Source organism: Hemiscyllium ocellatum, chromosome 35, assembly GCF_020745735.1.
Source record: "Hemiscyllium ocellatum isolate sHemOce1 chromosome 35, sHemOce1.pat.X.cur, whole genome shotgun sequence".
Classification (NCBI taxonomy): domain Eukaryota; kingdom Metazoa; phylum Chordata; class Chondrichthyes; order Orectolobiformes; family Hemiscylliidae; genus Hemiscyllium; species Hemiscyllium ocellatum.
The window spans coordinates 19,772,887-20,061,244 of record NC_083435.1 but is presented as its reverse complement, the minus strand read 5'-3'; the positions used below and the strand labels follow the sequence as shown (position 1 = coordinate 20,061,244).

The 288,358-nt window shown below is 40.6% G+C and overlaps 3 protein-coding genes across 14 annotated transcripts; 1 reads left to right on the top strand and 2 right to left on the bottom strand.

Annotated features, from left to right (window-relative positions):
- The first annotated feature begins 112,243 nt into the window (after positions 1 to 112,243).
- Positions 112,244 to 232,117, top strand: LOC132832449 (RNA-binding protein 4B-like). 9 transcript variants are annotated; one of them, XM_060850450.1, is made up of 6 exons: positions 112,244 to 112,675; positions 114,940 to 115,212; positions 115,312 to 115,538; positions 120,798 to 121,104; positions 151,969 to 152,068; positions 185,662 to 185,937. In XM_060850450.1, exons 3-6 carry the CDS (start codon positions 115,434 to 115,436, stop codon positions 185,852 to 185,854), a joined length of 705 nt encoding a protein of 234 aa, XP_060706433.1. In that variant the 5' UTR covers positions 112,244 to 112,675; positions 114,940 to 115,212; positions 115,312 to 115,433; the 3' UTR covers positions 185,855 to 185,937. The 9 variants fall into 9 exon arrangements, with proteins under 9 accessions (XP_060706433.1, XP_060706437.1, XP_060706439.1 ...); XM_060850454.1 differs by lacking the exon at positions 185,662 to 185,937 and adding an exon at positions 230,151 to 232,117 and having other exon boundaries at positions 112,388 to 112,675; XM_060850456.1 differs by lacking the exon at positions 185,662 to 185,937 and adding an exon at positions 225,439 to 225,455 and having other exon boundaries at positions 112,388 to 112,675.
- LOC132832451 (SLAM family member 5-like) lies at positions 189,534 to 206,908 on the bottom strand. Its single transcript, XM_060850462.1, has 5 exons — positions 206,819 to 206,908; positions 204,277 to 204,355; positions 203,786 to 204,124; positions 190,793 to 191,068; positions 189,534 to 189,813 (listed from the first exon to the last, which is right to left on the bottom strand). Exons 2-5 carry the CDS (start codon positions 204,350 to 204,352, stop codon positions 189,668 to 189,670), a joined length of 837 nt encoding a protein of 278 aa, XP_060706445.1. The 5' UTR covers positions 204,353 to 204,355; positions 206,819 to 206,908; the 3' UTR covers positions 189,534 to 189,667.
- LOC132832450 (SLAM family member 9-like) lies at positions 224,551 to 282,431 on the bottom strand. 4 transcript variants are annotated; one of them, XM_060850458.1, is made up of 6 exons: positions 281,920 to 282,428; positions 248,713 to 249,051; positions 242,975 to 243,259; positions 234,078 to 234,209; positions 231,980 to 232,053; positions 224,551 to 225,071 (listed from the first exon to the last, which is right to left on the bottom strand). In XM_060850458.1, exons 1-6 carry the CDS (start codon positions 282,038 to 282,040, stop codon positions 224,922 to 224,924), a joined length of 1,101 nt encoding a protein of 366 aa, XP_060706441.1. In that variant the 5' UTR covers positions 282,041 to 282,428; the 3' UTR covers positions 224,551 to 224,921. The 4 variants fall into 4 exon arrangements, with proteins under 4 accessions (XP_060706441.1, XP_060706442.1, XP_060706444.1 ...); XM_060850459.1 differs by lacking the exon at positions 231,980 to 232,053 and having other exon boundaries at positions 234,074 to 234,209; positions 281,920 to 282,430; XM_060850461.1 differs by lacking the exons at positions 224,551 to 225,071; positions 231,980 to 232,053 and adding an exon at positions 232,219 to 233,133 and having other exon boundaries at positions 234,074 to 234,209; positions 281,920 to 282,431.
- Between the last annotated feature and the right edge of the window lie 5,927 nt (positions 282,432 to 288,358).

The window sequence follows — 288,358 nt, the reverse complement described above, 5'->3', positions numbered from 1 at the left end:
GATCTCCAATGTTCATTGCAGCACCTTTCTCACAAGCTCCTTTTACTTTTTGAGAAACACAATCGTATTTGTTTTTCTATGTCAGGTGACCTATAGCTTTTTCCATCAGAGAGTTCTGCCATTTGTCATTTCTTACAAAACTAATTTTACCTGCTAATAATCCAAACTAAGATTGATTTAATCTGCTGTACTGATTTCAACACTTAACAAACAGAGCTAAATATCTCCTTTGCCATTTTCTCCTGTGTTTCAACATGTAAGTCCACAAATTACCGCAGATATATTTTGTAAGAATGCCTCTAACATTCTGAATAATATTCATCGTGATACCTTTGTGTCTGTCGTATTCTGAATGGTGTGCTCAGAAAGGGATTTTAACTGTGTTCAGGGATGGGAATTGTGACAGTTCTCAATCTTTTTTCCTATTTCTCTGCACACACTTCAATTGCAACGTTCTGACACCATATGGCGGACTCTGATTGTCTTGATGCCCTCTTCATTTTTCTGAACGTCCCATCAAGTGAACTCTAGCCCTGCAATTTAATTTCACGTCTACAGTTTGACTTAGACAGTTGTAACTTATAGAGCAACTGTAAAATATTAATTCTCCGGGACTGTGATTATCTTCGTATTACCGTGTCATCGTATCCCACACAATCATATATTTAAAAGATTTTTCCCTCTAGAGGATGAAATCCTCTGACCACTTACTACCGGAGAGCATCACACAGCAACAAAGAATCACGTAAATAACTTACCAGTCTGAGATCCTGTATTGGATGGGCCGAAGGGCTACAAGTTAATGATGATATTCGACAGCTGCATAGAAAATAGATAGCTAGGATCGACTGAAGGGCTAAAATTATTGATGATTCAAGACAAGCTGCAAGACTGTGAACGAGTCCTGTGAACATTCCTTCTCCAGGGTACAAGTAGCTTTTTTTTTGTTCTGTAGCTGTTACTTTACTGTCTGTTTTGTTAAACTGTAGAAGAGAGAGTGTGTGTCGTTCCGAGAGAGGGACTTCACCTTGGACTAGGATCGCGAACGGTGTCAGGAACAAACCTAAGCCCCAGACCAGCCGTCGATCGAGGGATCCCAGACGGGCAGAAGGGCTTCAGACTTGTTCCCTTTTCTCCTTTATTTTCCATTTATTGGTCTTACTTTTATCATTATTAAAACTTAAGAAACATTCACATTTAATCAAGTTGCTATTGTCGACTCTTAGTAATATGTAGCCGAATCCAAAAGAACTGTTTGGACACACCCTATGATCCAAGAGAGATCTATCTCCCTTTCTGTCTTTAAAATTCAAAATAATTAAGCATAAGGCAAACATTACCGAAAGATATATTACTTATTAACTTTGCAATAAGGGCTATAATTAAAACTCAAACTATTCATTTCAAGAAAAAAAAACTCAAAATCAGTATGTAGAAAATTAAATAAAACGATGCAAGTAAACATACAAGTGATAGCATGCAGAAGTATACAGATAACATGCTTAATGGCAAATGTATGGTACATTTCTCCTTACTGTTTTAAGAAGTATGTAAGCTCCCAGGGTCCTGTGCCAGGCTGCACCGATTGTTGGAAACAACATAGGCACTGAACCATGTTATTGACAGCGATAGATGTAGTTGATTACAAGGTGTTTGACGACAGTGTGCTTTTTATATTCATTCGTGGCATGCGAGCGTCGCCAGCATTTATTGCCTATCCAACGTTTCCCTTGAGAAGGTTGCAGTGAAATATCTTATTGAAATGCTGCAGTACATTTGACCTAGGCACTGTAAGGGTGCAAGCTTTAGAATTTTGCACATTGAAAAAACGGGGCATGCTTCCAAGTCGGGATGGCGAGTGACTTGGAAGGAAATTACACGTGATGGGATTCCCAAGCATCTGCTGCTATTGTCTTTCCAGGTTATGATCGATCGGGCGTTCAATTTAGGTCAATTTGTAATATTTTCTTTTCCTGACTTATTATCTTAATTGTCACGTACAGGTTCTGCGTGTTAATGAATGACAGCATTGTGGACATGTTGACTTACCAAGGTACCACCAACGTTTCGTGTTCAATATCGAATTATCTGAAGTATTCTTCAATGGTACCACACAGAAAGGCGTACTAAAGAAATATATTTAGTTCGTCAAATGTCACAAAGTGTTCCACAAGCCATTCAAAAAGGAACATTGACGCTGATCCGATGTTGGGACAAAACATCAACGCTTTGCACAAGGAGTTAGGAGTAAATGCGTTTTGAAAACAGTTTGTGAGATGGTTATGTGAGTTCTCAGGATAGAATTCCAGGTTTTGTGATACTGGCAGTTACATGTATTTCTGGAAACTATGTTGCAACTAAAATCCAGAATATTGGATAAGTCAAATAATGTGAGCATGCTTATTTCAGAGTCGAATGTGGCAAGGATAATATTTTTGAGAAGCACAGACGTGATGTTTTCGAAAAATTATAACTATAGATATCAATTTTGCAACATTCACGTTATTTGTACAGAAACAACTCAATGAACATGTCATTGATGTGTTTTCACATTTACTAGGAGTAAGGACAGGACGGCTGAGATTTTGTTAAATTGAAGTTTGCGAAAATTAGATCACGTGAAACTAAAGGGGAATGCTTATTTTTGAATTACCAAAGATATTTTCGAAATCAGATTAGCTGAGGCAGGTACGGCCTTAGGTGATGTACAAATGCAGATAGTCTCATGGGATTTAACTTTAGGTCATTGCAAGAGAATGGGGTTGACTTGCTAACTGGAGGCACAGTTTTGGGTGAAGACCGAATATACTGGCGTTGACTTTTCCGATATTTATCTTGAGGAAACAGTGGGCTCAGCAACTACTGAATCTGAACAAGCTGTCGAATAATGAAACAAAACTGGAGGTGCCAAGGGAGACAGTGATGATGCAGCGTTGCCTCTCATCATATTACGTTCGAAAACGAATGTGTTTTCCGATAATATCGTCAAAGAACAACGTCTAGAGGAAATATATGATGGAACCAAAAACGTATCATTAAGGTACGGCCGAGATAGTCGGGTAGATCACTGTTGTATCCTTAAGGTCGTCCGAATCGGCCACTTTTAAATAAAAGCAAAAAATTGTGGATGCCGAAAATCTGAAATAAAAATATATATCCGGGAGAAACTCACCAGTTTGGTTCCAACATTTCTGAAGAAGAGTCACACTAGAATCGAAATGTTAACTCTGCTTCACCATTCACGAATACTGCCAAACCTGTTGCGTTTTCTCCTGGAATAAGACAATCTGTTTGCTCATGGTTGAAGCCGTCTTGTAATATTACTGACTGCCGAAATGTAATATCAAAGGATTTGGATATTGCCAAACTATTTGAAGAGATATAATTTTGAACAGAAAACTTATTCTGACTGTGATGAGAAAGAGGAATTCGATTTAAACTATTTGCAAGCAACTCGGTTGCCCTCTGTAACAACATTTCGGTATTTTTGAACAATTTTTTTTCTAAAGAAAAGTTCATATCTTTTGTTAGAAAATGCCTTCTGATCTTCCTTAACTCACCGCCCGTTGGGAAATGGATGACAGGTTACAAAGCGGTAAAAAAAAGCAAACAATTTCGTGACATAGTATCGCATGAATTGCGAAAAAATACACGAAATGATGCATTTGACTAACTGTCAAGGAACTAGGTTTTTTTGTTTCATGCAGAATAGCGTATATTTTAACTAGCCTATATTGATTATAGATCAGTGAGCCCGACGTCAGTGGTAGGGGAGCTGCTGGAGAAGATACTAAGGGATACGATCTATTAACATTTGGAATAAAATTGGCTTATCAGTGACAGACAACATGATTTTTTTTGCAGGAAAGGTCATGTGTTACCAACTTAATACAATTCTTTGAGGAAGTGACAAACTTGATTGGCGAGGGAACAACTGTAGATGCCATATACTTGAACTTCAGTAAGACGTTCGATAAGGTTCCCCAGACATGTTGATGGAGAAAGTGAAGTGCATGGGTTCCAGGGTATAATCGCGAGATGGATATAGAACTGCCTAGCAGCAGGAGACAGAGAGTAGTAGTGGAAGGGAGTATCTCAAAGTGGAGGACAGTGACCAGTGGTGTTCCAAGGGATCCGTATTGGGACCACTGTTGGTTCTGATATACATCCATGATCTGAAGGAAAGTATAGATGGCATGATTAGCAACTTAGTGTCATCTGCTAAGATAGGTGGAGTAGCAGAGAGTGAAGGGGACTGTCAGATAATGCAGCGGAATATAGATAGATTGGAGAATTGGGCAGAGAAAGTGGAGTGCAATCCAGGCAAATGCGAGGTGATGCATTTTGGAAGTTCCAGTTCAAGAGCGAACTATACGATAAACGTAGGGAGAGAGCTTGGTGTTCAGGTCCATTGTGCCCTGTAGGTGGCAATGCAGATCGATTGAGTGGTTAAGAAGGCATACAGCAGGCTTTCCCTCATCGGATGGGGTATTGAATACAAGGATTGGCAAATCATGTTACGGTTGTATCGGACTTTGGTTCGGCCACATTTCAAATGACCTGGTCATTATCAGGGTATTCTTGTTGGAGCTTCTTCCGCGCTATTTGTTGTCGCCTTTGCCATTTTGCGGTGTTGGCGGCTCTCCAAACATATTGAACGGGCAGCAAAATGGATTTCCGGTCCTTGTGACGGGTATAATTGAAATGCAATTCAGTCTAATTTCAATTCAAGTGATGGGGATCATATCAGAAATTGAACATATAGTAACATTTATAGCTTAAGTGGAATGATGGATGATTTTTTTTCTTTCACTCATTGTTCTTGAGAAAAAAATGAATAAATCGAATAAAATATGTGAAATACAATTACTGTATACCAAAAATTACATCCGTAACTAGCAAGAGGGAGCAATCGGGAGATTCAAACAAGATAATTGTTTAGTTTGAAAACGCTTACTAGTGACGTTTCTTTACATTTTTTTTACAACTTATACAACACTTGAGAATAACTAAACGTAACTGAACTGATCAGTTATATGTTTGTTTCCATTATCCTCCGCCTATAAAAAAAGAAAGCTGAGTCGTTTCAAGTATTTACATCTATTCAAGTTAGAACACTAAAATAGCTGTCCACTTATCTATACAAAGACAAAGTGCTGTGAATGAATGAAAAGTGAAATGAGAAAAGAAACTGCTAAGCATACACCGCGGATCTGGCAAAATCTGCGCAAATTTCAATATCTTGCATGGGCACATAAAAATAGTGCACCGTTGCTATTTTACCCTTTCAGCAATCTTTAAATAACATATATGACAGACCGGGCGATAAGAGAAGCGGTGCAGCTCTGATATTTGGGATGATATCAGGGCGTTGTTGAGAGATGATACAGGTTCTATGGAGAATACGGTTGGAATCATTTGGGAGTAAATGAGAAATCCTAAGAAGAAAAAGTCATTGAAAGGTACAGTCTATTGGCCACCAAATATTAATATCACATTGGGGCGGACAATTCACAAAGAAATGACTAATGCCTATAAAAATGGTATAGCAATTACCATGGGAGATTTAATTTACATGTCGATTAGTCGAACCACGTCTGTCAGGATAGCCTCGAGGAAGAGTTCATTGAATGTATCCGCGATAGTTTCCTTGAACATTATGCAATGAAACCGATCAGGTAAGCTTTCCTAGATCTGGTCCTGTGTAATGAAACAGGAATAATTAATGATGACATTGTTAGGGATCTTCTTGGAAGGAGCAATCACAGTATGGTTGAATTTAGAATACAAATAGAATCCAATACCAGGGTCCTATGCTTAAAAAGGGAGCTTACAATAGAATGAGGGAAGAGTTACCTCAAGTAAACTGGAAGCAAGGACTTCATGATGGGACAGTTAGCGAGCAGTGGAAGACTTTCAAAGCAATATTTCAAAGTGCTCAGCAAAAGTCCTTCCGGTAAAAAGGAGGGACCGCAGGACATGGAGTTGTCTGCCATGGGTGTCTAAGGAAATAATTGGAAGAGAAGGCATATAAGTGGCCAAGATCAGTGGGAAACTAGAAGTTTGGGAAAGCGTTAAAGGTCAACAGAAAGCCACAAAAAGAGCTATAAAGAAAAGTGAGATATATCATGAGAAAAACTAGCTCATGGTATAAAGACAATGGAAAAAGTTTCTGGAAATACGTAAAACAAAAAAGAGTGGCTAAAGTAAATATTAATCCTTTAGAGGATGCAAAGGGGGATTTAGTAATGGGATATGAGGAAATGGCCAAGGCATTGAATAGGCATTTTGTGTTTTTTTAAGGTATGGATAACATTTCAGTAATTGACAAAGAGGTGAAGATAGGCGAGGGTCTGAAAACAGTCATTATCACGACAGAGGTAGTTAACGAGTTTTAAGAAGATTTGTAGCTCAGGTTGAGGTTCTGGATGTAAGATTGATCGCTGAGCTGGAAGGTTTGTTTTGTCACCATACTAAGTATCATCTTCAGTGAGCCTCCAGATGAAGCACTAGCAGTATAGCCACTTTCTATTTTTGCATTTGGGTTTCCTTTGATCAGTGATGTCATTTCATGTTGTGACATCATTTCCAGTAGTATTGTCATTTCCTGTAATGATTTCATGGCATGGTAAATGAGATCCAAGTCAATGTGTTTGTTGATAAAGTTCCAGTTGGAATGTTATGCTTCTAGGAATTCTCATATATGAGAAATCCTAGAAGCATGGCACTCCAACTGGAACTCTATCAACAAACACATTGACTTGGATCCCATTCACCACCCCTGAGAAAAATACATCATCCTGGGAAATTACCCAATAAAGCCCAAACACATAAGTAGAAAGTGGGCTATACCACCAGTGTTTCATCTGTAGACTGACGGAAGGTGTTACCTAGTAGGGTAACAAAACATCTAAAAACAAACCTTCCAGCTTGGTGAGCAAATCTACATCCAAAGATGTAGACAAGTCTTCTGCTCCTGATGGAATGCATCCCAGGGCGCTCAAAGAGTTAACAGCAGAAATCGCAAATGCACTGCAGTAATTTTCCAAAATTCATTAGACTCTTGGGTAGTCCCAAAAGATTGGAAAGCACTAAATGTGATGCCACTGTTTAAAAAGGGAGGTAGACAAAAGTTGGGGAATTATAGATCAGTTAACTCCTGCAGTGAGGAAATACTTGAGACTAATAATAAGGAAGAAATTGCATTTGATAAGGTAGGCTCATTCAGAAAGTCAGGAGGAATGGGATATTGGGAAATTTAGCTATCTGGATACAGAATTGGCTGGTCGACAGAAGACAGTGAGTGGTAGTAGAAGGAAAGTATTCTGCCTGGAAGTCAGTGGTGAGTGGTGTTCCACAGGGCTCTGTTCTTGGGCCTCTACTCTTTGTAATTTTGATTAATGACTTGGAGGAGGAGATTGAAGGATGGGTTAGCAAGTTTGCAGATGACACAAAGGTTGGAGGTGTCATTGACACTATAGAGGACTGTTGTAGTCTGCAGCATGACATTGACAGCATGCGAGGTGGCAGATGGAGTTCAACCTGGATAAATGTGAAGTGATGCATTTTGGAAGGTCGAACTTGAAAGGCGAGTACAGGATTAAAGACAGGATTCTAGGCAGTGTGGAGGAACAGTGGGATCTTGGTGTTCAGATACATAGATCTCTTAAAATTGCCACCCAAGTGGACAGCGTTGTTAAGAAAGCATGTAGTGTTTTGGCTTTCATTAACGGGGGATTGAGTTTAAGAACCGTCAGATCTTGTAGCAGCTCTATAAATCTTTGGTTAGACTGCACTTGGAATACTGTGTCCAGTTCTGGTCGCCCTATTATAGGAAAAATGTGGATGCTTTGGAGAGGGTTCAGAGGAGATTTACCAGGATGCTGCCTGGAATGGAGGGCTTATCTTACAAAGAGAGGTTGACTGAGCTCGGACATTTTTCATTGGAAAAAAAAAGGAAGAGAGAGGACCTAATTGAGGTGTACAAGATAATGAGAGGCATAGATAGAGTTGATAGCTAGAGAGTTTTTCCCAGGGCAGAAATTGTTAACACGAGGGGTCATAGTTTTAAGCTGTTTGGTGGAAAGAATAGAGGGGATGTCAGAGGTGGGTTCTTTACACAGAGAGTTGTGCGAGTATGGAATGCATTGCCAGCAGCAGTTGGGGAAGCGAGATCATTGGGGATATTTAAGAGACTGCTGGACATGCATATGATCACAGAAATTTGAGGGTTCATACATTAGGTTTACCTTACATGAGGATCATTGGTCGGCACAACATTGTGGGCTGAAGAGCCTGTTCTGTGCTGTACTGTTCTATGCTCTATAACAAGGCATCTAGATAGAAGTTCTCCCATTGGGCAGATGCAGCATGGGTCCATTAAGGGCAGATCATGATTAACAAATCTTTTTTAAATTCTATGAAAACATGACAAATGCAGTGGACAACAAGGATCCAGTAGATGTGGTGAATTTCAATTTCCAAAAGATACACAACAAGGTGCTGCACAAAAGGCTGCAGCAAAAGGTAAAGTTGCAAGGCTTTATGGATAATGTATTGGCTTGGACAGAGGATTAGTTAACCGACAAGAAGCAAAGAATGGGAATAATTGTGTGATATTCCGTTCAGCAATCACTAGTGGTGTGCCTCAGGGATCAGTGTTAGGACTGCAATTATTCACCGTTTAAAAACATGATTTGGAGTTGGGCACAATATGTAGTGTGTCAAAGTTTGCAGATGACACTAAGATGAGTGGTAGAGCAAAGTGTACAGAAGACTGTGAAACTTTGCAAAGGGACATAGATAGTTAAAGTGAGTGGGCAAAAGTCTGACTAATGGAGTACAATGTTAATAAATGCGAAGTCGCTCATTTCATAGAGTCATAGAGTCATAGAGATGTACAGCATGGAAACAGACCCTTCCGTCCAACCTGTCCATGCCGACCAGATATCCCAACCCAATCTAGTCCCACCTGCAAGCACCTGGCCCATATCCCTCCAAACCCTTCCTATTCATATACTCATCCAAATGCCTCTTAAATGTTGCAATTGTACCAGCCTCCACCACATCCTCTGGTAGGTCATTCCATACATGTACCACCCTCTGTGTGAAAAAGTTGTCCCTTAGGTGTCTTTTGTATCTTTCCCCTCTCATCCTAAACCTATGCCCTCGAGTTCTGGATTCCCTGACTCCAGGGAAAAGACTTTGTCTATCTATTCTATCCATGCCCCTCATAATTTTGTAAACCTCTATAAGGTCACCCCTCAGCCTCCGATGCTAGGACTAGATAAGAATAGATAAGAAAGATGTAGGGTAGATCTTTCCATTTGTGGGTGAAATTATATCAAGAGGCCATAGCCTCAAAATTAGGGATCAGATTTGGGACTGAATAGAGAAGAAACTTCTTCACCCAGACGGTTATGAACCTATGGAACTCCATGTCCCGTGAACTGGCTGAGGCTTCCTCAGGAAATGTTTCTAAAGCTAAGATAGATTTTTTTTTGAACAGTAAAGAAATTAGGGGCTATGGTCAGAGGGTGGGTGAGTGGAGCTGAGGTTACGAAAACATCAGTTATGGACTTAGTAAATGGCAAAGCAGGCTTGAAGGGCCAGATGGCCTACTCCTGCTCCTGCTTCTTATGCTCGTATTTGTGTTCTTATGAGTGCTTTAGGCTATTTCCTAAATCTCCAAACTCTTCAACAATTTTTTTAATGTATACATATAGGATCATAGCTGTAAATGGAAACAGGCAGTCAATATACTTTGGCCATCCTTTTGGCACCATCAGAGACAAATTTCCATCCCAAGAAAAGACAGGGTGCAATGTGATGCAAATCCTGCTGATTGATTGAGCACTTTATTGTTTGTTTTGTTTTGCTCTGCCACTCATTAACCAGAATCAGACAGGAGAATATAGTTAAAAAAAATCACCATGATCAAATGGTCGAGCAACAGGGTGGGGTGAATGATCTGATTCTATACCACTATTTTCTGGTCTTCGCTTTTGTTGTTGCATATGACCAAGTCTCTTGTTCTATACAAGTGTAGGAAGAAGAACTCTAATCTGTCCAATTTGTCCTTCATGTTGGATGGCTAGTCATGTATTTCTGGTGTGTTTTTGATTGTCCTCTGGTCCAAAACGAAAACAAACTGCGCACTTTTTTTTAACATTTTGCAACATGGTAGAATGACTAACATCAAACTAGATGTTCACTGTACTTATCTCTTAGTTGCAAATGTAATTGGAATCAATTAGATGCACAGAGATGAACAATGGGTGTATTATTGGAAATCGACAGTTTTATGTTAGGGCTAAAAGTCAAGTTCACCCTTTCAAGAGTCTAACACTTATAAAAAGTTATTGTCACAAGGAAAGCTTATTAATACTACTCTTTCATTGTGACAAGTTATATATGCATCTAACACTCTTCAGAAATTTACGCTGATGTTCTACTAATAGCAATTTGGGGAAAAAAAAGAGTTGCAGATAGAGAAAGTGAAGAGGAAAATCTGTAGCATACCAAACACTACTCTAAAAATGATATTGAAATAAATTGAGTAAAATCTAACAGAAAGGAAGAAAAACTTCTACCTGTGCACATTCCATGATCCTCTTTCGGAGCAAAAACCCCTTCTTTTCACAGATTGAAGCAAATAAATTCATAAGAAGGCATTTGATATCAAATGCTGATGCAAATGTTGATATTGAAGTATCAACTCAGCAAACATTGTGTTACCTTAGACAAAGCAGGTGTACATGTAAGGGTGTAGGTATTCATGAGGCATTTGTCAAAAACACATATTGCACATTGCATGAGAGTGCACTACTGACGATCATCTGTGGATTAAAGTTTGTAATTGTATCTTTGGATCTAGGCCACAATGTCTTCAAAGCGTTAGTGGAGTTGGTTCACTCATATGCATACGAAGTAGAAGCAATAAATTATTACTTACGATTTGTATCACCACAATTTCTTAGCTCTGCCCTCAGTTTGTTTATTTCTGGGAGCACAGATCAATAGGAAACATTCAGATTTGGATAATATATAAAACTAGAAAAAAACTATATTAGTACAAAATTGTGTTCTTCATGTCAACCCAAAAAAAATTTGAAAAACTATAAAGAAAAGGAAATAACTTTAATGTAATGTATTGAATCACAAGCTAATTGTTTTAATTTTTTCTGCTGCATGTAATAATGCCAAGTCATTAATTATTGACCTCAATTAAAGATCAACCACAATCAAATGTGAGTACTGCATCTGGGCATCAAAGTTTGTGATGGTGGGTGTGTTCACTTAAAATACAATATGTGAAACAATTTGATTTTTATGGCAATCTTATAACCTGACTATCTGTTTTTTAATGACGGCTGAAATATATTCATAATAGGTAATTACGATATATTGAAGGAAGATGTTCGAAATGCTCGATCTGGTCGTCTGTGTACGCAGGTCATTGCTAACTGTCCTTGAAAAGGTCGTGAATTGCAGTTCCAGCTTTTGAACCCGCCTCTGTCTCCCTCAAGATGTCAGTATTTATCCAATTGTGGTTGCCTGACCGACTCGGATTTTAATTGCTTTCCCATGAGTGTTCTGACCTTCAGTTATCAAAGTCCTGAACTTTGGAATTGCCTCATTATACTTTTGCCCCTCTTTCCAATGTTTGCTTGAATTGAGACATTCCTGAATCACCTCTCTCTAATGGATTTCAAAATGAACAACTTTTTCTAATTGCTTTCAGTCGAACAATCGCATATATATTAACGTAATTTGTATTTAATCAGGAAAAGCGAGTATATATGGCAAACTAGAATTATGATATTGCCAAAAAGGACCCAAAAATGCTTGGAAATGCATGGAAATAATTCTGAATAAAATCTACATCAGAAGTAACATTCTTGCAAGATTATCCTGCACAATATGCTTATTCACCTTGATCTTTAAGGAGAAGTTGCCTCACTGAAAAAGAATTTCATATAAATTCATACCAGGAAGAAGTATACATTGTCCTTTTTTGTGGTCTATTATTTGAATTAAAAGCTCGTAGGCCTTAATTGACAGAACAACTCTAGTAAGTGCAGTGGTGGACACCAGATATACTGCTCAGATAGACATAGTTCAATATGCAGATATCCAAAAAGAATTCTGTGTTCTATGAGTAAGGATGTGAAGAGTCTCACGTGGAGTCTAATCACGTGGAGGGAATAACGAGTCAACGCGCATCGCCCACTTCTGTGCTGTTATTCTGGGTTGTTTTTTGTTTCTCTCGTATTGCATTTCTTTGTAATCCTCAGTGGTTGATTTAAACGCTCATCCCAATGCATTTTCGCTGATGGATTTAAATGAAAATTGAGACGAAACTGCAGGGAATAGAGGAGCATACGTTTGAAAAACACAGGAGTTTACATAAATATATATATGGAGTCAATATATGTTTTACTGAAGGAATTGCCTCCTCATTCTAAAAGTTCATAATCAATCTAAAACAACAGACAATGTAAAAACAACTCCTGTAAACAAACACGTGTTTGTCTCCTTTCAAAACTAATGTCAAATAAGTTGTACCCAAAGTCATTATTTTTCTATATTACACATTAAGTTGAGCAGTAGTTGTGAGCATTACTTACTGCTGGCTAAAAGAAGTTTTTTGCATTCTAAATGGTAAAATGAAAACAGACTCTAATGTTACAGATATTTGAATGCAACACACAATTTTGAAGAGTAAGGCATCTTATCGTATGATCAATAAACTAGGAATTTTCTGAATTATTGTACAGCAACATCACTCGTTTATGAACAGTGGAAGAAAATTTGAATTATACACATGAACTTTTTGTGAAGATTTTGCTGGTGTTCATATGGTCATGGTTACTAATATTTCTTTAGTTAAATTAAATTAATAAAATCCTAAAGTCAAACCTGTATAATTCTCAGTCGACTGTGCTTCTGCAAAGATCACAACATAGAAGGTACTTATTAATAAAGCAACAATTTGTTAACTTTTTTTTGTCTTTTTATCCCTTTCCACCACGCTCACTTATGGGGACGAGAGTGGTGGAATGTCCCTGAATCTTCCAATTTTCTTCCATACCAGCACATATCCATCCTTCTTAAGCTATGGAACTCTAACAACTGTGGCTTATAAGTATCTGGCAAAACATCTTCCAACAAAATAAACATTCACCAGTATAAAAAATGTCAGTCAGCCACAGCCATGGATGATTCCATCATCAACAGAGCCCTACCTAAAGCTTGACTGAAGACATCACTTCAATAGACTCAGTGTCTACCATATTTCATACCATCCATGCTTTCATTATGGACTGTAGAACTTGGCCTGTCAACCTTTCCCTCTGGCACGTTTTTCATTTTGAACAGTTCACCTAGTTGCAATTTGTCACCATGTATTCAAAATCACAATGGGCACTGATGTCGACAACCAACCTTAGCTTTCCTCAAGTAAGCCTCATTGGAAACGACTCAGCCACTTGCTTGACCTTGCTATCTCACTTGGCATTGCTATTCCCATTGATCAAGAACAATTAAATTCACACATGTTTATGTTTTGCATCATTCACCACAAATATGCACTTTACAGTCATCTTCTGTCACTACTTCTGCAAAATACTTTCCTCATTCATAAGAGTGAAGCTTTTAAAATACCAACTGATTATCATTTTCTCCAGGATTAACAAGAAAAAAGTCCACAGCTACGCCTTTTTTTTTGCCTTATTTGATGGTTCAGTGCTTAGACATCTTGTTCACCCACTTTTTCTTTCTCATTAGAACAAGAGGATAGTTGGGAAAGGATAGATTTCCCAAGGACAAAGGAGGGAATTTATGCATGGAGCCAAAGTGAGTGGGTGAGATCCTTAAGAAGTACTTAATAGCAGTATTAAGCAAGGAGAAAGATGTTAGTAATGGTAAGATTAGGGAGAGATGTGTTGACATTTAAGATCATGTTGGTGTTATGAAGAAGGAGCTGTAAGGTATCTTGAAAAACATTAAGGCAGCTAAGTCCTCCTGGCCTGTTGAGATCTATTTCAGGATACTGATAAAGGCAAAGAAGGAGATTGCTGAAGCATTAACAGAGATCTTTGTATCTTCTTTAGCCACACGCAAGGTCCCAGAAAAATGGAAAATTGCCAATATTATTCCTTTATTTAAGAAGAGAAACAGAGATAATCCAGAAAATTATAGACCAATAAACCTTCCATCAGTGATAGGGGAATTACTAGAGAAGATTCTTCGGGACAGGATTTACTCACATTTGGAAGAGAATAGGGATAATCAAGAATTAAGGATAATCAAGATGGCTTTGTACAGGGGATGACTTGTTTCACAAATTTGAGGTTTGTTTTGAAATGTAAGAGATGATTAATGAGTGGAGAGAAATGAATGTTGTCTCCATGAATTTCGCTAAAGTATTTAACAGGATCCCACATGTTAGGCTCACCTGGAAGGTTAAATCACATTGTGAGTTAGTAAGTTGGATACAAAATTGACATGGTCATAGCAGACAGAGTGCAATTGTAGAGGGATATTTTTCTCTCTGATTTGTAACATATATGAATGATTTGGATGAGAATGTAGATGGTTAGATAAGTAAGTTTGTGGACAATACAAACTGATGGAGTTGTGGATGGTGAGGAAAGTTGTCAAACGTTACAGTAGGATATAGATCAGTTGAAAAGTTTGGCAGGGAAATAGCAGATGGTGTTTAATCTGGCCAAGTGTGAGTTAATGTATTTTGCGAGACAAAGTGCAAGAGGCAAGAATATAGCAAATGATAGGACTTTTAGATGTATTGATGAATATAGGGATCTTGAATGCAAGCCCATAGCTCCCTGGCAACAGAGTAGATAAGATGATACATAAGGCAGGTGGGATGCTTGCCTTCATCAATCAAGCATCGAATATAACAGTTGGCAAGACATGGTGCAGTATTATAAAACTTTAGTAAGGCCACATTTGGTGTAAGGAGTGCAGTTCCAGTTGCCACATTATAAGAAGGATGTGGAGGCTTTGTATAAGGTGCAAAAGAGGATGCTCCCTGGGTAGCAGTGTTAGGAGAGGTTAGACAAACTTAGATTGTTTTGCTAGAGCATCAGATACTGAGTGGCAACCTGATAGAAGTTTACAAAATTATGATAGGCTTGGATAGGATTGAGTGTTGGTGTAGTTTTCCTGGCAGGATAGGCAAAAAAAATAGAAGTCATAGGTTTCAGGCAGGACAGGGAATGTTTAAAGGCTATATGTGACACAAGTTACATTACACAGAGGGTGTTGTCAATGTGGTGGTTGAAGCAGATACAAAAGCAAGGTGTATTATGCATTTAGACACACATCTAACATGGCATGGAATAGAGAGATATAGACCAGACTGAAGGTATTAGTTTGAAATACTATAGTAGTCAGCACAGACATGGTGGGTCAAAGGTTCCTTGTCTCACCCTGATCATTATAAATGTAATTATTGTCTCTGAAATCCAGAGATGCAATGAAGAGATTGAAAAGAAAAAATGCATATTTGGGAATTACAAAATTGAGGACAACTTCCCCCATCAGCAAAACATGACTTTACTTCCTTATCAGCTCTGAACTGTAAGGTGCATCCTGCCTGTCTTGTATATACAAATTATCTTTATAACACTGTCCTCTTGGCATTCACTCCCTGTAATGTGTAAGAATTCAGGAGTAACTTTTTCATGAAAGTGGAGACTATTCAATCACCTGCTTGTGCCGTTTTTCTCTATTTGACTTGCACTGTAAACCACACTTTCTCAGAATTTTCTGCAAGTCTTTTCCCCCATCTTATTGCACATTGTATCATATCTCTCCACTTTTCCTTTCTTTCATCTTATCTATGAGACCTACTTCCTTCTCCTCCAGTCAGTTGCAAGTCAACTATTATCCTTGTTCATCCATGTGTTATCTCATATACTTAATGTTTTCATTCTCCACTTTCGGTCCTTTCAATGTTCTGTCATGACTATTCATTAGCCCCACCTAAGAAGCACAACCCCATCATTATACACTCCAGTGCCATCTCCAAACTCTTGTCTTTCTTCAAAGTACTTAGCTATATTTTTACCTCCTGAATTTTCTCTGGTTATTCACAATGACATGTACTTGAATCTCTCAGACCAGAACACCACACCTGTTACAGTGTAGAAATGGCTTCTGTAAATGTGTCAAATTGTATGCTGCATGTCTGTGGTAAACTCTCCTTGCCTGCCAATTCAGTTGCCTCCATTGCTCTCACCTAACAACTCTCCAGCATTATTCAGCAGGGAAGAAGTGTGCTCACCTGGTTCGGTTTTGTTTTATCTTCTGGTTACCATAACAACAGTTGGATTAGCTTCTCTGCATGCTCTTGTGTCCTTAACTTTGTATGGAGCGCATCGGACCTTGTTTCCTTTCTGCTCCACATTTAGAAATGATTTATCATTATGTCAATATCATCTAAAAGGAAAGCTCGGTTTTTATATGCATACTGACTACCATCAGTTCTGACTTCCCCACAGGTTCTTATACTTCTCTATTGCTCTTGGGTTATTGTCCTGGTTCCGTGCAATCCAGTGCGGAACAGAATTTGCTTTCACATAAATATTGAGATAACAAAAACTGTTTTTAAAATTCCTGGTAAATTCCTACATTTTTGACATCAGTCCCAGGCACACATTGGCAACTATTCAAGTCTGAATCAGACTTCAAAACTGGTATCTCTTTTTATCACTAGATGTGCTTCTGATCACATTTGCACAGCATTTTAGGACACTTAATTCAACCTCCATTTTATCTGACTTTGCCCTTGTCTCTACTCATCTTGCAATCCTGTCTTAAAACACACTCCCCCTGCCCACCTGCACCACCACAACCTCAAATCTCCCTTGTATCCTTCGTTCCCACCCCAATTTGACTTAGGCCGTCTTCACCTCTGTCATTTTCTTCAGTTGCTCAACTTTGTGAGATGCCTTTGTACATCATGTTCTGAACTCCTGACCCCACTAGTTTTTAATCTTTCCACTTTTGCAAAATTTATTTCAGCTGATTGGGCCTTGAATTCTGGGATACCTTGCCATCAATTCTCCAATATGCCACTCCATTTAAACTACTATTGGATTACGATTCTGATAATCTATCACCTTATATTTTGATATTTTATTTGTATTTTGCATGCGCCTGCAAAGCATGGATGTGATATTACATTTCACGTAATTTGTTACAGTTAGCAAATTCTGTTCATCTGCTGTAGAGTGCTTACCAATGACTGAAAAGTTTAAGCCATAGCAAAAAGGGAAAAAAAGGGTAAAATAAAAATCAGTATTTTAAATACTGCATACAATACACTTATACAATATTTTAGTAATATATTCTGCAACACTGTAATAACATTTAAAATAATATTATTTGTACAATTCTATTCATAGTTTTCAGTCTTGCCATTTATTTTATTACAAATAAAGAGAAAGTTGAAATTAAAAGTCCTATATCACCTTAAGTTTTGTTGAGTTAATTTTGATAAACCAATGTAGGTTTTGTAATATTTCAACACAAACTTAATTTTGATAATCTGTTAATTAAACTGAAATTAAAAATTTTGGAGTAACACACTTCAATAGTTGCACTAAAGATATATCAATATAAATGTTAATAAATGCTCATATTACCTCGGCCACTAGATCATGCATTCACCTGGAACTGAACTACAGCCATCTTTCTTTTTGCTTGTTTTGACTCAAGGAAGTGGATATGCTGTTTCTCTAATTTGTGCTGACCTCAATTTATCCATGCTCTTTGAAAGTTTACTGGGTCAGTTACCACTTTATTATCAAAAGCAGTCACTCCGTTATGGAATTCAACTCTTTGGTTGACATTCTGACCAAAGCTGTCATGAACTCTGGAGCAGATTGGCTTTGCAGAACACAAATGAGTACTTGTCGGAAAGGTTGCTGGTAAAAGGCTGTGTTCTTTTGTATCTTCTTGCTGATGGTTGCAATGTGACTAGTAGGATGGCATTTGTTCCAATTGAATTTTTGCTTTCTTTTTTACTTGAGGACATAATCAACCATAGTAGGTATTCATCCGGTCTTGTTTTAGATCTTCTGTTGTAACCATAATAACTAAAGATGCAATTATTGTGAATGTTCAACACTGGAATTGTTAACAGGTCTATAGCTTTTTAAATATTATTGTGCAACAGATTTTTATATCATGCTGAGTGCATCAAACTGTTTGTTGATGAGAAACAATGAAGGTGAAAGTGTCAGGCAAACAATGAAAGTGAAGATGTCAGGCAGAGACTGAGACTAAGTATACACACTGCACTATACTTTTGAGAGAAATAGTGTTTCTTTGTCTGGATCACGTTGCTTTTCCTGCCTAGGGTGATTGATTACCTGCACTTTAGCTTCAGCAGATTACATCGTCATTTTCCACCAAAGCTGATGGAGAATTTTGAATTCAGTCAACATTTGGAATAAAAAAAACTAGCCCAATGTCAACCAGGTAACTATGCAAAATGTAATAAAAGTCTATCTGATTCACTGATATCCTTTCGAGTGTCTTTCACTTGTGTGGCCTACATGTGACACAAGATCCACAGATTGCTTCTTAACTGTCCTCTGGGTTGTTAGGGAAATGCTGGCCTAGCCAGCAACACACAATCCCACAAATAAGTAAAAAAAAGCTCTTCATTTACTAACATTTTCTCAACAAGACTCAAGTAAACATTAGAATGAAGGATATATTGAACTGCAAATTTTCAGTTTTTAATAATGCATTATTCTACTCCATATTGCTGCTGGTGGTCCCCAGCAACTCATGGACGTCATGGACATTTCTTGATCTGGCAGAAGCATTATGAATCCATTATATTTTTTTATCATGGTGAGTAATGTCAAAAAGGCCAATAAAGTGCCTTCTCAAAGTGAAAATTGCCATCATCTCCACAAAGTTGTACTATTGGTGAATGCTGTGAAGAGTAGATTTGTGAGAATGATTATCAAACAGATATTCCCTCACATTAACTCTCTCATTACTGATGGGGCCAGTTTCACAGCTCTATCCATTGATTCTGGATCAGTACTCATGCTACGGAGTGACACTTGTAGAAAGAGCATGCCATTGAAATTTGTGCACTGAAGTACAATTTATGTCTATACTGTCATCAATATTACCTCCAAGTCCCTTTCCACAGCAAGGAGTTCTGATTCACTAGCATTGTATTTGTGGCAAGTAGTAATCCTTAACAATGATTGACACATCATTATGAGATTCAAAAGAGTATGTAATCAACCCTAAAAACTCCATAGCTAGCTTCGCTCAGCCATATTCTACCCATAGGACAGGATCATGATGGCCTCTTTTTTGCCTCTTGCAGGCCAGTAGTTTAAGTATGCAACATTCATACACAGAGCTTAATGCATCTGCTATCTGAAAGTGTGTGACATATATTCAGGCTACCCAGCACCTTCAACATTCTATGTGACAACACAAATTAAGGAGTGTCACACATGGCTGTATTTTAATGACTATTGTTGGTAAGGAGATTAATGCTCATATTGCAGGTAAGGAGATAATGCTCGATGCCAAGAAGTAAGAGATATAGGAAAATTAGATAGTAAGGACAACACATTCATAAGGAATTCCCAACCCAATGCTACTCTTCATCTGAAATAAATATTAATTGAATATAGTTAAAAATGCCCTTTCTTCACAAATTAAATTATGTGCATTGATATTACAGAGATTATTGAATAAGGAGCTAACTGGAAAATATGTACCAACAACAATTTTAACAATAGATCATGGATTTTCTGCCACAATCTTTAAAAGTATGAAATGAATTCCTCACCTATATCTCTTTGATATTTGGGTAGAATCTCATCATCTTGAGAAGAAAACAAGGTAATTTATGATTGTTCACTTTGAAATGTTATTTTCACAGTTATTGAACATTCATCACTTTATTTCTTCACATATTATTTTGTTACCTCTCCACCAACCAGTTTCCCATCAGTTTACACATTTAAAAGTACACTAAAACTGTACCATCTGATGTAAGTGTATTTTGTACTGCATCTCTGTGTGCAATCTGAATTGTATTTTAGCTGAGTTTTTTGCCAATCAAGATGAATGGCATACAGCATTTAATCAATCTTCCTCTCTTAATTGTATTTAAAATGATCAATACTACAGCTCAGAGCTGTGAATGTATCTACCGTAAAGGATCCAAATATTTCAGGAAAACTGATGCAATGGGTTATATTTATAAATAATATTTATCAATTATCATTTGTAAATCACAATTTTAATCTAGTAGTGTATATTCATGGTAAATGCCTTAAAAGGATTTATTTTAAGTTTGTATAGCAGTTCAAGCCAATGGTCAGTGACTTAGATTTATTGATCAACGATGAAGAGATGATGCTCATCTTTGAGCTTATTGCAGCATTAACCAATTGAAGACAGGCATCAAATTGCTTACACCAAAATAAAATAGAAACAGAGCTAGAAATCACTGAATAAAACCAACAGGTTTTGCAACATCTGTGGAAAGAAAGCAGAGTTAATGTTTCAGATCCAATGATTCTTGTGCGGAAGCATTAACTCTGTTTTCTGTCCACAGATGCTGACTTCATCCAGCATTTTCTGCTTTTACTTCTTTCAGATTTCTAAAATTCACATTTCTTTTCTTAAGAATCAATCTTCCTCTGCCTTAAAAATGTTTTACGCCATCAGCAAAGGGACTTGCTTTGCTGCATGCCCATTGTAATGTGCGAAGTTCCCTATCACTTTCCTACAGATTACACCAACAATTCAGTCGCAACAAGCAAAATTAACTAAAAAAAAGTCACTGTATTGATCATACAGTGCAACATGCATACAGTGAGTGTCAGAATATAAATCCAATGTTATTAAAACATTCAAACATCTTCCTGCAACATAAAAATTGACATCATTCAGTGAAAATCCTGTGGCTTTCTCTTCTAGGTTTTTTTTAACCACTACAAAGAAAGAGAAATGATGAAAGAGTATTAGTTTTTCGATTGCCAGCCTGCAATACCATATTAAGAAACCTGTACTGTACTCACATTTTGAATTGTATACAACAATAGTCTTCGCAATTCTGTCTTTTTAATTAGCACAACCAATTTCTAAATATTTTCCAAGCAATGTGTTCAGAGAAATTATCACACACATTTTGAGCAAGTAGAACTTGAACCAGAGCCCGTTTGTACTTTTACTCAATATATTGGAGTATTTTCAAGGGTCGCTTTACTATCGCTTTATCTCACTTTAGGAAGCTAATAAGTAAGACTTCGAGAGCCATAATCCTGTGGTGAATCCTAAATTCACTGAGGCAAGTTCACCTGAACTGGAATGCACATTATTGCCAAAATATATAAAAGAAAGAGGATCTTGCAGTCATGAGGATATGGGACATTGGGGGAAAAGGAAGTCATACCATGTTAGAAATGCAGCTAGAAGAGTGACATGAACAACAGAGCCAGGTTGACAATGCATATTAGCACCACACAAAATGAAGTGCAAGGGTTAGTGAGCTAAAGGTACAAAGAGCTGTAAAAGAACAGGGTTCCAATTGGTGAGAGAGCTAGGCAAACCGACCAAGAGGGAAATCTCAGATCAGTGCAAGAAATATACCATAGTCAAATTGAGAGAATTTAGTTCCACAATTGAAATGAAAGTCAATGGTAAGGATGTTGAGAAGTTTTTTAAATGTGTTCAAGCAGACGTCTTTGATCAGTATGTTGTTACTCAACTAGGAAAGAATCTTTTCAAGATCAGAGATTTGGCAATGAGATGGCCTATGAGGGAAACACGACTCATTTCAATGTGACCAACGGTAACCTTTCCAGCTCTAACAAGTAAAAACTATCCCTTAATGTCTTTCTCAAAGGGTCTGCAAGCTTTGACACATGGATACATTCATTACAGGGAACATTTGTGTAAAGGAAGCTATTAAATTATAATGGAAAATAACAGGAAACACCCTGAATAAATGAAAACTAAGTTGGAAAAGGGCTGACTTCAAAAGGATGAGTGGAGGTCTGATCAGTATAAAGTGAAAGAAAGAGTAACAAGTAAAATGAAGACAGGACAATGGATGCTCTTTGTGGACATATTTCAGGTAGGACTTATGTCAATAATGGTGAAAGATAAGAGAGATAAAGTCAAAACTATTTGGTAGCACAGACACAAAATATATTTGAATATTACATTTAGGTGTGTGATACAAGTCAGATGGATTCCTCAAATGAGGACTGTTCAAAGTACAGAAAGTTGAGAGATGAAATTATGCTGAAAAATAGTCAAGAATGGAGAGGATATAAAAATAAATGGGGAAATTCCACATAAAAGCTCAAAACCATGCAAGCATAAAGTGGGGAAGATGAAAGATGAGTGGATTTTATTAGAAACAGCATCATAGCAATATACTGTGTGTGTGTTTCCCTCACAATATATCTCATTGCAAGATGTTTGATCTCAAAAAGATGTTTTTCCACTTGGTCAACAATATATTAACCAAAATCTTTTAATTGAAAACATTTAATAAACTCCTACACATATTTATAATTGATTCATAGTTCAATTTAAGTGCCTAAATTCTCCCAGTTTCAATCTTGTATATTTAATGTGTTCTCCAAACTATTGATACCAAGGAAGAAAACTGGTAAACATTCTATAGCTTCAGTGATAATGGATGGAACTAATGTTGCAAAAATAGATAAGAATGATGCTATAGAAAATCTGGCTATGCTAGAAATAGACAAATTCAGTTGATCCATATGTTTTGGAAGTGGTTAACCATACACCTCTTCCCACCCTACTTCTTGCAAAAATGCCATCCTGTATTCCCAATTCCTCCGCATCCGCTGTATCTGCTCCCAGGACCAGTTCCACCATAGAACATACCAGATGGCCTCCTTCTTTAGAGACCGCAAGTTCCCTTCCCACGTGGTTAAAGATGCCCTCCAATGCATCTCATCCACATCCCGCACCTCCGTCCTCAGACCCCACCCCTCCAACCGTAACAAGGACAGAATCCCCTGGTGCTCACCTTCCACCCTACAAACCTTCGCATAAACTAAATCATCCACCAACATTTCCACCACCTGCAAAAAGACCCCACCACCAGGGATATATTTCCCTCCCACCCCTTTCCGCCTTCCGCAAAGACCGTTCCCTCCGTGACTACCTGGTCATGTCCATGCCCCCCTACGACCCAACCTCCCATCCTGGCACTTTCCCCTGCCACCGCAGGAACTGTAAAACCTGTGCCCACACCTCCTCCCTCACCTCTATCCAAGGCCCTAAAGGACCCTTCCATATCCATCAAAGTTTTACCTGCACATCCACTAATATCATTTATTGTATCCGTTGCTCCCAATGCAGTCTCCTCTACACTGGGGAGACTGGGCTCCTCCTAGCAGAGCACTTTAGGGAACATCTCCAGGTCACCCACATCAATCAACCACACTGCCCATTGGCCCAACGTTTCAACTCCCCCTCCCACTCTGCCGAGGACATGGAGGTCCTGGGCCTCCTTCACCGCCATTCCCTCACCACCAGACGCCTGAAGGAAGGACGCCTCATCTTCCTCCTTGGAACACTTCAACTCCAGGGCATCAATGTGGACTTCAACAGTTTCCTCATTTCCCCTTCCCCCACCTCACCCTAGTTCCAAACTTCCAACTCAGCACTGTCCCCACGACTTGTCCGGACTTGTCTGACCTGCCTAGCTCCTTTTCCACCTATCCACTCCACCCTCCCCTCCCTGACCTATCACCTTCATCCCCTCCCCCACTCACGAATTGTACTCTATGCTCCTTTCTCCCCACCCGCACCCTTTTCTAGCTTATCTCTCCACACTTTAGGCTCACTGCCTTTATTCCTGATGAAGGGCTTTTGCCCAAAACGTCGATTTCGCTGCACTTTGGATGCTGCCTGAACTGCTGTACTCTTCCAGCACCACTGATCCAGATAGTGGGAATGGAGTTAGGCAAGCACTTGTTATAATCATCAAATTTTCCCTACACAAGAATAGTTTTAAAAGCACAATGGAATAACTTCCAGCAGCTATATATTCCTTCAAGCTGCAAAAACTCAAAAAAGATAAGTCAACTGTGGCTAACAAAGCGAGTTCAGGATTGATTAGATTAGATTAGATTCCCTACAGTGTGGAAACAGGCCCTTGGGCCCAACAAGTCCACACTGACTCGCCAAAGCGCAACCCACCCATACCACCACATTTACCCCTTACCTAACACTACGGGACGATTTAGCATGGCCAATTCACCTGACCCGCACACCTTTGGACTGTGGGAGGAAACTGGAGCACCCGAAGGAAACCCATGCAGACACGGGGAGAATGTGCAAACTCCACACAGTCAGTCGCCTGAGGCGGGAATGGAACCCAGGTCTCTGGCACTGTGAGGCAGCACTGTTAACCACTGTGCCACCGTGCCGCCCACGGTTAAGATTGGTTAAGATTAAAAGAAATGGCCTATAATGTTGTGAGGTTTTGTAGGTTTATAAAATTCAAAAATGACCATGAAACTGAAAAGGAAAGGGGCAATAAAATATGAAAGCAATTTTGCAAAAACAAAAGTAGATTGTGAAAACATCTATAGTCATGTGAAAAGAAAACATTTGACTCAAATGAATACGAGTCCATTGACACCAGAGTTGGGAGAAATTAGAATGGTGAGTGGAGATTAGACAAAGAAGCTAAATGCTTCCGCTGTGTTGGTTTTCCCAAACATCTCCCCTAAAAACGACAGTGGAAATGTGTTTTTGAGCCCAGGGCTCATCTGCTTCATCTGCATTTCTTTTCATTTCTTTTCTCTATTTTCTTGCTGCTCTTTCCTTTTGTTTCTCTTTTATGTACGTACCCCTTGTTAAAAGAGCTCTGTAGCGGTGGCTGCATTGGTGTTGGCGAGTGAGCCCAGTGCAGACTCAAGTAGGCCCAGCATGGACTCGAGTGGACCCAGTACCGACTCAGTGGGCCCAGCACAGACTCAAATATGCCTCGCACGGACTTGGATAAGTTGAGCACAGACTCAAGTAGGCCCAGCACAGACTTGAGAAGGCCCAGCAGTGCAGATTCGTGGCAGCAGTGGAAGCAAGTTTGGGTTCCCAGAGGCTTCTGCATCAACGAGATGGTCCTAGTGCTGACTCATGGCCACTCTGGTGGAAGCAAGTTTGAGTTCTCAGTCATGTATGCATCCAACGCAGATTAATAGATGCAGTGGCAGAGGTGAGTTTGGGCTCAGTCCAAGATGCTGCAACATCAGCAGCAGCTACATCAGTGAGGTGGACCTGAAGTGGATTCATGGCAGTGGCAGACGAGCCAAATTTCAACCACCAGTGGCATTGGTGGTGTCTGCACTGGTGAGGATATCAAGGATTCATAGTGGTGTGGGCATTGGTAGAGGCAAGATGGCTCTGAATAGTGTTGACCTTTGTTTTAGCAGTGATGGCACAGTGAAGAGGACTCATGCCTGTCTACCAGGCCATGCCCATTTGTGGACCACTTAACAAGAAGAACTGTAAAGTTGAACACTTTTCCTTTAATTCTTCATTTTTCTGCCTTTGTATTCTACCTCTTGTGTTTTAAGATGGCACTGGGGAATGGCAACACTACACAACACCTTTCACTGTACTTTGTAACAAAACAGATGTGACAATAAATAAGTCAAATCAAATTAGTAAGGAAGCTACCAGACATCTGTCAGTGGAGATCCAACCGGTAAAGAATGATAAAAAGTTGGAAGGAGCTAACATTAATGAAAAGAATGCACTGGAGAAACAAACATTGAAATTTGATAAACCCCAATGGTCTTCACACCAAAGTGCTGAAGGAGTTAGTCGATGCATTGGTGGTTATCTTTCAAAATTCTTTAGATTCGAGAATGACTAATGATTGGAAGGACCCAATTTCCCGCTACTAATTGAGAAGGGATGAGAAAACAGGGGACTATAGACTTTCTAGCTTTCCATCATTAATAGAGAAAATGCTAGAACTTCTAAAAGATGGGAGAAATAGACCCCTGGTTAATAATGAACTGACAGAGCATAATCAGCATGAATTTGTAAGAGATATCATTTTTGATAAACATGTTAGACGTTTTGAAAATGTTATGAGGAGAAATTAAGAAAGGACAGCCATTGAATATAATAGAATATTAGATTTTCAAAAGCTTTTTACAAAGTGCCCCACAGGAGACTGATTAGAAAAATGAAAGCACATGGAATAGGAGATAATGTACTGGCTTGGATTAATTATTGTTTTGTATCTGTCGGCTAGAGTGTAGAAATAAATGCTCATCATGCATTGGCAGGCTGTTACAAGATGTACAATAAGATGACAAGAATCACTCTTTGTTCACTATATGTACATTTAGAAATGGGGATCAAATGCGATTCTTCAAAATTTGTGGATAACACAAAGCTTTGTGGGAATGTGTATTGCAAGGAAGGGGCAAAGTGGAGAGAGAAAGCTACTGAAATATTTGAAGGAGGGAAACAGCTATGAGAGACTCATGGACAAAGCTGCAAAGTGATGTGACAAGTCTGAGAAACAGAGCAGAGGACCTGTCATTGAGAAAAGAATCTCTGAGAAGCTGAGCGAAAAAAAGCCATATGCTGCGACTAAAAGGTGTTGTCCACAGATGGGGCTTATCCCTCAAACTTTGCTGGATTCACAAGCATTGGAGGGGCATTGTAGATGAAGACTGCATCAGAGTGTGGAGCCACTAATGCTATGACGGCAGAAGCAACAAAAGCTGCAACTCAAGGTTGGGACAGCTGGAAAAGTTCATATTAATGTGGTGAATGTAATAAGGTACTGCAAGATGACATCATAAAATATGAGTTAATTGATTGGGCCTGTCCAATCCAGGAGCTCTGGTTGTCACATATACTTAGGTTCTGTTCACTCTGAGAACTGCCTGTAGAGAAAACCAGACCCATTTCATGTACAATGCAATGTAAATAAAAGGTGACTTGGTGACAGGATACTAGCCTCTGTGGAGTTATTTCAGATGCAGAATAACAGCAAGAGAGAAGCATAAGATGGTTCATGCAACATAGCAGAGTGTTCATAATTACATCTGGGTAGCTGTTAAATCACCCAGATCAAAGAAAATTGCACCCCTGACAGGGACCTATCATGTATAACTATATGCTGCTTCAGAACAACCGTTGTTCAGGGTGACTGTGTGTGCACCTTGTGTTGGTGACTCCAAACTGATACATCTTTGGCCATTTCTGAGTATGTATTTGTTTAGGATGTCTAAGGTGCCCATATACCACTTCATTAAGGAATTGAAGACTTGTGGGTTCAAGCAAATTCAAATACACTCTGACAAAATGGCTGGCAGTCCTGTGGACTTTGAGGGTATCAACTCAGATGTAACCATTAAAGCTGTGTTGGGAAATATTTGTAAGTTTCATCAATAGAAGTGGCTTTTACAACATGAAATAAAATTGATTCTGCTAATCCAGCCCAACAAATTCCAATCTGAAATATTTAAGCAAGGAGAAGAAAGATCATTGAAGAGAGTGGATAAATATTAAAAGAAGCATGGTACAACTTCACCAATCTGAATTTTAACAGAAGGATAATAAACATTATCACATATCTGCATCTCTTATCTTAAGTTGTCGTTCTGCAAAACAGCAACTACAGAGCTAGAAGTTGAAAAATGTATTTGTTCCACCAGGAGGGAATGGAGCTCAAAAGAAATGAGGTCCCCATTCATTAGTGAACACAAGTATTTGACTGCCAGTGTGAAGCAGAGTCTGAGAAGCATCCTCAAATTGGAATCTAGTGGTAAGGTTGTATTCTGATGATATCTGGGACATCTGAATCCTGAGATACCTAGCTCTGAAATCCTACTTAGTAAAACTATGCTGTCATTGATCCTAGATGCTGTAAGGCAAATTAAAGAAATTCTTCCTGAACCACCATATTTCGAACAAAATTATTTTGGCAGCGATTCTATCTTCCACACAAACTGTCAATGTTCTTTATATCAATTTTCATGCAAAACGACTGGTTACCCTAAATCTAATGATTTAACAGTTGCATCACAAAATTTAAAAAAAGAGTTTGTTATCATCAATGTGATATTTTGAATGCCAGCGCTACAAGATCTAGAAAATATTGACAAAGGCAACGTACTGTGGACAGCACAAGCAGAAACCATTGTTTTCTTAAGATATTGTCAGTATATTAACTTATAAATGATTATATCCCAGTTAAAATAATATTGTTTAAGTAGTGTAGTAAAAAAATAGATAAAATAAATTATCGTACCTGCAGATTTACACAGTCTCCTTCCCCCTAGAAATGTGGTAATTGTATTGATCAGAAAATAATTTGTTTCTGAAAGACATCATCATATATCCAGAGAATCATAGATTGCTACTTCACAAGAGATGATTTGTCCATCATGTGTGTGCTGACTCGTTGAAAGATTTATCCAATTATTTTATATCCCCTGCTCTTTTCTCAAAATTCTGCCCTTGCTTTGCATTCTTTGTCCTCAATTCTATTTGAAACATTATTGTTGAGTGTACTTTCAATACATTTTATGCAATGGATTCCATATCTTCTTCTACTTATCCTTTTTCTTCCTAACCTTAGTCAAGTTATGTGGCTGATGGGTTAAGTTGATAAAAATAATTTGACAAAGAAGTACTGATCAATGAAAGAAAATGTCAGGAATGAGATGTATTCATTTCCATTTCCATCTGACATATCAACATAATCTATCTTTTTAATTCTTATCGAGTTTCTCATGTCTTGAATGAAAACCTAACCTACAGCTTAAATGGTGGTGACCAATGACTGATTTTCCCCCTTCCAAATGCTGCCATGACAAGTTGTTGTAGCCATGATATCTACGTTGCTATCAATGCATGTAGCACTTAGTACAAGTTGAATCTTGCTGGATTTCATGATGCCCAGCAATGCAGCCCCACAATATTTGCAAGCTATAGCCTGCAAAATTGCATCCTCCCAATGTCCTTAAATTTCATATACCTGGGCATGTGAATCCTGCAAATCTGAATGTGGAACAAATACCCAGGATGATCACCACTAAAGATAATCTTTGAGTGCCTGTCTTGAGAAAAGTAAATAGGTGGTGGGATACAGTTTGGATACTGGGAACTGTAAGAGCTCACTGGTCTTTGTTATTCCTTGAATGGTGCACCGCCTTAGTCTTGCATTTAAATTTGGCCATCTGGGTTTTAAATTAGAAACAGGAAATCCAATTCACAATCTCTAAATTGTCAGTGACAGTATGCATAGAAATGGAAGACTAAAATAGGTTAATGAGTGACTGGAAAGATTGTGCTGAAGAGAGCGATTCAGATTCCTAGGATTTTGGTGGAAATTCAAGGAGCATTGGGAGCTTTATAAGCTAGATAGATTCCATTTAACCAGAGCCAGAACAGCTTCCTTTTGGGCTGATTAGTTACTGCTATTGGACTCGGGTGGGGATGGATTATTGAATTATATTAGAATTGGGAATAGGAAAATTGTAAGTTATTTCAGTATAAGGGGGATGTAATAACATTCAAATGAGTATTATTCATGTATGTAAGTGCATGGAGTGTGGCAAATAAGGCTAGTGAGGCGTGGATGCAGAATATATTGAAATGTGAAGTTGTAATAATGGAGACGAAACCCAGAGAAGAGCTGAATTGGATTGTAATTATTCCTGTCTTGTGGGTATGAGGTTCCCATCGATCTGTTGCCATTGTTCTTCTAGACGGAAGGTTTGGAAGTATCTTTGGAAGTAAATTTCTAGTGTGTCTTGTATATAATACACCCCTGCTGCCTCTTGGGGAGTTAGTGGATGATTGTGATTCTGATACCAATCAAGCAGGCAGCTTTGTCTTGGATGGTGTCAAGCTTCCTGAATATTGTTGGAGCTGCACTCATCTAGGCAAGTAGGGAGTATTTTGTCACACTTCTGACTTGTGCATTTTAGATGGTGGTCAGGTTTGGTCAGTAAGGAGGTGAGTTACTTGCCACAGAATTCCAGGCTCTGACCCTCTCTTGTTGGCATTATAGTCAAATGGCAAATCCAGCTGAATTTCTGCTCATTTGTAACCCTGCTCCAGGATGTTGATAGTTGGGATTTCATTGATAATGATATCACTGAATATCAATGGGTGGTTGTTAGATTGTCTCCTATTGGAATTGGTTATTGTCTGGTATTTGTGTGTTACAAATGTTATTTGTTGTGTTTCAACCCAAGCCTGAATATTGTCCAGATAATGCTGCATTTGAACATGGACTGCTTCAAATTCTGAGGAGTTGTGAATGGTTAACATTTGTGATCATCAGTAAACATCTCTTTCTGACATTAAATGGAGGGAAGGTAATTGATGAAGCAACTTGTTTAGTCTATAGGGGATCGACACAGATGGATCAAGGTGAACAAACTTGCAAGAAAATCACAAAGAAGCAGAATGAAGAGAGACAATTTTAAAATAAGGGTTACAATTCTAAAAGACGCAGCAGAAGATTAGCCTGGATTATATGTGCATAAATTGCCACAGCATACACAATACAAAAAACTGAGGAGTAGAGTATAAAATGAAGAAAGTTATATTAAACTTGTGCAAAACACTGATGAACCTCAATAGGATCATTGCCTAGGCCTTCAGAAGGATATGAAGAATTCAAGAAAATGAAAAATCAGTAATTGGTTATGTTGAGACAGGTTTCCTTGGAAACTACAAGTTTGAGAAGAGATTTATTAGAGGTATTCAAAATTATGAGGTGCCTGAACAAAATATACAGGAATAAATTATTTCCATCAATGAAAGGATTGAGAAGCAGAGGCCACATAGTTAGAGTAATTGCAGCAAAAGGGATAAACTTTTTATCATCAATGAATGTTTAGGACTTGAAATAATGACTCAAGATTGTGGTGCAGGCTAGTTCAGTTGAGGCATTCTAGAGGGAATTGGACAGTTATTTGAAGAGGAATAATGTGTAAGTGAGGAGGAAATGGGGGAGTAGCACAAGGTAAAATAAGACTTCAAAGAGCAATTACAGATATGAAGAGATAAATGTCGTTTCTCTGTCCTGCAACTATTTCACAACTCAATCATTCTAACAATCTGTTCATATATGTCTGTCAGAATTTGACCTACTAATTCATAAAATTATACTAAGCTGTCTGGTATTTTATATGCTGATAAATTTGACCAATAAGTCTATGCGTATTCTAAACAATAAATTCACCACTATTATGTGCATCTTACCTTCCATTTCTGAAGGACTTTTGACTAATAAATTAATGGAGAAAGTAATTGATAATGAGTTCAGCAACCGTAACTGATAATTTGGTTGTCTGAAAAATTCCCTGTTCTTTGCATTCTCTTTAGCACACAAAACTATCAACTGCGTCTGATCATTTTTCACTCTTCAAATAAATTACACAGGAAAAGAGACAGAATGATGATTAATAACAGTTGAATATTTAATTATTCTTTATTATAATTCAAGACTATCAACACATCAACAGCACAATATGCTTGTAAAGTGAAAGAATATATAATCCATTTTAAACTAGCAATTCAAATGCTTTCTATGCTGTTGAAGCTAACATGAAATACTAAATTAGACTAATAATGCCTATTATTAATAACATATAATCAAAAGCTAAATAAGTCATCTTAAAGGCAATGAATCATATGGAGTCATCATAGCATATAATTAGGACGTTTAGAATGTGTCTGCTCAAAGTAAAACCCAGTCAATCTATTTCCCTGTCTATCACTGTAGCCTAGTACATGTTTCCCAGAAAGACACAGCCAATTTCTGTTATGAAATATTCCAAGCTGTGCATTTTCAACACACTCAAAGAAACTGAGCTTCAGATCCTTATCAGGGGAGAAAGTGAGGACTGCAGAGGCTGGAGATCAGAGCTGAAAATGTGTTGCTGGAAAAGCGCAGCAGGTCAGGCAGCATCCAAGGAGCAGGAGAATCGACGTTTCGGGCATGAGCCCTTCTTCAGGAACACATGTGCTTTTCCAGCAACACATTTTCAGCTCAGATCATTATCACTCAATGCACTTGTGTCCCTTACTCCTTCAGTCACCATATAATGTAAATGAAATACACAATTGCAAATTACTGACATTGCATTCAGCGTCAGTGGATCTTTCTGCTCTCAGGATTGCTAGGACTAAATATTGGCTTAAGAAATGGACACTTTCAGGTTTGTCACATTTAAAGAAATGAGTAATGATAAATTGTACATGAGGTAGAATGGGAATCAGGAATAGCACTATCCTGTTTGAATTTAAGGTGTTACTGCAGCCAGGAAATGAAATAGGATAGTCTAGCTAGCTATCTGACTACCCAGTCCTGTCCATTGCTCAGCAAAATTAAGCCACTGAAACATGGATTGGGATTTGTCAGTGTGAGTATTATTAACAATTTAAACATTATAACAATAGAAACCAAGTGATAAAGTGTAGTTGCCTTGAATGCACCCTCCAATTTTGTGTCATTAATATGCAATGTACACCTCCAAAACAAGATGATAAGAATGGCCTACATCATTTACTTATCTACCTAACTATCTATCAAAGAGGTTCCGGTAAACTTGTATAACACACTGGTTCAGCTTCAACAAAAACATTTCGCCCACTTCTGGGTGTCACACTTTAGAAAAGATGTGTAAAGATCAGGCAGAGTCCAGAAGAAGGCATGTTGTTGGACTGGGGTCCGTTGCGGGCATTCAGTGGTTTGTGAAGCTGGTCAGACCATGTTTAGAAACCCCTATGCTGATCTACTGCAATGTAATGTTTATCTGTAACCTATTTATCTGACTGCAATGATTATTCATTTAACAATGTCTTATTTCTAAGTTATACTGTGAATCACTAAGGTAATGGAACTTTTTTCTTCTTGATTCCTCTTTTTGCATCAACGATTTGTACCTAGGTACTTGGTACTTAAGAAGACACTGTAAACTTCACTGTGTTCCTGTACTTCTGTGCTTGATTACAAGTGACAATAAAAAATTCACCAAATTTGTTCCATGATGGGGATTTCAGTTATATAGATAGATGGGAGAATATGGGGCAATTTTTCTTTGAGTAAAGAAAGATGAGAGGAGATTTGAGAGGTCTTCAAAATCAAGAGTTCTGGATGAAATAGACAGGGAAAAAGAAGCAATGCAAACTTGTAGTAATATCGAGATAAAGAGGGCACAGATTTAAAGTAATTTACAAAAGGAACAATGAGATAAGGAGTAATATTTTCAAATGAGTAGTCAAAATCTAAAAAGTGCTGTCTGAGTATGATAGCAACAGGTTTCATACAACCGATGGAGAGGTAATGAGAGGAGTATTTGAAAAGGAATATGTACAAAAGCACGGCAGGTGGTGGAGTGCGAATAAGTGAATGGCACAAAATGCATTTGTCATTCGAAACCTAACATAAATTAGACTGAATAGCCTGCTTTTCAGCTATGCCAATTTTGTGATTCTGTGTTATTCAATGCAAAGTTCAACAAGCTACTTCAGTGAACTGAAGGAGCATCCCTGACTTCTAATTCCACGATGCCTTCTACATAAATAAAATGACTTTTCTAAAAGTGCTGTCTGATTTAAGCCACTGAAGCAGTAATTAAAGGCAAATAACTTTCGATATCAAAATCTGTTTTTCGAGATGCATTTAACAGAAGCTGGGAGAATGTTTGCCCTTCCTCGAATAGAGTTTTTTTTTCCCTATTCTTCCTCTTTAACTCTTCAACTCAAGTAATCCATCTATACCATTAACTAAGCTGCATGGTTAATTTTTCATACCTAAGTTAAGTGTGACGCTGGAAAAGCACAGCAAGTCAGGCAGCATCCAAGGAGCAGGAGAATCAATGTTTCGGGTACAAGTCCTTCATCAAGAATTTGCGGGGTGGGGGGGAGTGTGCTGAGAGATCAGTAGGAGGGTAGGGATGGGGTCTGGAGGGAATATAGCTGGAAAAGTGATATGGGGTGGATGGAGGTGGAGGGGTGGTACTGATAGTTTGGAGAGGAGAGTGGAGCAGATAGGTGAAAGGAAGATGAACAGGTAGGACAGTTCAAGAGGGGAGTGCCAAGTTGGAGAGTTACATCTAGAATGAGGTGGGAGGGAGGGGAAATGAAAAAACCTGTGAAATCGACGCTGATGCCATGTGGTTGGCAGATCCAAGGCAGAAGATGAGGTGTTCTTCCTGGTTGAGTGGCTTGGATTTGGCAGTGGAGGAGGCCCAGGGCTTGCATGTGCTTGGTCGAGCAAGGTTGAGGGGTGGGGGTAGGGGGTGGGGGGTGGTGGGTGGAGTTGAATTGGTCAGCCACAGGGCAGTGGGGTTGTTTAGTACATGTATCCCAGAGATGCTCCCTGAAACATTTGATGAATTGGCGCCCTAGCTCCCCAATGTAGAGGAGGCACATCGAGGGCAATGGACACAATAGATGAGATGTGTGAATGTGCACAGAAATCTCTGTTGGATGTGGAAGGATCCTTTGGGGCTTTTGAGGGCAGTGAAGGGGGAGGTGTGAATGCAGCATTTACACATCTTGCAGTGGCAGGGCAAGGTCCCAGATGTGGAGGTTGGGTTGGTGGGGGGCTTGGACCTAATGAAGGCGCAGCAAAGGGAGTGGTCTCTGCAGTAGGGAGGGAAATATATCCCTAGTGGTGGGGTCTGACTGTAGGTGGCAGAAATGGCAGAGGATAATGTGTTGTATCCAGAGATAAGTGGTGGAAGGTGAGGACTGAGGAGGGCAGGTATCCTTGTTTCGGTTGGAGGGATGGGGTTCAAGGGCGGCTGTGCGGGAAGTGGAGGAGGTATGCTGGAGGGCATTGTTGACACTGTGGGAGGGGAAATTGTGGTCCTGGAAATAGGACATACACTTCAAATTCACTAAGTCATCTGGCTTTAGAGCAGTTGACAAAACTGCCCCAACAACAGGGAGGGCCAAACTGTCCCAGGCATCAAAGAGGCAAAGCATGCATATTCACCTAGCATACACAGCCTTATTCAGGACAGCGGCGATATGCAGAACATGTATATTCAGGCCATTACCTACCAGAGAACAGCATTGCTTGCTTGTGCTGATGATGCCTCCCTCCTGGATGAGTTGAACAACATCTATACATGGATTGAGGCATGAAATGATGTGGCAGTGAGGAAGATCATCCCCACTCCCCCAATGACCAGGTGTTGTGTTTTAACACGGCTGACGCGAGGAAAACTCTATGCAAAAATCAACCCATGTAAGGCTGCTGGGCCAGATAGCATCCCTGGTAGAGTGCTCAGAGAAAGCTCTAACATCCTGGTGGATGTTCTCGCAAACATTTCTAACATCTCCCTGAGTTGCACCATAGGTCCAATGCACTTCAAGGCTGCGACCATCATCCCCATGCTGAAGAAGTCATGCCTCAACAACTACCAGCCTGTTGCGCTAATACCCATCATCATGAAATGTTTCGAGTGGCTCGTGATGAGGCATATTAAGGCCCTGCTGCCCCCCTCACTGGAAACCCTACGGTTCACATATCATCCCAAAAGCTCAACAGATGATGCCATCTCCACTACCCTTCATCTGGCTGTCACCCACTTGGACAAGAAGGACACTGAGGTCAGATTACTGTTAGTAGACTTCAGTTCTGCATTTAACACTATGATATCTCAGCACCTGATTGGAAAGCTGAGTCTGCTAGGCTTGAATAACTCCCTTTGTAACTGGATCCTGGACTTTTTGACTGGGAGAGCTCATTCAATCCAGATTGGGAACAACATCTCTAACACCATTACACTGAGCACGGGGACCCCCCAGAGTTGTGTGTTCAGTCCATTGCTGTTCACTCTGCTGACACACAACTGTGCAGTGATGCACAACTCGAATCAGAGTATTAAGTTCACTGGTGACACGATGTTAGTGGGTCTTGTTGGCAGCAATGATGAGTCAGAAAACAGAGAGGAGGTGCAGTGGCTAACAGACTGGTGGAGAGCCAACAACCTGTCTCTGAATGTGGACAAAATGAAAAAGATAGTTGTTGACTTCAGGAGGGTATGTAGTGATCACTCTCTGCTGGACATTGAGGGCTTCCCTGTAAAGATCGTGAAGAGCACAAAATTTCTTGGCATCTACCTCATCTGGCCAATCAACACCAGTTCCATAGCCAAGAAAGCCTAGCAGTGTCTCCACTTTCTGCGCAGACTGAGGAAGCTCCATCTTTCATTCCCTATCCTCACCACACTCTACAGAGGGTTCATTGAGAGTACCCTGAGCAGCTGCATCATTGCTGGTTTGGAAATTGCACCATCTCAGATTGTGAGACCTCCAATGGATAGTGAGGACAGCTGAGAAGATCATCAGGATCTCTCTTCCCTCCATTACAGACATTTATGCCATACAATGCATCCATAATGACCCCACACATCCTTCATTCAAATTTTTCTTCCTCTTGCCATCTGACAGAAGATACCTGAGTATTCAGTCTCACAGGATCAGACTGTGCAATAGTCTCTTCCCCAAAGCCATCAAGCTCCTTAACACTGTATGATCACACTCTATTCCAATTGCATTGCTGCCAAATGATCTATTAATGACCATTCATTGTTACACTGTAATTTGTCCACCACTGTGCCGATTGTCTATTCTTGTCAGAAATTACTGTGCTGCCTTACATGCTTTGCATTGCTCTATGCACTTTATGCTGCCCTGTGTATGATTGTACTCTTATGTAGTATGTGTGTTCACACAGGACCTTGGAGGAACGCTGTCTAGTTTTTATTGTACCAGCTGTATAATGACAAATAAAGTTACTCTGTCTATGGGGGTCATCTGGATGTGGAATTGCTCCTTCTGGCAACATATATGGTGGAGGCAGAGGAATTGGGAGTGAAGGGTAGCATTTTTATGGGAGTTGCTGAGAAGAGGTGTAGTCTAGGTAGCTGTAGGAGTTGGTGGGTTTGAAGTAGATGTCAGCATTGAGTTGGTCACCAGAGATGGAAACTGAGAAGTCCAGGAACGGAAGGGGGTTGGCTGAGATGGTCCAGGTGAACTTGAGGTCAGGGTGAAAGCTGCTTGTGAAGGTGATGAACTGTTCAACCTCCTCATGGAGCACGAGGTGGCACGAAGTAATGGAGGAAAAGGTGGAGAATGGTACCAGTGTAACTCAGAAGATGGACTATTCTGTGTACCCGACAAAGAGGCAGGGATAACTGGGGCCTATGTAGCTGCCTATGGCTACCCCTTTGGTTTGAATGAAGTGGGAGGATTCAAAGGAGAAGTTGTTGAGGGTGAGGACCAGTTCTGCCAATCATTGGAGTATGGTGGGATGTAGATGACAACAAAATCTGGTCAATTATTCACAAGGAAGCATGTTTATTTCTAACACTTCAACCATCAATCAGTCCAATACATTTCAAGTATCAAAATTTTAAATTAAAGTGAAATTGTACACATAAAAATTGTCAACAATATTTTAGGAATGCATGACATTTTTAAAATTTTTACTCAGTTGTACCTTTCTCTATTCCTAAAATATGATCCAGTTCTGTAGGTTAAAAATACCATTTTTAAAATTTAAAATGGATTTCATGTTGTTAATATGTTTCTTAGTTTATCAATTATACAAAAGTAATTTTAATTTCAATGACCTGGACTGAAGATTGAGAAAGTATGACTAGCATTACATTAATAACTACTCCCTGTTCATTTTCCTGGTTTCCATGTTCCTGAATGAATTAATAGCACCAGATTTATGAAAAGTAAATTCTACTACCCTTTCTACGTAAATTCATCGCATTGACATCAGAGCTTAATTTTGTCAGTCCCTATCCATTTGTGGCTTGATCTTGACAATATTCAGACTAGGGCTGATAAGGGGCAAGTGACAGTCACATCATACAAATCCCTGGCAATAAGCATCTGCACTAAAAAAGGATCTAGACACCACCTCTAGACCTTCACAGCCATGGGCATCACTGAATTCACTAAAGTCAATATTATGGTGATTACCTTTAACATGAAACTCAAGTGTACCAACTATATATGGCTTCAACCACAAATTGAAGTAGACCTATCTCAACAAGAAACAGAAAGTGCTGGATAGACTCAGCAGGTCTAGCATCATCTGTAGAGAGAAAAACACAGTTAATGCTTCAAGTCCAACCACATATGTGGCTGAAAACATTTAGGGGCTAGGAGTGCTGTGGCAGATAACTGACCTCTTGTCTTATCAATGCCGGTCAACAAGTTCCAAGGGAAAAGACAGGAGTGTAATTGAATACTCTGTACGTGTGCAGCTTGCTTAATACTCAAAAGCTTGACACCATTCAGGGTAATATAGCTTTCTTGATTGGAACCCCATTCATGACATTCTACATTAATTCCCCTCAAACTCAATACATGCAGCAACAGTGTATACCATCTACAAGATGCACCATCACAACTCCTTTGACAGAAACTTCCAAATCCACGATAGATAGATATGGCAGCAGATGCATGAGAATACCACCACCTCAAGTTCCCACTAAGTTATAAATCCTCACATAATGGTATATCGTTCCTTCATTGCCTGTGTCAGACCGCTGCAATTTCCTTCCTAACAGCATTGTGGATGTTCCTGCACCCAAAGACTGCAACAATTTGAGAAGACAGCTCATTATCCCTTCTTCATGTTACTTAGGGAAGGGCATTAAATTCTGATGTTGAAAGGAAAAAAAATCTTCACACTTCTGCTGGATCTAGTGAAAGTTGAAAGCTTGTGACACACTTTTCCTTTACCTCCATTCAGCTCTGTGGTTAGCAATCTGGCTCTCAATCTATACCAACCAAATGACTCAGCAGTTCCAACTGTTCCTGTACATCCGGTGTATTAATGCTTGCCCTATCCATCATGCCAACTATCTCTGCTTCAATTGGTGTTTTATCAGCAATTAGCATCATCAGATTTAAAAGTTCTTATCTGGATTTGTAACTGCCATTTTAAATACATGACAAATAATTTTTGTGAGAATTGCCAGGGTAAATCAACTCTACCAGAATGCAATTGGTACACCAATCTGACTTTTTTTAAACAACTATTGTTTGTTTGTTCCTAAATCTTTTCAACCTTCAATACTAACAACAGAAACTTCACTAATTTATGCCATATTCCTATTCTTTTCACAACATCTTCTTTCCCAGAAAATGATTTGACCTTATGGGTAACAATCTGATTCACCGCATTCTACAATTGGATAGATACATTCTAAGCTTCTCTTTGTAATATTTGCAATCACTTTGTGATATCTTTGTAAATCTTGTGGTCCCTCTTTGTCTACTCCTATCTACTCTAGATTGACTTAATTCTAAACTACTACCTGAAAATCCAATGTTTTGTGTATCTTAATTCTCTTTTCAATTTCCATATATTTGTTCTCATGTCAACTGTCTACTTAGATTTAACCCTCACTAATGATGCCAATTAATCTTATCCTTAATACATTGACCTCACTATTGCCAAAATATGAGAACATTTTGAATAGATGTCCTCTGTCCCTAAACTGGTCCCAGAATGTGATCATTCCTTCCTGAATAATCTGTCCAATAACAAATTGATTCTGCCTGTCATTCCATTTCTAACATCACTGACACATGGAACTATATTTATCCAATGATTATTACATTATTAATTTTACTTTTTTAATGATACACATGAAAATCTCTAAGAAAAAAATGACGGATCTGGCATATTCTAATAAATGCTATCCCTAAACCTCCATGCCACCTGCATCTCTCTTTCCTATTTTGTCTCCTCACCTGCATCGTAAAGAGCTGTTCTTAGCTTCTCAAGTTCTGAAAGTAAAATTACAGAGTTTCAGTTTGTGCTAACGTTTCATAAGTGAAGGATTTTCACAATTGATCTTGATAGTATTCTTTTAATGCCCTCAGTTTAACAAACACAGTCCTCAACTTTGGTAAGTGTTTTTCCTTAATAAAAATCCCGCAGAACTTCCAAAGATATTCTTCATTTTATGATTCAATCTAATCACGTTATTTTTCCTTGAATTTCAATCTGAAGGTTGTAAGAAAACAGATTAAACATTATTTGCATTCACTGCAGTCTTAATTTCTGGAGATTTTCATGGATGTGCATAGCTAACATTTCCTCTTATTAACTTCAATGAGTTTATTTCTAAACAAAAGTATGCACGACGAAAAAAAGCCCATTTGTGAATCAAAAAGAATTCAGCCTCATTTAAGGCAACAAAACATCCAACAAATGAAATCACATTGAATCCTGGCATAAATATTTGCATCACTTAATAATTACCTGACGTTCTGTCTTTTAATTTCCTTTCTAAGGAGAAATTATTAGAAACGAAAATAAATTATAAACAATACAATCTACTACCCTTCTTAATTTTCAAGCTGACATGAGTCAATATCTCTAATAGCCCACTCATGCATTTTAGATTGAGATGGTTAACAAGTTAATGTAGTTAACTACTCAATTTTTCAACATCTGGAACTATTTATTATGCATCGGTAAAAAGATAACTATTTCATGATGATAGCAAGCAAAATGTATTGATGTTTCAAGTTATGATGACAGAAACACAACCACCTACAAGTTCACACATCAACCTGTCATCCAACTATTCCACCTTTTCTTCACTGTTGCCATAATTTCACAACCCTCTAAGAGAAGAAATTCTTCCTTATCTCTGTCTTAAATGGGCACTACTTTATTCTGAGATTATGTCATAGAGTCAGAGACTCATACCACACAGAAACAGACATTTTGGTCAAACTAATCCATGCTGAACATAATCCCAAACTAAACTAGTCCCACCTGCCTGATGCTGGGCCCAGATCCTCCCAAACTTTTCCTATTCACATACTTATCTGAGTGTCTTTTAAACGTTGTAACTCTGCCAATACCTACATTTCCTCAGGAAGTTCATCCTGCACATGAACTAGCCGCTGCGTAAAAATTTGCCGCTCGAGTCTTTTTTAAAACCCTCTCCTCTCACCTTAAAAATATGTTGCTAGTCTTGAAATCCCTCATCCTAGGGAAAAGACACCTACCAACCCTATCTGTACTCCTCATGATTTTATAAACATCTTCAAGGTCACCTCTCAACCTCCTGTGCTCAAAAAAGGAAAGTTCCAGCCGAAGCAGCCTTTCTATATAATTCAAACTTTCCATACCCAGCAACATCCTGGTAATTTTCATCTGAACTTTCTCCAGCTTAATAATGTCCTTCCTATAACTGGGCAATGAGAACTGGGCACAGTATTTCAATAGACAATAGACAATAGGTGCAGGAGTAGGCCATTCTGCCCTTCGAGCCAGCACCACCATTCATTTTGATCATGGCTGATCATCCTCAATCAGTATCCTGTTCCTGCCTTATCCCCATAACCCTTGATTCCACTATCCTTAAGAATTCTATCCAACTCTTTCTTGAAAGTATCCAGAGACTTGGCCTCCACAGCCTTCCGGAACAGAGCATTCCATACACCCACCACTCTCTAGGTGAAGAAATTTCTCCTCAACTCTGTTCTAAGTGGCCTATCCCTTATTTTCAAACTGTGTCCTCTGGTTTAGGACTTACCCATCAGCGGAAACATGTTTCCTGCCTCCAGAGTGTCCAATCCTTTAATAATCTTATACACCTCAGTCAGATCCCCTCTCAGCCTTCTAAACTCAAGCGTATACAAGCCCAGTCGCTCCAATCTTTCAGCATAAGATAGTCCCGCCATTACGGAAATTGACCTTGTGAGCCTACGCTGCACTCCCTCAATAGCCAGAATGTCTTTCCTCAAATTTGGTGACCAAAACTGCGCATAATATTCCAGGTGCAGTCTCACCAGGGCCCTGTACAGCTGCAGAAGGACCTCTTTGCTTCTATACTCAATTCTTCTTGTTATGAAGGCCAGCATGCTTTTAGCTTTCTGCTGTGCTTGCATGCTTGCTTTCATTGACTGTTGTATAAGAACACCTAGATCTCATTGTACTGCCCCTTTACCTAACCTGACTCCATTTAGGAAATAATCTGCCTTCCTGTTCTTGCCACCAAAGTGGATAACCACATATTTATCCACATTAAACTGCATCTGTCATGCATCTGTCCACTCACCTGTCCAGGTCACCCTGTAATCTCCTAACACCCTCCTCACATTTCACCCTGCCACCCAACTTTGTGTCATCAGCAAATTTGATAATATTACTTTTAATACCTTCATCTATATCATTAACGTACCAGCATTGATCCCTGCAGCACACCAGTGGTCACTGCCTGCCATTCCGAAAAGAAGCCATTTATCATTACTCTTTGTTTCCTGTCAGCCAACCAATTTTTAATCCATGTCAGTATTTTGCCCCTAATACCATGTGTCTTAATTTTGCTCACTAACCTCCTATGTGGGACTTTATCAAAGGCTTTCTGAAAGTCCAGGTATACGACATCCACTGGATCTCCCTCATCCATCTTCAGAATTACATCCTCAAAAACTTCCAGAAGAATCATCAAGCATGATTTCCCCTTCATAAATCCATGCTTACTCTGACCTATCCTGTTACTGCTATCCAGATGTGTCATAAATTTGTCCTTTATAATTGACTCCAGCATTTTTCCCACTACTGAGGTCAGACTAACTGGTCTATAATTCTCTGTTTTCTCTCTCCCCCCTTCCTTAAAAAGAGGGACAACATTAGCCAATCTGCAGGAACTAATCCTGAATCTATAGAGCATTGGAAAATGATCACCAATGCATCCACGATTTCTAGAGCCACCTCCTTCAGTACCCTGGGATACAAACCATCAGGTCCTGGGGACTTATCAGCCTTCAGACCTAACAGTCTCTCCAACACCATTTCCTGCCTAATATAAATTCCCTTCAGTTCAGGTCCTTCAGCCATTATTACATCTGGAAGATTGCTCGTGTCTTTCCAGTGAAGACAGTTCTAAAGTACCAATTCAACTCTTCTGCCATTTCTTTGTTCCCCATAATAAATTCACCCGTTTCTGTCTTCAAAGGCCCAATTTTAGTCTTAACCATTTTCTTTCTTTTGACATACCTAAAAAAACCTTTACTATCCTCCTTTATATTTTTGGCCAGTTTACATTCAACCTTATTTTTTCTTTGTGTATTTTTAGTTATCCTCTGTTGTTCTTTAAAAGCTTCACAGTCCCCCAATTTCCCACTCATCTTTGCTATGTTATACTTTTTCCCTTTTGTCTTTGTATGGTCCTTAACTTCCCTCATCAGCCACGGCCACCCCTGTTTCCCCTTAGGATCTTTCTTCCTTTTTGGAAGGGACTGATCTTGCATCTTCTGCCTTATACCCAGAAATACCTGCCATTGTTGTTTCACTGCCATTCCTGCCATGGTACTGCACCATTGAACTTTGGTTTGCTCCTCCTTCATAACTCCGTAGTTCCCCTTATTGAAGTGAAATATTATCTCTTCTGATTCTACCCTCTCCCTTTCAAACTGCAGATTAAAGCTTATTGTATTGTGGTCACTATCTCCTAATGGCTCCTTTACTTTGAGGTCCCTGATTAAATCTGGTTCATTGCACAACACCAGATCCAGAATTGCTTTCTCCCTGGTAGGCTCCAGTACCAGTTGTGCTAAGAATCCATCTCGGAGGTACTCCACAAACTTCCTTTCTTGGGGTCCAGTACCATCCTGATTCTCCCAGTCTACCTGCATGTTGAAATCCCCCATAACAACTGTAGTAATATCTTTGTGACAGGCCACTTTCAGCTCCTTATTCAACTTACACACTACATCCAGGCTACTGTCTGGGGGCCTGTAGATAATTCCCATTAGGGACTTTCTACCCTTAGCATTTCTCAGCTCTATCCATACTGACTCTACATCCTCTGATTCTAGGAACCCCGTGCAAGGGACTGAATATCATTCCTTACCAACAGGGCCACCCCACCCCGTCTGCCAGTCAGTCTGTCCTTACGATAGCACATATAGCCTTGAATATTCATTTCCCAGGCCCTGTCCATTTGAAGCCACGTCTCAGTTATCCCCACAACATTATAACTGCCAATTTCCAAATGAGCCTCAAGCTCATCCCTTTATTTCTAATGCTTCGTGCATTCATATATAATATTTTTAATTTGTTACTCCCCTCACCCTTCCTATCAATCCCTATATCTCTTGACCTTACAGCATGATCCTTTTTTGAGTTTTCTATTTCAGAAGAGGTCTCACCAATGAGCTCTACAAACTCGACATGACTTGCTAACTCCTTTACTCAAAGGACTAAGCAATGAAGGCAAGCATGCTACACGTCCTTTTAACCATGCTGTCTACCTGTGATCCAAACTTCCAAGAATTGTGATACTTGAACCCATCAGTCTCTCACTGCCCAAAGCCTGACCGTTAATTGTATATATCCTGTCTCTCTTTGTTCTATCAGCGTGCAATATCTCGCATTAATCCAGATTGAACTCTATGTGCTATTTTTCAGACCTTTGCAATTTTAGAAAACATTGTTGCCTATCTCCTATGGCCCCAATTTTGGTGTCATTCATAAATTTACTAACCATGCTTTCTACATTCTCATCTAAATCATTTATATAAACGAAAACTTTCCCACAATGGAAATTAACCTTTCCACACCTACCCTGCCAAGTCCCCGAAAAATCTTGTATACTTCAATAAGATCATCTGTGATTATTCTAAATTCTAATGAATACATGCCTGATCTACTCAAGCTCTCCTCACAAGACAGACCCAGTGTACCTGGATATCAGCCTAGCAATCTTCTCTGGACTGCCTTCAATGCCTGAATATCTTTCCTTAGATAAGAGGCTCAAAATTGCTCCTTTTGTTGTAGCTGATTAAGGATTCTGCCCGAAACGTTGACTCTCCTGCTCCTCGGATTCTGCCTGATCTACTGTGTGTCTTCACTTTCTCCTATCACCAGCTGCACTTGGATGCTAGCTTTCTACAAATTACACACCAGAACTTCTCAATCCTACTGTGTTGTAGCTTTCAATTATCTTTCCTCATTTGACTAATGTTCAATTCCACCATTCACCATTCCATGTTGCATGACCTCATATTTTCCCACATTGTATTAAGTCTGCCAAGTGTTTTTCTACTTGCTTTCACAGAATATATCCTTCTGCAGTATCTTTATGTCATCCGCACCATTTGCCTTCCTATCTATCTGTGCATCATTTACAGTCTTGGCTATGGTACACTCACTTTCTTCATCAATGCCATTAACATCTATATTGGAAATAAAAGTGGGCACTCTACTAGTTACAAGTCACATCCTGAAAATGCCTCGCTTATCCCAACTCTCTGTCTTCTATGAATTAGCCAATCCTCTACTCGTGCTCACACACAATTTCCAACATCATGGAATCGTTTCTTAATAAGTACCTAATATGTGTTACCTTATCAAACTAATCTTGAAGGTCCAGATATAATACATCCATTGTTTCTGTTTTATCTATCTACTTGTTACCTCATCAAAGAATTCTAATAACTTTTTTGACATGATATCACCTTTATGAAATAATGCAGACTCTTTTCACTTTATTATGTATTTCTCAATGCTCTGCCACTATATTCTTGATAATATAGCCTAACATTTTCCCAATAACAAGTTCTGAGTTACAGTTTGTTAGGCACGAGCAGTGTTCTCTTCAACATCTACCTGCCATATCCCTACCCCAACATCCCACTACCCGGTTCTCTAACAACCTTAATCCAAAATCCAGCTCCCTTAGGTCATTTTTTTTTGGTTATCCTAGTGCTGTGTCCCACTTCAAAACATTGACCATCAAACTGGATGCAAAGTTGTATTCTCAGCAGGTAATGATGGGGTCAGAGAAAGCTCTATGAACTAACTTTCTATAATATGAGGAAAGACAAGCAATTCTTACTTGAGCAAACACAATCTGTGTAGTCTACTTCTTTTAAGAATCATGACCCAGTTGTACAGCTTACCCTCTATTTCTTTTCATTCACATATGAATAATTGGCTCTTTTAAAATTTGCATTCAATTTTAAGAGACTGCCTTGAAAATTAAAGTTAAAAGCCACACAACACCAGGTTGTAGTCCAACAGGTTTATTTGGAAACACTAGTTTTCGGAGCACTGTTCCTTCATCAGGTAGCTGTGGAGCAGGATCATAGAACACAGAATTTTTAACATAAGATTACAGTGTCATGCAACTGACACAATATGCTGACTAAACCTAGATATTAAGTCTTTTATCTTTTAGAAAGGTTGCAGAATTCAGTTCTAAAAGATGAAAGACTTAACAGCAATGTCGGCTTGTTCACTATATTATTGCAGTTGCATGAGACTGTAATCTTTTGCTATAAATTCCGTGTCTTCCAATCCTGCTACACAGCTACCTCATGAAGGAGAAGTGCCCCAAAAGCTAGTGCTTCCAACTAAACCTGTTGGTATAACCTGGCATCGTGTGATTTTTAACTTTGTTCACCCCAATCCAACACCGGCACCTCCATATCTTGAAAATTAAAGTTCGGATTTTTCTTGATTCTACTCACCATTTTCTCTTTGATTTACAAATGCAGTTGTTAATTCTGAAAGCAGAAACTGTCTCAATATTAATGTTGGATGACATGCATTCTTGCTTTGATGAATAGAAAGAAAGTACTTCTATATTCTTTTCTTATTTTGCTGGCAGCATATCATGTTATCTGTAAAAGCAATCCATTTGTTCTGAAGGGACGATAACTTGAGCATTAGCCTATATCATGTCTTGTACTCACATTTACACTCAGTTTCATGGTAACACTGATGGAGGCCAAGAACAGCGACATAAGTGTGAGAGCAAACAGAACTAATAAAATATTGCAGTGAAGATAATGGTGATTTTGAACTTTCAAACTGGAAGAGGAAGAAAATCTGTAGTTAGCATCACGCTAGAGATAGTGGAATTTGAGATGCATAAGGAATTAAATATGGAAATTGTTGATGTAGCAGTTACCTTTGTTTCTGTGGGGTGCCAAGTGGTTGAAGAAGCATATCAAATACATAAAACACGCATAAATGGTGTGTCAATGATGACTAACATGGACTGAGATGAAGGGAACTTCAATGTAAGGTTGAGGAATGACACACCAACATTCTATTTGTCAGTTTACAGTCTTCTAGTCTCAACAATGAGTCACAACCTTGCAACTTTTAAGTGATACTTCCCTTCACTCTTGTCTTTTCATTGAATTAGCAGTTGCTCTCCATTCTGCTTTTCAAACAACTCCTGGACACATCTATTCTATTTAACATGGCCTATTGCCAAACTCTTTGCCCCTGCATCATCTAATATTCTGGTAGTTTATGTCTGCTGTCTCCCACCCTTTCAAGGGTATTTCTTTTTTGTTTCCTTCAAAGCACCAAAATTTCATTTGCTAAAAAAGTTATTTTTCTAACATTTTCAAGTTACGATGATAGCTCATCAACCTGAATGGTTAACACTTTTTTTCTCACTACAGATTTTCCCTACCCAACTCAGTATCTAAAATAGCTCCTGATTTTGGTTATGGAACATAAATCATGCTTACCATTATAGTTTTTGAGAGGATACCTTATAAGGAGATTGTAACCACTGGAAACAGGAAGCTAATGTCTCAGAATTATGCCAGGATTGGAGACTTTAGGCTATAGAAAGAGGTTGAATAGGCTGGGACTGTTTTCCTTGGTGCTGAGGGGTGACTTTATTGAAGCTAATAAAATCATGAGGAGCATGGATAGGGTGTCACAAAGTTGTTTCTTTTTTTTTGTAAACGCTATTCCTTTCCTTGAGGATACTGTGCCTTTGGTTTGTTTTTCAGAAGGGTCATAAACCAGGCCAGGCTCTAAACAGACTGGCTTGGTACAGAGATTAAAGGGTATTGAGAGGCCTTTTTGTTTATATGTAAACAGATGAGATGTCAGGTAAATATAGTCATATTTTAGAAGTGACCTGTATAATGAAAGCAGAAGTGGTCAGCTCTCTAGCTGAGCAGTTCAGTCCAGAACTAGCTAGGAGTTCAACAGTGAGCTGCATGGAAACTCTCTCTCTTTCTGCCCTTCTAAGTTCAACCTGTAAGCATCTGTTCCATTTTTTAAACTGTATTTTAAGGGGGTTTGCTTATTGGGACTGTTGTGTATGTTCAATACAGCATAATTAAGTCTAGTTCGGATAGACTGAGTTCTGTATGGGTTCTTTATTCGATTCTTTGTATTTCATTGTGTAATTTTGTGATAAAATTTCTGTTTGTTTTAAAACCTAGTAATTAACCTAGCTAGCTTATTCCAAGTAATTCTCACTGCATGGTTACCAAGAAGCTCTCTTCCTCCCTCTGCAAGGATTTCAGTGAGTCCCTCTCTCACTGCACACCCCAGGTCATCTCCTCTGCCAGAAGCTCACCCTCACTTAACCTCCTTCCACCTATCGCATTTCCAACACCCCTCCCCCAAGTCCCTCCTCTCTACCTTTTATCTTAGCCTGCTTGGCACACTTTCCTCATTCCTGAAGAAGGGCTCATGCCCGAAACATCAATTCTCCTGCTCCATGGATGCTGCCTGACCTGTTGCACTTTTCCAGCAACACATTTTCAGCTCAGTACCAAAACAAATTATAAAGTTATGGTCTGGGTTGCCTGCTCAAGAATGTTTTGAGTTGTCGGGCCTAGTCCATAACAAGGGTAAATAGAGAAAGTCTTTCCCCTGGGTGAGGTAGTCCAAAACTGGAGGGTGAGAGATAACAGATCTATAAGGGACCTAAGAGGCAAATCTTTCACACCAAGGGTAGTGTATGTATGAAATGAGCTGCCAGAGAAAGTGGTAAAATCAGAACATATAAAAGACATCCAGAGGGGTAGCTGAATAGGAAGGGTTCAGAGAGATTTGGACAAAGTACTAGCAAGTGGGATTAGATTAATTTAGGTTATCTGGTCAGCGTGAACATGTTGGACTGAAGTATTGTTTGCAGTTCTGGGCACTGCATTATAAGAAGGATATGGAAGCTTTGGAATGGAGATTTACTAGGATGTTGCTTGGTATGGAAGGGTGGTCTTACAAGAAAATGCTGAGGGAACTGAAGCTGTTTTCATTGGAGAGAAGAAGGTTGAGAGGTGACTTAATCAAGACGTATGAAATAATTAGAGAGTGAGGTAGGTGGATAGTGAGAGCCTTTTTCCTAGGAAGGTGATGGATAGCACAAGGCAGCATAGCATCAAATTAAGGGGTGATAGATATTGGACATATGTCAGAGGTAGTTTCTTGGCCTGCCTGCGACATTAGTAGACTCGCCAATATTAAGGGCATTTAAATGGGCATTCGCTATACATATGGATAATAATAGAATGGTGCATGTTAGATGGGCATCACATTATTTTCAGAGGGCGGTGCAACATCAAGGGCTGAAAGGCCTGTATGGGCTGTAATGCTCTGTATTCTATGTTCTTAATGGTGTCAAAGGCTAGAAGTGGATGAGGCCTGAGTAAGATCAGCCATGATCTTCTGGAGTGTTGTAGCATGCTCAATGGGCTAAATGGCTGCTATCTTCTGTTTGTAGCAGGTTTAAAGTGGAGATTGTGTGACTGGTGTGATAAAATGCTTTGTAGCAGTCATAAATGAGTTTAACTCATTTTTCTGTATGTTTTAAGTTCACGAGTGGACTTTAGATATGGACCGCACATAAACGTACAAAGTACAGGTTTGTTGGTACCTGCTCTCCATGAATCAACCCATTCTAATTTATCACCAAACAATGTCATAACGGAACATCATAACATCATCCACCTCATGGATACACTCATCCAAGAGATCTAAAGGAGGATGTACATGTCAGTCCTATTACTAAAATAATTAATAGGTAGGTGCATATACTTTGAAAAACTGGAATTCCTTTTCCTTATTAAATGGTATAATGAATTGGTCATTTTTAAAAATGATAATTAAGTTATTAGGCATGATTAGAAACAAAATGGACCATATCCATCATTTGAATAGGTGCCATGAAGTACTACAAAGGAAAGCATAGAAGTATTGAGCTTGGAGGACAGACAAATACGTGAGAGATAGCTCGATGGGGGTACTATTTGAACCATAAGAATTTATGGACAAGCGGTATATGCAAATGATAAAGATTGTTTATTTTTGTCAAAATGCTATGAACAAAAACATTCTGTTTCATTCTGTGGTGCAAAATTATAAGGCAATACCTATATATTCAAAATCCACACAGATAAAGCAATAGCCACCTTAGGAGAAAGGAAAGATTGAGTTCTACAATGACTCTCTTGAAAGATTGAGTCAAGACAATTACAAGATTGTCTAAGTTGTTTTTGCTAGGTTGTGATGATAGTTTTCTTGAAATGCATGTGATTCTATGTTCCAATTTAATGTACATTTAAACATTACATATAAAGTGGAAAAATCAGATTAAATTGATCTGCATTGTTCCATGATATAATATTCATTATTATAATGTATTTTAAAATTGATCTTATAATACAAGGTCATATGTAAGTATAAAAGAGTTTCGTACTTAAATCCTCATAAGCCCACATGTAGGCAACAATATCTTGCAAGTGCAAATTTGACATTTTAAGTGTGGGTTTTCATTAATTTATTGAGAAGTTGTTTCTGCTATAGTATCCATTTAATTTGCTGTTTTGGCAAATTGTAGGGAAAGGATAGTTTATTACAGGACCCAGTTTATGGTTGTAATGCTGACTTAATTCCTTTAATGACCTAACATTTCTTTTCATTGAGGTTTTAAGCTGACAATAAGTTTGCCTGACAAGGTTTACATAGTGGTGGGAGGGATTGATAAAAATAGCAGAACCATTAAAAATATCAAAAACATTTTCAAATGTTTCCTTCAGTCTATATTGGAACATAGGATCTGTGTGGTCATGCAATCTCATAAAGCATCAATGTAAAGCCGTTATGTTACAATACGACCTTTCAAAGCCACTTTTGGATCCAATTGCCACAATTACTGAGATACATCTCTGTTCTCCAGAATTATTGGCTAACCTCACAATCATTTCCATCACAAGTTATTTCCAATTTGTTACTTAATACTGAGATGATTTTACTTCTGTTGCACTGATGCTATTTTAAAAATATTTTGCAACATATGAGAGCTCTTTTATTTTTGCAGGACCTTGTTAACAATATTTACAACAATGGGCAAGATTTGTCATGCTAATCTATTCTATGCAAAAAATAAACTTTATTTATGACTATTAAAAGCAGCAAACACATTGATAATTTCTGCATTACAAATGGTTACAGCACAACAAAATGAAATTCAACAGATTAATCTGTAAAAGGCTATAAAATTTTTCATTGACAAAATAATTGCCTTATAAATCACTACAAATGCTATATGATCAAATAATATGATTCCTGTGGCAAGCACCAACAGGGGAGTTCATTGTTAGATGTCAAACACTTTCCACTGTTCATGTAGAACTGACTGCTTTCCAACCATTATTTAATCTCAAAATCTGACTCGATATACAATCTGGACAAATTTAAAAACTTAGTACTGGTATGTACAAACAGATGAATCGCTAGAAATAACAATAATTGTTATAATAATGCGCATTTAGATGAAATGTATACCTTGGTCTTTGTCAAGTAATTGTTTCCCTGCAAGACAAGGCCACAATTTTCTTTTGTTTCTTTGTTTATATATGGTTCACTGGCTAGTTGTCAACTTGAAAATTTGTTCTGATAAAACAAGCAATATGAAAGTAACAACTATCTTCAGACTTACTCATCAAGAATAATCAAGCATAGCCCAATATCTTCAAGAAGGGGAAATCATGTCTGACAAAGTTATTACTGAGGTTATAATATGTAGGAGAATTAAAGGGGAATCAGTAGATGCAATAGATTTGGATTTCCAAAAGGCATTCAATGAGTAATAATGCAAAATGTTACTTAATAAGACAACAGCCATGGTGTTGGATGTAATATATAACTAGCAAAGAGAATTGTCCAGAATTGAAGACATAGAGTTGAGATTAGGAGGGTGGGGAGGTGGCATTTTCAGCTGGCAATGTGTTATGAAGCTGTAGAGGTATGTTGTACCTTTAGGAGAGACTGGGAGATGGCACAGACTTAGAGAGGCATAGAGTGTGCTGAAAGAATTTAAAATGTAACATTTGACTGTGAAACCAGGAATGCAACTGAGTTACCATGATACACAGTAAATTTGAATTTGGCCAATCAGTTAAATTATGCCCCAGGATACCAAATTCCAATTGCATTTGCATTTAGTATTTTGATGACAACAAATGAAATGATCCAATATTTTGGGGCATAAAACCAGACATTTTGAACAGTTAGGGTGAGAACTGCCAAGAAAACCAACAAATATAGAATGATAGTCAAATAGCTCTCTGACAGGTACCTGTTATATGAAGACCTGTGAAGCAGAATACTGAAGAGACCTAGAGAAATCTACAGAGAAAGTTCGATACCCAAAGATGTCAACTGAATTTGAAAGTATTTTTCCATAAATTTAAGAGGGAATTTATCAGAACTCTATTGTAGAGTGGGGAGGTAGAAATAGGTTGAAGAGAAAGGAGTTATAAATAGGCTTTTTTTTTCTTTTTTGAACTTAAAGAATAAAATTGTTAACTTTTACTTTAAACAGTGGAATAATACTTTGCATCTCAAAATTTAAATTACAGTGCGAGATGGGCTTCTCTGTGTGTCAGGTTTAAATTAACAGAGGGGTTTACTCCATGTCACAGGAATCAATGCTTTGGACACAATTAATTAAAATATATATTTATTACTTTGATGAAAGTACTATAACTAAATTTATTGATGTCACAAAACAATTTTGAGAAGGCAAGTGAGGGTGATACAAACTTTATAAAGAGGGATATGTGCAGGTTAATAAAGTCAGAAAAACCTTCATAGATGGAATGTAATATGGGCAAATATGAGGTTGTGCACTTGGTAGGAAGAATGGAGAAATTGAATATTATTTGAATGGAAAACGATGGCAGAAACTACAGCACAAGGATTTGAGAACCTGGTGTGTCAATCACAAAAGGTTAGCATTCAAGTTCCGTAGGTAATAAGGAAAGGGAAGTGGAAGGGAAGTTGTTATTTCAAAGGGAATGAAGTTTAAAAATAAGGGATTATTTCTGAAAGTATAAAGACACTGGTTAGACTGTATCTAGAATACTATGAACGCTTTTGACTCCCCTATCTAAAGAAAGATATACTGACATTGGAGGTAGTCCAGAGAATGTTCACTACATTGATCCTAGACATAGCCTGATGTTCTTATCAGCAAATGTTGAGTAAGTTTGGACCATACTCATTGGGGATGAGAAGAATTGGAACCAATTTTTTTTTAACAATCCTTACAAGCCTTCACTGGGTGGATGCTGAGAAGTTCTTTCCCTCTGTGGGAAAGTCTAGAGCCAGAGGGCATAATGCCAGAGTAAGGGGTCAGCCAATTAAGACAGAGATGACTTTCTTTTTTCTGAGGTTGGTGAATCTATGGAATGCTTTATCACAGTTCATCATAAATGGACTGCAGAAGTTCAAAAAGGCAGCTTGCCACCATCTTCTCAAGGGCAGAGGGGAATAGGCAATAAATGACTGCAGAGTCAGCAATGACCACATAGCATTAGTGAATCAAACAAAACAACTTTTTCCAGTTGTACTGACACTTTCAACAGTTTTCCTGCACATTGCCCAGACTGTGTTACCTTTTTTACATTTTTTTTTCAATATTGAACATTGGTTTCCTCACTCTTCCTTCCAAAATGTTTCACTTCACACCTTTCTCCATTAAATTTCATTTTCCAAACCACTTCCCTGGTCTACCAATGTCAACCGTGAGGACTGGCAATGTGCTTTTCATTGTGTGATACATTTCCACGTTTCCTGATCGTTGAAGAATTTGCAATTGTGTCTGACTTACATATTTTCAGGCTATCAATATAAATCAAAAATAAGCAAGTTGTCATAAACAATCATTTCATAATGAGTATGATTGTTCAGCAAGGAAATTCCTTATCACTGATCATGGGTTCTGTGGATCATTGTATGGCTGACAAGCCAGTTCCTAGAAATGCATTTCAGACCAAAAATTTGGCAATGTTTCTGGGAGATGGAATTGAACCTTGGACACAAGGTCATTGGTTCCTTTCCTGTCCTTTTGCTTAACGACAGATGTTCTCAAAGAATTGTGTCCCTTACGCAGAAACTTCCTCCACATTAGTTTCTTCTGAACAAGGATTTTTCAATATTAACAGGGATCTTGGTCTTGATTGGCCATTTCACAATGAAACACAGGGATCCAAAATTTCCTCTCCTAATAAACAACCATCAGGTGGATCGGACTTTTTCAATAATCGGTTAGGACCTTGGTCATCATTGTTTAAATATTTTTTTTCTTTTAATGAGATAAGACAAAACACTCCAAATACAGGAGTGTTACAGTGATAGAATTTGAGCTCATATAGTAGGAACATTAGGTCATAACTCAAATAATGTAACCACTGTGTTATGATGTCCAGCTCCCTGTAATGTGAAAAGTAACTTTTTCTCTGCTTTCTATCCCTTGGTAAATTTTATATACAAGATTTAACAATCCCTTCAATTTTATTACCTTATCTTTACTGATCAATCATGTGGTAAATTGTCAATAGACAGCATCAACAGGACTGCAATAATCAATTGTTTCAATTTGTTAATCGAAGGACTAGACCAAGTTAATCAATTAGAAACAAGAGTACTCTACAGCAGTCCCCATTTCACAGTTGGAAAGTTCAGACAATGGAGATACAAGGTTTAATCATAACTCCCTCTGAATCTGAAATTCTTGTTTAAAAAAATTGACTAGGTGCAAGTGACCTTGTGTAGGTAGCGTGTTTTTTGGAGTTAAATTAACCCTGCTGACAGATGTTTTTTATTGTAAGTATGCATTTGATAACTTGATATTCTAAGTAGCATTATACTAACCATCAAGGGATTAGATTGGACTTACTTGGATATATAAGGAAGAGTAGTGTCGGTTTATATCACATGTCCAAGTTTCAGTCATTTTGATGCTGTTTTGGGATTAATAAGCTCAGTTGGCTGGATGACTGGCTTGACAATTTAAGAGTGACATTAACAGCACAGGTTTAATTACCTGAGGTAACCATGAAGGTCCTGTATTTTCAACAATGCCCTTCCCTGAGGTTATGGTAACTCTCAGGTTAGACTCATTATGTCTAAGTACAGAGCAACTCTATCCTCCAGGACTTCAGTGGCATGAATGAAATTTTGGATGGGCAGTATATTTGACTGTGATACTGCCTGTTTTACTTGCCAGTCCATATCTAGTTGGATCCCATAAATTTCAGACCTATCTACAATTTGAACAATAGCAAATATGATTTGCTTTGAGTCTTCTCAATCATAAAATAATGAAAACATCCACTGGAATATCATCATTATGTAATGAAGGCAGTCTTGTACTGGTATTCACACAACATTAATTACCAGACTTGATTCAAAGTTTTAAAACACTATTAGTCTTTTCCACCCACGTGTCTTTTTGCGAAGCTCTTGAAGTTCTGAAATGCGATGGAAAAAGTTAATGAACATTATCTACTGCATGGAATTCTTCACAGGACACATATTACTCATGAATTGGAGAAACAAAAGCATGTTTAACTATTCCAGAAAATACATCAGAAATATAGTTTACCTGCCTTCATTAAAGATAGCTGATTTTCTGTAAAAATTGGAAAGTATAACTAAATATCGGTGCAAAAACTAAAGCTATATTATAACTTACACATTTTCTTATTGTGTTATGGACCTTGGCATTGGTGGCTGGCAGTATTTATTGTCTGTCCTTACTCCAAATCAGGAAGGTGGTGATGGTGAGCTGCCTCTTGAACTGCTGCAGCGGAAGTGCTGTGATTGAACCACAATGCCATTAGGAAGGGAATTTCAAGATTTTGAGAAGAGACAACGAAGAAACGGTAATATACTTCCAAGTCAGGGAAGTCCGTGGTTTGGAGGGGAACTTGCAGCTGATGGTGGCATGTCCTTAACCTTCTAAATGGAAGTGGTCATGGGTTTGGAACAACCTTGTGGAAATTTCCACAGTGCATCTTGTAGATCATGCACACTATTGCTATTGAGCATTAGTATTGGAAGCTTCTGGATATGGTGCCATTCAAGCAGGCTGCTTTGCATTCAAGCTACTTGAGTGTTGTTGGAGATGCATCATTCAGGCAAGTGGACTGTATTTCATCACACTCCTGACTTGTAAACAGTGGACAGGCTTTGTGGAGTCAGGAAGTGAGTTGCAAAATTCCTAGTCTCTGACCTGCTCTTGTAGCCATTGTATTTACATTTGGAGCCCAGTTGAAGTTTCTGGTCAAAGGTAGAACCCAGAATGTTGATAGTGGGAGATTCAGTGAAATTGGCACCATTGAATATCAAGAGGCAGTGGTTAGGTTGTCTCTTATTGGGGATGGTCATTGTCTGGCATGTGTGTGTGGCAGGAATATTATTTTCCACATGTCAGCAAGATATTATCCAGATCTTGTTTTATTTGAACGTGGACTGCTTTAGTATCTGAGGAGTTGTTAATAGTATTTAACATTTTGCAATCATCAGTGAACATCCCCATTGCTAACCTTATGATGGAGAGGTAGTAGTTGATGAAGCAGCTGAAGATGGTTGGACCTAGGATACGACTGTTTGGAACCCCTGGACCACTTGTGGCGCTGTGGTAGTGTCCCTAATCATTAGCTGAATGTGCCGGGTTCATGTCCTACTTGCTCCAAAAGTATGTAATAAAATCTCTGAGACATGATGTGGAGATGCCAGTGTTGGACTGGATGGACAAAGTTAATAATCACAAGACCAGGTTATAGTCCAACAGGTTTATTTGGAAGTACTGGCTTTCGGAGTGCTGCTCTTTCATCAGATAGCTGTGGAGCAGGATCATAAGACATTAAATTTATATCAAAAGATCACAGTGTAATGCAACTGATACAACATATTGAACAAACTTAAATTGCTGCTAAGTCTTTCATCTTTTAGAATGGGTTGCCGGTTTCGATTCATTAATATGTATATCCCAGAGCTTCTTACAAGTCACATTCTCGAGATAACTTCAGGTTTTATAAAAATAAGGTGACATCTCAACTTAGACAAGTTGTGAGTTTAGAGACTGTCTCTATCCCAATCTTGAGTCAGACTGGTTCTAATTCCAAAGTATGAATTTATAAAATGCAACATGGATTGACTGTCTGCAGATTGTGTGCTTTTTGAACAAAATAAAACATATCTGCAATTACAATTCTGCAAATGCAAATTCACCCCAGAGACTTATATGTGTGTGTTAGCATGTGGGGGGAGATGGAGAGGGATAGAGAGGGAGAGAGAGAAAGGCGGGGGAGAGAGTGAACAAGAGAAAGGGATGGAGAGAGAGAGAGAAAGAGGGGGAGAGAGAGAGAGAGAGAGAGAGAGAGAGAGAGAGAGGGAGGGAGAGGATCACACTCATACACATACCCTACCAAGCACACACATGTAAACACACACTCACACACTCTCCCTCTCACACACACTCTCTCTCTCTCTCTCTCTCTCTTCCTCACATGCATGCACACGCACATCTCAGGTTATGGGGTGAATCTGCATTTGCAGAATTGTAAATGCAGATACATTTTGTTTTTTTCAGAAAGCATGCAATCTGCAGGCAGTCAATGCAGGCAGTCAATCCATGTAACATTTTATAAATGCTTACTTTGGAAATGGAACCAGTCTGACCCAAGATTGGGATAGAGACAGATTCTAACCTCACACCTTTAACACATTGTCTGAGCTGAGATGTCACCTTTTCCTTATAAAACCTCGAGAATGTGACTTGAAAGAATTTCTGGGATGTACATATTAATGAACCGAAACCTGTAACCCATTCTAAAAGATGAAAGATTTAACAGCAATCTAGGTTTGTTCAAAATATCTTATCAGATGCATAACATTGTGATCTTTTGATATAAATTCTGTGTCTTATGATCCTGCTCCACACCTACCTAGCCGAAAGCTAGTACTTCCATATAAACCTGTTGGACTATAACCTGATGTTGTATGATTTTTAGCTATCTCTGAGACAGGTTGCTTGGAAAATAGGTTAAATAACAAAAACCACATGGACCTCCTGTAGAGGTGTGTAGGAGCTGAGATGACTGATCTATAACAACTACAACCACACACAGTGGCATGGAGGCTCAGTAGTTAGCACTGTTGCCTCACAGCACCAGGAACCTGGGTTAAATTCTCACCTCAGGTGATTGTCTATGTGGAGTCTGCACATTCTCCCAATGACTGCATGGGTTCCTCCAGGTGTTCCGGTTTGCTCCCACAATCCAAAGATGTGCAGGTTAGGTGGATTGGCCATGGGAAATTACTCATAGTATTCAAGGATGTGTAAGTTGGGTGCATTAGGCTGGGGTAAGTGTAGGGGAATGGGTCTGGGTGGGTTATTCTTCGGAGGGTCGGTGTGGACTTGTTGGGCTGAAGGGCCTGTTTCCACACTGTAGGGATTCTATGACTCATCTTTCTCTTTGCCAGGTATGACTCCAACCGCTGCTGAAAAATGTGTTGCTGGAAAAGGGCAGCAGGTCAGGCAGCATCCAAGGAGCAGGAGAATCAGCTTTTCGGGCATAAGCCCTTCTTCAGGAATGACTCCAACCACTGAAAAATTTGTCCCCTGATCCTCATTGACTCCAGTTTGCTAGGGTTCCTTGATGACATAGTGAAGTAATTGTTGTTGCTCCTAATTCAATTGTAAAACTGAAAGAGGAAACGATGATCAATGAAAACAATGAATATTTAGAGTATCCAGGATAAATTATTTCATTTACTGATACTACGATATTCAGTCTTTTTCTTTAGAAATTACAGTCAGTAAATGACTGCTGTATCAGGTTACTAACGCAGGCTAAATGTGTTACAGCTCTGGTGCTTATCATTCCATTGGTTTGCAATCAATCATTTCCCATTTCTATACCTTATGCCTTATACCTTATGGGTTTAAAAGCTAAAATGTTTAAATGGCGTAAAAACTGACACACAAGCTAAGATTTTTTTTTCCTCAGTTTTGTGGCATCAATCTCAAAGAGATTAATTTCTATTGCCTGAAAAGTCCTGGACAGTTCCAGTGGATTGCCAATGGAAATTTTATCAGTACCTTTTTTAAAAAAAATAGGAACATGAAGTAGCGGTGCTGGAAGAGCAACACAAAGCATTTGGTAATATAATTGATTTGAAAGTGTCACTGGAACAGATTTTTAGTAGAACATGTCAAGCCACGTAACAAAACATACTCACCAAGGTTTTTACATTTTCCTTGTAATTCTGAATTAGACAACAAGCACATTACTTGAAAAATACCCGACGATTGCTCTGATTCACACTTTACTATAAAACAGCGGAAGTCAAATGCAACTAAAGACATTCATTGTTAAGTGGATCATTTTCAACACATAGAATATCTAAGGAGTTACCTTTTTCTTTTTGAGCTAACTTTTTATCTGTCAAAAAAAAAGCAAAGTTGTCTATTTGCCCCATTAGGTAATTACCCATAGTGAGCCTGCTATCTAAACAACACGAACTTCAAGGTTTTTTAAGAACAAATCAGTTTCTTCCTTTTCTCAGTTCCCATTTTTTTGTCCAAAATTGCAATGATCTATCTATTTTTTACATAGTTATGTCGCTCATTTTAGGAATGGCCTTTTCAGTGTGGTATGATTTTATTTAAGAATTCAAATTATTCTTTTCTAATATTTCTTGCAATTGCAATAAAACAAATTTAGGTTGAATCCACTAAATTTCAGTTAATGTTGTCATATATTCCAATAAGCATAATGGGTAAGAAAGCACATTAGGAGAAAATGAATATGTTTTGTACAGAAGGTATATAATTGAAATCAATTCTTCCTGAAACTCCACTGTATATATTTTATTGACATCGTACATAGAACAGAAACATTAGTGTTTGGAGGGAAGACAAACTAAAAGTTATGAAAAGGTTAATCTTTTTGAATGCCATGGAGTGCTGCAAAAAGCAGTGTTTACTCCTCAGTTATGGAGTCATAGAGATGTACATCACAGAAACAGACCCTTCGGTCAAACCCGTCCATGCCGACCAGATATCCCAACCCAATCTAGTCCCACCTGCAAGCACCTGGCCCATATCCCTCCAAATCCTTCCTATTCATATACCCATCCAAATGCCTCTTAAATATTGCAGTTGTACCAGCCTCCACCACATCCTCTGGCATCTCATTCCATATACATACCACCCTCTGCGTGAAAAGGTTGCCCCTTAGGTCTCTTTTATATCTTTCCCCTCTCACTCTAAACCTATGCCCTCTCGGTCTGGTCTCCCTGACCCCAGGGAAAAGACTTTGTCTATTTATCCTATCCAAACCCCTCATAATTTAGTAAACCTCTATAAGGTCACCCCTCAGCCTCCGACACTCCAGAGAAAACAGTCCCAGCCTGTTCAGCCTCTCCCTGTCGCTCAGATCCTGCAACCCTGGCAACATCCTTGTAAATCATTTCTGAACCCTTTCAAGTTTCACAACATCTTTCCGATAGGAAGGATACCAGAACTGCACTCATTATTCCAACAGTGGCCTAACCAAAGTCCTGTACAGCTGCAACATGACCTCCCAAATCCTGTAATCAATACTCTGAATAATAAAGGAAAGCATACCAAACGCCTTCTTCACTATCCTATCTACCCGCGACTCCACTTTCAAGGAGATATGAATCTGCACTCCAAGGTCTCTTTGTTCAGCAACACTCTCTAGGGCCTTACCATTAAGTGTATAAGTCCTGCTAAGATTTGCTTTCCCAAATTGCAGAACCTCATATTTATCAGAATTAAACTCCATCTGCCACTTCTCAGCCCCTTGGCCCATCTGGTCCAGATCCTGTTGTAATCTGAGTTAACCCTCTTCGCTGTCCACTAACCTCCAATTTTGGTGTCATCTGCAAACTTACTAACTGTACCTCTTACGCTCGCATCCAAATAATTTATGTAAATGACAAAACGTAGAGTGCCCAGCACCGATCCTTGGGGCACTCCACTGGTCACAGGCTTCCAGTCTGAAAAACAACCCTCCACCACCACCCTCTGTCTTCTACCTTTGAACCAGTTCTGTATCCAAATGACTAGCTCTCCCCGTATTCCATGAGATCTAACCTTGCTAATCAGTCTCCCATGGGGAACCTTGTCGAACGCTTTACTGAAGTCCATATAGATCATATCTACTGCTCTGCCCTCATCAATCTTCTTTGTTACTTCTTCAAAAAACTCAATCAAATTTGTGAGACATGATTTCCCACGCACAAAGCCATGTTGACTATCTCTAATCAGTCCTTGTCTTTCCAAATACATGTACATCCTGTCCCTCAGGATGTCCTCCAACAACTTGTCCACCACTGACATCAGGATCACTGGTCTGTAGTTCCCTGGCTTGTCCTAACCACCTTTCTTAAACAGTGACACCACGTTTGCCAATCTCCAGTCTTCCGGCACCTCACCTGTGACTATCGATGATACATATATCTCAGCAAAAGGCCCAGCAATCACTTCTCTAGCTTCCCACAGAGTTCTCGGGTATACCTGATCAGGTCCTGGAGATTTATCCACCTTTAACCGTTTCAAGACATCCAGCACTTCCTCCTCTGTAATCTGGACATTTTTCAAGATGTCACCATCTATTTCCCTGCAGTCTATATCCTCCATATTCTTTACCACAGTAAATACTGATGCAAAATATTCATTTAGTATCTCTCCCATTTTCTGTGGCTCCACACACAGGCCGCCTTGCTGATCTTTGAGAGGCTCTATTCTCTCCCTAGTTACCCTTTTGTCCTTAATATATTTGTAAAAACCCTTTGGATTCTCCTTAATTCTACTTGCCACAGCTATCTCATGTCCCCGTTTTGCCCTCCTGATTTCCCTCTTAAGTATACTCCTACTTCCTTTATACACTTCTAAGGATTCACTCGATCTATCCTGTCTATACCTAACATATGCTTCCTTCTTTTTCTTAACCAAACCTTCAATTCCTTTAGTCATCCAGCATTCCCTATAACTACCAGTGTTCCATTTCACCCTGAGAGAAATATACTTTCTCTGGATTCTTGTTATCTCATTTCTGAAGGCTTCCCAATTTCCAGCCGTCCCTTAACCTGCGAACATCTGTCTCCAATTTGCTTTCGAAAGTTCTTGCCTAATACCGTCAAAATTGGCCTTTCTCCAATTTAGAACTTCAACTTTTAGATCTGGTCTATCCTTTTCCATCACTATTTTAAAACAAATAAAATTATGATCGTTGGCCCCAAAGTGCTCCCCCACTGACACCTCAGTCACCTGCCCTGCCTTATTTCCCAAGAGTAGGTCAAGTTTTGCACCTTCTCTAGTAGGTACATCCACATACTGAATCAGAAAATTGTCTTGTATGCACGTAAGAAATTCCTCTCCATCTAAACCTTTAACACTATGGCAGTCCCAGTCGATGTTTCGAAAGTTAAAATCCCCAACCATAACTACCCTATTATTCTTACAGATAGCTGAGATCTCCTTACAAGTTTGTTTTTCAATTTCCCTCTGACTATTGGGAGGTCTATAATACAATTCCAATAAGGTGATCTTCCCTTCCTTATTTCTCAGTTCCACCCAAATAACTTCCCTGGATGTATTTCTGGGAATATCTCCCTCAGCACAGCTGAAATGCTATCCCTTATCAAAAATGCCACTCTCCCTCCTCTTTTACCTCCCTCTCTATCCTTCCTGTATCCTGAAACATTAAGCTGCCAGTCCTGCCCATCCCTGAGCCATGTTTCTGTAATTGCTATGATATCCCAATCCCATGTTCCTAACCATGCCCTGAGTTCATCTGCCTTCCCTGTTAGGCCCCTTGGATTGAAATAAATGCAGTTTAATTTATTAGTCCTACCTTGTCCCTGCCTGCCCTGACTGTTTGACTCACTTCTGTTCTCAGCTGTACCAGTCTCAGATCGATCTCTTGCCTCACTATCTCCCTGGGTCCCACCTTCTCCCGTCCCTCTCCCTCACTCCCACCCTCCCCCCCACCCCACGCACACCTCCACCTTACTAGTTTAAATCCTCCTAAGCAGTTCTAGCAAATTTCCCTGCCAGTACATTAGTCCCCTTCCAATTTAGGTGCAATCCGTCCTTCCTGTACAGGTCTCTTCTACCCCAAAAGAGATTCCAATGATCCAAAAATGTGAATCCCTCTCCCATTCACCAGCTCCTCAGCTGTGCATTCATCTACTCTATTCTCCTACTCCTGCCCTCACTAGCTCGTAGTACTGGGAGTAATCCAGATATTACTACCCTTGAGGACCTCCTTCTTAAATTTCTGCTTAACTCTCTGTAATCTCCCTTCGGAATCTTAACCTTTTCCCTTCAATGTCATTCGTTCCAATATGGACAATGACCTCCTGCTGGCCCCTTTCCCCCGTGAGAACATTCTGCATCCTCTCTGAGACATCCTTGATCCTGGCACCAGGGAAACAACACACCATTCTGCTTTTTCTCCACTGGCCACAGAAATATCTGTCTGTACCTCTGACTACAGAATCCCCTTACACAATTGAATCTTGGAAGCCAATGCACCCCTCGTTGCATTAGAGCCAGTCTCAATACCAGAAACTTAGTTGTTCATGCTACGTTCCCCTGAGAATCCATCACTCCCTACATTTTCCAAATGGGTATGTTTGAAATGGGTATATCCACAAAAGACTCCTGCACTAGCTGCCTACCTTTCTTACCCTTCTTGGAGTTAACCTATCTATGTGACTGTATCTGAGACTTCCCCCCTTCCTATAGCTGCCATCCATCACACATTGTCACTGTTGCAAATTCCTCATCGCTTCTATCTGTCTCTCCAACCGATCCACTCGATCTGATAAGATTCGCCTCCTATTCGCATCCAACAGCATTTGTGGCAGATATAATCCGCAGTAACCCTTAAACTCTCTTTAAACTTGCACATCTGACATATCACTGCAAAGGCCATTTTTCCTCCTTCACAATCTACAGGCCCAGAAAATAACACCGTCTTATTCCTCTACAAACACTGCCCCAGGTTAAATTAATAGCTATGGCTTATATTAAGTTTAATCAAGAGAATTATCTCCAAAAACATATAATCAAGAAATAATCCACTATACTCACTACTGCAACCTTTCTCTTGGACAGACTTAAAACAACAATTAACTTATCTGATTCTGTGCTGTAAACTTCGCCCAACAGTTCCTCCAAGATTAGTTGTGAATTTCACTGTTTGTTAATTTTCCCAGATGCACTCCGATGTCCAGCGATACATGAATTCAAACAGCAAAGGCGGTAACTGTGCAGGTTCTCATTCTCTCTCTCTCTCTCTCTCCCCCTCACCCTCACCCTCACTCACCCTCACCCACCCACCCACCCCCTCTCTCTCTCTCTCTCTCTCTCCTGCACTGTCCTCACCATGTGCTTCCTTTGTCTGCTCTTCTCCCTTTTAAACTGCTGTTTTGACTTTTTTTTCCAAAATTCCAAAACAATGCAACAGCATATAAAACAGTAATTGCTGCTCCTGGAATTCGAGGAAATCACCTCCAACACTTAAAATACGCCAAAAAAAAAGCAGCTCTTACAGCCAGAAATTTTTCCCGTCCTCCATCTTGGATTACCCAGAATTGTTTTTTTTCATAATCAACACCAAAATCTCAAATCATTAGATAGAATTTATACCTTAAGGTACAAAAGAAGTCTTCGCACGCTTAACTTCAAAAAGGAGTCAAATACTGCATGAGGGTTTAAAGTGATCAAGGATATGGGGCGGATAAACAGAACAAACTATTGACTTGGATGATCAACCATGATCATAATGAACAAAGAAGCAAGCTCAGACTCCTGCTCACATTTTCTATGTTTCTGCATATATGGGCAGGCTATCTGAACAAATAATCTAGTTGAGCTAGTGAAGATTGAGTAGGAACCATGGAGGATACAAAGTGATATAGAGTTATTGAATAACAGAATTGTAGGAGATCACTTAGACCATCTGCAAATACCTAATCGTGAGAGGAATAAGTTTGGTAGTTGCAGGACTAACCATTCCAGCATACTCAAACTTTGTCATAGTCGTGCACCTTATTTTTCTTTCTTTTTGGGTGCTTCATATATCCTTTTTAAAAGACAAAATTTTTAAAAGGCAAATCTTGGTGCAGTACATTCACGTTCTGAACCATTCAAAGCAAAAGAACAAGATTTTCCCATGTCACCGTTATTTCTTTCACATTCATTATTCATCTCCTTTGTTTCTCCATGTGATTACAATGCAAATTTTTCCTCCCGTTTGGCTGTCAGCTAACATAGAGTCATAGAGATGTACAACATGGAAACAGACCCTTCAGTCCAGCTCATCCATGTCAACCAGATATCCGAACCTAATCTAGTCCCATTTGCCAGCACTTATCCCATAGCCCTCTAAACCCTCCCTATTCGTATACCAATCCAGATATCTTTTAAATGTTGCAATTGTACCAGCTTCCACTACTTCCTCTGGACCTCATTCCATAGATGTACCATCCTCTGTGAGAAAAAGTTGTCAGGTCCCTTTTAAATTTTTCCTCTCTCACTCCAAACCTATGCCCTCTACTTCTGGACTTCCCCACACCAGGGAAAATATTTTGTCTATTTACTCTATCCATGTCTCTCACGATTTTATAACTCTCAATGAGGTCACCCCTCAGCCTCTGTTACTCCAGGGAAAGCAGTCTAAGCCTATTCAACCTCTCACTATAGCTCAAATCCTCCAACGCTGGAAACATCCTTGTAAATCATTTTTGAACCCTTTTAATTTTCACAGCATCCTTCTGATAGGAAGGAGACCAGAATTGCACACAATATTCCAAATACCTAATGAATTTGAACAAACTCTATCAAGTCTCAAACATCAAAAAGAAGGGCACTTCATTGCACAAGGGCGAGTGGCAGGTCTGATGGCTGGACAGCATATCAGGACAAGCAGAGAATAACTAAAAGATTAATCACACCTAACAAATATAGAATAAGAAGCTAGCAATAAATGTAAATTCAGATAGTAAACGTTTTTACAGGCAGCTAAAAAAGAAAAAAAAAGTGTTGGTCTTCTAGATGGGTGGGAGTGGGGAGTTAGTAGATAACGAATATATGATGGATGATACTAAATAAATGTTTTGCTTCTGCCTTATGATAGAAGATGCAAAAACAAATTCCAGTAATTCCTGTAAATTTGGAGTTTGCTGAAAGCAAGGAACTTGGTGAAATTATAATCACGAGGAAAGCAGCCTGGAGAAAACTGATGGTGTTCCAGGTTGAAATGTCTCCAAGTCTTGATAAACTTCATGCAAGGGCCTTGAAAGAGATTGTTAATAAAGTAGTCGATACATTGCTGTTAATTTTCCTAAACTTGTTAGATTCTGTAAAAGTTACATTGGAATGGAAAATTGAAAATATTACTTCTCCATTCAAGGGAAGGGAAAGAAGTAATGAACAGCAAACTATGGGCCCATTCGCTTAATGGTTGTCATAGAGAAAGCATTGGTGTTGGTTATTAAGGATGTTACATCAAGAAGCTTGAAAATATTCAAGAAAAGTCTGTGTAGTTTTGTCGAGAAACCTGTTTCAGAAACGTATAGCCATATTTCGAAGCAGCAGCTTGCATTGTGGATAATGGGGAGCCTGTTAATGTACTACAGTTGATTTGCTGAAAGGCATTTGACAATGTGCCACATAAAAGATAATTTTGCAAAGTAAGGGATAGCATATCAGAATGGATAGGAGATTGGCTAGCTGGCAGAAAGCAAGTGTGCATAAACACGGTGTTTTTTCAGATTGGCAGGATGTGCAAGATGGCTCCACAAAAGATTACATGGGTGAAGAGATGGTGACTGAATTTGCAGAATTCACAAAGTAGGCCAGAAAATGTGTTACTGGAGAAGACCAAACAAAGATGTAGATCATAGATAAGTTACATAAATGTGCAAAAATCTGACAAATGGAGATTACAGGGAAATAAAGTGAAGTTGCTCACTTTGGCAAAAAGAATAAAGAAGCAGAGTACTACTTCAATGGAATATAACTGCAGAAGTTTGAGGTTCAGAGGGTTCCAGGTGTTCTGAGTCCCAAAACATTAGCATGCAGGTGTACCACATAATCAGCAAGGTTAATAAGATGCTAGCCTCTCTCACAAAATGAATTGAACATACAAATATGGACCTCATTTACCAGTGATGCAGGGCAATGAAGAGATCACATCAGTTAATTACTGTGTTGAGTTTTAGTATCCTTATATAAAGAAGGATGTAAATCCATTGGAGGTTGGTCAGAGGATGTTTAATACATGATTACTGAAGTGAGCAGATTTTCTTATCAGGAGCAGTTGGAGAGCCTGGACTTGTTTTCACCAGATTACAGAAAGGCAGGTTGGGTGATGTGATTGAAGTTTACAAGATCCTGAATGATCTTGATAAGGTGGAATAGTTCTTCACTCTTGCAATTGAGTCCAAAACTGGATGACATGGTTTTAAAATAAGATGTTGCTCTTTTTAAATAGAATTGGGTGGAATTTCTTTTCCCTAAGAAAGCTGTGCAACTTTAGAACTCTGCTTCAGAAGCCACTGGAGACAAGGTCATTAAATATACAGGTAGGTAGCTTCATGTTAAGCAACAGCATCAAAGGTCATTGGGTACAGACATTAATGTGGAATCTGAAACACTAAAAGATCTGCTATGACTTTATTGAACAGCAGAGCAGTCTTCAGGGGCCAAATGTCTTGTATCCTGCATATAATTTGGATTTTTCATGTATTTGGATGTTTGCAGATCATTCCAATAAGTATGCTGCAGATCATTCCAATAAGTATGCTGCACTTCAGCCTCATCTTCCAAAGCTTTTTCATTGAAGTCATAACTATTATATTCTTAGGTAGTTTCCTTTAAATTCATAAATGTTGTTTATTTAACTGTCAGTTGTCCACATTATCACCACCCTGAGATAAACCGATTTCATCTGAATGAAGAAATTGGAAATCTTGGTCAGTATCCTTTTTTTTTCAAAAGTTGCTAGTTTTTCTCCTTTTAAGAGGAAACATTTTGCTTGAATCAACTTTATCAAAACTTGACAAATTTAAATAAAACTTACAAAATGCCTCATGGTTTACATTTCTACCAGAGAACGGATTCTTGATTGTCAATGTTTTCCTGATATCTACACTCATTCATATCTGGCACAATGGTTATAAAAATATATCCTTTCCTAATTTCAGTAGAATGCAATCATACTGTTCAAGTCAGCTACTTCCATAAGAATATAAACTACCATGTTTGGAAGCAGACATTTCCAAGTAAAACTATTTTTGGCAGTTTTTATTTATGTCTGTTGCATATACTAAGAGTGCACTATTTCTACATTTTCCTTTATTTCTATCTTTATAAGATGCTTGATTGTTGATATGTGGCTACTGAATATGAAACCAATACAATTAACAGAAATTCATCAGTGCCTTCTGTTTACATGGTTTTAGATTTCTTGCTCACCTGAAATTTGTAGCATTTTGGCAAATGATGTTAATTCTGCAAAGGAAACAAGAGATACATTCTGAAACCTAAACCCATGAGTGACCATCAAAATATACCTCCACAATCTTGGCAAAACTAGATAAGCATGTTCTTCTTTGTCTTTGGTTTTGCTTTAGGCCTGTCACAGCTGCAAAATTTTTCGGTTCTGCTTACACTTTACCTGTGTGTAAAGTCAATTCTGTTCTTTCTCTTCATATGCTGCCTTTCCTAATGAAGCTTTATTTGGAATTTACAATTGCTGACATTCTTTGTCCTTATTGTTGTGTTCTATTCTCGATAGATCTACAGCCAAGATGCCACATTTGAATAAGCTATCTTCACTTTTCCAACAGAACTTCAGTTTGCCTCTTCTACCTTGTTCGTCTTCCTCACTGTTTTCAGTTTCCATTGTCATGTTTGACAATGTACCACTTATTTGCTATGCTTGTAACCATTAGCCTGATCTTCTAATGCACCTTTAGGTATGGGCATTGTGTCCCTTCCTGCCAGACTCTGATAATTATTTTTTCATTGCAGCTTCAAAAGAATTTCCATTAAACTACATTCATCTACTCCAAGAGGAGCACTATTGTTGTTAGCAAAAGTAACTTTCTCTTTTGCAGGGTGAGCATGAACTCTTTGAATCATCTTCATACCTTATCAGACTAAGTCCTCAGTACAAACAACAAATACCTACCATCTATTTCCAGAACATCACTAACCTTGTTGATCAGGGATTGTTGATCAGGGACAATATTACAGTTGGAGAAAGGATGTTTAGGGACTCGTTAACTGAGGTTAGAAACAGGAAAGGAGAAGTCACCATGCTGAGAGTTTTCTACAGGCCTCCGAAAAGTCTCAGATGTAGAGGAAAGGATAGCAAAGATGATTCTCGGAGGGGTGAGGGAGGCAGGGTAGTTGTCATGGGGGACTTCAACTATCCAAATATTGACTGGGATGACTACAGTACGAGTACTATAGGTGGGTCAGTTTTTGTCCAGCATGTGCAGGAGGGCTTCCTGATATAGTATTTAGACAGGCCTACAAGGGGCGAAGCCACTTTAGATTTAGTACTGGGTAACAAGCCTGGCCAGGTGTTAGATTTGGAAGTAGGTGAGCACTTTGGAGACAGCGATCACAATTCTATCAGGTTTACTTTAGTGATAGGTATACTCCACCAAGCAAGAGTTACAGCTGGGGGAAGGGAAATTACGATGCAATTAGGAAAGATTTAGGAAGTGTAGAATGGGGAAAGAAACTGCAGGGGATGAGCACATTAAAAATGTGGAACTTATTCATGGAAAAGCTCCTGTGTGCCTTCGATAAGTATGTACCTGTCAGGCAGGGAGGAAGATATAGAATGCGTGAGCCGCGCTTTACTAAGGAAGCAGAATCCCTGGTCAAGAAGAAGAAGAAGGCTCATGTTAGGACAAAATGTGAAAACTCAGTTAGGGTGGTTGAGGGTTACAAGGAAGTCAGGAAAAACCCAAAAAAGAGAGCTCAGAAGAGCCAGGAGGAGACATGAGAAGTTGTTGGCAGATAGGATCAGGGTTAACCCTAAGGCTTTCTATAGGTATGTCAGAAGAAAAGAATGACGAGAGTTAAATTAGGGCCAATCAAGGGTAATAGTGGGAAGTTGTGTGTAGAGTCAGAGGAGATGGGAGAAGCACTAAATAAATATTTTTCCAGTGTTCACTATAGAAAATGAAAATATTGGCGAGGAAGATACAGAGATACTTGCATCTAGACTAGAAGAGATTGAGGTTCACAAGGAAGAGGTATTAGAAATACTGCAGAGTGTGAAAATAGACAAGTCCCCTGGGCCGGGTGGGATCTACCCTAGATTGTCTGGGAAGCATGGGAAGAGATTGCTGAGCCTTTGGCATTGATCTTCAAATCATCATCCTCTACAGGAATGAGGATAGCAAATGTGGTTCTCTTGTTCAAAAAGGGTAGGAGACAACCCTGGTAATTACAGACCAGTGAGTCTCACTTCAGTTGTTGGTAAAGTATTGGAAAAGGTTACAAGAGATAGGATTTATAACCATCTAGAAAAGAATAATCTGATCAGGGACAGTCAGCACGGTTTTGTGAAGGGTAGGTCGTGCCTAATGAATCTTATTGAGTTTTTTGACAGTGACCAAACAGGTAGATGAGAGTAAACAGGAGGATGTGGTGTATATGGATTTCAGCAAGGCATTCGATAATGTTCCCCACCGTAGGCTATTATACAAAATGCGGAGGAATGGGATTGTGGGAGACATAGCGGTTTGGATCAGTAATTGGCTTGCTGAAAGAAATCAGATGGTTGTAGTTGATGCAACATGCTCATCTTGATGTCCAGTCACCAGCAGCGTACCGCAAGGGTCAGTGTTGGGTCCACTGCTGTTTGTCATTTTTATAAGTGACCTGGGTGAGGGCTTAGAAGGGTGGGTTAGTAAATTTGCGGATGACACTAAGGTCAGTGGAGTTGTGGATAGTGACGAAGGATGTAGTAGGTTGCAAAGAGACATAGATAGAATGCAGAGCTGGGCTGAGAGGTGGCAAATGGAGTTTAATGTGAACAAGTATGAGGTGATATACTTTGGACGGAGTAATCAAAATGCAAAGTGCTGGGCTAATGGTAAGATTCTTGGGAGTGCAGATGAGCAGAGATCTCGGTGTCCATGTACACCGATCCCTGAAAGTTGTCACCCAGGTTGATAGGGGTGTTAAGAAGGCTTAGTGTTTTGGCCTTTATTAATAGAGGGATTGAGTTCCAGAACCAGGAGGTTACACTGCAGCTGTACAAAGCTCTGGTACGGCCATACTTGGAGTATTGTGTACAGTTCTTGGAAGCTTTGGAAAGGGTGCAGAGGAGATTTACTAGGATGTTGCCTGGTATGGAAGGAATGTCTTCCAAGGAAAGGCTGAGGGCCTTGAGGCTGTTCTCATTAGAAAGAAGGTTGAGAGGTGACTTAATAGAGACATACAAGATAATCAGAGGGTTGGATATGGTGGGCATGGGAGCGTTTTTCCAAGTATGAGGTCAGCAAACACGAGGGGACAAAACTTTAAAGTGAGGGGAGATAGGTATAAGACAGATGTCAGAGGTAGTTTCTTTACTCCGAGAGTAGTAAGGGTATGGAATGCTTTTCCTGCAACGGTAGTAGAATTGCCAAGTTTAAGTGCGTTCAAGTCATCATCGGACAGGCATGTGGATGTACATGGAATAGTGTAGCTGGGATGGACTTCAGATTAGTATGACAGGGCAGCGCAACATCGAGGCCGAAGGGCCTGTACTGCGCTGTAATATTCTATGTGCTATGTTTTAGTAACCTTACTTCTATGAAGAGTTTCCTCTTATGTTCTCAAAGCAACCTAGAATCAAAAATATTGATTCCTACTATCCACAACCAAAACCACAATTACAGATTGATTTTAATTCCTTGAATCTATCTTTTTCACCCTGGACATTTGTTTCTCTACTCCTCCAACCTCCTGCAGCAAAGTCTCAGTTTTCTACTCAAATTGAGATCAAATAATCCGTATTCATATTAGCTACTGAAGGTCTACGTACAATAGTTTTCATTGACTTCACTCACTTGTATCAAAAACAGGATTTGCTCTGGAATATATATGGGTCCTGTCTATTCTGCACTTTTCTCATAAGATATATGAAATATCCTTTGTTCCAGTGCTACTTTCATGTCAATTCTCACATTTAGTCCACCAATGCCCACACAGACACACAGACACACAGACACACAGACACACAGACACACAGACACACAGACACACAGACACACAGACACACAGACACACAGACACACAGACACACAGACACACAGACACACAGACACACAGACACACAGACACACAGACACACAGACACACAGACACACAGACACACAGACGACTTTGCATAAGCCTACTAATACCCATTGAGTATTATTACAACACCAGGTTATAGTCCAACAGGTTTGTTTGGAAACACTAGCTTTTGGAACGCTGCTCCTTCATCAGGTAGCTGTGGAGTAAAAGATCATAAGGCACGGAACCTGTCTTTTATGATCTTTTACTCCACAGCTACCTGATGAAGGAGCAACGCTATGAAAGCTAGTGCTTCTAAATAAACCTATTAGACTATAACCTGGTGTTATGTGATTTTTAACATTGTCCACCCTAGTCCAACACCAACTCCTCTATATCATGAATATCCATTGACACACACCTTGAATTAGGCAAAAGTGAGGACTGTAGATGCTGGAAACCAGAGTTTAGATCAGCGTGGTGCACCTTTGATTGACAGTGGGCCCAACCTCTCACTGGTTGATCAAGTCAAATGAAAGGTTCATTCAGTTGTTCATAAGAGACAAAGTTCAAACCATACTTAATCAACCTTAACTTTCAAAACAATTTTTTTTGTTAGATGGTATTCCTTAATTTGGTACTACTGCTTAACAATCCTGAGTGTGCTAATCACCAAACCAAACAATTTCATATGATTCACTGGTCTCATAACATGATTCATTATTGCTTGCCAGAAGTGACATACATTCAAGACATGACAACCCATTCACTGCAAACAAAATGCCCATGATCACATTTTGTGTCTTCATTGTGCTTGGGAACTGTCAACAAGTTCACCATTGTTTTTCCCATGGCAATGCCTCCTCCAATTAGTTAGCTTGTCAACCATTATTCATCACTTTCTCCTGTAATATACACTGACAACCTAATTTGTCATTTGGCATTTTTGAATTGTCCTTATGATTACAAAACTAAGAATTTTGGCAACGCCTCTTTTCAACAATGCACCCATTAAAAAATTGAAAAATGGTAGTGAATAGATAGGTAATCAAGAAATGATGGCTTGCTGGTTATGTGGGGTTGGTTAGCACAGCTGGGCAGCTGGTTGGAAATGCTGAAAAGCCCAAACAGTATGTTCAATTCCTACATTAGCTGAGGGTGTGATGAAGAACTCTCCTTCTCAACCTCCCTGCTGTGGTGACCTCCAACACAAGCCTCCCCTCTTTTATGACAGAGCAGCTCCACGTTCTACTAGGACTATAGTGACTTTACCATTTGATAGATTTTGTTTGAGTTTTGACTTTGGTGGAAAACTTTATTTGTTGGAAGTTGACAGTTCTGTTCAGGAATTGTAAATCAGATGGAAGAAGAGCACAGAAGGATTCAATAACATTTTTCAATTCATTTTGTATATTAATCTGACCTGCTTCCTTTGCTTCTAATTCTATATCTGAAAATAGAAAACAAAGTTGCTCATACTCAAACTTGCATAACATTATTGATAGAAACAATCTTTATGATCTCTGTTATGAATTAAGCAAACATTTTATTCAGTGCAGTTAAGAAAGTCCTTGTTTCAAATTTAAAGGATGATCAATGAAGCAGAATTACATGGGGTTTCATTTATCATTGTCATGAGACAATACGAACAAATTTTTCTGATCATTTCTTGTCACCTCAGGTACACTAAAAGACAACATCAGGAAGCAGGAAAAAAACACATCAAATTCTACATCTCCAATGATATTAATACAGTGAAAATCAAGCTGAGAATACAGCCTCAGATTAAACACCATCCCATTTCAGCCAAGTTAATCAGGTTAAAATCTAGACTGAAGGACTTTTGAAGAGTAGAACTTAAATCTAAAGACACAAGAATGAGCCTTAGTGACCAGTCTTTGTAAAACTTTAGTTTTAGTACTCACTTGCTTTGTTAAGACTAATCTCCAATTCTGATAAATAACAGAATATAAATCATGAGATTGTTCATATTAAATCATAGCTGATTTGTTAAATCCTGAATGTTCAGTACTTTGAAATATGATAGCTCAACAATATGTTTTCATAAATCTGACAGCCATGTTTGGCAAAACATACATGCTTGCAATAAGATTCGTACAAGAAGAGGTGTTGCTGAAAGCAGCTCTAAGTGCACGTTTGGAGACTTCAATTGTTCATAATTATTCTACTTTTTTCCTAATCAATCTATTCAGAGATGTTATTACACCTCTGGAGCAGGTGGAACCTAAACCCAAGTCTCCTGGTCATTGGATTACATTTCATGAAAATATCTTATGCAAGTTAGCTGCAATGTTCATTGAGCTTCTTTACTCCAGTGGAGTCATTTCCTCACTCCTTTAGTCGTTCAGTATTGTGACAAAAAAAAGTTGCTCCTCGGCAGTTTAGATCTTCATCATAAGTTTTCTCATCAAAAAATGTTTTTGTTTGTTTTTGCTCAGAAATTTCCATTGTGCACTGCTCATTTTCTCTTGCAGGTTAAAAATTTTCACTTTGCAGGCCCAGATCTTGTGGAGAAAGTGAGAGTCTGAAGCAGAGCAGTTGGAAAAGATGACTGCCAAGAGGAGATAAGGCAGTGAGAGTCCTGAGAGCACTGCAGTCAGAATGCATGAGAAGAGGCATGGAGAGCAGACCAACTATAACAGAATGAAAATTTTAAAGACAGTGTGACACGAAGAGGAGCAATAAGTAAAATCAAAAATTGCTAGAGAATTTTAGCAGGTCTGCAGCATTTGTGGAGAGAAAACAGTTAACATTTTGAGTATAGTGACCCTTCCTCAGAACTCTTCTGAAGAAGGGTCACTGGATTCAAAATGTTCACAGACCTGCTGAGTTTCTCCTGCAATTTCAGCTTTTGTTTGTTTCACATTTCCAGCATGGCCATTCTTTCTTTTCCTCCAGTACAGAATAGAACCTAGCTCAACAGTGGAATGCTTTTTTGTGAATGGAAAGCTGTTTCTAATGACATACCACAGGGCCCATTGTTGGGTCCTTTGCAGTTATGATCTATATTAATGATTTAGACAGTTCGGTCACCACATTATGAAGGCCATAATTGCACTAGAAAGTACAGCGAAGATTTAAACAACATTGTAAAGTTTGAAAGTTGCAGGTATGGGAAAAGATTGGATGGGCAAAGGTTGTTTTCTTTAGAACTGAGGATTGAGTTAATTGAGATATTAGAAATAACAAGGAATTTGAATAAAGTGAACAGATCTATGTTAATGATTTAGACTGTCACATGGCAAACATCATTGGGAAATTTGCAGATGACACAAAAATTGGCAGAATAGTTTACAATGAAGAAGATGTTTGTCATTTGCAGGATTACATCAATAGTTTAACTGAGAGGGCAGGAAAGTGGCAAATGGAATTCAAACCAGAGAAGTATGTTTGTGAATACAAACCAAGGGAATATAACAAACAGAAGGAGATTTAGAGGAGTGAGAAACCTGAAATAGCATGCCCACAGATCCGTAAAGATTGCAGTAAAGGGAGGTAAAATGGCAGAGAAGATAAATGGGAGGTATCGTATAGAAACGTTTAATACTAGAACTATATAAGACACTGGTTAGGCCAAAGCTGGGGTTCAGCAAACAGTTCTGACCACCACATTATGAAGGCCATAATTGCACTAGAAAGTACAGGGAAGATTTACAGAACATTGCAAAGTTTGACAGTTGCAGGTATGAGAAGATTGGATGGGCGAAGGTTGTTTTCTTTAGAACAGAGGGCGCTGAGGTTTGAGTTAATTGAGGTGTTCGAAATAACAAGGAACTTGAATAAAGTGAACAGAGAAAACTTATTTTCCTGGGTGGAGAGATCAATTACAAGGCAGCACAAATCACTATGCTGTAACTTCTCTGTGGTTCTAAACTAATATTAATAAGGAATGAGGCCAATATAGTAAGAAGAAATTTTCTTGGCTCACAATTCATGGTATAGAAACTGTTCAGGTTACACTAAAAATGGAATGGAAAATAAGCATGCCTACAGTACTCCTTACAGGATGGTGTCAGGACTGCCTTGTATCGGACACATTATTTCCTTTCTTATTATCATGTGGAATGAGGTGAAAATTGAAGAAAACATAAGAAGCCTACAATAGAATATAGATATGTGGACAATAATCTGGAAAAAGAGTGTAATTTGGGAAACTGAGAAATTTTCCATTTTGTCAGAAAGAATAAACAACAAGCAAGTTACCGAAATGGTGAATGTTTGCAGAGCTCAGATGTAGTAAGATGCTGGGCATCCTCCTACATGAATCACAAAAGGTTAGTATGTAGATATAGCAAGTAATCAGGAAAGCTAATAGAATGTCACCTTTTCTTTAGAATGTAAGTTTTTAGAGGCTAGGCTTCAATTGTTGAAGGCATTGGTAAAATCACATCTTGAGTACTGTATCCAGTACTGATTATTATACAGAAGGATATTAAGGCACTGGAAGCAGTTCAGAGAAGGTTTACTTATAGAATATGCAGATTATCTTATGAGGAAAGGCTAGACAGGTTAGGCCAAAGCTGGGGTTTCAAAAAGTCATTGAATCGTCTAAGATCTTGAGGGCATTGACAGGATGGATATGAATGTGATGTTTCCTCTTGTGAGAGAATCTAGAATTTGGTGTCATTGTTTAAAAATAGAAGAATGTCCATTGAAGAGAGAAATTAGTTTTTCTCCTCAGAGGATTGAGTCTTTGAAATTCCCTTTCTCAAAAGGCAGTGCTTATCTTGTCATGAGTCCTAAATGACAAACACCACCCTTTTACTGAACTTCTGCCCTTGTGTTCTAGATCTCACTGGCAGGAAATCATTTTTCACCAGTCATCACTTAAAAATGCCAAATGCTTAAATTAAATGTTGTATATTGTGTTACATTACTACATCCTCACTTGTATGACTTTCAAGTAACTTGGTTTCTGAAAGGAAAATCAAAGTACAACATCATGACATTTTGATAATTGGCTTTGGTGTGAGATTTGTGATTCCCTTTAAAATATTGCACATTCATGTACATTAGCTTGATGAGTAATATCAGTCTGCTTAAACTATCACCATAAAAATTATTCATTTGCTGGGTTTCCCATAAATATTAAAGGTGTCAATGTCTGTTGGAAATGAAATTTCCTTAACTTACAGCAATACTTCTATTCATAAGACCATGCAACATTGTCTGTGCAATAGATGTCGATAACACATTCCTTTACTATCTCAATTTATTGATGTGATTCTAATTTAGATTGCATCACTATTGATATTTGCATTCTGGTGTGCACTCGATGAGCAGAATGGCCTCCTTCCATGTAATGATAACACTCAAGGTTCTAGACCTATAAGGGTACATTTTAAAAAGTCAGCGGATACTCATGTTGACAGATCAGAAATTCAGAAAGCACCATATATACTTGCAGAAATATATGCACTACTTGCTGGAGCTATTGCAGAAATTTCAACAGATATCAAAAATATTGCTAATAACTATTGAACTTACAGCACAGAAGAGAGAAATGTGCTAGGTTGAGCCTGTATTTGTTTAAGGACCTATCCTTCAACCCATATTCCCTGCTGTTAGGCTGTAAATCGTAGCTCCATATCCTCAAGCACTTTTTCTCATTTAGTATTAAAATTATTTCAATTTATTATGTAAAATTATTTATTTTTTTTTCAGTAAGAGGTTGAGTATTCAGACCAAATGACAATTTAATTGAAAAAAACCCTTTCTCCCCCATCTCACCTCAAAGACTTTTTTCAATACCTTTAAATCAATGTACTTTGCTTATTGGACCACTCCTCAGAGGGAATAGTGTATAACTATTTGCTATTATAAAAGTCTCATCATTATGAAATTGCCTATGGAACCATAAAAGGAAGTTTTCAACTCCAACAGGACAGTCCTATTATTTCAAAACCCTTGGTGAAAACTGAAGTGCCTAAATGTTGCTTAACATCATATGAAGCTCCACTCTACCCTTGAAAAGGTTTTTATTTCTTTCCTGAGGGGTGTGGGCCCTCAGAATTTGTTACAATGTTCCAAGGCCTCAGTATTTGGTGCAGCACGGTGGCACAGTGGTTAGCACTGCTGTCTCACAAGAGAGACCCGAGTTTGATTCTACCCTCAGGCAACTGTCTGTGTGGAGTTTGTACATTCTCTCCATGGGTATCCTCTGCGTGCTCCGATTTCTTCCCATGATCCAAAAATGTGCAGGTTAAGTGGATTGGTTATGCGAATTGGCCATAACTGTCCAGGGATGTGTCGGTTAGGTGGATTAGTTAAGGGAAATGCAAGGTTACAGGAATAGGTGTGGAATGCTCTTCAAAGGGATGGTATAGGCTGAATGTCCTGCTTCCACACTGCAGAGATCCAATGATTTATTTACACAGCTCTGGAATGGACTGTTTCATTTTATTTTCTATTCCTGTGTATATCCACGCAAATAATACAGAAGCTGTTTTAATGAACATATTAACTTACCCTGCAACTTTTAACAGTAAATGGGCCTCGATTGTTTGAACATGAGAGCGGAAAATGAATTACACAACTTGCCATCTCACTGTTAACAAGGGCTGGTTGTAGACACGATATCTTCCTTTTTATCTGAGTAATTATAAGGAAGCAGCAGCGTAATAATCATTAAGTTTGAATCCTTAGTTTAAATGTTTCAGCAAAATGGTAAACCATTTAGAAGAAAAATTAATATCATAGGTGAAGGAATTTTGTTAATGCAAGTTTAAACATTCCTTCTTGTAAGTGGAACAGTCAGTGTACTTAGCATCTGGAATCAAAATATTGTGTTCTTTAATTCTTATGATGTGTGTTACTGTTTATTTCCAATCCATAATTGCCTTGGAACAGGTGTGGTAAGGTGTGTATTGAACTGCTGAAGCCCCTGTCAAGCAGGCAAACCTATGTATTGTTAGGAAGGAAGTTTTATTACTTTGACCTACTCACTGAAGGAAGTACAAGAGAGTTCCAAATCACGATGGTATGTTACTTAGAGAGAACTTACAGCTGTTGTTTCTGTTTGCCAGTTGCTTCCAGAAAGTGGGGTTGATGAAATTGAAAATATGATTGAGGAAATATTTGTGAATTGCTGCAATGCATTTTTTTGGAAACTTGACATAGTGTACATACAGCGCACAAGATGTGGAGGGAGCAAATTCTTAAGGTGGTGGATGATGTGCCAATCAAGTAATTTTTCTTCCAGGATAGTATTGGGAATCTTGAACACTGTTGAATGTGCACTCAGAGCACTATCATGGATCCTTATTTGTGCCTTGTAGGTGGTGGAGGTTTTACGGCCTCAGGTGTAGAGTTCATGGCTGGTTCTTGCAACCACAGCACTTATATAGTTGCTCTAGTTCATGTGGCAGTTAATAGTAACTGCCAGGATATTAACGGTAAGGCTTTCAACAACAGTGATGCAGTATAAAATTAGGACAGATGGTTAAACATTTTTTTATTGTTGAGTAAGTTTGCTTGGCACTTCTGGGGTTTATCAACACTAAATTAAATATACAAGCCAAAATATTTGGTTTCTGTGTTCACTGGATAAAATGGGGATGCAACAAGTTCTCTCCTTCTGCTGATCAAACTCATCAAGGAGCAAACATGTTAAAACATTGGTGTATTATAACAATAGGTGTGTATTTCTGACCAGTGCTCAGCGAAGAATAGAAACTCCAAGTGTTTTCCTCACCTGAATGTTGAAGTCGAATCATTTCTGAGGTTCAAAAAGATTGAATTTTTCTGATTTACTTGTGTAAATCTGTTCCTGTAATATAAGCTGCTACTAGCTGGGGCATTTTCTTTACTGTAAAGGAATTGCTGTTCCCAACTGCACGAGCTGTATTCCCGCTGAATCCAGAATGAAAATAATACCAAGGTCACAAAGCGATTCCCCACATTGCAGCTAAAGTTACATGGCATCTCAATCAACTGATCTTTGTCAATAATGTTGGCTCATGAGTGGCACAGTGCCTCAGTGGTCAGCACTGCTGCCTCACAGTGCGAGGGACCTGGGTTCGATTCTCCCTCGGCCATGTCTGTGTGGGTTTCCTTTGTATGTTCTGGTTTCTTCCCACACTCCAAAGATATGCAGGTCAGGTGAATTGGCCATGCTAAATTCCCAATACTGTTATGGTGCATTAGTTAGGGGTAATTATAGCGTAAAGGAATGGATCTAGGTGGGTTGCTCTTTGGAGGGTCGATGTGGACTTGTTGGGCCAAAAAACCTTTTTCCATACTTTTACCAATGCCATTGGTATGAAATAATCCCCTTTTCTGAGCAACCCTGCACCCTGTCCATATTGTTCCTGTAAGGTGTCCAATAAGCCTTCGAGCTTTCACAGAAATTTGAAATGACTGAAAATGCCTTGGGGGTAAGATAGAGAAAATGAATGGCAACAGTGCAGCTGAGGGGTTTCAAGGGCAGGTAGGTGGTCTGGATTGCCTTGGAAGTGCAGGATACGTTTCATAATGAGTCAAACTGAGCTCTTAATTCTGCATTTAAGCATTCTAAGCTTTGCAAAGTTGAAAAAATAATCTGGAGGTGCTGGTGTGGACAAAGTTAAAAATCACACAACACCAGGTTATAGTCCAACAGGTTTATTTGGAATCGTGAGTGTGGTGCTGAGAAAGCACTTCCGGTCAGGCAGTATCCAAGGAGCAGGAGAATCGACGTTTTGAGCATAAGCCCTTCATCAGGACCTGATGAAGGGCTTATGCCCAAAACATTGATTCTACTGCTGTGCTTTTACAGCACAATTCTTGAAACTGATCTCCAGCATCCGGAGTCCTCACTTTCTTCAGGTTTATTTGGAATCATGAGCTTTCGAAGTGCTGCTTTATCATCAGGTGGTTCCTGATGAAGAAGCAGCACTTTGAAAGCTAGTGATTCTAAATAAACCTGTTGGACTATAACCTGGTATTGTGTAATTTTTTAACTTAAAAATAAGTTTTTCAAGTACATCTTCGCTGTCACAGGAGCCTGTTTTCTCTTCATTCGTCTTAAAAATCAAGAGTTGATTACAGCCTGGTGTTAGGCCTACAACATCTTGACATGACAGGCCATAATTGATATACCACGGATGTTTGATGTTCGTTAGTTACCATTTTTAAAGCTTGTGTTCACTGGCAATATTAAATAGGATATAAGTCAGTCCAGGACTCATAAAATTAAGCCAACAACCATTGCCTAGATGGAAGTAGCATTCATTCATATGCTCACCAACATAAAAGCTAAATAGAGCTGAACATGTTTTTTGCAGTCAGGAAGTATCCTTCTAGTCATAATTCGAGCATTCCTCATGATTCACAAGATATGTGTCTCCCTACATGAGTCACAAACTGGGCTCTTAATTGTGCATTTAAGCATTCTAACCTTTGGCAATTTTTGTGATGGTAGGGAGCAGTCCCCCCCCCCTGAAAACACGTAAGGGCGAAATATATAATTGATATGTCTACCTTCTTCTTTACTCATGAGCTGCGATTCTGTAACAATAGACATGCTCCCAGTTATTTAATTTAAAGAAACTTGCATTTTATTTAAATTAAAAGGAATGGCCAAAGGAACATAAGATTGCATTGTCACAAGGTAAATTAAGGTAGATGTTCTTACCTAATTTTGTGGCACGGTTTTCTAATTCTAAATAAAATCCAACAGATTAATAATTAATAATGACAGATATCACCATATTTTAATAACCATAATGGTAAGAACGATCATGGAGATGAGGAGGACAGTGGAGGAACCTGTAGCAAACACAGAATGCTGGATAAACTCAGCAAATCTGACATAATCTGTGAAGAGAGAAACAGAGCTGACATTCTGGGTCTAGGCTGACTCTTCATGGATAACCGATATGTAAGACTAAGCTTAGTTATTTGAGGCTGATCATAATACATACTTTGCATAACTTGACACATGAAAGATTATAACTGTAGAACTCTAACAGAAGAAAGCAAACCATTTAAATTCATAATTCTAAATGATTTTCACCACTGATAGGCTGGTCTTACCTCACATTTCTACCTCACAATTAATCAGTATTTCCATTATGATTGCACCATGCCACATGCTCAATGTGTACATTCCATGATTGGGATCATAGACCGATTACTGGGCATCCAGACTGTGCCAACCTCCAAATGTTCCATTCATCTCATCCTATTCCCTGACCGTTCTCAGATTACTGTGTTCTCCCCTCCCCAGGGCTACCACACTCTGTACTTCCCCACCGTCACTTCTCCCTCAGAGAAAAAAATAGCCTGTTGACCCCAAATAACTGCCACTGAGAAATTTCTTCAATCTCGTCCACATCCCACAAAAATAAATAACAAAAATGGTTATGGTCTACCACTATAAAAACTGAGGGTAATCAGCAAGGTCAGCATGGTTTTGTGAAAGGGAACTCATGTTTGACTAATTTATTAGAGATCTTTGAGGGATGAACAAGCAACACATATAAAGGGGAACCAGTGAATGTCCTGGTTTAATTTTCCAGAATGCATTAGATAATGTGCCACTTCAAAGGTTAATATGCAAAATTAGAGCTCATTGTGTAAAATTAGCATGTGTGGAATATTAGTTGTTTGTTGGAGGCAGACGGTGAGCATAAATGAGTTTGGTTGGGTTGATAGGATTCAATGACTAGTTTATTTGGTAATTCTAGACCTTTTCATCAGGCCATATTGGCAGACTGGCAGTGTCCTAACTGTAAATTAGAAGGTCCAGGTTAAATCCCACTGCTCCAGAAGTGTGACATTAACATGTCTGAACGACACTGATTATAAATGGGTATAGTTAATATAGGGCTTTCACGGCAGAGTGGAAGAATTCCTACTATTGGATGTGGAAGCTTGGGTTCGAAGCCCTATCTGTTCCAGTGTGTGTAACAACATCTCTGAACAGTTTAATTAGGAAATATCGAAGGCAGTGATCAGATATAAATAACTAGGTTGAACAGACCAAAAACACAGTCAGTAAATTTGCTAATGCTACAAAAGAAAGTGGATTGTGAACACAACATAGAAAGTTTGCAAATAACAGTTAAGTGAGTGGGTAAGATTTGGCTAATGGGGTATATTGTGAACTTGTCCACATTAGCAGGAAAAAAAGTAAAAACAGCATGTCAGTTAAACAGAGATAACTGACAGAAGTGTCTGGTACATTAATCACAAAAATAAAGTTTTATATGCAAATAAAGTGAGTGATTATGAATGCAGAGAATATTCTGTCAACATGACATCGAAGTAAAAGACTGCAGATGATGGAAATCTGAAGTAAAAAGTGCTGGGGAAACTCAGATGTCTGGCAACATCTGTGCAAAAAATAACTAAGTTAAGCGTTAACAAGAAACTGGAATGGACTTGCTATATAATTGCAGTGTTTACAAAAGGAGATCAGAGACTAGGAATTTCATGATGAGTAACTTCCCTCTTGACTTCCAAAGCCTGTTCACCACATACAAGGCACTCGTCAGCAGTGTAATGGTATACTCCCCATTGGAGAATTCAACACTCCAACAATAATCAAGATACTTGTCACCATCCAGGACCAAGCAGCTCAATTGACTGGTTCCACATCCATAAATATTCACTCCCCTCAAGGTCTCAAAAGTAGGGCTCTACCATGCCTGCAGTGTGAGTGATTCAAAGACTAGTATAGAACTGTTGACATTGGGGAGTCTTGTGGTAGTGTCCTTAAGATCTGTGTTCAAGTCCCACCTGTTCCAGAGATGTGTCACAGTACTACCTGAACAGATGATTCAAAATACTTGCAATCGTTGTTGAAACTAAATTTAAGCATTCAAAATGTATTACCTCTTATCTCAGTAATCTTCTTGACTAGCAAATCAAAACATATATTAGTTACAAATGGCTGATGCGGTTCTATACATTATAAATTCAGTCATACTGACAAGTAATCACAGTAAGGCCTTTTCTAACCTATCGTTTTACTGAATGTCTTCAGTGCACAGAATATTTTCCATCAATTTTGACATTATTTCAAGAATTTTCACTTTGATTAGTTATGTGAAAGGAACTGATTTCAAATAAATTTCAACTGCTTGAATATTAGGAAGTTGTTACATCATAAATAAATAATCAATAGCTTTGAAACTCTACATCACATACGAATGCATATCAACTCATTATCGAGGACATATTTAATAAGCTAACTTTTAGCAGAAGAACCTGGGCAATGACCATTCAAAAACTCATTTGCATTTTCATCAATCAACAACAGCTCTTGCGACCCATCTACTAGTTGGAGAAAATTAATCATTTCCTGTTTATACTCACTGCTGTTATGCTCTAGCTTGCTGCACTTAACATAGTATGCACCTAAAGCGTTTACCTAAACATATTTGCAAGGTCTTCTTTGTTTTGTCATAATCTCATCATCCAAGGAACCATACCTTTTGTTCCCTTACTGTCTGCATTATTTGGAATGTATCTAGTCTGTATCTCAGTTTAGGAAACCTAGTTGGCATGGATGAGTTAGACTGAAAAGTCTGCTTCCTTGCCGTATGACTCTAACCGAATTTCCACTGTCTTAATACATGCTGATTGTCCCGGTACAGTTTTCTTCATGTTAATGTCTGTTTCCATTTTATTCAGTCCTTTTTTCCAATTTGAAGACCTACCAAAATCTTACGTTATTTTGCTTCTCAATCCTAACCAAATGAACTTTATCTTTTCCTCCTCCTGAATTCCCCTTTTCCCAAGACTGCAATGTCTTTTCTGATCAGTACTGCCACAGCTCTTCCTTTATTCTATATCCTTTCTGAAAATTTTACACCTCATTCAGTAAGCACTCTGTCCTCAGGATTTCTAGGCCACGATTCTGTTATCGTCACAACATCATAATCTCACACTGCTAATTGTGCTGGTAGCACACCAACTTTATTAATCACACTTCAGATGTTTATGTATATTCACAGTAATCCTCTCATCACTTATTGATGATTCCATGGATCTGGCACAGTGACATCAACAAGTATCCTGCAGAGTCCATCATTCAATTCAAATTTCTCCCTCAGCAGATATTTTGCTTCCTCCCCAGATGATTTCAAACATTCAAATTAAAGTGCTTTGGGAAGTAAATAATTTAGATCTACTGAGTCCAGGCCTGTCGTGAGTTTGAAAATTTCAACTGAATCTCCTCTCCAAGGCATATAGATGCAACTGTCACGATGTATCTTCTTAACAGAAGTAGTATTCTTGTTGACCTCTCTACACTTTCTCATGCATTCACTTTTATTTTCCTGAAATGCAGTGTCCAACCTCCAGCTGAGATTTAATTACACTGACCTTGTAGAAGATGCTAATCCTCTTGTTCTTGTCCAAAACTCCCTGTCAATAAAGTCTAGGATATGCTATGCCAGTAGTTCTCTCCACCTGCCCTGTTACCTTTAATGACTTATGCACATATATACCTATGTCCCCCTGCTCATTAACAGCCTTCCAGAGTATATTTTATATAGGAACAGAGAATACTGGAGAAACTTAGCAAGTTTGGCAACACATGCAAAGCAAGAAACTGAGTTCATATTTTGAGTTCAACATGATTCTTCTTCAGAGCTACCCAGTTCTAGAAGAGCTCATGTGAACATGTTGAGCTAAAAAGACTTCCTTCTACGCATAGTCATTCTGTGATTCTACAATTCCACAATTTTTCAGTTACACAAGTAACTTCTAGGGACATTGATACTTGTTATAATTAAATGGAAGGAAAAAGCAGAAATAATGCAACATCCCAACGTAAGTTGTGTGCACCTCCCTATTACAATAATAAGCAGTTGCACATTTTTACAAAATATCAAACACCAAAGAAAGTTAAGGGGCATTTTCAAAATGGTCTATTTAATGAAAGGAGAACAGCAAAAAATAATAAGCTATAATATGCCTTATTAGTAAAAAAACATATTGCGAGTTGTCCTTTGAATGATCAAGATAGAAATCATCTGATACTTAACCCAGAAGACGACGAAGTGAGTCATCGTCTGCAATGACAGCAAAATATATTCATAAACAGGATATAAATGGCAAAATTAAAATCTTTAATTGCAAATAAAAATGAACAAATAAAGCAGAGGGGGACACAATTTGTTCAAAATAAAGGTTTCATTTAGCTGTTTATATTAAAAAAAATACTGATGGATTGAACATTGACTCATGTCTGCACGTTAAGGTTTAATCAGTCATCTATCTGCCTATTTCACAAATTTTCTCTTGTCTTCTAGAAGCTTTAAAGTGTCTTCTTATTTCTCAAACTATGCTTGCTAACATATTTTGATATTTTACAACAAAATAAAAATGCTGTGGGTTTTGTTTTCTTTTTTTCTCATAGGACATGGAGTCACTAGAAGCCCAACTAGCTTATGGGTCTTAATTTCCCTTTCAGGGAGTCATTAACAGTCAAATATATGGCTGGCGGTCTGGAGTCACATATTGACAAACTAGGAAAGAGTGGCACATTCACCTCCTTAAATGGCATTAGTTCATGCCATTAGTTGTTACAACAACTAATGATAGTTTCAAAGAACTGAATCTTATAGGACCCTAACCAATGTTGGCTATGGCAAAAAGAAATGCTGCAGGAAGTCCAGTGAGACATATTGCCAACATAGAGAATAACCCACTGCGTCTTTTAACAAAGTTCTGGGTCACCAGGTGAGATTCTCATGAGGCAGTGGTGAGTTGCCTGTATAGGAAACAGATTATTGCTTATTTACAAAATTAACTCCACATTTCACCTCATTTATATGCAGCTCCCTGCATATAACATCCAGCATAATCAAACTAGATGCTGAGAATTCTCGACATGAATATCAGAGCATGTACCTGGCAACTTCATCTCAACATTGGCTGCGAAGATTGTCTGTGGGGATCACAATATAATACTATCATAGGGCACAATTCATGCGCACCAGATGCATGTACCCTTCCTGCGCACAAATTAGTGTCTGATAATTATTTTAAAAAGACTTAATGTATTTCTCTAATCTACATACTGGTCTCACCAGCAATTAGCATTGAAAGGCTTCTGTAAGGACACTGCACCTAAGAATAGGCACCCAGCTCACAGATTGGACAAGGCTACATCTCAAGAGTTGCTTGTAACCTCTATTAGTACTCCTGCTCTTGGCACATACCTGCATGCTCACAGCATGCAGGCCTTGCCTTGCCACACTGTACATAGCCTGTTAGTGCATTGGGACTTTTGCCCAAACCTAAAGATTATGACAACTGCTGTGCTCTTTCGTGCAGATGTATAGACAGTCATGCTTGTCATGCTTATCAGAAGACGTCTTTTAGGGGATGGTGGTACATCTTGTTGTACATCAAGAGGTCATTGCAACACCAACTGCATGTGCCATGCATGCTTATTCAACCGAAATGTCTTGTGGAGAGTGGGTGGTGAGTAATCTCAATACAGACAAAAGTTGAGGTGGGGACAGAGATGGAAGAGGAAGTGGTAAGCCACTGTTAGTCAAGGAGTCGTGATGCTTTCAGTCATGGGCACAGTCTGCATACGGTCCAGGGTTTAGTGATGGTCAGTCATCCATTTGGGGCAGTCATGGCAGGGGATTTGACTAGAATTCAGAGATAGCCAATGGCCAATGCTGGAGGACCATCACAAGCAATGAGGGATACATCAGATCAGGGAGGGGACTATTTGTCAAAATGGTAGCTGATGATTAGTGGAGTTCTGTAGGGGTTGGTGTTGAGACCACATTTATATTGTATATTAACGATCTGGACGAAGGAACTAAGGTCTTTGTGCTGAGTTTGTTCATGATGTAAGGATAGCTGAGGGGCACATAATGTTAAGAAGTAGGAAGACTACAGAATTTATTTGACAGGCTAGGAGTGGCCAAAGGAGTGGCAGATGGATTACAATGTGGGAAAGTGTGATGTTAAGCACTTTGGTAGGCAGAATAGAGGTCTAAGCTATTTTCTGAATGGAGAAGGACTTCAGAAATCTGACAGACAAAGGGATTTAGGCATCATAGTTCAGGATTCTCTTAAAGTTAACTTGCAGGTTAAGTTGGCAGTTGGGAAGGTCAATGCAATGTTAGCATTCATTCAAAGAGTACAAGGGTAAAGATGTACTGTTGATGTTATATAAGGCATTATCAGACTACATTTGGAATATTGCAGGGAGTTTTAAGCCTGTATCTAAGGAAGGTATTGGAGGGTTCCTGAGGAAGTTTACAAGAATGATCCTAGAAATAAAGGATTAGTCAAGTAAGGAGCAATTGATGACCTCGGATCTGTGTGCAATAGAGTTTAGAAGGATGGAAGTGGGCATCTGATTGAAGCACAGATAAGCTGGTAGGAGTTACTGGGACCAGAGGGCACAGCCTCAGAGTGAAGGGACAATCCTTTGGAACTGAGGTGAGGAGGAATTTATTCTGCTAGAGGGTGGGAATCCATGGGACTCATTGCCGCAGAAGGCTGTGGAAGACAATTATTGTGTGTATTTAAGACAAAGTCAGAAAGGTTCTTGGTTAGTCAGGGGATCAAAGCCTATGGGGAGAAGGCAGGAAAACAGGGTTGAGAAACATACCAGCAATGACTAAATGGTGGAGCAGGGCCAATGAGCCGAGTGGCCTAATTTTATTTCTACATCTGATAGAGATGAAGGAGGAAATGGCTTCATTATCTGTCTTGTGAATGTTACAATGGACTCCACTAAATGAAATGATAAGTTTTATAGTTAATGTATGTTTCGAATTGGAATGGTTCAGATCTCTGCAGGCACTTCCCTTTTGATGCAGTGTGTTACCCACTTAGCTAGAGCAGCACCTACACCAAGTGGGTGCACATGCTGAATATCAAAAGAGTTGATAGTCTGGGGTCCTCAGTTATGGGAAAATTAATTTTCAAAATTAGTTTACCTGCCATAATTTGACTTCGTTTATATCCTGGAAGGAAAAGAAATGGAAGCATATTTAACATGATGTTTTTTGTTTAATTTCACAATAGAAGATGCTTAAGTTCTAATCCACATAGCTGAGACTTGATCAGTTATTTTTCTTTCAGCCATATTTAACTGAGGATATTGCGTTGAACACGTTGATTTTAAGTATCTATTATGAAGGTGAAGACAATTTGCTTGCTTTCTGCTTATCGTTCACTCAATTGCTTCTTATTTTCAGCTGGCATCTTTAGTTGGCATCAATGTTAGCATTGAACACAGTCTACCGATTTTTCAGCAACAAACCCCAACAAGTGAACAAACCACGTTCAGAAACCCTAGCTACTCTTCCCTATATCAAAGTTATCTCAGAAATGACAGCCAGACTACTCAGCCTTCTTAGAGTCATAGAGATGTACAGCATGGAAACAGACCCTTCAGTCCAACCTGTCCATGCCGACCAGATATCCCAACCCAAAGTAGTCCAATCTGCCATCCTCCACCACATCCTCTCGCAGCTCATTCCATACACGTAACACCCTCTGCGTGAAAATGTTGCCCCTTTGGTCTCTTTTATATCTTTCCCCTCTCACCCTAAACCTATGCATAATTTTGTAAATGTCTATAAAGTCACCCCTCAGCCTCCGACGCTCCAGGGAAAACAGCCCCAGCCTGTTCAGCCTCTGCCTATAGCTCAAATCCTCCAACCCTGGCAACATCCTTGTAAATCTTTCCTGAACCCTTTCAAGTTTCACAACATGTTTCTGATAGGAAGGAGACCAGAATTGCATGCAATATTCCAACAGTGGTCTAACCAATGTCCTGTACAGCCGCAACATGACCTCCCAACTCCTGTAATCAATACTCTGACCAATAAAGGATAGCATACCAAATGCCTTCTTCACTATCCTATCTACCTGCGACTCCACTTTCAAGGTGCTATGAACCTGCACACAAGGTCTCTTTGTTCAGCAACACTCTCTAGGACCTTACCATTACGTGTATAAGACCTGCTAAGATTTGCTTTCCCAAATTGCAGAACCTCGTATTTATCTGAATTAAACTCCATCTGCCACTTCTCAGCCCATTGGCCCATCTGGTCCAGATCCTGTTGTAATCTGAGGTAACCCTCTTCGCTGTCCACTACCCCTCCAATTTTGGTGTCATCTGTAAGCTTACTAACTGTACCTCTTATGCTCGCATCCAAATAATTTATGTAAATGACAAAAAGTAGAGGACCCAGCACCGATTCTTGTGGCACTCCACTGGTCACTGGTCTCCAGTCTGAAAAACAACCCTCCACCAGCACTCTCTGTCTTCTGCCTTTCAGCCAGTTCTGTATCCAAATGGCTAGTTCTCCCTTTATTCCATGACGTCGAACCTTGCTAATCAGTCTCCCATGGGGAATGTTCTCGAATGCCTTACTGAAGTCCATATAGATCACATCTTCTGCTCTGCCCTCATCAATCTTCTTTGTTACTTCTTCAAAAAACTCAATCAAGTTTGTGAGACATGATTTCCCACACACAAAGCCATGTTGACTATCCCGAATCAGTCTTTGCCTTTCCAAATACACGTACATCCTGTCCCTCAGGATTCTCTCCAACAACTTGCCCACCACCGAGGTCAGGCTCACTGGTCTATAGTTCCCTGGCTTGTCTTTACCACCCTTCTTAAACAGTGGCACCACGTTTGCCAACCTCCAGTCTTCTGGCACCTCACCTGTGACTATCGATGATACAAATATCTCAGCAAGAGGCCCAGCAATCACTTCTCTAGCTTATCTACCTTTAACCGTTTCAAGAGACCAAGTCGCTTCCTCCTCTGTAATCTGGACATTTTGCAAGATGTCACCATCTATTTCCCTACAGTCTATATCTTCCATATCCTTTTCCGCAGTAAATACTGATGCAAAATATTCATTTAGTATCTCCCCCATTTTCTGTGGCTCCATACAAAGGCCGCCTCGCTGATCTTTGAGAGGCCCTATTCTCTCCTTAGTTACCCTTTGTCCTTAATATATTTGTAAAAACCTTTTGGATTCTCCTTAATTCTATTTGGCAACACTATCTCATGTCCCCTTTTTGCCCTCCTGATTTCCCTCTTAAGTATACTCCTACTTCCTTTATACTCTTCTAAGGATTCACTCGATCTATCCTGACATATGCTTCCTTCATTTTCTGAACCAAGCCTTAATTTCTTTGGTCATCCAGCATTCCTTATACCTACCAGCCTTCCCTTTCACCCTGACAGGAATATACTTTCTCTGGATTCTTGTTATCTCATTTCTGAAGGCTTCCCATTTTCCAGCCGTTCCTTGACCTGCAAACATCTGCCTCCACTCAGCCTTCGAAAATTCTTGCCTATTACCTTCAAAATTGGCCTTTCTCCAATTTAGGACTTCAACTTTTAGATGTGGTCTATCCTTTTCCATGACGATTTTAAAACAAATAGAATTATGCTCGCTGGCCCCAAAGGGCTCCCCCACTGACACCTCAGTCACCTGCCCTACCTTGTTTCCCAAGAGTAGGTCAAGTTTTGCACCCTCTCTGGTAAGTAGACAATAGACAATAGGTGCAGGAGTAGGCCATAATCCACATACTGAATCAGAAAATTGTCTTGTACGCACTTAAGAAATTCCTCTCCATCTAAACCTTTAACACTATGGCAGTCCCAGTCGATGACAAGTTAAAACCCCCGACCATGACTACCCTATTATTCTAACAGATAGCTGAGATCTCCTTACAAGTTTGTTTCTCAATTTCGCTCTGACTATTAGGGAGTCTATAACACATTCCCAATAAGGTGATCTTTCCTTTCTTATTTCTCAGTTCCATCCAAATAACTTTCCTGGATGTATTTCCAGGAATATCCTCCCTCAGCACAGCTGTAATGCTATCCCTTATCAAAAATGCCATTCCCCCTCCTCTCTTACCTCCCTTTCTATCCTTCCGATAGCATTTGTATCCTGGAACGTTAAGCTGCCAGTTCTGCCCATCCCTGAGCTATGTTTCTGTAATTGCAATGATATCCCAGTCCCATGTTCCTAACCATGCCCTGAGTTCATCTGCCTTCCCTGTTAGGCCCCTTGCATTGAAATAAATGGAGTTTAATTTATTAGTCCTACCTTGTCCCTGCCTGCCCTGAATGTTTGATTCACTTTTGTTCTCAACTGTACCAGTCTCAGATTGATCTCTTTCCTCACTATCTCCCTGGGTCCCACCTCTCACTCCCCTCCCGCCGCCCCGCCGCCCCCCCCCCCCCCCCCCCCCCCCCCCCCCCCCCCCCCACACACACACACACACACTTTGCCAACACCTTACTAGTTTAAATTAGTCCCCTTCCTATTTAGGTGCAATCCGTCCTTCTTGTACAGTTCACTTTTACCCCAAAAGAGATTCCAATGATCCAAAAATGTGAATCCCTCTCCCATTCACCAGCTCCTCAGCTGTGCATTCATCTATTCTATTCTCCTATTCCTGCCCTCACTAGCTCGTAGTACTGGCAGTAATCCAGATATTACTACCCTTGAGGACCTCCTTTTTAAATTTCTGCCTAACTCTCTGTAAACTCTCTTCAGAATCTCAACCTTTTCCCTTCCTATATCGTTGGTTCCAATGTGGACAATGATCTCCTGTTGGCCCCTCTCCCCCGTGAGAACATTCTGCACCCTCTCCGAGACATCCTTGATCCTGGCACCAGGGAAACAACACATCATTCTGCTTTTTCTCTGTACCTCAGATTACAGAATCCCCTAACACAATTGATCTCTTGGAAGCCGACATACCCCTCATTACATTACAGCCAGTCTCAATACCAGAAACTTGTCTGTTCGTGCTACGTTCCCCTGAGAATCCATCACCCCCAACATTTTCCAAAACAGCATACCTGTTTGAAATGGGTATATCCACAAAAGACTCCTGTCCTAGTGCCTACCTCTCTTACCCTTCCTGGAGTTAACCCATCTATGTGACTGTATCTGAGACTTTCCCCCCTTCCTATAACTGCCATCCATCACATGCTGTTGCTGTTGCAAATTCCTCATCACTTCTATCTGTCTCTCCAACTGATCAACTGGATCTGATAAGATTCGCATCCAACAGCATTTATGGCAGATATAATCCGCAGTAACCCTTAAAGTCTCTTTAAACTCGCACATCTGACAAGAAATACATATCACTGCAAAGGCCATTTTTCCTCCTTCACAATGTACAGACCCAGAGATTAACACCATCTTATTCCTCTACAAAACACTGCACCAGGTTAAATTAAGAGCTATGGCTTATATTTTAAGTTTAATCAAGAGACTTATCTCCAAAAACATATAATCAAGAAGGAACCCACTGTACTCACTAGTACAGGCTTTCTCTTGGACAGACTTAAAACAAGAATTAACTTATCTGATTTTGTCTTGTGAACTTTGCCCAAACCGGTTCCTCCAAGATTAATTGCGACATTCACTGTTTGTTAATTTTCCCAGATGCACTCCGATGTCCAGCAATACATGAATTCAAAAACAGCAAAGGCAGTAACTGTTTTTCTCTCTCTCTCTCTCTCCTCACCATGTGCTTTCTTTGTCTGCTCTTCTCCCTTTTAAAACTGCTGTTGTTTTGACTTTTTATTCCCAAAGTTCCAAAACAATGCAACAGCATATAAAACAGTAATTGCTGCTCCTGGAATTCGAGGAAATCACCTCCAGCACCTAAAATACCTCAAAAAAAAAAGGAGCAGCTCTTACAACAGAAATTTTTCCCGTCCTCCATCAACTCACCAAAACACTAAAACACCAGCTAATGAACTTGGAAGACCCTATACAGACAACAAGCAAAACTAAAGTCTTTTTAAAAAATACTTTGCAAGAACTATAACAAACACTACATTGGGCAAACAGGCAGAAAACTAACCAACAGGATGCATGAACATCAACTAGTCAGAAAAAGACATGACCCACTCTCACGAGTATCCTTACATACAGATGAGGAAGGACACCACTTCAAACGGGACAACACATCCATCCTAGGACAAGCCAAACAGAGACGTGGACGAGGATCCCTAGAAGCATAGCATTCTAACTGGAACTCTGTCAACAAACACATGGACTTGGATCACATTTACCACCTCCTGAGAAAAAGAATAGGAAATGACGTCACCGCAGGAAATGACATCACCAACCCAAGGAACCCTAAACATAAAAATAGAAAGCGAGCCATTCCACCAGTGCTTCATCTGGAGGCTCACTGATGATGGTACCATGTATGGTGACGAAAAATCTGAAAATGAACCTTCCAGCTCAGCGAGCTTAGTTTAATTGTAGCTTCAAGATCCTAATAGATTCTTCCGGGAACCTTCATACATCTGAGTTTAAACTTTCTCAGCTTCAAACAATCCCTCAACTACGTCCGGTTAGAACTACCACCAAAATCCTTGCTCTGTGGTAATAATTTTTAACAATTCTAAATGTTCCTTTTGGAAATTTACACATCCATATTCATTGAAGAACTTTGCAGAGCCACCCCAGATGAAAGTAAAACTGAAGGATTTCTCTCTATTATGTATGTTGGCCCGAAGCTCAAAGTAAAAAAAAATCTTCCATCAGAAAGGTAAATGTACTACACTGTGCACTGGTAAATTTAGCTAAAGTAAACAAAACCCCATTAGCTCTTGGAGGCTGTCTATCTAAAATGTTTTCAAAGCAATCATTGTGCCCACACAATTCATTACAAGTTAATCATTATAACCCTTCAGACACATGGAAAACTCATTTGCCGCTGGTTTGAAATCAAAAGTTCAAACGCAAAAATAAATAATATTAAAAATATCCATCAGGTTCACAAGAACACCACTAAGTGCAAGTCGGTCTGCTCGCCACTCACCATCCTGACTTGGAAATATACCACCATTCTTTCAGTGTTGTTGGGTCAACAGCTTAGGGGGTGTACCTAAAGCACTTCAAGAGCACTTTAAGAAAGCAGCTCACCACCACTTTCTCAAAGACAATTCAAGATGGGCAATAAATGCTGGCCCAGCCACAGATGTCCACATCCCACGAATGTATATAACAAAGAATCACACAGTCTTTGTCACACACAGTATTTACTGGCTTGTCTCATCCATCCTGTCTGTCACATCTGCAAAGACCTCTAATATATTTGTCAAAGACAATTTCCCTTCATAAAACTATGTTGACTCTGATTGGATGCATTTTATTGTCAAATATCCTGCTAATACCTCCTTGATAATGGATTCCAGTATGTTAAAGGTTAGGCTAGCTTACATACGGTTCCCTTTTTTTTGTCTCATTCCATTTTTGCATAGATGGTTACAATTGTGGTCTTTTCAACTTGAATCATCCCAGAAAAAAGGGAATGTTGTAACATTGCAACCATTGAATTGACTATCTTGCTGCCCATTTCTTTTAAGGTATTAGTGTGCCATCATCTAGTCCCGAGGACTTTTACTATACTTGGAATGTATTTGTGCTTTCCACAGTAAAGACGTACACAAAACATTATCTCTGCCAGTTCTGCAATGTCCATTATTAATTCTCTAATCTCACCCTTGAAGAGACCAATATTGATTTTCACGAATCTCTTTCTTTTGTTAAAGTTGGAGAGGTTCCTATTCACTTCTGCCATATTTCTTACTAGTTTACTCACTTGTACTATTTTTCCTCTTTATTTCATTTAAACCATTCATTGCTGGTTTCTCAAATGCTCTCAATATTCTGGCCTTCTATTAATCTTTCCACTAATACGTGCTTTCCCTTCAATTTGATAGCTTCCCTGTCTTCCTTTGTTTACAAAAAAAGACACATCTTTCTTATAAAGTTTTTTTCACTATTGACCTTATCCTTGCTCAGAGAAATAAGCATTATTTCCTTAAATGACTGATAAGAATGCACAACAGCATAATTAGTAAGTTTGCAGAGGACACTAAAATAGGCAGTATTGTGGACAGTGAGGAAGGTTATCAAAAATGGCAGCAGGATCTTGATCAGCTGGGGAAATGAGCTGAAAAATGGTAAATGGAGTTTAATATAGCAAAGTGTGAGGTCTTGCTTTTTGGAAAATCAAATCAAGGTAGGAGTTTCATGGTTAATGATAGGGCCTTGGCGTTCTGGTTGTCTGAAAGTGGAATCACAGGGCAGTGAAAAAGGCTTTTGGCACACTGGCCTTCATTAGTCAGTGCACTGAATATAGAAGTTGGGAATTAATGTTGCAATTGTACAGAGCATTGGTGAGGCCGGACTTGGAGCATTATGATCAGTTTTGCTTTAGGAAGGATGTTATAAAACTGGAAAGAGCGCAGAAGGGTATTGCTAGGACTCAATTGTCTGAGTTTTCGGGAGAGATTGGGCAAGCTAGGACTTTTTCTTTCAGAGCTTAGGTGACTGAGGGGGTTCTTATAGAAGTGGATAAGATCATGAGAGGCATGGATAACGTGCATACACAATATTTTTCCCAGAGTTGGGGAATTAAGAACCAGAGGGCATCAGTTTAAGTTTAGAGAGAAGGAATAAAAGGGAACCTGAGGGACAGCTTTTTTTACACAGAGGGTGGTACACATATGGAACGAGCTGCTAGTGGAAATGGTTGAGGCGAGTACATTAGCAACATTCAAAAGGCTTTTGGACACATACATGGATAGGAAAGGTATAGAAGGATATGGGCCAAGTGCAGGGAAATGGGTTTAGCACAGATGGGCATTTTGATCAGCACAGACCAGTTTGGGCCAAAGGGCCTGTCTTCATGCTGTAGGACTCCAGCACTGCCTTTCCTTCTCCACGATGTTACATTCTGACCTATTTTAACAGATATCACAGATACCAGTTCCCATTAACCACAAAATGAAGTTGACCCTATCGAAATACACTAGCTACAACAGAGGTATCAGAGGTATCTACAGAGTACTGGTCAAGACTGTGATGGAATAAGCTCCACTTGATTGGATAGATGCAGCTCCAACAACATTCAAGAAACTCAACACCATCCAGGAGAAAGCCGCTAGATTAATAGGTACCTCATCTACCACCTTCGGTATTTATAGAACATTACAGTACAGGCCCTTCGGCTTTCAATGGTGTGAGATCTGTGAAACCAATCTGAAGCCCATGTAACCTATACTATTCCATTCTTGTCCATATCATTCCCTTCATCACTCATGCCCAGGGACAGCAGTGTGGATAATTTATGAAACGTACTGCAGAAATTCTCCCAGATGCCTTCAACCGCACCTTCCAAATCTGAAATCTCTATCACCTCGAAGGACTATAAATGCAAGGGAACACACTTGGTTCTCCTCCAAGCCTGTCTTGGAATTATTATCACCATTCCTTTACTGTTGTTGGGATGAAATCCTCAAACTCCCTGCCTAACAGAAATACGTGTGTACCTACAGAGCAAGGACCATGGTAATGCAAGAAGGTAGCTCATCACCACTGTTTAAAAAGAAATTAGGGATGAGCATTAAATGATGGCCTTCCCACTGATGTCCACGTGGCATTAACAAATATAGAAAGTTAAAATGTTCAGGTCTTTCAGGACAACCGTAAATTGCTGTTCCATAATGTTGGCATGCTGGTAGGACTGGGCAAATCCAGGTTAGTGATGGAGAGTTCCGAGACGTTGGCCTTTAGACGTGACATCAGAGTTTCCACTGTCTGGAATTCCCCTGCTCCTTTGTCACATCCGTGTACAACTGAACTGAGATTGAATGTTATGATTAGATGAACAATTTTTTTTTGCACAACAGTTGCAATGAAACTAATCTGCATTTTCCATGAGTAAGGCACTTACTGAGATTACAAAGTCCCCAAGGTCAAGTTTCAGGAAGAGGTGTTTCAATGCTTTTCTTTGAAAAGAGATTTAGATAGCTTAAAATTTATCTGTAAATGCTATTTTTGTGCCCTCGTCACATTTCTTTCACCGCTAGTCAAAAGACCAATGCATCTTTCTGCCTCAAAGATGTGTTCAGTATCCAAACATAGGTGCTAGTCCATTGACCATATTGTCAAGTGGGAATGGGCCACCTGTTTCTGAAGCTTTTAAAAAGACCTCCTCATCAGAACAACACTTAGACTTTGCAGGCTAAACATATGATGTAGGGTCTGCACTAAGTATTCTCCACAATGTTTACAATCAATGACTCCTCACATGAACAAATCCTGCCCCTTTGTATGGATGTCGCAGTCTCCACTCACATGAAATCCCCTTCTACAGAACACTGTCTCATCTCCTCATTCCTCCCACTGTGACATTTTCTCTTTTCTCTCTAATTTGTTTACTTCCTCATACAAAGGAATTCCATTACACTCCAACTGTTAGTTCTGTTGGACCTGAAGATGGTCAGTGCACTGTCAAAATGACGCCACATGTAAACTGGAGGAAGACCAGCTCACATTCTGCCTTGGGAGCTTACAGCCCAATGACCTCAACAGAGTTCATCAGCTTCAAAGTCTCCCCACCCCCAGCCTCATCCCATGTCCAGCCCTCCCTCTCCTCCCTGCCTCCTTGACCTGACACACCTGTCCATCTTCCTTCTCACCTATCCGTTCCACTCTTCCCACCAACCAATCACATTAACCTCCAACCTGCATCCACTTATCACTACCCAAAATACCTATCCCCCAGCCTCATCCCTCACACTATTTATTTCTGAGCTCCCTTCCCAGTCCTGATGAAGGATCCTGACCCATTGACTTTCCTGCTCCTCCGTTGCTGTCTCGGCTTCTGTGTTTCTCTAGCTATACATTTTATCGACCTCTTTCTGGAAATTGTCAATTTGAAAGTTGTTTTTGTCAAGGACGCCCCATTTTAGAGGGGATAAAATACAACTTTTCGGAGGAGAAACGGATAGAAACAAAAATGATAAAGAAAACTATCTCCTTCTCGGTAAATCATTGCACTGTTAGCACCAAACCACAATTATAGCATAGAAAATTGATAAATACTAGAAAAGTAATAGCGTACCTTCGGAGAATTTTCAAGATGTTTGTCAATGTTCAAGATGTTTGTCAATGGTAAAGATCCACAGTGACATAGTCTCACAATTTTCAAGATGCATTCAACAATGAACTTGTTTATCATGCTAAAAGTGTGTATCAGTAACTTCAGGGTCATCTTAGTCTATGCAAGAACTGCAATCTTTGTCAAAACATGACACATTGTAAAAGAATAAGTCAATTTTTAAATGCGCTGTTCTTGCAGATTTGGGGTACAATCCTTTCAAGTTTTAAACCATAATAGTAATGTGCTTGAACCACTTAACTACTATTGCATTGCCATATAAGGGGAAAAAAAATGTAATTCCCTCACAATTAGGATACTGGGCAATCATGCCCTGATTCCCTAATGAACAGCAACCTTGCATGGCTCCGCCCATTTTAAAAACTTAAGCAGTTTGCTTCTAAACTTTATTCTTTGTTTTGTATGAACAATGGGACTTAATTTAAATTATGCTTGCTTTTTCCTTCTTAATCTTGAGGCTGTAAGTTACTGTTTGATTTATTCCTTTCCTGCTTTTCTCCCTTCCCCTAATGAGTTAGGCCTAATGGTGTTCTCCCAAACCTTTGTTTCTAATTTTAGTTTTGAAAATAAACACACAGGAATACCCTTCCAGGTGAAGACAAAGGTACAATTTATTAGGTAAACATTCAAAAGACAGGAAATTGTTTTGTAACTCCCTCTGCACAGACAAGCACTCAATAAATTAAGGAAGAGAGGACAGAAGAGAGGTACAAAGCCATCAAAATTTGTAATTTTGATGATTTTAAAAATAAGTTCATGTGATTTATAACTTCCTAGAGACTAGTATCCAATAATAGTTTCCTTGGGGAACTGGGTTTAGGCGATTTCTTTCTTCATTGCAAAGTACAGGTTTCTTTCCAGCCAAAACTTTAGAGACCAAGATGAGAAGTGTGAGGTAGGTTGCCAGTACAGTTTCAAATCCTGCTGAAGATCAAACAGCAATAGCCTTGAATGCAAGAACTGTACATATGAGCAACTCACTAAGCTCTGATTTCTATCTGTGGAATACACAGCCTGGAAGTGTGGCGGAGGAAGGTATGACTGAGGCATTCAAATAATGTGCAAGGAAATGGGGCAAAAGCAGGATAGTGGTAGTAGATAATGATGCTCATCTGAAGAGTCAGTGCTGAACACACTCCTTCTGCGCAAACACTTCGGTGATCATGTAATTTAGTCATATGACAAAGGGATTACAAGTGTTGAGGTGTTATTTGGGAGGGCTAATTGGAACATTGTTAAGCTGACAATGTGGTTTTATCTCCCCCACAAGATTTTTTCATTGCAAGGTGAAGAGGTAACTGTCCAAGTTTTAATGTAAATTAATGACAAGGATTATGAGGTTTCCTTTTGTTCAGAACTGGCTAGTTTCAAGCATTGGTTAATGCTCACTTTATCTGGCGTGACTATTCAAAGCAGGGGATTCAGGAGCATCTGGAAAGATGACCATGTGATCAGCCTCAGCTATTTCATGAACCCAGCAAAGGTTGTTCACTTTTAAAAGAAATTAAGTTAAAAGTGAAAATACAGAAAATAATACATTTTTAACAACTTTGAATCATGTGATCTGGCCTTGACACTTGTAAATAGGTGAATGGGGAATATAGCAGGCATGAGGTTGCAGATTGTGTTACATTACAATTCTGCTGTTGGCCTACAACCCCTAACAGACATTGTTGTGAATTCCGAAATCCCATTTCATTATGTTGATACTTCCAGAATTCTAGAGAAACTCACTTGATCTGGCAGCATCTGTGGAGTGAAATGGATTTAACGTTAAGACTGTTACCAATACTCACCACCACGCGACCCCCCCCGCCTCCCAGCCCCCACCCACACTTATTGAAAGTTTGCTTTATGCCAATTTGGTTTAACGACAGACCTCCATTGCTAACCGAAAGAAGTCTAACGAGGATTTTCACTTTTATGAAAAAAAGGTGAAATTTTTTTCCGTATAAATGAATGCTTCTTCACTTTATGCCATTTTGGCTTACGAAAGGTTTCATAGGAATGCCCTACTTTCGGATAGCGGGGGTTACCTGTATGACTCTACTCCCAAAGTTTTTGTAACAAGGTTATCAAATTACCTTGTCACCTTCATGAATTTATATACACATCACTACCTCTCTAATATTACTACACTCATCCAAATTATAATATGTTCAAACTGGATCTCATTCTCCTTTGGTCTCAAAATTTCTAACAATCTGATTTATAATGTATTTCATTATTTCACTAATCTGTGCCCTTCCACTTCATCTTATTCTATTCCTGAGTTTTGTGCTGACTTTAAATTTTGAAATTATGCTTTTTATACCCAAGTTTAGATCATTACCATGTCAGAAACAGCACTGATGCAAAAGCTGCCCCTGCAGAATATCATTGCCTACTTGCCTCCAGATTGAAAAAAAGAAACATTTTTCACTACTCTGTGTTTCTGTATCTTAACTGATTTTATATCCATCTGCCAGCCAGTTTCTGTTGATGGACTTTATTTTTAAAACAAATTGCAAGACACAAACCATACAATCCCTGTATTATTTCATTTATTTTTACCTTATTTAATGTTCAAGACCATAAGGTACAATTAGGCCATTTGGTCCATTGAGCCTGCTCTGCCATTCAATCATAGCTGATATCTCCTTACTAATCAGTAACCTAGCTCACTTTCCGTGGCCATAGTTTCCACAAATTCACCATGTTCACTGATGAAATTCCTCCTCATCTCAGTTCTAAGGGGTCAACCCTTCATTTCGAGACTGTTCCCTCAGGTCAGAGTCCCTCGTACTGGTGGAAACATCTTCCCCATGTTCACTACCATTGTAGCCCTCCCTTTATGTTGCATTCTCAAGTCTTGGTTAAACTGAAAACTCTTTCTATCGAAGAGGGAAAAAAAGTGGATGTATTTTACACTTTTCATGCCTCGAGAATGCTCTAAACAGTAAAGTGTGAACAAACGTATTTCTGAAGCTTAGTCAAAGTTATATTGACAAATATAATAGACAATTTGTACCTTGTATGTTTCTGCAGAATAGTGGGAAGAAGAAGCAAAATTAATTTAAAAATTCCTAATTGAGGGGTAAATGTTGACTGGGAATTGGCATATCATTGCATCGAAAAAGGACTCCCACAACATCACTTGAATTCCTAACCTCTGACTCACATTCAAGAGTGCTCACACTGAGTCAAAGTTTATAACAGCAAAAAGCAAATAAACAAATCAACTATCATTGATGGTTGCCTTTGCACTTCCTAAGTTTTACAAAGTAATGAAGAATTTTTTTCTCCCCTGAATATGTTCTTTCCCAAAATTCAAACAGTGCCAGTGCTCACGGGGCAGTAACCAGTGGAATACTGATGCCTATATCAACAAAAACTAACGAGTATAGATTTGAAGCTCTGCGAGAAAAGATGAGGTAGCATGAGTTGGTTTTGGGGAACAACATCATCCCACATTTTATGGAGTAAGGTTGGGGATGGGGGGAATGAATTAATTATTTCAAGATAGATGGGAGGAAGACAACGTGAGTCAGCATCCTTAAACAAATACAAAAATTAACGAAAATGCACACCAGCCAGTTTAATTGATTTTGAATAATTTAATGAGAATATTTAGTTCTGCTATTTTCTTTACATATTTACAATTGCTTTAGTATTAATGTTCTCCTTCCCCACCAGTTTTGATCTTCCATCTACAATAATGATTAAGAAGAGCAAATAAAATTCTGCTTCATGCTGTTGAAAGCTTTTCTGTTCTAACAGGAAACAGAATGTGAAGTGGTTACTGATAGCATTTGTAGATGAAAAGTTATCTGCATCCTTCAAAATATTCACTTTCCATCCAGACCATTTGGCAATTAAATCTTTGCTCCATGCACTGCTAAAACTTTTTCCTCAAATAACGAATGCAACATTTATACTTTGATGTTATCCATTCTGCTCAATGTTTAGTCGACTCGAATGAATATTAAAGAGACCTATTATGTTTCTAAATGTATCCATAGCTGAAATTTCAGAGTGGTCTCAAAATCCTATTAGATACAAGGACATAGAGATCATTATTGAAAGAGTTTTTTTTACACAAAACACAGAAAAGTACAGTACAGAACTTCAGCCTACGATGTTATGCCGAGGGTTATTCATAATCTAAAATAAAGTAACCTAACCTACGCACCCCTCAATTTTCTGCTGTCTATGTGCATGTTCAGCAGTTGGTTAAATGTCTACAACCACCACTGGCAACATATTCCATGCATTCACGACTCTCAGCATAAAGAGCCCACCTCTGATCTCTCCTCTATCCCTTCCGTCTAATATCTTAAAACTATGACCCCTCGTACCAGTCAATCCTGCCCTGCGGAAAGGTCTCTGGTTGTCGACTCTATCCATGCTTTTCATTAGCTTATATGCCTCAATCAGGTCACCTCTCTTCCTCCTTCTCTCCAGAGAGAAAGGTCCAAACTTAATTAACCTCGCTTCACAAGACAAGCCCTCCAGTCCAGGCAGCATTCTGGTAAAACTTATTTGCACCCTCTCTAAAGCCTCCATATCTTTCCTATACTAGGGTGACTAGAACTGGACACAATATTCCAAGTCTCATCTCACCAGGGTCTTGTAGAGCTGCAGCCAAACCTCCCGGTTCATAAACTCGATTCCCCTGTTAATGAAAGCCAAAGCACCATGTGCTTTCTTAACAACCTATCCACTTGGGTGGCAACTTTGAAGGATCTGTGCACTTGAACACCCAGATCCCTCTGTTCCTCCATGCTGCCAAGAATCCTGTCTTTAATATTCAGCATTCAAGTTCAACCTTCCAAAATGCATCACTTCGCATTTATCCAGGTTGAAATCTATCTGCCATTTCTCAGTCTAGCTCTACATCCTGTCTATGCCACACTGCAGCCTCCAATACTATCAGCGGCACCTCCAACCTTTGTCATTGGCAAATTTACTAACCCACCCCTCAACCTCCTCATCCAAGTCATTTATAAAAACTACAAAGAGCAGAGGCCCAAGAACAGAGCCCTGTGGGACACCACTCACCTCCAGGCAGAATACTTTCCATCTATAACCACTCTCTCTGCCTTCTGTCAGACAACAATTCTGATTCCAGAGAGCCAAATCTCACTGTAATCCCATACTTCCTGACTTTATGAATGAGCCTACCATGGGGAACCTTATCAAACGCCTTGCTGAAGTCCATATACACCACATCCACTACTCAACCTTTGTCAATCTGTCTCGTCAACTCCTCAAAGAACTCAATAAGATTTGTGAGGCATGACCTGCCCCTCACAAAGCCATGCAGCCAGCCTTTAATCATGCTATTCTTTTCTAAATAGTCATAAGCCCTAGCCTGGGAATTCTTTCCAGAACTTTGCTGACCACAAATGTAAGACTGACTGGCCTGTAATTGCCCTACTCCCCTTCCTCCAATCCTCCATTATGCCTTTCGTGGAGAGTGAGGAAGCAAAGACCTTTGCCAGAGGCTTAGCAACTCCTTTCTTGCTTCCCAGAACTACCTAGGATAAATCTAGTCTGGCCCTGGGGAATTATTAATGTTTGCCAAATTTTCCAGCACATCAACTTCATCAATCTTGATCTGTTCAAGCCTGTTTCCAAGCTCCTCCTTCACAACAAGGCCCCTTTCCTTAGTGAAAACTGAAGCAAAACCTCATTTAGGACTTCCCCTACCTGCTTAGACTCCATACACAAGTTCCCGATGCTATCCCTGACCAGCCCTATCTTCTCCCTGATCATTCTTTTATTCCTCACACATGAATAAAATGTGAGTAAAATATTATAATATGGGGTTCTCCCTAATCCTTGCATCCAGGCCTTTTTCATGCCCCCTCCTGGCTCTCCTCAGTCCATTTCTGAGCTGCTTTCTAGTAAGCCTGTAATCCGCTAAAGCTGTGCTAGATCCTTGCTTCCTCCACCTTACGTAAGCTGCCTTCTTCTTTTTGGCATTATCATTTCACTGAAAAACAATATTTGTAAGCTTCAAGTGCTGCCGTTGAAAAGGAGGCGATACTCAAATGTTCCTTTCATATTAAGTGCGATGCATGTATCCTCGTCCAGCCCAGTAACATCTTCTGAGAGGTTTAGTAGTTCTCAAAAAAATCTGAAGCTATTAGGAGTTTACAAATTGTCAAATATGATTATGAACAATGAAACAAACAACACTAGACAAATAGTCTAACATTTGCCATTCTCTAAGGATGAAAGAGCTTCTTTGCAAGGGAATGAACATTACAAAAGTCAGGAAGTTCTGTTACAACTGGAAAAGACATGTATAGATTGTACTTAAGAATACAGTGTACTCTTTATTCCTATCTAGAGATTACAGTGATGCAAACACTAGACTTTCAGATTTCTTTTAAACATTTTTTCAGGCAGACCAGAAAACTATGGAATTGGACAGGTGGTGTGAAGTTGCAACGAATGTTCGCCAGCAACCAGCCTCTGTGACTTGATTGTCATGGAAGCAGGGTGTGCAGGTCAAACCTTATTCAAAGTTAGGCATCTAAAAACATGATATAAATGAAGGATGAGATGGCACTGCTGTGTTAAGACTTAAAAGGTGAAAGAAAAATATCTCAATTCTAAGATCATAAATGGAACAAAGTTAAAAATCACTCAACACCAGGTTATACTCAACAGGTTTATTTGGAAGGAATTGCTTTCAGAACCCTGCTCTTTCATCTGATAGCTGTGGCGCAGGAGCTTAAGACATTTATGATCTGCTCTACAGCTAACTGATGAAGAAGCAGTGCTCCGAAAGCTAGCACCTTCACATAAACCTGTTGGACTATAACCTGGTGCTGTGTGATTTTTAACTGTGTCCACGTCAGTCCAAAACTGGCACTACCACATCATAAAAAGGAATAGGCAGAGTTGTTTACGGGGTATGTTTTTCTTTAAGGCCTCCAGCCAAGTACGACTGAGAATAATAACAAACTTCTCTTTCTGAAAAAAACATTGTCATTTAGAATTCATGTTAGCTTATTTGTAGTCTGGTGATTCTATTTACAAAATCCTAATAACACAGGTACAGGCAATTATTGTGCCAGATGAAACATTCTGTTAGAAATGAGTCCCAAAGCAAATTATGGTAATATCAGTTGAAAAAGATCTGATCCTTTTAGTTGAACACCTATTGATCCATTTAGAAAACATGGTTATTTAATGTGGGGTTAATCACATTTTTGGTATTCAGTTTTTCTTACATAATTTCAAGTCAGAGATTTCACAATTACTGTGCATTCTCCTGCACGACAGTAAAAGCAGCCTTGATAATACCAATTTTTTCCTCATTTCATTCTAGGTCAGAGTTATAATTATTTTATTAGCAAATTGTAAAATGAGCAAACTGATTCTTGGTAGGAAGGAAAAGTATGCAGTTAGCAGACATTCAAGTTGTCTCAGTACACTTGTAATTTCTCTATCATAGGATAGTGTTGAATGCCTATGAATTCTGAATGCATGTGACGTGGCCCAAAGGAGGGGGCTGTTCCACAGGAGAACTGGATTTTCCTTTTCACAATGGAAAGCATTAGTCAAGAGTGCCCAAGACCTGAATTGACCCCAGAGGCAAACAATCTTCTAGGATTTTCATGGAGGCACATGTTTAACTGGCATTTAGAGGTCTCCTGGTCAATCAATTGTGGCAGGCAGACTGTTGATATCGGTGCACCAACCAGAAGCCTTCAGCTTAAGAGCAGGAGCAGACTACAGTTGATGGTAGGAAATGGTAAGGGAATTTAAACATGTAAGTGCTCTTTCAACAAATTAAGAATTTTAATTTGAAAACATAGATGCAGCAGCCAGGTCCTTAATGTGCAAGAGGAATCCATCTACAGTTTCTCTGCCTATATCCTGTGGTTTAAAGTGATGGAGTAAAGAGGTTGTAGGGAAAGATTCAGAACTGAAAGAAAGATTCAATTTTTTAGAAATCATACAGGCAAAACAGGAAAGCTATGAAGAGGACTAAAGGCATTCACATTGGAATCTGGAAAAATAGAGTATAATGTGAGAAACATGAAATTGTCCTTTTGACAGGACGAATTAAGGTAAAAGGCATGAAGACAAAACGGTGAGAGATTACAGAGGTCTGAAATGTAGAAAGATCTCAGTGTTCTTATACAAAAAAATCCTAAAAGATTAACATGCAGGTACAGCAAGTAATTAGTAAAAGGATAGCAAAGATGCTTATCAATAGCAGTGAGAGTGACAACGTAGTTGTTATGGGGGACTTGAACTTCTCAAATATTGACTGGGAATACTATAGCTCAAGTACTTTAGATGGGTCAGTTTTTGTTCCATTGTGTGCAGTAGGGTTTTCTGACACAGTATGCAGACAGGTCAACAAGGTCCGAGGCCACATTACATTTGGTACTGGGTAATGAACCCAGCCAGGTGTTAAGATTTGGTGATAGGTGAGCACTTTGGTGATAGTGACCACAATTCAGTTATGTTTACTTTAGCGATGAAAAGGGATAGGTATATACCAGAAGCCAAGAGTGACAGCTGGGAGAAAGGCAATTACGATGTGATTAGGCAAGGTTTAGGATGCATAGGATGGGGTAGGAAACTGTAGGACATGGGCACAATTGAAATGTGGAGTTTATTTAAGAGACAGCTACTATGTGTCTTTGATAAGTATGTACCTGTCAGACAAGGAGGATGTTGTCGAGCGCAGAAGCCATGGTTTACTAAGAAAGTTGAATCTCTTGAGAAGAGCAAGAAGGAGGCTTATGTTAGGATGAGATATGAAGACTCAGTTAGGGCGATTTGAGAGTTACAAAGGTAGCCAGGAAAGACCTAAAGAGAGAGCTAAGAGCCAGGCGGGGACCTGAGAAGTCATTGGCAGATAGGATCAAGGAAAACCCTAAAGCTTTCTATAGGTATGTAAGGAACAAAAGAATGACTAGAGAAAGATTAGAGCCAAACAAGAATAATAGCTGGAAGTTTTACGTGGAATCCAGGGAGATAGGGGAAGAGCTAAATGAATATTTTTCGTCAGTATTCACACTGAAAAAAGGAAATGTTGTTGAGGAGAATACTCAGATACAGGCTACTAGACTAGACAGGATTGATGTTCGCAAGGAGGAGGTGTAAGCAATCATGGAAAGTGTGAAAATAGATAAATTTCTGAGCCAGATGGGATTTATCTTAGGATTCTCTGGGAAGCCAGACAGGAGGACTACAATTAAAGATTGTAGTACCAACTCTCGGGAAATTTAGGATGGGCAATATAGCAAGTGACACCCATATCCAAAGAACAACAAAAAGATCATCCAGTACACACTACTCCACATGTGATTTCATGAATTCCCTTTATAACCAAAGTATGTCCTTAGTGGAGTGGGAGGGGGGAGTTAAAGTGTTGGTCCGGGTGTCCCAGAGGTGTTCTCTGAAACGTTCCACAAGTAGGCGGCCTGTCTCCCCAATATAGAGGCCGCCACATGGGGTGCAGCGGATGCAATAGATGATGTGTGTGGAGGTGCATAACAACATGACGGTTGGAGGAAGAGCACCTCATCTTCTGCCTGGGAACCCTCCAACCATAAGGGATGAACTCAGATTTCTCCAGTTTCCTCATTTCCCCTCCCCCCACCTTGTCTCAGTCGAATCCTTTGAACTCAGTACTGCCTTCCTAACCTGCAATCTTTTTCCTGAACTCTCCGCCCCCACCCCACTCCAGCCTATCAATCTCACCTTGACCTCCTTCCACCTATCACATCTCCATCGCCCCGCCCCCAAGTCCCTCCTCCCTACCTTTTATCTTAGCCTGCTGGACACACTTTCCTCATTCCTGATGAAGGGCTTATGCCCGAAACGTCAAATTGCCTGTTCCTTGGATGCTGCCTGACCTGCTGTGCTTTTCCAGCAACACATTTCCAGCTCTGATCTCCAGCATCTGCAGACTTCACTTTCTCCTCCTTAATTATCCAAATGTCTTTTAAACATTATAACTGTACCTGCATCCACCTTTCCTCTGGCATTCATTTGAACTACTGTATAAAAAAGTTGCCCCTCACATTCTGTTAAATTCTGTTAAAAGCAAATTACTGTGGATGGTGGAATCTGAAATCAAGAGACGAAATGCTGGAAAATCTCAGCAGACCTGGCAGCATTTGTAAGGAGAGAAAAGAGCTGATGTTTAGAGTCTAACTGACCCTTTGTCAAAGCTCAGTTCAGCTGAGTTTTGACAAAGGGTCAGTTAGACTCGAAACATCAGCTCTTTTCTCTCTTTACAGATGCTGCCAGACCTGCTGAAACTTTCCAGCATTTTCTCTTTTGGTTTCAAAATATCCCTAGTTTTGAACTACGCCGCCTTCGGGAAAATACCGTTGCTATTTAGCTTATCTAAGCCCCTCATGATTTGTAAGCCTCTGTAGAGGTTATTCCTCTACCTCCTACACCCCAATGAAAAAAGTCCGTGCTTAATATTACAATTTAAACCCTCCATTCCCAGCAGCAGCCTAGCAAATCCTTTCTGAATCTCTCCAGTTTAGCAATATCCTTACTATAACAGGGCGACCAGAACGGGCCTCACCAATACCCTATTCAATCTCAACTCAGTGTGTACTCAAAGGTCTGAACAATGAAGGCAGATATGCTTTAGTAGAATTTATCTATCTGACGGTCAGAAGTGTTTTAACTCTTTCACAGTGGAAACAGTTTGTTTTTTAAAATATTTTTAAGGTAGAGGTACATAGGTTCTTGTTAAACAAGTGGGGTAAAGATTATGCGGTAGACAGGAATATAGACCAATCAGATCAGCCATGATCTCATTGAATTGAAGAGGTGGATCAAGGCGTGGCCGACATCAGCTCCTCATTCAAAATTGGTGCAGATTTGCTATACCTCAGCTTCGGGTAAGACAGGAGGAGATGAAAGAAACTCGTTTGCTGTATTTAAAAGGAAAAACACTAAATGGATTGAAATTATTCAGCTCCTGTGAAATACCTTCAAAACGCGGAGAGAGTTTAATTCAAAAATATGAGTTTGTTGGGATTTTTTCGCATTGATAGGATCTGCAGGATGTTAACTAATCTTCAGCCATCGGCGTGCTCTCATATACTTGTGACTTCAAACACTGTTCAATAAAATTAGTTCAAGAACTAAAATCAAAACTGTTTGCTAGCGTCATCACTTTTTCCCATTCGGAACTCTCAAGACAATTCAAATCCTACAATTCCTATCTCTCATTCGATCTGCCCCTGACATCCATCATTCCCTAATTTACTCCTCAAAATTGGGTTACTATCCCTCCATGTCGTTCTTTAACCCTTTCTCCCGTTACACTGCCTCGAACTGCTCCATCCGTATCAGTCTGCGTTCATCTCTTTTCCATTCATCTATCTCCAAATCCTGTTATTCTGCCTCTTCTTTCTTTCTCTCTCCTATTTCCTCTGTCCCTATCTGCTGTTGCCCTGCCTCCACCTCTCACGCTCCAGTCGCTTGCCTCTACAAAAATCCTTACGTTCTTCCTCCGCCCAAGCTTTCTACCTCATATAACATCATACTCGATATAACCCGCTAATTCTGCCCAACTGCTTGAACAGTGACTGAGCCTCGTCCTCACGCAACTCAGCTGGACGCTTTGCTACATAAAGCTTCATTAATCTCGCCGAAGCCGAGCTGGGAGGAGCCGTCTCCCTATTTTGTGGGAGCAGAACCGCCTATCCAGCGATTGCATTGGCTGAACCTGAATGATTCGCTTCATGTCCATCACAGACAGTCTCGCCTCGCCCCTGGCAGATGTCAATCAAACAAGCTCTCACAGCAACCTGGATCAGTGGTGCTGGAAGAGCACAGCAGTTCAGACAGCATCCGAGGAGCAGTAAAATCGACGTTTCGGGCAAAAGCCCTTCATCAGGAATACAGGCAGAGAGCCTGAAGGGTAGCGAGATAAGTGAGAGGAAGGTGGGGGTGGGGAGAAAGTAGCATAGAGTACAATAGGTCAGGGGGGGGGGAGTTAATACGTGGAAAAGAAGATAGACAGTTTGGACAAGTCATGGGGACAGTGCTGAGCTCTCACAGCAATCTGCTTAGGTTTCTGCATCCGCAGTTCTTTCGGTTTTTAAACAAGCTCTCTCTCTCTCTGCTAACCATCAACCCATCCAGTTTGCAGCCTTTACTCCCCTCTCTCCCACTAACGCCAGACTGCCTCAGGAACTCTTCCAGCTGCCATTCGGAAACCATTTTTTAAAAATTTCCCTTATTCCCCCCCCCCCCCCGCCGCCAAACTATTGATGAAATCGTAAAATAAGAAAAAAAGCTTTGAAAATGTCAAAAAGAATTTTCAACAAAATTCTACTGGACTCCATTCTGCATGTTACACTCAATGTGACTGGAATAGATTTAATATTTACAAACTCATTCCCTTCCATTACAAAGACGTTTCAAATAGAAAATTACAGGAAGTGCAGGAAAAGTTATATTTAAACAAAATGTTCCACTCTGAGGTTTCTCAATCGTGCTGATTGGCTGATAGCCAATCTAACCATTTCAGCTCGTAATCCAACTCTATGCTTGGCTCATTCTCCAGCCTTGTTGTCTCTCACTTGAATTAAATCTGAGGTGCCGTATTATTCCACCCTTCGTAATCGTCAATGAGAAAGACACTAGTTTGACCCAGTTACTCCCCCAAATAACAAAAATAGTCCGAATAACGAACAAATTACAAGTGAAACAAAATAATCTTTGCAAATTACATCAGAAGATTCTTACGCTTATCAACTTCACTGCAATCTCCATAGTCACAGTAAGGTCTGAGGGATGCAAGACAACATGCTACTTGTGAAAGGCATCCGAAAAGCAAGACAGGCATGTAGCAAAAGTAAACATTCCTTTTAAGCATAGTTTTTGATGACTGCCTGTGTCAAACTGCAATGATCTGCTGAATGGCTTATCAGTCATTGCTGATGAAGGGCTTATGCCCAAAATGTCAATTCTCCTGCTCCTCAGATGCTACCTGTCCTGCTGTGCTTTTCCAGCACCACACTCTAGACTCTGATCTCCAGCATTTGCGGTCCTCACTTTCGCCTGAACTTTGTCTACATCCCAACCTTATACACAGCTTCCTGCTCTCAACAATCACCTTCACCAGAGGAGCAAGTTCTGCCTTTTTGATGTAGCAAAGAAGTTCAACTGATAGCAAGCCATGTAAGGATATGATGGTAAGTGATCAAATTCTTGTGCAAGAGTTGTGTTTTAAGAAATGTCTGAAAGATGAAAAGCGTAGCAGAGATATATAGGGAGAAAATTCCAAAGCCTGGCATGAGACAAGTGAATATGCAACCACCAATGATAATGCAACTAAAATTAACGATATTCCCTAGAGCGTTGGAAGCTGAGCGGGTACCTTATTGAGATTTTTTAAATCATGAGGGGCATGGATAGGATAAATAGACAAAGTATTTTCCCTGGGGTGGGGGGAGTCCAGAACTAAAGGGCATAGGTTTAGGGTGAGAGGGGAAAGATATAAAAGAGACCCTAGGGTTAACTTTTTCATGCAGAGCGTGGTACGTGCACAGAATGAGCTGCCAGAGGAAGTGGTGGAGGCTGGTACAATTACAACGTTTAAAAGGCATTGGATGGGTATATAAAGAGGAAATGTTTGGAGGGATATGGGCTGGATGCTGGCAAGTGGGACTAGATTAGGTTGGGATATCTGTTCGGCATGGACGAGTTAGACCTAAGGGTCTGTTTCCGTGCTGTAATCTCTATAACTCTAGTTAAAATCGGAAATGCACAACAGACCAGAATTAGAGAAACAGAGGGCTAACAGCAAGGAGGCATTATTAGAGAAATGAACTTGAAGTGAGCTAAGACAGATGAAGAGTGTTGGATGACAAAGCTTACAGGAAGTAAAATTTGGGAAATGAGTCAGGGAAGCATGGGAATAACTCTGTGCAGCCAAACCGCAGAGATGGATGAAGGTTTCTATAGAGTTGAAGCATGGATAAAGTTGAAGGATGTTACAGAATTGGAAATAGGTGAAGATACAAATTAAACTCAAGCAGATCATTAGATCCCTCAAGCCTAACTCACCACTGAATAAAATCATGGCTAATCTGATTATGACCTCAACTCGATATTCCAGTTTAACCTACACTACTACTCACCCCTTCCCCACATCACCACCATTCCACTCCAACAAGGTTCCCATAACCCTATCACTCCGTTTTTAGTCAAAAATCTAATTAAACTTTGTCTTTCAAACACTCAATAAGCCTGCCTCTACTATTGAGGAAAAATTACATAAAACTGCACAACCCTCAGAAATCCTTTTTCTTAGTTTCTGTCTTAAATGGGGGATTCTTTTATTTTTAAACTGAGTGCATTTGTTCTATTCTCTCTCGTTAGAGTAAACAACCTTTTGTGGCCATTCCGCTTCCCTGTAGAATTTTTTTTTAAATTTTTAAAATTCTCTCTCATTCTTCTAAAATCTAATTAAACTTTGTCTTTCAAACACTCAATAAGCCTGCCTCTACTATTGAGGAAAAATTACATAAAACTGCACAACCCTCAGAAATCCTTTTTCTTAGTTTCTGTCTTAAATGGGGGATTCTTTTATTTTTAAACTGAGTGCATTTGTTCTATTCTCTCTCGTTAGAGTAAACAACCTTTTGTGGCCATTCCGCTTCCCTGTAGAATTTTTTTTAAAATTTTTTAAAATTCTCTCTCATTCTTCTAAACTCCAATGGATATAGCCACTCCATTGCTAAAACGATATCCCCCACCTCACCAATCTACCAATCACTTGGCTTTTCCCGGCTAAAAAGCAAGATATAGGAGTACAGTACTAGAAGAAGGAAACACAAATATCGAATGCACAAAATCGGCGCTGCGATTCTAGAGCATGTTACAGCTTGCTAATATTACGAAACTTGGAGTGAGTTTTAACTTGGAGCGAGGAGGATCGTGTAGCAAGTCAGGTCACCGACAAATTGTAGCAGTAAAGAGGCAGTTGCCATTTTTCTTTTAAAAAGCTGCTGTAAAAAGCTCCATCTGCTCTGAGGAAGGGTCACCGGACCCGAAACGTAAACTGATTTCTCTGCACAGATGATGCCGAACTCCTCCAGCAACATTTCATTTTTTTGTCGTTTCTGGTTTACAGCATTCTTTCTTTCGGTTTTTAGTTGCCATTTCAAGTTCGATGTACTCTTTTAAGTGCTATATTTTAATAAGAATCCTTTTACATCGGAATTCAACGGTGCAGTGCTTGTGTCACTAGCTCAGGGACAGGAGAAGGGGGACCACGTCCCGCCTATTCCAGAGGTGTGCAACAGCATACCCAGACATCACCCATCATTCAAAAGCCTCATCAGCTCTTAACAACAAATAAACCGAAAGAAACGTCAATTCCAACTTCTCTCCACAGTTGCTGCCTGACCTGCTGAGTTCTCTTTCCCAACAATGTTTTTGCCTGTTGTTGTAGACTCTTGGCGGCATCTCGCACCGAAACCGTTGAAGCGGATATGACGGTGCGGCCACAGTGATTGACAGCGCCTCCTCCAGCCATAGCACGGGGACGACATCGGCGGGACCAACAGGCTCAAGCGGAAGGGGCGGGCTCAGGCGGTACCGGTGATTGACGTTCCAGCCTGCGCAATGATTGGACGCAAGCCGTTGGGGTGGGCGGTAACCAGCGGCAGCACGGAGCCGGAGAGGTCCGCCATTTTTGTCTGTTGTTCGCTCGTTGGGGCTGAGGGTAATTGTTAAGCTTGTGCTTGGAAGTGCTAGGGGTTCGGGGGGCGCGGTGTGTTTCGTCTTTTTAATCGCTTTTTGTTTTTTTTCTCTCTTCTCTCAGTACGCCCGCTCCGTTCTTCTCTCTGGTCGTGTTGACGTTCCTTTTGCGGTTGATTTTTTTAAAAAAACAATACGGGGGAAACGGGTACGGCGGGAAGAAGAAGAAGAAAAAAATAAAGAAAAATGGTGAAGATTTTCGTGGGTAATCTACCACGGCCAACCACCGCCGATGAGATCCGGGCCTTGTTCGAGAAGTACGGCACCGTGAGCGAGTGCGACCTGATCAAGGTGAGGGAGTAAGGGGAGGGCGGGGGGGTCTCGGTTAATGTGGTCACGTGGGGTGTGGTTTTCGGGAGTTGGGGTTCAATTTCACTCTCCCCTGCCCGTACACCCACTCTACAAACATCTCCAGTTGCCTATTCCAGTATCCCACCACCCTCCTCTGTTTATCCCATCCCATTTCCCGTCTCTCATCCCTTTCTATCCTCCCCACAAGCCTCCCATCTCTATACCCCCACCCCATTATCTCCTCGTTGTCCCACCCGTATGGTCCAAACATGAATGAAGGAACTGAATTCCAGAGGTTGGGTGAGAGTGACAGCCCTTGACTTCAAGGGCGTATTTGACAGAGTATTTGACATCAAAGAGCCCAAGCAAAACTGGAGTCAATGCAGGGTAGGGAGTTCTTCACTACTTGAAATCATCATTGGCACATAGGAAGATGGTCATGGTTGCTAGAGATCAGTCATCTCAGCTGCTGGACGTCTCTGTAAAATTATGATGCAGCGAGGGTCATTGATGAAGCAGCTGAAGATGGTTGGCTATGCACATTACTCTTGGGAAGAGACCTCAGCTGTTTATCTTTTCCCTCATGATCTTAAGAACTTCTGTAGGGTCACCCCTCAATCTCCTGTGGTCCAGGGAAAACCGTCCCAGCTTATCCAGCCTCTCCTTATGACTCAAACCCTCCAGTCCCAGCAACATCATTATAAATCTTTTCTGCACCCTTTCAAATTTAATATAAAGAAGGGTGACCAGAACTGTAGACTGTACTGCAAAAGTGGCCTCAATGTCTGTTTAGCTGTAACCTGACATCCCAACTCCTATACTCCATTTTCTGACCAATGAAGACAAGCATAACAAACACCTTCTTCACCACCCTGTCTTCCTGTGATGACTGATTTCAAGGAAAGATGTACCTGAGTCCCTCGATCTCTGTGTTCGACAATGTTCTCCTACCACTCTGTGTAATTTCTGTCCTATTTTCTAGCAAATGCGACATCTTGCATTCATCAAAATTAAATTGCATCTATCTCATCTTGGTCCATTGGCCCAGTTGATTAAGATTCCTTCCTCTGTTCTCCTACCAGAGTGGATAACCTCACATTTATCCACTTATACTTCATATGCCCATACATTTGACCATTCACTCGACTTGTCCGAGTCACACTAAACCATCTCTGTATCACCCACCTCTTCAGCCTTCAGTGTCTGCAAACTAGCAGATGTTACATTTAGTTCCATTATCTAAATTGTTTATGTATTATGAATAGTTGGGTTCAAACACTGATCCCTGTGGTCCTCCCCTCACCTCGGTCATCACTGCCTGTCTCTCAGAAAATAAGCCATTCGAACTCTTTGTTTCCAGTAGATTTGTAATGCATAATTTCCTTGTCATAAATGCATGCTGACTTTGTCCAGTACTTTTACTGTTTTCCCAGTGTTCTGCCAATAAATCTTTTATAGTGGACTCTAGCATTTTTCCTTTCTCTAATATCAGACTAACTTGCCTAGGATTCCATTTTTCTTTGCTACTGCCTTTTGTTAAAATAATGAGGTTACATTAGCTACCTTCAAGATATAGGGACTGTTCCAGAATATGTAAAATCCTGAAAGATGACCACCATCCACTGTTTCTAAGACCATTTCCTTAAATATTCTGGGATTTGAATAATCGCGCCATTGGTATTTATCGACTTTTAATCCCATTAATTACACAACACCATTTCCCTACTAAGACTGAATGCCATTGATTCCCCTCTCTCACTACACTGTGTTGACCAACATTTTTGAGAGGTTATTGTGACTGCCTTTGTGAAGATAAAACCAAAATGTATATCTAGTTGATCTGCAATCTCTTTGTTCTCCATTATCACTTCTCCTGTTTCTAATTGTAAGAGACATGCATTTGTCTTCACTAATCTTTTTTTCTCTTCACAGACCTATCAAGCTTTTCCAATGAGTTTGTATGTTCCTTCCAATCTTACTCATTACGCTTACTTTCTGAGGAGAAAGTGAAGTCTGCAGATGCTGGAGATCAGAGCTGAAAATGGGTTGCTAGAAAAGCGCAGCAGGTCAGGCAGCATCCAAGGAACAGGAGATTCATCCTGAAGAAGGGCTTATGCCCGAAACGTCGAATCTCCTGTTCCTTGGATGCTGCCTGACCTGCTGCGCTTTTCCAGCAACACATTTTCAGCTCTACGCTTACTTTCCCCCACTTAATCAATTCCTTTGTCCTCCTTTGCTGAAATCTAAACTGTTTCCAATCCTCAGGTCTGCTGCATTTTTTGACCATTTGTGTGTTCTTTCCTTGGATTTAATACAGGTGTCACCCTGTATCTATGGGTGATATGTTCCAAGACCTACTGCAGATACCCGAAATTGCAGAGAGTAATGAATCCTATCATTTAAAGGAAAACCTACCTCCCTAGCAGCCCCTGGAATTATTTCTGAAATGTTCCATGCAATATTTTCTGGCTGCGGCAAAACATGGATAACTGAATCTGCAGATTATGGGAGTTTTTTTAGATTAGATTAGACTTACAGTGTGGAAACAGGCCCTTCGGCCCAACAAGTCCACACCGACCCGCCGAAGCACAATCCACCATACCCCTACATTTACCCCTTAACTAACACTATGGGCAATTTAGCATGGCCAATTCACCTGACCCGCACATCTTTGGACTGTGGGAGGAAACCGGAGCACCCAGAGGAAACCCACGCAGACACGGGGAGAACGTGCAAACTCCACACAGTCAGTCGCCTGAGTCGGGAATTGAACCCGGGTCTCAGGCGCTGTGAGGCAGCAGCGCTAGCCACCGTGCCGCCCACTACTGTATCATTCCAAATTTCCTTTGTCCTATCATTGTCATAGCTAGTTCATGCATCATACCAACAGTTTCCTTTATTTACATCAGGAACCTAGTCTCAGAATCAACTATCGCACTCCCCATCTTAATGAAGAATTTTATCACATTGTGGCTGATTTTCCCCAAGGGACCTCACACAGCAAGATTGGCAATTATCCCTTTCTGATCACACAATGGCCAACTGCTTACTCAATATACTGAACCATAAAATCATGTCATACAATTTCCAGGAGTTTCACTTTTACAACATCATTAGTGAATTGATTTTTTTCCCCATCTGTATTTAGACTAAGATCACCCATAATTATTGCTTGGTGTCTATTTACTGTTTAATGGTGTCCCCAATAGTTCCATTGCTGTTTGCAATCTCCACTATCATTTTCTCCCCATTGCTGTTTCTGAACTCTATCAATACAGATTCCACTTCAGTAATATCCTCCTTCACTGTTTTCTTAATGTCCTCTTTCACCAGTAATGCTTCCCCCCCACCCCCCACTTCCTTTTTCTTTTTGTCTGTTCTTCCTAAGCACTGCTATTCAGTTCCTATCCTTGGTCAATCTGCAGACATGTCTCCATAATTCTAATTACTCATTCATACCAATTTGCACAGTTAGTTTATCCACTTGATTGTGAATACTTTGTGTGTTAAATCTCAACCCCTTAGGCTTGTCTTTTCAGCATTCTTAGTCCCATTTTCTACCGTTAACTGTTTTATTCTTGCCCCAGATTTGTCTGCCTATCACTCTTTTAAATTTTGTATTCCATTTTAGCTTAAACACTCTAATTAAACTAGCAAAAGGCATCTGGTGTGCTTGCCTTTATTAACCTAGACATTGAATACAGGGGAGTGGAGGTTATGGTGGAGCTAGAAGGAACATTCTTTTTGGCTATAGATGGAGTACTGTGTGGCGTTCTGGTCACCACACAATAGGAAGGATGTGATTGCACTAAGGAGGGTGTAGAGGAGATTCAGCAGGATGTTGCCTGGGTTGAAGCAATTCAGGTATGTAAAGAGACAAGGTAGGCTGGAGTTGTTTATCTTAGGAGTAGGGAAAGTTGAGGAGGAATCCAATTGAATTGTGCAAAGGTATGAGGGCATGAATGAGGAGAAACCCTCTGGTCAATACCTTTGGACACAGTTTTATGTTAAGGTGAAAGGACGTTTAGAGAGGATTTGAGGAAAACATTTTTCATTCTGAAGGTTGGGAATATCTGGAATTATTTACCTAAAACAGTAGTAAAAATAAAAATCCACAAGACATTGAAGCACTATTTAGATGTACACTTGAAACATCAAAACATACAAGCAACAGGACTGGTGCTAGAAAATGGGCTTCGAATAGATAGTTGCTTAGTGACTGGCAAGGACACAATTGACCAAAGAACCTGTTACATGCTGTTAAAAACTTCAAGGCTTTCTCTCTTTAACCCTTAATTTCAATGTTGACAGTCTTTTTGACAAATACCCTGTTGTTTCCACTGAGCAATCAATTATCATCAGCTGTTACCAGATTCATCCTGGGTTTCTACCTGTCTAAATTTGCTTATTTTATAATAAAAGCAGAAAGTGCTGGAAAAGAAAATTGGCTTGACCTATCTGTGGAAAGAGAAGCAAATATTAATATTTCAAGGCCATCTCGCTCGCTCTCTCGCTTACACACACACACACGCACACGCACACACACACACACACACACACTGTCTCTCCACAGTGTTGGAAAAACTAAGGAGGCTTGGAGCATCTGCTATAATAGAAAGAAGAGTTCATTTTCAAGCCAAATCAGAACAGGAATCTTCCCAAAATCTCAATGTTAACTCAGTTTCTCTCTTCACAGATGCTTCAAGACCTTCTGAGGTTTTCCAGAACTGTTTTTTTAAATTTCAGATCTCCAGAGTCTGCAATACCTAAGTACCATGGTGAGGTTTTCCAGAGTCCATGGATTGATGAAATTGAGGGCTCTGGTTTAAAAAGAAGCCATGGATGGGGTGAAGAGCATAGATTTAAAACAATCAGTTGGGTGTTGAAAAATATATTTTTGTTGTGAGTTGGGAGTGACTGGAACTTAGTGAGATAATGGTTATGGGAGAAAGCCTTATTGCATTTAATACGCACATTTAATGGATCTGCCATATCCTACAATATTACCGATCGTGTGTTAGAATGGATTAATGGTGGTTAGTTATTTTTCAGCCATTAGAGAAAGTTAATTTGAATGGGACTTTTTGTTTTGTAAATTTCTGATTTATTCCTTATATTTTCACTTAATTGAGATACGAATAGTTAAACCATACATGAATTGCATAGTGAGACACTGTTGGAAAAGAAATGATTTAATCAGCCTGTCTTAAGACTGTCAATATTATATTACTAATTTTATATCTTCTTATCCTTGAACAGAATTATGGCTTTGTGCATATGAAGGATCGGGAAGCAGCAAAGGAGGCGATTGAGAACCTCCACCACTACAAGTTGCATGGTGTCTCCATTAATGTGGAGGCAAGCAAGAGTGTGTCCAAGTCCTCGACGAAGTTGCACGTGGGTAATGTTGCATCTGGCTGCACCAGTCTGGAATTGCAGGCCAAGTTTGAGGAGTATGGAACCGTCTTAGAATGCGATATTGTTAAGGACTACGCCTTTGTGCACATGGAGAGAAGCGAAGATGCCATGGAGGCTATCAGGGGGCTGGATGGCACAGAATTCAAAGGTGAAATAACTGGATTGATGTGGGGCATTTAGGGCTTTGAGATGTTCTTTTTAAACCTCTGGTTGTGCATGTATTCGGAGTCAGAACTGCAGATAATGGGAGTGTTTTCAGTGATGAAGTTGTTCACTCAATCACAGCACATTTTATGCAGTGTCTGAGTGTCCCGAATCTTTGAACATAATGCATCTTCTTGCAGTATGTGACACTGAGGGATTTCTGCAAGGGCTGCAATCCTATCAGGAGTGCTGCCTCAAAGAGAAATAGTATAATTTCCATCCTTATAGGCCCTCATTTCAGTTTTAATGTTAGGTGATTGCAAAGTAGGCATATTGCTATTTTCCACACAATGATATAGGAGAAATAAAACAATAGGCATGAGAGCTGGTTTCTTTTTATTTGCTCCATGGAAGCTTGTTAAACCTTTGCTACCTTTAGTTGCACTTCCAGATCGGCCAAAAGCTTGGTGTTTGTCAATCTATCCCAAATTGACAACGGTATGGCTAGCTGAAAATACATTCTACACTCAACTGCTCCAGGAATATCACTGCAGTGGCATGGGATTTTCCAACTCTATAATAACTGCTTGTGGCATTTCTGAAATAATGCAAATAATTCATTATGTTACGTCCCTATTGTTGCCATCGTATAGTCAGCCCCTCATCCCCTGAAGTGCTACTTTGCACTTGCAATGTTTGCTGGTTGGGTATAGTGTATATGAACACTCAATATTGAGAGATCTTTTTGAACAGCCAGTAGAGTTTAAAACTAGGGGGAGAAACCTTCATGTCGGATGGCCTTTGAATCAGCAGAGTTAAACAGTCAGACAGTTTTTTACATTGTCTATGTTGCAACCACTCAGATCTTTGAATTGTATTCAAAAAGATCTATTTTTATTGTGTGATCATGCTTAATAGGGTTGAGACGGAGATTGCTCAAACTTCATGAAGATTTCTTGCAAACAATGGTGACACCATTGTATGGTTTACATGAGAATATCTGTTTCCCTGGTTAGAATTTGCTACCAAGTAATTGCCTTTGCATGCATCTCAGTAAACTTACACTTGATGTTACCCTTTTCTCCTTTTGAGGTCCTGTTGCCTCTTTATGTTGTGCATTTTTATCTATCTATTGGTGAACATTAAAACAAATTCCAACATTTTGATAGTATTGGTAAGTGTCTTGTGTTCTTTTCCTTGGGTGCTGAGGTTTCCTCAGTATAAATGGCTGAAGATTCTTTCTAAGTTTAGATGAAGATTCACTTATCCTCACTTCAGTCTGTCTGTCAATCCAAATGTAACAGATTATTTATCTTGGCACAAACATGTGGAAACCTTTCTCGGATTAAATGGAGTACTGTGAACTTAATCAGAGATCTATTTTGTTTTTTGGTGTCGTGTGAGACAGAGTTAGATTTTAACTGTGATGAAGCCCCCTCAGTTAATGTCTGATCATATTGTACAAACTGGAAATTTTGTCTGATCAAACTAGGCCATGTTGTTACTGTGGAATGTTACACTTCACATCCCATTCGAAACAAGCACTCAAAGTTAGTATGTTTGAAGGGCAGTAAAGCTCCTTTTTCACTGGATGGGTGTCAAACTCAACTTATATTCTGGATGTAGTTTTACCTGGAAGGTTTGTTTTCATATGTTTCGTCACCATACCAGGTAACATCATCAATGAGCCTTTGGATGAAGTACTGGTGGCATGGCCCGCTTTCTATATTTTTTAAGGTTTCCTTGGGTTGGTGATGTGGTTTCCAGTGGCGATGTCATTTCTTGTTCTTTTTCTCTGGGTTTGGTAAATGGGAACCAAGTCATTGTGTTTGTTGATAGAGTTCTGGTTGGAATGCCATGCTTCTCGGAATTCTCTTGCGTGTCTCTTTTTGGCTTGTTCGAGGATGGATGTGTGGTCACAGTCAAAGTGGTGTCCTTCCTCATCTGTATGTAAGGATACTAGTGAGAGTAGGTCATGTCTTTTTCTGGCTAGTTGATGTTCATTATCCTGATGGCTAGTTTTCTGCCTGTTTGTCCAATGTAGTGTTTGTTACAGTTCTTGCAATGTATTTTGTAAATGACATTAAATTTGCTTGTTGATGGTATAGGGTCTTTCAATTCATTAGCTGCGGTATTAGTGTGTTGGTGGGTTTGTGGGCTACCATGATGCCAAGAGGCCTGAGTTATATTAAATTATATCAACTTATACTAAAATTAGACGAACATATCAAATGTGCTGGAAACAGCTTACAAGTTATTTGGACACACTGGGTGGAAATTACTATGAAAATTTCCAGTTTATTTGGTCATAAACAGTGTGCCATGTATACCAGTTTCAAGCATGACATAACTGACAATATATTAGTTACCTTTGTTTTTAGAGTTACTTAGAGACTGTGTGGTCAGTTTAAAATATGCAAAACTCCATGCGCTTATTTCAGGATTGTTCTGTAATCACATGGAAAACATGGTTCAGCATGTGTTGTACGTTACAAGTGGATTTTCAATAATTGTTTATTAGCCTTAAAGTTTCAAAATCAGTGAAGAAGTGACAACAATTTTACTTTCTCATTAACCCCACCCCCACAAACACACACACACACAATTCCTTTTGGGATATGCAGCGAAGGACTGTTGAAAAGCATTGACTTTAGCTTCCAGCTGGACCTTCTGCTTCTTCTGAATAAATTGGACCTTGCAATGTAACACCAGCATTTGGTGCCTTCTGTGTGACTGAGAACAATCAGTCTTAATGTCTCTCCATCCTGATCACCAACCCTCCTCACTGCCATCCTTCCCGTTCCTCATTTTCGCAGCATTGGAAACAATATTTATGCCCAGATATCACTCAACCTATTACCTCCTGATTCTATCTACGTTCGTGAGGATGTTGCTGCTGATTTTGTTCCTGCAGGAAATTCTGGGTCCCACAAGTATTCTCTTTCTTTCTACAGCATCATTACCCAGTTTCTTGCCTTCCTGGAGCTCACATTACTCAATCTGTATTTTCTCAAATGCCCTCATGACCCTTAATTGCCAGTCTATTTATCTTCCAGTCCTTTGTCGTTTCTGATTCACATATGCCTCAGTCCTGTGCACCTGGTCAAATGTCAGTCTTTCAAGCAGCAGTCCCTACTCCTGTTCTCCACCTATTATGTCTTTGTCGTTCTCTTCCCTGTGGAAGGAAGAAGCTGATGCACTGAAAAAATTCATTCCATTCTCTGTTTGAAACAGCACCTTTATATTCTTGCAGAATATTCAAACACTACTGTCTGTTAAAACTGTTCATATAGCCATTTTAGTGTATGCAAGTTACGTACAGAGTGAACAGTTCTACTGAATTTCGGATTCAGAATTGCCTGAAATATTGCATCAATTCAACTCGTTTTACAGAGCATACCAAACTTTGTGTGGCTTCTCTGAGGGAGTCAATTCAGTGCTTTCCTTAAGTGCTGGATTAAGGCTGACCAAACAAGATAGAACTAGTTTGGAACTCTGTTCCACTGAATGCTCAGATTGAAGATTAAGCAATTCTTTACTATGGTAAATTAACAGTTGAAGTTAAAAATGCATTTTTCAGAAGTGACTTATCACTCTGTTTTAAACTAAAATGGTGGTGTAGTGAACAGTGAAGAAGGTTATTTAGTACAGTGGGACTTGATCAGGTGGGCCAATTTGGCCAGGCAAATCAGGGCAGAACTCATACACTTAATGGTAGGGTCCAAGAGAGTGTTGATGAACAAAGTGACCTTGGGATGCAGGTTTATCCTTTGTTGAAGTTGGAGTTAAGTAGACTGGTTAGTGAAGAAAGTATTTGGTATGCTTGCCTTTATTAGTCAGTGCATTGAGTACAAGAGTTGGGATGTCATGTTGCAGCTGTACGGGCACTGGTTAAGCCACTTTTGGAATACTGTGTTCAGTTCTGGTGTCACTGCTGTGAGGAAGATGTTGTCAAACCTGAAAGGATGCAGGAAAGCTTTGCAAGGATGTTGTCAGGATTGGAAAGTTTGAGCTATAGGGAGAGGCTGAATAGGCTGGGACTACTTTCCCTGGAGCTTTGGAGGTTCAGGTGTGACTTTATAGAGGTTTGTAAAATCTTGAGAGGCATGGATAGGGTGAATAGCCAAAGTCTTTTTCCAGGGCAGGGGAGTCCAAAGCTGGAGGGCATTGGTTTAAGGTGAGAGAGGAAAGATATAAAAGAGACCTCAGGGACAAGGTTTTCACAAAAAGGGTGTGTTTAAGAGAGATGACTGTTAAAGGAAATGGTGGAGGCTGATACAATTATATTTTAAAAAGCATCTGAATGAGTATATAATGAGGAAGAATTAGGAAGATACGGACCAAATGCTGGCCAATAGGACTAGATTAATTTAGAATGTCTAATCAGTATGGATGAGTTGGACCAAAGGGTCTGTTTCTATGCTGTACAGCTCTATGATTCTCACCCTTGAATCTCCTCACCAATGAATCTGAAGTATTATCCTCAAGGAACTGTGTTCATATCTCTGCACATCTTGTGGTTTACATTATATTTCAAAAGATTATCTTAGTTCTCTTAATAATTTTTAAAAACTGCAAATATCCTTTTAATTTGGATAATGTTTAATTTCCTAGTACATGGGAACAGTGATTTTTAATTTGTGTGCATCATCTTGTCAACTCCATATCCTGAGGTGATCGAACTAGTTATGAACAACTTTTGAATTGTGTGATTTATATCAATCAAGAGTGGGTGCAGTTAATGTCCAGCCCTTTTTTATTAGATATATGTTTGACACAAGTTCTCCCAGGTTGGAAATATTCCTAATGACTTGGTGAAAACAACAATTTCTTTATCTTGACAATGGGACAATTTGGAGATTTATCTGGGTGCAAATGGGTAGGGAGTTCAGTGCCCAAAATGGTCTTTGCATATTGTCATGATGTGATATCAGCCTGAGACTTCTCTGACACCTTCAGGGATCTTTCAAAGATCGCTACAACTAATTAAGTTGTTTGGAGTGTCAGCAGTGCTTCAACTAATTTATGCATGATAACCTCCTTGATTTCATTGGGGATAGTAACTAGGTAACTACTCAAGTGAATGTTGATAATAGGGCATATGTTTTCAGGAGAATTTTTGACTACTGTGAATATTGTCATGGGATCTTGCATTTACATTTGAGGGGGAAGACTGGGCCTCCATTTAACATCTCATCCAAAAGATTGCATCTTCAATTGTGTAGTGCTTTAATTCTCTACTGAACTATCAATCTGGATTTTATGTTCAAATTTCCGGGCATATTTATGCCATCTTATCCTCAGAAAAAAAGTACTATAAACACTTAAATTCCATGAAACATAACTGGAAAAAATGGAATCAAACTGTGGAGACTGGCATGACAGTTTGGACTATATTGTGAAAAATAACTTGGAAATGTTGATCTATCAGTGTCTGTTTTGATAAGTCACTGGTTATTTTGTAGAGTTGCACATGCAGGGTTTACTGGAATGTTGAGTGTTGGTACACATCGAGAAAGAGAAATAGATAAGTAAAACCATACTGGAACACGGAATAAAAGGGTCAGGCAATGTGTCTCTGTGCTTGTTGGAGTAAGCCTGTAACAAAATTGTAACTGCCTTGTGGGGATGCAGGGACAGTGAGTGTTTTATCTGTCAAGTTTGTTATATTGAAATGGCAGAAGTGTTGGTTGTTACTGATGATAAGTCCACACACCCTTTCAGTTCTGTTGATCATATTGTTCTTGTAGTTGAAATTAGAGTGCTGAAGAGCATGGAGTCATCTTATAAAAATGAGAGAATGTTTTTACTAGCCTATAGGTCAGACCCTATACGTGGAGAGGAACAACTGCATAATTGTGACATATTGGATAAAGGATCTTTTGTCAGAACTGGGAGCTGTTGGACATAAGTAGCTTCTTTCAATATAAGCAGGAAAAAAGCAAATTATTAAATAATAAAAGGGACCATGAGTGCAACATAGAAATATTTGATCAGGGAGCATGTATAGATACTAAAATGTAGATATTTGAAGAAGAGCAGAGAGAGAGAAAACAAAGCTTTGAAAAATTCGGCAAAGCACAAAATTACCGTGGCCTGGGACGGTGGCAAAGGGACCTTTTCACAAGTCAAGTGGTAGGTCACATACCAAACATGAACCACGTTAGTTATTATTGTTATTTAATATTTAAGATATTAAACCCCAGCAAGAATGCAGAATTTACGCAAAGAAAAGCAAAGTTACCATTTCGACTATGATATGACTCTTTGATATGCTAAAATGAACTGGAAAATGATGTTTCCAAAGCTGTTGACAGAGGAGGAGGAGGAAGTGGAACAGATAACAAGTGAGCAATAAAATAAAAATATTGTATGTGCTGGAAATATGAAACAAACACACAATGGTGGAGAAAATCAGCAAGTCTGGTGGCATCTGCGGAGAGAGAAAAACATGGGTTAATGTTCCAGTACAACTTGTGGCTCTGTTTCTCTCTCTCGATGGTGAGCATGCCCAGAGTAAATGACAAGGCATGCTAATGATAGAGAAAAGATGTAGATACAAAATGGGTAGTAATTGTTGGTGTGAATAGTAGAAAATAGGTTAGCTTCAGTGAGAGTAAATCCATTCAAACAGGGCATGGGTACTGGCGAGATCAGTGGTTTGGTCAGAGTATTGAGCATAGGATTTGGGAGGTCATGTTGTGGCTGTACAGGACTTTGGTTAGGCCACTTTTGGAATATTGCATGCAATTCTGATCTCCTTCCCATTGGAAGGATGTTGTGAAACTTGAAAGGGTTCAGAAAAGATTTACAAGGATGTGCCAGGGTTGGAGGATTTGAGCTGTTGGGAGAGGTTGAATAGGCTGGGGCTGTTTTCCCTGGAGCGTTGGAGGCTGAGGGATGACCTTATAGAGGTTTAGACAATCATGAGGGGCATGGATCGGATAAGTAGACAAGTCTCTTCCCTGGGGTGGGAGTGTCCAGAACTAGAGGGCATAAGTTTAGGCTGAGCGGGAAAGATATAAAAGACACCTAAGGGACAACGTTTTCATGCCAAGGGTGATGTGTGTATGGAATGAGCTGCCAGAGGCTAGTAAAATTGCAACATTTAAAAGGCATCTAGATGGTTATATGATAGGAATGGTTTTGAGGGATATGGTCCAGCTGCTGGCAGGTGGCACTAGGTTGGGTTGACGTATCTGGTCGTCATGGATGGGTTGGACCGAAGGGTCTGTTTCCATGCTGTACATCTCTGACTCTGAGTTTCAATCAAAATGGAGGATAATGGTTTGTGCTCTGAAGTTGTTGAAGTCAAAATTGAATGCTGAGGGTGAAGGCTGTAAAGTGCTTCAGCAGAAAATGAGTTGCCATATTGAACTTCTTTGAACCACTCAGACTAACAATTTGCAGCCTAAGACGTGCAAGCGTGAGATCAACATGGTGTATTGAAATGGTAAGCAGCAGGAAGGTCAGAGTTATTCTTGTGTTCTCTCCTACAAAACGGTCACCTAATTTAAGTTTGATTTCACAACTGGCATCTCCACCGTCCTAGTTAATTGCCGTTCTAGTGCACATGCTACTGTCATGCTATTATCTTTTTCTTGGGCCTGCTACAGTGCTGTAGTGAAGCTCTGTGCAAGCTGGAAGGACATCACCTCATTTTCCACTTTAGCACTTTACAGCCTTCAAGAAGCAACACTGTGTTCAACAACTTGAGAGCATTAATATTGTTCTTGATGTCAATTATGCCCTCTCCACACCCCCCACTACATGTCTTGTTTTAATGTGTTTACTCTCTGTATAGCCAATCCATTTTCTACAATTGACCGCAACCATTTGCACATATTCTACATAAAATCTCCTCTACGACTATCAGAACTGCATTTGACTTTCTCTCTGAGCACCCTGACCATCTGTGAAGTCTTCATTTCCTAGCCGCAATCAGTTCCAGAGAAACCATTGCGATTTGAAACGCTAACTTTGTTTCTCTCTCAACTCAGACCTGTAAAGTTTCTCCAGTAATGTGCATTGTCTTTGTAAACATAATCCCATTATTTAAGAAGAGAAATGAGAAAATGGCAACTGATGATTTTTTTTAACATCAGTAGTAGGAAAAATGATAGAATCTCTTAGTAACTGCATGATAACAGGACATTTAGAAAATCTTTAGATGATTAAATAAAGTCAATTAAATAGTGTTTTTTTGAGGATATTTAAGCAGAATAAATGGATACCAGGGGGTGCAGTGAACTTGGATTTTCTGTAAATATTAGATAAGGAGCCGCTTGAGAGGATACTGACAAATTGTCTCTAATACTATGAGCCCTAAAGTATTAACATTGATCAAAGATTGATCATTTCAGAAAATGAGAGATTTACCCATAGGATATCATAAGAATTAATTAGAGAGTAGGTGCTGAGAACCTGTTTCCACTGGCTGGTGCATATGGCTGTTGTTTAAAATGGGTCTCACATTTGAAGTGATGACGACCAGTTTCTTGTTTACAAGGCTGTTGATGCTCGGGATTCTCAACCCCATAGACGAATTGAGCATTTCTGAGATGAGTTGGTAAGTTGCTAGAGAATTCTAGGATGTGGGGAAAGTGCAGTGATGTGGTGCTGAGATAAAATGGGTGACTGGCTCAAAAACTGAAAATGTGTTGCTGGAAAAGCGCAGCAGGTCAGGCAGCATCCAAGGAACAGGAAATTTGACGTTTCGGGCATAAGCCCTTCTTCAGGAATCAACCCAATTGACTTCATGTTCTGACATCAAAAAGGTGAAGCAAATGTTTTCCTCAGAACATAAGTCAGGAAGTGAAATTTGTATATGCAAAGTATACAAGTTTTTTTTTAAATGAGTGGCTAGACAAGGAGTGGATATTTGTACCAATCGTTCTAAGAAAGATTGCTAATCTGTGCTATCCATGTTTTGTTATCTCTTATGTGCTTCTCTTGGTATGTTCATCCCTTTTTTTCAAGACTTTACAAACATGATGTTCAGAGTTCAAATTATTCTATTCAGTCATGTTCCCTATTTGAATGAATCAGAATAAATGTTGCACTATAGTGTTTTATTTTAATATTAAAACACAATGTGAAAATGTTGCTAACCTGAATGTGCTATTGAAATCCTACTTGGGATATTGAATAAGGATGTTATTGTCTTGTTTTTGTGTGTGGGTCAGTGGGGGTGGCGTGGCAGCAACTGGGGGAATTGGGAGGGTGTTGCTGATTGTACTTCAATAGCTAACATCCATTTCACTCTAAAGCCGGCAAGTTTCCATACTGATTCTTCCCTCTCTGAACTGATATTCCTTTTTGAGGATCTAACATCTTTTTTGTGGCACAGTTGGCCCAGTGGTTAGCACTGCTGCCTCCTCGCGCCAGGACCCAGATTCCAACCTTGGGTGACTGTGTGGAGTTTGCACATTCTCCTCATATCTGCGTGGGTTTCCTCTCACAGTCCAAAGATGTGCAGGTTAGATGAATGGGCCATGCTAAATTGCCCATAGTGTTCCAGAATATATAGGTTAGATGCATTAGTCAGGGGAAATGTAAAGTTATAGGATAGGGGAATGGGTCTGGTTGGGATGCTCTTCAGAGGATCGGTGTGGACTTGTTGGGCCAAATGGCCTGTTTCCATACTCTAGAGGTTCTATGATTCTGTGAAGATTGAATGGTGAAAGTTGATGATCATTCAGCTTCATTGCAGCAAAGATTAAAGTGGTTGTACTAGTGAGGTGATAGAGCAAATAACCTCACTAGCATGAACATCATTGACTGATACTTAAGAGTCAGGAGTGCATAAATATTAGTGGAGCAGCCTAACTTTGATGAAATTTTGATGATTTCACTTTTTTTTAAATTGGCACTAATGCAGTATCTATGACAGCCCAGGGAAGTGTACTTTTCTTTTATCTTTATAAAATCCATGATTGTTCTCTTGAATGCGAAATTCTATAAAGATGTAACCCATATAAATCACAGTATTTAGAATTTTGTAACAAATGATCACTCTAAGCTGTACAAGTGCCCAGCGGTTGCAATGGTTTGCTCACAGTGATGGGCATGACCGCATTGTTCACAAAGTTAGCAAGTCACACGACACCAAGTTATAGTCTAACAGGTTTATTTGAAATCACAGGCTTTTGGAGTGTTGCTCCTTAATCAGGTGAAGTGGAGAGCAGCACAGAGGCACAGAATATGTGGGTAGAGAGATAATGACAAGACAATTCCAGGTGATTAAAAGTGTCAATAGTTAAGTACAAATAGTATCAGTGGAGTGTCAGCAAATCTTTGCAGGTGATCAAATGTATCAAACAATATGAGTAAAGTGCCAGAAGCTGAATAACAAGTGAAGGAATGGCTTATGAACTGATTACTCAAGGCAGAGACAATTAGCAATTAATCAAAAATAAGATGGTTTTAGAGACAAACCATTTGGCTTGAATAACATGACAAAGGTCTAACCAAAGTAACAAGTAATCAAAAAAATATACAAACTAATAAAGATAGAAAGGCAATAACAAGTAATCAAAGTAATGAGGTGAGAGTGGCAGCCCTTGACATTAAGACTGCATTTGACTGAGTATGGCATCAAGGAGCCCTGGCAAAATTGGAATCAATGGGTTTCAGTGGGCACTTCGCTAGTTAGAGTCATGCCTGGCACAAGGGAGATGGTTGTGCTTGTGGAGGGTCAGTCATCTCAATTCCTGGGCATCTCTGCACGAGTCCCTCAGGGTAGTGTCCTTGGTCTGATAATCTGCAGCTGCTTCATCAATGACCTTTCACTGTCAAAAAGTCAGAAGTGGGGATGTTGACGATGATTGCACAGTGTTCAGTACCATTCACGGGCTCAGTGGTTAGCCCTGATGCCTCACAGCATCAGGGATCCGGGTTCAATTCCCACCTCAGACAACTGTCTGTCTGGAGTTTGCACATTCTCTGAGTGCACCGGTTTCCTCCCACAGTATAAAGATGTGCAGGTTAGGTGAATTGGCCATGCTAAATTGCCTGTAGTGTTAGATGCATTAGTCAGGGGTGAATGTAGGAGAATGGGTTGGGGTGGGTTGCTCTTCAGAGTTGGTGTGGACTTGTTGGGCCGAAGGACCTGTTTTCACACTGTAGGGAATCTAATCTAATTTAATCATTCATGACACCTCAGCTATTGAAGTAGTCTATGCTCAAATGCCACAAGATCTGGACAAAAATTTAGGCTTGGGCAACAAATGGCAAGTAACATACAAATGCCAGACAATGACCATCACCAATAAGGGGCACTCCAACTAGTGCCCCTTAACATTCAATGGCATTACCATCACTGAATCACCAACTAACAATATTCTTGGGGTTACCATTGACTAGAAGCTCAATTGGACTCACCACATAAACGCAGTGGCAACAAGAGCAGGTCAGAGACTATGGATACTCACCACCTGACACCCCAAAGTCTGTTGTGGTTCTGTTCGCCGAGCTGAGAATTTTTGTTGCAAACGTTTCGTCCCCTTTCTAGGTGATATCTTCAGTGCTTGGGAGCCTCCTGTGAAGCGCTTCTGTCATGTTTCCTTCGGCATTTATAGTGGCTTGTCTCTGCTGCTTCCGGTTGTCTGTTGCTGTCCGCTGCAGTGGCCGGTATATTGTGTTTGTTGATAGAATCAGTGGATGAGTGCCATGCCTCTAGGAATTCCCTGGCTGTTCTCTGTTTGGTTTGCGCTATAATAGGAGTGTTGTCCCAGTCGAATTCATGTTGTTTGTCGTGTGTGTGTGGCTACTAAGGATAGCTGATCGTGTCGTTTCGTGGCTAGTTGGTGTTCGTGGATGCAGGTTGTTAGCTGTCTTCCTGTTTGTCCTATGTAGTGTTTTGTGCAGTCCTTGCATGGGATTTTGTACACTACGTTGGTTTTGCTCATGCTGGGTATTGGGTCCTTTGTCCTGGTGAGTTGTTGTCTGAGAGTGGCTGTTGGTTTGTGTGCTGTTATGAGTCCTAGTGGATGCAGCAGTCTGGCTGTCAGTTCGGAAATGCTCCTGATGTATGGTAGTGTGGCTAGTCCTTTGGGTTGTGGCATGTCCTCGTTCCGTTGTCTTTCCCTTAGGCATCTGTTGATGAAATTGCGTGGGTATCCGTTTTTGGTGCCCCACACACAGATGACGAACAACATGAATTCGGCTGGGACAACGCTACTATTATAGAGCAAGCCAAACACAGAACAGCCAGGGAATTCCTAGAGGCATGGCACTCATCCACTGATTCTATCAACAAACACATCGACCTGGACCCAATATACCGGCCACTGCAGCAGACAGCAACTGGCAACCGGAAGCGGCAGAGACAAGCCACTATAAATGCCGAAGGACACATGACAGAAGTGCTTCACAGGAGGCTCCCAAGTACTGAGGATGTCAGCTAGAAAGGGGATGAAACGTTTGCAACAAAAACTCCCAGCTCGGCGAACAGAACCACAACAACGAGCACCCGAGCTACAAATCTTCTCCCAAACTTTGAACCCCAAAGTCTGCCCACCATCTACAGCGCGCAAGACAGGAGTTGACAGAATATTCTCACTTGCCTGGATGGGTGTACCTGAAACAGCACTCAAGAAGCTTGATCCCATCCATGACAAAGCAACCCACTTGATTGGCACCACCTCTACAAACATTCAATCCTCCACTACTGGCACTCAGTGATAGCAATATACACTATCTACAAGATGCACTGTAGAAATTCACCGAAGATCCTGAGACAGCAACTTCCAAACACATGACCACTTCCATCTAGAAGGGCAAGGACAGAAGGTACTTGGGAACACCATCACCTGCAAGTTCCCTTCCAAGCCACTCACCACCCTGATTTGGAAATATACCACCGTTCCTTCTCAGTCGTTGGGTCAAAATCCTGGGATTCCTTCCCCACCGGCATTGTGAGTCAATCCGCAGCATGTGGGCTGCACCTTCTCAAGGGTGACTGAGGATGGGCTATCAATGCTGGCCAGCCAGCAACACCTAAGTCCCACAAATGAATAAAAAAAGAGTAGTGTCAAAACAGAACAGTAAGGAATATTTTACTAACACAACATTATGGTGGGGTTACATGTCGAGTGACATAAACCCAAGATGGTGTTTGAGGCCATCCTCGATTAAGGAATTTGGCTACAGTTTCTGCTGGGCGATTCTGTGTTGGTGTATTTCGAAGGCTGCTTTGTGGGGTGCTGACCTGAGCAAAATCACTCAGCAGAAACTGATAGCCAAGTTCTGTAATCAACTGTGATCTTACGTTCATGTCACTCTGCATGTAACTCCATCATAATGTTCTGTGTTTGTAAAATCTTCCTTACTGTTCTGTTTTGACACCATTATCTTGATTACTTGTTATTATCCCTCTACCTTAATTAGTTTATACAGTTTCTGATTACTTGTTACTTTTGTTAGACCTTCATCATGCGACTGTAATACCTATCATGGTATTCCAGCCATTTGGAATGTCTAGCATCACCTTTTTAACATTTTTGTAATTAACTCGGTTCATAGGCCATCCCTTCACTTGTTAGTCAGCTGTTGACACTTTACTCACACTGTTTGATGCTTTTGCCCATTTGCAAAGACTTGTTATTCAGCCTGTCAACGCTCCAATCACACTATTTTCTTTAAATATTGATGCTCCTAATTACCTGGAACTGCCTTGCTGTTATCTCTCCACCTATGTATTCTATGCCTGTACTTTTCCTCCATTTCACCTGATGAAACAGCAGCGCTCAGAAAACTTGAGATTTCAAATAAACCTGTTGGACAATAACCTGGTGTTGTGTGACTTCTGATTTTTGTCCAGCACCGCTATCTTCACATTATGATCATCATTCACGGCATTAACAGTTGGAGGTCTGTGCAGAAGGAAAAAGGGGGAATGCAACTTGTAAACTTCATTGATTTTATACCCTTAAATGAATGGATAAGTCTAGCTAAAACTAATCCATGGGATGCATCAGTCTTGATCCATTTAGTCTAACATAATGGCGTATTTCCTGCTCTGTGCCCTGTAATATTGCTTTTTCTATATTTGTTAATTTAGTTAGGTATATTCCACTTTTCTGCAATTTGAAGCCTTCCACTAACTGGCTGAATTTAGTTTTCAGTTCACCTCACTGAACCCATTTTTAAAATCCTCTTAGTGTTTCAAATTTCCTGTTAAAATATTAGTTTGTTTTACATGTGCTTTCCAAACTCAAGTAGTTATTTTTCTTGATTCACTTTATTTGAACTACTAATTAGAGATGAAGCATAGGACCAGCTGTGATGGTATTAAACAGCAGACCAATGTTGGGTAGCTGTACGATCCATTCCTGTTATTGTTTCTTGGGTATACTTAGTTTGAATTGTGCTACCTATTCTGGTCTGGCCTGTAGAATGGAACAACAGGGTGACCCCCATATCCGTGGAATTGTTTTCCGCGGTTTCAGTTACCCAGTTTACCACAGCCTGAATGTACAATATGGAACCTTCTGGTACCAGGGGCTGCTGGGAAGGTACATTTCCCATTTAACTGAATGGATTTGCTCCTATCCTTGGTTTCTGGCTTCGCAGTAGCTTTAGGAATGTATTCCCCATGGGTACAGAGGACTACTGTAATATAATTCTAGAGAATATAACTAATGATTGCATTATATAACCATTGTAGCATTATAAGTTTAGTTAATTAGGTTTGGATTTCTTTATATTTTGGGCACTTTGCCTTGAGTGATGCCCTGACCAGGGTGATGTGCTCAAAATCAAAAACTCCTCTGTTTACTTTGATGATGCTGTACAATACGTCTCAATGAGAGGAGGAACATCTTAGAAGTATTATCAGTTACTTAGTTGCAGGTATTATCCCCAAAATAAACCACAATAATTTACTCTGACGTTTTCAAAGCGAGAAGCACAACAGCATCAATGCAAGTACTCTAAATTGATTTGAAATCTCTTCAAAACTCTTCACATTCTAGGGTCATCCATTCCTTTGTTTTTTCCACTGTTCTTTTGTGATGCTTAAATGGAACAGGTCAATGGGCTTCCCCTAAAAATGTGTCTTAACCTGCATAAAAGTACTTTCTAAGAAGCCAAAAAATGCTGAGCATTTCAGTTTCATTTTGCCTGCTTGCACTTAACATCGAGGCTTCAACTGTACAAGCAACCTAATGACAGCATCCATACTGAAGAGTTCTTGAAATTTGCAGAGGAAAACTGCAGCTTATATTTTTCACCATCAAAGCAACCTACAGTCATTGCCCTCCCCCCCGGACAAAAATAATGTAACTGGTCTGTAATAATGTAACTACAGATTCAGTCAAGACCTCTTGCAGAGATTTGTTCTTCTGCGTCTAACTCAAAACAGTAAAAACCTAAAAAAAAAAGACCTGCAGCTGCTAGAAATCACAAACGAAGCCAGAAATTGTTGGAAAATCTCAGCAGGTCTAGCAGAACCTAGAGAAAGCAGGGTTTAGTGACCTTTCTTTAGAACTGGAAGAAATAGCAGTTTTCCATTTAGTGGAATTGCTTATGCTGTGACTAGGAAAATTCTGCAAACTGAATCTGTTTCTCTGGTGTTACTTTAAAATACCATTGGTAATGATGTTTAGAAAGAGAGAAGTTGTGAGCATGGGACATGCGCCTCAAGCGTGGCTCAGCAAAACAAAAGTCTAAAATCTCTGCTCTAAGTCATGTCTGACAACGCCAATTGCAGTATTGCTTCATTACTTCGATATTCTCCATGTCTTGGGAGGAAGCCCACATGCCCATGTATTTTACTTGCATTATATTCCCTGACAGCTATCGTTTATTGTTGCTTGAAATAAAACCAGAAAATGCTCAGCAGGTCAGATGACATTCACAAAGAGAATGGATTTAATGTTTCTGAGCAGTGACACCTTTCATCAGAACTGCCATTTTCAATGTCTGAATCACATTGATGTTCAACATCTTGGCAGATCTCCATTTTGACCATTAGTTCTTTTTTTGTTTCCTTGCATTTTACGATGAGATGCGTTTGCCTTTGTTCCACACCTTAATCTAATTTGTTCGCATGATCACGTGTTTTTATAACTATAATATTTTTACTAAACAATGTGTATTTCATAGATGATTTGACTGTGGTAACGTTGCAGCAGAGTCTGATTCTGTCTTTGCAGGCCTTGTAGATTACGACATGTCTTTTGGAACTCTGCTTGAGTAGTGTTATGCTAGGTATATTGGATCAACAAACTGAATTTTTTATTTCCATGAGAAGAAAGAATAGCCCATACACTTTCTTTATTATTTATTCATGGAATTCGATCATCACTAGCAAGGCCAGTGTTTATTCTCCATTACTAACTGCTTTTGACAGGATGATGATATATGTACACCAACGTAAATGAAGGAACAACAATATAGTTTGTTAGAATGTTTGTAACGTGGAGGTGAGTTTGAACATGGTGGTGTACCAATGCCCTGGCCTTTTAGGTCATGCTGAGCCAACAGGTGTTCTAACACTGCCGACATTGTTCATGTGGCCTATGGAAAGTTCTTATCCAAGTCATGAAAGGAGTAGCACAGAAAGCTAGGTTGATATTGGATCGATTTATGCAGAACTGCTTGGCTAGAACCAGTTGTTCACCAAAAGCAAAGTGACAGAGGGCTGATCCTCAGGATGCAAGGAAAAGCAATGTTGGAATGATCATTTTAAAGTTTTAAATGAAGGGAAAGGGTGAGGATGTGATTTTGGGAGGTTGGAGGGAAGGAAGAGAGAGAGTGGGTCAAACAAAGGTCTAACAGACTACTCCAGGTAAATTGGTGCAAGGTGCAGAATGCCTGCTGTATGGGTGCGCATACTTTAGGGGCAACAAGCCAGTTAAGTGTTGAGACGGAGAGCATGTTCTAGGAAAAGAAGACTTTTGTGTGAAACATGCCAACACCCTATAGGACTATTCAAAATGGTAGAATGAGTCACAACAAGCATGTGCTCATCTGTGTGAGAGAGAGGCAGACAAAAAGTATGGGAAGCACTGAGGAAAAGAGGGAATGAGGAGTAAGAAACCAGGCAAACATCCACCACCCCTGCCACGCCTTCTATTCCTCCTCCGCAAAAAAGCAGAATGGAAGAGGAGGAAAACTTGGTTTGAAACACAACCAGCTTCTGACTCATTTTGAAATGAACTAGAGCATGACCACCTGAGTGTGCTATACCAAAGGGAATGCAAGAACGTTGATAGTTAAGCTCAACTGCTTAGCATGACATCACTTCCCCCAGTTGCTAAGTGTGGTGCTGGAAAAGCACAGCTGGTCAGGCAGCATCTATGGGGCAGGAGAGTCGACATTTCAAGCATAAGCTCTTCATCGAGAATCGTTCCTGAAGAGCTTATGCAAGAGATGTCAACTTTCCTGCCTCTCGATGCTGCCTGACTGCCTGAGCTTTTCCAGCACCACACTTTTGATCTAGACTTGTCTGCAATGTCTGTGTCTCTTGCTCTGCTTCTTAACCAAAATGGCAAAAAAATTCATAAGTCTGATCTGCAACGGTCAGCCTCTTTTTAGAGCCCATTTTTATTCAGTACTCATTAATTTAACTGATCAATATGCTGCTTTGGAATTTTCTGTTTAAATTAAGTTTTACAATGCTGTGTCGATTCTGTCCCTGTACCCCTCTGCACAGTTATACAGACTGGAAACCCACCCTTCAGTCCCACTCATCCATGCTGACCAATTTATCCAAACAAAGCTAATCCCACTTGCCCCATATCCTTGTATGCCTTACCTATTCATGCACCTATCCAAAATTCTTTTAATGTCATAACTGTACCTGCTATTTCCTCTGGCAGTTCATTCTGCAATGAGCCACTCTGTGTGAAAAAGTTATCCCTTAGGCCCCCTTTCTTTAAATCTTCTCACCTTGGAAATATGCCCCCTTGTTTCAAACTCTCCCACCCTGAGGTAACATTTGTTATTCACCTTATCGATACCCCTCATGATTTAATGAAAATCCAGAGACAGTATATTCCTGTTAGAGCGAAAGGCAAGGCTGGTAGGTGTAGGGAATGCTGGATGACTGAGATATTGGTCAAGAAAACAAAGGAAGCATATGTCATGTATAGACAGCAGAGATCAAGTGAGTCCTTAGAGTATATACACATTAGGAGTACACTTAAGAGGGCAAAAAGGGGACATGAGATAACTTTGGCAAATATGGTTAAGGAGAATCCAAAGGGATTTTTAAAATATATTAAGGACAAAAGGGTAGTTGGGGGGGAGAGAACAGGGCCCCTCAAAGATCAGCAGGGCAGCCTATGTATGGAACCAGCGGAGACGGGAAAGTTATTAAGCGAGTGTTTACTGAGGATGAAGACATGGAAGATAAAGAAAGTTGGGCAATAGATGGTGACATGTTGAAAAATGTCCATGTTACAGAGGAAAAGGTGCTGGATGTCTTAAAACATACAAAAATGGATAAATCCTAAGGAACTGATCAGGTGTTCCCTGCAACTCTGGGAAGCTGGGTAAGTAATTGCAGGGTTCCTTGCTGAGATATTTGTATCATTGATAGTCACAGGTGAGGTGAGGTGAGGAAGAGTGGAAGTTAGCTAACGTGGTACCACTATTTAAGAAAGGTGGTAAGGACAAGCCAGGGAGGTATAGAATGGTGAGCCTGACATCGGTAGTGGCAAGTTGTTGGAGGGACAGGTTTTACATACATTTGGAAAGGCAAAGACTGATTAGTGGTGGTCAGCATGGCTTTATGCATGGGAAATCATATCTCATGAACTTGATTTGAGTTTTTTGAAGAAGTAACAAAGAGGATTGAGGGCAAAGCGGTGGATGTGATCTCTATGGACTTCAGTGAGGCGTTTGACAGAGTTCCTTATGGTAGACTGGTTAGCAAGGTTAGATCACGTGGAATTCATGGAGAACTAGCCATGTTGATAAGAACTGGCTTGAAGTTAGAAGAAAAATGCTGGTGATAGAGGCTTGCTTTTCAGACTGGAGGCCTGTGACCAGTGATGTGCCCCAAGGATTGATGCTGGGTCCACTGATTTTCATCATTAATATAAATGATTTGGATGTGAACATAAGTACAGCTAGTAAGTTTGGAGATGACCCTGAAATTGAAGGTGTGGTGAACAGTGAAGGAGGTTACCTCCGATTACAACAGGATCTTGACCAGATGAGCCAGTGGGCTGAGAAGTGGCAGATGGAGTTTATATTCAGATAAATGCAAGGTGCTGCATTTTTTGAAGGCAAATCATAGCAGAACTTAAACACTTGATTGCAAGGTCCTGTGGAGTGTTGCTGAACAAAGAGATCTTGGAGTGCAGGTTCATAGTTCCTTGAAAGCGGAGTTGCACTAGATAGGATAGTGAAGGAGGTGTTTTGTATGCTTTCCTTTATTAGACAGAGCATTGAGTATTAAGTTGGGAGGTCATGTTGTGGCTGTACATGACATTGGTTAGGCCACTTGTGGAATATTGTATGGAATTCTAGTCTCCCTACTATAGGAATGATGTTAAGAAACTTGAAAGCGTTCAGAAAAAATTTAAAGGATGTTGCTAGTGTGGGAGGATTTGAGCTACAGGGAGAGTTTGAATAAGCTGGGGCTGTTTTCTCTAGAGCGTCAAAGGCTGAGAAGTGACTTTATAGAGGTTTGTAAAATCATGAGGGTCATGGATAGGATAAATGGACAAGGTCTTTTCCTTTAGTTGGGAATAGGTTTAGGGTGAGAGGAGAAAAAAAAATTGAGACCTAAGTGGCAGCGTTTTTACACAATATGGTGCGTGTATGGAATGAGCTGCCAGAGGAAGTGGTGAAGGCTGGTACAATTACAGCATTTAAAAGGCATCTGAATGTGTATATGAATAGGAAGGGCTTAGAGGGATATGTGCCAAGTGCTGGAAAATGGGATTGGATTAGGTTAGGGTATCTGATCGAATGGATGAGTTAGACTGAAGCGCCTGTTTCTGTGCTGTACATATGTCTGACTCTGTGGGAAGGTTGGTCTAGCTTTGGTGGTAGAGGTCATTACTTTGGAATCTGCCCTCAAAGGAAACATGGTGAGTTGCTGAGTTGTTATACGAACTACTCATTTACATTGGTGGTGAAGGGAGAGAATATTGAAGGTGGTGATATGGTGCCAATCCACCATGTTATCTGGGATTATGTTGAACATCTTCAGCAATGTTGTAGGTGCATTCATTAAGACAAACAGCGAGTATTCATCAGATTCCTGATTTGTACATCGTGAACAGGTATTGGGAAAATAGTAGTGTTTTACTCACAATTGGATTCCTAGCTTCTGACCTGTTCTTGTAGCCTCAGTGTGTATTGAGTACTGTGTGTAGATAAATAAGTTTTGTTTTGTATCCACATTTTAATTGCCTGAGGACAAGAGAAACATGTTCTACTTTCTATTTATTTTCTTGTTGGTCTTTTGCTTCTGCTAGTTGATTGTATGTGCTGATAGGATATGTGTAGTGAGATCCTCCAGCTGCTTTGAACTTGAAAATTTGTAGAACTAGCTGGTCTTTTTGTTTTGCTAATCAATCCTGCTTTTACGTCGTTGAAAATAAAAATCAGTAGTTATAATGGGTGACCCACTGATATAGCCTGGTTTGCACCATAATACCAATTAAAGTCAAATTAATACTAAATCATCCCACCACAATCTTGGTCCATAGCCTGGGGTTTCAGAGGCCAGCTGTAGTATTTATACAACTGTTCTAGCTGAGGTACACTGACTCATCACAGATCAGGAAATGAGCCTTCTTTCTTAGACTAGCTCAGCACCATAGTGAATTTACTCTGAGCCATTCATTGAGCCTTGATGTCTATGTATTGTATTGGCCAACGAAGGTTAGGACCACGTTGATTCTGATCTTTCGGCCAGTGCGGCTGGTTAATGTGCTTAGTACTGATATTGTATTGCGTCTCCTTTTAAAGGCAAACGGATACAAGTTGAACTCTCCAAGAGTCGGCTGCGGATGCAACCCGGGATGGGCGAAAAAAACGGCTGTTTTCGCTGCGGGAAAGAAGGCCATTGGTCTAAAGAGTGCCCCAAAGATCGCGTTGGTCTCGATGGCAATTTTGATGGCGGCTATTCACGCGATTACATAGATCCGTTTTCGATGACCGCGCGGCCTATAACTGCGTACGGAGAGCGCCCACTTTACGATGATCGATTCAGGGTTGTCGATTACTACGAGAAATATCGGGCAGGAGCATATGGAGCGGTGGGAGATCCTTACAGCCGGGCAGATCCATTTTCGCCTCTTGGCACTTCCCTGCGAGATCGTATTCCCGCTGCGGTAAACCCCTACGAGCGGCGGCCACTGCCAACTCCCACTACTTATTATGGTCGCGACCGGAGCCCTTTACGTCGTCCACCACCCATGCCTGCTTTGAGCACTGGATATGGGTTTGAGCGCACAGCAGTTTCTACAACTATGTATAACCCTACAAATTCTGCAGCAAGAGATTCGTACGCTACAGCCCAGTATTCTGCAGCCCAATATTCTGCCGCGCAGTACTCTGCAGCACAGTATTCTGCTGCACAGTACTCTGCAGCACAGTATTCTGCAGCACAGTATTCTGCCAGCCAGTACTCTGCTGCCCAGTACACTGCTGCCCAGTACTCTGCTGCTGCAGCAGCTGCTGCCCAGTACCCTGCCACCCAGTACTCTGCATACTAACTGAAAGGTGAGGATAATTTATCTTTAATAAGGCGGTCAGTGTTCTCATTAGCTGTAGAAGCATCTACCTCATTCAAGGGCCTCTTGAGCATGAGTTGTGATCTATCAAATGCTTTGTGCATATTGTCTCTCCAGCTCTGTGGCACATTCTTGAATTTTGTTTGTTGAGATCCGCTCATAATAAAAGCCATAAAGGTTGTCTTTAAAAAACATTGATATCAACTCCAACAAAGTACTGTTTGCACTTGTGGCAAGTCCAGTCTTGTAAGCATTGAGGACTAAAGTTACTGTCGCAAACAAACTTGAAGTGTGCAGGCCCCTAAAGTCTTCAGAACAAGTACTGCACTTTGATTAACTAAAATGGTACCTTGCAGCATGCTACAGCAGAGCACGAGTACATCTGCTTTTCCAACTGTGGCCAATCTATTCACCCCACATAGATATTGCATAGTGTTCTGGGCCAATATATGAAGAGTACTGGCCTCCGATGACAATTCTATGACCACACTGGCCAGCCAAAGATTAGCTGTGCCTAGGGGTATTATGGACCTCTGTCGTCCAAGTCAGAATTGCTAGGCCGATCTTAGAAGAAACAACCTTCTATCGAGACAGTTTCTTTTCCTTTGTTTAGCCTAAATCCAGACTATATGATCCCTTTTGTTTTCTCCAGTTGAGAAAATGCCATGTAAGTATTAATGACCTATTGGCAGGTCAAGTCAATCTAAAGCTAGGAAGAATGGGAGCAAAGGTGAGGACAATTGGGAAATAGTTGTCAGTAACATCAAACTGTACTTCAAAAACCTCAATTTGACTGATGGAATTATACAAAAGAATTGAGGTTAAAAGAGGAATCAGGAAATTTGTAGAAGCATTTATTCAATGTTCTATTTTTCAGAAAAACTCATTGATTCTTCATAATTTAACAATGAGATGCTTAGCAACACTATTTAGTACATTGTAATTTGACACTACTCCATCCCTTGGTAAAACAGTAGTTGAGACTAGGAGCCATCCAGCAATCTAAGCATGTTACTGTTGTGTCAGCAGTTATTGGATCGCAATCGGGTATAAGATCCCTGACTGATTAGTTCTAAATTTTCCTTTTGGTTCTAGTACATTGATTTTGAGATCAGCTGTAAAATTTCTACTTCTTCTAGTGGGATGAGATAACTAACTTGACATAAACTGTGATAAACTTGGAACTTCTTTTGTATGGCTCAGTAGCACAGTAAATTGCCCAGTACAGCATATGATTTTCATATGGCCACACTAATGAGAACAAGTCAGAAATAAAACTGGAAAGCAGGTTGGAGAATGGAAATGTTAGTCTTCCCCATTTTGCTTCACTGTAAATGCATGGCAGGGGAATACTTGGGTTGATTTTTTTTCTTCCAAGCAAATTAATGTAAATATTAGTTCAGATTAATTGAGGCTATCACCAGGAGTAAGGAATTACTAAAGATCAAACCACAAAAGTACTTGTGTGAGAAACCTGAAATGAACCGTTCCAAACAACACAGATTGGAACCAAAAATTTAGTTAACAGTTTCTAAATGACAATTTTAAGCCAGTAGACATCTAGTCCATGTTGGCAGCAGTTGTATGGTTTTGTGTGGAGTTTAGGGCACTTTTAAAGAAACTTCATTTTATCTTAAGTGCCTGTAACAATAGTGGATGAGGGCTCTCCATTTATTCTTGATGTCAATCTTGTGAATCCAGCTGAAAAGTGTTGCATGAAAGCTTGATTACATTTGGTTTTGCTGTGGTTCAATTCTAGAGCAACAGCTGCAATTTAGACTTGCACTTAAACAGATCAGTGAATGGATAGTATTTATTTAGTGTGCATAGTCTCCGAGCCAAGTTCTAACTTAATAAGTAGCTAGATGAAGTTCTTTAAGCTAGCATGAGTAATTATGAAAGCCATTGCGTTATACTCTAGCAGAGGTCACGCCATACGCCATTGAAGATGATACCTATTTCATATATCTCAAGTACAGTTGATGCCCTATGATTCTGATCTACTTGATATTGATTGAGCGGTTTATTGAATATGTTCCAGTATGTCTGACAGTTGGGAATTAAGTTTGAGCCTGGAAAGAACACCATTGCCAGTGTGCTTTCTTTCATACTGTAAAGTCATTGAATAGGAAACAAAAATGCCTCACTAAAAGTATTTTGATTTGTTTCATCTTATAACTGAGATATCTAAGCGATTGGTTACCCCCGTGACAGATAATGAGACATCATTGGGTTCATTGATTGAACAACTGCACAATTTCAGATAGTTAATGCCAAGTATAGTTTGATTACACATGTTGTCAGCTAATAGTCATTTCATTATGGTTAGTCCAAGTTTGAGTATTATACAGAAATGTGGCTATCACAGTGGCACAAAATGTTTGAGAAGTCACAAGTCCCAGTTTGAAATCAACTAACTATATGCAGATTGAACCTTAACTTGGGACTGGCCTTGCTTAGCTACACACTGGATTAACATGCGAAGCTTCATGTGAGTTAATGTTGTGCACTGGGGAAGTGGGATATTGCTTTTCTTCGTGTTAATTTGTGATGAAGTGCTCACCTCCCTCAACTGAAGTAATGTTTTGTTTTATTTATGTTATCTAACTAACGTACTATGTGTAGAGTATTCAAACAGTGAAGCACAGATTGTTTAATGTAAACAGTCTCCCAGTTTCAAATTTGTGTCTGGGAACAGCAATCACTGGTGTACTGTCGGGTCTTGAAGTTTGAAAAGTGAGTGCCCTGACTCCTTCCTCACTGCACCTGTCACTGTTGGTATACATTTACTGTAGGTTCAGTCCTAGTGTCAGTAATCTTAATCAATATGTTGTCGTGTCCTGTGCAGTTGTAAATTGGATATCGTGATTCTGAATAGATTTTCTGGCTGACTGAGAGTAGGGACTAGAGCTCAGTTCTCAAAGTGGTATATTTTGAGTGGTTTGCACCCATGTGGTGATGAGGTGAAAGGCCTGTTTTTAATCAATCTGCAATGTCCCTTCTTTCGCAGGTTTGGTTTGCATCGTGACGAGAGCCGCGGGTCCCTTGGTATGTGCAGAAACTCGGGTCAAATGTTTTTTGCTTATTGATTTTAACGTGGAAGATATTAGTGAGACACTAAATCTAAATATCGTGTTAAATTAGCCACTGACTCGACTATCTTCTCAAACTGTGACCAAGTATCTTTAAATTTGAATTTTAATTTCTCTTTCTGGGTTTCTTCTTTTGTGTTTGGTGGGAATGACTCATGTAATTGTCAATCGTTTAAATTTGAACCTTTTGGATTTCCTGTAATCTGATTTACAATAAATAATGAGTACTCAGCCTGAGCGTGTTGCGTCCATGTGAATCTACAATCCTGACTTACTGCCCTGTGCAGGTACTGGGCAGAATAGTTTTCTGATATACTTATACACAGATTCAGCTCATAGCATGTGTTTAGCCATGAGTCAGTATGCATTTTAATGTTGATCTTTATAGATGTTGTGCTGTGCCAAATTTACGGCTCTTATGTTGCGTAGAATTAACGGAACAGGAAAAGCCCATTGGCTTGTCTGACAAGCCTGTCTATTTTTCATAATTCATTCCACGTACTTGTTGCACCCTTGAATCCACTTTATCTTCAGTAGTCTGTTTATCCGCCTTTTAATTGTCAGCATAAGTAGATGTAACTGGCGGGGGGGGAAGAAAATAATTCTCTGTGCTACCCCTTATTGTTAGGGAGTCAGTCTTCCTCAAGTGAGTGTGCACATGTTTGACAGGAGCAAAACCTGCTTTGTATGTGACATGTCTTACCATTGTATAACTTGTCATCATCATTGTTTGGACTCATCATTGAGGAACATCAATAATATTACTTGAAAAATAATTCATACCTTCAGGAGTGAATTGGGAAGAGACGAGAGTGAGCAACATGCTGTTACAAAATTCCTCAGTACTCCTATTCTATCTAATAATATATTTCTATAGGTAAATCGTTCTGAGGAACTAAAACAACAGTGTGCAAAGTAATGTGAAAGAATAGAAATAAAGAATACAAATTTTTTGATGTTAATATGAGCTTACTAGCAGTATGCACAATTAATTTACCTTTCTGATTCCTGTGATAAAACAATGTTACACTCTTCAACTCTTTAAATTATACATTTCAGGTAATGGAATAGGCCATGAAATTAAAAGTAAAGTTCAGTAGATGCTGAATACATGTTGAAATACAACGAATGTTCGAAACATTAGATCACTCAGTATCTGAGAAAAAGTTAACGTTAGGTTAACTAAATCAAACTTAAAACAATGATTGGAGGAAAAGGTCGAAGAGTGAATAGTTTGCAAGTACTGCTTATTGTGCATCACAAAAGTTGTTTTTGAGAGACCCCATTTAACCAAAGTAGTTCTTGGTAGTCAGTGAATTGATGCACTCAGACTTTAAAATACTTTTCTTAAATTATTCTTTTTGCAGAATAGGTGAATGTTGATTCAAAATTAGTTGTACTTCAAATTTGATTATAGGTGAGATCTGCAAGACTTAATCAGATAACACAAGAGGCATTGGGAGCTGTTCTACCTGATAAGTGACTACTCTATGCTCTACTACATTTGGAGACATTACTTATTTGCAAATACATCTACCTGCCACTTCAGATTCAATTATGATTACTTTTCATAAATCATTTAAATTTGTTAATGTTACAGTTTGAAATAATTGGTAGAACTAGCAAACTAATTGTTCCATCTTCATGCTCCTTTTCATCTCCAAAGTCCCCTAGTTGTGCAGTGGCATCCCAAGTACATTCCCATCTTTCCTCAAGCTCAATGTTTGAATCACCAGTGTTTTGCTCTGCCACGGTACCAAAATGGCTGTTATCAGTGCAAATGACATGCCATGTGACTGACAAAGCTAAAAATTTCCCCTCTCCATCTGCCTGCAGCCTCTGATAGGTTGAAAACATTGTCCTTATTCAGGACCTCTACACTGTAATCCTTCTAGGTGGAACTGTTCTCACATAGTTCTTTTCTTGTCCATCTAATTGTAGCCAGAGAACCACTTCTGGTGGTTTCAGATCCACTTCTCATCTTGTTACCTTGCTGTTTCTGTCCCCTGTAACCGGCAACATGCAAATGAGGAATAGGTGACATAATCCAATTGCCGTTTTCCTCGCATGCTTTGGCATTCAATGCTAGCCCACAACCATGCTTCTTGTCTCTTCCAATGTTGCTAAACTATGAGGCTATTTATCCAACATTTACTGGTGAATCTGTGGATTAGCAGAAACCTTCTTCACTTAAATATTAGAAACACTGAAACCATTGGAATGGCAACTAAAAGCAAGCTCTGTTTGCTTGACTTATTCCTAACTTTGGACTCATTCCTTTTCTGTGGCAGTCCATCTTAGATTCAGTCGGTCTATTTGCATCCACAGTGTCACAGTTGATCTAGATGCAAGATTTTGACTTTACCTTCATATCATCAGTTAGACGACTTATTTCCAGCTTGATACTTATCTCCTGTTTAGTTTATCTCCTGCTGAAATCCTCACCTCTGCCTTGATTTCCTATGGTCCATTCCAATACACTCCTGTTATTTTTCCATAATCTAAATTTCATACGCTTGAGGTTATCCAAAACTTTGTTGCCCATGTTCCCAATCGAGTAGTTTGTCGATTTTAAAGTGTTCATTGCTGTTTTCAAATCCCTGTCTGACCTAGCCCGGTAGTGATTTTTTTAGATTAGATTACCTACAGTGTGGAAACAGGCCCTTCGGTCCAACAAGTCCACATCGACCCGCTGAAGCGCAACCCACCCATACCTCTACGCTTACCCCTTCACCTAACACTATGGGCAATTTAGCATGGCCAATTCACCTGACCTGCACATCTTTGGACTGTGGGAGGAAACCGGAGCACCTGGAGGAAACCCACGCAGACACAGGGAGAATGTGCAAACTCCACACAGTCAGTCGTGGGAAATGAACCCGGGTCTCTGGCGCTGTGAGGCAGAAGTGCTAACCACTGTGCCACCATGCCGCCCAACAATAGGATATAAATATTTAATGTGTTGGCCTAAATTATAAATCTCATAATGTTTTACGTTTTAGCTATGTATTGACACATTTAACTGAATCAAGCTTCTTTTGTAAATAGTGTAAAGGAATGAAGCAAGATCCAGATTTATTCTGCAGTTGAAGGATACATGTCATTTCTGATAGAAGAGTAGAGGGACAACTTTACAAGTCTGATTTTCTGAGTAATGTGGTCTTTATGCGCTTGAATTTCTAACAAGTGCCACTAGTTGACAACAGCGTTGCAGATTTTTGCTTCGACATGGCAGAGTTGTTCAGTGGCCTCCTTGTGGTCGGTGATGACACATATTGAATGCTTTGCGATCTACTTAGATTTTTCTGAAAAACAGATTTTAAAATGACAAATTTAATGTGTACAGGTGTTAAAGTTTCTCACTTTAACAATGAATTCAGATGATATATTGAACTAACTTGCTGTCATTTTAGTCACATATATACCTCCATGACTAAGTTAAATAACTTTGTAACTCACAGGCATTGGAGCAATGAGCCTGCTTTTAGAGAACATCTTTAGTTGGCCAGAACACGTCAACTTGCCTCTTCAACATCAGATTATAATGATGTGGAAGAGCATGCATGTGCATGTGCAGGTGCAGAAATGCTTTGATGTTGAGAGTGATGATATATGCCTTTCTAACCAAAGTTTTCTGTGCTGTCTAAGATTGTTGTTAGGAATGAAGAGTCCTGAGGAATCTTTCTACATTGTTCCCATCAAAATTAGATACGAACATCAAAATTTGAGACAAACATCAAATTATAGGTTGGATCAACTGAATCACAGTAACTGATAAATCTTTCAAATGCCAGATAAAGTACATATTGTTGTCTTCTGCTGCTTATATTTTTCTGGAGACTCTGCATGTTGATGTTGATATTTATTTCTTCAAGTCTGAACTATTTTTTCCCTCCTCCAGACTTGTATTATTCTTTAGTAGTCTCCAGTTTAAGCCATTTTCAGATGATGGATGCATTCTTTGTTCTTTCCCTCTGTAGCTGATGTGCTTTCATGCGCGTGGTCCTTGTATTTAATACCAACTATACCCTTCATTTTTAAACTCTGTATTTAGCTTCTAGTAAACGTGTTTAAAATGAGAACAGCCTGGTTGTGGATGCAAGTAAAAATTTGATTCCATTCGTTTTTCCTTTGATACTTTTTTGTCAATTCAGCACAAAATTCAGCTCCTGTTAGAAAGTTTTGTTGTTTATGAATCAAGACATACTTCTCCACGGTCAACTATTTTCTGGAGTAACAGACATGCTTGGAGGGATTGTTCTTGGCAAATTCTGCCTTTCCAATTGAAGATTTCCTTAGTAAGATTACAGATCGTCATCATGAACTTTGCACACTTTCTTTTTACAAATTTCACTTCTGGCATCTACTGAATTGGAGGTGCACCTCTTAACATTTTTGGCTCAAAATAATAATCAAATTTACCTATGTGCTATTGACTGAAAGGGCAACTTTTTCACGCAGAGGGTGATGCGTGTATGGAATGAGCTGCCAGACGAAGTGGTGGACGCTGATACAATTACAACATTTAAAAGGCATCTGGACTGGTATACGAATAGGAAGGTATAGAGGGATACATGTCCAAGTGCTGGCAAATGGGACTAAATTAGGTTAAGCTATCTGGTTGGCATGGACAGGTTGGACCGAACAGTCTGTTTCCTTGCTGTACACCTCTGATTCTATCAATCATGAAGTCAACAAAAGAAGCATGAACGCACAAAATCTGATACCCAACCAAATATGATTATATTCGAATACATGCTAAAAGCTTGGTCAGAGGCGATACTTTGGGTAGGAGATTGTGGTATATCGGAATTCCAGAGGTTAGAACCAAACTTAAGGTTTTAAAATGCATTTTTCTCGAAACTAATTGTGAAGACTCTGCACTAAATGCATAATTGCCAGTTGTGGAATTATTAAAATTTGGGATGTGCAAGAATTTAAAAATCAATAAGTGCAGATATCTTGGGAGGATTGTAGGACTAGCTGAAATTGGAGATGGAGACCAGTGAGACTAAGGAACAATTTAAAAGTAAGAATGAGGATTTTAAAACCAAAGTGTTACCCCAATGGAACTAGTGTAGGTTATATATGAATGAGGCTTGATGCAGCTTGGAATATGGGTTGAATTTCAAATGTGCCTGAGAGTATGGAGATTGTGACATGTAAAGTGCATCAGGAGGAATTTAAAACCTTTGCAATGTGGTCGTGGGTGAGTAGGATGATGGTTATTTTTCTCTAAAGTTTCACATTAGTAAACTGTTGAGCTTCTGCAAAAAAAACTTACACCTACTTCATCACATTGATTACTACTAGCTTGTTATTTCCAGATTTAATTCCAGGTTCCTGACATAAATAGTGTGGTGGTGTTCCAATTCTGGAATTTTGATCGCAATAAATATTCATGTCTAAAAGGTGTTTATTGGATGGAAGTAAGGAGGTAGTGATGTTCTTACGCACCTCTTGCCTTTCTCCTTTTAGGTAATGACTTACTAGTTTGGGTGATGCTGTTAAAAATTCTTGAGTTGCTGCGTAAAGTTTGGATAATTAGATAAAGTGCCAATCAGACAAAATGCTTTATCCTGACTATCACTGCATTTTTCAGTACTGTAGCCAAAAGCACCTAGGTAACTGGATCCCATCACAGTGCTGACTTGTAGCTTGATTTGGGAGGTTAAAACCCGTGCAAAATGATCAAGCTGTCAGCCATTGTTATTCTTATGACTCAAGTCAAGTGTCCAAGGAATCTTTTAGGCTACAGAACCCTTGTCATCCATTGTCATGTAAAATAACATTATTGTAACAATTGTATATTTGAAATATATTATAGTCCAGATTGCTTGCCTGAATAAATTATTACTCTACCATTTAATGTTGATACTTGTAGCGATGAAATATCGAAAGGTATCCTCATAGCTCATAAAGCTTGATCAAAATAGGCTCTTCTAGTTCTAATAGCATTTTTTTAGAAACCTGGCATGCAGTGCTGATTGGAACAATTACAGAGGCCAAAAGTAAGAAAGTGATGGCCTAACGAGCTGTACTAAATTCTAATTGTGGATTATTGTCTTTTTTAAGGTTATCGCTCAGATCCTTTCTTGCGGGTCACAGCACACAGAGAGTTAATACTGGTTTCTCCTGGCTGTTCTTGCAAGCTAAGGATGTACATTATTCTCTGGTAAGCAAAAGGTTTGCTACACCTCTGAGACTTGGCTCATATTGGGCAAAAGGGAGTATGGTATTCAGGTCACATTGATAGCTGACAGTACACAATTATCAGTCACTGTAGATGAAGTAGTAACTAGTTGGGAGAAATCTTAGTGAATTTATTTTGATTTACTGCTTCAAAAGAGGCATAGCCAATTCCTTACACTTATGATAATTATGTATCCAAGAGCTTGTGGCATAGGTAAGACTGCATGGGCTGGTCTGGAGTAAATAAAAGAGCCATCAAGAAGACCTAGTTGAATCTGGCATCATGGTGCAGTTTACCTCTCTTCACATATGAGTGACTGTGTTTCAAACATTAATGTTACTTTTTAAAAAGTGGTGAAAGTGAAGAATCTTTATTTTAACATTTCAAGAAAAGTAGTGAAATTTACAATTGCAGGAAGGGAACATTTGCACAAACTCAATCAATTTTAGTTAGACTGTACTTCTCCACATAGTCTGAGCTTTGCCTCATGATTTGAATGATCATTGTTTCTGTAAATCTGGAATGCATGAGCAAGATTTCTCTGGTCATTCTGTGTCTCACTACATTTGCCTAGATATTTCCGGTTATAGCCATAATCTCACTCCTATGAAATGATCGCTGATGATATACCCAAGTAGTATATTCAGCATGAAGATTCAAACGTCTGGCACCATTGTTTTTCACACACCACCTATGACCTCCCCTCCCCCCACCCCAAACTTCTTTGGTATCATTGCCATAAATACGTGCACATCCTCCCAGAGTTGATTGTTTCTGCATGCTTCAAGCTAGCTATTTGAATGTTACCAGTATTTCCTGTTCACAGCTATGCCTGTATTTTGTACTCTAATTAACCCTTTCCATGGTGTAATTCTCAACAGAGAAATATTTTGGCTGTCTTGTGTTGATTTTAAAATGCTTGGCTCATCTACAAGTCCTTATATAGCTGACTTCTCCAATTATTTTCAATCTTGATCAGTGCCAACATATACTCTCCACTCTGTTAAGTTTCATGTGCTTTATTCTCTTCCCCTCACTCTACTGCTAGTTTTATTTGCCACACATTCTCCAGTGAAATGATGCTCCATTTCTTCCACCTTCAAAGAACTTGTAAGAATTTAGTTTTTTGATTGTGTTTTTCCCATCTTACTTTTCTCTTCCCTCCTCCACGCTCTCTAACTACTTTCTCTTCCCTTACCCCTTCCCCATCCCCATTGATTTCTGTGCTCTTAACCTCAGTTTATGCAGAGACTTATTTCAATTTGACTAAAGAGACTTTTATGATAAGTGCAGGTGCCTCTTTGAGATTGAAACTATAAAGTATCTTTGGTTTGGCACCTGAAACAAGTTATCCAGATTATCAGTTGTGACTACAATACGAGGGCTTTAAATGCTAAGCCATGTAGGAAAAATCATGCATATCAACCCTTTAAACATGGAATATATTAAGAAAATTAATATTTTTAGTGATTACTTCAATGCAGAAAGTCCATTGGTGGTACAGAGTTTAAATATCGCGGTAAGTGGAGAAATACTGCTGAAGCTTTTAACTTGTACTCATCAGTACAAAGACAGGTATGTAAATCTGAATTTCAAACTGTCACACAATCTATGCTACAGGAGAAAAAGGTGTTTTTTGATTATAATTGCATGAGGTATTGCCACAGAGAGAGAAAGAAATTCACAAAAAGGTGCAAAACCTGAAAATATGCCTTCTTTGCAAAGAAGTGAGCTTGCATAACAACGTAGCAAGTGTAAAGAAGCCATTTTATGAGCTCAGCTGCTTAAATAATGTTGATTTAGTGTAACTATTAGTGCACTTGAATTGTCGAGTAATTACTATCTAATCATGTATGAAATCTAACATTTTGTTTTGGGTTTTGTAAGGGCAAGCTGGTTGAATATGCCTGTGGCTCTACCTGATGTGAATGGGTGATGAAATATGTTTGATTCGATTAGCCATTAGTTTGTCTTTTCTTTAAGAAGCCTTGATACAATTAGTGCAGTTAAAGTGAAAATAAATAAATTTTAATGTTAAAATGTCCATGAAGAAAACTACAGATTTAATTTGTGTTCCCTCACATACCTTGTTGGTTGTTAAGAAAAATAAGGTTCATCTTTTGTTGTTTGGCGGAACCTATAGAATATCCACTCTTCCTGCCTATTCATAGAGTCATAGAGATGTACAGCACGGAAGCAGACCCTTCGGTCCACTCGTCCATGCCGACCAGATATCCCAACCCAATCTAGTCCCACCGCCAGCACCCAGCCCATATCCCTCCAAACCCTTCCTATTCATATACCGGTACAAATGTCTTTTAAGTGTTGCAATTATACTAGCCTCCACCACTTCCTCTGGCAGCCAGTTCTACACGTGCACCACCCTCTGTGTGAAAAAAATGCCCCTTAGGTGTCTTTTATATCTTTCCCCTCTCACCTAAACCTATACCGTCTTGTTCTGGACTTCCCCACCTCAAGGAAAAGATCTTGTCTATTTACCTATCCATGCCCCTCTTGATTTTATAAACTTCTATTAAATCACCCTCCGCCTCCAAAGCTCCACGGAAAACAGCCCCAGCCGAGTAAACCTCTCCCTAATGCTCAAATCCTCCAATCCTGGCAACATCCTTGTAAATCTTTCTGAATCCTTTCAAGTTTCACAACATCTTCCCGATAGGAAGAAGAGCAGAATTATATGCAATATTCCAAAAGTGCTGGACATCGATGGGAGCCCAGGCACTGTCTCCAAAAGACTGACCGCTTTTTTTTTCTTTCTTTCTCTCTCTGTCTCTCTGTGTCTCTGTCTTTCTCCCGCCCACTTCCCACACTTCCCTTGGAGTTCTACACAGTCATGTACCCTAACCGCCCCCTCCCCTTCCCCAGATATTCTCTCCAACAAGAAGAAGAGAGCATAGATTTAAAGTGATCTCAAAAATCACAACACCGGGTTATGGTCCAACAGATCTATTTGGACGTACAAGCTTTCGGAGCATTGCTCCTTTATCAGGTAGCTAGCTTACGAAGGAGCAGCACTCTGAAAGCTTGTACATCCAAATAAATCTGTTGGATTATAACCTGATGTAGTGAGTTTTAACTTTGTCCACCCAGTCCAACACTGGCACCTCCACATTAAAGTGATGAAAAGGTAATGTGCAAAATAGCATCTTTGCATAATGAATAGTTAAGATATGGAATGCCCTGCTTGGAATTATGTTGGAGGCAGATTCAATTGAGGCATTCTAGTGGGCAGTGGATATGTCGTAGCAATTTTATTTAGATTAGATTAGATTCCCTACAGTGTGGAAACAGGTCCTTTGGCCCAACTAGTCCACACCGACCCTCCGAAGAGTATCACCCAGAACCATTTCCCTCTGACTAATACACCTAACACTAAAGGCAATTTAGCTTGGCCAACTCACCTGACCTGGACATACAGTCAAAGAGATGTACAGCATGAAAACAGACCCTTTGGTCCAACTTGTCCATGCCCACCAGATATCCCAACCCAGTCTAGTCCCACCTGCCAGCACCCGGCCCTTATCCCTCCAAACCCTTCCTGTTCGTATACCCATCCAAATGCCTTTAAAATGTTGCAATTGTACCAGCCTCCACCACTTCCTCTGGCAGCTCATTTCATACATGTACCACCCTCTGTGTGAAAAAGTTGCCCCCTAGGTCTCTTTTATATCTTTCCCCTCTCACCCTAAACCTATGCCCTCTAATTCTGGACTCCCCAACCCCAGGGAAAAGACTTTGTCTATTTATCCTATCCATATCCCTCACAATTTTGTAAACCTCAATAAGTCACCCCTCAGTCTTCGACGCTCCCGAGAACATAGCCCCAGCCTGTTCAGCATCTCCCTATAACTCACATCTTCCAATCCTGGCAACATACTTGTAAATCTTTTCTGAACTCATTCAAGTTTCACAACATCTTTTCGTTAGGGAGGAGACCAGAGTTGCATGCAATATTCCAATAGTGGCCTAACCAATGTCCTGTACAGCTGCAACATGACCTCCTAGCTCCTGTGCTCAGTACTCTGACCAATAAAGGAAAACATACCTTCTTCATTATCCTATCTACCTGTGACTCCCATTTTCAAGGAGCTATGAACCTGCACTCCAACGTCTCTTTGTTCAGCAACACTCCCTAGGACCTTACCATTAAGTGTATAAGTCCTGCTAAGATTTGCTTTCCCAAAATGCAGCACCTCACCTTTATCTGAATTAAACTCCCATCTGCCTCTTCTCAGTCCATTGGCCCATCTGGTCCAGATCCTGTTGTAATCTGAGGTAACCCTTCAATTTTGGTGTCATCTGCAAACTTACTAACTGTACCTCTTACGCTCGCATCCAAATCATTTATGTAAATGACAAAATGTAGAGGACCCAGCACTGATCCTTGTGGCACTCCACTGGTCACAAGCCTCCAGTCTGAAAAACAACCCGCCACCACCATCCTCTGTCTTCTACCTTTGAGCCAGTTCTTTATCCAAATAGCTAGTTCTCCTTGTATTCCATAAGATCTAACCTTGCTAATCAGTCTCCCATGGGGAACCTTGTCAAACGCCTTACTGAAGTCCATATAGATCACATCTTCTGCTCTTTCCTCATCATTCTTCTTTGTTACTACTTCAAAAACTCAATCAAGTTTGTGAGACATGATTTCCCACACCCAAAGCCATGTTGACTATCCCTAATCAGTCCTTGACTTTCCAAATACATGTACATCCTGTCCCTCAGGATTCCCTCCAACAACTTGCCCACCACTGCGGTCAGGCTCACCGGTCTATAGTTCCCTGGCTTGTCTTTACCGCCCTTCTTAAACAATGGCACCACGTTTGCCAACCTCCGGCACTTCACCTGTGTCTATTGATGATACAAATATCTCAGCCAGAGGCCCAGCAATCACTTCTCTAGCTTCCCACAGAGGTCTCGGGTACAGCTGATCAGGTCCTGGTGATTTATCCACCTTTAACCGTTTCAAGACATCCTGAGTGTGTGGCTATGTAATTCCTTAAGAAATAACTGTCTTTTAAAATAGTTTTGACCATGGTGGTGCTTAGAGATCTGGTGTCTTTATTTTTCTGCATTTCACTTCTGACTAAATGTAGCAAAGACTTTTTGATGTTACCAGACTGAAGTGTGCAGACACAAGAACATAGAATCTACTGAACAAATGGATTGTTTTATTGTTGTTGCATGTACCTAGATACAGTGAAAAGTGTTGTCTGCTATACAGGTAGATCGTACTGTACAAAGTGCATCAGATTAGCGGAGCAGATTGCTGTTTTGCAGCTGCAGTGACGGTACAGAGAGAGAGAGAGAGAGAGAGAGATCAGAATTAACAATTGAGAGATCCATTCAAAAGTCTGATAAATTAAAATTATTTGAAAATAACTGTTAATTCTAGACGCATTCATTCATACAAGCCTGAAGTCTGGATGCTTTCGAAAGCCATTTTCCAATCTTTTTGTGCTAGCTCTTAAACATTTATTTTGGCACCACTCGGCACCTTTGCCCCATTTTCAGCCATATCCTAACCTCTAGGCTGGTTGAAAATGTTTTTCCTCATGCCCAATTTGTTTCTTTGGCAATTGGACCCTTTCATTCACCATTCTTCCATGATGGAAATAATTTCTCCTTATATACAGACTGACCAGGTCTCCCTCAATTCAAACTTGCTGTTTATAGTTTTGTCTTCAGGGAATGAGATCCTTCATTGTTTTTTGGGTCAAAATCTGCAAAATATCTTTCTAACTGCCTTGGGTACTTGCGCCTCGAGTCCTACAGTCATTCAAGAAAGTAGCTCATCACCGCTATCTCCAGAGTAATTAGAAATGGGCATTCGATACTGGCCTGACGAACAATGCCCACATCCCATTAACAAACTCCTTCAAAAAACATTTAGTTTGAGCAGGTTTCCTCATTTTGCTAACAGATTACAATAAAGTAGAGCTATTGTTGCCCTTTTACAACTGGGATCTTGCTACCAGTTCAGAATACTGATTTTTTTTTTCTTGATGCTTGCAAAGGGTACATACGAAAATGATTTTGCTAGACTTTTGTTTGGCCCTTTTGAGGCAAGGGGTACGCAACAATGGCCTACTATAAAGTTGTAGCGCAACTCCTAATAATATGTACAGTTGGTGAATTTCAATGTCATGCTAGTTTTTGATGTAAAGTGTTCATGTTAATTCTCAAGTTATGGGGAAAGCCCTACAACATGATATCCATGTTGTAGGGTTGTTTGATGTACATCATTAAAGCTGTGCCTGCCCACTGCATCTAATTCACAGCTTATCTAATTTGGTAATGTTTACTTATGCACATTAGATGAATTAAAATGCTTCCTCCAAGCTGTCTGATTGTCTAATTTGGGAATGCTTTGTGAACAGATTTTTTTTAATTACGTACAACTTCTGACTTTAGGTGAACTTTAATGTAAGAGAAATGGCTTCTCAGCTCAATGTCTCATTGGCAATGTGTAACAACTCACAACGGGGTGAGGTTTGAATTGGTACAATGTGAATTATTCTTAATTGTATAAAAGTTAAAGTTGTGAATAAATTAGACTAAAGAAATATTGTAGATCACCTGACTTTTATATGTCTTATACTGTAAGATTTTGTGGTTTTCAATTATTTCTTTTGTTTTTAAAAAGGCTCTTAAGTTTTCTGACACTTTTATTTATTGTAGTTCAAGCATTTATCATTCCTTTTGGATAAAGTAAGAGGAATGGTGAGTTTACATACTACTGGATCATAGGGCTACTTTCATTGGAGAGATATGACTGGTGGTGATTTACTATGAGGGTCGCAACACCTCGGGTAAGGGATGAGGTCAAGAAGGAGAGTCCTTCATGATGGCCTCTGCCTATGCAGAGGAATTAGCCCACGCTGTTGATGTCAATCTGTATTGCAAACCAGCCATCCAGTCAACCAACTCCCTTTGGAAAAATGCTGTATAATAGTTAAATGAATTGTCTCCAGGAGATATTTACTCCTTGAGTCAAAGGGGTAGGAGGAAATTAGAAATACAAATAGTTACAGAAAAGAATAAGCACACTTAAAGGGTTACTGAAATAAGAACAGAAAATGCTACTGGAAATACTTAACTTTAACAGTATTATCAAAACACCTGACGAGTTAACTGTTTTTCTCTCTCCACAGATACTTGCTGGCATGAGTATTTTCAGCATTTGCTATTATTATTTCAGGTGTCCAACATCCACAGTAATTTGCTTTGAGTCATCAGATTACATTTGATTGGAGAAATGTCCACTTTTATATCCCTTTATTCTGAGATATTAGAGGCCAAACCTTTGTTTCATAAAGGCAGCAATGGTGGGGCTAGCCAGAAGACTTTATTTTTAAGTATGTTACATGAGACAATCACGCAACCATGTTTCTCACACAATAGCCAGAGTGGTCGAGCAAAAGGGGAATTTCTGACTTCACTTGCTCCTGCTGCTTGTACCAACTCTTGCTTGGAGACCTTGTGTTATGTTGTGTCATGTTACCTGTGTTATAGAATCCTCGCACTTTCATTGTAGTTCATCTACAAATACTGTGTGACATATCTATCATCCAACTAAACCTAGATAAGCCTCATTCCTGAAGAAGGGCTCATGCTCAAAACGTCGATTCTCCTGCTCCTTAGATGCTGCCTGACCTGCTGCGCTTTTCCAGCAACACATTTTCAGCTCTGATCTCCAGCATCTGCAGTCCTCACTTTCTCCTAAACCTAGATAAGCCCCTATTTTTGGTGCCCTCCACTTTGCTTTCTAGAAGTGCTCTCTAGAATTTTAGCTCTGTTCAAATGACCAAAATACTTAATGCATGCTTAGTTATGTGTTTGCTGATTCAGTATTGAATAGGTAGGTCCTTTTGTTCACCCGTGTAGGAATTCAATTCCTTCCCAGTGAGCTGCTTGATTGTTCATATATCTTTCTCTCTCATTTATATTCCATCAAATGAGAGAGCAATTGTTCTGAGATGGAAGAGATTTGATAGGGACAGTAACTGTTTCCTCTGAGGGAAAACCAGACCAAAAGGTGGTATTGTAAAACTAGAGCTAAGCTTTGAGTTCAGAAACATCTTTTCTACAAAGAATAGTGGAAATCTGAAAGCCATGCCTGCAAAATGCTGTGGATCTTGGGTCAATTGAAATTTAAGATCAGAATTGATTTAGATTTTTATTACATCACAACATTGAGTGGTGTTCAGTTTGGGGTGAATGGTGTTTCGAAATAAGGTAACCATAATCTCATTGAATATTGGAACAAGTTAAAGTGAGGAATAGTCTGTTTTTGTTCCTATGTTCTTGCTAAATGATTCACCAGCCTTGTCAATAAAACCTGTTTACCTCTTTGCCTCCTTGTACAGTAGATGTTTAAACTATCTTCATTATTTTCACCAAGAAGTGGTGCTATTCTGGCTAATTGGTGTTGTTTTTAAATGTCACATTAAGCAGTTTCAAAGACTACATCAGCTAGCTTATGCAAATTTATTTATTTTGCAGGTTTTAAAAAAAACTATGAAATGGTTTGGAACAGTAACTTATGGCTCATTCACAATTCTTTCTCTGAAGAATTGATTTAAAAACACTTGGACAAAAATAAAGGTGGATTGATTTGGTGTTTTGGCTATTGGGCTGATTGGAGACCTTGTTGGTGCTATGATAAAAATCTGAATATGTAGGCATTTGTCTTGTTCTGTAGTAACTTGTTGTATTAATTCACTCAATAACATTAATACTCAGATTATCACTCTTTGGTCACATGCAGTCTGAAAAATTAAAATGGGATCACATTGGGAAAAGGTTTGATAAAGACAACAGTTGAACTCGAGAGCGAGAGAGAGAAAGGTAGACAGCTTGCGCACAGAGCAGTGTTGTCATCAAATTCCATGCAGAAGCAGACAACACATCTGAAGAAATTATCAACAACGGGAAGCATGTTGTGGAAAAAGAGAAGATTTTTAGTGAACTACAGAGGTAGTATTTGATGGTGGGAGGAGGAAGAAATGCTCAAGATTCTCCAGCTTTATGGGTAAGAATTAGCCAAATACCATAAGTCCCAGTGCACTGGCCAACAAAGAAAAAGTGTAGTTATGATCTGGTTGACCATGTCAAATACTGGAGGAGAGGAAAATTGTCTCATGGTCAGCATGGAGGCTCAGTGGTTAGCACTGCTACCTCACAGCAGCAGGGTCCCAGGTTCGATTCCAGCCTTGGGTGACTGTCTGTGTGAAGTTTGCACATTCTCCCTTTGTCTGAGTGGGTTTCCACCCACAGTCCAAAGATGTGCAGGCTAGAAGAATTGGCTGTCTTAAGTTGCCCATAGTGTTAGGTACATTAGTCAGAGGGAAATGGGTCTGGGTGAGTTAGACTTCAGAGGATTGGTGCGGACCTGTTGGGCCGATGGGCCTGTTTCTACGTTGTAGGTAATTTAATCTAAAAAACTACAAATTATCCTGGCTGTGCTAATTTTGGGGTGGCACGGTGGCTCAGTGGTTAGCACGGCTGCCTCACAGCGCCAGGACCCGGCTTCAATTCCCACCTCAGATAACTGTCTGTGTGGAGTTTGCACATTCTCCCTGTGTCTGCATGGGTTTCCTCCCACAGTCCAAAGATGTGCAGTTTATGTGAATTGGTCGTGCTAAATTGCCTGTAGTGTTAGGTGCAGGGGTAAATGTAGAGGAATGGCTTGGGTGGGTTGCTCTTCAGAGGGTCAGTGTGGACTTGTTGAGCTGAAGGGCCTGTTTCCACACTATAGGGAATCTCATCTAAATCTAATCATGTCACTTAAATCTTTGAGGAAAGATTTAGGACTGTAGTGAGGATAGAAAATATTTTTGTGTGATTTGAAGTGGCACGACACATGTTGGAACACTTGGCTAACATACTGTCATAAAGATTAATTAACATGTTTGGGTGACAGTTTTAAGGTAAACATGAAGGTTTTTAAAGAGAATATCATTGTCACTGCATAGGATATACCTTTTAGTAATGCTATTGAATATTAAACAATTAAAACTGACCAGCAAGGCTTGTTTTCGGACCATTTTTTTAAAAAATTGACTCAATTTTACACACACACTGCCAGTTGACGATAGTATGCTTGAAGAGTTTAATTCAACAGCCAAAAAAGTACTTAGAGCACACAATACTGTCTCAATGTATTAGCGATATTGCAATTATTGCATCTCTTCATTGAAACTTTTCCCTGCCTAGATGATGGACTATAACTGCATAGTAGGGAAAAGTAATCTTTTTATTAAGAGCTTTCATCTCACTGAGGAGGCTTCAGCTTAAACTTCTGCTCACATTTTGACAATTCTGACCAATTCCACACAGTACCTGAGACAATACACGTGATTCCAGAACAGCGAACAACATTGCTGAGAAAAGAAACATTTTGTTGAAGCTTTTGATTTTGCAGTTATCGGGACATTTCACAAATACCCCAGCATAAAGGCAAATGATATATTTGCACTGCATGAGAAGTGTACTGATTGTCAAGTGGAGTCTGATTGATAGAGATGTTGCCAAAGACAGATTGTTAATTGGATGACAGACTGTTAATTTGTTTCAGTTGTTTAAATTTTAATGAGGCAGGTTGACTCTGGTCATAGAACTGCACTGAAGAATGAACTAGAAAATGGTTGCTGACTAGTTTGGTTAGAAACCGGTGCAAAGTGTACGTATTCTTTTGTCTGCAGAGAAGACAGTTTTAGTATTAGTATAAGTATCTTCCAGTATGAATAAGTGCATTACCCAGCAAGCCCATCTGATGATTACAGTTGTTTGCCAGCATAATTATCCATCCACTTCAAGGTTGCTTTTATGGAATACCTGGGAAATAGGTCCTGAGCTGTTTGCTAACCATGAATGCCGAAAGCTGAAATAGGGCACATCAAAGCTATTTGCTACCATAATGATATTAATCTTGTTATATACCAAGCAAACTTAATACTAAACCTAAGGCTGCCACTTTTGGTCCTGAAAAGTACAATATACACACATTGTACTTGTGGTACACAGGTGATCTGTCATTCACCAGTTCACTCTTTAAGGTTTTTTTTTCTACCATATTTTATCTCTATACTCACCTTCTACAGCAGAGTTTTTTTTATCTTTTAGGCGCAGTATCTTTTTATTAAGAGCATTCATCTCACTGAGGAGGCTTCAGCTTAACCTTCTGCTCACATTTGACAATTCTGACCAATTCCATGCAGCATCTGAGACAATACACGTAATTCCAGAACAATGAACAACATTGCGAGGAAAAGAAACAATTTGGTGAAGCTTTTAATTTTGTAGTCATCGGGACAATTCACAAATACCCCAGTATAAAGGCAAACAATGTGTTTGTACTGTTACTGGATGAAGCCAGGACTAATGACCCAGGCTCTTGAATTACATCTGACCATAGTGTTTAAGTAATTTAAGTTCAATTGAAGAAATATGAAGTGCACTTGTTAGTTTCTGATGTGGTGATGCTGAAATTGAAGGAGTGCTGAAAAGCCCCATATGATTCATTAATATTAATTAGGGTGAGAAATTAGAAAGTTTTGCCTTGTCTCATCTAGATATGAATCCAGACCTTCAGCAACCTGGTTTGCTTTTGACTGCCTTCTGAAAATGACTCAACAAGCTATTTTGGTTGCATCAAATCATTGCAGAAAACTCAAAATAGTAGTAATATGAAGCAGCCAAGTGAATATCTACCAAGGCACTCGATCCTGCCCAGACAATCCTACAATGTGCTGTGAACTACAGTTAGCCAAAATTGGTGAAGTTTCTTCATATCCTGGTCAAGCAACAACCTGACAATCATGCACACAAAATTGTATCTGATTTTTTTCATCAGTATTCTTGGAATGATCTGCCCCTCCAGCTGGATAGACCTACCACTGATTGAGGCCCAGTGGTACAAAGGTGGCAACGTGTGGCCCTGGCGCTGGTAGGCCTCAATAATCACTTCAATTCAAGTTACATTGCTATAGAAATTTCTGACTGATTATCACCTATGACCTCCATTCATTGAATCAACATTTCTACCATGTTCACCACTGCCTTGAAAAAACATTAATGATAGCAAGGGCACTTAAGTATATGCTGCTTTTGAAAAGGATCATGGCCATTACACAGTTTGGCTCTGGAACAACAGACTGGCCTTCATGAGAGTGTTAAGAGAACCAGTTGATTTGAATGATTCCACTCCTAATGGTGTTAGTGGGAGCATTAATCACACAGTAAGTGGCATCGTTATACTAAGGATAATATCTATGCTATTGACACCACGGTGCGAAATGTGATAGGTTCAAAGCAGATCTTTTGGCCCAGAACTCCACATCTATAAAGTGTTGTAGGTCGTTAACATCAGAGTTATAGTCCTCTGGAATCTATAACGTAATGATTTGGTCCTCAAAACTAGATGTTAAAACTCCAGTTCAATAAGCAGCATGGAGAGCAGCACCAAGCATACTTAAGATGGGGTGGTAACAGAATAAACTTACGAGAGTGGAAGCGACATTCTACAAACAGTATAAATCGTCCCACAAACCAGGAATCCAATCAAAACTTTGAAATCCAGTCCTAAATGGTAGCTGACAAATAACTAACCAGTAGGGGAGGCTGTGCCTCTTGTATTGAGAGAACCAAATGGGAAAAGCCTACGTTTCTCACCAATGAACTGGCTGCAGATTAATCTTAGGAACAATACTGACAGATAGTGATCCTTCCCTCACCTTTGGCCTGTGTTATCCTTAATGGGCTTTGCATGTAAATTAGTTGGGGAACATAGGTGACCTGCTGTTGATGGTTAAAAGATGGAGAAAAAGTCTTACAATTTGGTGATGGAGATTTTTTAAAAATCAGTTATGTATAAGAACTCTTCAAAAACTAGATAGTGAAGTTCTCTAACACACACAGTACTGTACTTCATGTTGTGTCACCAGGAACAGAACAGTAACCAATCACGACTCCATGGCTAACATATTTCTTAATCAAGCATTATCATTAAGGCACAGGATCAACTCCGGTTTAATGAAAATTGCAAAAAAAAAGTACTAAGAGCTGCATGTGCAAAACGAAGTGAAAACTGGTGAAGCTTCAACTCATGATTATGTGCATGCTGAATGGTGGGTATTTATGAGTAAGGAACAGGAGTAGGCAATTTGGCCCCTTGTTCCTGCTTAGTCATTTAATAGGATCATGGCTGATCTGACTCTTAACTCAATTCTTCATTCTGACATACCCTTGATAACTTCTCAGTCCCTTGCTTATAAGAATCTATTCAACTTTACCTTAAACATATTTGACAAGTCTGTTTCTATCACCCTTTGAGGAAAATGATCCAAAATATTGATAACCCGCTCAGAGAAAAGTATTGGCCTCCTGTCTGTTTTAAAGGATTGACTCTTTTATTTTTAGATAGTGACTGCTAATTCTAGATTTTTGGATAGGAAACAATACCCTTCTCCATGACCACCTTACCAAGCTCTCTCAGGAGCTTATATGTATTGATCAAATCAACTCTTACTCTTCTAAACTTTAACAGGTACAAACCTAACCTACCTAAACCTTCCTCATCATCTCCCATAGCACTTGTTAATCTAGTAAGTATCTGAACTGCTTCCAATGTATTTACATCCTTCTTTAAATATGGAAACCAAGTCATTATACAGTGGTCCTGATGTGGTCTCACCAGTGCCCTGTATTAATGAAGTATGATCGTCCACTTTTATGTTCAATTTCACTTGCAATAAATAATGCTGTTCTTTTAACTTTCCTGATTGCTTGACCTATCTTGGCATCTTTCCTCTTGATCACATTTTCACCATATTCACCTTACTTAATTCTGCCACATTCCCCTACCCAAACCCCCCCTTTCCCTTAATATTTGTAACCAGAAATAGTTCGTGACCAGTCCTAAGTTCTTTTCAGCCATGTCTCCAGCTCCTAATTTACCACATGCTATGTCATAGAGTTATACATCACGAAAACATTCCCATTTGGCCCATGTCCCCTTCAAATGCTTCCTATACACTTACCCATCTAGCTGTGTTTTAGGTGTTATAATTGTACCAACTTCCACCACTTCCTCTGAAGGCTCATTCTGTATACGCACCACCCTCCGCGTGAAAATATTACCCCTTTTGGTTTCTTTTGAATCTTTACCCTCTCTTCTTAAACCTATGTCTTGTCTTTTTGGACTCCCTTACCCTGGCTACTTACCCTATCCTATCCCTATCTCATGATTTTATAAAGTTAGTTAAGGTCACTTCTTGGCCTCCAAGGCTCTAGGGACAAAACCCACCTATTCAGCCTCTCCTTGTAATTGAAACTCCCCAATCCCTGCAATCTTTTCAGAATTCTTTCAAATTTAACAAAGTCTTTTCTGTAACAGCGAGACTAGAATTGAACACAGTATTCCAAAAGTGACCAAACCACCATTCACATCCATGTGCTGTGAACTTAGTGTAGATCTCTTTCTATTCTTACACAAATAATTGGTGGACTGAAAATATTTTGTTTTTCTACATTGATATCCCATCCTAGCTGCTGTCCTACCAATTTTGTTTAAACTCTCCCAATAGCTTTAGCAAACTATCATGCAAGGACATTGTACATCAGCACAGCTGGTACTAATCTGTTGGCCGGTTTAGATCCCGTGTCTTAGAATCGGCCATACTGCCTCTGGAAAATTTTCCCCCCCCTCCCTACTGCACCAGCTCTCAAGCCATGCATTTATCTCTTTATCCTATTTCAGTATTCACTAGTACAAAGTACCTGGGCTTTTGTTAATATTTCATCTTTGTGAAATCCTGCTTGAAGGTTTCTTAACTGCCAACAAGAGCTCAATTCTCTCTGTTCCGCTGCTATTCACCCTTCCCCTCTCAGAGTACTCAGCAGCAACACAGAAACGTAGTTCACTTGATTAACATCTGCTAACAATCTGGATTAAAATCTGCAGCTGCTGAAACATCCATCTGTTCCTCACCAATTGAATCTCTAATTATTTTACATGTCTTACCCCTACACTGTTTAGCCAGCAATGGGACTGAACTCTGCTTTTGATGAGTTCCCCGGGTGGCTTTCAGCAGGATTCCAAATCTATACCATTGGACAGAAGATAGATTTGGGACTCGAGCACCAGTTATCTGATCTTCATCCATTCACTCTGTGCCTGCACAACCTTAAGTTGTGGATTGAGTATCCCCGACTGGCACTTGATTGCCTGACCTAGCTCATTCCCTAGAATGAGGTCCAACAATCCACAACATTCTCAACCTTGTGGTTGTTTGCAGCTACCAGTCAAGTCTAGAGCTAAAGCTCCTCCATCCGCAACGTTTCTGCATGTCACCCTGGACAAGAGATGCACCCCTGGACCTCCCACATGCAACAGGATATGTATTTCAGCATATGTATGTCATGTCTCTTTATTAATATTTTTATTGTGAAGTCAATTAATTGTTTCCGATTTCAGACTTGCCAACTATTCATCCATCAACTATTTTGCTTCTGCTGACATTACTTTATAGGGAGGTAACTCTGATTACCAGAGATTAAGTTTTGAATCCTTTAGTATTGCTCTCACTTCTAATTTAACTTTAATTCAATTAGCAGATCAAAACTAAAGCCAATTTGAACATTTCTAGTACAATTTGCATTCAATTTTAAACTAATCAATAAAAGTAGGAGACAAAGCACATAAGTCAGGCAGGATGTCATTAGCTCTAAAAACGCTTCTCTAGAAGGACATTTCAAAGGTGAGGGAGCAGTGTGCAATAGAGCAAAGTGATCAAAGTGCTATGCATAGTCACAGCCTATTTGAGTGATGGTATGTAGTTTAGTGGTTAACTGGAAAAGGGGGCTGCATAAGCCTGGAAGTTCTCAGTCATCTTTCAGGCCAGTAAATCAATGCAAAAGTCAGGCCTGAGAAGATGATCCATTTCTGATCAATTTGGTTCAGTCCTTGAGATTTGAAGTAATTGCTGGTGGAACTGGTATTGGAAAAGCTACAGCTCTTGATTGCATACATACCATACCTCTCCCATCTGGAATTTATCAGCAGTATTTAGGGAAGGAAGCTGTTGTCCTTATTTGGCCTGATCTGCATATGATTCCAAACTCTCAGCAATGTGAGAGAGTCTGAAATGGCCAAGTGAGTTGTGTTAAAGTGCTTAAAAACTCTACAAAAATACTAAAACCAGATAGACCATCTAGCATTGACCTTGGCACTAGAAATCATAACATCATACATGGCACTGTTAACCCTGCAAAGGTCTCCTTAATAAAGTTTGGAGACTAGTGTCAAAATTGGGTGAGTCCTTTCACAGGCTAGTTAAGCATGAAGCTGCCATGGTCAAACCCATGAAATTATACCTTACTGTAACTGGGTTTCCTGAAGAAGGGCTTATGCATGAAACGTCGATTCTCCTGTTCTTTTGATGCTTCCTGACCTGCTGCGCTTTTCCAGCAACACATTTTTAAGCACTGATCTCCAGCATCTGCAGTCCTTGCTTTCTCCCTGTAACTGGGTATGTCCTGTCCCATTGATAGGATAGCCCCCAGCCCCAGTGGAGACACAGTGGTACACAGGAATGAATTGCCCTGAGAATGTTCAGTATAGACTCTATCCCATGGAGTTTTATGACATCAGGTCAAACGTGGGCAAGGAATCTTTCTGACTAGAATCATAGAGTCATACAATCATTCAGCATGGAAAGAAAACCTTCAGTCAAACTCACCCACGCCAACCAAGTTTTCCAAACTGAACTAAACTAATCCCACTTGCTTGTGTTTGACTTATATCCCTCTATATCTTTCCTATTCAAGCATCTTTTAAATGTTGTAACGCTATCTGCAGCTACCACTACTTCTGGCAGTTCATTCCATATTCAAACCACGTTTTGTGTTTGAAAAATTGCCCCTCAGGTCTCTTTTAAATCTTCCTTTTCTCACCTTTAAAAATATGCCTCCACATTTTGAAGTCCCCCACCTTAGGGAAAAGACCTTTATTTTTCACCTTATCTATGCCCTCATGATTTCATTAGCCTCTATAACATCAATCTCTTACCTTGCAGTGATAAAAATCCCAGCCCCCTGGTGTATCCCTTTATCTGAAACTCTCTAGTCCAGGCACCATCCTGGTAATCTTTTCTGAACCCTCTTCAATTTAATAATGTCCTTCCTATAGCAGGGCGACCAGGACTACACAGTATTCCAAAAGTGGTTTCACCAACATCCAGTACAAACTCAACATGACACCCCAACTCCTATTCTCATTGGTCTGAGCAGTGAAGGCGAGAATGCTGAACATCATCTTAGCCACACTATTTGTGAAGACTACTTTAATTGAGAAAAATGTTCAACAAATATCCTCCTCCTCAATCGTGGGGAGTCCAGCACCTCAGTGCAAAGAGTGAGGCTGAAGTCATTACAACATTTTTCAGCTAGAAGATCCATTTTGGCCTAATCCAGATTTCCACAGATGCCAGTATTCAACCATTACAATTCACTTGATATGAAGAAATGGCTGAAGGCATTGGATACTGCAATGGCTCTGGGTCCAACAATATTTCAGTGATAGCAATGTACACCTGTGCTTTAGAACTTGCTGCATCACTAGCCAAGCTACAACTTTGGCATCGATCTAGAAATGTGGAAAATTGCCAAGGTCCATCGTGTATATTAAAGCCAGAGCAAATCAAACCAGCCAATTACCACCCAACCAGTCTCTTCTCAATCATTGTAAAGTAATGAAAGTACTCATCAACTGTACTATCAAGCAACATGCGCTTAGTAATACCTCACTGAGACCGAGTTTGGGGCCACCAGGGCTACTCCGCTCATATTCTCATTATAACCTTGCTTCAAACATAAGCAACAAAAGAGCTAATCTTCAGACAGGTTGGGCAAGTGACTGCCTTTGACATCAAGGCCATATTTGACCGAGTATGGCATTAATGAGCCCTGGCAAAATTAGAGCAATTGGGAATCAGTGGGTAAACTCTGCTGATTGGAGTCACACCTAACATGAAGGAAGATGGTTATAATTGTTGAAGATGAGTCCTCTTGGCTCTAGGAATTCTCAGGGTAGTATCCTAGGCCTACCAACCTTTAAATATGTCATCAAAGATTTTGTCTTCATCATAAGCTCAGAAATGAGGATATTCACTATTGACTACACAATGTTCATCGCCATTGTGATTCATCAAATTCCAAGTACAAATACAGCAAGACCTGAAAAATTCCTGGCTTGATTGACAAATGACAAATCACATAAGTGACTGTCAATAACCACTCCTTGAAGATAAAGGAATATCACCATCACCCCTTGACATTTGCTGACATTACCATCAGTGTATTCCCATTATCAGTCTGCTGGGTTGACTGAACTAGACAAGCCATACTATGGTTACAAGAGCAGGTCAGAGGCTAAGAATCAAGTATCATGTACCTGACTTCTTAAAGCTCGTCCACCATCTACAAGGTAGAAGTGAAGACTGTGATGAAATATTCTTTACTTGCCTGGGTGAACATAGCTCCAACAACATCCAAGACAGACAGACTACTTGTTTGACACCAAATACTCAAGCATTCACTCCTCCTACCAATGATGCACAGTTATGGCAATGGTGATGAACATTGCTGTCCTCCAAGCCACATTGTGCAAATGGCTTGTATAATGCTAAGTAATTAAACAAGCAGCTGATTACTTTCTTGCTTATAGAAACTAAATGTAGTGGTAAGATCGCAGAATTCTGTATCATATGATCCTGCTCCATAGTTACCTGATGAAGGAGCAGTGCTCCAAAAGCAAGTGCTTCCAAATAAACCTGATGTTGTGTGATTTTTAACTTTATTAAAACTCTGTTCAGAATTCCTTGGAATCCAGCAATGTAGATGATCATCTTTGAAACCATATCATCTTTACAGCAGTCACTGCTGTATTCCGTGGCTTAAATGTCCAACAGACATTGATAGCTACTACTAAATGGTCAGTATGTAAGGTAAATGAGGTTGTTGTGAAATGGAAAGGTTTTATCTCTCCCACATCTGCAGTGTTCAGATAAGACTCGAGTTTCATTCTTCACTGTTTACATTCAAGCAGCTGCAAAGGGAATTGCACCTAACCAAAGATGATGTACATTTCAACTGATCAATTGCATGGGGTTGCGATAATATTTTCCAGCATACCCAGGCTGTAATAGCTGTCCAATTATATGATTCCACACCAGGCCTCAAAATACTACCCTGTTACAATTAATCGTCCCTTCAACACTAACAGATCTTTGAATGGACATCTCAAGTGCAATTATGTTGAGTATGGACTGCTTGGACCGAAGGGTCTGTTTCCATGCTATATGACTCTTGTGACAAATCAAATCATTACATAATTCCTAATTCAATACAAGTTCCTAATTGCATTCTTGCAGTAACTCTTAACCTCTTTAATGGCAGCTGAACAGTGATAATATATTGGTCTTAAGAAGTTCTAGCAGTTTGTTTTGAACTATGTTTTGAATTTTACTTATGCTTTTTTCCTTTCAGTGAGATGGCAGGACAGGTGGGGAAATATAGAAGGGGATTAGGGGACAGCTGGGTGAGGGTGATAAGCGACCATGTGGGTAGAGTGCCAGGGAAGTGGATGATTGCTTAGGGTAAATCATGGACGGGTGGGGTGGGATCAGGTTATGGTTGGAGGAATGTTGCATCAGAGGAGAGATTGTTTATTCTGGGAAGTGGCCTTGAAGTCGGAGCAATGCAAGTTGTCAGATCGGTTTGGGGATGATGTCCAATCAGGCAAGAGTGGAGCAGGGTTGGGGGTAGTTAGAGGTTATTGAAATATCGGGGTGTTGCTCATTGGCGTTTGCAATTGCTACAGCAATTCCCTCAGAGTCAGCTGCACCAGGAATTCTGATTCAGGCAGTACTGAGGTTACAAGCATGTTGATTTTAAAAGATATTTTCTCCTCTGTGTCAGTAGTGAACAGGAACAATATTAGTCAGGAGGCACACTTCTCCATGAAGGCATGTAAAAAAATTAAAAACATTGCAAATGAAGATACTAACTCGGTTGGACACATACATAAGTATTTATGAACTATCTGAAAACAAAGTACTGGAGGCACTGAACTGTTTGAACTCACTTTAAAAAAAAGTTTACACATAGTAATTGCCGGAACACCTGTCTGTGCAGAGCCATTAAGGCCTGTGTGCTGATAGTTGCTGTGCATGACGTTGGTGCCACGTTGCCAAGTGAGCGATCACTGCTGCTGCTGTCCTCCAAGCCACATTGTGCAAATGGCTTGTATGATGCTAAATAATTAAACAAGCAGCTGATTACTTTCCTGCTGACAGAAACTTAACTGTAGGTGGTAAGATCGCAGAATTCTGTATCGTATGATCCTGCTCCATAGCTACCTGATGAAGGAGCAGTGCTCCAAAAGCAAGTACTTACAAATAAACCTGTTGGACTATATAACCTGTTGTTGTGTGATTTTTAACCTTATTGAAAGTCTGTTCAGAATTCCTCGGAATCCAGCAATGTAGATGATCATCTTTGAAACCATCTCATCTTTACAGCAGTCACTGCTGTATTCCGTGGTTTAAATGTCCAACAGACATTGATAGCTACGACTAAACGGTCAGTATGTAAGTTAAATGAGGTTGTTGTGAAATGGAAAGGTTTTATCTCTCCCACATCTGCAGTGTTCAGATAAGACTCCAGTTTCATTGTTCACTGTTTACATTCAAGCAGCTGCAAAGGGAATTGCACCTAACCAAAGATGATGTACATTTCAACTGATCAATTACATGGAATTGAGATAATATTTTCCAGCATACCCAGGCTGTAATAGTTGTCCAGTTATATGATTCCACACCAGGCCTCAAAATACTACCCTGTTACAATTAATCGTCCCTTCAACACTAACAGATCTTTGAATGGACATCTCAAGTGTTTATGTTGATCGCTCTCTGCTCCTTCTTTGCAGCTGCAACACTGTATTCTGCTTTCTGTTCTGCTCCATGATGTACTTTCTGTGATAGGATCTGCCTATATAGAATGCAAAATAACACTTTTCATTGTATCTCAGGTACATGAGGAGAAAGATGTAAAAACTGAGATGAGAGGCAAATATTTTATATAGAGGGTGGTCTGCATATGGATTGAACTGACTGAGAAAGTGATGGATGTGGGTACAATTGCAATATTTAAAATATATTTGGATAATTACGTGAAAAAGATGGGTTTGGAGGGATATGGACCAGAAGCAGGCAGTTGATAATAGTTTAATTTGCAAGCATGTTGAGTATGGACTGCTTGGACCGAAGGGTCTGTTTCCATGCTATATGACTCTTGTGACAAATCAAATCATTACATAATTCCTAATTCAATACAAGTTCCTAATTGCATTCTTGCAGTAACTCTTAACCTCTTTAGTGGCAGCTGAACAGTGATAATATACTGGTCTTAAGAAGTTCTAGCAGTTTGTTTTGAACTATGTTTTGAATTTTACTTGTACTTTTTTCCTTTCAGTAAGATGGCAGGACAGGTGGGGAAATGTAGAAGGGGATTAGGGGACAGCTGGGTGAGGGTGGTAAGCGACCATGTGGGTAGAGTGCCAGGGAAGTGGATGATTGCTTAGGGTAAGTCATGGACGGGTGGGATGGGATCAGGTTATGGTTGGAGAAATGTTGCATCAGAGGAGAGATTGTTTATTCTGGGAAGTGGCCTTGAAGTCGGAGCAATGCAAGTTGTCAGATCGGTTTGGGGATGATGTCCAATCAGGCAAGAGTGGAGCGGGGTTAGGGGTAGTTAGAGGTTATTGAAATATCGGGGTGTTGCTCATTGGCGTTTGCAATTGCTGCAGCAATTCCCTCAGAATCAACTGCACAGGAATTCTGATTTAGGCAGTCCTGTGGTTACAAGCATGTTGATTTTAAAAGATATTTTCTCCTCTGTGTCAGTAGTGAACAGGAAGCCAGGAGGCACACTTCTCCATGAAGGCATGTAAAAAATTAAAAACATTGCAAATGAAGATACTAACTCGGTTGGACACATACGTAAGTATTTATGAACTATCTGAAAACAAAGTACTGGAGGCACTGAACTGTTTGAACTCACTTAAATATAAAGTGTGCAGATAGTAATTGCCGGAACACCTGTCTGCGCAGAGCCATTAAGGCCTGTGTGCTGATAATTGCTGTGCAATCTTGGCTGGAGTTCCTTTCTACTTCAAACAAACCATGGTGTCAAATAGAACAAAAAGGAGAAAAAGTGGGTAAGGCTGATTTGGTCAACATATTATTTGACTGTCTTGTAAACCTTGAAAATTTGAGGTACGACCATTATCGAAATCCTTGTATACAGCTTGAGTTACATTTAAGTTAAAGCATTGTTTGCAAGGAGTGAGATTGGAATATAGTTGCCAGTGGTTTTATTTTTTTCAAGAGGGAGCTGAATGGGCTATGAGAATTCACCAACCTAAATCCTTTGTTTTATATGTCATTAAGAAAATAAGAGAGAGGAGAAATATAGTCCATTTGCTCCTTACGTTTGCCTGGTCTTTCGATAAGATCATGGCTGAACTGCCCCAGGCCTAAACTCCTGTTGCATGCCAGATCTTCATAGCCCTCTACTCCCTTATATTTCCAAAAACTACCTACTTCAGCTTTAAACACTTTTTGTAATTTTACTTCCATGAATCTGAGTTGGACATTCCAAACATTCATAGAGTCATAGGGTCACAGAGATGTACAGCATGGAAACAGATCCTTTGGTCCAACCTGTCTATGCCGACCAGCTATCCCAACCCAATCTAGTCCCACCTGCCAGAACCCAGCCCTTATCCCTCCAAACCCTTCCTATTCATATACCCATCCAAATGTCTTTTAAATGTTGCAATTGTACCAGCCTACACCACTTCCTCTGGCAGCTCATTCCATACACGTACCGCCCTCTACATGAAAACGTTGCCCCTGAGGTCTCTGTTATATCTTTCCCCTCTCACCCTAAACTATGCCCTCTAGTTCTGGACTCCCTGACCCCAGGAACTACCGTCTGAGAGAAGAAAGTCTTTCACATCTCAGGTTCAAATGTGTCGTCTTATTCTGTAACTATGTCCAGTAGTTCAAGGTCCCACTATTAATGGAAGCATGTTTTTAATCTCTACGTTGTGAAGTCCCCTTAGAATTTTATGTTTCAAATGGTCATCACTCTTCTAAACCCTAATGAATAAAGAGATCATCTGTTCAGTCGTTCTTGAAAAGTCAACCCCTTCATCCCTGGAATCAGCCTTATGAATCTGTTTTAAATTGCCTCTAATATCCAAATTTTTTCTTTAAATTTGAGTCAAAGTGTCATTCAGCAAGGAAACAGACCCTTTGGTCTAATTTGTCCGTGCCAACCAGACATCCCAATCTGTCCTAGTCCCATTCGCCAGCATTTCAGCCATATCCCGCTAAGCCCTTCCTATTCGTATATCCATCCAGATGCCTTCGAAATGTTGTGTTTGCTCATCATCGAGCAGCTTGTTCCCTTCATGCATCACCCTCTGCTTGAAAAAAATTACTCCTCGGCTCATTTTTAAATCTTTCACCTCACGCGTTAAACCTGTACCATCTGTTTTGGATTTCCCTACTTTCGGAACAAGACCTTGGCTATTTGCTGTATCCATGCCCCTCATGATTTTATTAACCTCTATAAGATCACCCCTCAGCCTCTGACACTCCAGGAAAAATATCTCCAATCTATTCATACTCTCCCCATAAATCAGACCCTCCTCTCCTGACAACATTCTTTTCTGCACTTTCTCAAGTCTAACAATATCTTTTGTATCAAAGGGCAACCAGAATTGTATGTTGTTTCCAATGTTATTTTGTATTCCAAAAGTGACCTCACCACTGTCCTGTACAACTGCAACATGACCTCCCAACTCTAATACTCAGTGTGCAGACACATTCTTCAGCATCCTGTCAATGTTTCACTCCATTTTCAAGGAACTGTGCACCTGCACCTCTGGTCTCTTTGTTCTGCAGCACTCCCCAGAGCTTTACCATTAACTGTATAACCCCTGCCCCGGTTTGCCTTACTACCAAAATGCAACACCTCACATTCATGTAACTTAAACTCCAAATCCACTCCTTGGCCCATTGGCCCATCTGATCAATGTCTCATTTATACTCTTGAGATAACCTTCCCCACTGTGCAGGAGTCAACTTATTTTGGTGCCATCTGCAAACTTATGAATATACCTCCTATATTCACATTCAAATCATTTATATAAGTGATGAAAAGCAGTGGACCCTGCACTGATCCTTGTGGTATACCGCTGGTCACAGGCTTCCAGTCCAAAAAGCAAGCCTCTATAGCTACCCTGTGTCTCCTACCTTCAAGCCAATTTTGTATCCAATCAGCTATCTCCCCCTTGATTCCATGTGATCTAACCTTATTAACCAGCCTACCATGTGGAATTCCACGTAGACAATATCCACTCCTCTGCCTTCTTCAATCTTCTTTCTCACTTCTTCAAAAAGTACAATACGGGGACCATAACTATACATAACACAGTATTCCCAGAATGGTGCCACCAACATCCTGCCCAATTGTAAGAAGATTGCCCAATTTGTTTTCCCTCCAAATGCCTTGCAATAAGTGATATGCTCTTCTTGTTAGATGTGGGAGTTTAGGGAGATTTTATGGGTTACTGAGGATTATATCTGCAATAAATGCGGTTGGTTGCGAATCCTATCAGATTGAATGGATTGGTTGGAGAGACAGAGGCAATGAGGAACTTACAGAGCAAGGGGATGTAATGGATGGCAATTATAGTAAGGGGGAAAAGTCACAGATACAGTCACATAGATGGGTTAACTGCAGGAAAAGTAAGAGAGATAGGCAGTTCATGCAGGAGTCTTCTGTGATTATCCCCATTCCAAGCAAATATGCTGTTTTGGAAAATATAAAGGGTGATGGATTCTCAGGGGAACGTAGCACAAACAGCGAAGTTTCTGGAATTGAGACTGGCTCTAATGTAATGAGGGGGTACGTCGGGTTCCAAGATATCGATTGTGGTAGGGGACTCTGTAGTCCGGGTTACAGACAGACATTTCTGTGGCCAGCAACAAAAACCCAGAATGGTGTGTGGCTTCCCTGGTGCCAGGATCAAGGATGTCTCAAAGAGGGTGCAAAATTTTCTCAAGGGGGAGAGGGGCCAGCAGGAGGTCATTGTACACATTGGAAGCAACAACATAGGAAGGGAAAAGGTTGAGATACTGAAGGAAAATTACAGAGAATTAAGCAGGAATTTTAAAAGGAGGTCCCTGAGAGTAATAATATCTGGATTCCTCCCGGTGCTATGAGCTAGTGAGGGCAGGAATAGGAGGATAAAGCAGATGAATGCATGGCTGTGGAGCTGGTGTATTTGAGAAGAATTCACATTTTTGGATCATTGGAAGCTCTTTTGGGTAGAAGTGAACTGTACAAGAAGGACAGATTGGACCTATACTGGCAGGGAGATTTGCTAGAGCTGCTCACAAGGATTTAGACTAGTACGGTGGGCAGGGGGGACCCAGGGAGATAGTGAGGAAAGAGATCAATCTGAGACTGGTACAGTTGAGAACAGAAGCAAGTTAAAAAGTCAGGGCAGGCAGGGACAAAGTAGTGAACAAGGTAGGACAGACAAATTAAACTATTTATTTCAATGCAAGAGGCCTAACAGGAAAGGCAGATGAACTCAGGGCATGGTTAGGAACATGGGACTGGGATATCATAACGATTGCAGAAACATGGCTCAGGGATGAATAGGACTGGCTGTTTAATATTCTTGGATACAAATGCTCCAGAAAGAAGAGAAAGGAAGGCAAGAGAGGAGGGGGAGTGGTATTTTTGATAAGGGACAGCATTACGTCTGTACTGAGGGAGGTTATTCCCGGAAATACATCCAGGGAGGTTATTTGGGTGGAACTGAGAAATAAGAAAGGAATGATCACCTTATTAGGATTGTATTATCGATCCCCTCATAGTCACAAGGAAATTGAGAAACAAATTTGTAAGGAAATCTCAGTTATCTGTATGAGAGAGTGGTATTGAAAGAGGATTTTAACTTCCCAAACGTAGACTGGGACTGCCATAGTGTTAAAGGTTTAGATGGACAGGAATTTTTTAAGTAAAAAATGAGGTCTGCAGATGCTGGAGATCACAGCTGAAAATGTGTTGCTGGTCAAAGCACAGCAGGCCAGGCAGCATCTCAGGAATAGAGAATTCGACGTTTCGAGCATAAGCCCTTCATCAGGAATAAGAGAGAGAGAGCCAAGCAGGCTAAGATAAAAGGTAGGGAGGAGGGACTTGGGGGAGGGGCGATGGAGGTGGGATAGGTGGAAGGAGGTCAAGGTGAGGGTGATAGGCCGGAGTGGGGTGGGGGCAGAGAGGTCAGGAAGAAGATTGCAAGTTAGGAGGACGGTGCTGAGTTGAGGGAACCGACTGAGACAAGGTGGGGGGAGGGGAAATGAGGAAACTGGAGAAATCTGAATTCATACCTTGTGGTTGGAGGGTTCCCAGGCGGAAGATGAGGCGCTCCTCCTCCAGCCGTCGTGTTGTTATGTTCTGCCGGTGGAGGAGTCCAAGGACCTGCATGTCCTCGGTGGAGTGGGAGGGAGAGTTAAAGTGTTGAGCCACGGGGTGGTTGGGTTGGTTGGTCCGGGCGTCCCTGAGGTGTTCTGTGAAGCATTCCGCAAGTAAGCGGCCTGTCTCACCAATATAGAGGAGGCCACATCGGGTGCAGCGGATGCAATAGATGATGTGTGTGGAGGTACAGGTGAACTTGTGGCGGATATGGAAGGATCCCTTGGGGCCTTGGAGGGAAGTGAGTGTGGAGGTGTGGGCGCAAGTTTTACATTTCCTGCGGTTGCAGGGGAAGGTGCCGGGGGTGGAGGTTGGGTTGGTGGGGGGTGTGGATCTGACGAGGGAGTCACGAAGGGAGTGGTCCTTGCGGAACGCTGATAGGGGAGGGGAGGGAAATATATCCTTGGTGGTGGGGTCCGTTTGGAGGTGGCGGAAATGACGGCGGATGATACGTTGTATGCGGAGGTTGGTGGGGTGGTAGGTGAGAACCAGTGGGGTTCTGTCTTGGTGGCGGTTGGAGGAGCGGGAAGTGGAGGAGATGCGGTGGAGGGCATCGTCGATCACGTCTGGGGGGAATCTGCGGTCCTTGAAGAAGGAGGCCATCTGGGCTGTGCGGTGTTGGAACTGGTCCTCCTGGGAGCAGATGCGGCGGAGACGAAGGAATTGGGAATATGGGATGGCATTTTTGCAGGGGGCAGGGTGGGAGGAGATGTAGTCCAGGTAGCTGTGGGAGTCAGTCGGTTTATAATAGATGTCTGTGTTGAGTCGGTCGCCCGAGATAGAGATGGAAAGGTCTAGGAAGGGGAGGGAGGAGTCTGAGATAGTCCAGGTGAATTTCAGGTCGGGATGGAAGGTGTTAGTAAAGTTGATGAACTGTTCAACCTCCTCGTGGGAGCACGAGGCAGCGCCGATACAGTCATCGATGTAGCGGAGGAAAAGGTGGGGGGTGGTGCCAGTGTAGTTGTGGAAGATGGACTGTTCCACATATCCTACGAAGAGGCAGGCATAGCTGGGGCCCATGCGGGTGCCCATGGCAACTCCTTTAGTTTGGAGGAAGTGGGAGGATTGAAAAGAGAAGTTATTCAGGGTGAGGACCAGTTCAGTCAGTCGAAGGAGGGTGTCAGTGGAAGGGTACTGGTTGGTGCGGCAGGAAAGGAAGAAGCGGAGGGCTTTGAGTCCTTCGTGATGGGGGATGGAGGTGTACAGGGACTGGATGTCCATAGTGAAAATAAGGCGTTGGGGACCGGGGAAATGAAAATCCTGGAGGAGGTGGAGGGTGTGGGTGGTGTCCCGAAAGTGTGTACAAGAAAATTTTCAGATTCAGTATGTGGATGTACTGACTGGAGAGGAGCAAAACTTGACCTACTCCTGGAAAGTGGTGTCAGTTTGGGGCCAGCGAACATAATTCTGTTATTTTTAAAATAGTGATGGAAAAGGATACACCAGATCTAAAAGTTGAAGTTCTAAATTGGAGAAAGGCCAATTTTGACGATATTAGGCAAGAACTTTGAAAAACTGATTGGGGCAGACGTTCACAGGTAAAGGGACGGCTGGAAAATGAGAAGTTTTCAGAAATGAGATAGCGAGAGTCCAGAAAAAGTATATTCCTGTTAGGGTGAAAGGAGAGGCTGGTAGGTACAAGGAATGCTGGATGATTAAAGAAATTGAGGGTTTGGTTAAGAAAAAGAAGGAATCATATATAAGTTATCGACAGGATAGATTGAGTGAATCCTTAGAAGAGTATAAAGGCAGTTGTAGTATACTTAAGAGAGAAATCAGGATGGCAAAAAGGAGACGCGATAGCTTTGGCAAATGCAGTTAAGGAGAATCCAAACTGATTTTACAAATACATTAAGGACAAAAGAGTAACTAAGGAGAGAATATGGCCCCTCAAAGATCAGCAAGGCGGCCTTTGTTTGGAGCCGCGGGAGTTGAGAGAGATGCTAAATGAGTATTTTGCATCAGTGTTTACTGTGGAAAAGGACATGGAAGATATAGAATATAGAGAAATATATGGTGACATCTTGAAAAATGTCCATATTACAGAGGAGGAAGTGCTGGATGTCTTGAAATGCATAAAAGTGAATAAATCCCCAGAACCTGATCAGGTGTACCCTAGAACTCTGTGGGAAGCTCAAGAAGTGATTGTTGAGTCTCTTACTGAAATATCTGTATCATCGACAGTTACAGGTGAGATGCTAAAAGGCTGGAGGTTGGCTAACATGGTGCCACTGTTTAAGAAAGGTGGTTAGGACAAGCCAGGGAACTACAGGCCAGTGAGCCTGACGTCAGTGGTGGGCAAGTTATTGGAGGACATCCTGAGGGACAGGATGTATATGTATTTGGAAAGGCAGGGACTGATTAGGGATAGTCAGCTTAGCTTTTGTGCTTGGGAAATCATGTCTCACAAACTTGATTGAATTTTTGAAAAAGTAACAAACAGGATTGATGAGGGCAGAGTGGAAGACGTGATCTGTATGGACTTTAGTAAGGTGTTCAACAGATTCCCATGGGAGACTGGTTAGCAAGGTTAGATCTCATGGAATACAGGGAGAACTAGCCATTTGGATACAGAACTGGCTCAAATGTAGAAGACAGAGGGTGATAGTGGAGGGTTTTTTCAGATTGGAGGCCTGTGACCAGTGGAGTGCTGGGTCCACTACTTTTCATCATTTATATAAATGATTTGGATATGAGCTTAAGAGATATAGATAGTAAGTTTGCAGATGACACCAAAATTGGAGGTGCAGTGGACAATGAGGAAGGTTACCTCAGATTACTTCAGAATCTTGATCAGATGGGCCAATGGGCTGAGTAGTGCCAGATCGAATTTAATTTAGATAAATGTAAGGTGCTGCATTTTGGGAAAGCAAATTTTAGCAGGACTTATACAGTTAATGGTAAGGACCTAGGGAGTGTTGCTGAACAAAGAGACTTTGGAATGCAGCTTCATAGCTCCTTGAATGGAGTCGCAGGTAGATAGGATAGTGAAGAAGGTGATTGGTATGCTTTCCTTTATTGAGTACAGGAGTTGTGAGGTCATGTTGTGGCTGTACAGGACATTGGTTAGGCCACTGTTGGAATATTGCGTGCAATTCTGGTCTCCTTCCTATTGGAAAGATGTTGTGAAACTTGAAATGGTTCAAAAAAGATATACAAGGATGTTGCAAGGGTTGGAGGATTTGAGCTATAGGGAGAGGTTGAACAGGCTGGGGTTGTTTTCCCTGGTGCATGGGAGGCTGAGGGGTGACCTTATAGAGGTTTATAAAATCATGAGAGGCGTGGATAGCATAAATAGATATGGGGTGGGGGATTCCAGAACTAGACGGCATCGATTTAGGTTGAGAAGGAAAAGACATAAAAGAGACCTAAGGAGCAATTTGTTCACACAGTGGGTGGTACATGTATGGAGTGAGCTGCCAGAGGCAGTGTGGAGGCTAAATTGGAACATTTAAAAGGCATCTGGATGGGTATTTGAATAGGAAGGGTTTGGAGGGATCTGGGCCGGGTGCTGGCAGTCGGGACTAGATTGGGTTAGAATATCTGGTCGGCATGGACAGGTTGAACGTCACTATGCTGTACATCTCTATGACTATGACTCTGAAGGCCAAAATTCAATTTGCTTTCTTAATTATTTTCTGTACCTACCTACTACTTTTTTGAATTTCATGCAAAACAACATTCAGATCCCAACTGGAAACAAAAAATGCTGGAGATCACAGTAGATCAGGCAGCATTTATGATGAGAGAGCAAGTATCCATATATTTCTGTTCTGCACTATTTTGGTGTTTCTTTCCATTTAACTGCTCATCTTCCTTTTAATTCGTCGTTGCAAAGTGCATGGCCTCACACTTCACGACATCAAATTTCACCTGTCAAGATATTGACCACCCTTCCAACTTGTCAGTATTCCCTTGCAGATTCCTTATGTAATCGTGACATGCCACCAATTTTTACATCATTAGGAATTTCAGATAAATTACATTCTTACCCCTATAGGTTAGTAAGAAGAATAATTGAAGCCCTATATTGATCGTTATGACACAGTTCTGTGCTGTTCCACCTGAAAAAGATCTGTTAGTCATAACTCAGTTTTCTGTGAGTTCACCAATGCTCAGTCCATGCTATGACTATGATCTGCTTGGAGTCATTGAGGTGTATGGCAGGGAAATATTCAGGTCCAACTCGTCCATGCCAACCAGATATCCTAAATTAATCTAGTCCCATTTGCCAGCACTTGGCCCATATCCCTCTCAATCCTTCCTACTCATGTACCCATCCAGATGCCTTTTCAATGCTGTCATTGTACCAGCCTCCACCACCTCTTGTGACAGCTGATGCCACCCTCTGCATGAAAATGTTGTCCTTTAGATCCCTTTTAAATCTTTCTCCTCTCGCCCTAAACCTATTGCCTCTAGTTCTGGATTTTCCCCACCTCAGGGAAAAGACTTTGTATATTTACCCTATCCGTGCCCCTCAAGATTTTATAAATCTCTGTAAAGTCACACACCCCCAACCTCGGAGGGGGTGAGGGAAACCACAACAGGAAAACAGCCCCAGCCTGTTCCATCTCTCTCTCTAGTCCACACCTTCCAATCATAACAAGACTCTTGTAAATCTTTTCTGAACCCATTCAATTTTGTGCAATAAACATTTATATGGCAGCTTATTCAATGTTTGAAATCCAAATACACTACAATTACCGATTCCCCTTTATTAACTCTGCATGCGATATCCTCAAACCCTCTGGCAACCCTGTCAAATATGATTTCCTGTTCACAAAACCCTGCTCGCACTGATAATTTTGTTAAACTTTTCTAAATGTACTGATATTACTTCCAAATTATGGACTCTAGAACAAATGTTAGGCTAAGTGGCGTGTGATTTCCTACTTGCTTTCTCCCTTCCTTCTTGAACAAGGGCATAATATTATCAGTTTTCCAATCCACTGGAACCCTTCTGGAATCGAATGGGATTGCGGAATATTTCAACCTATGATTCCATTAGCTCTCACAATATCGCCTTCTTCACCGATCATGGAGCCTAGTGCATCAGTGCAAAATATCAGTCTGAACTATTTATAACAGTCATCAGTGAGGAATGCCAAATGGAATATCCACCTTGGCCTCCACCTGAGGGTCTCAACATCAGAGATGCCAAGCTTCAAACAATTCATTTAAATCCAATTTTGCACGGTGAGAAAATGGCTCAGACTTCATTTATGGGGTTTCCAAGAAGACTCAAAAGACATTATCCTTTAGTTAAGGGACAGATTACAACGACAAATACATACTTTAATTCATCATCGTTTTAGGGTGGCATGGTGGCTCAGTGGTAGCACTGCTGCCTCACAGCACTAGGGTCCTGGTTTCAATTCCCGCCTGACTGTGTGGAGTTTGTACATTCTCCCCGTGTCTGCGTGGGTTTCCTCCAGGTGCTCCAGTTTCCTCCCACAATCCAAAGATGTGCAGGTCGGGTGAATTGGCTATGCTAAATTGCCCATAGTGTTAGATGCATTAGTAAGGGGTAAATGTAGGGCAGGGGAATGGGTTTTGGTGGGTTTCTCTTTGGAGGGGCGGTGTGGACTTGTTGGGCCGAAGGGCCTGTTTCCACCCTGTCAAGAATCTAATCTAATCTGTGTGTGAAGAAAGCAAACAACAAAGCCAAAATGTGCTAGGTGAAAAGGTTTAGTATAAAATTCTGCATTTCCTCCAACTTACTCTTCAACTGGCATTTGTTCTCATGACCAGATATGGTGAAGTTTGGTGGGACAGCAACTCAAATTTTTTTTTGTAGCCTAAAACACTTCCTTGTAATGTTAGGAGATAGGCTGCCCACGCTTCCTTGGAGCTTCCAATTAAATTGAAGTCATCCATGATTCTCATCCAGGAGATTTTTCTGTTCTCTGAGAAAATGCTGGTTGGTGTGAACACATTGCTTCAGTTTACTTCCGGACCTGCTTTGTAAACTGCTGCATTAACAAGAAATTTGGATGAGTCGTTATTTCGTGGCCCTCAACCAGTATTGTTAAGAATGTGTTGGTGATTTAAACTGCCTGTTGAAATATTGATAGGTTGAGGCAAGTAGGGATGCAGTGTTTGTGTTTGCTCCATTTGATTGTAATGACTTGAAATCAGTGGGGAAGAAATTGATCTTAATGCAAAAAATAGAATATTATTTGATCACTTGAGATCCCCAACCCAATGTGCTAGTTTAATATTTTCTCCAAAGCTTCAATTAATCAGTGGTAGAAATACCAGAGTATCATTTTCAAATATTGAAGCAAAGTGTAAAAGGCCTTATACGAGCTTTAAGTTTTGAAACTGTGCTGCTGTATTGGAAAATAAGCTCGACATAGCAAAGGGAATGTTCTTGCTCACCAAAAGGGTTGTATTGAACAGACTCAGTGTGACCTCTGACCCATCAACACCAACAACCCAGCATTCAGATGTTGATTTGATATCACAGCCCATGTAGATTATGTTTGTCTCATTACTGTTGGTAACTATATACTCCACTAATTTGTAATAGATCTGTCAATTGAAGCTAGGCATATCCTGCAATATGCAAGTAAGAAACAATAAGCCACATGCAAACTATCAGTCATTGTTCCAATGAAGCGTACTGACAGTGGAGCACGGTAAGTCGATTTTTTGTGCTTATGCAATCAGCATATTGAATAGAATGTCAAAATATTGCAGACTTTATTCTCTGAAATGGTGTGATCTTGTTTGGTCAACTCATATCAGGCTACTGAGACGCAGAGTGAGGAATCAGACACCACAATATTATTTGTTTTAAACTAAAACACATTGTTGGTTACTGATTCTCTCATCATACTTGTGAATGACTGAGAGAAATCTTGCTCCTTTACTTGTTCAAGAAATCAGAGGATTCAGTGTCAAAAATTGCAGTATTATCCTTCTGTGAACAGCCTTTGGACAGGTGCAGATATGATGGGCCACCTAGCCTCCTTCTGGACTACAACAATTAGAGTCATAGATTTGTACAGCACGGAAACAGACTTTCATACCAACCCGTCCAATCCATTCTGTAATTTTGTGATGCTAATAGTGATATATAATTGTGATTTGCTGTCATATTCCTATTCAGCCAGCGCTGTATAAAGTTTATGTTATTAAATAGTAACCCACTGATCGCTTATGCCTTGTTTTTGTTCTTCAGGCTCTTTGAACTTATTTTCTGGCAATTTCTCCCAGGGTTTAGATTCAGCTGCTACGTTGTGAGCATTTTATTGCAGTATGATGTTGAATGTTTTTATTTTATTGAAGGCAGACTGAAAAGCACTCTAGCAATAAATAACTCAACTAAAATCTAATAAACTGAATTATTATGAATGAATATTCAATTGCACATGTTTCTGATAAAAAGCATTTCTACCATTTTACTTCTTGTATTTTCTGCTGAAGACCAAATCGGGCAAAAAGGCAAGTCCCCAAACACAACTGCAACAGGCATCAAAACCCACACTTTTCATACTAATCCGATCCACAGTGCCATCCAACCAGCTGAGCATACCATGGCCAAGTGGTAACATCTGGTTTTATATGCATTGTTGTGGCCTAGAGTAATTTCTGATGATGGTAGAGACTGCAGTTTCCTTCTACACATGGCTCACTAGGAATCTGCCGTGATCTAGTACCTGCCAATGGTGCATATTGGAAGAATTTGCATATTGACACTTTGTTGCATTATAAATGTATATTTCTTAGCCATCAAAGCTTGAAGTAGACTTGAGCCTAGAGCTCCTGGATCAGAGGCAGACATCAGAGCATTGTTATTTTTGTGGGATATGAAGTATTGGTAGATCAGTGGGATCCAAACTGCAGGCTTTCCTGAAAAGCCTGCAGATTGGCAATTAGCAATCTACTCAAATGCTTTCCAATGAACCTTGTGAGAGATTATGAATTTGGGAGCTGCAAATACCTAAGATCAGCAATCAAACTTTCATGAGTAATAAGCCTAAATTTATTAAGAAGCAACTGTTTAGATCCATTAGCTGAATAGGGAAGGTGTACAACCCATGACAGTAAAAATTGATTCACTGATTGCAGAGGATGAACTGGTATTTTGCATTGTAAGTGTTGATCTTAGTAGCTTGTGATGCCATTATTTTTCCCTTTAACTGAACTGTTACGGAACTCTTCCCCTAGCCTTCCTCCATCTTCCAGAGTGAATCTTCCACCTGAAGAAAGCAACTATCTGACACGGAGTGCCTCTGTCTCTAAGCACTCATTACTAAAGTTTATTTTTAAAGGCCGGTAGTTTACCTTGTGTCCTTTATTTGTTTAAACTTGAAGCTATGAACACAGGACATGTATCTAAGATTTCAGGAACCATCAGAGAATGTTGGAGAAACTCAGCAGATCTGACAGTACCTATGGAAAGAGAAATAGAATTAATATTTCAAGTTCACTTCTTGGAGAAGAGTCACACCAGACTTGACATGTTAATTCTGCTTCTTGCTCCACAAATGCTACCAGATCTGCCAAGTTCATCCACGATTCTTTGTGTTTGTGTTTGTTTCAGACTGCCAGCGTCCACAGAATTTTGCCTTAATCTAAGATTTCATGATGGTCATCTACCATTTTACCATTCATTTCCGGCCCTCGCTGCTGTGTTAGATACAGACCTACCAGTGACCACGGGCCCATTTGCACTGATCCCACTTCAGTCAAGGAGATAGCCTTCTCTCCAACTCCCTTTCAAGTTGGTGTATTTTTAACATTGGCATGTTTCACATGATGATATCAAGCACCATCACACACATATCTCTCCTGACACCTGTTCTTATACTAATTTTTCAGACTGCTTGTTCAATGTTCAACAAGCAAAACCTTTTCTCCTATTATATTTTGAGTACAAAGAAGCTACTGATTTTGGCTCCAGTCACAAAATACATTCCACAACCACTGACTCCATGACTCCCACTGGCAGCTGTTTGAAGCTGAAACGAGACTAGTCACTACTTGGCATTGTATTTGACACAATACCAGGTTCTGGTAAGTCCGGATTCATAATGTTGAATTCCTCCCTCAGTTGTTCAGTTACTGAAACCCTCATCCATTGTCTGTTGTGTCTCAGCTCAACTATTCCAATGCACTGCTGACTGCTTTAGCACATGTTACTCTCAGAGGTGTAAAGCCATACTTCTTGTACGAAGTCCCATTCTCTAACCAGCATTGTGTTTGCTGGTCTGCAGTGAAGCAATTGCTTTTATAAATCTCTATCTTCGACCCAAATCCCTCCCTCTTGCCTCTCCCTAAATCTATAATTTCATCCAACTCATGACCCTACAAGGTGTGTTCCTGTAATTCTGATTGTGGGCATTCCTCCTTTGAGTTGTTTAGCATCTAAACTGATATTGCTTCCCTATACTGCTCTGTGTCTCTACCTTGTTTTTGTTTCTTAATGTGGAGGTGCCAGTGGTGGACTAGGGTGGACAAAGTCAGAAATCGCATGACACCAGGTTATAGTCCAACAGATTTATTTGAAATCACAAGCTTTCAAGCATAACCCCCTTGTTAGGTGGAGTGAGAGGAAAGCACACAGAACATAAGATTTATGGGCAGAGAGATCAAGGGCAGAGAAATTAGAAGATGGTGCAAATGGTGTGAGTGGAGTGTCAAGTAATAAGTCTCTACAAGTGACCAAGAGTGTTAGACAGTGTGAGTAGAGTAAACTAAAGTGAGGACTGCAGATGTTGGAGATCAGAGTCAAGGTTAGAGTGGTTCTGGAAAAGCACAGCAGGTCAGGTAGCATCCGAGGAGCAGAAAAATCAAAGTTTTGGGCAGGAGCCCTTCATCAGGAATGCCTTTTTTAGTAAGCTCGGAGAAGTGTTCAACATCATGATGCGTACTGAATTTGTTGATGCCTATCCTCTTCCTGCTGACCCTCCAACTTGCCTTTGCTACTCCCTGATACACTTCCTCTGCACTCGCCCCTCTGGCTGGATCTCTCCCTGCAATTCTTAAAGTTGTTACTTCCCATCCTGAACCCTTGCTTTGAGCAAGTGGTGTGATGATCAGCAAGAGGTAGGAGAAGCAGCTTCCATTTTCAGGATCATGGCTGCTTCAAAATGATGATGATTGGATCAGACCAGCACGAAACAAAGTTAAAATGAAAGTCCTGAAGCTAACGGGAGTTACACTCCATATTAACTGACAGGTACTAACATGAAACACTGTATAACAGGGTAACATTAACAGGGGACTTAAGGTATCAAATTGGAGTCTTGTTACATTCCCGTCTTAATAATCAGTTTTGTCAGCTTCAATGAATCAGAACATCAAGTGCTATGTGTGATGGACAAGCAATGTTTGAGGTAGAATAGATTGCTTACAGTATGGAAACTTCGGCTCAACAAATCCACACCTACCCTCCGAAGAGCAATCCACTTAGACCCATTCCCCTATATTTACCCCTACACCTAACACTATGGGCAATTTAGCATGGCCAATTCACCTAACCTGCACATTTTTGGACTGTGGGAGGAAACCGGAGCACCCGGAGGAAACCCACGCAGACACAGGGAGAACGTGCAAACTCCACACAGATAGTTGCCTGAGGCGGGAATTGAACCCAGATCTCTGGCACTGTGAAGCAGCAGTGCCACCCTGCCGATACCATCGAAGACAAATTTCCCATCCTTCCTGATTTAATTGGGTGCAATTTTAATTTGTAAAGTCATGTGATTGCAACCCTTTCAGTAAACAAAAATTATGAACTCAGCTTGTAATTGACAACCATTTGTGTAACTTAGTTAATAATCAGAATAGCATCGCAATTAGCTGTTAATAAATTCAATTAGCTTTTGTCAGTGTCTTTGAATATTAACCAAAGGTTACTGTAATTTTTGCTGTTATTTGCTGTATTATATTTCCTCTAGATTGTTGCTGAACAAAGCTTTAGAAAGTATTTTAGTTTCCTTTAACTGTTATTCGATGCCAGACACAGAAGCCAGTGATAGCAACACTGATAATGACAGCGACGATAAATATCACCATTCGTATTCCCAGGATATGGATTGAATTCAGAGTGGCATCTCCCTTCTCTCTTCCATTGCCTAGAAAGACACATAAAGAGACAAAGTTTCTCTTTACTTGAAGTCCCTCACTGTAGGATCAGGATCATTAAACAACAATATTGTTGCAATGTTTGGTGTAATGGTAATGTATCCATTAAGAAAATGTCTGATAAATACTTTGAATGCTGCCTCTAAGATGTCACAATTGACTCTGTTTCATAAAGTTAGTTCACCATAGACTGTACTACTTCCTTTTCTTTGATCCTACAGTTTACGATCCCTCCTGGTCCTTAATCTTAACCTCTCTTTGTATACCATCTGACTTTCAACCGCTCATCCTCCTTAACCCTTCTGTTACCAACCTTCCAAACCTCAGTCGCTGCAACTCCTCTATCCCCTTCCTGCTGACCCTCCAACTTGCCTTTGCTACTCCCTGATCCACCTCCTCTGCACTTGCCCCTCTGGCTGGATCTCTCCCCGCAATTCTTAAAGTTGCTACTTCCCTTCCTGAACCCTTCCTTTGAGCAACTGGTGTGACAGTCAGCAAGAGGTAGGAGAAGCAGCGTCAATTTGCAGGATTCATGGCTACTTCAAAATGATGATGATTGGATCAGACCAGCATGAAACAACGTTAAAATGAAACTCCTGAAGCTAATGGGAGTACACACCATATTAACATGAAACAGTGTTTAACAGAGTAACATTAACAGGGGACTTAAGGTATCAAATTGGAGTCTTGTTACATTCCCTTTTTAATGATCAGTTTTGTCAGCTTCAATGAATCAGAACATCAGGTGCTATGTGTAATGGACAAGCAATGTGACATTATCCAAGACAAATTTCCCATCCTTCCTGATTAAATTTTGTGCAATTTTAATTTGTAAAGTCATGTGATTGTAACCCTTTCAGTCAACAAAAATTATGAACTCAGCTTGTATTTGACAACCATTTGTGTAACTTAGTAATAATCAGAATAGCATCACAATTAGCTGTTAATAAATTCAATTAGCTAGCTTACAGGCCACTATGAGGTCCACACTTTCAGTCTCCTCACTCACAGGGTTCTTCACTATGCAGCTGTAAACTGTACTGGTATTCTGCAGAGTTAAGGAAACGCTGAGTGTTCTACCATTGTTGGTAACACTCTGTGACTTAACATTTGTGACCATCTCTTCTCGCCGCCAGCCATAGAGCAGGTCACCATCATTCTCCACTGAGCACTTCAGAGTAACGTTACAGATTCCCTCAATGGAAACGTTGGTTGTCCATTGTATTGCTGGATGTGAGACTCGTTCTGTAAATGGATGAAATATTATTAGCACAGGTGAGGTAGCTCACATTTTGGGATGATCAGATTTTAAAATTGTATTTATAAGTGTGATAGCTCCTCAGAACAAATAGCACGGTTGCTTGTGGCAAGCACCTGTGTGTGGAATCTTTTAAAATAAGGATGCTGTTCTACTAACATACAGTTCTGGCTGAGCAGGAAACACTCCAGCTCTCCCCTTGGCATATGTAGGCATATCAGAAGTATTTACAGATTGATAATCAACTTATTTGACTACATTTTGACATAACTTCTATGTCCATCCAGTTCTGAGGTGTGGTATGACACAGAACTCCTGGACAAGAGGCAGGAATGCTGCATCTATGCCAGAAGACCTGTTTAGATTAGATTAGACTTACAGTGTGGAAACAGGCCCTTCGGCCCAACAAGTCCACACCGACCCGCCGAAGCGAACCCCACCCATACCCCTACATTACCCCTTACCTAACACTACGGGCAATTTAGCATGGCCAATTCACCTGACCCGCACATCTTTGGACTGTGGGAGGAAACCGGAGCACCCCGAGGAAACCCACGCAGACACGGGGAGAACGTGCAAACTCCACACAGTCAGTCGCCTGAGTCGAGAATTGAACCCGGGTCTTCAGGCGCTGTGAGGCAGCAGTGCTAACCACTGTGCCACCGTGCCGCCTCTGTATTTTTAAATATCTAGTGCCACGTTATCTGTCTGAGAAACAAGCAAAGTGCTTACAAAGGTAAATAGCAACACTGAACAGAAAAGAAGCTTCTGCTCCGTCCAATTTTATTATACTTTGTACATCATAATCTCTGGAAACTATGCTGGATGGCAGACATGAATAACAAATAAAAAGAAAACCTGTCAACTTGCTCATAAAATGTTGCAAAGTCCTTTCCATTCCTAAATAAATAAATATTTCCAAATTCACATTACAGTAAATTAGCTTTCAGTGAAGATTGGCTAACCAATAGAAAACAGAGTTAGGATGAATGGGGAATTTTCAGGATGGCAACCTGCAATTAGTGGAGTGCTGCATGGATCAGTGCTGGCACCACAGTTACAGTATACTAAAAAGTTTGATGAGAGAAGTGTATGTACTGTTGCCAACTCTGCAAATGATAACGAAATTTGGTGGGATGGCAAGTGGTGAGGATGACAAAAAGAGTCTGCAGAGGGCTATGGCAAGGCTAAGTGAGTGGAAAAAGCATGGTGGATGGAATATAATGTATAAAATGAAAAGTTATGTACTTTGCTAGGAAGATTACAGGAACTGATTATTCGAATGTAGAATGGCTACACAAAAAAATCATTCACAAGCATCCACTCCCTCTACCACTGATGCTCAGTAACAGCCATTATAGTATCTATAAATTACAGTGCAGAAATTCACAAAGTTCTTCAGATAGCAGCTTCCAAATGCACAACTACTTCCACCTAAAGGACAAGGGCAGTAGATATGTGAAAACAACACCACCTTTAAGTTCCCCTACAAACATGTTGTGGATCAGACCAAACCCCTCAAAACACTTTAAGGAATAGCCTAGACCCTCATTTTTTTCTTATTTTAAAGGCAAGTGCCAGGCATTCCAGAATTATGGATTATTTAATTGCTAAACAGCAACTTCCAATATAGTAACATCCCATAAGCACAGTCTTGGAAAACATAAAGTCAGTTAAGTAGATTGTCTCACATGCAATTCAAACAGCAGGAAGAGAACTCACGCTTTTAGCTGTAACGGAGAAAGGAAAAACAGCTTCCACATCCAGCCCAAAGACCACAGCAATCTGCTGAAATCTAAGCTTAAATCCTGGTTCTATTGGAGCTTGACCCATTTAGGCTGCTTCTATTGTTTCAACTTTAAACAAAAACCCAAGGCCTCACAAGCTATTTACTTTATTGGCTTGAAGCAGATTGCTCATCACATTTGTGTCAACCTCTCTTCATAAAAAAAGGACAAAATGCACATTTTGAAGCTGTAGTGTCATGACAAGCCACTTACTGTTCTGGCTTGGAAACATATCGCTGTTCCTTCACTATCGCTGGGTCAGAATCCTGGAATTCCCTCCTTAATGGCATTTTGGGTTAACCCACAGCACATGGACTGCTGCAGTTCAAGAAGGTAGCTTGTGACCATCCTCTCAAGAGTTAAGTAGGCAATTAGGGATGGACAATAATGCAGGCCATCCAGCAATGCCTCAAACTATGATTGAAAGGAAAAAACACACACAGGGATTTGGGGAACTTAGTGACTTAAAAAAGAGCGAGCATCCAAGTTCAGCAAGTAATCGGGAAGGCAAATGGAAAAGAATCGTCGAGTACTACAACATGGAGACAGGCCTTTCAGCCCAGATTGGTCCATTTCCCTGTGCTTGGCCCATATCCTTCTAAACCTTTCCTTTCCATGTACTTGGCCAAATGCCTTTTAAATGTTGTTAACGCACCCACCTCAACCGCTTCTTCTGACAGTTCATTCCATATGTGTAGCACCCTCTGTATAAAAACATCACCCTTAAGATTCCAATTTATTCTTTCCCCCAACCTTAAACTGATGCCGAAGAAAGAGAAAATGCTGGAAAATCTCAGCAAGTCTGGCAGCATCTGTAAGGAGAGAAAAGAGCTGACGTTTCGGGTCTAACTAACCCTTTGTCAAAGCATCCGCAGTAATTTTAAGTAATTAAGTAATCTTAAACTGATGCCCTCTAGTCCTCAATTCCCCAACTCTGGGAAAAAGACTGACTGCATTCACCATATCCATGTCTCCCATGATCTGTTACATTTCTATAAGATCCCCCCTTAATCTCCTATGCTCTAAAGGAAAAGGTCCTAGCTTATCCAACCTCTACCTATAATTCAGTCCCTTGCATCCTGGCAATATCCTTGTAAATTTCTTCTGCAGTCTTTCTGGTTTAATGGCATCCTTCCTTTCACAAGGTGACCAAAACTAAACAAGATATTCCAAGTGCGCCCTCACCAACATGCTGATAACTGCAACATAACTTCACAACTTCTACACTCATTGCCCTGACTGATGAAGGCCTATGTGCCAAAAGCCTTTTTCACTGTGCTGTCTAGCTCTGAATCCACTTTCCCAGAACTGTGTACCTGAACTCCAGGGTCCCTCTGTTCTGCTATGCTCCTTGAGATCCTACTATTCACTATGAAACTCCTATATTGATTTGACTTTCCAAAATACAGGACCTCACTCATGTCAATTAGATACAGTGTGGAAACAGGCCCTTCGGCCCAAAAAGTCCACACTGACGCGCTGAAGCCCAACTCACCCAGACCCATTCCCCTACATTTACCCCTGCCCCTAACACTATGGGCAATTTAGCATGGCCAGTTCACCTAACCTGCACATTTTTGTTTTGGAATGTGGAAGGAAACCGGAGTACCCAGAGGAAACCCACACAGACACAGGGAGAATGTGCAAACTCCACATAGTCAGTCGCCCGAGGTGGGAATTGAACCCAGGTCTCTGGTGCTGTGAGGCAACAGTGCTCACCACTGTGCTACTGCGCTGCCACTTCTCGGTCCACTTCCCCAGCTGATCAAGATCCTGCCACAATTTCAGATAACCTTCCTCATTGTCCATGATATTATCTATTTTAGTATCATCTGCAAACTTACTAATCATGCGTTGTACATTCTCATCCAAATCATTGATATAGATAACAAACAGCAAAGGGCCTAACACCGACTCCAGAGACATGTTCACTAATCACAGGCCTCCAGTCCAACAAGCATCCTTGCACTATTAGCTTCTGCTTCCTACTATCAAGCCAATTGTGTATTCAATTTGCCAACTCTCCCTGGATTCCATGCAAACCAACCCACCAGAGCAGCATTCCATGTGGAACCTTATCAGATATCTTATTCAAATCCATATGGACTACATCTACTGCCCTACCCACATCAACCTTCCTGGTCACTTCAAAGAACTCTAACATATTAGTGAGGCATGATCTCCCACGCACAAAGCCATGCTGACTACTCATAATCAAACCCTGTGTTTCAAAATGCATGTATATCTTCTCCCTAAGAATTTTCTTACCTACCAAAAGGTGTTAGGTTTACTGGTCTCTTGTTTCCAGGCTTTCTTTTGCCACCATCCTTGAATAAAGGCACAACATTCGCTGCCCTGCCGTCTTCCAGGATCGAACCCATGGCTAATGATGATGCAAATATATCAGCCAGGGGCCCTGCAATTTCTTCTCCAGCCTATTGCAGGATTCTTGGATATATCTGGTCAGGACCACGAGATTTATCCACCTTCTTACATTTTAATACATCCAATACATCCTCTACAGTGATATGGACTGTCTCCAAGATATCACCACTAGCTTCCCCAATTTCCCAAGTCTTCATGTCTTTCTCCATGGTAAACAAAAGAGAAATATTCATTGAAGATCTCGCCCATCTCCTGCAGTTTCACGCATATCCTTGAGGGGGCCTATTCTCTCTCCAGTTATTCTTTCTCTTTTAATATACTTAAAGAATATCTTTAGATTCACCCTTATCTTCACAGCTAAAGCTATCTCATGCACTCTTTTCACCCTCCTATTTCCTTCTTCAATTATCACCTTGCTGTCTGTACCTGAATAGAGTCATAGGGTGACAGAAATGTACTGCACAGAAACAGACCCTTTGGTCCAACTCGTCCATGCTGACCAGATATCCCAACCCAATCTAGTCCCACCTGCCACCCAGCCTACATCCCTCCAAACACTTCCTATTCATACACCCATCCAGATGCCTTTTAAAAGTTACAATTGTTCTAGCCTCCACCACTTCCTCTGGCAGCCCATTCCATACATGCACCACGCTCTGCATGAAAAAGTGTCCCTTAGGTCTCTTTTATATCTTTCCCCTTCCCACCCTAAACCTATCCCCTCTAGTTCTGGACTACACCACCTCAGGGAATAGACCTTGTCTATTTACCCAATCCATGCCCCTCATGATTTTATAAATCTCTATAAGGTCACCCCTCAGTCTCCGACACTCCACAGAAAACAGCCCTAGCCTGTTCAACACCTCCCTTCAGCTCAAATCCTGCAACCCTGGCAACATCCTTGTAAATCTTTTCTGAACCCTTTCAAGTTTTACAACATCCTTCTGCACTATCCTAACAAACCTGCAACATTACTTTCAAGGAGCTATGAACCTGCACTCCAAGGTCTCTTTGTACAGCAACTCTCCCTAGGACCTTACCATTAAGTGTTTAAGTCCTGCTAAGGTTTACTTTCCCAAAATGAAGCACTTCGCATTTATCTAAATTAAACTCCATCTGCCACTCCTTAGTCCATTGGCTCGTATGATCAAGATCTCATTGTAATCCCAAAGAGGTAACCTTCTTCGCTGTCCACTACGTCTCCAATTTTGATGTCATCTACAAACTTACTAACTATATCTCTTAAGCTCACACCCAAACCATTTATATAAATGGTGAAAAGTAGTGAACTCAGTACCAATCCTTGTGGCACTCCACTGGTCACAGGCTTCCAATCTTCTCCCTTTGAGCCAGTTCTGCATCCAACTGGCTAGTTATCCCTGTATTCCATGAGATCTAACCTTAGTAACCAGTTTCCCATGGGGAACCTTGTTGAATGCCTTACTGAAGTCCATATAGATCACGTCCACCCATCTGCCCTCATCAATCCTCTTTGTTACTTCTTCAAAAAGGTCAAATTGATTTCCCACAGACAAAGCCATGTTGACTATCCCTAATCAGTCTGTGTTCAAATACATGTACATCCTGTCCCTCAGGATTCCCTCCCACAACCTGCCCATCACCAACATTAGGCTCACAGGTCCTTGGCTTATCCTTACCACCTTTCTTAAATAATGGTACCACGCTGATCAACCTCCAGTCTTTCAGCACCTTACCTGTGACTATTGATGATACAAGTACATCAGCAGGAGGCCTAGCAATCACTTCTCTAGCTTCCCACAGAGTTCTAGGGTACATCTGATCAGGTCCTGGGGATTTATCCACTTTTATGCATTTCAAAATATGCAGCACTTCCTCCTCTGTAATATGGACATTTTTCAAGACGTCATCATCTATTTCCCTGCATTCTATATCTTTCATATTCTTTTACACAGTAAACACTGATGCAAAATACTCATTTAGTAGCTTCTCCATCTTCTGCGGCTCCACACAAAAGCACCTTGTTGAGGGGCCCTATTCTCTCACTAGTTATCCTTTTGTCCTCAATGTATTTGTAAAATGTTGATACTTCTTTCAAAGTGAATGGAGTTTAAAATGGGAAGGTCTTTCTAAAATTATGGAATGCCCTAGTCAGACCACAACTAGAATTTTGTGAACAGTGTTGGTCCCCATATCTTTCCTTAGATATAATGTAGAGGTGCCAGTGTTGGATTGGGATGGGCAAGATCAAAAGTTACATGACACCAGGTTATAGCCCAGCAGACTTATTTGAACTCACAGGCTTCCCCTTTATTAGGTTAAGTGAACAACCAAGTGCAGACTTTATCATCAGAGAGATCAAAAGATTATACAAATGGTGTGATTTGAGTATCAACATGCCCAGTAATAGGTCTCTGCAGCTTGATAACTTGCAGATACCTATCATTCGGCCTCTCGACACTTCACTCACACCAATTGTATGATCTTTTGATCTGTCTGATGATAAATGATGTGGAGGTGCCAGTGTTGGACTGGGGTGGACAAAGTTAAAAATCACACAACAGCAGGTTATAGTCCAGGCTTATTTGGGAGTACTAGCTTGCAGAGCGCTGTTCCTTCATCAGCTAGCTGTAGATCAGGATCATAAGACACAGTATTTATAGCAAAAGATCACAATGTCACGCAACTTAAACAATATATTGAACAAACCTAGACTGCTGTTAAGTCTTTTTTAGAATGGGTTCAGGTTTAGGTTCATTAATATGTAAATTCCAGAAGTTGTCACATTATGGAAATAACTTAAGGTTTTATAAATAAAGGTGACATCTTAGCTCAGACAATTCATTATAGATGTGAGGTTGGAATCTGTCTATATCCCAATCTTGAGTCAGACTGGTTCTGTTTCCAAATGAGGAATTTATAAAATGTCACATGAATTGACTGCCCGTATTGACTGCTGGCAGATTTTGTACTTTTTGAACAAAATAGAGTGTATCTGCAAATTCTGCAGATGCAAATTCACCCCATAGACTTATATGTGTGTGAGCGTGCGTGTGTGTGAGGGAGTGAGAGTGAGCGAGAGAGAGAGAGTGTGTGTGTGTGTGCATGTTAGCGTATGCATATGAACATGAATGCATGTGAGAGTGTTTGCGTGTGTGCATGCTTGGTAGAGTGTGCGCTTGATTGTGACAGAGTACAAGCTGTTAGAGGGTGTATGCATAGATGTGAGTACAGGGGGTGTATGTGTGGGTGGCTGAGAGAAAGCGTGTGTATGATTGAGTGTGTCTGTATGTGTGCATGTGTGTAAGAATATATAGTGTAGTAGGGTCACCTGTAGTGTGACATGAACCCAAGGTCCCGAATGAGACCATCCTCATCATACCAAACTTGGCTATCGGCTTCAGCTTAGCCACTCTATGTTGTTGCATATCCCAAAGTCGCCTTGGAAGATGATCATCTGAATATCCAAAGTCAAATGTCCGTAACTGCTGATGCTTGGTGTCCATTCATCTGTTGTTGCAGCGTCTGCTTGGCCTTGTCAATGTACCATGTCTCAGGACATCCTTGCCCACAGTGTATGAGATAGGCAATGTTGGCCGAGTCACATAAGTACCTGCCATGTGTATGTTGGGTGATGTCCCCATGTATAATGGTGATATCCATGTTGACACTCTGACACATCTTACAGTGGTTGCCCTGATAGGGTTGTATGGTGTTGTGGTCAATGCTGTCCTGAAGGCTGGGCAGTTTGCTGTGAACAATGGTCTGTTAACGGTTCAACCATTGTTAAAAGGTGAGAATTGGAGGCGTAAGGAAGGTTTTGGAGAGGTGCTCATCATCATTGATAATGTGTGGCAAGCTGTGAAGAACATGGTGTAGTTTCTCCGGTCCAGGGAATTTCTGGACAGTGAAGGGTATCCTATCGATCGCATCCCTTGTCTTTCTCCTGGAGAGGTCATTACAGTTCTCACTGTGGCACATCCGAACTGGCAATCAATGAATCAAGCATCGTACCATGTTCTTATGAGGACATCATTCAGCACTTTCAGGTGGCTGTCACCTTCCTCCTCAACTGATCAGATCCTGTGTATGCGTAGGGCTTGTCCTTAGTCGATGGCTGTTTTAATATGTTTCAGGTGGACGCTGGAGAAGTGCAACATCGTGAGGTTATTCGTGGGTTTGCGGTAGAGTGAGGTTCTGAGGTGCCCATTCTTGATGGAGATGTATGTGTCCAAGAATGAGACAGATGCTAAAGAATAATCAATGGTAATCTGATGGTGGGATGAAACTTGTTGATATCACTGTGTAGTTGTTTAGCGAGGAGTCACCTCACAATTTAGCTTCCACATTTAGCTAACATTTTATTAAGCTAACATTTAGCTTCCACCCTAAACATATTAAAACAGCCAGCCCCTATGGACAAGCCCTAAGCATACACAGGATCTGTTCAGATGAGAAAAAATGCGATGAATGCCTGAAGATGCTGAAAGACACCCTTATAAGAACAGCGTACAATGCTCAACTCATCGATCGCCAGTTCGCAAGTGACACAGCGAGAAACCATAATGGCTTTCTCAGGAGACAGACATGGGGTGCGACTGACAGGGTACCCTTTGTTGTCCAGTGCTTTCTGGAAGCGGAGAAATGACGCCATGATCTTTGCAGCCTGCAACACATTATCAGTGAAGATGAATACCTCGCCCAGACCTTCCCTACACCTCCACTTCTTGCCTTTAAACAGCCGGCAAACCTTAACAGTCCATTATTTGCAGCAAATGGTCTAGCCTTCAGAATCACATCAACCCAACACCATGCAACCCTGTAATGGCAACCACTGCAAGACATGTCAGAGTGTCGACATGAATACTGCCATTACACATGGGGATGCCACCTACCATGTATGTAGCAGGTACTCGTGTGAATTGGCCAACATTGCCTATTTCATATTCTGCAGGCAAAGATGCCCTGAGACATTGTACATTGGCAAGACCATGTAGATGCTACGACAACAGATGAATAGACACTGCACAACAATCAGCGGACAGGGATGTTCCCTCCCTGTCAGGGAACACTTCAGTGGTCAGGGACATTTGGCCTCAGATCTTTGGGTGACCATTCTCCAACGCAAACTTTGGGGTACGCAACAAAGCAGAGTGGTTGAGTAGAGGGTGATAGCCAAGTTCAGTAGCCATGAGGATGGTCTCAACTGGGACCTTGGGTTCATGCCACACTACAGGTCATCCCACTACACTATACATTCTCTATCTCTCTCTCTCTTTCTCACACCACACACTCTTATGTACTCACACACTGCTTCATACACATGCTCTCTCTCAGACGCAGAAACATACACTCCCCATACTCACACCCATGCACACACACACTCACATTTGTACGCACATATTCACATACACGCACTCACACTCTCGTTCCCCCCCACCCCACACACACACACACACACAAGTCTATGGGGTACATTTGCATTTGAAGAATTGTAATTGCAGATACACTCCATTTTGTTCATAAAGCACACAATCTGCTGGCAGTCAATCCATGTGACATTTTATGAATTCCTATTTCGGAAATAGAACAATCTGACTCAAGATTGGAATACTAGCAGACCCCAATCTCATACCTTTAATGCATTGTCTGAGCTGAGATGTCACCTTTTCTGATAAAAACCTTGTTATCTTGAGAATGTGACTTGAAAGAAGTTTTGGTATTTACGCATTTGCGAACCGAAATCTGCAACCCATTCCAAAAGGTGAAAGATTTAACAACAATCTAAATTTGTTCAATATATTGTTGCAGTTGCATGACATTGTGATCTTTCGCTATAAATTCTGTCTGATGATTCTGCTCCACAGCTACCTGATGAAGGAGCAGTGCTCGACAACTAGTACTTACAAATAAACCTGTTTGACTATAACCTGATGAGGCATGATTTTTAACTCTGACTATAAAGTCTGTGCCTGGGTGCTCTCTTCACCTAATGAAGGGTCAGCATTCCGAAAGCTTGTGATTTCAAATAAATCTATTGGACTATAATCTGGTGTAATGTGACTTTTGAACTTCTCCTTATTTATGTTGGCAATGCAGGCATTCCAGTGCGAACAATCAACACACAGTAGAAACTCACAAAATGAGATGGTGATGCAGCATTAAGGAAGTAAGACCAGAGTATTACAGAAGCTTATTGCTTTCTTGAAAATGTGGTCATCACAGTCACCTGAACAGAGATCAAGCACGTAGATCTGTGGTTTAAGTATCATGAGGCAGTAATAGTGTACATATTTTAATATCATTTATTTTTGTTTTTGGATTTTGAACAAGTAGCATGCGAGTTTGCTCTGTGTTTATGAGGTAGCTTTCAGAGTGCTGATCCTTCATTAGATGAAATGAAGTGAAGAGAGCACCTAGGCACAGACTTTATAATCAGAATTAAAAATCACACAACACCAGGTTATAGTCCAACAAGTTTATTTGGAAGTACTAGCTTTCGGAGCACTGCTCCTTCATCAGGTAGTTGTGCAGTAGGATAGCAAAAGATCAATGTCATGTAACTGAAACAATATGTTGAACAAACCTAGATTGCTGTTAAGTCTCTAATGATGAATTTGTCAATTGAACCATTTATTTTTTTAAAAACATGCTCATGAGAATCTGGTTCACTATGGAGAATTTTATGAGTGGGCATTATAAACATTAAAGAGCATTAGCCTGCTTTCACTTAGAAGGGTCAGGGATTGATCTTTTATTTTTTGTGGGGGAAGACCCATAGCTTGGGAAACTTTATATTTCAATTTGCAGACAACCTGATTGAAGTCTGATGTATGAAACAGTCCTTCTGATGCAAGGAGTGAGTTCAGAAAAGATAGGAGATAAGTTACTTCAGTCGAAGGGTTTTAATTTCAAAACCAGAAGGATTTGGGTAGGAGCCGGCAGGTTTTACTTGAGGCTGAGGAGGTCTAACCTAGTCTTGTTAAGGGAGTACTTAAGATACAGACTATCAGGCTTTCAAGATGGGGCATTGAAAGAAATAGTTAAGGCAAACGTATAGATGTGATAGAGAAGGGTACACACTGATGTTTGAGTACTGTAAAGAGATACTGTTGGGATAGATAGTCACAAAGATGTACAGCAAGGAAACAGACCCTTGTCCATGCCAACCAGATAGCCTTACCTAATCTAGTCCCATTTGCCAGCACTTTAACACATATCTCTCTATACCTTCTTATTCATGTACCAATCCAGATGCCTTTTAAATGTTGTAATTGTATCAGCCACCACCACTTCCTCTGGCAGCTCAACCCATACACACACCATCCTCTGCATGAAAAAGTTTGGAATATTTTTATTTCACTGTGTTTTGAAATTTTTCAAATTGTGTTCCAAATAAATTGCTTTGTTCGTTCTATTTTATCTTATTTTTGTGTCTCTGTTTGAAATTTGTTTTATTGTTAAACCTAGTTCTGCAGCATTGTGTTTCAGTGAAGGACCACCTTCTCAAATAAAACAAAAACTTTTCAAAACAGATTTCAGGTTGCAATTTGTGTTCACAGTAATAACACCAGCTGGCATTATAATATTAGGCATGCTGTTCATCTATCCCGACTGCAAATTCAAAGCATGTGGAAATTTGTATTTTCGAACAGTTTCAGTGTCACAGGGTGTTAAAATCACTCTCTAATCTCATTATTAAGAAATCAAAGGAGCAGAGCCAAATATTTGGCTTGCAGTCCAATTATGGAAGGTGGATAGGCTTTTGAAAATGAGACAATCAATTAAATGTCCTCCAGCTTGAACACATAGTAGGATTCCTTTCAAGATAAATGAAGACGAGGATTCCCAGTATGGAGGCACTCTGAAACTAATCTGCATATCATTGGAGCCTGCACCTGGAATAAATGATAAACTAATCCGATTTAAGTGATGCTGGTTTAAGGAGGAATAGTGCTCAGGATATCCTGTGAATTCTTGGTGTTCTTCACCTCATTCATTATAACCTTTAACACCTACGCAAACACTATACCAAACCAGCATGTCCCAGATTTGAATGAGCTGTATTTAGGCAATACGGCTGCAAAGTAATTGCCATGGTTCCAAGCTGTCATGACTGGAGGTTTATGTCATGCAAATAGAGTTTCTATATAATATACAAGAATTTGGAATCATTGTTTCGTCTCACCGTTAACATTACAAAGAATCATGATTGATTAATCTGACAATTTGCCAAACAGATTGGTTTCACAGATCGGCGCAACAACGAGGGCCGAAGGGCCTGTACTGCGCTGTAATCTTCTATGTTCTAGATAGACCGTGTAAATGTTTTCTTTTGAACACTTCAAACCTGTGACTAAATTACAAAAGTTAGACCCAACAGCTAATTATTAATTGGTAATTTAAGTTATTTCAATTGACTTTATTTTCATTCCCAGTGTTTCCTCACTAACTTTCCTGTTTTCTGAAACTAATGTTTCCTCAGAATTTCTGCAAAAGTGCAGTGATCTAACACAAGGTTAAAAAAAATCTTGTAACTGAACAAGGGATTACCATAAACCCGCAATTCCATCAGTTCTACATGGATTTCCTGTCCTAATCTTGCATTAACTTCATACCAGCCTTGGTCACTTTTCTTCAGAGTCTCTATTTCCAGACTGTAGTCGGTGAGATTTAATCGGAACCTCTCTCTAAAGTCATTGCTACATTCTGCTGGATGGTTTCGGGCTTTGTTACAGATTTGAATTTTTCTCCCAGTGGATGAACTTCTGAAGTCCCAAGTAAGTATCAGCGGGTCTGGCCATGGAATACGTGCTGGTAAAGCAAATGACTGCCCTAGGCTTCCATTCAGTAGGTGTGAAGACCCTAAATTCCCATCAGTCTGTACCAGACCTGCAACAGAATTAACCAAAATGTTGGTACAGTTCTGGGACAGTATCAATATCCATACTTCTCCCATACTGACAACTCATTACAAATAAAGGATGCAGCATTCAAAATTAAAATACTGTTTCACTTTTGATTTTAAGCAGTCATTCGCTTACCTGGGTACTTGATGAACAGGAACAACGTTAACCAGATGCACTGTTCCTTGAAAAAATGTGTGTAGAGTAGAAACATATTCTAGGAACGAAGAGTATTACCTCATTATTAAGAGATTAGAAGAAGAGATTGAAGAACCAAAGACTCCTCCATTAAGACTTCAGTTACATTTAATGTGATAGAAAGCATTTAATATAAATCCTTTGGTTGCAGATTTGCTTATCAGTACAGATTAATGTGGTGGAGCCTGTGTTGAGGACTTCCTGTTAATTAGACTCATAGAAATGTACAGCACAAAAACCGACCCTTCGGTCCAAGTCGTCCATGCTGACCAGCCATCCCAACCTCATCTAGTCCCATTTGCCAGCAATTGGCCCATATCCCTCTAAACCCTTCCTACTCATATACATAAACCAGATGCCTTTTAAATGTTGTAATTGTACCAGTCTCCACCACTTTCTCTGACAGCTCATTCCATACACGCACTACCCTCTTCATGAAAAAGTTGCCCCTTAGGTTCCTTTTATATCTTTCCCCTTTCACTCTAAACCTATGCCCTCGAGTTCTGGACTCCCACACCCCAGGGAAAAGATCTTGTCTATTTACCTTATCCATGCCCCTCATGATTTCATAAATCTCTATAAGGTCTCCCCTCAGCCTCTGATGCTCCAGGGAAAACAGCCCCAGCTTATTCAGCTTCTTCCTGTAGCTCTAATCTTCCAACCCTGGCAACATCCTTGTAAATCTTTTCTGAGCCCTTCCAAGCTTCACAACATCCTTCTGATAGGAGGGACACTAGAATTGCATGCAATATTCCAAAAGTGGCCAAACCAACATCCTGTACAGCAGCAGCTTGACCTTCCAACTCCTGTACTCAATGCTCTCACTAGTAAAGGAACTACCAAACGCCTTTTTCACTATCCTATCTACCTGTGACTCTACTTTCAAGGAGCTATGGGCAGCACAGTGGCACAGTGGTTATGGGTGGCACAGTGGTACAGTGGTTAGCACTGCTGCCTAACACCACCAGAGACCCGGGTTCAATTCCCGCCTCAGGCAACTGACTGTGTGGAGTATGCACGTTCTCCCCGTGTCTGCATGGGTTTCCTGCGGGTGCTCCAGTTTCCTCCCACAGTCCAAAGATGTGCGGGTCAGGTAAATTGGTCATGCTAAATTGTCCGTAGTCTTAGGTGAGAGGTAAATGTAGGGGTATGGGTGGGTTGCACTTTGGCAGGTTGGTGTGGACTTGTTAGGCTGAAGGGCCTGTTTCCACATTGTAAGTAATCTAAATCTATGAATCCAAGGTCTCTTTGTTCAGCAACACTTCCTAGGACCTTACCATTAAGTTTATAAGTCCTGCTAAGACTTGCTTTCCCAAAATTCAACACCTTGCATTTATCTAAATTAAATTCCATCTGCCACCCCTCAGACCATTGGCTCAAGATCCTGTTGTAATCTGAGGTAACCTTATTCACTATCCACCACACCTCCAATTTTCGTATCATCTGCAAACTTACTAATGATACCTCCTATGTTCATGTCCAAATCATTTGTATAAATTGTGGCTCAGCTGATTTTAAAATTGCAACAGGTTATGTTTGGGAACATCAATCAGAAGCTAATATGGCTGACCCTCAGGATTTTCTGTCCAATGCCAATCCTCATAATATAGGACGTGTTGCTAACCTGCCCTGGGAATTCTAAATCATTGTCATCATCCCTCATCAGGGAAACGCATTTCATTGCTCTTTAATAAATGTTAGCCGATAGGATTTCATTGGTGTATGCATTATTGACTGACCTGCTTTAGCAAACTGCTGCATTAACAGTAATATTAGATAAGGTGGTATTTCATAGTCAGTGAATCACTGTTCGTATGAAGCCCAGGTGTGGGAAAATCGACAGATCGGGCTTAGACAGAATCAGTGCAACATTGATTTCCTTTTTGCAACAGTATTTTAGCTGTAGTAAGCAATCTGTTCAGAAATTAAGACATTCCTCTGGAGCAGGTGGAAATTGGATCCAGACCTCCTGATCAGAGGCATGGATATTGGCACTGGTTACAAGGATCCTGAATCATTCTGTTCACATATAGTAGGGTACACCTCTGCACTTGTTGGTTTGAACATGAATCCACTGCCGCAGAAGCAGGGACCCTATCACTGGCGCCACCAGTACCTCACAGCATTGTTCTTATACTCTACCTGATTACTATTTCTGCTAAAGTTAATGGGAAACTAACTCACCCATTGTGATCATGAATATTTCACATACATCCAGTAGCTCTTGTGGCACGGGGTAGTGAGCCTACCTTTGAACCATGAGGCCTGGGTTCAAGTCCAACCTGCTCTAGAGGTGTGCCACAATATATCTAAACATGTTGATTAAAGAATATCCAGCATATTCCCAGATCAGTTACCTTCCCAGTGAATTTGATTAATCTCAGCCCTATGCCACTATTCATCAGTGACAGAAACAACTTGACCTTAAAAAGGAAGTATTCTTCTCAAATAATTGAAACAGAGAAAGTGCCATTGATCTTACCTATTGACTTTAAATCCAAAACAAGTCCTCTTGTGAATAACAGTCAAAAACATCTAATCTAATTCCACAATGTTTGTGTGTTGATCTGGTTTAACTGCATATCCGGATGGTGTTTGTCACAGTGCACTTGGTAACTATATAATCCACTGAACAGCAGCAGATCAGTACGTTGTATCTGGTCATTTTGCGCAGCTAAGAACAGGAAATCACATGCAAGCTGCTAGTAATTGTCAGGAACCGGCAGTATCTATTATTAACTGTCAGTGTCGTTCCATGGAACTATTTTCACACTTCCATAATCACTCATATTTAGATAGTCTCTTCCATGTAGTCCCAGAAATGTGAGTCCATGTAGCATCAGTTTGCTTTTGCTCCATTGATTACCTGGTCGCAGAGAGAGATATATTGTTGTATTCTCCAGTTCCTGTGGGTGGTGGAGAGCCAAAGGATGGTATCTATCTGGATTTCAAGAAGGTCTTTCACAAGGTGCCACACAAGGGACAGCTGAGTAATTTAAGGGCCTATGGTGTTGGAGGTAATGTCCTGGCATGGATAGAAGGTTGGCTGTCTCAACTCACTGCTATCCATGTCCATGTCCATGTCCAGCAGTCACTTAAATATCTCCAGTGACTCTGCTCCCACCACCACAGCTGGCAACGCATTCCATTCACAATTCTCTGTGTAAAGAACCTACCTCTGACGTCTCCTTTATCCTTCCTCCTAATATCTTGAAACTATGACTTCGCATACCAGTAAATCCTGCCCTGGGGAAAAGTCTCCAGCTATTGATTCTATCTATTCCTCTCATTTTTTTGCACACCTCGATCAGGTCTCCTCTCTTCCTCCTTCTCTCCGGAGAGAAAAGTCCAAGCTTATTCAACCTTTCTTCATCAGTCAAGCCCTTGAGTCCAAGCAGCATCCTGGTGAACCTTCTTTGCACCCTCCCCAAAGCCTCTGTATCGTGCCTATAGTAGGGCAAGCAGAACTGGACACAATATTCCAAGTGTGGTCTCACCAGCGACTTGTAGAACTGCAGCAAAACCTCGCGGCTCTTAAACGTGATACCCCTGTTAGTGAAAGCCAAAGCACCATATGCTTTCTTAACAACCACTTGGGTGGCAACTTTGAGGGATCTATGTACTTGCACACCCAGATCCCTCTGTTCCTCCATGCTGCCAAGAATTCTGTCTTTAATTCTATATTCAGCATTTGGGTTTGACCTTCCAAAATGCATCACTTCGCATTTATTCAGGTTGAACCCCATCTGCCATTTCTCATCCCAGCTCTGCATCTTGTCCATGTCGTGCTGCAGCCTACAGTATCCCTCTATACTATCGACAACACCTCCAACCTTAGTGTCATCTGCAAATTTACTGACCCACCCCTCAACCTCCCAATCCAAGTCATTTATAAAAACTACAAAGAGCAGAGGCTGAAGAACAAAGCCCTGCGGGACCCCACTAAATACTGACCTCCAGGCAGAATACTTCCCATCTACAACCACTCTCTGCCTTCCGTCAGTCAGCCAATTCTGAATCCAGATAGCCAAAACTCCCTGTATCCCATACTTCCTGACTTTATGAATGAGCCTACCATGGGGAACCATATCAAATGCCTTGCTGAAGTCCATGGACACCACATCCACTGCTCAACCATCATCGATCTGTCTTGACACCTCCTCAAAAAACTCAATAAGATTTGTGAGGCCCTCACAAAGCCATGTTGACTGCCTTTAATCACACTATGCTTTGCCAAATAGTCATAAATCCTATCCTTCAAAGTTTTTTCCAAACCTTTGCTGACCACAGACGTAAGATTGACTGGTCTGTAATTGCCAGGGATTTCCCTATTACCCTTCTTGAAAAGAGGAACAACATTCACCTCCTTCCAATCCTCTAGTACGACTCCTGTGGAGAGTGAGGAGGCAAATATTCTCGCCAGCGGTTTAGCAACCTCCTTTCTCGCTTCCTGGATAAATCTGGTCTGGCCCTGGAGACTTATCAATCTTAATGTTTTCCAAAATTTCTAGCACATCAACTTCATCAATTTTAATCTGGTCAAGACTGTATCCCAGCTCATCTAAGTTTTCATTTACAACAAGTTCCCTTTTCTTGGTAAAAACCAAAGCAAAAATCTCATTTAGGGCTTCCCCATCTGCTCAGACTCCACACACAAGTTTCCTATGCTATCCCTGAACGACCTTACCTTCTCCCCAATCATTCTCTTATTCCTCACATATGAGTAAAATGCCTTTGGGTTCTTCCTAATCCTTTTTGCCAAGCCTTTTTTGTGCCACCTCCTGGCTCTCCTCAATCTAATTCTGAGCTCCTTCCTAGCTAGCCTGTAATCCTCTAAAGCTGTGCTAGATCCTTGCTTCCTCCACCTTACGTAAACTGCCTTCTTCGTTTTGATGAGAAGTTCCTCTGTTCTCATCATCCAAGGTTCCTTAATCTTACCCTTTCTTACATGTCTCAGAGGAACAAATTTGTGCGTCACTCACAACAACTGCTCCCTAAATAGTCTCCACATGTCTGCTGTGCCCTTTCTGTGGAACAATTGTTCCCAATCTGTACTTCCCAAGTTCTGCCTGATAGCATCATAATTTCCTTTTCCCCAATTAAATATCTTCCCTCGGTAACTCTCCAAGGCTATGCTAAATGTGAGGCAGTTGTGACCACTTTCACTAAAATGCTCTCCCACTACAAGTTTGGACACCTGTCCTGGATCATTGCAGAGCACCAAATCCGAAATGGCCTCTCCCCTCATCGGTCTGTCTACATACTGAGTAGACAAACCCTCCTGAACACACCTGACAAAAACAGCTCCATCCAAACCATCTGCACATCGGAAGTTCCAGTCGATATTGGGAAAGTTGAAATCACCCATAACAACAACCCTGCTACTTTTGCATTTTTCCAGAATCCGCTCACCTATGAGATCTTCAATCTCTCTACCGGTATTAGATGGTCTGTAGAAAACTCCCAATGTGGTGGCTGTTCCCTTGCTGTTCCTAACTTCCACCCATACTGACTCAGTCGACAAACCTTCCTCAACAACCTTCATTTCTGTAGCTGTGATGCACCCTCTGATTAACAATGCCACACCCCCTCCTCTTTTTCCACCCTCCCTGTTCTTTCTCAATGTTCTAAATCCTGGAACCTCAAGCTACCATTCCTGCTCCTGTGAAACCCACGTCTCTGTTATGGCCACAACATTGTAGCCTCAAGTACTGATCCATACTCTAAGTTCATCACTCTTATTTTGGACACTCCTTGCATTAAAACAGACACACTTTAACTGATCCCTTTGTTTCAATATATCCTGTCACTTTCCCGTCTGCAACCGACCCCCTCTCAGATATGTGGCTCTGACTCCCACCGCCCCGCCAAACTAATTTAAACCCTCCCGAATCACATGAACAAATCTCCCACCCAGGACATTTGTGCCCCTCCAGTTCAGGTGCAACCCACCCTTCATACAGGTCCCACCTTCCCCAGAAAGTATCCCAATGATCAAGATATCTGAAGCCCTCCCTCCTTCCCCAGCCTCGCAGCCATGGGTTAAGCTGCATTTGCTGACTATTCCTCATCTCACTATCTTGTGGCACCAGTAGCAACCCTGAGATCACTACTCTACTTGTCCTGCTCTTCAGCTTCCAACCTAACTGTCTGTAGTCACTTTTCAGATCCTCAATCCCTTCCTGGCTATATCATTGGTGCCAATATGTACCACGATTTCTGGCTGCTCACCCTCCGCCTTCAGAATCTTGTAAACCCAATCGGTGACAACCTGGACCCTGGCACCAGAGAAACAACATACCTTCTGGGAGTCCTGTTCCTGACCACAAAATCTCCTGTCAATCCATCTAACTATTGAGTCCCCTACCACTAGCGCTTTTCTATTTTCCCCCCTTCCCTTCTGAGCTCACCCACTTAAAAACTACCCAGCAGTCTTTTGCTCCTCCCTTGCACCTCTCGGCAGATGGAAGCCCCGACGTCTGAGGTATGTCTTTTAAATGGCTAGACTCACCTTCCCAGAATTCCTTCGCTCCTCCCTCACCTCTCGGCAAATTTCCCAGGCTCTCCCTCTACCAGTCACTTACTGCATAACCTGCCACAATAGATATGCATCTTCCCGCCATCCATATCTCCAATTTGCAATTACGCTCCTTCAATTAAATATTCATTCTTGTCTCATTTTATGGCTCTTGGACTACTTGTACTGTTAACATTGGTGTTTCACGTATATGCTGATGACATCCAGCTCTACCTCACTGCCACTGCCATTGCCTTGTCAGGTTGTCTGTCCAAAATTCAGCACTGTGTGAGCAGAAGTTTCTTCCAATTAATTTTTTGAAATTCAGATGTGATTGTTTTTGGCCAAATAAAACGATCACATAGCCACTGATTCCATGCCTCTCGGATTCTTGTTGTGAGAGGCCGATCCAGACCAGTCACAAATTTGACCATGTATTTGCACTGTATACATAACTTACAGAGTTTTGATTTTGAAATAGCGGCATTAAGATATTTGTTACTTTCATAAAGGATTTTAAAAGGAAGATAGTCATTCCAAAACAGTGGTCCAAACCAGTAAAACCTGGAGAGGCAGTGACTGGAATGTTATGGGAAAAATATTTGCACTGTGCTAGTTTATTGCAAGATGTGTAAACATTGAAGGCCATGAATTTGCTTTTGGTTAAAAGTACTCGAGGATTGATTTTTTTTTTCTTAAGAAGTTCAATTCGGAGAAGTATAATTTTCTTCCTAGAAAGATGTATAAGATAGTTCAGGGAAACGTCCAAACCAGAAGTGTACAATTAAAAACCTGCAGGCAATTAAAAACTGTGAAATTTTCAAACTTTAGTAACTATTCAGTAAGAATCTGGGGAGAAACAGTTAAGCTAACTTAAAGATTTGATAAAGAGAGGTAGTTTCTCTGGATTTGAGCAGCTAGTGTTACTACACCATAACAGTTCTGTGATTTTGTGTCAAGAAATAGAAAGAGATGTTGCTTTGCTGCATAATTTAAGATATTTCAAACTGTATTCTACATTTAGATAGCTTAATGTGCTTCTTTTGTATGATAAACGTCTCTTGTTAAAGAAACTTTGCAGCCTTGTGTGACTATGTTTCAGTCATTGACCACAATGACCACAAGAAAAAAAAACAAATGATCTCATCAGACCAGATTCCATTTTGGAAAATCAGACTTGCCCAGCTGTCAGCTGAGATCATATCGTTTTTTTATGTATTCATGAGATGTGAATGTTGCTGTTCAGGCCTGTATTTGTTGCCCAGAGGGCAGTTGAGAGTCAGCTATATTGCTGTGGGTCTGGAGCGGAATGTCAGTCAGAACAGGTAAGGCTGACAGATTTCCTTCCCGAATGGGCATTGATGAACCAGATGGGCTTTTCAGCAATGGTTTCTTGGTCATCATTAGATTCTTAATCCTTGACTTTTATTGAATTTGAATTCCTCCATCTACCATGGCAGGATTTGAATCTAGGTGAATAGTACCTGGGGTTTCAGGGTTATATTTAATAATAACAATACCACTTGGCCATCACCTCCTTTCATTTGCACAAATCTGTCAGTCGTTATGCCATCATTGGTGCTTCAATTGCCTAGGCCATAAGCCTGGAATTTCTTGCCTAAATTGTTTGCCTTTCTCTCTGTCTTTCCTCCTTTAAGACACTTCTTAAAGCCTAGCTACTTGACCAAGCTTTTGATTTTCTAGTCTTAATATTGCTTATAGCTCAATGTTCATTTATATTCATTAGTGCTGCAGTAAATGCATTTTACTAATTTATAGGTGCAATATAAATGTAAGCTGTTGTTTGAAGCTCAACTCATCCTCCATTGACCTTCCTATGCCCCACTTACTCCCTGTGCATCCAATTAAAGACTCACCTTTTCCTCAGACTGAGCACTGATTATGGTTTATCATTACCAATTGATGCTTCGCTTACATGTCACCTCCCAGTCATAGACTCATTTTTTCTGCTCTCTCATGCCATTTGCACTTTCTCCATTGTGGTTTGTGCTGTTCTTGAACCTTCGGCACACAGTCTATAAATGACTATCAGAGCCTCAAAATTGGGCATATTCTGGTCCTGATACCTACTCTCATGAAGGGGAACTTTGTGGTTGTATTCAAGATTAATGTCAACCCAGTCATTTGTTCAAAATGTTAATGCAGTAGTTCTATCTAAAAGCTGAGCAGTATCAGGAAGCAAAAGTAGTGATCATTCAAATTTGAAATATAATTCTGTACTAAAGTAATTTATTTATCTTTGTTTATTTGGAGAGGTGATGGCTTAGAGGTATTATGGCTAAAATATTAATCCAGTAGATGCTCTGGGAATGTTTCATACTCTCAGTACCACGGTTTGAATACTGCCCATGGCAGATGTTAGAATTTGAATTTAATTTTAAAAATCTCGAATTAAGAGTTTACTGTCAGCCATTAAACTATTGGCAATTGTCAGAAAAACCCATCTGGTTCACTAATTTTCTTTCAGGAAGGATTCTGCCTTCCTTTTCTGGCCTACATGTGAATCCAGATCTGTAGCAACATGGTTGATTCCTAACTGCCAATTAGTGGCCCAGCTCATATCCGTGACTGTGTTAAAAAATTGTAATTCTTAATAACATTGTTGAATATTTCCCATTGGAATTGCAAAGATATTTAATCGGGTCCAAATTAAAAAATGATCTTACCAACCCTGCTTTATGTGGCTCAAGTATTTTTGTTCATATTTCCCAGTATACGTGTTCCATCACATCCAGTGTTCCAATGTTCAACCTTCTTAAGGTGAGATTTACTGCGTGGAATTTTTTTTTCACTGAATTGTAATGATTCAGAACAAACCAACTGAAAGAAACCACAGTGAGCATGGGCAAGCTTCAGATGCAGCGTAGGGTGGGTTGCTGTCTTTCATAATGCAAATAACAATTGTCAGAGATTGTAGTAATTTTCCATTTGTTTTTCACGGTTATCATAAACATGTTTACATCAACATTGACTCCCACCGTGCTGCTAATTCTGATAGTTAACTAATGAAATGCAAGATAATACAGGCCTCTGGATTACAAAACCAATGAAATAGCTACTAGATTACCTGGCCAATAATGTCACTGTAGGTAATGTCTGGCTTAGTGTTTTAAGTGTTTGAAAGCAGGAAGTCTGAAAGGACAGGCTGACTTGTGAAAATTGCTGATGTTCCTGTGTGTTAAGTGTATGGCAGATGAAACTGTTTTCAGAACGATACATTAGGAGGTGAAAGGTAAGCAGGAATACTTGAATCCTTTAACATAGTTTTTGTGTGGTGAAAGCAAATGCTAATGGCATGATGGAAGCTGATTGACCTCTGGGGAAGTGCACTGTAGTTCTTCACTGTAGTTCTTGAGATACAATACATGAGGCCTACAGTCTTGAGAATGTTGAATGATCAGTCACTCCCTGCATTTTCCAGATACAGCTGAACTGACGCTACCCTCACATCATACACTCTGACTGACTTGTGTGATACCCTTTGCACAATAATTTATACACGACATAGCAAAGAACAGGTTTTCAGCTGCAAGCTCAGATGAGCACTAGCATTTCTTCCAGGACCAGGCACTTAGCCTGTTATTACAGTGATTTTTAAAAAATAATTTCTGTTCTTGTGATTTCTCTGAAAGTGCAGCGAGGTGTTCTTGAATGTGTTTTGATGACTTAGCCGAGAGTGTTGCTACATTCTTGTAGTGAGGGTAGAAGATTTAGTGAATGGTCCACTACCCATTCAAAGGCTGCAACAGGAGTGGGGTGGCAGTTGCATACTTGGTCTGTTAGTGAAATGGGTGAGAAGAGGCTATAGGGTGAACAAGCATTTTGGAACTGGATTCTGTAGTGATTATAGTAAGGTCAGCAACTGAGCCTCATAGAATATAAGTTCCCTGATTGGGGCTGTTAATCTGGACAGACCAGGGAGTCCTGGCTAACAGATTAAAAGAGGGTTGCCAGAGATTCCTTCACTCTAGTAGCTGATTCGGAAGAGGCAGGACTAAAGCCAAGGACAATTCATGTGCAAATAACGAATCACTTGGTGATGGGATACTGACGTTTGTGGAGTTATTTCAGATTCCACTTTTTCATTGACAGGTTACTGTATGCCAGGCCTCCCAACATATGGCATCTTAGTGTGAAAGACCACCAATCTTCTTCAGTATTGAGGTGCTCATACAATGTCAGTGTAGCAGGACTCATCTACTAATGCCCCTTCTGATGAACTGGCAAATAAAATATCATTTACTCTGATATAGTTGCAGCTTATTTGTGGCCAGAGACTCACCATGGCACAAATTAGATTCCCTACAATATGGTAACAGACCCTTCGGCCCAACAAGTCCACATTGACTCTCCAAAGAGTAACCCACCCAGACATATTCCCTTATATTTACTCTTGACTAATGTACCTAACACTATGGGCAATTTAGCATGGCCAGTTCACCTGACCTGCACATCTTTGATTGTGGGAGGAAACCCACACAGACACAGGGAGAATGTGCAAACTCCACACAGTCACCCAAGGTGGGAATCAAACCCGGGTCCTTGGCGCTGTGATGCAGCAGTGCTAACCACTGAGCCACGTGCCACCCAGATCTCAATAAGGCCTCTTTATTGGTTATTTGGCATTGCGCTGTGTTCCACTTGTCTGGGCAACTGGAAACTCTTGGGTATCACAAAGCAAAGAATCAGAAGGAAAGGGTAGGAATAAAGGAAAATCGATGAAAGAGGTGGATGGTTACATCCTCTACAGCTTGGCTATCATCATAGATAGGGGTTGAGCATGCATTGAAAAAAATGGCACAAGTAGGAACATACATACTCTTCACTATCCTCATTGATTCTGGATGACTTCTGATCATCGACATGGGGTTGTTAAGACTTTTGTGGAATTATTGTCAGGCACTTGGGTCAAGGCACTGGGAATTTTGTGTCTCTGGTCACCTACTCCCAATCTCTTCTGAGTATTGTTCTTGAAAAGCCATGACCCCTTGTGGAACCATGGTGTCTCTCCTTTTGCTTACCTCTACCATTAAATTACCATTGCTATATGCTGGAGCCTTCTGGAAAATGGAAATGTCTGTGATTTAATTGAAACTGAAAGGCTGTGTTACTGCCTCTGTATTTTGATAAGGAATGAACAACAGTATTAAGTGTACATGGTCCAGCCCACCATTTGTTCTTAAGGCACCCAGTTATTATGCGGTGAATTTGCACCGAATGACAGGAGACTCCTGAATGTTGTGTTTCTAAATGCTGGAGCTTTTTTTTTCTGCCAGTGTGTTTTGTTTTCTTTGACTTGGGAGGTGGCAGGATAGTGGTAATGACAGCGGACTAGCAATCTAGAGAGCTGTTGCTCTGGGGACAAGTGTTCCAATCCCATTAAGTCAATTGGTAGAATTTAAATTCAGTTAATAAATCTGGCATTGAATGTTAGTCTCGGTCATGGCAATGAACAATTGTTGTAAAAATTCATCTGGTTCACTAATGTTCTTTAGGAAAGGAAATCTGCCATTCCTACCTGATTTACCCTACATGTGATTCCAGACCCACAGCAAATTCTTAACTGTAATGGCCAAATAAGACAGTCAATTCAAGGGTGATTACAGATGGGAAATGTTGGCATTCCCAGCCACACCTACATGCTATTAAAGAATAAAGAAACAAAATATTCAGCAGTCTCATTCAGCACAATTTCACCACATAATAGTGGGTGTCCTTGAAAAAAAATAGTGAGTTGGAACCATGTACACCAAATATAATATTGTTCATTCCTTTTCTGAACACAGAGGTAGCCAGTAACACAAAACCTTTTCAGTTTCAATTAAATCATGGAAATTTCCATGCTGTCCACCTTCACCACAATATTGGTAGCATGCAAATTGTAACTTCTGTGCCTGATAATCAGTACTGTCCAATTTTAGCTCAAAACATCTGCACATTAACTTCATTTTCAGTAGGGCTGGGAATTTCTTCCAATTACCTGACTTAAACTTGGTGAAATTGCAGGCAGCAACATCTAAGAAAGTGATTAGTTTGATTCTTACAGTTGGAAGTTTTGTTCTATATAAGTTTGTGGTTTCACAGGGATGATTAAGCTGACAGAGTACAATTTCCTGTTATGTTTATGCCCTGCTATGCAGAACAGCATTGAATTAAGAAAAAGGTTCACCAGAGACTTAGTGTGTCTTAGTTCAAAGTTATGTTATGTTGAGGTTTTACAGGATGTTCACGAGGCCTCTTTTGGAGTACCAGAACTGTGTGGAGTTCTGGTCACACTGTTATATGAAGTATAGCATTAAGCTGGACAGGGTTCAGAAAGGATTTACCAAGGTATTGCTGGAAATGGAAGGCTTGAGTTATGAGAGGCTGGGACCTGTTTCACTGGAGCATTGAAAGTTGACAGGTGACCTTTTGGAGGTTTATAAAATCATGAAGGGTCTAGGTAAGGTGAATGGGAGGTGTATTTTCCAAAGAGCGGAGGACTTAAAGACTGGTGGGTATATTTTTAAGGTGAGAAGAGAAGATTTAGAAAATATAAAAAGATTTTTTTTACACCAAGTGGTTTGTGTGTGGAATGATGTTACAGAGGAAGTGGTAGATGCAGGTACAGTTACAACATTTAAAAGAAACTTAGATAGTAAGTGAAAAAGAAATGTGTGGAGGGATATGTGCCAAGCATAGGCAGGTGGGACTAGTTTAGTTTGGGTTTGTGGTCAGTATGGACTGGATTCTGTGTTGCTTGACAATGGTATGGTAGGATGATGATGGAACCATTTGGCTTTCTTGTTTATTGGGAGTCAGCTTTTATATTAGAGAAATGGTGTTCCTATGTTATGAGAGTATTTGAATTCATGTAATATGTAATTACTGCAGTAAAAGTTGATTAACTATATTTTTGGATACCTTATAAAGGCACAAAAGCAATTTAATTATTCTACAAATCTTTCTGGTTCAGAACCTGGTAGTTTAGATGTATTGTCATCCACAGGTAGTACTTGCTCAGAAGCAACAGATTACTGATGCTCAGTTTGGGTGCTGCAAGGGGCGTTCAGTTCCTGTTCTCATCAACATTGGTCCAAATGTTGATGGGAGAGCAGAATTCCAGCGGTGAGGTTTTTGATATCGAGACCAAATGTGATCAAGGGTGTGATCAAGGAGCCCTAGTAAAACTGGACCCAGTGAGAATTGGGAAAAATTCTCTGCGGTTGAAGTTATTCCTCCTACTCAAGATGCTTGTGGTTCGCAAAATTCAATTATCTAAGTGACAGAACATCACTGTGGATGTGCTTCAGGGTAGATCTTTTTAATCAATAGGTGTGAAGTCATTATGGGCACATCGGAGAAGCAGTTTGGACTTGAACTCAGGCCTTCTGGCCCAGGGTGAGGACCCTACTACTGTGCCAAAAGTCCTTGTTTCTCAGGATAGTGTCTAAGTCCCAACCATCCTCAACTGTTTCATCAGTGACCTTCCTTCCATCATGAGGTTAAAACTGGGGATGTTTGCTGATTTAGCACCATTTGTATCTCCTCAGATATAGAAGCAACTCCTGTCCATATGCTGCAAGACCTGGACAATATCCGTGCTTTGCCTGATAAGTCTAAAAGAACATTCTTGCTACCCAAACGCCATGCAATTCCTCCCCACAATTAATGCAAGCATAGAACACTTACCATGTGATACATGATGCAGGTGTAAAGCAGTGATGGTGAGAGACTAAAATGTTAAAATCTAGAAGTAAACTTCCAAGTGGGTTATTTGATTTCATTCCTTAATGGAATGTAGGCATTAGCCAATCATAATTGCCCCACGAGCTGTCTTCCTGAATTGCTGAAAACCAGTGTCTAGGCACATCCTCATTGCTGTTAGGAAGTGAGTTCCAGGATGCTGAGCCAGCAAGACTGTCTCCAACAAGAGAAACTCTAATCAGCGCCCCTTAGCTTTACACAAGATTACAATAACTCAATCTCACTATGTCTGAGGTTTAGCATTGGTCAGAAACTGAACAGAACTTGATACAAAAGCAAGTCAGTGGCTAGGAATTCTGCAATTAGTATTTATCTTCTGTTTTCCCAATGTCTGTCTATCATGTACAAGGTCAACATTAGGAGAATGGTTGAATATTTTCTACTTGCCTGGACAAGATGCAGCCTGAACAATAATGAAGAAGCTTGACACCAACCAGGATGAAGAAGCCCATTTGATTGGCATCCCATCAACTACATTTGAGATTCAATCGTTTTACATTGACTCACAGTGGCAGCAGTGAGTAACATCTACACAATGCACTGCAGCAGTTCACCCAGACTTCTTCAATAGCACCTTCCAAATTCATATCTACTATCTAGAAGGATATGGGCAGCAAATACATGAGAACATCACCACCTACAAGATCCACACCAAGCCACACACAATTCTGGTCTTAGCAACTCTGCTTTCCTGGAATCCTGAAACTCATTAGCAAAAAGCTAGATGACAGTTCACCTCTGCCTTCTCCAAGTCAACAAATGATGGCCTCGCCATGAATCTCTCACCCAAAAAGGAATAAAAACAACCCATCTGAGAATCACTTCCATGCTATATCATCTTAACAGTTCACTCTCACTACTTAACACTCACATCATCAGTCCCATGGTAGAAAAGTACTGTATTTGCCTTAATTATGGGACAGAGTGTAACTGCACCGCTGGGTGTTTGTGCAAAATCTTTCAAATCTTTGCATATAGCTTCTCTTTGTAGTAGTTAGGCTGAGTGCTGTTTTAGCCTGGCTGAGTATTGGCTACTATCCAGGCATTAGATTAAATTAGATTACTTACAGTGTGGAAACAGGCCCTTCGGCCCAACAAGTCGGCACCAACCCGTCGAAGCGTATACCACCCAGACCCATACTCCTACATTTACCCCTTCACCTAATACTACGGGCAATTTAGCATGGTGAATTCATCTAACCTGCACATTTTTGGATTGTGGGAGGAAACCGGAGCACCCAGAGGCATTGTTTCACACCTCCAAGTCAAGAAGAAAGGTAAACAGCCATTGACTCCCACTTATTGGAATGCGCCATTTTCAGACTTCTCAGGGAAAATCCTTGATATGGTCCACCTATCCAGTCAAAGAATTACAGCACTGGAACAAAATCTTCATAGACTCATAATATTTTATTTACAGAGTCAGACAAAACTTATTTTTGTTCCTGTAAACTCTTTTACAAATATAGACCAAATGAATCAATTAACTTAAAAAATATAGCATTTAAAGAAGCATTGCAACATCACAAAACACAAAACATCAGGTGGTCAAAAGAAGTTTACAGTATTTAACTTATATTTGGTTTTGGCAGGCAGCACGGGGTGTGGGGGTAAAATGACCATTTTCAGACCATTTAGAACCATAGATTAGGAAAGGTGCAATATCACACTGAAAGAAAGTAGACTTTCCGTGACTTACACCCTGTATTAGTTACAGGCTATTTTAGCCAGGCCAAGCAGGAGGACTTCGATCTGCAACCTCTGCAACCAAGATGTAAACCACCTCATGAGAAAGCTGAAACTCAGGGAAGGCTCTTTTTTATTTGTTCTTGAGTTATACATTGCTAGTTGCGCTTTCCGATGAAGGGGTTTTGCCGAAATGTCGATTTTACTGCTCCTCGGATGCAGCCTGAACTGCTGTGCTTTTCCAGCACCACTAATCCAAAATCTGGTTTCCAGCATCTGCAGTCATTGTTTTTACCTGGCTTTTACTGCCTATCCTTAATTATCCAGAGGGCAATTCAGGATTAACCACATTGTAGTGGATCTGGAATCACATGCAGTCCAGAAAAGGCAAGAACAACAGATTTCCTTAGTGTATATTAGTGAGCCAAATGGGTTTATTTTCCAATAGTCAACAGTGATAGTGGTCACATTAGATGAGCTTTTTGACATTCAAATCCCCTGTATCTTGGAACACTGGTCTGGGAAACAGGATTGTTAGTCCACTTCATTACCACTACACTAACACCTTTCATAATTGTTTAACATATCCCATTCACCAGTATGTAAACCAGGTTTGTGGGTTAGGTATCCATTATAGAATCTTCCCTATTTCCATTTCCTACAAGGATTATAGAGTCAACTATCCTCCAGGAAGTATGTATCTATCAGAACTCGATTCGCATACCAAAAATATCGAAGTAAAAATCAATTTTGTAGTTTGCAGTTCTCTGTCTCTTATAATGAAAGGAAGTAGCTGCCAGGTATATCATCTCAAGTGCATATCAGACTGTACTTTCATTATTTTTATTCATACATAGAGTCATGGAGGTATTCGGCATGGAAACAGACTCTTCAGTCCAACCCGTCCATGCCCACCAGCTATCCCAATCCAATCTAGTTCCACCTGCCAGCACCCAGCCCATATCACTCCAAACCCTTCCTATTCATGTACCCATCCAAATGCCTCTCAAATGTTGCAATTGTACCAGTCTCCACCACTTCCTCTGGCAACTCATTCCATACACTCACCACCCTCTGTGTGGAAAAGTTGCCCCTTAGGTCTCTTTTATTTCTTTCCCCTCTCACCCTAAACCTATACCCTCTAGTTCTGGACTCCCTGACCCCAGGGAAAAGACTTAGTCTATTTATCCTTTCCATGCCCCTCATAATTTTGTAAACCTCTATAAGGTCACCCCTCAGTCTCCGATGCTCCAGGGAAAACAGCCCCAGCCTGTCCAGCCTCTCCCTATAGCTCAAATCCTCCAACGCTGGCAACATCCTTGTAAATCTTTTCTGAACCCTTTCAAGTTTCACAACATCTTTCCAATAGGAAGGAGACCAGAATGGCATGCAATATTCCAACAGTGGCCTAACCAATATCCTATACAGTCGCAACATGACCTGCCAACTCCTGTACTCAATACTCTGACTAATAAAGGAAGCATACCAAACGCTTTCTTCACTATCCTATCTACCTGCGACTCCACTTTCAAGGAGCTATGAACCTGCACTCCAAGGTCTCGTTGTTCAGCAACACTACCTAAGACCTTACCAGAGTATAAGTCCTGCTCAGATGTGCTTTTCCAAAATGCAACACCTCGCATTAATCTGAATTAAACTTCATCTGCCACTTCTCAGCCCATTGACCCATCTGGTCCAGATCCTGTTTTAATCTGAGGTAATCCTCTTCACTGTCCACTACACCTGCGCATTGTGAGGGTGAGACGTTGGAGTGGGGTAGACAGGTTGAGGCGGTTAATGTCCCAGCGGCAGTTGGAAATGAAGAGGTCGAGGGCAGGTAATAGCACCAGTGTAGACTATGACACTGTACTAGCCTGATCTGAAGTTGCACCAAGGTTAGTGTGGTTTCCACGGTCTGAAGAAACACTCGGCATGCTGCAAGAACTTAATAACCTTTTCCACTCTGTGGGGATAAGTGCCACTGTCTTTTCTCCCTCACAATCACTCTAACTCTATTATTGCACCCACTGCCTATCAGGGCTCATGGGCTACAACTCTTAATATTGAATGCAGCATCTTCGCTCACTTGCATTCATACACCCCAACCACAATCTGCACCTTCCCTCCACTACCAACCCTGTATGTCCTTTTTGCTGTGTACTCAGTTGGAAGACCTCACCTCTTTTCAGCATTCAGCTACTGTGAGGCTGCAGCTACCACATGATTCTCGCTAATTATGGAAACTTCATGCTTTTACTGCTTGTTCTGAGATTGGAGCTGAGCTTGGAAACGATGATCTCCAATTGTGAATGCCACTACCACAACACAAGGCCTTCTGTTTGCATTGATACTCTGCAACTGAAGCAATTTTATTTTTAAAAGTTTGTTTCAGTTTGCAAATTAGTTAGTGGGGGACAAAACTCATGATATAGTTCATGTTTTCTGAAGAACCTAACATATGGTTAATTGTACACCATTCTTTGTGGATTTTCTTTTATAGTTGGCTTTGAAAGACTCTTTTGTTGAACGTGCAACTGGTTGTAAATAAAGCTATTGTGAGTTAAACACTCAAATACAATGAGAATACCTTTAGCAACAAAGAGGAAGAGTGTCTTATTTCACAGGGAACTACAATTTAGAGCAATATGTTATCCATTAGCTATTTTTTTGAGTAATGCAGTCGGGAATTTCCCAAACAACCATTTGCTTCTTCTCCTTCCTCATTATGATCAACAGAACGTGCATATACTGGAAGTGTTTCTATTTTGCTCTACTTGCTTAACATTGAATTTAGAAATAAATGCAGGACATGATGGAAATCACTGCAGTTTTCAACTCATCCACAACACCTCAATAGCCATTAAGATGCAAAATTGGCTTGAAGGGAAGAGACAGATTTTGGTGGTGTGGAGGGTTGTATTTCAGACTCGAGGCCTGAGATCAGGTGGAGTGCCACAAGGTTCGGTGCTGAGTCCACTCCTTTTTGTCATTTGTATGAATGAGTTGGGTGTGAATATAGGAGATATGGTTAGTAAGCTTACAGAAGACACCAAAATTGGTAGGGTAGTGGACAGCGAGGAAGGTTATCTCAAAGTACAATGGGACTTTGATCAGATGGGCCAGATAGCTGAGGAGTGCCAGATGGAGTTTAATTTAGATGAACCAGGTAGGACTTATTGGTAAGTTCCTGTGGAGTGTTGCCGACCAAGGAGACCTTGGGATGCAGGTTTAGTTACTTGAAAGTGAAGTTGTAGATAACATGGTAGTAAAGAAGGCATTTGGTGTGCTTGCATTTATTGGTCAGTGCATTGAGCAGAGGAGTTAATCCTATAGAACAGCTGTGCAGGACATTGGTTAGGACATTTTTAGAATACTGCTGCTCTTCCTGCTAGAGGAAAAAAACTTGAAAGGTTTCATAAAAGATTTACAAGGATATTGCCAGAATTTGAGGGATTGAGCAATAGGGGGAGGCTGAATAAGCTGGGGATGTTTTTCCTAGAGCCTCGGAGGCTGAGCAGTGACCTTATAGAGGTTTATAAAATGAGAGGAATGGATAGGCTAAATAGCCAAGGTCTTTTTCCCAAGGTAGCGGAGTCCAAAACTAGAGGGCCAGGTTTAAGGTGATAGGGGAAAGATTTGAAAGAGACCTAATGGGTAACTTTTTCACACAGACAGTAGTGCGTTTGTGGATTGAGCTGCAAAAGGAGATGGTGAAGGCTAGTACAATTACAGCATTTAAAAGGCATCTGTTGGATGCATGAATAGGAAGGATTTGGGAAAAATACTGACAATTGGGGTGGTACGGTGGCTTGGTGGTGAGCGCTGCTGCCTCACAGCGCCAGAGACCCAGGTCTGATTCCAGCTTTGGGCGACTGTATAGAGTTTGCACATTCTCCCCAGGTCTGTGTTGGTTTCCTCCCACAGATCAGGTGAATTGGCCATGCTAAATTGTCCACAGTGATCTGGGATGTGTAGGTTAGGTGCATTAGTCAGGGGTATATGTACAGTGGTAGGGTCTGGGTGGGTTACTCTTCAGAGGGTCGGCATGGAATTGTTTCGCCGAAGTCTGTTTCCACGCTGTAGGGGTTCTGTATTCTATGCATTAGGACTAGATTAGTTCAGGATATCTGGTCAGCATGGACGAGTTCTGTACTGTACAACTCTATGACCTCTTTCCATCTCTTTAAATGAATTCTGTCTCTTGGCTGTTTCACCAATCATTTAATTGTTTCCATGATCATCAGTGAAGCACTTTGGAAATTTTATTCATGTTAAAGATACTATGTAAATGTAAGTCGTCACTGTATCTGCACCGTGCCAGTACCTGCATTCCTCATTTTCACACTCTTGTATCACCCAGTGTAATTTCTTTTCCTCATACTGATGGCTTTGTGAATGTCCCAACATTTTCAGTTTCTGTTTCCTTCATTTCATTAAGTTCCAAGCATCGAGTCCAAAATTCTTTCTTTGGCGCTTGATCTGCTTTCTCATAGAAGAAAACACACCCAAGTCAGCTGTAAGAACAAGAGCATGGCAAGCAAGAGACCACCGGAATTGTTAAGGCCATGTCAGGTTTACTGTTGTCTTCCATACATCGTTAGGTGCCAATCAGGCATTAGCACTTGCTTCTTCTTCCATCTTGGTCGCTATCATTGGGTGTTAACATATTCGGATTGAATTTTATTTCGTCGTATATTGTGGTAACTTTAACTCCTCCACATTGCTGCTTTTCGCTGGTATCCAATTGACATAAATGTCCCTGGGACTTGAAAGAAAATAATTTCAGTGGAATATGTTGTTTCGCATTAGAAATTGAATTTTGTTTATGAACAAAATACTTTCTATAAAATGAATCAACAAAATAAAAAGCATCTTTCAATCAGCTGCTGCATAGTATCGGAGAATTTGATAGTGTCAGGGTCATGAAGAAGGGCTTTGCATTTTGTGGAACTGCTGGAGACCTCAACTGTAGAGTCATATGAGTGAACATTCAACTGGAGAGTGATACACAGGGAGTTTTGGATTGTACGCATTCACAGGGTAGAAAGGGGCCAAGTCTGGAATGTCAGAGTAATAGAGTCAGAGCTCTGATTATCATTAGGTTTTGACAATGTGACATTTAATTTTCTTAGAATCATAGAATATGGAAAAAGGCCATACAGCCCATCAAGTCTGCACTGGCCCTTAGAAGAACAGCCCATCTGACCCAGCTCCACTCCGCTATCCCCACAACCCTGCATCTTTGGCTGACTATGGGATAACTTAGCAAGCCAATCCATCTTGCGCATCTTTGAAGTATGGAAGGAAACTGGAGCATGCAGACAAGAGGAGAATGTACAAACTCCACACAGACAGTCACCCAACATTGGAATTGAAGCTGGGGCCCTGGCAGTGTAAGACTGCAGTGATAACTACTGCTAAACCAGTGATATGTTTTAATTTTGGAAATGCACCTTTTCTCTTTCCTGTCCACTGCACTATCAGTTACTACTTCATTACTCATTACTAGTCAAAGGCAGCACATTTGCTGTGAACGTGCTGTTGAGTCTGTGGCCAAGGTGAAAACCACACTGCTGCAGAATTTATTTGCAAATTATGGGGAGTGTTTTGCAGTCTCTGTACGATGCCTTCAATTTTTTATCTTCTTGTCAGGTAAATGTATCCCTGTGGTTCCTCATTCAAGTAAAACCTGAATTTCCTGATACTACTGTAGTTAGGTTTGCATAATAACTTGAATTAAAAGTAGAAGGAATTAGAACTTAGGACAGAGCAATTGACAGAAACAGAGAAAATGGCCAGCATAGCCACAGTAACAAAAGTATGAGAGAAATTGAGGAAAAATCATAATGACCAAGGAAACAGTAAGTGAGCGAAATATGAAACCAGCAAGTGAGAACTATACATTAAATGTAAAAGTCATGGGGAAAATTGACGTACAGAGAGATCTAAATGTTCAGGTCCATTGTTCCCTGAAGGTGGCAACGCAGGTCAGTAGAGTGGTCAAGAAGGCATACGGCATGCTTTCCTTCATCGGATGTGATATTAAGTAGAAGAGTTGTCAGGTTGTGTTACAGTTGTATAGGACTTTAGATCGGACACATTTGGAATACTGTGTACAGTTTTGGTCGCCACATTACGAAAAGGATATGGATGCTTTGGACAAAGTGCACAGGAGGTTCACTCAGATGTTGCCTGGTATGGAGGATGCTTGCTATAAAAAGAAGTTGAGTAGATTAGGATTACTTTCATTGGAAAGAAGGAGGTTGAGGTGTAGTCAGGGTGGATAGCAAGGAACTTTTTCCCAGAGTGGAGGACTCAATTACTAGGGGTCATGAGTTCAAAGTGAGAGGGGAAAAGTTTAGGGGTGATATGCATCCGTCACGCAGAGGGTGGTGGGTGCCTGGAATGTGTTGCCAGCGGAGGTGGTAGTGACAGAAACAATAGCGTCATTTAAGATGTATCGAGACAGAGGGCAAGGAGCAGAGCGATACAGATCCTTAGAAAATAGGCAGCAGGTTTAGGTGGAGGATCTGGATGGGCACAAGCCTGAAGGGCCAAAGGGCCTATTCCTGTGCTGTAATGTTCTTTGTTCTTTGAGAATCAATTTTTCAATGTATCATTTTAATGTATTATTCCAAGTGGAAACCCATGGAATCAGATAACAGATTGGTTTTGCACTCTGTTCAGTACTACCATGAATGGACTTTAACAAACTACAGAACTGCACTCAATTTAGTTAATTTCCATATAGATGGGGCCACAGTTTTAGAGGGACACAAAAGGATATTTTTATTTGCCTCAGTGGCCTAAAATTAAAGAATTGCGATAGTAACACTTTCGTTCACAATTGGATAGTGAATGGCTATGGGGATCTTATCTGAAATCTTACACCCTTGAACAATCGGTTAAAAGAATAGGTAAATACAAGACCTACAACATTGTAGTTGTGATCTTTTTATGAGCACCAAAACAATATCCAAGTTGAAGGTGGAAATAGTCTTGAAAGGATAAGTGGCCCACTCCTATTCTTGAATAATACAATGTGAGTACGTGGGCCAACCAACCAGATCTTGAAAACAATAATTAAATTTCTTGAATAAATCAAATACTGGAAACCTGAAACAAAAATTGAACTTGCTGGAGGAACCCAGCAAGTCTAGCAGCATCTTTGGAGAGATGTTGATATTTTGATTTAACTCAAAACATTGACACTGTTTTCTTTTCACAGATGCTGCCAGACCTGCCAAGTCCCTCCAGCAATTTCTTTTTATGTACTAAATCTCTTGAGCTGGCTGTGGTCAAAGGCAAACCTTCATCAGGGAGTACTGTCAAAATGTTGATGCAACATTAAGATATTGTCTGGAGAGAGACAAAGAAAAAAGCTGGTAGAATCAGAGCTTGACAAATAAATGTGCATAAGTAAGGCATTAATTGTTTATTAAGTACTAATACAACGGAGTCTGATTCGAAGACAGTAGAGCAATGGAAGATGTCAACGAATCACTTTTGACGCAATGACAGCCTCATGAACAGCAGTAATAATACATTAAAGGAACACAATTTGGTCAGGACATATGAACAAACATTAGGATACAAGGGCAAGGAGATTATATTGTGTTAGCACACAGAAACAGCAGCAATGCAATATTAATAAATTGATGAGAGTAATAATAGAGGATAGTGATAACACAAACAAACATATTAATAGAATATCCCATATAGATCGAAAATAGCAATAATACAATCCTACTGTAGAAGTAGTTAGATCGAGGCACAATAAATAAAGTTAGTGGTATGCTGGGTAGCATGTTAAATATAGTTCTCAGCATTTTTCAGATTAAGTGTAAGATTCTTCCCCAAAGCTTTTGGGTTCATTCTGTCCAGATTCAATGAATAGCTTACAGTCTCATGTTTCAATGGACAATGCCACCTGCAGGCCCATTCATTTGAGACAGACATTAGTGTTAAGTCCCCCACTTCTTTAGAAGATGAAATGGGGTTACAATTCTTCCTGAGTTCACAATATATACTCTTTGTTCAGGCACCAAAAACAAAAATTGCAGTGCTGTGATATGATGTCATTGTTAGATCAGTAATAAAATGTAAATTTGGTATGGACCACGAGATGAATCTTCACTTCCAACTCAGACATGTCCTGATCAGATGGACAGAGCAGGGACAAGTAGAATTCAACCCAGAGAGGTGTAAGGTAATGTTGTGGAATAACTAACAAGTCAAGGAATTACACTATAAACTGAAGCAGTTTAGTGTATGTCTGCAGATCTCTGAATGCAGCAGGACATATAGACAAAGTAGCTAAGAGGAATGAAAGATTTGCCTTGAGTTGCCAGGGTACAGAATGCAAGGGCAAGGAGGTTATACAGGAACTGTGTGAAGTTGCTGGTTTGGTCACACCTGGAGTACTGCATGCATCCCTGATTTTTACATTACAATAAAGCTATGGTTGCAATAGAGAGGGTGCAGAGGAGATTTACTAGGATGATGCCTGGAATGGAGAGTCTGGGCCATGAGGACAGATTCAATAGACTGGGGTTGTTTTCCTTGGAGCAGAGAGTTTGAAAGGAAATCTCATAGATGAGTGTAAATTATGAGAAGCAGGAGTATGTTGCATAGGAAAGCAGTTTTCTTTCCACTGATAGAGGCGTCAGTAACCAGAGACATCGATTTATGCCAAAAGGTAGAAGGCTAGGAGAGGAGTTTAGGATAAATCTTTTTACTCAAAGGGTGTTGGGAGTCTCGAACTCACTGCCTGAAAGAGTAGTTGAGTCAGAAACTCTTGTAATGTTTATGCAGTGAACTCTCTTGTGTTAGCTTTGAGGACAAAGGGCTGGAACATGCGATTAATGTCAGGTATTTGTTGACCAGCATGGATAAAGTGGGACAAATAGCCATTGTTGCATCATAAACGCCTGTGAATCTTGTGAGATATTTGTTCATGTCAGCTTTGCCCTTGAAAGTGAACTAAGATGCTTTGTCAGCATTGTCACCCTGCTGGTTCTGTTGTGTGTAAAACAAGCTTGTTTTGTGTTGTCAATTATTCTCAAGTATTATATTACGAGTTATGCACTTCTGCTTTTTCAGAAGGGAGGGGAAATAATTTGTAATTTATTCAGCAGCTCCAGGTACACATCCGAATTTGACTAAGAACACTGTTCTGCATATGAGTTTTGTACAATGAGCTATCAAAATCCAATGTGGGGTAATGCAAAGCAAAGGTAACGGCCAAAGAATAATTCTCAATCGATTACTTATGGAGAGGACAGCTCATTTTAACAGCAAGATTACCATATGTAGACAGTTCTTCAATTGTCTTGTGCTAGACCCACAGTCATTCTTCTTGAATGTTACAGCTGAGATCTACTGTCAAAGTTTGCATTATGTGTCAGGTGAAGAGCCCAGTATCGCTCTCTCTGGGCGAAGAACCCCAGACTCAAGGCCTACCTATCCCAAAGTTATATTAGTGTCTGAGCAGTTTGATTAAAACAAACACCCAAAGGCATGGGACTCTTGTGGTGCAGTGGTCGGAAGCCCCTACCTCTGAGCCAGGAGGCGTGGGTTCAATTCCTACTTTCTCCAGAGCTGTGCCACAGTAAATCTGCACAGGTTGTAGGCCATGAAGGCTCTTGTGGCATAGTGGTAGTGCCCCTACTTCTTAACCAGGAGGCCTGGGTTCAAGTCCTATCTGATCTAGGGGTGCAAGACCTGATTTCAGGTCCCAGATGTGTGTTGCAACACCCTTTGACAACATTGTTTTGGAAAATACCTGCTGTAGAATGGTATTCAGATCTCTAACCATTAATCTGTTTTGTTTTTTTAATTACAGATCTTCTATGAGGGACACAGTGAAAACATTCCTCAGAGCACAAGAGCAGAATATCGATCCCAATTAGCTCTCTGCTGTGATGTGGACACCACAGAGACTTTGAGAGAAACTGGGTGAAGCTTATCCATCTGTGCTTGTACCTGGGTTGCTGAATTCCTTAGTGGAGAAACTGGCTGAAAATGAAATAAGAGTTTGAAAAGGAAAAAGACAGGTGATATGGGCTAGTTAGATACTTGTACTAACTTGTACAGCCAACAAGAAACTCAGGTTAAGGATGGAAACCAGTAGTGACTGAAAGGAGCAGACATATCATCAGGAGACAATTAATAATGTCAAACTTGGGTTTTTATTCTTATGAAGGTGTTCGGAGAAATGAAAACTGAGGGAAGAAAGCAACGTAGTTTTCAGGCTCTGCAAAAGGATCAGCAAGAAAGAAAAGGGCTAGATTTTCTGACAGTCTGTCACCCCTTATTTCTGACAGGAGAGCACATTTCTGATGAGAGAATTCAATCTGGGCTCCTTCAGAAGAGCACATCCATCCTTCCATTCTGACAGTTCTCTTATAGTGCAGCACTGCTGGAAGAGAGCAAACCACTTCCCCTTTTCACAGAAGTCTGTGGGTCAGGAGCAGGATATGGGTGGGGAGGGATGTGGAGGCAGAGCAGGGGAAGTTGGACTGAGCAGAAGAAGGGGCTAATGTGGACCTTGTCCAAAGTAGGGGAAGAAGGGAATGTGTCCAAAGTAAGGATGGGCTGTGTCTGGTCTGGAGTGGGTGGAGAAGGTAACACAAGTCCCATGGGGCGGAGACAAATCAGCTCTGAACAAGGGAAAGGTGGTAGCAAATCTGAGAATGGGGTGTTTCAGGTCTTGGACAGAGAGAGAGGAATGTAGTCAGGTTAGGGTCTGGAAAATTGTAAATAGTCTGGGAAACGGTGCAGTTGAGAGCCAAACATGGTGTTAGTATTTAATTGTCTAACTTTTCTTGAGTAACTATTTATTTGGCTTCAGCAAACCCTCCGAGTTTTCCAGTTTAAATTGATGCTGTCAGAGGGCTCCAAGTGTAGAGGAATTACTCAGCGGAATCTTCAATTTCCTTGAGAGTTTGCTATAATGGGAATCCCACAGGGTTCCCATGTACATCTCCTTTGTGTGATGTAGTAACAACTTTTGACACAACAGTAAATCCAGGCCAGAGTGACACTAAAGAGTCCAGTTCTTTGCAGTTTACAAGGATCAACAGATTAAAGTCTGGAATGCAACTCATAGCATCAATAAAATAAAGAGAGAATGGAAAAGTTGGAAGTTACACATTGGCGATCAAATACATGTTGGTATGAGCATGTGAGAACTCCTGGCCTACACCCAGGTCATGCGATAACCGAGTACAACAGGACTCAACATCTGGGGTTCCGGGGGTCGTTGTTCTCAAGTCAGGAGCAGGTCTGCTGTGCTCAGAAATGGGACCGGGAACTCAGGCCCAGAGAAGTACCTGTGCCTGTGATTTCTATTGCTGCCCTTGCCTACACTCCCATCACCCTTCAAGATGGGAGGAAGAGAATTAAAAAAGAAAATAAATTTAAAAAGCAATGTGTTACTATTAGAAGCAACAGCCCCCACTCCCTCGCCCAGCCTGAGGGGCTTTGGAGTAGTTGTACGATGCACTGTAACTAATGTGGAACATCCATAACTAAGTGTTTCTATGACTGTATTTGAAATTAATAAGTTACCTGCAGTTTTAAGTAATGTTGCTTCTCCCCATTAAAACAGCCAGAGAAAGCTGTAGAGAATGAGAGCAATAAGCCCAACACAGCTTTGCTGCTTATACTAACCTGGCCCCTGGCATTGCTCGATCTCCTGATTTCAGCATACAGTGCTGGTTCACTTGCCGCCTCATTGTTACGAGCTTTAAATAAAAATAATTGCTGTTGGAATTATGTTTGGCATGTCTATTTGTAAAATAAAAAGAAATTTCCTCAAATTTTGTACTTTGCTTTTTTTCCTTTGCTAAATTCAGCCTTTGTTCAGAAGTTCAGCAAGTGAGTCTTTATTGAGTAAAAGGTATGGCAGGAGTATTTTTTTTAGCAACAAAACCAATGTATAATCTTAGCCTAATGTGCTTGTGTTGTCAGTGAAAATACAATGCAAATGTTGATATGCCACCTCAAGATCCCAAGTAATACTAGCATGTAGACCCACTTATTCGCTGTCGTCAGGTGAATAGTGTCCAGTTATATTTGTTTAGTGAAATGCATCTGTATGTTTGGCTGTTGTTAAAAAGAGGGTCCAAAGTTGCCTCATGTAAACAAAAAACTTTTTTGAGAAATTTTAAAGTCTTCCATTAATTAAAATAAAGTAACACTTGGACAGAATGAATAGATTTTTGAAATGATAGTTCTAGCGAAAGGCAAACATTTCCATAATCCCAAAGGGCCATAGTCTGAACTCTAATTACAAAGAGAAGACTGGTAGTGAATTTAAATTGAGGGTCATCATTGCCTCAGATGAGGCTTGAAAATGTAGGGCTTTCAGGGTGACCTCAGCTTCGTATGACATCAGTCTACATTAGAGGTCAACCAGTCAGCTAGCCAGCTGAGCTAACTAGTCCCCTAATAGCTCAAATAATGATACTTCGCTGCCCCAGATTGGGAGGAAGAGCATGCTGAAGTCATTGATTTTCTGGGAGGAATATTGATTGGCCTCTTCACACATTGCATCTCCGTTAGTTCCAAAGAAGACACAAACACAGAGCTAGAGTTTTCTATGATTGGCAGTTAATACAAACAAGTTTCACAAACACAGTGGTATGCAACATTAGCGAAAAAGAGTTAATAGAGTATTTTGAAGACAAACTTAGACAAAGCATCAGAATTGCAGGCCAGCACCAAATGAATAGGAGAGAAGCTGCAATATATTGGAAAACAATTTTTTTCTTGTCTCAATGTTGGCATTGTAGCGGGAGAAATCTGAAGGAGTTATTCAAGTCCTAGAAAAGAATGAGTTCAGATTTGGTGACAATGTGCTTAGTTTTCAGTTAGTAAAATTTCATGCTAATTACAGTAGTGAAATAGAACATATCTGTCAAACCATTTGTATCAGTGTTCATCCTCTAGTGGAAGGTAATTCTTTCTTTTCTGAGGGTTATTGATAAGTAGAATTTGTCAGCCCAGAAAGCAGGACAGTCCATGTCATTGAGTTAATTTAAGACTGAGTTAGACAGATTGTTGACTGACAAGAAAGTCAAAGATTATAGGAACAAGCAGGAATGTAAAGCTGAGGCCACAATCAAACCAACCATGACCTTACCAAATGCTGGACAGGCTTGATGGACTGAATAGCCTACTGAAGTTTCAAACTTCTGTGTTTGATCTATTGCTATATCTCTTTGCTCTTATGTTTTTTTCCAAATTTAATCATCTTTCTACCCAATTCTTAAAGCTGACATGAGTGTTCAGTTTCTGTGCTGTCAATGAATCAACAGTGTTCTACCGTTACATGCAGTCAACATGGAGTTAGGTGCTTACCCTGATGTCATTCACCTCCATGGTCTTTGCTTCATTCACTTAATCATTTCAAATGTTGCAATAGCAGAGATTATACTAAATGACTCCTGCAGGATGAGCCAGCAGATGTGGCAAACAAGTAGCAGTTGGAATTTAATAGATAATTATAAAAGGTAATGCATTTTGGCAGAAGAGATAGGGAGAGTTAAATTGATGGTCATTTGCTTTAATATTATGTCACACTATCAAAGAAAGGATGAACTGCTACATGTGTCAGACTTTGACATTTCCCTGAAACTGAAGCCAGAGATCCAATTTTGAAGGAATATAATGATCCAGTGTGATAAAATTCTTTGCTTCAGTTTGCAATCATTAATCTTTGGAATTAAACTGTGACCTAAGAAGATGAACAATCAAGAGTACCTGCCTTCACTGAGTTTGAAATGTTTCTTCTTCTTCCGCACACAGAACATTATAAGCAGGCCACAGGTGAATATGGTAATGGCAGCAATGATTAGGCCAGTGTGGAGTTGTTTTTTGTTTTCTTCTTGCTTCTTGCCTGAAAAGATGATAATATTTTCACTATGACACTATATTTATGAAAACTCACAATGATGTTCAATAAATATACTTTCAACAATAAAATATGAAGAATTTAGAGAAAGGGAAAGTTTTTGAAGAGACTGAAAATCTGTGAATATTACACCTCAAAGGAATTCTAACCTACGAATTTGAAAATCCAGAATTATTAAAGCAAGGTGAAAATTTTTAAGTTATTGGAAATTTGAAACAGAACATAATGGAAATACTAAACAGTTCAGGCAGGATCCTTAGTGAATGAAGACTGGATTTTAGAAGAGTGGGAGAATATACTGCTTTCTTGCCTTCCACACCAGCTAAAATGTTGGCTAAGAATTGACCAAAGGGAAAAAGTAATGCACTGCAGTGATAACATGCTGTGGAATGGCACCAACGAGGTTGAGTCTGAATTCAGTGGCTCAAAAGGAGGAATCAGGTTCTGGAGAGCTGTTGGCCAGTCCAATTGTTTGGAACCTTTGACAGACCTAGCAGTGCCAGAACTGAGTAGTGACCGTTAGACAAAGGAGCAGAAGGAGGCCATTCAGCCCATCGAGGTTGCTCCACTATTCAAATAAGATCAGGGCTGATGCACTATGATTCTCACTCAACAAAACACTAACTTAAAATGGGAAATTCTATCTATAATTTTTTTTCTTTTCACAGAATCCCTACAGTGTAAAAGCAGACTATTGGACCCATTAAGTACACACCGTCTTTCCAAAGAGCTTCCTACCCAAACCCACACCTCTTCCTCTGCATTTCCCATGGTTAACCCACCTAATCTGCAAATTCCTGAACACTATGTGCAATTTAGCATTGCTAATCCACCCATCCTGCACATGTTTGGTTGTGGGAGGAAATAGGAGCATCCGGAGGAAACCCACACAGACAGTCGACCGAGGATGGAATCAGTGCTTCCTTCAGTGCATTGTGGAGGCTGTAGATCAGTGTTGAGCTGTAGCAAAACCTTTAAGGTTAACACAATCTGAACATGTGCATGAGAGGTGTCAAATACATCATGCTGGTGAATGACCGCTGTTTGGCAGCAGTCACAATTGTTCCATTTTGTGTCAGTCCACTGTTCCAGGGATCTCAACTAAACTGTTCCAAGAATCTCTCAACCACCACTTTGCAGGTAAAAAGCTTATTCAGCAACAAGGATTAAACCTCAATGACTCACATCCTCAACCTTACCACTTGTGGCCAACACTCTCATAATGAGAACTTTGTGTTGAGACAGCAGGTCACTGGAAGTGCTCAAGTAACTATTCTGCTGTCTGGATCACTCTGGTGAAATGACAGAATGCTGACATCACTGAAAGTAACCATTTTGCTTACTGAAGCAAAGACATCAAGACATGGACAAGATCCAAATTCGGGCTGAAATATGATGAGTAACATTCATGCCACACAGGGTTGGAGGATTTGAGCTATAGTGAGAGATTGAATAGGCTAGGGCTGGTTTCACTGGAGCATCGGAGGCTGAGGGGTGACCTTATAGAGGTTTATAAAATCATGATGGGCACGGATAGGATATGTAGACAATATCTCTTCGCTGAGGTGGGGGAAGTCCAGAACTAGAGGGCATAGTTTTAGGCTGAGAGGGGAAAGATATAAAAGGGACCTAAGGGACAACTTTTTCATGCAGAGGATGGTACATGTGTGGAATGAGCTGCTTGAGGAAGTGGTGGAGGCTAGTGTCATTGCAACATTTAAGAGGCATCTGGATGGGTATATGATTAGGAGGGGTTTGGAAGGTGCTGGCTGGTGGGACTGGATTGGGTTGGGATATCTGGTTGGCATGGACGAGTTGGACCGAAGGATCTGTTTCCATGCTGTACATCTCTCTGACTCTATGTGCTTAGCAACAACAATTTCCAACAAGAAAGAATCTAACAGTCAATGTAATTGCAATTGCTGAATCCTATACAATTCACATTCTAGGGGTTACCATTGAGCAGAAACTGAACTGGACCTGTCAAAGAAGTACTGTGGCTACAAGAGCAGATGAGAGACTAGGAATCAGGCAGCAAGTGACTCCAGATCTGCAACAATATGTAATAATGTTTCCTGGTTGTACACAGCCTTGTGACATCCAGAGTTCAGCAATGATTTGCAAATTGTGAGATGTTAGTGATGCTGGTTTCACCACCCTGGAAGACTGTGTCACCAAAAATATTCCGGGCTTCATCTACCTTGACAGGCACTGACATCCTCACTGTAGGTATTGTCAAAGGAAGTGGAAGTGGTGCAATGTTGTGGTCACCTATTTGGAATGTGCTACTGCCTAACACACTGCAGTGGCAGTTCAGTGAGGAGGAATATTTCCCAAAGATCCCGAGTGGATCAAGCCTTCTACTATGAGTCTTTATAATCAAATAGCTTCAATTCCTGGGTTGAAAATGTGTTGCTGGAAAAGCGCAGCAGGTCAGGCAGCATCCAAGGAACAGGAGATTCGACGTTTCGGGCATAAGCCCTTCTTCAGGAAGGGCTTATGCCCGAAACGTCGAATCTCCTGCTCCTTAGATGCTGCCTGACCTGCTGCGCTTTTCCAGTAACACATTTTCAGCTCTGATCTCCAGCATCTGCAGACCTCACTTTCTCCTAGCTTCAATTCCTTGCTCCTTAGCTCTATCTCTGATTTTAATCGCCCTTTGGGTAAAGTAGAGATGCACAATAAATACAGGCCTGCCCAGTGACAGCCACATCTCATGAGTAAACCGGGGAAAAAAAAATCTACAGAATGCACTGCAGAAATTCACTGAGGCCATTCAGACAGCACTTTTCACACCCACGGATACTACCAACAAGAAAGACAATGGTAGCAGATATATGGAAACACCACATATGAAATAACTCCACAAGGGCCAGTATCCCATCACCATGTGACCTTTATATATAGAGAACTCTTGCCTCTAGTACAGGCTCATTCAGAGTCAGCTTTCAAAGTGCCAGAACCTCTGATGCTCTTGTGTATATCTGTCTGTCAGGGCTTCCAGATTGGGGCTGTTAACCTGGTCCAATCAGGAAACTTGTGTTGGCTGACCTCATTACAATCAGTATAACCAACTCCTGCAACTTTCCCTCCATGTCGCACATCATCCTGACTTGGAAAAATAATAGTTCCTAAATAGCCACTGGATGAAAATCCTGGAACTCCCTATCTAGCAGCACATTGGATATACCTACACCACACAGACTGCAAGGAAGCAGCGTACCAGTACCTTCTCAAAGGAAACCAGAGATGAGAGTAACTGCTGCCCAAATCAGCCAAGCCCACATCCCCCAAATGTCCTTTTTGTCTTTCTGAAATAAAGAGCCTGTGCCAGTTATCTGCAACAGCAACCGAGCAGGGAAACAGATTGTGAGGAATAAAAAGTCTCAAATCAGAGCAGGACTTAAACACTTAATGGTAAGGTTCTGGGAGTATTGCTGAACAAAGAGACCTTAAAATGCAGGTTCACAGTTCCTTAAAAGTAGAGTCGCAGGTAGATTGGATAGTGAAGAAGGCATTTGTTATGCTTTCCTTTATTGGTTAGAGCATTGAGTATAGGAGTTGGGAGGCCATGTTGGCAGGTCAGGATATTGGTAGGCCACTTTTGGAATAATACAAGCAATTCTGGTCTCCTTCCTATCAGAAGGATGTTATGAAACTTGAAAGGGTTCATGAAAGATTTACAAGGATGTTGCCAGGGTTGGAGGTTTTGAGTTATAGGGAGAGACTGAATAGGCTGTGGTTGTTTTCCCTGGAGCATCAGAGGCTGGGGGTGACTTTACAGAGGTTTATAAAATCATGAGGGGCATGGACGATAAAGGTCTTTTCCCTGGGATGAGGAGCCCAGAACTAGAGGGCATAGGTTTCGAATGAAAGAGGAAAAATATAAAAGGGACCTCAGGGGCAACTCTTTTGCACAGAAGGTGGTACGTGCATGGACTGGCCTGCCAGAGGAAGTGGTGGAGGCTGATAGAATTATAGCGTTTAAAAGGCATCTGGATGGGGACATGAATAAGAAGGTTCAGAGGGATATGGGCCAAGTGCTGGCAAATGGGACGAGATTAAGTTAGAATATCTGGTCAGTATGGATGAGTTGAACCGAAGGGTCTGTTTCCATGTTGTACATCTCTATGATTCTATAACTCTAATGTATCTGGAAGTCCTGCCTCTGTTTCAGGCATCAATCACTATCAACAATACAGTAATGAACTTGTGCGTCCTTCTGAAGGGTCTGTTTCCATGCTGTACATCTCTATGACCCTATGACTCTAATGAAGTCTTTTAACAAGTCTACAGTTTACCAGTTTAGAGCATTCAGAACGTTTTGGCTATGTCTTGATCTGGGTGCCTGTAGCCTGCAGCATTGATGGATGTATCATGTATTGGAGACTCATAAGTAATTGTTCATACGTTTTGCATTCGTTTGACATTTATCCCATGCAATTCAGCTGGGTTGAATTGCTCAGAGCAATTTACAGGCTTCCATTGGAGGTTAATGCTTTTCTAAGTTTCTGTTCAAGGGAAATTTACTTGGAAACATTTTAGAGTTTTTTTTTAATAACTTTAGCATTGGGTATTTAACTTTAGTTCTTTGAGTGGAAACTGGTTATGTGGGTAAGGGGGATAGGAGCTTTACACTGACCTATCTTTCTGCGAGTAAGCTGCTGATACCATTGAAGAACGTGGTTAGTGTTTCTGAGAAGAGGAGGCAGATCTTTTAACCTGACTACGATCACATCAGCCCACCTCCACCTCTGATTCCCATCTCTAGGTGCATGAACATCCTACCTGATGATACACACAAAGTAGAGTTAGAATTGCAGTGTTGAAAGTAATTTTTTGAAGTTCATTTGTTGGATGTAGGCAATGCCAGCATTTCTAACCCATCCCAAGATATCCTTGAGAAGATGGTGGTGAGCTATCTTCGTGAACAGCTACAGTCCACCTGCTGTGGGTCGACCCACAATGGCATTAGGGAGGGCATTCCAGGATTTTGACCCAGTGACAGTGAAGGAATGGTGATATATTTCCAAGTCAGAATGGTGAGTGTCTTGGATGGGAACTTGCGGGTGGTGGTGTTCCCACATATTTGCTATTCTTGTCCTTCTAGGTGGAAGTAGTTGTGGGATTGGAAGATAATGTCCAAGGATGGTGAGTTTCTGCCATGCATCTTGTGGATGGTGTACATTGTTGCTACTACGGATGGCAGAGGGAGTAGGTGCTTGTGGATGTCGTGCCAATCAGCAGGTTGTTTTATCCTGTATAGTTTCAAGCTTCTTGAGTGTTGTTGGATCTGTACCCATCCAGACAAGTGGGGAATATTTCATCACACTCCTGACTTGTGCCTTGGAGATGGTGGACAGGCTTTGGGGAGTCAGGAGATGATTTACTTGCCACAGTATTCCTAGCCTCTGACTTCCTCTTATAGCCACTGTGTTTATACGGCAAGTCCAGTTGAGTTTCTGGTCAATGGCAATCCCCAGGATGCTGACAGCGGAGGACTCAGTGATTGTAACACCATTGAAGGGAAAAGGGGCAGTGGTTAGATTTTCTCTTACTGGTGATGGTCACAGCCTAGCATTTGTGTGGCCCAAATATTAATTGCCACTTGTCAGCCCCAACCTGGATATTGTCCAGATCTTGTTACATTTGAACGTGCACTGCTTCAGTATCTGCAGAGTTGCAAATGGTACTTAACATTGTACAATCATCACGGAACATTCCCACTTGCGACCTTATGATGAAGGGAAGGTCATTGATGAAGCAGCTGAAGATGGGTAGGCCCAAGACACTACCATGAGGAATTCCTGCAGAGATGTCCTGGAGTGGAGATGACCAGTTTCCAACAACCACAACCACCTTCTTGTGTACCTGATACAACTCCAACTAGCAGAGAATTTGCCCTCTGATACCCATTGATTCCAGTTTTGTTTGGGCTCCTTGATGCCACACTTGGTCAAATGCTGCCTTGATGTTAAGGGCTGTCACTCTCATCTCGCCTCTTTTCTCCGTGTTTGAACCAAGGCCATAATTGGGTCAGGAGCTGAGTTGTCCTGGCAAAATCCAAACTGGGCATAACTGAGCAGATTATTGTTGAGCAGTGCTGCTTGATAACACTGTTACGACACCTCCATTGCTTTACTGATACTAAACTAATAGGCCAGTAATTGACCACGTTGGATTTGTCCTGCTTTTTATGTACAAGACATAGCTGGGCATTTTCCACATTGTTGGGTAGATGCCAGTGGTGTAACTGTATTGGAAAATTTAGCAAGGGGAGTAGCAAGTTCTGGAGCACAAGTCTACATTACTATTGCCAGAATGAAGGAAGGGGCAATAACTGTTGCAGTGTCAAAAAGTGTGGTGCTGGAAAAGCACAGCAGGCTAGGCAGCACCCAAGGAGCAGGAGAGTCAATGTTTCCTGATGAAGGGCTAATGTCCAAAACATCAACTCTCCTGATCCTCGGAATGCTGTCTGACCTGCTGTGCTTTTCTAGTGCCACACTTCCGAACTCTGACTCTCCAGCATCTGCAGTCCTCACTTTCTCTTGTAAGTGTCCAATGTCTCCAACAGTTTCTTAATATCACATGGAGCGAATCAAATTGGCTGAAGATTGCCATCTGTATTACTGACCGCTGGGGGAGGCTGGGATAGGTCATGTATTTGGACTTTTGGCTGATGATTGCTGCGAATCTGTCAGTAATCCATTTTGAATGCAAAAAATGTAGCCTGGTTTATTCTGTTCCTGTACACTTTTGGAATTGCACAGTAGGTTTTATAAGGAGCCCTCTAGTATTGCTCAGAGTCATCATTTATAGCACCCTCCCACCATCCTGACTTCTTTCGATCTGAGTAATTCAACCATAATCCAGATGGCACAGTCTTTAATATAGCCTTTGTAATGACTGCGTAATTATAATATCATACATTTTATGAAGAAGGCTAATTTGACATTTTAAATAATAGATACAGTGTATAATATCACTGCCAGGAGATGTATGATTGCAAGCCAAAAGCAGACAGACTGGTCTGTTGTTTCAATGCCAACTACAAAGGGAAGCATGCAAAATTAGATTACAGACCCCCCCCCCCCCCTCCACCCCACCGCCGCCCTTTTATACAGCACAAAGGATTAGCAAAGATGTGAGAATTCAAGGCTTTTAAGGCAATCAAGCAGCAAATTGGAATAAACCCCCACTGGGAATTCCTGCATGACTGACTGAATTACTGGCTTGTGAGGGGGACATCTGGCCCCTGGTAACTGCCCTGAAAAAAGCACTTATTTTGTTTGGTGAAACAGTAACTCAAAGGTTAACATGGTATTCATTTTAACTTACATCTGTATAAATCCATCAGACACTTGAAAAATCAGAACTCCTAGGAAGGTCTCTGAGAGACAACATCGTCAGAGATGAGAGTGAACCTGCCATCTTTACATGCAGGTCCGGCCTGCATGTGACTGGACCTGCATGTGACTGGACCTGCATGTGACTGCCATGAGATTGACTCTTTACTACCCTCTGAAGTGGACTGCTCCTCTGATGCTGCCTGAACTGCTGTGCTCTTCCAGCACCACTAACCCAGAATCTGGTTTCCAGCATCTGCAGTCATTGTTTTTACCAAGTAGATCAATTGCAAGGGCAGTTAGAGTTGGGCAGCAAATAGAGTCAGCGTTGTACAATAAGAAACAGACCCTTCAGCCCAACTCATTCCATGCCGACCAGATATCCCAATCCAATGTAATCCCATTTGCCAGCATTTAGCCCATATCCCTTCCTATTCATATGCTCATCTAGATGCCTTTTCAATGCTGTAACTGTACCCAGCTTTACACAATATCTGACAGCTCATTCCATACACCCACCACATTCTGCATGAAAAGGTTGACCCTTAGGTCCCTTTTAAATCTTTCTCCTCTCACCTTAACCCATGCCCTCCAGTTTTGGATATCCTTACCCTGTGAAAAGACTTTGGCTAATCATCCTATCCATGTCCCTCATGATTTGATAAACTTCTATAAAGTCACTCTTCAGCCTTCTACACTCTAAGGGAAAGAAGCGCCAGCCTATTTAGCCTCTCCCGATAGATCAAGCCCTCCATTTTCAGCAGCATTCTTTTGCCAGCATTGCCCTATTCCCATAATAAAATGAAAAGGAAGAAAACACAGAACTACTGAGGAACAAGAAGCCTCTCTCCCTCAAAGCCTCCATTTACACAGGCAACCTCCAAATATTAGCCGCAGAAGTCATGGCAGCTGCTGAATTCTAACATCAAGATTTTCAACTCCTTCAACTCTTGCAGAGACAAATCCATACAATAACAGCCCTGCAACAATAGTAGACTTTTACTTTTATACTGACATTTTATCTATACTTAGGTTAAAGGCTTGTATCTGTATTTTATCAATAATTTTATTTTTATTGAATAACTTTCAACAGTAATTGTGTCATAAACTAATGCAGTATCTGGTTTGAAGTTAAAACTTTGTTACTGACCGTTTTTAAAACTCAGAACATTCAAAAAGCCGAAAAGGGAGTATACATGCCAGATAATTTCCAATTCACTTTATGCATGCATAATTTGGGTTACCAAGTTTGATTAGCGCAAAATGGAAAGAGGTGATAAACTATCTGCTGAAGATTTATGCTTCTATGCAAGAAACTGAGACGTGATAATAAACTGAACTGTTAGTCAGCCACTGAACCATACACCAGCAAGTGTCCTTTAAGATTAAATGAATAGCACAAACCTTGCTCACAGTGTGATTCGAGTATGATCATGTCCGTATCCTCACTAACTGGATTCCTCACTGTGCAGTTATAAGCTTTACTGGTAGAGTTTGAGGAAGCAAACATTTTCAACCTTCTGCCTTCGTCGGTCACATTGTGGAATTCATCACCTGTAACCTCTTCTCCTCCTGTCCACCAACTGTAGGTCACATTGCTGCCTCTTTTCACTGAACAGCTCAGATTAATATGACAGATCCCACCATGAGTCGCACTGGTGACCTGTATCAATGGCTTTGATACAGGCTCTGTTAAGAAAAAAATGTAAAATTAGCAATTGTAGAATCACAAGATATAACCAGCTAGTGCAGCATTTTGGAGACTGTTAATTCCCAGTTACCATAGTGCAATAGATTGATCATTTTAGCAGAATTAGTAAAGAACTTCCTTTGGACTTTCTTATCAAAGATAATCTAAGTTTCTCCTGCCTTTCAGTAAGAATACAGGACAGGCTCAAGAGATTGGCAAAGCCAATGCAAAATACCACAGATGCTAGAAATCTGAAACAAACACAGAATTGTGGAGAAACTCAGCAGGTCTGGTAGTATCTGTGGAAAGAGAAACAGGTAATGTTTCAGATCCAGTCTGATTCTTCTTCAGAACCCTAAAGTTCTGAAGAAGAAATGCACCACGCTGAAAGTGTTAACGCATTTCTCTCTCAGCACATGCTGCCAGACTTGTTGAGGTTCTCAAAGCACTTTCTATATTAATTTGAATAGATTAGCTGTGTTTGTTTTACTCCATGTCATTCAGTGTGAAACACCACTTGTAAAAGAAAGTATCAGAAGCTGGATCTTCCTGAATCTTTCAACAGCGTCACAGTTTGGGTGTTGGAAGGAGGCATTATAGAGGTGGAAGAATGCACAGATTTTAACAAAAACTAAGTAATTCTAATCAACTTTCTAGTTTGAATGGGTTCCCTGAAGCCTGTTATCTGTGATATAGGGGATCACAGAGACTAGCATTAAATGTTGATCTTTCCAGCAAAGGTTGCATCCACAAAACAGTAAAATGAACTGGTTCACAACCCTTAACATGCAACCAAGAAACACCTGGAAGGAATCTTCACCAACCAATTTGCAGTTTTCCAAGTTGACCCATCATATTTTCCTGAAAGATGAGTAATAAAAGCCCATCCAGAATCCCTGCAGCGTGGAAGCAGTTCATTTGGACCGTTGAGTCCACTCTGAACCACCGAATAGGAGCCCACCCAGATCAAACCCCTATCCTATCTCCGTAACTCTGCATTTCCCATGGCTGATCCATCTAACCTGCATATCTTTGGCCTGGAGGAAACCGGAGCACCGGAGCACCCGGAGGAAACCCACACAGGTGACCTTGTGCAGACTTCACACAGACAATTGCCAGAGGCTGGAATCGAACTCCAAAATTATACCAAAATTCAACAGAGCTGGGGAACTTAGATTGGGAGCAGCTGTTTGAAGATAAATCCACATTCGATATGTGGGTGGCTTTTGAAGAGAGGTTGATTAGAGTTCAGGAGAGATAAGTTCTTGTGAAACTGAGAGATCGAAATGGCAAGGTTAGGGAACCATGGATGACAGGTGAAATTATGAGACTAGCTAAGAAGAAAAAGGATGCATATATAAGGTCTAGGCTACTGAAGACAGACAAAGCTTTGGAAGAATACCGGAATGTAGGACCAATCTGAAACAAGGAATTAAGAGGGCTAAAAGGAGTCATGAGATATCTTAAGCAAACAGAGTCAAGAAAAATCCTAAAGCCTCTTTTTCATATACAAGGAGCAAAAGGGTAACAAAAGAAAGGGTTGGCCCACTCAAGGACAAAGGAGGTGGAGTCAGAGAAAGTGGGTGAGATTCTCAATAAGAACTTTGCATCAGTATTCATGATGGATGTTAAGGTTAGGGATAGATCTTTGAGTACTCTAGGACAAGTCGGCATATGAGGGAGGAAGTTTGGGGTATTCTAAAAGGCATTAAGATAGACAAGTCCACAGGTCCAGAAAGGATCTACCCCATCAACTGAGGAAAGCGAGACAGGAAATAGCTGGGGCTTTTAACAGATATCTTCGCAGCATCCTTGAACAGGGATGAGATCCCGGAGGACTGAAGAATTGCTAATGTTGTCCTTTTGTTTAAGGACCCTTTGCAGGTAACTATGAACTGGTGAGCCTGACATCAGTAGGTAGGGAGGCTGCTGGAGAAGGTACTGAGGGATAGGATCTATTCCCATTTGGAAGAAAATGGGCTTATCAGTAATGAGCAGCATGATTTTGTGCCGGGAAGGTCATGTCTTACAAACATAATAGAATTCTTCGAGGAGGTGACAAAATTGATTAATGGGGGAAGGGCTATAGATGTGTTATACATGGACTTTAGTAAGGTGTTTGATAACGTTCTCCATGGTAGGTTGATGGAGCAGGTGAACTAGCATGGGGTCCGGGGTATAAGAGCCAAATGGATAGAGAACTGGCTGGGCAACAGGAGACAGAGAGTAGTAGGGGAAGTAGGTTTCTCAAAATGGAGACCTGTGACCAGTGGTGTTCCACAGGGATCCGTGCTGGGACCACTGTTGTTTGTGATGTATATAAATGATTTTGAGGAAAGTATCAGTTGCCTGATTAGTAAGTTTGCTGATGACACCAGGTTTGGTGGAGTAGCAGATAGCGAAGGGGACTATCAGAGAATATTGCAAAATGTAGGTAGATAGGAGAGATGGACAGAGAAATGGCAGATGGATTTCAATACAGGCAAATGCAAGATGATGCATTTTTGAAGATCCAATCAAGAGCGAACTACAGAGTTAATGGAAAAGTCCCTGGGAAAATTGACATATAGAGAGATCTGAGTATTCAGGTCTATTGATTCCTGAAGATGGCAACCCAAGTCAATAAAGTGGTTAAGAAGGCATACGGCATGCTTTCCGTCATTGGACACAGTATTGAGTGCAAGAGTTAGCAAGTAATGTTACAGTTCTGTAGGACTTTGGTTTGGCCACATTTGGAATATTGTGTAAAGACCTGATTGCCACATCACCAAAAGGACGTGGATGCTTTGGAGAGGGTGCAGAGGAGGATCACCAGGATGTTGCCTGGTATGAAGGGCACTAGCTATGAAGAGAGATTGAATAGATTAGGATTATTTTCATTAGAAAGACGGAGGTTGAGGGGGGAACCTGACAGAGGTCTACAAAATCATGAGAGGTACAGACAGGGTGGATAGCAAGAGGTTTTTGCCCAGAGTGCGAAACTCAATTAATAGGGGTCATGAGAGAGAGGAAAGGTTTAGAGGAGATATGCATGGCAAGTTCTTTACGCGAGGATGATGGGGGCCTGGAATGTGTTGCCAGTTGGATGTGGTAGAGGCAGGAATGATAGCATCATTTGGGATGTATCTAGACAGATACATGAATGGGCAGGGAGCAGAGGGATACAGACCTTAGAAAATAGATGGCAGGTTTAGATAGAGGATTTGGATCAGCACAGGCTTGGAGGGCTGAAGTGCTTGTTCCTGAGCTGTAATTTTCTTCAATCTTTGTTTTTGTTCTTTGTCTCTGGCACTGTAAGGCAGCAGTGCTAACCACTGAGCCACCATGATACCCCACAATGATGAGTGAAAACTCCCATTTTTCCACAATGATAAACGAATTAATTAAATAAGACTGAATTAAAAATAGCTTTAGCATACCTCTTTGTATTGGATACTGGATAATATTCATTGATATATTGCTTAGTTACATTGTCTGTTATTCATGACAATGATAATTTGCGTTTATATAGCAAGTTTAAATGCATTGAACCACTCCAAGTGATTTATAGAGTGTTCTCAGAGGAAATTTTAGACTGAATTAAACAGGAAATACTGGGACTGAAGATCAAAAACTGGGTTGATAGCACATTGGTTGGAATGGTTGTCCAAAACCCTTGGTCAATGGTCTCATGACCAGCTCAACTAAATGTGGAATAAATAAAGTAGAATTACAACTCAGCACTTTGAAATAACTGCATTATCATAACAAATCAAATCATCTAATTCACAGACATGCTTTAGGGAAAAGAAATGTACTGTCATCATCTGGTCTTTATGCGACTCAGGACCTGCAACATTATTCTGGATCAGTGGTGCTGGAAGAGCACAACGGTTCAGGCAGCATCCGAGGAGCAGTAAAATCGACGTTTCGGGCAAAAGCCCTTCATCAGGAATACAGGCAGAGAGCCTGAAGGGTGGAGAGATAAGTGAGAGGAGGGTGGGGGTGGGGACAAAGTAGCATAGAGTACAATAGGTGAGTGGGGGAGGGGATGAAGGTGATAGGTCGGGAGGGGGGAAGGGTGTAGTGAATAGGTGGAAAGGAAGATAGGCAGGTAGACAATTCATGGGGACAGTGCTGAGCTGGAAGTTTGGAAATAGGGTGAGGTGGGGAAGGGGAAATGAGGAAACTGTTGAAGTCCACATTGATGCCCTGGGGTTGAAGTGTTCCGAGGCGGAAGATGAGGCTTTCTTCCTACAGGCGTCTGGTGGTGAGGGAGCGGCGGTGAGGGAGGCCCAGGACCTCCATGTCCTTGGCAGAGTGGGAGGGGGAGTTGAAATGTTGAACCACGGGGCAGTGTCGTTGATTGGTGCGAGTGTCTCGGAGATCTTCCCTAAAGCGCTCTGCTAGGAGGCGTCCAGTCTCCCCAGTGTAGAGGAGACCGCATCGAGAGCAACTGATACAATAATGATATTAGTGGATGTGCAGGTAAAACTTTGATAGATGTGAAAGACTCCTTTAGGCCATGGATGGGGGTGAGGGAAGAAGTATGGGCGCAGGATTTGCAAATCCTGCGGTGGCAGGGGAAGGTGCCAGGATGGGAGGGTGGGTTGTAGGGGGCATGGACCTGACCAGGTAGTCACGGAGGGAAGGTCTTTGCGGAAGGCGGAAAGGGGTGGGGAGGAAAATATATCCCTGGTGGTGGGGTCTTTTTGGAGGCGGCAGAAATGTCGGCGGATGATTTGGTTTATGCGAAGGTTGGTAGGGTGGAAGGTGAGCACCAGGGGCGTTCTGTCCTTGTTACGGTTGGAGGGGTGTGGTCTGAGGGCGGAGGGTTGGGATGTGGACGAGATGCATTGGAGGGCATCTTTACCTATGTGGGAAGGGAAATTATGGTCTCTAAAGAAGGAGGCCATCTGGTGTGTTCTGTGGTGGAACTGGTCCTCCTGGGAGCAGATACAGCGTAGGCGGAGGAATTGGGAATACAGGATGGCATTTTTCCAAGAGGGAGGGTGGGAAGAGGTGTAATCCAGGTAGCTGCGGGAGTCGGTGGGTTTGTAAAAAATGTCGGTGTCAAGTCGGTTGACATTAATGGAGATGGAGAGGTCCAGGAAGGGGAGGGAGGTGTCAGAGATGGTCCAGGTAAATTTAAGGTCAGGGTGGAATGTGTTGGTGTAGTTGATGAAGTGCTCAACTTCCTCATGGGAGCACGAGGTGGCGCCAATGCAGTCATCAGTGTAGCAGAGAAAGAGTTGGGGAGTGGTGCCGGTGTAACACTACCTTTGACTCAACAGCCATCAGAAATGAGCACTCAGTTATATTCCAAAAAGTGATCTGCCAAGGCCAATTAAGCTCAGGTAACAAAATGCTGGCCTTGCCAGCAGCACATTCCTCCTATATTTGAAAGAAAGGGCAGCTCTTATGGAGGGTCTTAAAGCATCTGCCTCATATTTATTCAAAAAAGTCAAAATACCATAAACCCGCAATTCCATCAGTTCTACATGGAGTTCCTGTCCTGATCTTGCATTAACTTCATACCATCCTTGGTCACTTTTCATCAGAGTCTGTATTTCCAGACTGTAGTCGGTGAGATTTAATTGGAACCTCTCTCTAAAGTCATTGTTACATTCTGCTGGATTGTTTCGGGCTTTGGTACAGATTTGAATTTTTCTCCCAGTGGATGAACTTTTGAAGTCCCAAGTAAGTATCACTGGGTCTGGCCATGGAATATGTACTGATAAAGCTAATGATTGTCCTAGGCTTCCATTCAGTAAGTGTGAAGACGTTGGATTCCCATCAGCCTGTGCGAGACCTGGGGAGCAGAAAAATAACAAACAATAAGTGTCTTTAATTTTGGTTAGTTTGTATTTATTGCTTTGCTAAAGGTCTTCCATTACTGCAGTTCCAAGCTGAAGCTGAAAGTATCCTCATATCTTAAGTGAAATGCATTTTGTATAGTTCCCTTCACGACAAAGCAGATGCTATTGACAATATTCCACAGATGTTGCTCCTCTCCGTGATTATTATAACAAGAGGAAGAAACTCATTCATAACCTTATCTCTTCCCTGCTTAAATTTATTCACCAACTCAACTGGAAAGATATCTCAGAGAGATGCACAAACATTAATATAGCATCAATCAGAAGCCTTGCTGTGAAATTAGATAAATCTTCAGTGTGACAGTTTCATTCATGATCATTGTACCCCAATCATCGACCCACAGCAAATCCATTAGCACAGAATGAGAATAATTTGCAACTAAACACTGTGCAGTCATCTTATAATGTAGGAAATGCAGAGTCCTGTTTTCATACATAAACAACGAGATGGTGCCAAAACAATGCATTTGATGGTGTAGGTTGAAAGAAATTATTGGTCAAATCAGAAGGGAAAATTCCACCACTCCCCACCAAAATAGCCAGGAACATCTTTCACATCTTTCCAAGAGAGCAGATAGGGCCTTAGTTTAATGAATAAAATGAAGTTACCATAATTGCAGAAGGCCATAGGCTGCTCTTTCATTTGACAGAGATGACTGGTGGTGAGTGTAAACTGATGGTCACCATGCCTCAGATGAGGGACAAGGTTCAGAAGGTGGGATCTTCACTTTGACCTCAGCTCTTGTGGAAACTGAACTCACGCTGTTAACCCAAAGGACCACCAAGAAATAGGAAATGGAGTGGGCCATTCAGCCCCTTGGGTCCACTCTACCATTCAATAGGATCATGGCTGATCTAACATTCCTCAAGTCCATTTTCCTGCACTTTCCCCATCACCCTTGATTCCCCTCCTGATAAAGAATCTATCTATCTCAGTCTTAAATAGACACAAGGACTCTACCCTTACAACTCTCTGTGGTAAGGAGTTCCTAAGGCTCTCAAGCCTCAGAAAATAAATTTCTCCTCATCTCAGTCTTAAATTGGCACTCATTTACTCTCACGCTATGCCCTCTGGTCTCAGATCCTCTGCATTTAACCTGTCAAGCCCCTTAAGAATCTTATCTGTTTTAATGAGACCACCTCTCATTCTTCTAAACTCCAGTGAGTAGAGTCCCAACCTGTTTAGTCTTTGCTCATAAGACAATCACTCCAAAGATCAAGCTTGTGAACCTTCCCTAGCCTGCTCCAATGAAATGAAACTTTTCCTTAAAAAAAGGGACCAAAACCACTCATAGTATTCCAGATGTAGTCTCGCCAGCACCTTGTACAGTTACAACTGGACTTCCTTACACATATTATCCACATTGATGTCACTCTGCATCACAAACCAGCTGTCCAGCCAACTAACCAACCTCACCAGTTTAACTATCGATCCATCTGGAAGGCTTTGAAATGTGAGTGCCATCACAGCTGACACTTCAACATTCCTGGAGATTATGGTTGGGAGTGTATTCTGGAATTTGGAAGATTGGGGTTGGAGGAAGAACAATCTCATGGAAACCAAAACTTGGTTGGGTGGGAGCTGAAAATGGTGAAAAAGAATTGCATTATAATACAAGTTCACTTCCAACCCATTCCACTGAAGGGAAATTGAGGTTATGGTCAGGCAGTGAGTAAAAGGGAGCAGTAAATAAACACACTCGCAAGACATATGTGCAATATTTAAATATGATAAAGAAGCTCCTCTTGCTCTGAGAGCATTATAGACTCATATCTATACTCTTGTCAAATTTTTACTGGCATTGTCAGCCATTTACCGATAAGATAGTAATCCTAATTATGAAACTGTTTGGATAGAAATAATCTGTAGATGGCAGTCCTGAAGTTTTGAAGTGATGAATCTGTGATGATTTTCTTTGGGCAGATTATTCTACTGTGCAATCGCCCTTGGGGAGAGGTGACAGCCTTCCATTAGCCTTCCATCCTGGATACGGACAATCCCGATGACAAAAGGCAGGTGAAGACAGCTGGATGCAGGAAGCAGACACATTCCATTTCCGGGCTATTTGTCTCACCAAATCCTCAAAATTAGACAGCATTCCCTGACCATTCCAAACTTCCCATGACCTACCCTCAATCCAAGGCCTGTAATTTCTTGACAGAGACCTCCAAACTCAAACCTTCCTCTGCTCCTGTTAATGGAATTCCCTGCTCACCTCCACTCTCAAACTCAGTCTCAGTCTGGTCTCTGCAGCATTCCTCTCAGTGTTTTATCCCCAAATCCACCTCTCTCACCCATTCCACCACTTTCAGGTGCAACTCTCCTTTGCTACCCTCCTGCCAAGTGGGGCCAATGGTCTGTATGCCCATTAGCTGCTCAAGTTCTCCTGATCTCACTTATGACAAAACATATTCATCAACCAAAAACAATACCAAAGAACTGTAAATGGTTGAAATCAGGAACAAAAACAGAAACTGCTGGAGAAACCCAGCATCTGACAGCATCTGTGGTGAGAAAGCAGTGATCATGTTTCAAATCCACTGACCCTTCTTCAGCAGATCCTGTGCTAAATTCTTTCAATTTCCCATCTTCAATCCAACCCCTCCATTCCCTCTCTCTCACTCTGCCTCTGAGTAGCAAATGGAAAAGCCCATTGTATTCAGTATTAACAGCTAATTTTACACAAACTCTTACAGCACAGAAGGAAAGCATTATATCTGTGACAGCGCTTTTAAAATGTTATCCAATTACCTCACCTCCAAACCCATAGAGGGCAAATTTCCTCATTCCTTTTTATAGTTCTTTTTCCCAATCCCTTAATTAACCTGGATGACTGTTTGTGAGACTTGCATGTATGCCCTTACATGATTATCAGTGGATTTTTGGGTTAGTTTTTAATAGTTTTATGCCCTTCCCATAGCTAGGACACACTTTCAACTTTGCACTCAAGTGTAACAAGGGTATTGTGGAAATTTAATGGAAATAAGTATTGGAAAATATGTAAAATGTGCTGTAGCTCTTCTTTGCTGGGGTTCTCTTTGCACAGAGTCAAATTTATTCCCAAATGGCTGCTAATCCAACACCCCAATATTGTATCTAGGTGGCTAATTTGAAAAACTGCTGTCTCTCTCGTTATGTTTTGAGGAGAGTGTGGCTAATTCCAGGAGTCAGGGAGTTAATTGAAATATTCTGTGCATACTTCCTACCTGCTGAGTCTGTTTCCTGTCAACCAGCAAAGATTGCAAAAGAAAGCTAGTTAGCTGTGGAAAATACACATTTTATCAAGTGACTGGGGCATGGAGCCAGTTAAAATAAGAATTCTCATCTCAAATGTGAAACTAAAATTCATCATGGAGCCATAGATTTAACACCAAAACAGCTAATGTATTTCTAATACAACGACACTACCTGGATGATACAGAGTTCACACAATCAAGTCCCTGTACATTAGATGGCTGCAGAACTGGTATAACCACAGGATATAATCATAATTTGCATAAAAGTTTGCATAAAAAGCAAATTTCTTTTGGAAGAATCATGGGGTGCTAGTTCAGTTTGTGACACTACAAAATCCCACTGGAAACTGACTTCCAGTCACATATATATCTCTGAGCTGTCACCCCAAGCTCCCTACCTTCAGGTAATTTTGGATCCAACCTCATGGGCTCTTACTATCTCTACTAAGCCATCTTATCAAAAGCCTTTCTAAATTCTACTTAGGCTACATGAAATGCATTACCCTCACCAACATTTCTAGTTCTCAAACTGTTTAATTCATCTTGTCAATCCCTACCTTCCCTTGACAAATTCCAGCTGACTGTCACTGATTGAGCCATGACGCCAAAAGTGCAGATACATTGTGTCCCTCAGAAATCTTTCTAATAATTTCCCTACAACCAAAGTCAGACTGACTGGCCAGATCCTGATCTATCCCTTACTTTTTTAATATTTCGATAATATTAGCAGTACTCCAATTGTCTGGCACATCATCTGTCTCCAGCGAGGATTTGAAAGTTGGTGCTGAGGCCCCTTATATATCCACTTTTGTTTTCCTCAACTCGCTGAGATATATTTTCATGCAGGCCTACACACTTATTCATTTCTCAGTCTGCCAAAACTCTCCAGGATCACCTCTCTCTCTCTCTCTCTCTCTCTATTTCTTCAAATATTTCACAGTCCTCCACCCTATCATCAATATTTTGTTATCCCTGGAGATAAAGGATATGGAAATTAAAGAAAAGAAAGTCTACTTTTGACAAATGAGAGGTAGAAAATAAAATTGAGAAACAAGAGGATTATTGAGGATTCACAGGGAAGGCATTTGGTATGCTGGAGGATGGGAGTGCAGCTAATATTGGGCCTTTACATATGAAAGGCTCTAAGGAGAAGCCTGGGAACTATAAGCCTGTGAGCTTGACATTGATGATAGGTAAGATGTTGGAAAGTAGGATTTACATGCATTTGGAGAAGTAAGGACTGACTAGGGATAGTCAACATGGTTTTGTGCAAGGGAAATATTGTCTCAAACCTGATTGAGTATTTTGTGGAAGTAACCAAAAAGATTGATGAGGGCAGATGGCAGATTGTTTATATGGATATTAGTAAAGCCTTTTACAAAGTTCCAATGGAAAACTAATTAATAAAGTTAGATCACATGGGATTTAGGGTGAACTTGCCAACTGAATACAAAATTGGTTTGATGGACAGACACAGAGGGTAGTGATGGAGGGTTGTTTTTTGGACTGGAGGTCTGTGACCAGCAGTGTTCCACAGCAATCAGTACTGGGGATAATTTTATTTGTCATTTATAGACACTGTTTGGATAAAAATATAGGAAGCATGGTTAGTAAGGTTGTAGATGGCAGTAAAACAATCTTTCAATCTTCCCTAGGCCTATGGGAGGTGCTAGCAAACTGGAAAATTGCAGATGCTGCCACCTTGTTTTAGAAAGGTTATAGGGATAAGCCCAGCTATTACAAACCAGTCAGTTTAATTGTTTGGGGTGCTTCAAGAAACAGTTATTCAGAACAGATTGAGTAGTGATATAGAAAAGGGGTACAGGAAATAGATTCCTAAAGGGCAAACATATTTAACCCAGCTTGCTGGAGTGATAACAGAAAGGGTAATGAACCTAATGCTGTTGACGCAGTGAACATGCTAATGTTGACTGGATATATTTTTGGGTTCGATGGAGGTCTGTAGTGGAGTTCCATGGGGTCGGTATTGGGACTCTTGCTTTTCCTCCTACTTGTTAATTACTAAGATCCCGGTGTGCAGAAGGTAATTTCAACGTTTGCAGATAACTTTGCAGACCTGTGAGAAGGAGTGTTGAACTCCAGAAGGCTGGACAAGTTGGTTGAGTGAGGCAAACAGATCTCGGATGAGGATCAGGGTAGAAAAGTTGTAGATGACTTTGAAAGGCAATATAAATAGACGGTACAATTCTAAAGGAGGTGCAAGACAAAAGGACTTGGGTATATATGTGCAAACATCACCTAGAATGGCAGCACAGGCAGAGAGAGAATTACCTGAAACTGAACAACCCAAAAAACTGTGAATGCTGGAAGTCAGAAACAAAAACTGCAATTGTTGGAAAAACTCAGCAGCCCTGCTACATTTGAGGAGAGGAATCAGAATTAATGCTTTGGAACCATTCTGAAGAAGGGTCACTGGACCCAAAATGTTAACTATGCTTTCTCTCCTCAATTGCTCTAAGACCTGCTGAGTTTTCCAAATATGTGAAGCATACAGTGTTCTTGGCTTTATTCATCAGAGAATAGAGTACAAAAGCAAGGAGGTGCTGTTGAACTTGTCCAAAACATTTGTTAGGCCTCAACTGGACAATTCTTGGTACCACATTATAGGAAGGATTTGAACACAATGGAGAGAATGCAGAGGAAGTTTACAGCAATGGTTATAGAAATAAGGAACTCCATGTATGAGAATTGATTGAAGAACTTGGAACCTTTCTTCATGGGAGAAGGCAGCTAAAAGGAGCTCTGATAGAGGTTTTCAAAATCACAAGGAGATTGGATGGTGTTGATCGGGAGAAAATTTCCTACTCATAAGAGGAATGAGGAAATGGGACACAGATTTAAAGTGATCTGCAGAAGAAGTAAGAAAGGAAAAACATTTTCACTCAATGAGCACTTAGAGCATGGACAGGCAGTGACTGCAGGTTCAACTAGACCATTGAAGAATGCGTTGGGTGATAATTTTGTTAAAAACATCAAGGATATGGGGAAAGAGCAGGAAATTTGCTTTAATTAATGATACTTTAACAAGCTGGTGCAACTATTTGGAGCCAAATGGCCTCATTCTTCAAGGAAAAACTTTTGTGACTCCACCTATGTGATTTTAGGATGTTGAAAAGGCTACATACTGTGCCCTATTCCTCCAAGATCTGTGCGGGACAGTAACTTCCTGAACAAGACGTCAATGGGTGCACGCATTGGTCAGCGATACTATTGATACATAGTCACTGTAATGACTTAGTAATTGAATAGATGAATGTCATATTGAATGACTTATTAATGGCCTTGGGTTCCACTCACGATGACTGTAGCTGCATTCAATATCACAAGCCTCAGAGCTAGTGAGGAATGAGAGGATAACATCACTACAGTTGCTAATCGGAATCACAAAACTTGTATATTGATCTCATCTGGAAAATCCAGATATAGGACTCATGTGAGGATGCCAGAATTTTTGGCTCTGACAGCCTCCAAAGCCAAATAATCTATGATCACTTACTGTCTGCGCTTACACACAAAGGATGAGCAGTCGGCAACCTGACTAGTTTACATTGAGGGCCCTGACCCAGCGTGATCTAATGGTTTTGAGCAAGAGAAGTAGAGACAATTAGATTGGGGGATGAGCATACTGAAGATGGATGTGACTAGGTGCTATTGGATTACCTGAATCAGGCCTAACCTAAAATCGTTCGCACCCACAATAAATCAAGGAGTGACACCTGCAAAGAAAATGGTGAATCTGACTGACAGCGACTGCAGTCAAGTTGGTTACAGTTAGCCACTGTCTGTATCTCATGCTTCCTAATCTGCAGGAACCACAAAAATGTTGAAGCTCAGGAGAAATGCAAACTTGTGAAAGTCCAGGTAGATTGATTACTTTGTGTGGACGGGGAGCATTTTGCAGGATCAGATGAGTGGAGCAGAAATGCAAGTAAGTTATACTTGGTCTGTATCATAACAGTGATATTCAGAATTTCTTTCCCCAGACTCTATGACTCTATTTTGTGCACTGTATATATGCTCCATCGCTCACAATCTAGAGGGCAATTCTTTTTTATTGGTGGGATAGTGTTCAGTATCGAGCCTCCCTAAGTGATTGCAAGTGGGACATGAAACACTGAAGTTTAATAATCCAATTCCTTTAACCTTCAGTTCACACAAGTATTTACAGCAGGTAAATATATGAGATCAGCACTACTGTTCAGTTCTGGCATTCAAGTCACCTTGTTCTGCCCTTCTCTCTGTCAAATTACGAAGTGTTTAATATAACTCATCACTGTCTGCCAAATGTGGACTAGCAAAAGGTTCTATACAAATTTGATATAACTAATTTTTTATTATATTCCTATAGTACCAAGTGTTTTATATGCTTTTTGTGAAGGCCTTACCAGTTCTTGCTTTATGACTCTCTGACAGCTGTTAATCCAGAACCTGACTCTAATGTTTTGGTGACATGGATTCAAATCCAACCACAGTAAATGGCAAAATTGAATTCAATGTATTTTTAAAAGTCTCCAATAGAAGAAACCTAGGCCAATTGTGGCTTTGGCAATACCATTGATTATTGAAAAAAACCCATGTGGTTCATCACAGCCCTGTGGGAGGGAAATCTATACTCCTTACCTGGTCTAGCCTACATGTGACTCCAGCCCACTCAGCAAGGTGACTGATTCTTAACTACGCACTGGGCAACTAGGGATACACAAAAAATCCCAGACTTAATGGAAACACTCATATCCCATTGGCAAATGAAACAAAAACAGCTTTGTCCTTCAGATGAATTAAATATGAACGGCTGAAATGCACAACATGTGCAGTAGCCTCTGAAGACGAAACCTATCACAGACTGGAATGTAGATAAAATGGATAAACTACAAATGCTCAAAACTGAAGTTCATCAGCCAGGGAGCTTTACATTGGCCTCAAAATACACATACTATCTTAATTATTTAATACACTGTTACACTGTAGGCAAATAAGCAAGGACAGTGGCTAAATTTAAGCACGCGATTTAACGAACAATAGATGAGATGACTGACCAAATTTATGGTTTGTCGATTATGTCAATTCAAAAGGACAATGGTCTGTTTCTGTGCTGCTTTTTCACTTCCTCCACTTTCAGGCTTTCACGCATGTGGGTGTGACTTTTGTGTAAATATTTGAAGCCCGCAGGTGCTGGGAACTGCAGTAGCCAATATCCACACGCTCCTAATTAACTAATACTGCACTATATAGCAGCTGTTTCTATTTGCTAATCTCGTATATTGGACCATGGTGTAAGCTTAAATGAGTGACACATTAAAAGTGAACATCTGTCCATGTTTTCAACAAGTATTTAGCCAAAACAAATTTATGTTTCACAAAAAACAGTGCAGTGCATTTGCACTGTATTGTTTCCTCCCAGCCTTTGAGGTACAACAGGATTTGAATAGGTATGTCAAATTCAGCCAACACCAGTTCCTGCAAAGTGCAAACTGCAACCTGAGTCACTACCTGCAGTTAGCGTAATATGGTTTCCTTACAAAGCCACTTAATGGTTTAGTTTTGCATACAGACACCTATTCCAGTTAGAACCAGTCAAAGAAGGAACTGTTGTAAGGTTGCAAACCATGAAATAGTGTAAAGAATCTGAGCGTTTGTACAGAGCTTTGTAGAGATACTGAAGGCAAGATATCACCTTCTGAAGTGGTTATGTCCATAATATGCGGCTACAAAATGCACTGCAGAATTTCACCAAACGTCCTCAGACAGCACCTTACAAACCCACGACAATTTCCACCTGGAAAGACAAGGTTAGCAGATATATGGGAACACCACCATCTTCAGGTTCCCCTCCAAGCAACACACCATCCTGACTTGGGAATTTATCACCATTCCTTCACTGTCGATGGGCCAAAAACCTGGAGTTCCCTCCCTAATGGTATTGTGGGTCAACCCACAACAAGTGGAGTGCAGCAGTTCAAGAGGTCAGCTCACCATCATCTTCTCAAGGGCAATGAGCAATGAGCAGTAAATGCTGGCCCAGCCAGTGACACACACACAAATGAATAATGGAAAATGAAATTCTGGCTGTTTACCACATATTGACGACCATTAACTGAATTTGGTCTGCTGTTTTTTATCTGTATCAAGTGCCCATCCTCTTGCTATCCCATGGGAGACTGAGGATTGAACTCTGGATGTTTAGATACTTTAAGTTAACTGTATGGCATACTTAAATGAAGCAACAGACTGTGCCAGTTCCTGAAGTATTAAACCTCATTACCACTTACTGGAGATATGAAGGAAAGTAACAAATAACTTACAGTTTGGTCACTGCATTATAGAAAGGATATGATTGCATTAAAAAGAATGCAGAGGAAATTCACCAAGATGTTGCTGATTGAAATGATCCTGCTATAAAGACAGACTAGATTAGCCAAGGTGGTATTCTTTAGAACAGAGAAGGCTGATGCGGGTATCCAATTGATGGGTACTAGGTTCTGAGGGGCATAAACAGGGTAGATAGGAAAAGCCTTTCCTTTAATACAGGGATCAAAAACCAAGGACCACAATTTTAAAGTAAGGAACAGGAGGTTTAGAGGAAATCTGAGAAATTTTGCTTCTTTACCCAGAGACTTGTGTTCTGGAACCCACTGCGTGGAAGAGTGGTAGAGGTAGGAAGCATCAAGTTAGTTCAGACTGTTTAGATGATTACTTGAAATGCCATAGTGTACAAGACTACAGGCCAGGTGCTGGGAAATGGGATGAGAACAGATGGGTGGTTGATGATTGGCACAGACATGATGGGCCAAAAGGTCTCATTCCCTGCTGTAAAGCTCCATGGTTTCATGGTTTACATCATATTTCATGACCTCCGTATGTCCCACAGTGTTTTACAGCCAGAAAAGGACTTTTTGAAGAGGGACAGTGTTTTAGTGTGTGTTCTGAAGAAGGGTCACCGGACACACAATGATAACTCTGCTTTCTCTCTACAGAGCTGAAAATGTGTTGTTAGAAAAGCGCAGCAGGTCAGGCAGCATCCAAGGAGCAGGAGAGTCGACGTTTCGGGCATAAGCCCTTCTTCAGGAAGGCTCATGCCTGAAACGTCGACTCTCCTGCTCCTTGGATGCTGCCTGACCTGCTGCGCTTTTCCAGCAACACATTTTCAGCTCTGATCTCCAGCATCTGCAGTCCTCACTTTCTCCTTTCTCTCTACAGACACTACCAGACCTGCTGTGATTATTCTCCTATTTCTGTTTTTGCTTCATTTCTTTCCTTGTTTTTTTTTGCATTATCATGAGCTGTTTCAGAATATACAGAGGATGAGAGTGGGGTGAAAATGAATCTGTGCAGAAGTGAAACAGATAAAGTAGACAAAATACTGAATTAGTAGAGATAGGTAGCCACTGAGCTTGTGTATTGTTGTGTAATATGGATCCAGAGCACTTAACATCATCAGCAATCAGATTAACTGACAAGTTACGTTTCCATATTTTGGATAGTTCATGTCTCAAAATCATTGCATCCTTCCCCCACTTGGTTTTAGAGGTGTAGCCGGTCCTGTATGTATTGGAAATTTAGTCACATTAGGAAAGAAATTACGTGCCAAAAATCATGCCAAATATATCTAACTCTAAAACCTCCAAAACTACTCCCAAAGACTTGATTTGAAGATGCTGGTGTTGGACTGGGGTGTACAAAGTTAAAAATCACATAACACCAGGCTTTAGTCCAACAGGTTTATTTGGAAGCACTAACTTTCAGAGTGCTGCTCCTTCATCAGGTAGTTGTGGAGTATAAGATAAGACACAAAATTTATAGGAAAAGTTTACAGTGTGATGTAACTGAAATTAAATATTGAAAAAGATCTGGATTGTTTGTTGTTTCTCATCGTTTAGAATGAACATGTTGGTTTCAGTTCTTTCGCATGTAAATTGCAGAACTTTTTTTAAAGTTACATTCTCAAGTGAACTTTAACAATAGGTACCATGTTAGCCCAGATAATGCATTTAAGGAGTAAAGTGCCCTGTGTGAGACTGTCCATGCCACAATGTTCAGACTGATTCTAATCTAAAAAAACAGACTTACAGAATCTTACATGGATTCATGCAGTTTTTGAGCAAAATAAAATGTAATTCTGCAAGCACAAATTCACCCCAAAGACTTGACTTTGTAAATTGTAAAATGTGAACTCCCAGCATGGGTGAGAATGGTCACCATTTTGAAACATGAAAAATGTAACATAATTAAATCATTTTAAATTTAATTTTACTGTAACAATCAGTCTTACAAATATATTTTATCCACAATCATTGAATTTTAAAATCATTGAACCCATTGTTTACAGCATCCTGCATGCAATACACAGTCCATCAGATTGATTCTCTTTGGCCATGGCAGCACCAAAGCAATCTCACTCTCGATCAGATGTGGTGATTCCATTTTAAGAAGCCCCCCCTTCTTAACAGAGAAAGGTCATCTTACTCTCCATTTGCTGAGTTTGATATTAATTCATCAAGATCCTATTAACAGCGTCAATAATATCAATTCAGAACATTAATAAGCTGCAACATTACAAAGGCCACTTGGGCATCTATTCAACTTGACTCATTCTCTTCCATTCAACTCTTGTCATCGACGTGCGTGAAAAAATTCTGCAGGACGGTTAACAGTGATTTTATTTTTGAAAGTTACTATAGGCCTCAATATTGAACAGGCTGTTATCACTGTATATGTTCTCATGCATTTTGATTTTACTGTTTTGAACCCTTCCAAGCAAATGTCAAAGGTTGAACATACAGAAATTCACAGGCGCTTCATCTATATTGGTATGTGACTAAATGGGTTCTTGTGTGGTGACCACTTCCTGACAGGGGGTTACAGATAGCACAGTTGTCTGGCCAGCTGAGTTTAGATATCACAGTGACGCCAATACCACAGATTCCATTCCTGCATCGCTCGGGTTACAATGGATGTCTTGCTTTCTTAACCTCAGCCCTTGCCTGAGGTGTAGTGACGCTCAGATTAAACTGACCATCGGCCAACTGTCTCTCTAACGTTACTATGTAATGATGGTGACTTTACCTTGACCACTTCCTGGTGAATTAGTGGAAACTGTTCATTTTACGTGAAGGTATGTTGGTAGATTCTAAGTAATTACTGTCTGCTGCTGTAACACCAAACGACTATGATCCATAAAGCAGCCACAAGGTCTCGTCTCTGCTCATCACCATTTAATGCAAAATCTTCTCTTTCTGGGTATCTATTAAACTCCCACTCATCTTTGCATACACAACCTCTGTCATTTCCCCTTGATCTCCTTTGACAAATACAGAACATAAAATATGTATACTTAAGTTGACAGATCAAGGCTGAGAACAAATACAAATATTGAATTTCATAGGTAAGAGGTTGTGAGGAAGTGATTTGCGTCAGACTGATACAAAATGATGATTTTAGCATCAAGAGAAAGTTGTCTTCTGCTAGATTAATCTACATCGCATGATCTGAAGCACTATAAGTAGTTTTGATTCCCTGTGTGAAGCTTGAACATTCTCCCCATGTCTGTTTGGGTTTCCTCCCACAATGCAAAGATGTGCAGGTCAGGTGATTTGGGCCATGCTAAATTGCCAATCGTGTTCAGGGATGTGTAGGTTAGGTGCATTATTCAGGGGGAAATGTAGAGTAATAGGATAGGGCAATGGGTCTAGGTGGTTTACTCTTCAGAGGCTCCATGTGGACTTGTTGGGCAGAAGGGCCTGTTTCCACACTATAGGGATTCTATGATCGAATTAAGGAACGATAAAAAGATCATTTTATTGGAGGTAACTCAGAGAAGTTTCACTAGGATGATCTCTGGTATACAGGGATTGTGTTTTGACCAAAGACTAAACAGGTTGAGACTATACTCACTGGAGTTCAGAAGAATGAGAGGTGATCTTGTTAAAGGATAAAGGATTCTTAAGGGGTTTGGTGGGGTAAATGCTGAGAGAATGTTCTCCTCATGGAAGAGTCTCAGACCAAAGAGTCTCAGGAGTGCAAATTTAAGTAACAGATGGTTGAGAATTTCTTCTCTCAGAGAGTTGCAAGCTTTTGACATTCTTTGCTAAAGAGAGCTGAGGGGACAGAGTCCCTGTGTATATTTAAGGCTGAGATAGACAGATTCTTGATCAGTCAGGGAATCAAGGGTTACGGGAAAGGGCAGGAAAGTGGACAGAAGAAATATTGATCAGCAATGATTCTATTGAATGGTGGGCTAAATGGCCTACTCCTGTTCCTATTCCTTCTGGTCATATTTGCTCGTATTAATAAAGGTTGGCAAAATTGTTCCATATTCTTTGAGGGAAAGTAATGTTAATCTGCAGCTGAAAAATGAATGACTGATCAAGAACAAAAGATGCTTGACTGTTGCTTGCATGGTCAATGTTTCCTCCACCCTACATCAGCATTTCTCATTTGTTTCAAGGCCTTTCAATTGTAATTCAACTGTATTTGAGGCCAACCTACATCATTTCTTTGGGCCTTAGGCTGGATACAAGGATGGGCACAACAGAAATGCCTGAAGTGAGTATTCTAAAAGTTAGACCCCTCTGCACAGAGAGTGTGGCGAGAAAACACAGCCCCCTTTTAATGGGTTTTGGAGGGATACAGGCCAAGTGCTGGCAGGTAGCACTAAATTGGGTTGGGAATCTGGTCAGCATAGACGGGTTGGACCGAAGGGCTGTTTCCGTGCTGAACATCTCTATGACTCTATGATTTGTTCAGGGCATTTGCATTTTACTTACTGGACTGCCATGCATTGTCCAACTCAAATTACCCTTCAGCTGCAGTGAGCTGCCTTCTTGAACAGCGGTGATGGTACTCTCCAGTGGTGCTGTGAAGACGTTACAGAGTGTTGATTCAGTGACAATGAAGAAACAGGCTCTCAGAGGTAGTGGTGGAGGCGAATACAATTTTGTCATGGATGGGATAGGTATGGAGGGATACAAACCAAGTGCAGACAAATGGGACAAGATTAATTGTAAAAACTGAACAGCATGGACAAATTGAACTGAAGGGTCTGTTTCCATGCTGCAAACCTCTATGATTCTATAAGAGAGGTAGAGTTCCAAATGAGGAGGATGGGTAGCTTGGAGGGAAAGTAGTAGTTTCATAGAACATAGAACAGTATAGCACAGTATAGGTCCTTCAGCCTGCAATGTTTTGCCAACCTTTTTAACCTATTTTAAGAACAAACTAACCTACATGCCATGCGTTTTACTATCATCCATATGCTTACCCAAGAGTCGCTTAAATGCCCCTAATGTATCTGACTCTACTACCACTGCTGGCAGAACATTGCACACACCCACCACTCCTTGTGTAAAGAACCTGCCTCTGACAGCTCTCCTAAACGTTCCTCCAACTATCTTAAAACTATGCACCCTCATGATAGCAATTTCCACCCTGGGAAAATGTCCCTGGTTATCCATTTTACCTATGCCTCTCATTATCTTGCACACCTCCATCAAATCACTTCTCATCCTTCTTCACTCAAATGAGAAAGGCCCTAGCTCCCTCAACCTTTCTTCATAAGACCTGCCCTCCAGTCCAGGCAGCATCCTGGTAAATCTCCTCTGTGCCTTATCTAAAACTTCCACATTTCCTATAATGAGGCAACCAGAACTGAACACAATATTCCAAGTATAGTCTAACCAGGGCTTTATAAAGCTCTTCAACTCAATCCTCCTGCTAATGAAAGATATCACACCTTATACCTTCTTAACAACACTATCAGATTGGGTGGCAACTTTGAGAGATCTATGGACGTGGACCCCAAGATCCCTCTGTTCCTCCAAATTGCCAAGACCCCTGTCTATAATCTGCATTCAAATTCAACCTTCCAAAGTGAATCACTTTACACTTTTCCAGATTGAACTCCATCTGCCACTTCTCAGTCCAGCTCTGCATCCTCTTAATGTCCTTGTGTAACCTACAACAGTCCTCCACACTATCTACAATTTATATCATCAGCAAACTTACTAATCCACCCTTCCACGTCCTCACCCAAGTCATTTATAAAAATCCCAAAAGCAGATGTCCCAGAACAGATCCTTGTGGAACACCACTGGTCACTGAGTTCTAGGCTGAATACCTTCCATCTACTACCACCCTCTATCTTCGATGGGTCAGTGAATTCTGTATCCAGACGGACAAATTTCTTTGTATCCCATGCCTCCTTACTTTCTGAATGAGCCTACTATGGGGAACCTTATCAAATGCCTTGCTAAAATCTATGTACACCACATCCACTGCTCTACCTTCATCAATGTGTTTTGTCACATTCTCAAAGAATTGAATAAGGCTTGTGAGGCATGATCTGCCTCTCACAAAGCCATGCTGACTATTTCTAATCAAACTCTGCTTTCATTGCCCTTGTCTTACTGGGTGAAAGTGAGGACTGCAGATGCTGGAGATCAGAGCTGAAAATGTGTTGCTGGAAAAGTGCAGCAGGTCAGGCAGCATCCAAGGAGCAGGAGAATCAACGTTTCGGGCATGAGCTCTTCTTCAGCTTGTCTTACTGGTTGCCTTAATTTACAAGTTTAGAAAGATTTGTCAAAGGACCCAGAGTGAATTGCTGCAATGCATCTTGTAGATCGTGCACATTGCTGTTGCTGCTTTGGTGGTGGAGGAAGTGAACATTGAAGGTGGTGAACGAGTGCTAATCGAATAGGATGCTTTATGCTGGATTGTGTTGAGTTTCTTGAGCATGGCTGGAGCTGCATTTATCCAGGAAAGTGGAGAGTTTTTCACCAGATGTGGCTGGGAACTAGGCAGACATGGGCAAATACAATTTAAAGGATGATTGAATGGAAAAGCGTGAAGTGATGGACTTTGTTAAGAAGAATATAAAGAGACAATCTGAACTAAAAAGAAACATAGTTCTTGTACTCCAAATGAAATTAAGAGTGATTTAGGTATGGAAAAGACAGACTTTGGAAAACAGCAGGACAGACTTAAAAAGCTATTCATATTGTTTTTTGAGCAATCTTGGAATAGAGTACAAAACCAAAGAAAGAGTTAGAAGAAAGACCTGTAATATACTTAACAAAATCACTCGGTGTCTCAAAGCAGTTTGCAGAAAATTAGATACATTATGAAGTGCAGTCATTGGTGCAATATTGGAAAAGTATCAGTCAATTGTGGCTCAGTTGAAAACCTCTTCAGAAAGTCAGCACCCTAGATATTGCCGCTCGCTCAGTCACGACACTGGAATGTTAGGATAAGTTATTGTGCGCAAGAGTTGGAGTAGGATTTGAAACAGAAGACTCACAGGTAACTGTCACCAACCGATCTACAACTGTCATACCTTTAATGAAATACTAGTTCTCCTTCAGCAGTACCATCCTTTTGGATGAACTTCAGGGCCTTGGATATTATGCAGAAAATGCATGTATTTGGAAAGGCAAGGACTGATTAGGGATAGTCAGCATCGCTTTGTGCCTGGGAAATCATATCTCATGAACTTGATTGAGTTTTTCGAAAGAGTAGCAAAGAGGATTAATGAGGGCAGTGCATTAGACATGATCTATATGGACTTTAATAAGGTGTTCGACAAGGTTCCTCATGGGAGACCGGTTGGCAAGGTTAGATGTCATGGAATACAGGGAAAACTAGCCACTTGGATACACAACTGACACAAAGGTAGAATACAGAGGGTGGTGGAGGAGGGTTGCTTTTTCATACTACAGGCCTGTGACTAATGGCATGCACAAGGATCGGTGCTGGGTCCATTGCTTTTTGTCATTTATATAAATGATTTGGATGTGAAAATATGAAGTATAGTTAGTAAGCTTGCAGATGCCACCAAAATTGGAGATGTAGTGGACAGCAAAGTAGATTACCACAGAGTACAATGGGATCTTGATCAGATGGGCCAATGGGCTGACGAGTGGCAGATGGAATTTTAGATAAATACGAGGCGCTGCATTTTGGAAAAGCAAATCAGAGCAGAACTTATACACATAATGTTAAGGTCCTAGGGAGTGTTGCTGAACAAGGAGACCTTGGTGTGCAGGTTCATAATTGTGCGAGGCGCTTGCGAAAGTTGTTGTTTCTGCAAATATCACAAGGCTGAGTCATTGGGGAGGGGCAGGAGGGGTATATGTTAGGCTAGATATGTTTGTACAAACAGCTACAAGTAACTGCATCTTGCTTCTGCAAAAATCGCAAGGCGGAATCATGAGGGTATATACCAAGACATAACTCACCGGAAAGGGAGGTGGTCGACTGGTAGAAACAGATGTATTGACATGACAGTTGCAATTGTCATGCACATAGGGAGTTAGTATGAACATGATAACCAAATAAGACCCAGTGTTGCGTCAGCAAAAGTAATAAGACCCAGCTATCGGCGGGGCACACTAACAACAGACCAGATGTGGTAAGCCAATTAGATTAACAGCAGCATAGAGCAATACAACTATCAGATATGAAATAAAAGGAGAGTACCGAGAGACTCAACTAAACTGTATAAATTATAATGTAATCTCCTGATCGATGTGCCTATTTTATGGTCACCCAGCTTGCAAGAATGTACGAATAAAGAGTGCTTCAGAATTTGACTCGGACTGAAATTATTGAACAGTGAGCTTCGTTTCTCACAATACTTCCAAGAACGTAGAGTTGCAGGTAGAAAGGATAGTGAACAAGGTGTACCTGAAGACTCTCAGGTAGATGCTACCAACCAACCTGCAACTGTCATATGACGTCTTCATGAAATACTGGTTCACCTTCAACTACATCATCCTCTTGGATTAATTGTAAGGCCTTGGATATTATGCAGAAAACATTTGCTAAAGTAGTACCACGAATTAGGAAAGGCAGTGTCTCCAATGTCTCCACATAATGTGGAGTTCTTCTGAATGAAGACAAAGTTAAGTAAAGGTCTGACAGTCATTTATTTTATTCATTAATGGGATATTGGCTAGCTTATATTTGTTGCCCATTCCCTAGTTGCCCTTGAGAAGGTGGTCATGCTGTAGATTAGGACCCCATCAAAATATTTTAAGGTAACCTAGACCCTAACTTTTACTTATTTTAAAGGCAAATGTGAAGTACCTGTTCCAGATGCAATGCGACTGGTCAAACTACTCAACATTAGGCAAAACACAATTTACTTAAGCACTATAGTTAAACGATAACCAAAGAGAAAAGAATTTAGGATAACTTAACTGCACTGGAAAACATATTAACAGATATAGTAAATGTTATGATTAACTGTTTCAATACAGTAAAATCCCATAAACACACCCTTCGGTAAAAAGGAAAATTTAGACACAGATTCTCATGTACCGTTTCCAGTCCAGGAGGCAAAAAAAGCATCAACAGAAAATTCAGAGAGAGTAGCAGCCAGGAAACATTCACTGAAGCTTCCAACTCTGTTAAGACCCCAAGAGCTTCAAATGCAATTGAAAAAAAAACAAACTCCAGGATCTGTGAGAGCGGGCCACCCATTCAGGCTACTTAAAAAGAAAATCTCAAGGCATCCCAAGCTATTTACATTACCCGAGATTGTTGGTCACCTCTGTCTTACAACCCTCTTCGAAGAAAACCAGGACAAAATAGCCTTTAAAGCTAAAGCATGGTCCCAGTGGTGATCTGCCTTCATGAACCACTGCAGTCCACGTGCTGTAGGTAGACCCACAATACTATTAGAGAGATAATTCCAAGATTTTGATCTGTACCACTAAAGGATGTCAATATAATTACAAGCAAAACATAAAATCATTGATGATATGGATAAAAAAAACATGCTTAGTTCAGTATAAAAGGGAAGGTATCAAGGAAAAAGAGTAAATTTCCAACATAAAAGCAGCATTTTAATTGATCACCTCTGTGAAACTTATGCAATTGGTCACATGGTAAGTTGCCACTCTTAAAGAACCAACAGAATTATGCGGCTGCACTTCATTACCTCAGAAGTGAGCAGAAGAAACAACTCTTTTGTCACCATGTTCTATCTCTGCAAAGGAAAGCTGTTGCATTTCAGCTTAGCATGCCAACAAAGAGTTACATCTGAGTGAAAAACTGACAAAATCCACAAAGTTTGCAAGGATTAGGTGGACAATACAGGAAAAACTAGTAACAGATGGTGAGGTTAGAAGTGTACAGTCTGTCATGCCTAATGTCAGTCTCCTGTGGTTACCCCAATCATTTGAAATTGCTTTTATTATCTGCCCAAGACTGTCAAAAACTACAAAGAGTTATGAATATAGCCCGGCCCATCAGGCAAGTCAACATTCTATCCATCAACTCCATCTATATTTCTCACTGTCTCTGGAAAGCAGCCAACATCATCCAAAACCCTTTCCACTCTGATTATAATCTCTTCCCATACTTTCCATTGAGCAGAAGGCACAAAAGCTTAAACACAGATATCAGTAGATTCAAGAACAGCTCTTTACCCACTGTTGTTAGACTTCTGAATGGACCTCTTGAATTTAAAATTTAATATTGATCTTGTTCATTGTGCACCTTCTCTGCAGCCGTAACATTATATTCTTTGCACTGTTCCATGGCCCCAATGCACTTAGTATGATATGATCTGACTGCACTGCGCGCAAAACAGAAGCTTATCTCTGTACCTAGGTACATGTGGCAATAATAAATCAATGATTGAGCAGGGCAAGTGTCGCTTTCTGAAAAAACAATTTTACTGTTTGATTCACTTTATAATGTAACTTAGAGGAAGAGTCAGATCATAGGGCATTTCCGTTCAATGCTTCCACATGATATTACAGGGAAATTCCAGCATCGAGTTTTCTTGCTCATTTAACAAACGGTAACTTGATGACTAACTACGTTTTTAAAAACAATATATTGTATGCAAGGTGCACTGCTCTGTCTTTTGAAAGGACTTCCAGAAAATTATATTTTAGAGTTTGCTTTGGCAGTTACATGATGAGTAGAAAGTGAGGACTGCAGATTTGGAGATCAGTCAAGAGTAGGGTGCTGGAAAAGCACAGCAGGTCAGGCAGCATCTAAGGAGAAGGAGAATCGATGTTTTAGACATAAGCCCTTCATCAAGATTCCCGATCAAGGGCTTATGCCCGCATCATCAATTCTCCTGCTCCTTGGATGCTGCCTGACCTGCTGTGTTTTCCAGCACCCCACTCTTGACAGTGACATGATGATACTAACATTCAATCCTACATCAAGCCATGTTTTTCTTTCTTTTAGTGATATTCTTTGGATAAATGTGTCTGACTGATGTCTCAATAGGGAAACTGTGACCTAGATCATAGAACCCCAACAATGTGGAAGCACCCATTCGAGTCCACACTGACCCTCTTAGCAGCATGCTACCCAGACCCACTCCCACAACCTTGCACTTACCATGGTTAATCCACCTAACATGCACACCCTGAACACGATGGACAATTTACCATGGCCAATCCACCTAACCTGCATATCTTTGGACTGAGACAGGAAACTGGAGAAAACCCACACAGATACAGAGAGAATGTGTAAGCTCGGCACAGACAGTTGCCTGAGGCTAGAATTAAACCCAGGTCCCTAGTGCTGTGAAGCAGCAGTACTAACCACTGAGCCACTGTGCTGGCCCGAGTGTTGCCGTTAGTGTTTAAAAGTAGCTGAAGTGCAAAACTGATAAACTTAGCAGCAGTTCAAGCAAAGTGCTGACACAGAACTGTAATTGTATATTAACTTGAATAAAACGTGGACCACATGAAATTTTATGGTGCCTGGTGAAAAAGGGACAATTAAGCCACCACTTACTGCGACATCCGGGCTTGATTTATCAGTCAACTACCACATGCAAAACTTCTTGGAAGAGGAGCGGAGGGTGGCAAAGACACAACATACTTTTTCACCAAGAGTAGCTTGTAAGTACTATCGCTGACTGTGTTTGCTACATTTTAAAGAATAAAGCTGCAAGATAAGACCTGCAGTGGATGGCGGAAAATCAACATTTGTGACTTTGCCCTCACCTATAATTCCAGTCACAAATGTGTTTGCATGAGACATTTTACCATCATTATCACTGCCTTTATCTTTCACTGTGGGCATCTTCATAACCTGTCGCACTTGCTCCACCTCCCACGCAGTCAACAATTTAGAAACCACATGTTTCCAGCTCCTTTCAATTATAGAGTCATAGAGATGTACAGCATGGAAACAGACCCTTTGGTCCAACCCGTCCATGCTGACCAGATATCCCAACCCAATCTTGTCCCACCTGCCAGCACCCGGCCCATATCCCACCAAACTTTTCCTATCCATATACCCATCCAAATGCCTCTTAAATGTTGCAATTGTACCCAGCCTCCACCACTTCTTCTGGCAGCTCATTCCATACACGTTCCATCTTCGGTGTGAAAAAGTTGCCCCTTAGGTCTCTTTTATATCTTTCCCCTCTCACCCTAAACCTATGCCCTCTGCTTCTGGACTCCCTGATCCCAGGGAAAAGACTTTGTCTATTTACCCTATCCATGCCCCTCATAATTTTGGAAACCTCTATAAGGAACGTCAGCCTCCGATGTTCCAGGGAAAATAGCTCAAGCCTGTTCAGCCTCTCCCTATAGGTCAAATCCTCCAACCCTGGCAACATCCTTGTAAATCTTTTCTGAATGCTTTCAACTTTCACAACATTTTTCTGGAAGGAGACCAGAATTGCACGCAATAACCAATGTCCTGTACAACTGCAACATGATCTCCTAACTCCTGTACTCACTACTCTGACCAATAAATGAAAACATACCAAATACCTTCTTCACTATCCTATCTACCTGCGACTCCACTTTCAAGGAGCTATGAACCTGCACTCCAAGGTCTCTTTGTTCAGTAACACTCCCTAGGACCTTACCATTAAGTGTATAAATCCTGTTAAGATTTGTTTTCCCAAAATGCAACACCTCGCATTTATGCGAATTAAACTCCATCTGCCACTTCTCAGCTCATTGGCCCATCCGGTCAAAATCCTGGTGTAATCTCAGGTAACCCTCTTCACTGTCCACTACACCTCCAATTTTGGTATCATCTGCAAACTTACTAACTGTACCTCTTATGCTCGCTTCCAAATCATTAATGTAAATGACAAAAAGTAGAGAACCCAGCACTGATCCTTGTGGCACTCCACTGGATTCATACTGGACTTAGAATATTAATTATATTTCTCTAACCACAAATATTGTCAAGCCTGCAGAGTTTTGCCCTGTTGTGATTTTAAATTTTACAATATTTTGCTGATATTTCGATGACATATTGAAACATTTCAGAGCTTAGGAATGAAGAAGTTCAAAGTGTCTTTTGACCCAGATACCCATGAATCACAAGAATATCTATATTCTTGCCATGTCATCACCAGCTGATCAGAATCCATATGGGAGAACGAAGCCGTCTGCAACTGTTGTAATCTGCACAACTGTATTGCAATCTTCAAGGGGCACTGCAAGTCTGTCAATCAGGTTATGTACAGCAAAGACAAGCTGGAAAAAGCGTTGGGCAGACACTTTGTCAGTAGTTGCAGTTTTGAGCTTCAGAGATTAAGGATTCCAGAGTGGGAGGGAAAAAGCGAGAGTGTACTTTATGGGGGCATGAACAAACAACTGCGATCAACTGAGGGGCTGGAGATCCTACACTTTAGGGGCACTTTATTTTAAATGAGCTGCATTAAATAGCATCAGTCTAGTGTGCATGTGAACTGCCGTCTTATTGAAATTCATGTGGCATAGTGCGAGAGAGCCACTGAGGTAGGTTTTTTTCAGAAATTAACCCAACAACAATGACAAAATCAGAAAAGAGTTACAAGGATGTTGCCAGCGTTGGAGGATTTGAGCTATAGGGAGAGGCTGAACAGGCTGGGGCCGTTTTCCCTGGAGTGTCGGAGGCTGAGGAGTGACCTTATTCAGGTTTACAAAATTATGAGGGGCATGGACAGGATAAATAGGCAAAGTCTTTTCCCTGAAGTCGGGGAGTCCAGAACTAAAGGGCATTGATTTAGGGTGAGAGGGGAAAGATATAAAAGAGATTTATTGGGCAATTTTCTCACACAGAGGGTGGTACGTGTATGGAATGAGCTGCCAGAGGAAGTGTTGGAGGCTGGTACAATTGCAACATTTAAAAGGCATTTGGATGGGTATACGAATAGGAAGGGTTTGGAGGGACATGGGCCGAGCGCTGGCAGGTGGGACTAGATTGGGTTAGGATATCTGGTCGGCATGGATGGGTTGGGCCAAAGGGTCTGTTTCCATGCTGTACATCTCTATGACTCTACGATGCTATAACAATGGCAGAATGGTGATGCATTATTACAGTGTGACCAGGATAGCAACATTGAGGAAACGGTACTTCTATGTAACTGCAGCATTCGCCTCTCTAGATAGTAGCAGTCACATTTGTGAGCAAACTAGGCTTTAGTTTACTGTGCTTGTTACTTAGGTATATATATATATATATACTTGCTTGACTAAAGGTTCACTCGGGTTACGACAGGAATTTAACGAGTTGTCCTCTGTTGACAGGTTAAACAGAATTAGCCTATATTGTCCAGAATTTGGAAAAGTAAGTCGTAATCCTACTGAAACATAATATTCCTAGATAGGATCGACGCTGATGAGCTATTGTCCCAGGCTGAACTGAACTGGCAATGATAGCTTCAAGGGAGTGGTTTGATTCAATAAGTCTGAAATGAGAAATTTCTTCATTAAAAGTGTTGTAAATTTTTTGAATTCCTTGTCCTGTGTTTCAGTGAATGATCAAATGATTAGTCACAGCAAGACTAAGTTTGATAGAGTGTTGGTAAGAAAAGAATCAAGTAATGTAGCATCAAAGCAAGAAAATTAATTGAGACAGAATTATAGTATTAATTATATGAGGGGGTGAGACAAGCAGACGTGTCTGTTCCAATCCTATATCTATTAAATATATTCTTAAGCTGTCAAGGACAACATCACAGCAAAGAATGAAAGAATACAAAAATCGGTGACTTTAACTGGTTTGCTTGGTGAGAGCAGTGCTAGATCTGCATAACAATGGGCACAAGAACAGAAAGGGTTCAGAGGCATATGGTGGCAAATAGGACTGCATCAGTTTAAGGGACCTGGTCAGCAGGGATGAGTTGGCCCAAAGGGTCTGTTTCCATGCTGTAAACTCTATGACTCTACACGAACAGCCTTTGGGAGAAACACTGCCTTCAGCAAATATGTTATAATGTGCAGTTCATCAATGCAAATTTGTTGCAACGCATTTGACAAATTGGGGGCACCGTTTCTACAGCACAAACTTTAAAATGTGTATTGGCTGTAATGCAATTATAGTTTTAAGTGCTGTTTCTAAAGTGTGATTTTTCTATAATTTGGGATTGTACAAGAACGCAACCATCATGTTATAGGAGAACTGACTGTACAGAGAAATCTACGCATGATGTTACTGGTCTATAGATTTGAATGAATGAGTGCATTGACATTAAGAATTCATACACTGCCAGAACTAGTCAACCTGAATTATCCCCAAGTATTCATCGGTAACAACGAGCAATAGCACCATGCTCAGTTTGCCTCCAGTGAAGGGAATCCATTACAATCTTGGTCCAAGTAGGTTCAGAGAAATAGCAATATGGAATGTAAGTGGCCTTATACTAAAAACTGCTTCAAATCAGTAAGGTTGTGGTGACAGATCGGCTTCAACTGCATCCACTCATTTCATCTGTAATCAGATAAATCTGAAAGAACTGCAGATGCTGTAAATCAGAGTCAAAAATAGAAATTGCTGGAAAAACTCAGCAGGTCTGACAACATCTGTGGAGAGAAATTAAAGTTAACGTTTTGGGTCCAGTGAACTGGAGCTCTGTGTAGACTGCGCTTTTCCGGCACTTTCAATTTTTGCATCAGATTTCCCTTTTATCTGAGAGGTTTATAATAATGGCTTACTCACGGCATTATTATGGGGCAAGGGATGGTTTTCGTCCTACACCAGCTGACACAGAGATTGGAGAAGTGCTGTTGACATCATTCTGCTCTCATTCTAACTGTCTGAGCTCATCCCATAGCATATTCTGGCAAAAAAAATTCTCTTTATTTGCATCTCCACTCCACCCCTCCAAGTTGAAAGACTCGGTTGCCATCTCTGGATTCAAAAGTTAGATTGATCCAAATGAAAAGAGACAACATTAAAAATTAGAATCATCCTGTTTACTTAACAGTGAGTCACACTGGAGGGCAAAGTTATGTTTTAATTTCAGAGAATAATGTGGATAATATTTTGACAAGGATTTTCCAGGAGGGTGACAAATACCATTAGGAGTGTGTGTGTACTTCTTTTTAAAGAAGCCACAAGACCACATTTTGGATACCAGGGAATAAATCATTAGATAGTCTGGGTGTTTCACCTGGTAAAGACATTGCTTCAGCCGATACTTGGCTGTAAAACCCAAACCCACGTCTTGCTGCCTGAGCCATGAGTCTGTTCCCCTTCTTTAAACTCCATATGTACTTTGACAGTTTAACTGCCAACCGATTGTGGCCACGTAGAATAGAAAACGAAAGGATGACAAATATAGCAGCATGGCACTGTGAGCTCAGAAAAATTTTCAAACTAATTTGGTTATGGTTGATCAGCTCATACGATTATTCATACTAATTTAGTTAGATGCTATTTAGAGGTTGATCAGCCGCAGTGTGACAGAGATAGGCCTCACTTTCTCCAATCTTGATGCAGTTTAGCCCAGGCTCAGAAAAAGAGGTTCCATATAAATCATTCCAGAGGCCCAACTTAATCCAGACTTGCTTGATTACTCCTGCTCATGGAGCATGCACACACACACACACACAGACACACACATAGACACACACATAGACACACACACAGACACACACACACACACACACACACATAGACACACACACACACACACACATGCACTTCTGAAAAGCAACTGTTTAGCTACAGTAAGGTAATATAACACGGGCAGGCTCATCTGCTGTGTTAAGATAGCATAAAGAGAACTGTCTCACCCGTCGCTTTGTCAAGGCTCCCAGCCAACACAAAAACATTTCTGAGACTGTGGGCCTACTGCAGCTTGTTCTGTACTGTATGGTACAGTGATTACTCACACGCAGCTCCCGCAGGCTTGATGTGAATTCGACATGGACATGGACTGAGATCCTCCGAGGAGTAGCAATCATCATTAGATTACCACTTCACTCCTACACACTGATGAAATCCAACTGTTCCCCTGTGGTGTGGGATAGTCATGGGGGTGGGAGAGACTTTAAACCAAGCCCCCAACTCCTTCTTCAAAAATTCCATTTTCTATTCAGTGTAAACGTCCCATGACTGCACCTTGGCCATTGTTCATTAACCCACAGCTGATATTTTCTTGTTCAGGGCAAATTTCCAAGTTAGCAGCAAGTATCCCTCACTCCTCCCACCATCAGTGATCACCTGTGAAAGTGCCTATCATTCTCACCCACCCTGGTATTGATCAGACGTCCTCACCATCCTTACCCTGACAGAAATCATGTCCTCACCTCCCAACAATGATCACCGCCTCATTTCCCAACAAAGTTCACCTCTCTCCCCCTCCCCTATCGTGATCACCCCAACACCAACTCTGAATATATGAATCTCCCCACCCCAACAGTGAAATTATCCTCTCATCCTGACCATGAATACCTTTGATAAACCCTTTCTCACATGCCCCCACCCCATATTTGAAATCATAGACAAGAGGAATAGGTGAGGTCTTTTCCCTAGGATGGGAGAGTTCAAAAGTGGGGGGCATATTTTTAAGGTGAAAGGAGAAAAATTTAAAAGGGACCTGAAGGGTGATTTTTACACGTGGAATGAACTGATAGAATTCATGCAGAGGGTGGTACATGTGTGGAATGAGCTGTCAGAGGAAGTGGTGGAGGCTGGTACAATTGCAACATTTAAGAAGCATTTGGATGGGTATATGAATAGGAAGGGTTTGGAGGGATATGGGCCGGGTGCTCGCAGGTGGGACTAGATTAGGTTAGGATAGCTGGTCGGCATGGACGGGTTGGACCAAAGGGTCTGTTTCCATGCCGTACATCTTTATGGCTCTATAACTGAAAGGAGCTGGAAACATGTGGTTTCTAAATTGTTGACTGAGTGGGAGGTGGTGCAAGTGGGACAGGTTATGAAGGTGCCCACAATGAAAGATAAAGGTAGTGATAATGATAGTAAAATGTCTCATGCAAACACATTTGTGACTGAAATAATAGGTGAGGGCAAAGCCACAAATGTTGATTTTCCGCCGTCCACTGCAGCTCTTGTCTTGCAGCTTTATTCTTTAAAAAGTAGCAAACACAGTCAGCGATAGTACTTACGAGCTTTAAGAGGCATTTGGATGGGTATATGAATAGGAAGGGTTTGGAGGGATATGGGCCGGGTGCTTGCAGGTGGGACCAGATTGGGTTGGGATATCTGGTCGGCATGGACTGGTTGGACCGAACGGTCTGTTTCCATGCTGTACATCTCTCTGACTCTCTGACTCTAAGTGATGGATAAAGGTACAATGACAACATTTAAAGACATTTGGATAGGTACATGAATAGAAAAGGTTTAGAGGAATATGGGTCAAATGCAGGCAGGTGGGACCAGTTTAGTTTGGGAAACTTGATTGGTGCTGACAGTTTGGACCGAAGGGTCTTTTTTTTTCTGATGGTGTACTATGACTCTGACTACACCATCCCCATGGCAAGTGAGCAACACTCTCATCCATCCCCCCCCAGTTCAGGATTTTCTGCACCCACACAACCCCTACTGCCCACACACATGGTTGGCTCAGTGGTTATCACTGCTGCCTCACAGCACCAGGGACCCAGGTTCAATTCTAGCCTTGGACAACTGTGTGTGTGGAATTTGTATGTTCTCCCCATGTCTGTGTGGGTTTCTGCTGAGTGCTCCAGTTTCCTCCCAAAGTCTGAAGGGATGTGCAAGTTAGGTGGATTGGCCATACCAAATTGCCCATGGTATTCAGGGATGTGTTGGTTAGATGCATTAGCCATGGGAAATATAGGGTTAAAAGGTTGAGGAATAGGTCTGAGTGGGATGCACTTCAGAGGATTAATGAGGAATTGTCAATCCAAATGACCTGTTTCCACTAGGGATCCTATGTCTATGGACTCACACACACTCAAACCCCAGTGCGCTGTCAACATACCAATTTCTTTGATCTCAGATTGTGGGTGAGAGTAAACACTATATGATTCACCATCTGCTCTGTCTCTGGGGTTGACTGGGGAGAAGATAGGGGTTGTTATTGGATAGGGTAGCACTATCTGTGGCAGGAGAGGTTGTCGTGTGGAAGTCTGAATGTTTGAATGCTTTGACACTCTAATCAATTTAATCTTGAGGTTACACTGCTCAGTGGATTTTGGATCACCCTGGGAAACCCCTTTGCAAATGTGTGTTCGAGGCAAACGGATGTTCGAGGTAAACCATCCACGCTTGTGCAGTTTTTGACATAGATGGAACACTGGAGCATCAAAATATTTTATTTTATTGAGTTGCCCACTCCAAGCTTGTCAGTATCCTGCCTATCTGAATAAGTGTCATTGCATTCAAAACATTATCTATGCTTTCTCTCTCTTTGATGCTGTCTGACCTGCAGGGTTTTCCCTGAGTTTCCATCTTGGTAACTATTGGATTAGTCAGGGCCTGGATTGAAACAGATATCTGGTATGAGACCCGTCTATGCTGCTTCATAACTTCTCTATAACTGATCAACACCCAGTTGCTGGATATCGAATACTTGTGATTTTGTATTAAATGCACCACAAAAGCTCTTGGGGTGCTGCTGAAATATCTTTTACAGAAGGGAAAAATAAGCACATCCACATAAACAAACAAAATTGGTACTTTAGGTATTTTCCACAAAGGTACAAATGGGAAATTGTGAATCTTGAATCTGTTTTGTTTTGAGGCAAAAGCTGGCAGGGGATATGGTAGAGACAAAAACAAACTACAGATGCTGGAATCCAAAGAAGACAAACAGGAGGCTGGAAGAACACAGCAAGCAAGGTAGCATCAGGAGGTGGCGAAGTCAAACATTTTGGATGTAAGCCTTCTTCATGGGGTGGGATAGGTGTGTGGGGAACTGAAAATATGGGGTTGCGGAGGCAGGGTGGTGAATTGGGGATAGGTGAAGACAGGTAGAGGGTATGACCTGGTTGGTCAATGGGAGGAATTAATCCAGTTGGTGGCAGGGAGCAGTGGAAGGGAGGGGCTGGGGCTGCGAAGGGGGCTGGGAAGGATACAATAGCAATGTTTAAGTGGTATTTCGACACTCATATACAGGCAGGGAATAGAGGGCTACGGACATGTACAAACAGATGGAAATGGTTTAAAATAGCATTACAACTGGCACAGACATCGTGGACTGATGGGCCTATTCATGTATTGTACTGTTCTATGTTCAATCTGGGTTGGGTAAAACCAGCAGAAGTTTAAACTTCCCATGTAAGTACTGTGCACATGCTTATACTGGGGACTTCCTCAGGGCTGTTAGGTCCATCTGTAGCCCAAGCAAATGGCTGGTAATTTTACTTGTGAGCAATAATGGGAAGTACCATATTGACTGTATCAGGATGGTGGTAGAGGGGTCATGTGAAGGGCTTGCACTCCAAAAAGCTTGATTAGTGATAGAGGCATGATGACCACACAGAAAGACCCTATTCAGCTTGTCATATTAACAACATTTAAAAGGCATTGAGACAAATACATGGCTAAGAAAGGTTTAGAAGGAGATGGGTCAAGGTTAAAGTGGTGTTGGAAAAGCACAACAGGTCAGTCAGCGTCTGAGGAGCAGGAAAATCGATGTTTCAGGCAAAAGGCCTTCATCAGGAAGAGCTTTTGCCTGAGACATCGAGTTTCCTGCTCCTCAGATGCTGCCTGACCTGCTGTGCTTTTCCAGCACTACTCTAATCCGACTTTAATCTCCAGCATCTGCAGTACCCACTTCTGCTTAGAAGGATATGGGCCAAGTGCAGGGAAATGGGGTTAGCGTGGATGGACATTTTGGTCGGCATGGACCAGTTTGGGTCAAAGGGCCGGTTTCCTTGCTGGAGGACTCTATGACTCTATATCCATGCTAGTTCTCTCCAAGATCAGATTCATCAAATCCATTGCCCTGCCTTTTCTCCACAGACCTAAGTCTTTTGTTTTGCTCTTCATATGGTTATTTAATTCTTCATTAAAGACCTAGTATTAGTCTGCCTTGTCCACATTCTCAGGCTGCCTCTTGATTTTAAACACAAGTTGCCCCTCAGCCTTCTCTTCTCCACCATTCTCTTACTTATCAAACAACTAAAGTTCATCATCACTGGGGTCTGTTATCACACAATCACAGAATTGCTACAGCACAGAATAAGTCCATTCAGCCCATCGAGCCTGCACCATTATAATTCACTTGCTTTTAGTTTGGAATCTGAGCATGACTGAAAAGAGGGACGTGTTAGTGAAGCTTTTTGTCTTGAGTCATCAGGACAAACACAAAAATGCCAAATTTGAAAATAATCAAATAAAAGTTACAGTAAAGGAGATTAAAAGTGTTCAAATTGGTTAGCATGATTGATTGGCTGAAGCATTTCCATGGAGAAAATATTGCACCAATGCCTACGGCAATTACGAAAAAAAAACACAAGACTTGATCAGTTCCCAGCATGAATATATGCTTCTTCTATTCAATGTAATTGTGGCACATTATTAATGTCCTTTAGGGATGGAAACTGCCAGTCTGGCCTATATGAGAGTCCAGACCCAGAGCAATGTCATTGACTCCTAACGGCCCCTCTGGGCAATTAGCAAAAGGCAATAAATGTTGGCCTATCAAGTGATACCACATTGTGTGAATGCATTGAAGACATATTATTGCACAAGATAATATCTGAAATGGGTTGTGCTTGCAACTATTAGCACACTCAGAATTGTTCAGCATTGCTGCCCAATTGTTGAATCACCTCATAGCAGATGTTGTAGGTTTCGAAGCATGGGATGTACCCAGCCAATTGCAAACATGTTACTTGATTCAATCATTGGGATTCGCATATCTTTGCATTGAACAAGAGGATGCCAATTCAAGGTGATTGTAAGGATAAAAAAAATCCAACTATTTTACCTGTGAACTTAATCTTCACCCATTCAGCTATATATCTTACCATTGAAATTCACATATGATATTGCTCAATACGTTGACTGCAGTATCATACGAATAAAGAAAAGAGGCCACCTTGCCCACTTGTAAAATTCAAAAAGAGATATCTTTTGTTAACCATTTCTTCCATCTATCCTGCCAGTGAAGTGTACACACAGGTCCCTCTGCTTTTGAGCCACCTATGTAAGTCGACCTGCAAAAACGTGAACCTGACTGTAATTTTAGAACCCCTTTGGTGTGGGGGAAGGCCACTGAAGAGCATCCCACTGTAATCCTGCATTTCCCACAGCTAAGCTGCAGATTTTTAGTAAGAAGTCCACGCAGACACAGGGACAATGTCCACGCAGAAGTCACCCGAGAGGGTGGAATTGAAACTAGGTCCTCTGGCACCGCGTGTTAGCAGCGTCAAACCCTGTTCCGCTACGTCTCAGCCCTTATTGCTAATATGCAGGCATGAGAGTTAACCGCCACAGGGCAAGAACTGCTTCGATCAGACCAGTATCTAGCAAGTGAGCAATGCAGATATTAACACTAAAAATGTCCAGCCGATCTCCGAAACAAGACAATGGTACGCAGCCATAATGCAATGAAGGGGATGATAGGATGGTGACAGTCAATACTGCTTTCTGCGCCGCAGGGAGTGGAGTGCATGGTTTCCCCCTCCAACTCTATTTTGATTTAGTCCCTGCCCTCCCCTTCACTGTTTGATCACACAGCATTGCCCCTTGTTGTGAAGGGCACTGCTTGTCACTGGGTGTTTTCCTATCTTCCTAGTGGTGGAAATTGAATAAAGATTCGTGCACTTTGTGTCTCTCACCTACACACACACCATGGGTGCTAGGGAAAAATAAGCACTACCGCAGTTAGGCGGCAGTGTGGGGGTTTAATTAAAAAAAAATACAAACTGGGGAATCACGCAGCATTGCCCTTTGACAAGAAAAAAAGAATACTGCTTTCTCTCTCTATAGACTCCTGTTCACCCCAGACTTATCATTTTAAACCGGGGAAATCGATATTTGGAGGCATACTTTGCTTTTTTTTTGTTTAATTCAGACCTCGGGTTTTTTTTTTACACTGTGGTTGATCCTCAGCCCGTTTGCGTTTTCACAACCAACAACAATCACGAATCGCGCATTTAGGGGATTCAAGTCAGTTTTTTTTTAACAACGAGGCATGGCAACACAGTCTCCCACCAGCCCCCCTCCCCCGCCGAACGGTCACACGTTAAGTCCCCACTCCGCCGGGAATTCTGTCGCCTTTTGAGGGAAGTCAACTGAATCCGTCAAAGAGGCTGGAAGGGCGTGTTAAACGGTGAAAGCTAAACACTCCCGGAAAGGAGCAAGGGATGATAAAGGGGAGACGGCGATCACCGCTGGGATAGACTCACCCACTCGGTCCTTTGAAAGCGAACAAAGCAACCACATTGTCAGCATCCTTGGTGCAGTGAAGAATAATCTCCTGTTAATCTCCATTTTGAAACAACGTGCCTGAGGATGTGACTTTTCCATCCCTCTGACGTGCTCGGAAAGATATCTCGTCAACCTCTATCAGGGAGAGGAATCGTCATGAGGAATATGTCCTGGACCGATCTTGCATGTTCATAACTAGTAAATGAATCGTTCGTGGCATACGACAAGGAAACAGCTCACAAAGATAGGGAACACGAGGAGAAGTGATAATCACACATAGGAAAGCTTCCTTCAGACTCACTCAATGCCCATAGACTGTAGGCGGAGCCAACTGCCTGATTTAACATTAAAACCGGGGGAAAAAATTGACTGCAGATGCTGGAAACCAGATTCTGGATCAGTGGTGCTGGACGAGCACAGCAGTTCAGGCTGCATCCAAAGTGCAGCGAAATCGACGTTTCATCAACTTTAAAACCTCCAACCTGACACCTACAGAATACCTCTCACGCCCCTGAGTTCGCCACGTCTAAATTCCCTCGACCTACATCGAAACACAACCAACCCCCTCACACAATGAAACGAAACCATGAACTGTGGATGCTGCAAATCCGACACAGAAACGATGGGTAAATTTAAACACAAAGCAGAGTTAATGTTAAGAGTTAGTGACTGCAGTTCGGACAAAGGGTCACTGGACGCAAAACGTTAAACCCCATTTCTTTGCCGAAATGTAAACAGTAAAATAAAATAGAATCAGAGGGGCCTGTATCTGAATTCATGCAGAATTTATATCAAAAATTGATAGATTGTCAGCAGAAAGAGATAAATATATGTGATCCCATCAGCATTACAAGAAAATAATTATAAGGTAAGAAATGCAGAGACCTGTACATTGATATGTAGTTGACTAAAATAGGAAAGGGCATGGTGTTGCTCTGTTAGTCAAGGATGGGATGGCAATACTGAGAGATGACCTTACCCTGAAAGATCAAGATGTAGAATCAGTTTGTGTAGAGATAAGAAATAGCAAAGTGAACATAAGAACTAGGCTCAGGAGTAGGCCCTCGAGCCTGCTCCGCCATTCAGTCAGGTCACAGCTGACCTTCTTGTGGACTCAGCTCCACTTACCTGCTCTCTTACTGTAACTCTTAATTCTTTGACTGTTGAAATATTTACTATCTTTGCCTTAAAACAGTCCAATTAACTAGACTCGACTGCTTCACTGAGCAGATAATTCACAACCCATTGGGTGAAGAAATTTCACCTCAACTCAGTCCTAAATTTGGTTCTCTTTATTCTGAGGCTATTCCTCCTAGTTCTCGTTTCACCTGCCAATGGAAACAACCTCCCTGTTTCTGTTTTGTCTATTGCATTCATAATTTTTATACTTCTATAAGATCCCACCTCATTCTTACTCAATGTCTCCTCATAAGCCAAACCTCTCAACTCTGGAATCAATCTCATGAACCTCCTCTGCATCTCCTCCAGTGCCAAGACAACCTTTCTCAAGTAAGGAGACCAAAACTTTGCTCCAGGTGTGGCCTCACCAGCATCATATACAGCAGCAACATAACCTCCTTATTTTTAAACTCCATCCTACTAGCAATGAAGGACAATATTCCATTTGCCTTCTTAACTATGTGCTGCACCTGCAAACCAATGTTTTGTATAATCATGCACAGGGACACCCAGCTCCCTTTGCACAGCAGCATGCTGCAGTTTTTCACCATTTAAATAATCGTCCATTTTGCTGTTATTCTTATCAAACTTTACATTACCAATATTGTATTCCAGCTGCCAGATGCTTGTCCACTCACTTAACCTATCTATATCCCTCTTCAGACTTTCAGTGTCCTCTGCATGCTTTGCTGTACCATTCATCTTGGTGCCATCAGTTAACTTTGACACACTACCCATGGTCCGCAACTCTGAATCATTTATGTAAATTGTAAACAAATTGCAGTCCTAACACTGATCCCTGAGGCACACCACTAGCTTCTGATTGCCACCCAGAAAATGACTCATTTATCCCCAATCTTTGCTGTGTTAACTAACAAATCTTCTATCTATGCAAATACCATGGTTGTAATACAGTGCAGTGGCTTTTTGTGTGGCACCTTCTCAAATACAGCTGGAAATCCAGATACACCACATCCACCACACTCATAGTGACCTCAAAGCATTCTGGTAAATTAGGTAAACATGACCAGCCTCCTGATGAAGGGCTTATGCCCGAAATGTCGAATTTCCTGTTCCTTGGATGCTGCCTGACCTGCTGCGCTTTAACCAGCAACACATTTTCAGCCTTTCATGAACCCAAGTTTCCCAATGGGACAATTTCTATCTAGATGTCTTGCTATTTCTTCCTTGATTATATGTTCAAGCATTTTCCCCATTACAGAAGTTAAGCTCGTGGACCTCCTTATTTAAACAGTGGCATCACATTTGCTGTTTTCTCAATCAGCCAGAAATGCCCCAGAGTCCAGCGAATTTTGTTAAGTTACCATAAGCACACATGCTGTTTTCCAGAGGTCACTTGTTTGAATAGTTCATATTCTCCTAACAGTAGTTAAGCCAAGTCACCGTCATTCTACCCTCTCAATGGAGTGAGACAGCTGATGGTGGTTTAACCTGATAGTCATCATGCCTCAGGCAACGATGAGAAACAGAATCCTTCATAGTAATCTCACTGGTATGAGAATTGAACCCACATTGTTGGTGTCACTCTGTATCGCAAACCATGTCTAGCTAACTGATCCCTACAGAAGTTACACTGCAGGACAGAGCATACAGGAAGAAATCATTGTATTGAATTGAAATGAATTGAATTAGCTTTGTTGTCACATGTACTCAAACGAGTACAGTGAAAAATTTACAAGCCAACACTTACAGCGCCATCTTAGGTACAAGGTACCAAGGTACAGATTCTTCAGTACAAGCTCTTAGGGAGAAAATATAGAAAATAAAGAAATAAAATGTTTATCACTATGGATCATAGGAATAAATTCAACAAATAGTGAAATAAAAAGTTCATGGTATCAATCCTTCCAAACGGGTACACTCCAGCACCTTGCCCCAAGTCCACACCAGTCTTTGACTCCAGACAGTGTCAAGCTTCACCTCAAGGCCCACGAGGCTGGGAGACAACCTGGAATCCCCCTGAGGCTTGAAGACCATGCGGAGGCCATGCTGGGCTGAGAGAAAGCCACAGGCACCAGGAGACCGTCACACCAGGCTGGGAGACCACTAAGTCAGGCCAGGAGACTACCATACCTGGCCGGGAGTTGGAATCAGCACTGAGGCCTGGAGTTCAGGGTGTCACCGAGAGGAAAAAAGAAAAAAAACAACAAGAAAGAGAAAAAGAGTAAAAAGAAATGGAAGGAGCAGACAAGCTCCGGTTGAAGGATCCTACTCAGCTTCAGAGAGGCAGAGATGAACTCTGGGTGATTTTAATCTACATGGAGGTTGGGAAAGCAAAGGTATCCCAGCAAATTTCTTTATCAAGTATGCTCAGGTCAATTGTGTATGGTAGTGTGCTTGACAGCCATCCAGGGAGCAGGCTACCTTAGACTTGGTAATGTGCAATGAGACAGGTTTAATCAGTAGCCCCATGATAAAGAATACTCTAAGTGTTAGTTGGTCACAGCTTCAGAAATGTTGTGTTTGTTTTTGACTTAATAATTAAGGCCAGTTCTTAGTAGTACTATCTACTAGATCAGATAAGATTCCATCTGCCTGCTCATGCCCATATCCAGCACTTTTCCCGCACTCCTGCTTTAACCATTTTCCCTTGCTCCTAAAAACCTCCTCTGTGCTTGCTTAGTTGAGTTTAAAATATCATGACATCTGGCATGTAGTTGATGTACTGAATGACCACCTTGTATGCTTTTTATGACTATGAATATTCTGACCAAGAGCAGTGGAATTATCCCATCTGTCCAGGCCAATATTTATCTTTCAATCAAGATCACAGAACCAGATTATCTGGTCATTCTGATGCTGTTGTTTGCAGGAGCTTGCTGGATTGAAATTGAAATTATTGATTACATTTTCGATATGGCCACAGTTCAAAACTAATTAATTGGCTTCAAAGCACTTAAGGTATGAGACCATTTGAAGTATTTTGTAAAGTTATATAAATGCTAGTCTTTCATTTCTTTTGGGTGGATTTATTATCAGGCCAATGTTGAGCATATTGGTTTGATCATATGGTTGGCAACCATATTGCCATGATGTGTATAGGACTTGGGGAGTCATGTTGAGGTTGTACAGGACATTGGTGAGGCCTCTTCTGGAGTACTGTGCCCATTTCTGGTTGCTTAGTCATAGGAAGGATATTATTAAAGTGGAGAGGGTCCAAAAGGGATTTACCAGGATGTTGCCAGGTATAGAAGATTTGAGTTATAAAGAAAGGTTGGAAATGCTGGGACATTGCTCTCTGGAGCATGGGAGGTTGTGAGGCAACCCGATAAAAGTTTATAAAATAATAAGGAGTTAATGGTGGTTGTCTTTTCTCTAGGATGGGGGATTTAAAGACTAGAGGGCACATTTTTAAAGTGAGAGGAGAGATTTGAAAAGATAGAAGGGGGAAAATTTTATACAGAGTGTGGTCCACATGTGGAACGAACTTCATGAGGATTAGATTACATTACATTACATTGTCTATAGTGTGGAAACAGGCTCTTCGGCCCATCAAGTCCACACCGAAGAGCAACCCATGCAGATCCATTCCCCTACATTTACCCTGACTAATCCACTTAACACTACGGGCAATTTAGCATGGCCAACTCACCTAACCTGCATATCTTTGGACTGTGAGAGGAAACTGGAGCACCCGGAGAAAACCCACACAGACACGGGGAGAATGTACAAACTCCACACAGACAGTTGCCCAAGGCGGGAATTAAACTCGCCAAAGTGTTCATCCGGAACTCTAAACTTGCCCAACCTGGCTAAGCAAATATGATCTTGTTTGTCTTTCTTCATCTTCCATCACCTCTCATTACCTTTTGTGCTATCAATCTAATTTTCCATTCACTCTTAGTCAATTTTATTTTCCTCTTCATTTTCTCTCTCATTGTACTGCATCTGTCCTGACCCCTGCTGGAATAAAGCACTTGGGAAGTGGTGTATGTGGGCACAATTGTAATACTTAAGAGATATTCGGATAAGTGCAGGAGCAGGAAAGGTTTGGAGGGTTATTAGCCAGGAGCAGGCAGGTGAGACTAGTTTAGTTTGGAATTAAGCTTGGCATGGACTGGTTGAACCAAAGACTCTGTTTCCGTGCTGTATGACTCTATGACTGCTTGTAGACCTTCATCTCGTCAGTGACAAGGCTCCCAATTAAAAAAAACACAGATTGGCCTTGCTGAACACTTCTGATGGAGTGGCCTCTTTGTGTGAACAAAATCAATACCAAAATGTCAGCAGTATGCACCATCCATAAAATACTCTGTGGACTTCAGGGCATCGTCCAGATACAAATAGAAAGACAAGGCCAGCAGTGACATGAGAACACCTTCCCCTGTAAGTTCCCCTCCAAGCCACGTTCAGTTGTGGTTTAGAAATGTAATACTGTTCCTTTGCGATTACTGGAATTGCCTCCCCAAGTCAGTGTGGGTGTATCTATACTTCAGTGATTACATCAGTTCAAGAAGGCATGTCACCCCCATCCACCCCAGGGCAGTTAGGGATGGACAATAAATGCTGATCCATCCAGAGATGCCCACACCTCAATAATGAATTTAAAACATGTGAAAGAAAAGTTCTGAAATTAAAGCCCAAATATGCTAATGTAACAAGGAAGGAACCATCAGCCACTGGGAATAAGGTGGGCCAACTGGACCAGTTATCTGCGGAAGAACACTTGCGAAAGATTGGGTTTAGTAGCATAAGGTTTTGATCAGTAATTGAGAAGATCAAGGAGCAATCTAAACTTTGAAATTGGAAGATGCTTAATATCAGTAGTTAGACAAGGAATCTAGCCAGGGTAAAATGGGGCAAACTCGAGGGAGGATAATGGAGGTACATATGAGTTACCTTTCAACAAGGGTAAAAAAAGTGGAGCCAAATTCAAAGGGAACATAGCTCCTTGAAAATGGAGTCACAGATAGATAGGATAGTGAAGAAGGTGTTTCCTTTATTAGTCAGAGTATTGAGTACAGGTGTTGGGAGGTCATTTTGCGGCTGTACAGGATATTGGTTAGACCTCTGTTGGAATATTGTGTGCAATTCTGCTGTCCTTCCTATTGGAAATACGTTGTGAAACTTGAAAGGGTTCAGAAAAGATTTACAAGGATGTTGCCAGGGTTGGAGAATTTGAGCTATAGGGAGAGGTAGAACAGGCTGAGGCTGTTTTCCCTGGAGCGTCAGAGGTTGAGGGGTGACCTTATAGAGGTTCACAAAATTATGAGGGGT

Bases quoted from the DNA above. Each gene is read 5' to 3' on its own strand.
- LOC132832450 (XM_060850458.1), bottom strand. From the start codon at position 282,040: ATGGAAAAGTCACATCCTCAGGCACGTTGTTTCAAAATGGAGATTAAC. The intron at 249,052-281,919 runs GTGAGTCTATCC...TCTGCTCCCCAG, and splicing joins GCTTTCAAAGGACCGAGTGG to GTCTCGCACAGGCTGATGGG. The intron at 243,260-248,712 runs GTATTTTGACTT...TTTTCTTAACAG, and splicing joins GATGGAATTGCGGGTTTATG to AGCCTGTATCAAAGCCATTG.
- LOC132832451 (XM_060850462.1), bottom strand. From the start codon at position 204,352: ATGTTTCTACTCTACACACATTTTTTCAAGGAACAGTGCATCTGGTTA. The intron at 191,069-203,785 runs GTAATCCCTTGT...ATCCATTTACAG, and splicing joins GATGGAATTGCGGGTTTATG to AACGAGTCTCACATCCAGCA. The intron at 189,814-190,792 runs GTAAGCTAGCTA...GTGTCTTTCTAG, and splicing joins TGTGGACCTCATAGTGGCCT to GCAATGGAAGAGAGAAGGGA.
- LOC132832449 (XM_060850449.1), top strand. From the start codon at position 115,434: ATGGTGAAGATTTTCGTGGGTAATCTACCACGGCCAACCACCGCCGAT. The intron at 115,539-120,797 runs GTGAGGGAGTAA...ATCCTTGAACAG, and splicing joins GCGAGTGCGACCTGATCAAG to AATTATGGCTTTGTGCATAT. The intron at 121,105-142,034 runs GTGAAATAACTG...CTCCTTTTAAAG, and splicing joins GGATGGCACAGAATTCAAAG to GCAAACGGATACAAGTTGAA.